The 240,341-nt window shown below is 36.7% G+C and overlaps 8 protein-coding genes across 24 annotated transcripts; 3 read left to right on the top strand and 5 right to left on the bottom strand.

Moving 5' to 3' along the window:
• Positions 1–15,632: 15,632 nt before the first annotated feature.
• LOC307159635 (sodium- and chloride-dependent GABA transporter ine) lies at positions 15,633–42,797 on the bottom strand. The gene is made up of 13 exons (XM_079873107.1): positions 42,183–42,797; positions 40,261–40,395; positions 30,007–30,217; positions 26,911–27,043; positions 26,454–26,588; positions 25,765–25,868; positions 25,360–25,484; positions 21,399–21,511; positions 20,418–20,558; positions 19,513–19,612; positions 19,246–19,346; positions 17,321–17,491; positions 15,633–17,224 (listed from the first exon to the last, which is right to left on the bottom strand). Exons 1-13 carry the CDS (start codon positions 42,451–42,453, stop codon positions 17,132–17,134), a joined length of 1,833 nt encoding a protein of 610 aa, XP_079729233.1. The 5' UTR covers positions 42,454–42,797; the 3' UTR covers positions 15,633–17,131.
• Positions 42,798–50,998: 8,201 nt separating this feature from the next.
• limk2 (LIM domain kinase 2) lies at positions 50,999–78,112 on the top strand. The gene is made up of 16 exons (XM_079872981.1): positions 50,999–51,228; positions 51,911–52,007; positions 60,257–60,392; positions 64,595–64,704; positions 65,645–65,836; positions 66,233–66,338; positions 69,694–69,902; positions 70,098–70,284; positions 70,676–70,762; positions 71,076–71,207; positions 71,774–71,830; positions 73,138–73,203; positions 73,813–73,990; positions 74,288–74,343; positions 74,610–74,767; positions 76,563–78,112. Exons 1-16 carry the CDS (start codon positions 51,213–51,215, stop codon positions 76,723–76,725), a joined length of 1,950 nt encoding a protein of 649 aa, XP_079729107.1. The 5' UTR covers positions 50,999–51,212; the 3' UTR covers positions 76,726–78,112.
• A 1,515-nt stretch (positions 78,113–79,627) lies between these two features.
• On the bottom strand, positions 79,628–89,664 carry pik3ip1 (phosphoinositide-3-kinase interacting protein 1). 2 transcript variants are annotated; one of them, XM_079871092.1, is made up of 6 exons: positions 89,371–89,664; positions 88,956–89,069; positions 88,432–88,551; positions 85,572–85,766; positions 85,401–85,479; positions 79,628–80,918 (listed from the first exon to the last, which is right to left on the bottom strand). In XM_079871092.1, the coding sequence occupies exons 1-6, from the start codon at positions 89,441–89,443 to the stop codon at positions 80,702–80,704; spliced, it is 798 nt and encodes a 265-aa protein (XP_079727218.1). In that variant the 5' UTR covers positions 89,444–89,664; the 3' UTR covers positions 79,628–80,701. The 2 variants fall into 2 exon arrangements, with proteins under 2 accessions (XP_079727218.1, XP_079727219.1); XM_079871093.1 differs by having other exon boundaries at positions 88,432–88,548; positions 89,371–89,646.
• A 6,382-nt stretch (positions 89,665–96,046) lies between these two features.
• LOC307159144 (tRNA (32-2'-O)-methyltransferase regulator THADA) lies at positions 96,047–118,542 on the bottom strand. Its single transcript, XM_079872355.1, has 31 exons — positions 118,326–118,542; positions 117,450–117,630; positions 117,267–117,353; positions 117,164–117,191; positions 116,922–117,070; positions 116,692–116,814; positions 116,481–116,601; positions 113,268–113,410; positions 113,101–113,185; positions 112,880–113,007; positions 112,453–112,650; positions 110,885–111,602; positions 109,929–110,081; positions 109,591–109,700; positions 108,402–108,562; positions 107,802–107,935; positions 107,519–107,677; positions 107,267–107,424; positions 106,505–106,639; positions 106,263–106,367; positions 105,747–105,947; positions 103,502–103,652; positions 103,166–103,403; positions 102,683–102,922; positions 102,314–102,515; positions 102,051–102,239; positions 100,482–100,729; positions 99,249–99,419; positions 98,801–99,067; positions 97,019–97,221; positions 96,047–96,799 (listed from the first exon to the last, which is right to left on the bottom strand). The coding sequence occupies exons 1-31, from the start codon at positions 118,454–118,456 to the stop codon at positions 96,561–96,563; spliced, it is 5,556 nt and encodes a 1,851-aa protein (XP_079728481.1). The 5' UTR covers positions 118,457–118,542; the 3' UTR covers positions 96,047–96,560.
• Positions 118,543–118,572: 30 nt separating this feature from the next.
• On the top strand, positions 118,573–123,366 carry LOC307158570 (retinol dehydrogenase 14). Its single transcript, XM_079871274.1, has 4 exons — positions 118,573–118,827; positions 119,117–119,359; positions 121,215–121,517; positions 121,676–123,366. Exons 1-4 carry the CDS (start codon positions 118,707–118,709, stop codon positions 121,933–121,935), a joined length of 927 nt encoding a protein of 308 aa, XP_079727400.1. The 5' UTR covers positions 118,573–118,706; the 3' UTR covers positions 121,936–123,366.
• Positions 123,367–125,466: 2,100 nt separating this feature from the next.
• camk2b1 (calcium/calmodulin-dependent protein kinase (CaM kinase) II beta 1) lies at positions 125,467–187,884 on the bottom strand. Of its 14 annotated transcripts, none has more exons than XM_079870896.1 (24): positions 187,633–187,884; positions 183,922–184,016; positions 177,502–177,561; positions 177,344–177,398; positions 174,049–174,114; positions 163,454–163,526; positions 159,337–159,439; positions 159,111–159,194; positions 157,685–157,779; positions 156,492–156,614; positions 156,301–156,384; positions 156,176–156,218; positions 154,300–154,395; positions 149,061–149,098; positions 143,871–143,939; positions 139,307–139,351; positions 135,538–135,586; positions 132,433–132,525; positions 131,679–131,819; positions 131,335–131,502; positions 129,844–129,919; positions 129,656–129,750; positions 129,332–129,566; positions 125,467–127,597 (listed from the first exon to the last, which is right to left on the bottom strand). In XM_079870896.1, exons 1-23 carry the CDS (start codon positions 187,692–187,694, stop codon positions 129,334–129,336), a joined length of 2,046 nt encoding a protein of 681 aa, XP_079727022.1. In that variant the 5' UTR covers positions 187,695–187,884; the 3' UTR covers positions 125,467–127,597; positions 129,332–129,333. The 14 variants fall into 14 exon arrangements, with proteins under 14 accessions (XP_079727022.1, XP_079727028.1, XP_079727029.1 ...); XM_079870902.1 differs by lacking the exon at positions 163,454–163,526 and adding an exon at positions 168,119–168,191 and having other exon boundaries at positions 187,633–187,882; XM_079870903.1 differs by lacking the exon at positions 163,454–163,526 and adding an exon at positions 168,119–168,191 and having other exon boundaries at positions 149,061–149,095; positions 187,633–187,882.
• Positions 187,885–189,881: 1,997 nt separating this feature from the next.
• LOC307159546 (protein transport protein Sec24C) lies at positions 189,882–205,807 on the bottom strand. 2 transcript variants are annotated; one of them, XM_079872979.1, is made up of 22 exons: positions 205,729–205,807; positions 205,609–205,649; positions 205,062–205,314; positions 204,834–204,913; positions 203,998–204,066; positions 203,775–203,886; positions 202,328–202,455; positions 201,993–202,128; positions 201,792–201,895; positions 200,568–200,680; positions 200,243–200,434; positions 200,061–200,154; positions 199,847–199,951; positions 199,578–199,745; positions 198,198–198,294; positions 197,741–197,889; positions 197,032–197,170; positions 194,997–195,118; positions 194,426–194,605; positions 193,141–193,338; positions 190,877–190,966; positions 189,882–190,629 (listed from the first exon to the last, which is right to left on the bottom strand). In XM_079872979.1, exons 3-22 carry the CDS (start codon positions 205,291–205,293, stop codon positions 190,492–190,494), a joined length of 2,646 nt encoding a protein of 881 aa, XP_079729105.1. In that variant the 5' UTR covers positions 205,294–205,314; positions 205,609–205,649; positions 205,729–205,807; the 3' UTR covers positions 189,882–190,491. The 2 variants fall into 2 exon arrangements, with proteins under 2 accessions (XP_079729105.1, XP_079729106.1); XM_079872980.1 differs by having other exon boundaries at positions 205,740–205,802.
• Positions 205,808–221,448: 15,641 nt separating this feature from the next.
• On the top strand, positions 221,449–239,598 carry hs3st1l2 (heparan sulfate (glucosamine) 3-O-sulfotransferase 1-like 2). Of its 2 annotated transcripts, none has more exons than XM_079872621.1 (2): positions 221,449–221,931; positions 237,529–239,598. In XM_079872621.1, exon 2 carries the CDS (start codon positions 237,591–237,593, stop codon positions 238,500–238,502), a length of 912 nt encoding a protein of 303 aa, XP_079728747.1. In that variant the 5' UTR covers positions 221,449–221,931; positions 237,529–237,590; the 3' UTR covers positions 238,503–239,598. The 2 variants fall into 2 exon arrangements, with proteins under 2 accessions (XP_079728747.1, XP_079728748.1); XM_079872622.1 differs by having other exon boundaries at positions 221,449–221,946; positions 237,529–239,171.
• Positions 239,599–240,341: the final 743 nt, after the last annotated feature.

Here is a 240,341-nt window from a genome sequence, read left to right as displayed (position 1 = left end):
CTCATTTTCCCCTGAGACGGGAGAAATCCGTTATTTACCTCTTACACTTCCTCCTACAATGACGCACAAATCGTCATTTTGCGTCATTGTAGGAGGAAGTGTAAGAGGGGGGGATTTCTGTTGAGACTACAGGCACTCGTTCCTCATCTTTCCCAGGGGGCGGGACCCGCTCACGCTACAGATCAGTGGGTGGGACTTTACTATCTGAAACTGAAAGCAATATCCTCCATCTTGTTTGAAGCTAAGCTAACAGGCGCTGTGGAGACAGATGTAAAGTTATGACAATAGCGGAGGAGAGTGCTCAATATGATATAGAAGAAGAGGATTTCGGAAGTCTGATGCTTGAATCAGGTGTTTGTGGCTACCTTTACAAGCCGCATTATAGCGAAGAGCAGGCGAGGCAGAAGACCTGCCTGCCGCGGACGAGGAGCCCGGACTGGCTCGAGTTAGGGCGGACTGGTGGCGCCGGTGATCTCACTATGCAACTCATAGACTGTAAGATGCAACTACGAACACAGAGATAGAGTCCGTCTGCGGCAAAGAATTTCAACGATGACAATTTCTCCTGGACGAAATTTCTGAATCAGACGAGGACACGGACGTTTGTGTTGAGAACTATCCTAGTTTCGCTCCGCATATGTTCTGACTGAACATCCAGGTACCATGCAATAATTCACCTTTTCGAAAGAATTACAAACGAGGAGTAATGCACTATATGAGTTCGCCAACTAACTAGACATTTTGTGTGAATGTGAAATGAATTTCAAGCTCTGGTGGTAGCTAGCCTTGTAGACGGAAGAGTGATTTGCGCTTTCTGGATTAGTGGGAGTGGCTTGCGGAGCTGTGCAATGTGGTGCATTGTGGGAGTTGTTGTCTTTCATACAAATGCGTCCTGAAGTTATTTTTTGTCTTTCCTCGGTCACGAAGGCACCAAATTCAAAATTTATTTTACATTTCGACTACATATATGACCCACTTTAAATAAAAAACAATGTTCAAATGGGTGGAATGCCCCTTTAATCAAAAAAAGAAGGATATTTTTGGACATTATGGCAATAACAATCAACATTTATTACAGTCAGAAAAATCTGTTGGGATACATTTTTCATCTTGGCACTTGCGGAAAACGAAAAAAAAAAAAAATAGGGTGTGAATTATTGAAGACACATGCAGAATTATTTAGCAGTCAGATGAATAAATAACAAGATTATCTTAAACTCGCCCTTAATCCAAAGACTAGAAATATCCAGTATGTGATTTCTATCAGGCAGGAGCACGGAAGAGTTTGAGTTTTAGTTCTGGAATGTAGATCTCATTATCAGAATTCAGGAAATGCTCATTGTTTGGCCCACAGAGCTAGATCAGCTTTTATTAGGCAAATCATTCAGTGATGGATATGGATTCATTCCACGAGGGATTGGAACCTGGAGTGTCAAGAAAGATTCTAGTCAGCACTTTTTACTCTCTTCAGATATCGTAAACTCTCTTGAGATCAAAGACGTCAGTTGCAGTGACCTAATTAGTTTAGAAAAGTGAGGGCTTTATAATAATTACATTTTTTTAATTGTCCACATGCCGACAATTTTTCTATTTCCTCTAGGTTTTCAAAGCTTTAAACATTGAGCCTCGTACATGTACACAAGCAGAACTAATTTCTGTGTAAATTACTCGTAAAACCATTCTAACATGACTTGCTGCATTCAATTCAATGCGGCAGTTTACATATTTTGGTTTGAAAATGTTTTACTCAGAAATTTGTTCTACTTGTGTTTCATGAATAAGGCCCATTGACAGTCAGCCACACTTTTCTATGCCTCTTTATTTCAACACATATGTGCCTTTATTTAATGCTTCGAGTAGTTCAAGTTCCCGCTGTGCACATCATTTATAAAAACAATCAGTGCAATTATTATTGACTGACTACGAAGGATGACTAAATAACAGGTCATTTCAGGTCATGACCATCAAGGGCACCAGTCATTTATTAAAGACTCAAAAAGGATTATTTTAATAAGAGACATCCTACACCACTAAACTATTAATCGTAAATGTCCTCAATCAAGCTAAAAGGTTGCCACAGGAAACAAAACTGTCATGCAAACCCATATCTACCATCTATCTATAATACTTGCCTTGCACCTCTGAAATAAATACTTTTATTCAGCAAGGACACATTAAGTTGATCAAAGTGACCATAAAGACATTTATAATGTTACAACAGATTTCTGTTTCAAATAAATGCTGTACTTTTGAACTGTCTATTCATATAATAATCCTGAAAAAATATATCACTGTTTCCACCAAAAATATTAAAGGGGTCACGACATGAGAAATCAAATTTGCCTTGACCTTTATAAGAGGTCTTTGGACCATAAAACATCCTGCAAGTTTCATAGCTTAAAACGTCCTCCTCATTATAAACAAAGCATTTTTTAATCAAGCTTCAAAAATAGCTCGTTCAGATATTGCAGGATATGTGATGTCACACAGGTAAATACATTTGTATATGACTGCCCACAGAGCAAGACATTGACGAATGGTTATACATCATTACAATATAGGCCCCGCCCACTGGCATTCAGTCACTTAATGACCGACTTTTCTCTGGATTTGAGCATTGCTTTGAGTCTAAAACAAATACAACCCATTATAATCACTGACGTCGTATACACTGGATATAGTATACAGAAGCGCGTTCATTTCTGACATACTCCACGAGTCTGTCGACAGGACAAATAGTACAGCGCGTTTCTGTACTTGGTTGCATTGTGAGTATTTGCAGCACATGTGTTGTCAAACTGATGATGTTTTCTTAATTTGCTGGTGTTTTTATTATTTGCATGTGTTTTCTTCAGTTGCAGCGCGTTGAGCTTTCTCTGCCACAGTATATTTCACCATAAACAGAAGCGCTCAACTGGAAGATCAGCGCTCATCCACCAGGATCTTAGTTATTTCCTACTTATTCTTTACATGTTTACATATGCAAGTAGTTTTTATTCATGTATTGAGTGATTATTGTCATGTATGCAGGATTTTCTCCTTAATTTTACCTGAAATTAGCAATTCGGGTAAAATTACACTGAGAGTGCTGAAGCCTTTCTGAATTTATTGCATTGAATCATGGGAGCATTGATGGGGTTCAGTGACAGCTCATATATTTACTGCACATACGCTCCATATCACAGCTCATTTTCAGGAATATAAAAACATGATGAATATACCCAATAGTAAAGCATCTCACATTTAAATCAAGGCTGACAAATGCTAATCGATGCACTGATTTGTGGACATGCAGTCATGTGTGAAATGTGCCTAACATGTGCATGTTAGCTCATGGTTTGACAAACAAATGTCTCATTTGCCTTTTAATTCTTTCATAAGAATTGCATAAGAAAGATTCAGACTTTCTCTGTATCTTCAAAACTTCATCTGACATTCAGTTGACAATCTCAAGAGAACTGCAGTGAACTCATAGTAACCAAGTCTCTCATGATTTGAAACCGCATATTAAAGCCTGCATCTTTAAAAAAAACAAGCTTTCACATAAAATTAATAATAAAAAGTATTTTAGATTAAGATCTCCAGATCAATAATATAATGCAACATTTGACTATTTACTATGTTTAACTCCTTTGTACAGAGTCAGATGTTTCTTCTTCCATTAAAGCAAAAGATCCTCTGTTGATCATTATTGAATCATGCTGGAGAATGTGATCATCAGGTTTTACACACACTTGTGGAGTTCATGTCAAATAAATAAATAAAGGAACATAAAATCTTCTTAAAATCCTCCTCCACAGCTGACAGTAAAATGTGTGTCTTATTTAAAGGGAGCTGAAACTGTATACATGTAAATGAAGAGATCTCATTCTCTGCCAGCACATCTGATATACTCCTTATCTTCTACAAGTTCATCACATTTCACTTGGACCCTGCCACTGGATCAGGTGGAGACATTTAATCTGAGGCCAGTCCAACCAAAGGAACTCTAAGGTATCAGAGATATCCCACAAATATGTTGTAATTCAGAGAGAAAAGAGACCTATGCCCCAAGAGAATACAAGATTATCCCACATACTGCAAAGGCTTTAAATTGTCCAAATATTAAAACAGAAAATGAAAGACAAATGTTATGAAGTTAAATACTTCTGCTATTATTGAAAACAAGCAACATGGAATCAATCCCAGAAATAATTTACTGTAAACTTGCAGATATTATAAATATGGCTGCATGGCTATGGTCAACCGGTTTATTCACTTGACTATCTCATGTTTCAACAGCCTAATCTTTGTTTATATACACCTTTCCGCAGATTTTTGTCAGACATACTAAAAACACATTTTGTTTGTGTGTTTTGGAGAATGGAGAAATTAACCATGCACCCATTACTACTAACCTTTACATTCATTTATTTTGAAGTTGCTTCATTCCAAAGCAGATTCCAGATCATCCACATAATATGGTAATTGGCGTTGTACAACCGCTCTAGCAACCACCTAAAACATCCTAGCAACACCAAAATGTCAAAGCAACCAAATAGTAACACCTTAGCAACCGCATATAGCAACACCCCAGCAATCCCCCACAACAGCCTTGCAAAATGGGTTTCTCACAGGCAAGTACCACTCCAAAGTACCAAAGTTTCACAAGAGCTTGTTAAATTACTGCCAGCAGTTATAAAACAAAGATATAAATAACCTCACACTCTTCTTCCGCCTGTCGTGAACACGCCGGACTCTCCCTCATTCACAGCCTTCAGTCACCAGAGTACTAACCACGCACACCTGCCACTCATCAGCACTGCTATAAAGCACAAACACACACCACCCCACCCCCATCACAAGTTCTCTGGCCTCGGCTAGAGAAGGCAGTTGTGTTTAAAATGGCCCCCTATTCCCTCATTCACTATTCCTTACATTACCTGACTAATAGTCCAGTCTTGAAGGAGTAAATTAAACCGAGAGAGCAAATTCGGACACTGAGTGTGCCTGAAGGGTTGCCGCTTTTGCAGTTTGTGCTTAATGTTTAATTATCATTTGAAACTTAGCAAACTATCCATCTCTTCCGATCTTATCTTCTTTGGGTTGTGTTACTACTGCTTCATTTAACTTTGCCAATTTGTTATTCCTCAAACTCTGGCATCATCATTGTGTTCAAGCCATTCTATTTCAGCCATACGTAAATTGTGTTTTTTGTTTATTTACGTTTTTATTCATATGAACTTGTGACATTTATTCCACGATGGTGGGCAAAAATAATTTTCTAGATGTAGATGTGCAGCACCAAGATGAAGCAGCTCACATTACAATGACTGTGCTGGATGTGTGATTGGCTCATGGCTCAGAGATGATGAGGTCAGTATCTGCATTGCAGACAGGAAATAAGGGTTTAAATCTCATATGGGAACTGGGAAGCCCGTGGAGAAAAGAAGCAAGTCGTGAGGGAGAAAAAATCTTTATAGGGAATGAGAATAAACTGTTTGGGCTGTTAAATAAATGCAAAAAAAAAAAAACTAGACTTCCATGATTATTTCTTCTCTGAAGAGGCACTTGTGTTTATTTCTATTCAAACTGGTTATCTGGCAAGGCTGAGAAAGAGGATTATTATAAGTAGATATTTTCAGGATCATTGCATTGTGTGGGTTCACAAAATAAACATCAGAAAACAGAATGAGTTGATCTGCTATCTGACATAAACAACTGGGCAGGTAAATTAATGAAAATGATAGAATCAAAAGCTCATGGAAAACAACAACATATTTCATGGTTATATAAAAAGCAAAATACTCTGAAACGGACGACCTCAGAAGTGTCATGCTCAAATTAAGTGGAAAGAAAGTAATGCTTTTGAAAGCATTGCAGAGTCACAATGTTTACAATATTAAAGGGTAACTCTCACCAAAATTGAACCTGGGCTCTTTTTGTTAATCTGCCCGAGTCAAACTTTCGTGTAAAAGCATAATTAGAATTGAAACGCCACTTTTAAGATTGACCTCGTTTTAGGTCAAAATGCCTTTTGAATGGGAGTGCATGGGGCACATCTATGATAGCATCAAAATCGCTATTTTTAAAACACTAAATAGGCTTGACACAACATAAAACTTTCCTCGAAGCATCACCAGGGGCTCTACACATGAACTTGAGCACTGACTACATTTTTTGTGTACACAAAGTTTACTAAAAAGAAAGGTTTTGAACAACTCACTGTAGCTGTTGTTCTTCCCGGCCGCCGGCATTTTGTCAGTTAAAAAATAATCGATCTGTATCACTGAATTATTTCATTATGAGGATTCTTTTTCAAATACAAGGTCGATACTGATTTTCACTAACGACAAAACAACAAATTATCCATGAATTTATATGGATCTAAGCTTTAGAAGCTTTCCATCTTTACTCTCCTCCCGGTTACGTTGCATTCGGAGATCGACTATTTCTGACTGACAAAATGCCGGCGGCCGGAAACACTAACTGATAAAGTGAGTCATACAAAACCTTTCTTTTTAGTAAACTTTGTGCTCACAAACAATGTAGTCAGTGCTCAAGTTCATGTGTAGAGCCCCTGGTGATACTTCGAGCACAGTTTTATGTTGTGTGGAGCCTTCTTAGAGTTTTAAAAATAGCGATTTTGATGCTATCATAGATGTGCCCCATGCACTCCCATTCAAAAGGCATTTTGACCTAAAACGAAAATACGGTCAATCTTAAAAGTGGTGTTTCCATTCTAATTATGCCTTTACATGAAAATTTGATTTTGGCGAGAGTTACCCTTTAAAGCGGTGGTTGATTATGATTTCACTTTTCTAACTTTAGTCAGTGTGTAATGTTACTGTTTGAGCATAAACAACATCTGCAAAGTTACAATGTTCAAAGTTCAAAGCAAAGGGAGATATTTGCTTTTAAAGAAATTGTTTTTAAGGACTACAACAAACGGCTGGTAGAGACTACACAAGCTTCCTCCCGGGTTAGTGACATCACCAACCCTAAAATTTACATAAACCCCGCCCCCGGAACACGATTTATAGATTATCAAGACAGAATATGCTAATCAATGACTAGAAGATAACTACACATAAGCTACATAAATTCATCAACTAACCATTCAGAAATGTCCTGTTGCTTCTACATGTTGTCACTTCTTCTTGAGTCTCTCCATCTTTGTCTGACTCCGGTTTGAACATAAAAGGCTAAACGTTTGTAAAATTTTCAGTGCATGTCTGTTTGAGTGCAAGCTGTTGTAGCTCCGCCCCCTGTGTCGGGAACAGCAGCTCATTTGCATTTAAAGGGACAGACACAAAAACTGTGCGTTTTTGCTCACCCTCAAAAAGGGAAAATTTTAACATGCTATATAAAAATATCTGTGGGGTGTTTTGAGCTAAAACGTCACATACACACTCTGGGGACATCAGAGACTTATTTTAGATCTTGTGAAAAGGGCATTATACCACCCCTTTAATAACAGCGAATAGCAAACTTTCACAACATCTTGACCATCTTTGCTGAAACTTTTAGCAGGAAAAAAAAAATACTACGGCTTGTATTTAAACTGTAATATGGCAGTGAAAACCTTCAAAGGCTTTATACATCAATTTATTTTATGGGTACGAATCAATTAAACATTAAATATATTTACACACTGAATCCTAAATTAATTTATCTGAAAAAGAAAGTATATATTATTTTTTAAGGCTATTACAGGCAATACAAATAAATATCATGTTAAATTGATTTCATGTTTTATTTTTTCCAATTTTGATACAAGTATGTCTTATATAATATAATGACTAGTTAAAACATTTAGTATCAATACTTTTATGTGAGGATCAATCCTCTCTATATAGCATCAATATTATTGCAATTATCGATTAGTTCTGTCACGACCCAGACTTGGCTTGATCTTTGGCGTTCTATCCAAACACAAAACTCATGGCATACAGAAGTGTTATTCACAAGAGTTTTTTTTATTTTTTATAGTACTATCTATTTTAAAACTGATAAGAAAAATGCTATTATTAAAATGAAAAGTAAAGAGAAAATGCTTTTCTCTATACTCTTGCTGACTTAAGGCTATAAGGAATAAAGGATTGCATTCATTTGCTGATTTCCTGTAAGCAGAAAAGGTCAAACCTGAGGTCAGCAAAGATGTATTGTTGTTGCTTCCTACACAGAGACAAATAACATAACTCACACTCTCGTGGCAAGACTGTGGCAAACAATAAACTTGTTATGCAGAGTGGGAGGAAAAACGTATCCAAAAAAATACACAGATACAATTAGCTGACTAGAGGCCAAAACTCAAAGATCTGCACTCAGCTAAAATCCTGTGAACAGTGGAGTCACACAAATATGCACACTTTAGGTAAGCTCTATTTTAGGAGAGCAGAGCCTGGTTTGTAGTCTGTACACACACGATAAACCCAACACAAATGTTCTTAGCAGATAAGCAGAGGCATCATAGCATTATTTTATCCAAAGGTCACATCTGCATGTTTACTGCTCACAAACTCACCAACATTTCAACTACCAACCAATGTAAATAGCAAGTTTTTTTTTTTTCAAATGCACGTGTGCACTAGGTTCTGCGCAGTGCAGCAGATTTGGGGGAAAAGGCCAAATAAAACTCAAAAATACACACATTATACTCTCAGTAGGAAATGATGGTTCTCTGAGATCCGTTTGAGTACATTCAACCAGCATTGTCTATGGTACCAGATCAAGCCCTTGATCTCTAATCCACCTCCAGTCAAATATAGTCAACAGAGACACATATTTCACATATTTTACAGAGACTTGTATTTCACAGGGCTTGATTTATTTTTAAATTAAAAGTATAGATTCTTCTTTTTAATATTTGAAGGTCACATCATTTTTATCATCATACACGCACACACAAACACACACATACGTATATATATATATACTGTTTTAATTGAAATTAGGTACATTGACTAAATTTACAGACTATCAGCTGTTTGCAATGAACAAATCAAACAAAAGTAATTGAAATGTAACTTTTAATGACTGCAGTCTCAAAATTATTCAAGCCATTCACGGCAAGCATCGTCAAATACTTAGTAGAACACCCTTTTGCTGTCATGACGTGCTGCAAATATGTATAACCAGACACCAGCTTCTGGCAGCGTTTCTGAGGAATCTTAGGGTGTACTCACTCAAGGCACGGTTGCCTTGTACCGTGTTCTGGCGCAATTGTCCCCACTCCCCCACTGGCCTGCACTCACATTGCACGTAATGTTTCGGGCTAGAGCACGTTTACGTCATTTACGACACAACTTTTTGTTTTGAAGAAAACAGGAAGAGAAGCACTTTCGCTAATAGACCCCCTAATAGACTTATCATTTATGCCGCAAAACAATTTTCACTTGATTGTGCTGCACGTATCAGAATATTATTATGGAGGACTTTGATGGAGGACTTTGCAGCTTTACTCGCAAACTACAATTCCTTTTCATCAATAACGTGAGAACCAGACCCGTTATAAACTTAAATATACTCGATTTAATTCAATTTAATTGAAAAGTGACCAAGTAGTAATAGAAGATGTTTGCTGTCGTAATGATGACAGTAGTGCACAGCTGTTCCGCGCTCCGTACTCACACTACATGCGTACCGGGCCTGAGCCCAACTGATCCGTGCTCTGGCCCACCTCTTACAAGCTTTAAACGTACTTGAAACGTACCCGGGCATGGTACGGCTCGATCACACTAGTCAAACGAACCAAACTTTGGTGGTCAAATGCGCTTTGGCACGGTTTAGATACGACTATAGTGTGAGTACACCCTTAGCTCATTCCTCATGAGCAATGGCCTCCAGTTTACAATAATATTCTTGAGTTTACATACTTAACCACCTTCTTCAAATACCACCAGAGATTTTCTATGGGGTTCAAGTCAGGTGATTGTAATGGCCTCTGTTGAATCTTCCATGGAAGTCCTGCAGGACTTCATCTGCAACCAAGCCTTGGTGGAATTTGAGGTATGTTTGGGATCATTGTCCTGTTGGAAGGTCCAATGACCCCAAGCTTCAGCTTCCTCACTGACGGCATGACTCCTGATACTTCAATAAATCCATCTTGTCTTCCACACGCTGCAGGTTTCCAGTGCCAGTACGTGCCTTACTGTGCAGCTGAAACCTCAGTGCCTGTTGCAACCAAGTCTTTCTGCAGGTCTTTTGCAGTCACTCTGGGTTTTTTTCTGAATCTGCCTTCTCAGAAATCTGGTTGCAGTCGTTGATAGCTTCCTTTTTCTGCCCCGTCCAGGCAGTGTAACCACTGTTCCTTTAACGTTGAACTTGCGAACTATGCTTCCAACGGTGTCTCTAGGAACATTTAGAACATTTTTTTGTATCCTGTTCTTTGTTTGTGAAGGGTGATAATATCTTCTCTTAAAGGGATAGTTCAGGATTTTAGACATGAATCTCTATAGCTTCCCCATAAGCAGTGTGGTGCATTGACCATGACTTACCCCCGACAGCGTCCTGTGAGCCGAGCTCCGGTCCAGTTTTGGTCAAGATGAAATTAGTCCGGCAAGTTTGCTGGGGTCACGGCAATAAAGCTTTTTTCTTCTCAAATCAATATGTGTTCAAAAGAGTGATATATTTGCAGCACAAAACCGCTGTCTATGGAGAGGTCAGACCTCGTAATGGCTTGGCACTATTTTCTTCCCCGTCATATCACTGCGCGCTGCCGCTCCCTACAGCCAGCTGGGAGCTGCGCAGGCGCACACCACTTTTTCAGTTGTTCGGCAGTGTTTACAGCAGTGTTTACGTGCTCAGAACAGCTACACGAACGAGCTAACATAGCTACTCACCAAGAGCGATCAGTTTGTAATCCTTTTGGCTGTGTGTCGAAGTCAATGTTGTCATCGTCGCTGCTGTAGTCAGACATGTTATCGTTCTCTTTACGAGCTGTAAACAAAGTGACACGTGCGTGGCTCCCAGCTGGCTGTAGGTAGCGGCAGCGCGCAGTGATATGACGGGGAAGAAAATAGTGCCAAGCCATTACGAGGTCTGACCTCTCCATAGACAGCGGTTTTGTGCTGCAAATATATCACTCTTTTGAACACATATTGATTTGAGAAGAAAAAAGCTTTATTGCCGTGACCCCAGCAAACTTGCCGGACTAATTTCATCTTGACCAAAACTGGACCGGAGCTCGGCTCACAGGACGCTGTCGGGGGTAAGTCATGGTCAATGCACCACACTGCTTTTGGGGAAGCTATAGAGATTCATGTCTAAAATCCTGAACTATCCCTTTAACTTTTTGGACCATTCTTTTGACATAGCCATATTTCTAACATGCAGTCAAACGTGACACTCAACAAAGTCAGTTCATTTATTTCATGTGTTCTAGCTCAAGCAAACCTGGTGCAACTAATGAAGCCCTTGATTATCAGGTGTGCTTGAGACAACACCTGTTTTGCAGATTTGTGCTGTTGTGAGGGATTCCATTCAGGGAGTTGAATCATTTTTAGATTGCAGATGTCATTAAAGAAGCATTTTTAGTTGAATTTGGTGAAACCACTTGAAACATTTGTGTTGAGCTATTTCAATTACTTTTGTTTGATTTGTTCATTGCAAACAGCTGAAAGTCTGTGCATTTTGTCAATAAACCCGATTTGCAATGGGGGTTGAATAATTTCGATTACAACTATGTGGGTATATACTGCATATACCTTTTTTAGCCTTGTTTCAGACCCAATTTAATTAATACATTTTAAAAAAATTGCATTTTAGAAGTTATGATAGAGTAGAGTAATAATTATAAACCATTTGTATATACAGTCTGTTGTGTGAAAATAAGTGTTATTTTAGTATATAGATTAATAGTATTATTAACATTTTGATTTTTGTTTTATATTTTTTTTATGTCCAAGTTTTTAACATTTTTATTTAACTCGTTTTTGTTTAGTTATTTTAGATTAAATTATTTAAATTATTTTTAAATCATGATCAACCATGATCATGCCCCAAATAAAGTTTTATGAAAAGTTAGTGAACTTGTTTACCAAGGAGAAATAGAAATTGAAGGTTCATCTAAATTTTGAACATAATATCAAGTTGTAATTTTGTCAAAATTATACAAAAAATATTAAAGATTTACTTAATTGTGCGCATTTAGCATACATGCTATGAAATTAGCCATAGCAAAACAAAACAAAGTCAACCATTTTATTCCAAAAATGTTTAAAAGGGCATTTGATATCACACACAATACAATTTTAGATGTGGTGGAAATGACACTGTGGTCAATGTCGTTTAATGAATATGATTATGAATATGAATTAAATGATAAACGAATATGAGTTGCATGTACAATGCAGATACATTAAGGAAATTAGTGTGAAATGTGTGTTGTAAGAGAGTTTAAAATGTCTTTCAGAGAGATGGAAGTCAATCTATAGAATGTCCTCCAGTGACAGATGAGATCTGAGAAGGACACAGACAAACACTCTGGCACCAGACTGAAAGGTAAGAGTAAAGGTGACTGATGAGTGTGTATTCTCAGCTTTATTTCTCTGTGTCCTTTGAGCTGCTTTGATTCATCCTTATCTTAGTTTTCAGACACAGAGCTTCCCCACACAAACATACAGACCTTCTTCACTCAGCAAACTCTAAGACAGGCACAAATACACAGATTGGCAGACTGTGTACACTCAGCTGTTAACACTTACACAGCTGCCCCTTCATTCCCTAATGGGAATCCACAGTAAGAGCCTTGTTTGTTTGAACATTCATTCATTCGATCATTTTATCATTTGCTTGTAGTTTTACATAATCTTATTGCTGTCTTTCTTGATTAGCATTACAGAGGAAATATTTACTGTAAAATTAAATATTGTTTTATGTTATATATTCGTCTCATTTTCCAAAAATTACTTACTAAAAAACAAAGGAGAGAACTGTTGACATACAGTAAGAATAAAGAGCGATAAAATCATTGTGGATTGCATAGCTCAGATAATTTTATGTACACTGTAAAAATGTTTGCAGTTTTTCCAGAAAACAACTATAAAATTGGTTGAGTATGTACTACTTGTAACCGGTCCCACTCGACCCACTTCAAACGGGGTGCCTCTTGAGGCTCTTACTGGCCTATGTCCATTACACATGTTCAGTGAACAATTATAAATGGTTGGACAATGCATTAGATGTAATATTGCCATAAAATACTGTCAAATTGATGTTTTTTGCAAGTAAAAACCATGAATTATATAATCTACAAAGACATTTCCAGAAGTCCTTGCTATTTAGTTAATGTTTAGGCCTATTGCATTATTTTAGTGTCATGCATGTTAGCCTGACTGTGTTTTGTCTTGTGTCTCCAATGTGCTCTGTGAAGTCTATGGCAGATTTTGATAGTTTAAGTAACTTGGTATATATATACTTGGTAACACTATATCACTTAATGAAATAAATATATGGTTATAAGTTGTATAGGCTACAAGCACCAATTTGCCACCAATAATACCTGAAACGTTGTCAACGTATTTTTTACTGTGAATTTCTGGCAACCAGATGCCTTTTTTTACCGTAACAGCATATTTTTACAGTGTAAGAGGAATATGATGATAATTTTTTATCTTAAAATAGTAGGCTATCTAACAGACTACTAAAACTACTACGACTGAAAACTAACGCTGTGCTATGCATGTCAGGCCAGTTGGCGATGTCACTTTTGTGCAGATGTTGTTTAGGTTGTGAAGTACTCGTTCATGTCTATAGACTCACTAAGGCATGCGCATGGCGTCACCATTTTCACAGTCGCGTTTTTGTAGTTTACATGGAGACGATATGGTATCGTTTTCAAAAACGTGCACTTTGATACCCGTTTTTTTAAAAAAGTTTACGTTATCAGCCCCCCAAAATGCTGTTGTCGTGTAAATGAAAGGCCCAAAGTTTTCTGTTTTTAGTTGAAAACGACATAAATACCCAATAAAGCTGTGGTTACATTCACCGTTGTTTGGCGAATGGGGGTGAAATGCGCTCGTTTCAATATTCAGTAGAAATCTACAGGATCGGTTTTAAGTTGTTCACGTAAAGTCGCCACGTTGACTGGGAATCTGATTGACTGATGGACATATTTTCCCCCAGAAAATTGCCACACTTTAAAAGACAAACAGTTGAGAAATTACAAAAATATCATCCAGGATCAGCTCTTGAGCTAAAACTGGACAACTGTGAAAGTAATTACAGTTGCAATTTTACTGGAAGCCAATGCAAATTCTGAAATCAGCACAGCCTGTTTGTGTGTGCGTGTGTATGGAAAAGAGGGACGTGTGTCTTCATTTCCCTTTATGCCTGATTTCCTCTTCCACTGACTGTGAACCCTCCCCTGCAGCTACACTGAGTGTGATATAGTGCACCTGCGCTCTCCCACGCCAGGGAAGAGAAAGAGAAGGCCGATTTGGCTGGAGTTCATTTGCAAATATATCCCACAGGTCAGCTAGGGGTCAGCCAGAGGTCACAGAAAGGTCGGCCAAGACCTAGGGCAGCTCTCCAAAGACCTACGCACCTCCCAGAGCTCCTCTCTCTTTGCATTCGGTCCTGTCAGGTCACAAAGATATCACTTCCCAATGCCACACAGATCCAAAGCCTACACACTCTGTAATACAGACGAGACACACCTCTCCACTTCCTAGAAAACTAACATGCCTGTTGTATACACAAACATCCAAATGTCCTCTGCTTGCACACACTAACAGCAGTGTGGCACATCTCTGTCTCCCACTGAGCCACTGCTCTGTCGCAGACTGCAGCGTATTGATCTGCTGCTGGCTATAAATGAGCCGCTGTGGTGGCATCCTGCCTGCTTTTGCACTGAGCGAGGAGGGTATTGATCTGCCATCCCAACTGCAGTCTCAACTGACTTCTATTAGTTCTTCCGCTTTTCACTTACATTGTGCACTGACACAGGAAATGCCAATTGATCTATTCTAGAGGAAGAAGTCAATCCCTAGCCCACATTGCAATGTGACAAATAATCAATGCACATTCAAATATTTTGCTAAACTTGTGGATTATCAACAAAATCTTCTTTAATTAGGTCACTTTAGGGAAAATTAGGCCACTGTTATATTATAAGATAAAATTAGATATTTATATTACAATTTAAAAACAAAATCTAAATATAACAATAAATTATGAAATTAATATTAGAAATAATATTACATAATTATATAATGAGGCCAGCAGGGGGTGCTCACCCTGTAGTCTGTGTGGGTCCTAGTGATGGGGACACTGTACCGTCAAAAAAAAAACACCAAAAAACGTCCTTCGGATGAGACGTTAAACAGAGTCATAAAAATCCCAAATCCACAAATTTTCCCCTTGGCCTCTATCTATCATCATGGCCTCCTAATAATCCACATACACTGAGGAGATTTCCCCTTCCATATGTAAAGTGCTTTGAGTACCTAGAAAAGACCTAATTAAATGTAGCAAATTATTGTTATATTATATAAATGATAAAAGTTACTGAACTTGTTTGTTTGTGACAAATGAATGAATGATGTCAGTAGTTAATTGAGCTGGGGTGACATCTTGTGGTGAAACGGCAGTTCTACACGTTTTAATATGGAATTGCACAATAGAAGCAAAAAGAATCTGAAACAGAGTTTCTGAAACGGAAAAAGCAGTGCATTTTATTTTGATAAGATCACTTGCATATAAAACTGCCAGTCATGACATAAAAGTGACATTTTAAATATATAAAAAAGGGTTTTTATAGACAGTCTATGACAACAAAAAAGAGAACAACTGTTTGAATATGAATGGTTATCCTTCTGTGGTTATCACTATTCATTCAGAGATAACACAAACAAGATGACATAATATGACCAATGATATACATAAGTAAAAAAAAAAAAAAATAACAGCAGTGCTAAGGTTTGGTACAAGTGAAGACACATTTTTCACAGATTATTACTAATTATTACTGATTACTAATTATATAATAACAGTATTGCATTGCATTTCCTTGTCAGTCCTTCAGTGGACACTATTATCTCTGATTTATCAATTACTAGTTGGAACATTGCAAATTTAAAATATAACATGTTATTTCTAAATATATGTTCCTCTAATTTTAGTGTCATGGACATTTTGATTTAAACTTTGGCTCACTTTTTGATAAAACAGTGACTACTAAAATAAAAAAACAGTAAACATGATTTTTTTTCAATCTATATCAGAGATAGGCCTTACAGGTGACATCAGAAAGTGCTTATTAAAAAGGGCACACATCAACTTGCAACCTTCCTCATTTTTCTGTAAACGTGGGCAAAGGTTTTTTGCTACTCAGCCATCTATATATGCTATAGAATATGTGCCACAGTTCAAGTTACAAAGTAGAGGGCAAAACCTGCATGCGTCACAAGCAGCTGTAAATGTGGTGTTCAATTTACGTAACCTTAGTCCTCAGTTAACACAAAGTCTTCTGAAAGCTAAAGCCTATGAGAGTGAATGTTGTTGTACACATAATAAAGTGATGTTGACATTTAAGAACTTAAATTCTTAAGAAATTTAGGAGTTTCATGAAAACATTTTGTGCAGGTGTTTGCTAGTGCAGTTTTTGAATTTTGAAATTATGTTGTTGTGTAAAATCAAATATGTTGTCCCTAACATTCTAAACAATTTCAAGGTTTTGTCAGTCCTTTAAATCAGTCTATAAATACATAATTCAACAAGGCTTAAAAGGTTGATGCTTAATCATTTTAAAGCTTAAATCACAGAGAAAACCAACCAAAATCGTGTCATTTCTCTGTCAGAACAATGTTATATATTTTACATTTCTTTACTTGAAGAAACATATGCATAAAATGTCTAATGTCTGACATTAAGTTTTCTTTTTCTTTTACATTACAAAGCTTTCAAATAATCAAATAAACATGTAAAAAAGTAATTAATAATAATAAAAAAAACAGATTGTCATGAATAGTAATGCCATTTTGTAAATCTGGGAGTATCGTGATGTTTGTACTTTACAGCATTAATTTCAAATGCAATAAACGGAATATAAATACGAGTAAAAACATGAAATGCTATTTTTTATAGTTTAAGCAGAACTACTTTGCACTTCTTATGAGTAAACATATTAAGAACACACACACGAACGTGTCTAAGGAGCAGTAAACATCGCAATGGACTCGGAAGATGGTTTCTCTGAAACAAACTCCAGATCTATAGCTGGAGTTATGGACTTTTTCAACCTCTGCAACAGAGATGGAGAAAGGCACTGGGTTCATTTTGACATGGAGAAACACAACAAATATTGATATTAGGGTTAGTGTTTGTGCACTGTACATACCTGCAGCAGAGACCCTTTGGTGGTCCAAAGCTCATGTAGAGCCCCGAGTGGAATCCAGATGATGGAGGCGAGAGAGATGAACCAGCCGACCACCTCTGCCCAGAGCGGGTATGTGTAGGACTTACCGTATCGAGCTGGAGTATACTGAAAAATACTGGAGATCAGAATACCCTGCAGAGAGAGAGACCAGAGAGAGGTCATTATTATTAAAGGGATAGTTCACCCCCAAAAAAAAAAAAATTCTTCGTCATTTTCTTACCCTCAAGTATTTTTTTTATAATTCTATGGAAGTCAATGGGGACCAGCAACTGTTTGGTTACCAACATTCGTCAAAATATCTAATTACAAATCTCTACATGGTTAAGCTCCTCAGTACTTGAGCGAGCTCCTATTGCATTATATTCTTTCACGTTTATTGCAGTCTCAAAATTCTGGTCAGCTGATAATACATTGAATATCAAAATCGATTGCGGGCGGTAGATCCTTTTCCTATTTATCTATAAATCTGTATTAAAATCCATCTTTTTAACCTAGCATACACACATCTCTATAAATCAATAAAGCTGCATGAATTAGGTCAACCGGAACCGGGAACACTTCCCATAACATCCAATGTACTAGTTACATCTTCAGTAAAATGGCATCTACGCTTGTATTAGATTCATCCTTATCCCGAGGTCACCATTAGTCAGCCGAATTCGGTCCGTATCCAGATCAGATGGTGGATCTGCATCTGGATGACCACAACAGGTGGTCATGATAAGACCCTAGAGACAGATCCCCCGTGAAGACCTCGTCGATACGACAGCCAATCGGCACAGATCCTCAGTGGAGACCGTGAGAACCAGACAAGTCCTCTGCACAGACCCTATGGCCAGCTTTGACTCCTTCCTACCAAATGCTGTCATAATGTATCCCGATATTCTAGCAGGAGGACCTGGATGAAGTATTTTAAATGATTAATCTACAATCCACAGTCTGACTTATGATGCAGCCTAGAATTAAACCAGACCTGAGCCTGATTCTCCCAAGGTTTTTTTGTCTGCCTCCTGAGAAGAGTTTGGGTTTCTTGCCACTGTCACCTTTTGGCTTGCTTAGTTGGGGACACTTAATATTCTGCAATATTATTGATTTGACTGTACTGAAACTATTGGAATGAGAACTGAACAGAGCTGGACGACGATATCACTGTTTTCTACAGAGCTGCTTTATAACTGAATTGAACTCATTTCATATTTGATGATCTTAACACAGTTATTTAACGAAACTGAATAAACACTGAACTGACCTCAGCTAAACAATGACACTATTTTCAGTTTAGAGTTGCTTTACAGAAGAACTAAATTCTGTTTGCATCACTGAATCATAATTTTCCTGTTTATCACTGAAAGGTGCTTTAAAACATTTCTATTGTATAAAGCGCTATATAAATAAAGATGACTTGACTTAACTTCAACAGAACAACAAAACTTTTTAGAGCACCCTGAGGATGAGTAAATACTGACACAATTTTTATTTTTGAGTGAACTATCCTTTTAATTCAAAGCAAAGCATTATACCTCACTCAACCTCTCAGATCTGCAATTCAACAGACACAAACCGGGCTCCACTTTATAAATATCTATTACTATCAACAAATGCACAACCTTTTTTCAATGCCATTTAAGATTTTAAAGATTTTTTTTTAATGTCTTTTTAATGTGGCAAGGTAAGGGCATTTAGGATGCCCGGATTCCCTGTAAAAGGATGACAAAATATGAGTTTTGTCAGATTTTTTATTTCACTTCACTGCTACTAAAAGATCTTGTTGGGAAAAAGTGTACTATTTTAAAACTATCTGCACTTTGAAGCTTTTTACTCTGGAACGTAGATCGATATAGTTGTCAGTTATCAAATATAGAGAATCCTGATGTTTGTTTCCTCACCAGAACAAGCATGGGTGAAAGGTACTGCCAGCAGACACGGAAGAAGAGGTTTGGTTTCTTTCCCAGCATTTTCTCCACCATTAAACTGAGCCGTCTCACTCCTGCATGTGTGTGAGAGAATGAGATGTGGAAGAGAGCAAGAAAAAAGTGAGATTAGCATGGAAAGCAAAAAAAAAAGCATGAACTGTCAAATCTCTGTACAATGGACACATCTCATCTGAGTTTTTTATAGTCTGAAGTACAAACACTGAAGGAAGTGACATTCACCAAATATGAGAGTGACGGCGAGCACCTCGAAGAAGGCCAGAAACATAAGAGACACCACAGCTGTGTAGTGATCCATCAGCTGAAACACATATATCCCACTCTGCACACACACAATATTATTTCATTAGTTTTGAAATGAGGGTTAGGTTTCATGTCCATAATCAAAACAAGTACTACATATATATATATATACATAGGATATATTTTAAATGATTTTGCAGGTTGGATTTTTATTTGCCCAGTTAACTTTTAAGTATGAGAGCATTAGGATGTATATTTATATGGTGTCTAAACTTCCTGTAGCTCAAACAATAGAGTGTTGGCGCTTGCAACACCAAGGTCATGGGTTCGATTCCCAGGGAAAGCAAGAATTGATGAGAATGTAAATGTGTACCATGCAATGTAAGTTGCTTTTGGAAGCGTCTGCCAAATGTAAACTTCAGTTGTCCATTTTAATTAATTCATTTTTTAATTCATTTTTTTTTATACATTTGCTTCACTACTCGAATGCTTGAAGTCCACACACAGCATTTTTCACAATGTTTTAGTAAAAATATATGTAGATATTGCCTTTTTTTATTTGTATTGTTAACATTGTTAAAAATGTAATATCATTCCCTCCAAACACTTTTGTTCTGTTCATTTTCACATGGCTTTATTTAAACTTAGATGTACTGTATTTGACTTTTTGAATTTTAATAAAAATATATATATATATTGAATATAGTACTTGAAAATATACTGAAAAATCCTGAGATATATCTCTAAATCAAATCTTTCTTCTGAAACTAAAATTATGTTTAGGTCAGGAATAGTTGTATAAAATCCAAATGATCCAAGAATGACAAAATCAAAAAAGAAAGAATACAATATTTGTTTGTAAAGTGAAACTAGAGCCTATTTACCCTGGAAATGTGAGGAATCCCCAGCAGAAAGCCAACGCTGCACACTGCCAGAACAATCAGCTCCTTCCTCTTAAAAACTTGCAAAGCTTTCTTGCCAAAGCCATCCATGATGAAAGTTACAGCCACTTCCACCATGGCAAACTGCACAGATACACACATGTACATTCACACAAACAATAGTCCAAAATGTTCACATGTGAATGTACAAATTGCACAAACCCACGCATATAGCTCTGTTCCGAAACCTGGTGAGCTTCTGATCACCTTTCCATTCAAAAGAATGAGACCTTTTCATTTATTATCCTGCTTCATCTAAACACATGGGTATAGATTTTGCAACTGCACTCAAATTTCTCATCTTGCTTGCAAGGTGTTGACATTGACACAGTTGTGTGAGGAAACAGCTTTCCACAGTTCAAAGAGAAAATAAGAATCCTGTGTGATCTTAGTCCTGTGAATTATGATTTTTGGCTGTACAAACATAGCAATAAAGGCAGATGATAAATTAAATATAATCCTTTTTTACTCCATGAGATTCACTGAATTTATTGCTCAACAAACATTGAGAAACCTTTATGAAAGAACATAAAAATGAGCAAATTTGACATCTGTGGCCTACCAAACTTTACCAAGGCCGCACCATGTTTATACTTTGTAAGGAAGATAATTGCAGAATGCACAGTGACAAAATGTATCCAATATGTTGGACATGATGAATGCAAAAAATTGCAGATTATACAAATATTTACATATGTATTTAAGTATAAGATACTGAAAAAGCAGTGAGATCCATTGCAAAAGTCAAGTTTAGTGCATGTCTACAGAGAAAACAATTGAAAAACAAGAGTGTGTCCTGTGCGAATGGCTTCTTAGAAGGCAGCTGTCTACTGTATGTAGGTATCAGACAGAAAGGCAGCTTTCTAGGGTTTAGAATAGAGCTAGTTTGTGCATGCTTGTACTATGAGAGCTCTTCTCTTCTACCTGACTGTCCAGTCCAAGGCAAAGTAACATGATGAAAAACAGAGGAGCCCAGAGCTGAGAGATCGGCATGGTGGAGAACACCTCAGGATATACCACAAACACCAGACCAGGCCCTGCAGAAAAACACATACACACAAATATCACACTGATCAGGAGAAAGATGACACTAGTTGACTAGTTGTTATGCCAACGTAAACATTAACAACAATGGTCTTGGCTATCAAGAAGAACCAGATCTGTCACACAGTACTTTTAATGTTTAGTACTCTCAGCTCCGCTTAACACCGTTTACCCTTTTTTTTCTCCAACATTCAGTGCAAAAATTGAAAAAAAAAACAAAGAAAAAAAGCAGATTCTAGGTTCCTACAGTACTCAAACACAAAAATAAGATATTGCAGGAAGGAAGAGAAGGAGACTAAATAGAATGGAAAAAGAGCTGGAGAAACTGGCTTGGAAAAGGCTGTGCAGCTGCACATAATGTAAGAAGTATTACATTTTAATTGTAATAAAATGTTCATAATGTAATAGTTTTTTCAAACATAATTAAAATCTTAAGCTCATAATGTAATAGCAAGTTTTACATTATGAGAAATTTATTACATTATAAACTCACTCATAATTGGAATAGCTTCTAAAACGTAAAAAATATTAGTATTCCCTTAAGGTACATTTTTTTAAATCTAAATCCAGTCTTAAACTACCTAGGAAATGCAACAGATATTCATACAATATTCATGCAATTATTATTATTATTATATTTTTATTAAACATACAGCATTTGTATTCCTTTACAGTACATTTAAAACATCTAAATCCAGTCTTAACCTACCAACAAAATCCACCAGACAAGTACTAGTACTACTTCTACTTCTTGTATACATGTGGTATACATACTGTTAAATGACAAACAGTGTTAAATACCAATACTGTGTAAAAATGTTATGAAGAAAACCCCACAGTATCAATATAGCAATAAGGTGTGTGTACGTGTGATAAAACATGTTATCTGCTTCAGCCAAAGGCAGCACAGAGTGCAACTAAAGCAAACATTTAGGCTATTCACTTTAATATAAGTTACAGCAAAACAAAGCCTGAATGTACATCAGAGGATATATGATGTACATCATATAGCTCCAATAATACAGTACAACTAACAATCATGTACAGTGGTTATAAAAAGTTCACACACCCCTGCTAAAACTGTTTGGTTTTGTGATGTAAAAAATAATGATAATAATTGCATGAATATTAATCTGCATTTAGCTGGTGGTTTAAGACTGGATTTAGATATTTTAAAATGTACTGTAAGGGAATACTAATATTTTTTTATGTTTTAAAAGCTATTACAATTATGAAAATATGACATGTTTTTGGTGAGTTCATAATATTATAAATTTCTCATTATGTACAAATTGTTATAACATTATGAGCTCAAAATTCTATTACGTTTTGAGAAAATGATTACATTATGAACATTTTCTTAAAATGATAATGTAATACTTATTACATTATGTTCCGTTTTTACATTATGTGCAGTTGATGAGTTGCTGGTCTTTCAAAGATTAAACAAAGAGTGAAAGAATAAAAGTTACAAAGACATTAAATCATTTATTTTGATTAAGAAATGCACAGCACAACTATAATGGCATTGCTCAGAAATGATGAAGACTGTTGGGTGAAATCGTGTTGATAAGGTGAGCGTAGTTGAGGCAGTGGTGTTTCCTCTGAGGACGCAAAGGAGGAAGTGCCTCCTCAAAAAATGTATATGAGAAAACACTACAAAATACAAAACTACCAAAATAAAACAAAACAAATATTACAAAAACTGCAAAATAGGATATCAAACTGTGCAAACTAATAATTTTTTCCTGAAGTATAACACTGCCGAACAGTTACCCAGGTTTCATTGGGTGGCAGCATCTCTGCTTTAATAAATTGATGGACTTGAATGACATTTATAGTAAACAGTAATGTAATATAAACACAAATATTATGATATTGCAAACTGCTGTGAAGTTCTCCTGAGGGCAGCTCAAAACTCAAAGACATTCTTTTATCATTGTTTTGCAATTACACTGATCTACTCTGCACACTTTGCTCATTTCTTCCTGATTCTGTCTCTTTTATTCTCTTTCTCTGGCATAATCCCATCCACCCTTCACCTCCTCTCACACTTATCCTCTCTTAAACTTGTCATTTATCATCCCACTTCATTTCAACTTCTGAAGCTGGAATTTCCCCACAGAATTCTCATTTCCTTAGCTTGCAAAGTGTTGATATTGACTTCCTTAGGCCTGTTTCACGCACAAAAGCAGCGCATATTTATATCAATGCCCACATTAATATCTTACAGCAGTATTCACATTGCCAGTGTCCTGTTCTGTGTAGATTCATTAGGACTTGGTTGTAAATGTGATTGCTCTACTCATGTACAGTGCATTAGATTTCACACCCATCACAACAGCACAACAGCAAAGATCACATAAGAAGAATAACAGATCCTGTGTGCAGTGGTGGATATAGAAAGTTTTAGGATGTCAATAACCAGAAAGAAACAAAATACATAGTTCTGTCATTAAACTCTAGATAACGCAGGCTAATAGGTCCTTAAAGGAGAACTCCGGTCAATTTTAACATTGAGCTCATTTTTTTGTACATTTGGAGTGCTGTCAATACAGAGAACAACGACAAAAATCGGTGTTGCCTACACCGAGTTATTCTATTTTTAAAATTTGCACCCTGTTGACTTCAATGGGGCAAGTACTAAACCTGCTTTTAGCCTCTTAACATCCTTGATGTGTCATTACAAGTGCACAGGTCATGTGAGTGATTCCTTCAGAGTGAACACGAGTGAATCTGACTGCAGTAGATGTGAAAGAAATGTATAAAAATGATGTTATTTAAGCCAGCGCAAATACCTTTGTTTACATCCTGTTTTTCGGTTGAAGTCCAAAGTAGTCGATTGCCGAGTTCACGCGCGTGATCATAGGTATTAAACCTATGCGTGTGAACTCTGCAATCGACTACTTTGGACTTCAACCGAAAAACAGGATGTAAACAAAGGTATTTGCGCTGGCTTAAATAACATCATTTTTATACATTTCTTTCACATCTACTGCAGTCAGACTCACTCGTGTTCACTCAGAAGGAATCACTCACATGACCTGTGCACTTGTAATGACACATCAAGGATGTTAAGAGGCTAAAAGCAGGTTTAGTACTTGCCCCATTGAAGTCAACAGGGTGCAAATTTTAAAAATAGAATAACTCGGTGTAGGCAACACCGATTTTTGTCGTTGTTCTCTGTATTGACAGCACTCCAAATGTACAAAAAAATGAGCTCAATGTTAAAATTGACCGGAGTTCTCCTTTAACTCAACCTGCGTGCAATCACATAATTCTCTATAGGGCACAGCTGATTGGTTCCTGCTGTATCAGTAGCCAATTAGCTCACATGCTCAACCTTCAAATACTTGGTTATGTGTCATAGATAGCCGTTTAGCCATTTTTGTAATAACATAAAAAGGGCTCTGCTAGTTGGCGCGAAGAATGGAACTGAAGAGACGAATTAGCATATTCTTATTAAGATTAGGATTTCTAATGTAATTCAAATAATTAAATGTAATTCATTTATATTTAATTAATAACTATAATATTGAATAACTTGAAATATTGAATAAAAAAAAAAATTCCCTGGATCTGACAGGGTGGGCAAGCTGTCAATCTGGATGGGCCTAGGCACCTGTAGCTCCACCCCTGTCTGTGTGATCCTGGTCCCTGAAACTGAGCTTTGATTCACGGCTGGATGAAGACAGCAATAAAAGATAACAGGAAATGTGGTATTTTCAGTTTGTGCGATTCAATGTTTTTACTGCTTGTGAACAAACCTTGAAAAACACAAGGACATGTGAGGACTAATTCTACAGCTGCAGAAACTGATAAAAAACAAAAAACAACTTACCATCTGTGGCAATATCATCTACAGGTAGGTTGTGAATGTGAGCCATGTACCCGATGGCAGAGAAAATAACAAAGCCTGCTACGATACTAGTGGCTGAATTTGCCAGAGAGACGATAAATGTGTCCCTGTAAAATAAAAGGTAATCGTGATGAGGAGAATCAAGCATTTATTGAAGATAACAGACCCTTTAGCTCTGATTAGTGCAATAAACTTAAAAGCAATTAAAAAGCAAGGTTTTTCCAAACCTTCAGATTTGTTTATTTTTATTTAGTTTTACGTTCACTTAGATGCATTTATTTTATTTAAATGTAAACATATGTTTTTAAATGTATAATCAGCTGCTGGGACAAAGCCACCCCATACACCTTACTTGTATTTTTAACACTTTATTGCCATATTGCTTACTTAAGGATGTTGTTGTTGTACTTGTTGTAACTGGCCATAGATATCATAGAACCAAAGGAGATGCCAATGGAGTTAAAGACCTGAGCAGCAGCATTGACCCACACCTACAACGTAAGATTAACAAAGACACACAAGCGCAGGGTTTTGTCTTTTTGTCCATATTTTTTTAAATCATTTCATAGACATAGTAATCATATTTAACATTTGCTTTATTTTATGGGCATAAAAGCATAGTCAATCATTCTAGATCCAAATTTAATCACAACATATTTGTAAACACATTCAGACTCAATCAGATCCTTTTTATGAAAAGAAAACAATATAATGTGTAATTATTGAGTTCGGCAATGTATATAAGCATTTATACAAGCAACACAAACAGACATATAGGAAACATAAATATAAAAAATAAAACCTGCCATTCATTCAGTGACCTACACATGATACAAAGTAGGTGTTTTCAAAGATTTGACAGTGTTAAAGTTATTTCAAACCTACTCCAGACCACTTAACCAAGTGTCAATTTACATGTCATATGGTAAACAGCCACAATTCCCACAACAATGCTGATGTTTATCAGTGGTACTACAGTAATTATATGTTTCTTCTACAAGCTATAATGCAATGTTGACTGGTAGGTTTGTTTTTAACACCACTTGACTCATGTATTTTTATTCAAATGATCTCACCTGGACTTCCAACAGTTTACTCCAGTTTGGCATGAGGAAGAAGAGGATACCATCTTTTGCTCCTGGCAACTGGACATTATTGATCAGCAATGCAAATAGTATGAAATAAGGGAATGTGGCGGTGAAGTACACAACCTATGGACAGAGTCAGTCAACAGAGGGATTTTTATTTGTGATAAGGACAAAACCACAAAAAAGTATATTTTATTTTATTCCCATCAGTTTCTTTATCAACTAGATAAAAATGTATTGAGGTTTATTCACTTGAACAAATATAGTTACTCTAACAGTTAACATACTGAGCCTTATTGTAAACACACAAACACATTATTTATATTATTAAAAAGGCAAAACCCCTAACTAACAAGTAGTATCTTAAATATTCTATTTTGCCTTCATTTAGACAATTAAAACACATTGAATCTATTCAGAAATGGTGTGAGCTCTGAACTCTGACCTTTCCAGTGGATTTGACACCTTTAAAGATACAGAAATAAACAATGGTCCAGGCCAGGACTAGGAGGCCAAAGAGTTCCCAGCGAATCCCTCCAGCATGCTCAATCCCTCTGGTCATTTCTAGGACCTTATGACTAAAATGAAAAAAATAAATAAAAAAACAGAACACATTGCAATAGGCTCTATGCATGATTTCTTCCGCGTTTTGTCTCAGCGTTTTTGCATTCGGTGGAGATAATGGTATATTACACTCGCTGTTTACAAGAACTTCCAGCGGTTAACGTGAATGATGTTAACAATATTGTGAGGCAGTTAGCTGTCACACCTAAGAGTAAGAAAGCAAAGGGCTTTAAATTATATATTTCGAGCTACATCGACAACTTTGAGGATGAGTATTCTCTCATATCATGGGAAATCCGACTAGCGAATCGGTTTCTAAAATCGTTGTCTCCGTTTCTGAGAAAATTTATTTTATGAAAGTTTAGCCGCTGGTACACTTCGCTATAGAACGCGCTACGCGGAAGTAAAGAAGCTGGCTGAGATTCTACCGGAAATACGTCAACAGCGTTCGTGCATAGAGCGTATTGGATTGAATCGTTCCCTATACAGAGTGAAGAAACGACTACTCCCCGAGAAAACGTTTCTGGAATTTAACATTTGAACTCTCTCTTGCAAGATTAGCATCTCCACCCGAGTCACACAGTCAATCATCTCAGAACTGACTTAATTTACATTTCTCTCCCTTCGCCCCTAGCTACCCAGATATCTAGCTTACAGAGGAGGGTGGGTCTTTCATGTAAATGACTTTCTATCCTCAAAAGGTGTAAACTCCCTAGGTTTATGACCCTAGTCAATGCAAATTTCTGTTTAAGTTCATGACCCACATTGGGGAATGTTTTGTCTTAGTCTGGGTATTTAAAGCATATTAATGTCCTCAGACACTCAGCATTATGTAATTTTCCTAATGTCAGGTATATATATCTTTTACTCTTTATTCCACAGTTCTGTATTGATTATCTGTGAATTGATTATGTAATTCAGAGGTCCCCAACCCCCGGGCCGCGGACCGGTACCGGTCCGTGGGACATGTGGTACCGGGCCGCACAGAAAGAATATATAACTTAACGTATTTTCCGGACTATAAATCGCTCCGGAGTATAAGTCGCATCAGTCAAAAAATGCGTCATGAAGAAGAAAAAACATAATACAGCCTAAGTCGCACTGGACTATAAATCGCATTTATTTAGAAATAGTAGCCTATTTCACAAAATAAAATAAAATAATAATAATAATAATAATAATTGTTTCGGACGGGACAGTTCTCCCTTACGGACGTGAGCGCTCTGAAAGCAGCTCTAAAAGACTGATTTAAAACTTTCACAGAGACCTCAAACAGAAAGCAAAATGCCTGTCTTTAAATTTTATTTCGTTTTGTATTAATTGTATCTTAATTTTAATCAATGTTTCATCAACCAAATTGCCTGGATTTAATAAGGAGTAAATATAATAGAAAATATTTAATCACGACACGGAGGCGCGGGCGCGTGAACTGGAGCTGATCTCATAAATTAGCCGAAATTCAGCGTATAAGGTAGCCTACTTGCCTCACAGACCTGAGACATAGAAAGCTTGAAATGTCTAATTTTAAACAGAACAATTCAAAACGAAAGAAAACTGACTGTTCTCTGCTTATATGTAATTCGTATGAAATGTGCATTTCTCTTTGGCGCGTTCACTAGGCATACTGCGAAGATCGAGTCAGCATAACTTCATCTTTGCACAGAAAACACTTGTTTATTATTAAACAATTAAAATGTCTCCTGCTATATTTTACATATTCATAATCATTAATTTAGCCGTTTCTTTGTGACAGCTTTTAGGTGCTTTATTGGCAGCGCACCCTTACATCGCATCAGCACTGTAAACATGGAGATTTTTTTCTTTTGGGGGGCATTTTGTTTGTGTTCAGGCTTTCTCAGTTGTCTTTAGGCGCGATATTACGAGTACACTGCTAATAAAATTGCGAGTAAGCCTACACATTGGATTCACGTTTATTAGGCTATTATATTTAAAAAATACCCCAGTTTTTTATTTATTTATTTATTTATTTTTTATTATTATTTATCCGCCATACCTTAAAGGCCGGTCCGTGAAAATATTGTCTGAGATAAAACCGGTCCGTGGCGCAAAAAAGGTTGGGGACCGCTGATGTAATTGACATGATACATTTACCTGAATAATATTAAATTGTTACAACTGAATTTATTCTGACTTACTCAATTATTTTCTCAAGTAGATTAAGTGAAGGCTGATGTTACCGCAAATCTGTGTCAGGTTATTAATGGACTAAAGTCCAGTTTTGAGTGTAGCATAGGGCACACCAACTGAGATTTTAGAGCTCTGGCTAACACTTGGCACTAGTTCAAGTGTACTCAGACTTTAAAGGCTTAAAAAAGGAATTTCTGTTTAGGACAACAAAATGTTGATCAACCAACCTAAATAGAGGGAGCCTTACCTCTGTTTTAATGTAATGATACTCTAGCTAAGTGTATGTGGGAAACCATGGCATGACCAAACCAAAGCTACTATCAGAGAAGTAATGTTGGTCTGCTTATATCTGTAGTAGTGGTCATTACCTCCGACTAGAGATAGTGTTACTTTAATTCAAGTGTATACAGATCTAAACAAAATACTTTTAGATAGAGGAAGCATGAAGGCGGCCTTCTAAACAGTATAGTCAATTACCTCTGTCTAGTGACAATCACAGTGTGACAAAGTGACCAAGACTGGCGAGTTTTTGATCGTGAGACCTGCGTTAAACGGCCGGCGCGAGGCTCTCTGTTCGACATAGATTCCTAATGAACGAGTAACATATAAAGTAAAGAGTTAAATAGAATAATCAAGTGTCTAGATAAAGTATCATAAAAATGACCAACAACAAATTGCCATTCTGACCTAAATTCGACGTTGCATTAAAATGGAGTCAGATAAAAGAAAAGACAGAACATGCTGAAAACCCGTCACCCACTTCTTGGAAACTGTCGTTGGACCGATTGTGCAGGCCTTACCCAGTAAACAAATTAAATCTGTCACTCACTCAAAGAATTGTTGACTGGCTGATTGCAGATGTGTGGCATTGCCAGGAAAACCAGTGGAACAGTTGCCAACTGCATTCCACGTGTTGTTGCAGGATTGCCATGGCAATGAGGGGCTGAACGAATGAAGCAGGTAGTAGAGAGCCCAGGTCATGAGCACATTGTAGTAGGTGCAGAGCACGTAAGAAATCACCACCGTGGCGAGCCCCACACCTGAGGACAGACAAAGAAACAGTGAGACACCAGAAAATGCCGCCATTTCCTGACACCATTTCCGAGTCTTTCACTGATGAACAGACTCATATTGGAACAGCGCTTAGGGCTCTTCAGAGGCTCTGAAATGTTTAGTTTAAAAAAGAATAAAACCGTTGACCTCCAGATGTACATTTCTAGGTTGGCATACAAGTTTCAAAAGAACAGATAAAGCAAATCTTCATGACAGCTGTTTTCATTTTACTTTAGGTCAAGTTATATTAAGAGAACTCTTATCTAACAACATTTCTAAACACGTTAAAAAAAAAAAAAACAGTTTCTCAGGATTCTTTTGTTATCCTTTCTTAGTGAATATTTTGTTGGTTGGCCACGACACCAGGGGTTTCTTATGGCTCCAGAGACCTTATGCAAGAGGTTCTTAGAGATTTAAAACAGAAAGTCTAGTTTTTTATTGAGGATTGCATGAATAAATCCAGTAAGGCTGTTCAATGTTATGCTGTAGCTTAGATTTCAGGCACACACAATTCTGAAAAGCTAAAAAAATATTTGTACCCTGCTTACATGTGATTCCGATTGGATTGATATTGTAGGGTATTAAATGTGTTGTTGGAACAAGTAGTCTCATAATCTAGATCTTATGAAAACTTAAGCTTCAACTAGCTTTTTACCACTTATTTGTAGCTTACAATGATTCTTAACTGGTTCTACAGTGGATATCAATTGGTGACCTAAATTGTACAAAAACGTATTAAAAAAAAAAACATATTCAAAATCAAACTTCTGCATATGCCCAAATATATTGTGCCAAACAATTTCTTTAACAATCTTTAACGCTGCCAAGTTGGATGAGGGGATGTCACGAAACCTGTCCATGTAGGTATTTGCCTTTCATGAAGTGACTGATACATGATACAACTTAATATCATAGTTAAGAGTTAATTGGATGCACTTAACATCGACAACAAAAGCTGAGAACCACTGCCTTACGCAACAGTATTTCTGTTTCTCAATGATTTCATGTATTAATTGCAATCTGAGAAAAACGAGAAACTAAACTCTTTGCACACCACACAATATGCTTTTCTTTATAAAGGGATTTAATGGCCAGGGGTAAACTTAATACACTTCTTTTGTGCTGACACCTCACTGAAATTCTGATATAAAGAACAGACTTGCTTACAGCGGTTTTTATTCATTACTGCCAAACTGTAATCAGGATTGAAATCTCATATAAGCCTAAAGTCAAACAGAATTAGATTTATAAATGGACATCAGGAAGATGTTTGAGAATTAAGTGTCATATAATAACAAAAACATTCCCATCCAGACATTTCAAGTTCTTAAAATAAGCTTTTGCCATTAAAAAAAGGGAAAATATGTTATTTTAGTTATTCATAGTGTTCTGTTTATGATTTACTTGCCAAACCAAACAGTTTGAACAGTTCTGGATCAATATAGACATGTCTATTCAACATGACTTGGTAGGACATGGTAGGCGGATGAAGAGGCAAAGATCACTGATTTTAGTTTTTACCATGTTTGATGCCAGCTTTAAGTCCTAGGATTAGCTATCATCACTCTCTATGGATCTTGGCATTGTTTTGTGTATTCCCATCACCTAAATGGGAATGTTCATTAGTTGTTTCAGGCCTGAATAGTAGAAAGCATTGAAAACAGGAATGCTGTTGTTGTTGGCACATTCTGTGTGGTGCCCTCTGAGGTCATGTAAACTCCCCCAGAGCATTTTGTTCTCCTGAATAAATGATTCTTCTGCTTAACAATAATATAGACGAGGTGCATTATAGGATTATTGGATGCTCAACTTTAGAACAACAAACCCAAAATAAACAGTTACTCTATAATGAGATCCACTGCATGTAAGATTATTGTTAACGTTGTGTTAAACTTGAGGTTATAGAAAGGTTTGTATGCCTTAGGCTACTAATTGAGAACAAGTTTGTTTAAGAACAAGTTTGAACCTAAAATACCATCACATAATATGAGAAAACACTACTTGACATGTAAATACTATGTATTATCTTTCAAAGAGTAAATAAATCCCTATATCCATATTGTTATAATCTTATGGAGAACAGCTGGGCCCCAAATATTATAAATGCACAATGCAAAGTTTAAATTGTGTAAATGAGCAAAGCTTTAAAATCTAATCTAGATAAAAGGAAATTCTTAAATATTCAGTATTCTGTAAGAATTTTTTTTGGACAAATATTATTGCCTGCAGGTATGGAAAGTAACTATTGGTTTCTACCATACTTTATTCCAAACTTTGTCGAGACAGAAAGATACTTTTTTTCTAAGAAAAGCTCATCTACTATATTTTTCATCTGTTTTCTTGTGTAGAAACAAACCCATAGAATTCATCCTCTCTCATGTCCCATAAGAAATCCTAGCACCAGTTCCACAACTTTGTATTTTGGACAACACATTAGTGCTGTATAACTGAACATAAATGCCTGCCTGTACACACTCTCTTTTTCCTGTTTAGTGCAGAACAAAATCCTTCCAATGTTTTGTTCTGAGTGTGGGTGTTTTCACCTTAGGAACCTTGTTAAATCATGCAACCCTGATGTCAACAACTGTTGAAGGCTATGACTACTCCAGCAGAGACAGAAAGGATACTTAGGAGTGAGGTTAATTTTCTGACCATACCAAGATAGAACCCATTAATAAAAGTCCCGAAAGATATTACAAATGTAAAAGGAGGTGAACTATTATAGAGGAGAGCTACTGAATTACACTTTACTCACTTTTTCTGGTGGATCGTCTGCAACATCAAAAAGAATGTGACATAAGAGTACATTTCAGTCAAAAGAATATACAGAAAGAACTACCTACTTCAGTCCCTCTGCTAGCAAGGAGCCTTAATCGGCTGAAATGAGCCCTATATCAAGGGATGGACCCAAAAGATTTGACCGGGTAGACTATCTCTGTCTTTGAGGAGAGAAGCCTTTAGTTAGCAGGTGAAAGAGTCAATTTAAAAAAAGACAGAAAGAAAAGAAACCCAAATGATGAACAGTGATGGCTGAGCTTGATGTTGACACTCACTTTAGTCACAAATAGGTTGCCCTCATTTCCATACAAATTTTAAAACTTTTATTTTAATTGAATTAAAATAGAATTTTATATTTATATAATATATAACAATTATAATTATATAATTACATTGATATTTTAAAAACATTTGTAATATTTTGTAATACATTTGTAATATTTTATTATATATAACAATTAAACATGTAAATAAATAAACAATTAAATGTATTTATTTCCAAATATTCATTATAAGAAGAAATACTGTTGTTTTCATAAAAGTAAGAGTTCAAATATGAGGACGATTGATTCAGGTACAGAACACAGGACGAACACAAGAGATCAGCCATCACCAGATCATCAGATATGAAGTGCCATAGTTACAGGTCCATATTTTTTACAGGGAAAGTAAAACACAAGGGTGAGAAGATAAGCTTTGCACTCTGTAACCATGCTTGAACTGCCATGTCAATGCAGAGAGATGTGTTGATTGATTCACAAAACATAGTCCAGCAAAATGATAATGGGTCATTGACATAACAAGCATATTTTTGTGTCCAAGTGCATTTTTTATTTTAAAATAATTTGATAAATTTATGACATGTATCACTTTAAAAACACATAGTTTTAATATATTTTCAGTACATTCAACTAATAAATATGCCTATTATTTTATTTTATGTTTTGGTATCTTAAACCTCAAAAATGAACATACTAAGAAAACTATTTAATGGTGTTTAATAAGAAGAAAATCTAAACAAGATACTATAACATCCTTTTATGCTTGAAACCTTTCCTTTAAACACATTTTTATAAATATAAGTAGTTTTAAAGCTGTAACTGAAAAACATTTGCCAACATGGTTCTTTTATAAAAAGGTAATAACAGTAAGCATGATAATGCATCATTCAGAGGATCCCAATCTTTGTGGCTGAGGGAAATGTTTGTAGATCTCTCTCAGGCCCTGAGATTACACCTGGTATTAAGGTGCATTCTGATTTTGGTCAATCAGATCACAAGTGGACGACGCTAAATACAGGTGTAAACAGGGTCTAAAAAGTTATGAGCTTGTCCACTTTTGACCACTTCCAGAGGTAGTCGAAACTGCATTCGTAGTGTAAACACTCATGCTGTCGAATGTGTTAAAACAGCTGCAAAAGCCCACCTACTCTCTGCCTACTGGCTTAATGTGTAAACATTATGGGAAGCGCGCTGGCCTAACAGGATTTAATCTTTTTTCAGCTGAAGTTTGGTTTGGTTTGGTTTGAAGATGGAACATACTAAGTACAATGTTCTCTCACCATTTTTGATTTCTAACTAGGCCTGTCGCGATAATTAAATAACCGTCTGATCGCGATTATTTGATCTAACCGCGATTGTTTCAGACAACCGCGATTATTGCGCTCTTTTATAGACCTACGGCACAAGGGGGAGTCATGAACCAAAATAAATAGACAAGCACTAATTACGTTTTCTAGCAATATATTCAAAGTCATCTGAAGCCATTCCATAGCTTAATGTGAGGGACAGTAGTATATTTACATTGTTAAATTAAAGTTCACAAACTCGTCTGCAGCTGTCAATCATTCCGTTCAGCATTCAAACTCTGCAGCTGTCAATCATTCCGTTCAGCATTCAAACAACGCGCGTCGTCCGGTTACGACAGGATACACGGTAAAACTTTCTCCAATGTGACATTGACGTTATAATGCTTGATCTGTAGATAAAGGGCTGTGGATTAGCATAAAATGACTTTATTTTGCTGGAGTTGCTGTTTCTAAATGACTCGCTCGCTACCGTGTGCCTACACAGCACAAGGACTATGAATTGGCATCAGACGCACAATAACTGGAGTTTAAAACTGTGAAGAAACAAATGATCAATAAACTGTTGGACTGATATACACTAGGATTTGTGCCATCGACATTTCTTCGCTTTGTGCCGTGAACTTTTAAATGCGCACTGTGACTCCATGTTGCATTAAGCACATCATTCTGCACCCGCGATGCGCATACGCGCTTTGTTCCGCTCTGTTTTGAAGCGTATCATACTATCATGGTTTGTGCACATTTGTTTTTATTAACACTTAAATTACTGTGCAGATGTTTTCAAAAATTACTTTTTGCTGCTGATTTATACACTCACTAAGTTTAATAAACAAATTGTCATAGCTATTGAATATATTTATTTAATATTTAAAGGTGTTAACTGTAATCTTACACTGCAAAATGATAACTTACAAAGGATTAAATTCATCACAATTATTTAATGAATGAAGCACAAAGCCCTAAAACAGACAATTAATCAGCATAATCGCCAAAGCCCTAACACAGACAATTAATCGTCAAAGCCCTAAAACTGACAATTAATCGGCATAACCGCAATTATTTTTTAGACAATTAATCGTCAGCCAAATTTCATAATCGTGACAGGCCTATTTCTAACACACACTCAGCTTTCAGCGTGGTCTTGAGGCTATCAGAGCAGAAAAGCTGCTGTCATCCATATTTTTCCGTAGTCTCCGGGCGAATTCAAATGTAAATTGTGCAAGCTTATTTTGTCTATTAAATTGAAAGATCTGAAAAAACACATACATGTACCCACCCATAGACCCTCCCCTCGAAGAAATCAGGACAGAAGTGGTTGAAAGTGGACAAAAGAGAGTCAAATACCAGGTGTAAACGGGAATTTGTCTCCCTTGTCAAATTGTGATCCGATCGACCAAAACACATTTTAATACCTAAGTTGCAAAAGTCTGGTGTTGCAACCACAATGAATGTTCCTATATACATATATATAAATAAAAAAACATTATTTATATGAAATAAAATAAAAACATTATTTAAGCTAAATAAACAATTATTTTAAGCTAGGTTTCTCTTATTATTTTTTTTATTTATTATTATTATTGTTCTAAAATGTTCTAAAATTTTTTATTATTGTTCTTTTTTAATAATTTGAAATGCCACTATCGTATCAAGTAAAGGAAAAAGGGTCACATATTAGGTGTCTTTAACTACGATGTACTTACAGAAAAAATGTTAAGTATGATGTACTTGTTCATGTTGTTATGCAAAAAACTTGTGCTTCTACTGAGGTGGGCTATGGATAAGATTACGGACAGGTTTGCTGGTATGGGTCTGTTTAAGGGTGGGTTAAGGGGTAAGGGAAGGCTCAACATTGTAATTATAGATAAATATAAATTAATTACAGATGTAATGGGTATTTCAAAAAATAAGTACCATGTAAAATCGTGTGTGTATACAATAAGTGCATTGTATCAAATGATTAATCTAAATGTTAGTACATAATAGTTAAAGTCACTTAAAGTGGGACTGCAAACGAATCCGGCTGCAAGAGAAGCATTTCTTGCAAAAAGAAAAGAGAGGTGATGAATCTTGTTTAGTAGTTATTGTATAATGTTCTATTCCAGCTGCTATGCATTTAATGTTTAAACATTTCAATTAATGTGTTTTTGATATTTTTATTTAAAATTCTTAACTAACTTAAGCTGATGATTCTTTTTGTATCAATATAAAACATGACTTTGTTGTTATTTAATCACAATAGATTAATCTAACCAATCCATTGCATTGTAGCCTATTCCAGTTTCTATGTTCCGAATGTGGTCATGAATTATTCTGTTTTAGATCAATTTACTACTTTTACTTTACCTTTGTTGACACAGTAAAAAAGAAATAATAGAAACAAAGCAGAGACCTGTTCCATAAAGTGCACTAAGAAATTGGGGATTACAGTCCAAAACCAGACTTGAATTAAAGGGCCCCTATAATGGATTTTTGAAAATGATCTTTCATGTAGTGTGTAACATAGCTCTAAGTGAATGAAAACATCCTGCAAAGTTTTAAATCTGAAAGTGCACCGTATATAATTGTCTTTCAAAAGTAAGAGTCGACTCTGAGTCAATGAAATTAATTGTTTTTCAAACGAGTCATTAGCCGTTTCGTTGTGACGTCAAGACGAAACATTAGCATATTGCCCGCCCACTTACTGCGTGCGCAGACACCAGGGAAAACTTGAACCTCAAACCAGCAACTGATTCCTGTGGATACTGGACAGCATCATGTCGAGAAGACGGCGCTGTGCTCTATAATGTGAAGGTAAAGCCAGTTTTTTTTTTCACTGCCCAAGGACGAGCATGTGAAGAATCAGTGGTTAAAATTAATCTTTACCATGATATCACAGCCGTATAATCCTAAACTTTTGCTGTGTTCCCTTTATTTCACTGACGACAGCTTCTCAAATCTCGGAGTTCAATGTAGGATTCGCAAACCGCTTGCTCTTGAAAGATGGTGTTCAAAATACTTAGTTTTGAGTTTTGTATTGTGTAGGACTCCTGCTAACTGGCTAACTCACGTTATTACTGTCTTACTGAAATACTTCTGCTAATCAGTTTGTGGGCCACGATTACCTAACTGTGTCTATTAATGCAGATTGTCTGTCGTTCTCACTACTTTGAGGAAATATTTGTTTTACCAACGTTTATGTTACATCAGATCATTCACTTCACTCTAGAGCTCGGCTAATGTATACATGCACTGTTATTGATACAGTTTCCACCGCAGTATATTAGAAAAATACTCGGTAAATAAATTAGTACAAGTAAAATAATCGGTTTGTTGATGGACATGCACTTGTTAATGCTGATGGTGAGGAATTACAGTTGCAACATCTCATATAATGTACCTGAAACTGAGTAGTGTATCACTGAGAAACACTGAGTCCTGCTCGAGTCGTCCTTGCGATGGAGGTTCGGGTTGAATAACAGTTCTTCCAATGTTTCATCATTGGCGGCGCTCACATTGATATGGTAAAATCGACATCATTGTTCGTTACTGTGTTTATTTTACGGTGTAGGAAGCCTCAGGACAAGCAGAGCTGACGTTGTTATGGCAATGGGCGGTTTTGTTTTTGACGCGCTGTACAAGGTTTGCCAATCACAACAGACTGAGCTGTCTGGCCAATCAGAGCAGAGTATATCGCGGAAAGGAGGGATTTAGAGAGATTCATTTGACGAGTCGTTTGAGAGTCATTGAAAATGTGATGATGTGCAAATGTATATTATGAGGAAATTAAACAGTTTTTTTTACCTTTGATGCATGTAAACATGTTGTATGAGAGTCCACAACAACATTAGGAAACTTTAAAATAGCATAATAGGGGCCCTTTAAATTAACAAATCAGTCGGGCTAAAGGGGTTCCATAAAGGACAATTTAAGTTCACGCAATCCAACTAATTTGACCCTGGTTCAATGAGCCAAGATTATTTGATATGCACACTACTCTTAAAGGGATAGTTCACCCTAAAATGAAAATTAGCCCATGAATTACTCACCCTCAAATAATCCTAGGTGTATATGACATTCTTCTTTCAGACAAATACAATCGGAGTTATATTAAAAAATGTCCTGGCTCTCCCAAGCTTTATAATGGCAGTGAATAGCTGTATATTTTTTAAAGTCCATCAAAGTGCATCCATCAATCAAAAAAGTAATCCACACGGCTCTGGGGGGTTAATTAAGGCCTTCTGAAGTGAAGCAATGCGTTTGTGTAAGAAAAATATCCATATTTAAAACTTTATCGACTATAATAACTAGCTTGTAGCTTGTATGTATGAGGATGTAGGACGCCTCTCGCGGTTCAAACAAACAGGGCTGGGCAACAAACTCAAGCTTCTCCAACATTTCTCTTTAAAAATTGTCGTTTTAGACTTATAATTCGTGACTGTTGTTTTGTATTGCTCTATCCTCTGCGCTTCCGCGTTCGTCATTACGTTGTGCGTCAGGTCAAGTGTTACTCTTTTGCCGTAAATCGATGCGAATGGCCGTCTGCCGGAAGCTAGTTATTTTAGTCTATAAAGTTTTAAATATGGCTATTTTTCTTACACAAACACATCGCTTCACTTCAGAAGGCCTTTATTAAACCCCCAGAGCCGTGTGGATTACTTTTATCATGGATGGAGGCACTTTGATGGATTGGAGGGTAGCACTTTCGCCTCACATCAAGAAGATCACAGTTTTGAGCCCTGGCTGAGCCAGGAGTCCTTTATGTGGAGTCAGCGTTACCGTGGGTTCCCCCCTCACAGTCCACATGTAGATTAGGTGTATTGGATATGTCAAATTGGCCGTAGGTGTGAATGTGTGAGAGTGTGTGTCCCAAATCATGTAATGGGGAGGATTGGGGGAAAGACCTGGCAACATACCCCAGAAAAAACATTACATTCAACTGAAATGATTATTTATATATATATATATATATATATATATATATATATATATTGAGAGAGAGAGAGAGAGAGAGAGAGAGAGAGAGAGAGAGAGAGAGAGAGAGAGAGAGAGAGGGGAGCATGTTCTAATATCCTACTATTAACCATAGAACAAAACAAATAAACATTTGCCATAAACAAAATCAAAGTGAAATGTATTCATATATTTTAATTAATCCTTGTCCACTATACATTCAAAAAGTCATTAAACAAGAAAACCTGAAGGTTTATATATATTAGTTTATACTGTATATTAGTACAGGTTAGTTTCCCAGCATAAGTTGCCAGAGTGACTGAGCTTGAGCTATGTTAAATTTGCTCTATGGAACCAAATCAACTGACAATGAGTCAAACTAACAGAAAAAAAACATATTTTATTTGGTAAACTTATTTTATGGAACAAGCCTCTGGACATAAATAAATCACTGATAAAGAAAACAATGCGACAAGGTGCACAGCAAGCAAAGTCGTCCAGAGATTTTACGAGGAATATAATTTATTTCTAAAAACATATTTCTTAAACTCATTTGATGTCAAATTATAATTCAACAGACTTGAACACAGTTGAGAGTTGAACAGTCAGCCATTAGTTTGACTGAATTGCTAGAATGTCCCAAACAACATACAAATCAATAAGACTTCCCATTTGCTGTACTATGTTTGGATGGTAGAATATGTGAGTGATTGGGAGACATGTGTCACTCACCTTTGAAGAGGGGACATATTTTAGCCAGAGCATGGACCGGCCCCAGACGAGTGTACTGGCCAACAGTGAACTCCATGAACAGCAGTGGGATACCACAGAGAAACAACATGACGAAGTAGGGAATCAAGAAAGCACCTGGAACACGTAAAAGATTGGAAAACAAAACATGAGGCAAGATATGAAAATAATGAATAAATAATGAGAATAAACAAATGATTAAATATTCTTTAATCACTGTTTTCAATGGTCACAAATGTTTTATTTTTGTCTTCATAAATTTGACAGGGATAAATAGATCAATAGTTTATTAACAATGGTCAAATAGTCCTGTAATTACATTTTTCACCCCTTAATTTGTCTGTTTCCCCATTTTTCCCTTTTTGTTTCCACAGAGTCATTCTGTGAGGTTAAAACTATTTTCTTGCAATTCATGTTAATGCAAATTTACCATGAACAGAGGAAGTGTCTTTCAGGAGGGCAGGATAATTTATTGACATTCTAGATGAAAAGGCGATAAATGTATTCCCTCTGATTTAAATAAAACTTTTAAAAAAATTTAATTTTAGATGATGATAAAAAAAAAAAATCAAGAATCTGAGGTTGTGAATGGTTTTACTACCTATGAAAACACGGGTAAAGAAAGCAAACATTCATCTGGACGATATGGATGTGCGCTGAATACACTAAAAGAATTATATGGTTATATACAAACATGAAACAACAGGAGGCAGGATTATCTGCAGTGAACTTTGTGATAGCTGTCCTAAAAACATGTTTATTCTAAATATCACAGAAATTGAGTTTTATTGATTGTCATTCTTAGGACAGTATATATTGCGTCTTTTTTAACCATTCAAGTTTTATTTAATTCAAATAATTTTTGCATGCCTTTAGGATATCTTTTTAAGATTTTTGGCATGTTGCCAACTCAGAAAGGAAAATTTATGATTGATAAATATTCATGGAAATAACAACCGTTCTAGGTCAATGAATATGATTTAAGTCAATGATTAACAATGGAAAAAGGGTCAAAAGAACAAAACATTGGCAGAACCAACGCAAAGATGAAACAGTCTGGCGTGAGAAAATAAAAGACATATCCAATGTCACACACGCCTGTCCTGGATCTACTGTTACATCTTATAGTTGCACAACAGCCACAAAATTAGCTTCCCAAAAATAATCTTAATACAGATCAAATAAACAGAATGGTCATAAAAATGTAGTGTGCAAATCTCTGTATTTACGCAATACGTGTATTATTTTATACAATTTTCTATCGATTTTTTTTACTCTAAAAAAGGTGGTAGAGCCTTAAGTAAAAATATTAAAAAAGACTTTAATTACAACATAAGTGTTGATTACAACATAATTTATTACAACATAAGTGTTAAATGTAAACTTAATCATTATGTTCAAAAAAGTTATTTTCAAATATAATTTTTTAATCATGCCTATTAAGAAATGTCCTAAGCTTTTTTACGCTATTTAACGTTATTTAAGGTCAGAGTTATGTGATTATATATAAATTAATTTATTACATTGAATTGGCATTCATAAAGGGGTCCGTCCTCATGTTTTTTGTCACATGACAACAAAATGGCTTCCTGCAGGTTTATGTTGGTTTGCAACAAAGTAAAACTTTGTTCAGAATAATATTATATATATAAAACGCCACAATGTTTTCCTTTTAATTATATTTTATATATTTATTCTCATTATTATAATAATTATAATTATATTCTCAGTAGTATAATTTGTCATCTCTGGACACTCAAAATGCTCGTAGCAATTGTTAACTGTACTTCATAATTAATATTTTGATGAAAACTATTATGTTTACCATGGCAAATTTTGTATGGGTGACATCGGAATGGCTACATATTCATGAGAGAAGAGTAGCAGGAGTCTCGTTCACTCACCTCCTCCGCTCCTGTAGCACAGGTACGGGAAGCGCCACACGTTCCCCAGACCCACCGCATAACCGATAGAGGCGAGCACGAACTCCAAACGTCGACCCCACGTTTCTCTTGGTTCCGTTATCTGACGATCAGCTTTTGCCAGCCTCATGGCCTCAGCATTGCCGGGTGTCATCTTGCCGAGATCCACCTCCTCTTTTCCCTCTCCAAGCTGCTGCAGTGCATACTTACTAGACAAGGTCGTAGTCTTATTATCAGTTCCAACTCCCATCATTACAAACGTTTACAGCGCAGAAAAATATTATTATTATTAGCGCTTAAAATATAAATAGCGCATTAAAAATAACGATTTTTCAAAGGAGGATGCATTAGTCTTTCAAAACGAAGTAGCTTGACACCGTTACACTTTACCGGTATTTTGTTATCAAATGTCACTATCACCGCTCTGTATTACAACAGATGGATTGTTCAGCATATATTTGGCTAACTAAACCTACCCCTATAAGAAAACGAGATACCGCATAATCTTTTAACTGTTCCGAATACATAATATGCACAAGTGGTTAGATGCTTATATAGCTCTTTAGCTCAGTTACACAATTGTTTAAGACCAGCCCCCTAAAGTATAGTTTCTTATGTTACATAGCTGTCTGCATTCTGGGCTGGCTTCCTTTGGCTCCGCCCATTGAATGACGTCAGTCGGCTGCGAACGCGCGCTCTCGCTGTGTCACGGACACGGGCGACCTTAAAATCGAGTCAAATAACGAGCATGCACGTGTAGTGGTTTGTTTACTTTGTGAACAGTTAATATAAGCCGAATTGAAACATTATGCTAATTGTGATAAAAGCTTTTAAACGTGATAATGTTTGATTGATGTTGATAAGGGTTTGGATATAGCCTGCCCCACTGTAAGACTAACGTTACAAATGTGAGGATTTAGATTGACCATTTTGTAGACCAGTATGTCAGTAATTTAATTCAAATTCAGCAATTTAAAGTTTTAAGTTTACACCTAACATTTTACCTTTCACGTATCGAGTAAAGGCACTTATATTAAATTGCCGACTCATGATGAGTTGCAGAAATAGGAAGGCGGGAGGGGCGGTACCCTTTAGGCAAAAGGCGGTATTTAAAAAAAAAAGTAAACCCGCCCTCAACTGCATTTGTTAATTCATTCATTACTAATAATAATATTAATTAATTAAAAGCTCTGCGCTCATACATATATCATCTTGTCCATTCAAACACACAACATGAACCCAACGACAAAATAAACCTTTGACGGTAATTAGCCTACTAAAGGAATTTAAGGAAATAGTAAGGCTCACATTTAGTAAGGCTTTTGTTTAGACCACAGTGAAACAGTTTGATTACCAACATTCTTCAAAATATCTTCTTTTGTGTTTAACAGAAGAAGTTTTGATATGAGGCTGAACTAACACAAACCAATTTTCAGGATTATTGGAAGTCATGTTTACTGGGTCATAGACTATATCACTCTCAGCAATCACAATAAACTAAAATGATTTCAAGTTCATTTATTTATTTGACAAGTAATATTATATTGTGTGATAATGAGCAGTGACGACATAACACAATCTAGGCACTTTTCTGCATCTGTAAACTTGACATATAGGCCTACTATATAACACAAACCAAATTGATAACAAAAAAATCTACTGTACCTACTGTACACAAATCAAGTTAGGAAAATTAATTTATCAGTAATATTATTACCATATGATTAGAAATGCTTAGGCAGCTCTTGCCATTCCACAAAATGTTCAAATTACAGCTTGTTGGTTCGTCACCTTGTGATAGTTGATGACGCAGAACGGCCACAAAGCTTTTGTCACTCTGTGTATACTGCAAGTCTTATTTGTTGTTGTTTGTCCCTCGTTTAAAAAGAAAAATGTAGCAATGGTGAGCAGAGAGCAGTTCAGACTGTGTGTGCCTCCCTGCCCATAGGCTATTACAGGTGGGGACACACGAAACCAATTTTATTGACCTGGGTGGTTTGAGGATGTAAAGAAGTGGTGCAGGGAATGTACGGAATGCTTCTCTCATAAATACTCGGAGGCTAAATGTCCGTGCTCCTTTACAGCCTTCTGTTGTGTCTTGGACTTATCTTGGGCCCTCTGCCCTTAACTGGGGAGAAAAATATAAAAAGTATTCTGGTCATCAGGGATTATTTCTCGAAGTGGACAGAAGCGTTCGCTCTTCCAAATCAATAGGCAGTGTCTATAGCCAAGGTTTTGTGCAGGAGTGGGTGTGCAGATTTGGGGTCCCCTGCAGTATTCCCCTTACGAAAAAGAAGTATACTTCAAGTTCATTTTATGAAGTATACTTAAGTAATGTTCAAGTATATTTTAAGTATACTTTAAGTATACTAATATCACTTGTAGTAAACCTGTAAGTCTACTTCAGTACTGCTTGGGACTAAATTGGCCCACTTTTAGTATATAAAAGTATACGTTTAAGTGTACTATAAGTGTAAGAGTAGTAAACTTTAAGCACACAACTAGGTTTCTCATTTGTAATGCATCTGTACTACAAGTGAACTTATAAGTAGTTTACTATTTTAATACAAGTAGTACATTTTTTAGTTTATGAAAGTACACACTAAAGTGTACTCTCAGTAGTTTATACTGCAGGTATACTTGTAAGTTTTCTTTAAGTGAACATAACATTATACTTATAGTTTACTGTTTCTATATTATTTTAGCACTTACAGTATACTACTATGTTGTATATTACTATGTTCAAATGTAGATATTATTTTTTATACTTGAAAAATACCTTTAACTGTACTTTAATTTTAAAAACATTTTATTAGCTTAATGCATCCTTTTTTATCAACACATGAATGTCGGTACAGTTTCATAATAGAAAGGCAACATTTTAAACAAAAAAGTTGAGAAAATCACAGTTTTGTCAAAGACTGCGCCTTGGTCAGATTCAGAACGATGATCAAAACACAGATGGAGTAGATCGAGTCCAACACCCCCGAAGCTTCACAGTCGTTTTCTCTTCATTGGTTACGCTTCATTTCATTTGGTAATTTTAAGCAGTTTTGATTTACACGCTGTTTAATGTTTGATAATCACGTTATTTTACATTTGATTTAAATGTTCATGCAACAATCTGTACAACAACCAAAAAGACTAACACACACACCGACACACAGCTTTTCCAAGGTTGGATTTGGCCAGGCTCTAACTATAAACAGGAGAGTCCTCTCAAAACATCAAGATAATGGGTTCTTTCTCTCAAGGAGATCTTTAGTCTAACTGGAAAGTAAGGCTTTAACAAAGAAATGGTCCCTTAACCTATTGGCTTCAATGACTCCTATATGTTTTAACACATTGAAGACCTTTCTCAAACACAAAACAAGTCCCTATTTCATTTCTGGAAGCCGGGCTAAATGTGACCCTGGACCACAAAACCAGTCATATGGGTACATTTTCTGAAATTGAGATTTATACATCATCTGAAAGCTGAATAAATAAGCTTTCCATTGATGTACGGTTTGTTAGGATAGGACAATATTTGGTCGAGATACAACAGTTTGAAAATCTGAAATCTGAGGGTGCAGAAAAATCTAAACATTGAGAAAATCGCCTTTAAAGTTGACCATTTATGTTCGTGACTGTGCTGCATTCACTCACAAAAATAAATGTTTTATATATTTACGGTAGGAAATTTACTAAATATCTTCATGGAACTTTCTTTACTTAATATCCTAATGTTTTTTGGCATAAAAAAAAAATCCATGATTTTGACCCGTACAATGTATTTTTGGCTATTGCCACAAATATACCCGTGCGACATGTGACTGGTTTTGTGAACCAGGGTCACAAATAAGCAAGCACTGTTACTGCATTCAGATATCAAATACAGACATTAAAGAATACATGAAAAGAACATTTCAGTGATCACACTGGTAACTTCTATAACAAAATAAAATCTCCAGATAAGTCATTCATCTCATTTGATATTTAGAAGGAAAAATACTGATTAATACCTTGATTATAATTACTCATTACATATACATTGAAGCAGCAGTGGATTCCAATCCATCCCCTTCACTAGATTATATTATTGTTTTTGAGAGAACATTTGGGGAACATCTACAACGGCTGGATGAGGTCCTCTGTAAATTACGCCACGCTAATCTGAAGGTTAAGATCAGGTTCATTATTTTTTTCTTTCTTTCTTTCTTTCTTTTTTTCCTTCTAATTATTTGGGGCACTTTATATCGGCTACTGGAGATTTTATTCACAATAAAACATAGATAACATAAATGTCTAAACAGAGAAATTTTACACTTACAAATTTTAAATTTGATGCCTGCTACAGGTCTCAAAAAAGTTGGCATGCGGCAATTAATGACTGAAAAAGCAAGAAATTTTGAAAAGATTCAGCTAGGAGAACATCTACTGTAGCAACTAATTAAGTTAATTGATATCAGGTCTGTAACATGATTAGCTATAAAAGGGATGTCTTAGAGAGGCAGAGTCTCTCAGAAGTAAAGATGGGCAGAGGCTCTCCAATCTGTGAAAGAGTGCTTAAAAAGATTTTGGAATACTCTAAAAACAAAAAGATTGTAAAAACAACGTCAAATTGCGAAGGCTTTGCAAATCTCATCATCTACAGTGCATAACATCATCAAAAGATTCAGAGAAACTGGAGAAATCTCTGTGCGTAAGGGACAAGGCCGCAGACCTTTATTGGATGCCCGTGGTCTTCGGGCCCTCAGACGACACTGCATCACTCAACGGCATGATTGTTTCAATGACATACTAAATGGGCCCAGGAATACTTCCAGAAACCACTGTCGGTAAACACAATCCGCCGTGCCATCTGCAGATGTCAACTAAAGCTCTATCATGCAAAAAGGAAGCCATATGTGAACATGGTCCTGAAGCACTGTCGTGTCCTGTGGGCCAAGGCTCATTTAAAATGGACTATTTCAAAGTGGAAAAGTGTTCTATGGTCAGACGAGTCCAAATTTGACATTCTTGTTGGAAATCACGGACGCCTTGTCCTTAAGTGCAGTATGGGCAGCTTGCATGTTTTGGAAGGCACTATGAATGCTGAAAGGTATATAAAGGTTTTAGAGCAACATATGCTCCCCTCCAGACGACGTCTATTTCAGAGAAGGCCTTGTGTATTTCAGCAGGATTTCAGCAAAGCAAAACCACATACAACAGCTTTTACAACAGCATGGCTTCGTCGTAGAAGAGTCCGGGTGCTGAATTGGCCTGATCTTTCACCTATAGAGAACATTTGGCGCATCATTAAATGAAAAATACATAAAAGACGTCCAAGAACTCTTCAGTATAGCTAGAAACCTATATAAGGCAAGAATGGGGCAAAATTCCAACACCAAAACTCCAGACACTCATAACCTCGATGCCCAGACGTCTTCAAACTGTTTTGAAAAGAAGAGATGCTACACCATGGTAAACATAGTTTCTAGCAATAGGCTAGTGTATTCTTTTGCCTTTTTCCTTCTAGTCTTGTTCTAGTTAGTTTTTGTCATTGGTTTCTTCTCTTTTGATTTTATTTCTACTCTAGATTATAATATCCGGTAGCCTATCTAGTTTCTAGTTCCTTATAAATTTGTTCTATTGTTTTAATTTTTGATTGCAAGTTCTTTTCTTTTGCTTCTCTAGTCATTGTTCTGTTTCAGTTTTTATTTTTAATTTGCCTATTTAATTTCTCTTGTGTCTTGCCTGTCTTGTCTTGTGAGTCTTGTGTTTGTTCCTGCCCTGCCTTGCATCCTGAGATTTCCAGGTCTATGACTGACTGTCTGACTGCTAGACTGTGCAAGACTGGTGCTACATCAAAGAGATCATCCTTCCCGCCTGCCCTATACTGTGTGAACTATTTCATGCCTCACTCTCCTTGTTGCACCCTTTCTACAGACTTGTTGATAAAACTTCCCTTCAAGCTCATTCTGGGTCCTCTCTCTTGCAGAACCTGACAGTGTGTAAGCATGACATGCAGCCCAGTGCTGATTCTGTGGGCATTGCGCTTGCTTTAATCTACAGGTGGAGAAATTAAAATACACAGCTCATCTTCTGTATACATGTGAATACACGTGTCCAACAGGCCTCATCATGTAGGTTAGCACATCTGAAGGATGTGTATGCATGTCAGCACCTGTCTTAAAGTGCAGTGGAACCACAAGTAATGTATTCTTTCCTATTCTGATCTTACAGGGCCAGACCTGAGAAGCATCCTTTGACCTGTTCTCACACTTTTTCAACTATAGACAATGGACAATCTATGGAAAATGGATATTATCATCCCAATTTCAGCAATCTCATTCTGACATTCAATTTGTGAGAAAAGGGTTGCAAACCAGAAAAGCCTCTTGACCTTTCAGACACATTTGCTCTTTTTACATTTAGTCAAATAGACTGGGAGGGGTTGGGTGTGCTATGAGTGGAATAGGCTGCTCATATTTTTAGTTAACAATGTCGAAAGGTGCAGTAGAAGGCGTCATCATGAATGCGATTCACCCAATAACTTAATGACCCAATTATTTAGTCATGAATACTTCACCCTATAGACATGAGTTGTTCTTTTTGTTGTGCCCCTAATGAAACTGTTCTTCGTATCTTCTGGGATTGTCCTCACACAGCTATTTTGGGGTTTACTATTTTATATATATATATATATATATAGGCTGTGTATATATAAATGATGCTTTGCTTTCTTTGTTATTTCATTGTATATAATTTTTACATTTTTGTTATGTACTTATATTTTTTATACCTTGGCGTCAAAATCACCCAGTTCTAGGTTTATCACATGAGCGCCCTCTGCTGATCAGCTGGCTGCTTTACTGAAATAGAAAAACTCCCCTGACTAGAGTAGAATCCAATTAAAACAGTAAATACAAAAATTTAAATGAGTTACCACCAGAAACTTCATATAATGTACAATATATACAATTAGCAGAACTTTTAATTTAATTAACAAGTTTCACTTGGTTCCGTTAATAAAAAATGTATTAAAAAAAATGAATATTCAGAGTGAATAATTTGTTGGAATATGAGATGTTGTAGTTTCATGAGAAAAGAAATGACATGCTTAAAGATTGTTGGTGATGGTTTGAGAAAATGGTTGGGTATTAGAGTTGTTGTTGTTTTTTAAAGAGCAGCGTAAAAAGAATGAACATAATTATGTACATATAAATTTGCATAACTTTGAACATTTATTACCAGTGGTTTACCACTGGATTTTCAGGATGCTACAGTGGCCGAACCCTTTTGAGGGTCAGGTTGCCTAAAATATTCAATTGTGTAGGCTATCAGTATACCGGTGAAAAGTTTGGAAACATTACTATTTTTAATGCTTTTGAAAGAAATCCTCAAGCCTGATTTATTTGATTAAAAATACAGAAAAATTAATATTGTGAAATATTACAATTTAAAATAATGGTTTTCTATATTAATCTGCTTTAAAATATATTTTATTTATGTGATGCAAAGCTGAATTTTCAGCATCATTACTCCAGTCTTCAGTGTCACATAATCTTTCAGAAATCATTCTAATATGCTGATTTGATGCTCAGTATCATCAATGTTGGAAACAGTTGTGCTGCTTAATATTTTCTGGAACCTGTGATACTTTTTTCAGGATTCATTGATGAATAAAAAGTTCAAAAGAACAGCATTTATTCAAAATAGAAATCGTTTCTAACAATATAAATCTTTACTATCACTTTTAAAATATATAATTTAAAAATGCTTGCAGAATAAAAGTTAAAAAAAAAAAAAAAATTCAAAGAAAGAAATGACTAACCCCAAACTTTTGTACGTTAATGTATATTGTTTGTTACAATAATATGTATTCTATTTAAAATAAATGTTCTTTTTTTAAAACTATTTATTCATCAAATAATCCTGAAAAAAAGTATCACAGGTTATTAAAAAAAAACATTAAGCAGCACAACTGCTTCCAACATTGATAATAAATCAGCATATTAGTATGATTTCTGAAGGATCACGTGACACTGAAGACTGGGGCAGTGATCCTGAAAATTCACCTTTACATGACATAAATTATATTTTAAAGTATATTTTAATAGAAAACCATTAATTTCAAATTGTATTAATTTATCAGAATATTTTTTTGTGTGTGTGTATTTTTGTGTGAGACTCGTTGACCATTCTCTCAGTGTTGCCATCTGAGAAACCACAAATGATGCTTTTTACCCAGTTTTAATACACTATATGGCAAAAGTATGTGGACAACTAACAGGTTTGGGTATTACAGTAATTCCAGTGAAAATAAATCGTAATACTACGCATACAAAAAGATGACATGGAAGAACTTGACTGGCCTGTACAAGTCCACACCAGTCCCCGTTCATTTCTATACTACTTTGACATTATCATGTTGGAACATTTGAAACAGAAAGTCCTCTTTAAAATGTTGCAACAAAGTTAAAAACTTTAATTCTCTAGAATACTGTATATATTCTAATAGATTAAATTGTCGGTGAATACACGCTCTTTTTGAACTGTGTGTATGGGGTGAACAGTGCACTGGAAAAAAAAAATGTATACATGATGTTAGCATGATGTTAACATGATGATGAACAATGTGATTTGTAAATAAAAAAAAAATTGTCAAACAAAGAAAAGCACTGGATTGTGTACGCTTCGTTCCATTATCGATAGATGTCGCTGCGGTATCATTGGACGTGGTCCGGCTTTGTCGCGCAGTCTGTTGCAAACGCTCCTGTTTCAGGTGATTCTGTTTGATCCCTTCCGGTCTCCGTACATTTCTATGCTATGACGTCATCTGGTCGGACGAGCTAGAGAAAGAGAGAGAAACTTTGAACTTGCTTGGAAACTTGATGAAACATCGTTTCTCCCTCAACTTTCAGCTGGATTACTCTGTGGGTCTTACACATGGATCAGAAAAGGAGCATCGCTGGTATGCGGTGTGTGAACTTCAGACTTTTCTGGACCAGCATGTGAGCTTGAACAAATAAATCAGAACAGGAGGTCATGGACGAACGAGAAGGTAACTTATGGGTTACGCGTACGACATTTACTTTTGTGCCAGAAAATGTTTGCTTGAGTTCCATTAATACTCTTTTTTTGTTATTAATTAATTATTTGTGTTGACTTTGACTCAGTTCATAGACACTAACTTTAGTTATCCAAAAGTTTTCAGATCAGATGCACTAGAAAATAACATGTAGGAATTTGCTCATTCGATCGCTTTGTTTTTTTGTGTGTGTGTAACGTTACTAACGTTAGTTGACGTTTGCCGAGAAACAACACTCTGTTATATGTCAGTAATTTCTAAATATTCAAATGTTTTCTTTAATAAAGGTTCAGAACTGCTTTAAGGTTTTTAATCACACAACAAGTAAATAAACAGCTAAAATGGCCCCCTCTGTAACCTGCTTTTCATTTAAAAAGAATTGAAGACAGATTTTAAAGCAGTGTTAGTTAAAGAAGATCCATCACATTTAGACGAGTTTTAACGGTAAAATCCTAATAAATGGTCTAAATGTAATAAATCAGTCGCTAGAATAGATATGCAGCGCGAGACTACATAATATTAAACTTCAGCTCGTGCTCACAAGTTTTAAAACGTCCCACATCGAAAGTTAAATGCGTGGGCTTTCCCATGAAAACAAACAAGATCTGTGTTTAAGGTGCCAGTTCTGAAAGTTCCTCTGATGTTTGATTGACAGATGTGACGGAGTGCGCGTGCACGGGCTGTGGCAGGAGGATTCAGGACGCGTTTCATGTGAAGGTTCTTCAAGATGCCTGGCACAACTCATGCTTTCAGTGGGTCTTTACTTGATTTCTCTTTAAATTGAGCCAGACTGCCTAGGAATGGAGCGAAATAAACAACATGTTATTGATGGCTTTTTCCTTGAATTCTTACCCTTCTGAAAAGAAGCATTTTAAACCAGTCTAACAGCCTAGTTTTAACTGTTTTCCCAGCCGTATCTGTTGGCTGGTTTTAGAGGGATGTCCAGCTGAGCACAAGCCTTCTCAGGCTGTAGACCAGCTTAAACCAGAGAAAAATATCCAGACTATTGCACTCAAATGAAAGCATTCTGCAGTGTTTTCTTTTACACTTACTCGCATGTATTATGGGCTGCTTAGTTCAATGTAGCTTGTCAGCGACTATTGGCAACGCCTAGAACCTTCAGCTTAGATGTTTTGTTTATGTAAGTGCATGAGAGAGAAAAGTTGGTGTTAAAAAACGTGAAATGATGAAAAATGGAAATGAGACGATTAAATGATTAAAGTTGTCCTCCCCTTTTCTATCTCTCTTAAGGCTACTTAATGGTGTAAAGGTCCTTTTTAAAGAAAAAGCTAATGATCTAAAACTCTTAAAATTTCTAAATCGGCAGTTCTTGGCTAGATTAATGTGTCATCAAAATAGTTGCATCCCTAGTTAAAAATCTGCTTGCCATACTTCTAAGGGCAGCTCTTTTTGTACCGGTTACCATTGTTGCGTAAAGGACATTAGTTAACATAACTCACTTCAGGAAACATTTGTCAAGTCACCCTTTATTGATATAACGCTTTATACAATACAGATTGATTCAAAGCAGCTTTACAGTGATAACAGGAAAATGATTTAATGATGGGATCATGTGAACCGAGTTCATTTCAGCTGTAAAGCAGCTCCAAAAAAAAAACCTAGTCATTGTTCTGCTGAAGCCAGTCCTGTGTGGATTCAGTTCTGTTGTAAAGATAATCAATTATGAAATTAGTTCATTTCATCTATAAAGCACTTCTGCAGAAAGCAGTGATGACATCGTCCAGCTCAGTTCAATTCATTGTTTTCATGTTATTAAGCATTACCGTGAATGAAAGTGGAAGCTTTTGGGGGCCTGATTTATCCTTGATCCTTGAAGTTTGAGAATGTCGTCCGTGGATGAAAACCCAATGGCCTTAAAGCTGCCTGAGAGGTAGGGGAAAAAAACCCTCAAGTCATTCCAAAAGTCCATAGCCAAGGTTTACGGAACAATTTTGTCATCATGATTGAATCAGCCATTTGCTGGGAGACTTCGGACCATATGGAGACACCGTGATCCATAATGAGGGCAGAAATTACTCCATGGCCCACAACATTTTATGCAATCTGGAACAAGGGTACAGCTTAGGCCTTTTTTCACCAATCTTTTCTTGTTTGGATAAATTTGAGTTTCCCAATTAAATCATACAGGCTTGTTGTCTCTGGCTTAATACCATCAGAAGGTTTATTGCTATAGTTTGGTTCTTGATTACATATTTAGTGATTAACTTCTTTCTACGGTTTAATTTATTATTAGCTTAATTGATTATGACTCTTTGTTCCTCTGTGGAATCCCTCTTATGTTATGGCAGGCATTCCCTGTTTTCCTGTGAGCAGTTGCAGTGCAGGTAGGATCTCCTCTCTGGTTAGTTGTCACATTCCCAGACATCGGCTCATAGCTCCACAAGACAAATACAACCCACCCCACCCCCCTTTTTGCCCCTTTTGTGATTGGAGGGACAGACTTAACTCTTATGCTTTAATGACTAACTATAATTATGGGAGGGACTGGAATGTCTTCTGAATGCTGCTTGAATCTGAATTTCCCTATTTACTTGCATTTACTAGTGATTAAAATGTGATTTATGTCATTAAAATGTGATTTATGTTGCATGGAGTTTTTTAGTGTTATAGCCAAAGTTTTTTGAGACCTTCTTAACTATGTCGCCACATTTTGTTGCTTATTGTTGTTGTTATCTGTCAGCTTCCTTGATTAAATCGTATTTATGTGAAAGTACCGGCAGATAGCATGTTTTTTATTATTATGGTATCGATTGAATCTAAGCATAGCTGTTTTGACCAAATCCAGATTTAAAATAATCACCTATGGCATCTTTAAACACCAGGATTTTTTAAGCACAGGTTATTGTAGGATTTGAGGATTTTTTTTTTTATCTAATTAAAATTAATGATATGATGTGAAAATGAGTGATTATTTGGATGGGATTTTCTATGTCTTCTCCTATTTCCGTTGATTTTTATCATTGGGTTCTGTGAATGAGGTAGATAATAAATGTGATGGGGTACCTGCAAGGATTAGAAGGTCGGTATACCAGTCGCAGGCAGCTAAATGTTTCTTTGTTAATGTGAATGCAAGTAGAATGAAGGAAGTGAAGAACTGTTTGTTCTGTTCTGCTGTCTGTACTGTTTGTCTTGAGTATATGTCAAGGTTTGAATCATTTCTTTTGTTTGACGTGTTGTGAAGCCTTTTATTTTTTCTCCGGGTGTAAACTGGAACAGGAAAGAGAGAGATATTTCTTGAGATACCTGGTCATCTAAAAGGGTGTTACAGAGGTTCTGTATGAGTGTTGTTTACAATGGCAGTATTGTGGTGTGGGTCATTGTGATAATTATTTAAATGTTTCAATAGGTTGTTATCATCCCTGCACATGTCTCTCCGAAATATGATGACAATGTAAAATAACTGTTTTCTATTTTAATATATATATTTTATTCCTCTTATGGCAAAGCTGAATTTTCAGCAGCCATTTGTCCAGGCTTCAATGTTGCATCTCTATGAAAAAAAAAACCTAAATGTATTTAAAATTTCATACAAATTGTAGTACAAATCCATTAACTTATTTACTGACACATCGATTAAGACTTAGCAATATAAATATTGTAATTAAACTTATTTGGAGTACTTCTTTATTGCACAATGCACATTTAATATTAAGCCTATGTGTTTTAATATCACTATTAATAAGGATAGAATGATCACTGTATAATATCCATCTTTAAATGCATGATATTTAGTGTACCTACCATTTAAAAGTATACCTGCAACAGTTCCATTTTAGCACAATCAAATATACTTATGTATATTTGTTCTCATATTATGTTCACAACTTGTAATAATTACTTAAATGAGCTAATTGTTTCTGCCTAAAATGTATACATGATGTTAGCATGATGTTAACATGATGATGAACAATGTGATTTGTAAATTGTATTATCTACATTTCTGAAATGCATAACTTGGACAGTCACCTCTGATAACAGATCACTCTAAATTGTATTTGTACAAATTGTACACTCATGCATTTTCTCTAAAGCTGCTTTGAAACAATATCTATAATGAAAAGTGCTATACAAATAAATGTGTATTGAATTGAATCTCTCTAGTTGGAGCTCAGCACAACTTCCGGATAACTAAAGTGTATTAAGTACAAAATTAGTTGCTCCAATTTAGCAGACTTTAAGTATATACATTTAGTATACCAAAAGTACAATTACAAGGTGTTTATATTTAGTACACACATTGTATTCTCCATAGGAACATGTCAGACATGTTTTGAAATTAGTGGCCAAAATGTACCAGTCACATCTGGTGCACAGGTGAAAGTTTGCCATGTGTGCACACCTGCTCAGCCTTTGCCGTGTCCTCACAGATGTTAGTTCACTATGTTTGCCAGAGGATGATTCATAAATTTCATCTGCTATGTTGTCACTGTCGGAGCACAGGTTGCCCAACTTGTGAGCAGGTTTCACCCCACAGGCACACAAATGGTGTTCCTAGACTGGATGACAAGGTTCTACCCTCTCTGTGTGGGTGACTGGCTTATTGTGTCTGCCTCTAGAAACAGAGCTTGTCAACATTCCTCCAAACAAAGGCAACAATAGGGCTTATGGCCAAAATCTAGCCGTTCTGTCGACAGGCTTGAAGGTTTGGTGGCCTTCTCACACTAATGTGATCACTATCAGAACGTCTCAGCACTGTGTTGGTTTTCCACATCCTCCCCACGTTCATTCCATTGAGTGGATTTTTTCCCCTCAGTTTTCCCCATTTCTTTCCCTCTATTTCCCTTTTTCTGGCACATGGTGTACCAGAGAGAACAGCCTTCAGCAGAACATAGCATGCCAAACGCTTCCCTTTGGCACTGTGTTGTTGGGTTTGTCAGAGAGTTGGTTTCAAGTGATTGTTGGCCTTCAGTGTGCACAGCCTTGTTTTGCATAGCTCTAAATTTAAACACAGTACTCTAAAATTGGATTACTAGAACTTACTGTTATTTAAGTTAATAAATGTCCATTTATACCGCGCACCAAGCCATTCATTCTGCGTGCCAAATCAATTTTAATAGGGTATTTAAAAGATTAATTGTTAAAACCTTCAGCATTGGAGAGTATTCGTGTTTTCCTCATTGTGGAAATAAAGCTCATTGAACTTCTGGAACATGGCCTGGAGATGATTTCCTGCCGGGATTCTTGGACTTTGCTTTGGTTCAGACCTGGTGGCTGTCTACCTCCTTTCCTGACCTGAGTCTCATTAAAAAAACAAAAAACTGTTTTTCAAAAAACATGATTTTTACCATTTGTCTGAGAATTTAATCTTTTATTTGGTCTAATATGTTTCTAATAATCTAATATGTTTTATTTTCTTACCTCTAGTTGTGACCATCTGTGCCTTTGAAGCATTAAGGATTTAGAATTCTGTGCAGAATTGTCACTTTACTCATAGTGGAAAATTTGGCCAGATTCACTCCTTACAAAATTGTTTTAGCTGCTTCAGTTCTTTCCTAATAGGCTTAAAGAGAGAGCTCACCCAAAAATGAAAATTCTGTCATTAATTACTCACCCTCATGTCGTCCCAAACCTGTAAGAATTCATCATCAGAACACGAATGAAGATCTTTTTGATGAAATCTGAGACACTTTAACTGTTCAAAACGTTCATAAAGAGATCGTAAAACTAATTCATATGAATTGAGCAGTTTAGTCAAATTTTCTAAAGAAACTTGATCGCTTTATATGATGAACGGATTGAATTTAGTCTTTTATTCACATATTAACATTGATCAGCAAACATAAACAGAAGCTCAACTGAACCTGCTTGACGCACGAAAACAAACGTGAAAGCACAAACGTGCTGCGTAACACACGAGAATGAACCTCACTGGTTCTCGCACGTCAAGCAAACATGCTTAAACTTTTGATTACCAGATCTGATGTGTGAGTTGATGAATATTTATATGTGAATAAAAGACTAAAATCAATCTGTTAATCATATAAAGTAATCGTCTCTCTTCAGAAAATTTCGGACTAAAGTAACCATTCAATTCAAATGGATTAGTTTTACAATCTCTTTTTGAAGCGTCAATGTGTCAGTTGCGAAGCTGTCTGTGGAGTGAAAGAAAGCTCTCCGGTTTCATTAAGAAGGTCTTCATTTGTGTTCCGAAGATAAACAAAAGTCTTACGGGTTTGGATTAGAACGACATGAGGGTGAGTTAATTCTGTTAATTAAAGGGATAGTTCACTTTGAAATTAAATTTTGGTATGTTTTAGCTTACCTCAAGGGCATCCAAGATGTAGGTGTCTTTTTTTCCGCAGTAGTTTCAATTTTGATATTTTTAGGTCAAACCGTTCTTGTCTGTCAGTCCTATAATGCAGGTCTGTGGTCACTGTCTCAAAGAGCATGCACAGAGTCCAAATTAAAACAATTCCCCATCGTCCAAATTAAACAATTCCCCATCGTAAGTACACATTGATGGCCTAAGACATGAAATGAGCGGTTTGTGTGAGAAAACGAACAGTATTTATATCGTTGTTACCTCTTGAACACTTGAACGCTTCGCTACGGTTTCGTTCCAATGAACTGCAGTAGCCAAGGCGACGTCTAGTGTATATATCTATACCCGCCCGCACCCTCAGATCATTTGGACGCGGCTGTGTTCAAGAGGTAACAACGATATAAATACTGTTCGTTTTCTCACACAAACCGCTCGTTTCGTGTCTTAGGCCATCAATGTGTACTTACGATGGGGAATTGTTTAATTTGGACGATGGGGAATTGTTTTAATTTGGACTCTGTGCATGCTCTTTGAGACAGTGACCACAGACCTGCATTAAATGACTGACAGACAAGAACGGTTTGACCTAAAAATATCAAAATTGAAACTACTGCAGAAAAAAAGACACCTACATCTTGGATGCCCTTCAGGTAAGCTAAAACATACCAAAATTTTATTTCAAAGTAAACTATCCCTTTAATGACAGAATTTTTATCTTTTTAACTAACCCTTTAAGTCTACTGTGATTTAATAATGATTCAGGAACAGTGTTGCGATAACTACCTAAAAATAGCATGAATAATTACTAACTACACACTACACGGGTGTAATAATTGATACAGTGTATTGATTTCCCACTGGCAATTGATTTATAAAATGATGTATCACAAAACAGCTATTTAGCAAGAAAAGAACAAACAGTTTGGAGAGAAAATTGTGTGTGCAGTTGCCAGGGCAATGCTATGTGGTTGCTAGGTTTTGCTGTTTTGAGCTATCATTCATAGTACCTGTACAAGGACAAGTAACACAGGAAAATCTAATACTATTGACTGATTATGTATGCATTAATGTATGCATGCATGCATTTTAGTGTTTTTGTGTCCAACAAGGCAAGGTAAGTATTTATATAGCACATTTCATACACTATGCCAATTCAAAGTGCTTTACATAGAGAGGAATAAAAATAATCACAAAATAAAAGCAAGGAAAATTCAAACAGTTATTCAAAAGCTTTTCATAGAAAGGAATTATAATAATCACACAATAGCAATTCATAGAGCTTTGCATAGATAAAATGAATTAGAGTAAAAATAATTAAAATAGTAAAAAGACGATACATAGAATAAACTTCTCAACTGGCAAAACACCGGTGTATCTTATTTTAACTAATAACTAACTTGAAGAACTTTTTCTTTCTTTTTTTAACTAAATGATCATACAACTGTAACATAAACATGGTTTGCGTTATTTGTCATTACATTTATGAAGAGTTGTTTTAGGATCACTAATACAAAAGCACACATACTGTTCAGTGACAATATGAGTGGGTCTTGGTGTATATTTAGCGGAAATATTTTGGGCATTCATCATGGTACTGCCATTTGCCTCTAAGGCTGTACTTTAAAGTTATGGACCCATTAGGTGTTCCACATCTGATGACGGTCCCAGTTGCCCCCCACCTCACCTCACCTAGTCTGGCAAAACAAGCTGTGGCATGTAAAGAGGAACTTTTTGCTTTTCACTCATCCTTCCCTGTCTCTCCTGGACAAGTGATCCTTTGTTTCAAAAAGCCTCAAGGTGCAAGTGCTCTGCCGTTCAAAGTTTTTAATTAGGTTACATTTTTCTTTCTCGTAGGAAGTAGATAATAGCTTAAAGTGGCATAGCTTGTATCCCAACATCAGGTTCCAATTGTAGGTAGGGTGGCTGAGAGAAGAGTGTATGAGAGAATTTCATGACTTGTTTTGGCTCACGTCCCAAATTCCTTAACTATAGTGTTAGTGTGTGTTGACCGGTTGGACTTTGTCTCGGCCATGATTGAAAGAATGTTTTTGTACATACTTGTATGTGTCTCCTTCAACATCATTGACATTGATCTTTAGCTTTACCTCTGGTCCTAAAAAAAAGTCTTAAAAATAGAATGTACTGTGTGAGTTATACTATTTTCAGATGTATGGCTGAAACACTGTAAACATTTAATAACTTGTTTGTGTTTTTTCTATCCTTTGGTGGACCATCTGTTGTACTAAAATGTTTGGTAAATGTTAAAGTTTAACTAACAATAAAAATAGTTTACTCATCCTCATGTCATTCCAAGCCTGTGAGACATTCTTTTTGGCTGTGAAACACAAAAGGAGAAATATTGAAGAATATATTGACCACTCTTTTGCATGTAACAAAGGTCTGTCAAGCTCCAAAAAAAGGAACAGATGAGTACATTCTTCAATATTGCACCTCCTTGTATTCTACTGAATAAAGAAAGTCCTGTGGGCTTGGAACAGATTGACGGAGAGTAAATGAATGTTAGGTAAAATATTTCTTTAAAAAATATGCGTGAAATTCCCAATGACATGGTGAACATGTGAAATACCTAGACTACCTCACTTGCTAAACATTTCAGTCAATTAGGTTTCTATTCTCTCATGGCGAGCTGAATGTTTAAAGGAACGTCTGCAAACAGAATGTTTCACTTACAGACTTTTCCATTCTTTTTTCCCCCAGGTGTTCTGTGTGCTTTGATCTCCTGACAAACTGGTACTTTGAGAAAGAGGGGAGGCTGTACTGTCACAAACACTACTGCGAGAAGTTCGGGGAGTTGTGCCATGGCTGCTCGCTGCTTATGACGGGACCTGCTATGGTAAGAAAAGCCATGTGAAAGTGTCAACATGTCTGAATTGCATGGCAGTGTGTTTATTTTTCCAGAGAGTTTCAGAAAAACACACACACAGAGAGTAAAGAATCAGTCAGATCAGTCGATAGGTCTTAAGAAGATAATTTCAGAAGGCTTTGCTATCCTGCGCAAGAACAGATAACACACCATTGTCTCATTCAGTAAATATTTACATGGCTAAATCAAGATGTCTAAAGAAGGCAGGTAAAGTCAATAAATGCAGATGTTTTTCATAGTCCTGAAGAGGTCACTGATAAGGGTGGTGGAAAGGCTTTAAACTCTCTTTTCCACTCCAAATGTGAGTAGTGAATCACATTTGAGTGATGCTTTTGGGAGGAATTACAGAGTGTGTTTTTTTTCTCTCTCCCACTTCTATGAGTCAAAAATGTCCCAACAGCTGTCTCAAAAATGTCCAAAGCCCTGCTATATTTGCTACATAATTAGAATATAGTATCAAAGGTGCAAGTTACGATTATCCAAACTGTCATCAGATTCAGCAGAGCTTGTGCTGAGATGTCATTGATTTGTTTTGCAGCCTTAATGGGATAATTCACCCTAAAATGAAAGTTCTATCATCATTTATCCATCCTCATGTTGTTCTGCTGAACATGAATTGATATAAATTGAAGAATGCTTCTATTGATTTATGTTAACACTTTACAATTAGTTTCCATCAGTTAAGGTTAGTTAATGCATTAACTAATATTAACTAACAATGTACAATACATTTTGTTACAGTACTTCTTAATCTTTGTTAACATTAATTAATAAAAATACAACTGTGCAATGTTAGTTCAGGTTAATTAACTAATGTTAACCGATACAACTATTGATTTTAATCATGTAGCCTATTAGTAAATGTTAAGAGTAACATTATCTGAGATTAATAAATGCATTAGAAATATGTTCGTTGTTAGTTCATTTTAACTAATGTAGTTACTAGTGTTAACAAATGAAACCTTATTGTAAAGTGCTACCGATTTTATTCCTTTTATGAAAATTTATTGAACCCAATACTTTCAAGCACAAATATGCAGATTACATCAATTATAGCGAAATAAACCTTAATCATAAACTAACTTCAAACATCATTGGTTCTCACGTCACATGACCAAACGTTTGAGCATCCCCATATTTGATGTCAAATCAAGTTTTGATTTCAGAGTGAATAAAGGCTAAAATTTCAATCTGTTCCTCATACAAAGTAATAGGGTTGTAAATATACCAATTAAGTTGGGTTAGGGTTAGGTCCTTTTTTGGAGCTTAAAAGTATTGGGACCCATTGATAAAAATGGACAAAACCAGCTGTAACGTTCTTCAAATATCTTCTTTTGTGTTTCTTTGTTCTTCTTCTGACATATTACTTATTAGTTTTCTCATGTGTCTCAAGAATATAAATGAATCTCTTTGCTGATGAAATCTCAAATTCTCAATTATACAGTAAATTATCTCATTCCTGTGCACAGGATGACTGTGATCTGAAGGCTGGAATGGCCACAGTGTTGTGTGCCGTTTCATCATGCGTCTGGAATGCCTTTGCATGGGCTTCAATGAGGAGCTTTGTAATCGCAACACTAATGGAAGCTGTATCAATGTGTGAGAGACTTACAAATCCATCTCTAATGTACACAAATCACTGCTCACAAAAACAGGTAGTTTTTAAATGGGTTAAGAGAGAAAGGGGCAGAAAGAGGAGAATTTGCCAGCGAGCAAAATGCATAATAGGCCTTTTCTGTTTGGGCTTTGATTAACGGATGCCAAGTATTTCTGGTCGGGGTGTGTTGCCAGTTGTGGGCTCAGAAGCACAAGCAGCGGGGATGTCAAAACCTTTGAAAAACAGGCAGGAAGAAATCACATCCTCACAGCTGAAGTGCTTGTTTGAATATGTTTGTGTATTTGTTTATAGACCATCCATGATAATATAAATTATTTTCTTTGGCTGAAAATTCCTCATTGTTCAGTTTCGTTCAGTTTCTGCCCTGTTTTTGTTCTTTCTTTATCTTGGAATGAATTTTGTTATGTCTAAGGCAGCTATAGTGGTTCTGCCACCACTTTTTAGCACATCAAATTTTGGGTGAGAAATTAACTTGACTAAATGAGATGTGTAGTTTTTTCTTTTATTTTTTCAGTCTGTTCTATGTTCAGTTAGCCGTGGTGATGTGACTCCATGAGTCCTAAGGGAGGGGCGGCTCTTTTACAATGTACTGCTGGGAAACAGCCTTTATCAAATGCACATTCACACTCTACTGTAACACACAGGCGGGTATGACGTATATGAGTCGTGTAAGCACAAAAAAGATTTGAGACATGCTTACTCACAGGTTGAACCAAGTGTCAAGCAGGTCAACTAACTGGCCTTGAGCAAAGCACTGTAAATGTAGACTTGGTGTACTGTAAAGGAAGACCATAGCAAAACAAAGGACTGTAAATGTAGACAGTGAAAAAGAAAAAAAAAGTATATATATATACACACAAACAGATGGTGAACATCAATGCTAATCTGTCTTTTGTAGTATATAGGCTATTATATATACAGTGTATATATATTATTTTATGTAGTAATTATATATAATATATTTACTATTAATATTATATAATTATTATTGTTATTTCTCTCCATGCTATGTCTATTATTATTATTATTATTTAGTGTTACAGTAGAAAGTCATTTGTAATGGTGAAATGCATTTCTGTTTTATGCTAGAATAAGTGAGAACAAAACCAAGTAGGCATAAAATCCTCTAATTGCCTGTCTACATGTTCTGCACTCTGATTGTTGAATAGTGTGGACTGCATGAGGAGGTGTGGCTTACCCAGCCGACAAATTACCCAAGAATTTAGTTAGTCAAACCCTGGGACCGTTGATTCACAGCTCGGTAAACATAACTGCTAATCTGTCTTTTGTGGTTCACATTAAATGAAACCTCAGTGTGACCTCATACTTTCTCCATTCAGCCAGAATGAAAGGAAGAGCCAGAGGATTATTGGTTAAATAATTTTCCATTCAAAATAAGAGAATAAAAGTCTGTTTCTGTTCCATAACCCTTGTTGATTGGCAGTTCTTTTATATTGAATATATGAGTTTGTGTGCCTTCATAATACTGTTTAAACGAAGAGCTGCAAACTGTGTGTAATATCTTTCTAAGGAGTGAGATGGAAAGCTACTAAGATTTTGGCACTGAGACTTAAAGTCAAAATCAAAGTAATGAATGTGAGTTTTATTTGGCTTTTCTTTGGAGATAAATGTGTCCTTTAGAAGTTGACTAAATCCCACAAATCTTCCCTTTGGTGACATCCTCAAATGTAAGATAAACGCTTATTAATATTAAAAGTGCAAGATGTTTTCTTAGGGAAGTAGATTGGATTTTGGTTAGTGTTGGTCTGAAGTTAATAGAATGTGCTGTGTATCAAAACAGTATAACTGTAAAAGAAATGGATTTGGGGTATTTAATTGCTTACAAGGTTAAAAATGTGTTTGATTTATGCAAATACATTCTGTGGAATTGTATTTGCTAGTAATTAGTAGATGGATGTTTATGGTTAATGTATTTCAAGTAAATCTCATGTTAAAATGTTATGTGTAGTTACACATTTTAAAGTCTTTATTCCGGTTTATTTATTTCTCAGCGAAAGTAAAATGAGAAAATAATAAAGCTTTGCCCCAAACTTTTCAGAAACTGGTTTCTTCTTGTGAATGTGTATTTTCTAAGATTTATGAGATGGAGGTCAAAGAGAGAGCCTGCATTAGATAGAGGTAGGAGGCGTTAAACAGAGACTGACACACATTATTTGTTGTGTAAGAGCATGGGATCATGGCTATAGAAAGGGTCTGGCAGCCTTATGTCACTTCTGATAACATGACAGGACCAGACACTTGCAGGTGTTACAGAAAAAGATAGCACACATGCTTACGTCACTGCCAAAGAACGCAGACTGAACGAAGACCGTGCACAGACACAAAGCAGATGAAGCACAATGAAAGCATGATCCACCACACCTGGTCTTTGCAGAGATAGCAGTGAGCATATACTAAGCGTACAGGGGTATTCCAGAAAGATTGCATCTGGACCACTGTCAGGGCTGGTGTTGCTGGCACTGAGGATTTGGGCTTTTGGAGTGAAATCATGAGGCATCTGATCTGATCTACGCTGGGTATTCCTGTGTTTCAGGTGGCAGGAGACTATAAATATCACCCCGAATGCTTCGTGTGTTTGAGCTGCAGGGTTGTGATTGAGGATCAGGATACCTATGCCTTAGTGGAACGTACCAAACTTTACTGGTAAGTAACTTCACACTTTTCAACTCCAAACTGTACATGTATTAATTGTAGACTGTACTGGTGCAGAAATAAAATTTACTTTAGCTCCAAACTGTATTAATGATTCCTCTGTGTTGACTTATCTTAGCTGGAACTATCTGATATCCTGGTTTTACAAGGGGTGTCCTGACAATTATCTAAAACTTTTTAAATATGTCCCAGTTTCAGTATTAGGCTCACTGAATTTTAATGAAGGATCTTCAGTGTCATTTTATCTGCCATCTGTGGTGCTATTTAAGGTGCTCAATAGGATGACCTTGCAGAGACGCAAAGCTGTTTTTGAAAGCCTAACTGAACAAAATCTAAGAATTTCTTTGTTCAACACATGTAATTATGTGGTGTTTTGTTAGGAGTTCTGCTCTCAGCTTACATTTTTGCAATCAAATTGGCATTGCAGGTAACCAGGTAAATTTGCATTTCTATTATTATTTTATATAATGATAGGTGGACACCTCCCATGAAAAAACAGTGGACTCCCCCCACTCCCGTTTTTCCTGGTTGTATTTCCAAATTTTACTGGGAAAACATTACATAAATTAATTCAATTGAAAACTGTCCATGGGGAGTATTTTCACATAAAATTCAAACTGTGGGAACTTAAATGTATATTACATCCAAACAGTACTGGTAAACAGCAGCTAATATTTAATATGATGATAATCATTATCTCCTAATTCTTTATCAAAAAGGCTTTTTAATGGACTTCTTAACTTGAATTTTCTGTGTTTTCAATTTGCTATTGTGTTTGTTGTTTCTCTTCATTTGTCGTTTTCAGTAAAGCACTGGCAGGTTGACGCACATCTGAGTGTTTCATAACTTGTCAGGTCTTGTCCTAAAAGTTCAGGTCCTAAAGTGCTCAAACTCTAGTAGTGAGACTCATCAACTTCTCTCTCTCACACAGTGGTAAATGCTACAAGCAGGAGGTCCTGACACCGATGTTGGAGAAGCGTGGTTTGGCCGACTCGCCAACAGACCTGCTCCCTCACACAGTAACTCTGGTATCCATGCCTTCTGCCACCAATGGAAAAAGGGGCTTCTCTGTCAGCGTGATTAGAGACTGCACCAGTGCCACGGCCAGTGTCCAGGTCAAAGAGTAAGTGAAGACATGCAGAATTAACATGTAAAAAAAACTTGATGCACCCCCTACTTGCCTTACTTGAGATATTCGTTTGAGATCTGGTTAAGCAAGCAGTCAGATTACGATGAATATGCTGAGAAGCATTTGGAATAATAGAGACTTGAAGTTATTTACCACCTCACAGATTCACCACAATGCCACCACACCCCATGCCAGAGACACAGTTAATGACACATGGAATGTGTTGCATAACTGTGGCAATATGACAGCTCATGTTGGATTAAAGGCACAGACTGCCAGTTTGTTTTTGTGTTCTTTTGGGTGCAAAACCATAACAGAAAGCTATGAGATTTCTCTCATCATTCCTAACCTGTCTTTTGATGAAAATCTCCCAAAACCTTATCCTTACAGGGTCAGAGGGATGCATATTAGTCCAGAAGTTCGGAACGCCATCCATGTTGGGGACCGAATCCTGGAAATCAATGGACTCCCGGTGTCAGCTTTGATGGAGGAGGAGGTACTCTCCATTTATTACTGCTATCATGCTTGATATTAGCTTTGAGGTGAGGTGAAATTGTGCCAACGCTAACATGTTGAAGCAATGTGACAATACAGAGGAACGGCATGAGAAGAATTTGAAATACAAACTGTGATACCATAGCTTGTCCCAGCACACACAGTGACACTCCTCATACCTTGCAGGCATGAAAACTCCTCACCTTTCGGCGGAATTCGCCATTTTAAAACCAAAATGGGTCACCTATGTAATTTGTGCAGTATGTAATGTAATTCGATGAGAAAATATTTGGTGTGGGGGGGGGGGGTGTCGTCACTGTCGTGAGAATCTTTTCAATGAAAATCTCAAATGAAGATCGCGGAACTCCAGCTTACTTGTCAGTGTTTTCAGATCATCCGCGCTTCTTCAGAAGTGTAGAAAGCGCGCGTGTGCGTATGGTTGCCAGATACTATTGAAAAGACCGGGTAGAAAACGTGCTCTTTTAACAGAAAAGCTCTGACTGGGGTTTAAATTATTGAAATCTAGCAACCGTAAGCATGAACGCTCGTAAAATATAGTCTGTAATTTGTTGTCTTCTTTATTCGACAAAAATAAGTGGTTTTGGTCAAGTTTTTATTTTTTTTAAACACATTATTTCATTATTTCAGTTTTAAACTCCGTGTATTTCGCACGGAGAGATAGGAGAGATAGGAGAGAGTGATGCACTGCAAAGGATCCAGTAGTGCTCAGGATCTCAAAAAACAGGCAGCTGAAGAGGAGAAGAGGGCAAGGCTGAGACATGCTGCTAAACAGAGAAAACGGGCCCTTGAGATTCTGGTTCAGGCGAAAAAGAAAAATAATATAATGCTGTGTGTTTTGTGTAAATACTTGCCTCCACACATTAAAATGGCCCCCATATTTTATGTTTTATGTGTTATTATATTTTCTATTTATTCTTTGTGCAGAACTTGTTTTTTAAAATGTGCTATATATATATAAAGTTGATTTGATTGGATTTTTTGACACCGTATCCTTCTCACCTTTTTTACCCCTGACCAGTTTTCATGCCTGACCTTGGTAATAACTTTAACCTGGTCATGCACTGAATTTACATTAATCCCTAGTAACAGGCTGTTTGTTATATGACTTTGATGTGTTTTTTGGGTATCATAATCCATATGACACTTGGCACATCTGTTGTGTTTTGTTAAAGTGTTAATGTTGCAGAAGCAATATTTATTTTTCTTGAGAATAACATTTAAGGAGTCAGGCATGGGTTTAACTTTGTAATACATACCTGTGCTGGGAGGTTTGTGTGTAGATTCTAGTACTAGAGTGACAACTGTATGTAAATGCTTTGCATTCTTATCGTGCATTTGTAAATGTGATTTAATTCTCCCACCATTTCTCCTTAACATTAGAATTCCACTGCTTCTCTCAGTTGTCATGGATTTGTGCCTTAATTTAATCATGTACCATTGAGGTTTTAGGACTGACTTTGTTTGGCAGCCATCTGCCCAATGTAATGAGCAGCCTGAGGTCCCCTAAATCCGAAAAATGGAAAAATGGAAAGTCCTGAAATTACGGCTGGAACTAACGATTTTTTTTTTTTCTGATTAATTGAATAACCCCTGATTAATCTATTGTTTATTTTCTGAATAGCCTATTAATCCTGTGGTTAGTTTAGCAATAAATCATAACCATAAGTAGGCTCTGTATGAACTCAAATCACAAAAGACAAGGTTTATGCAGTGTAGGCCTAAGTAGGAAAGGTGTTTACTATTGCTGCGTTGAGTCACTTTTGTGGATTTAAAGCAGCAATTGCTATACAATTGTGAATCCTGAAATGATTTGTTCATTCAGGAGATTAAAGTAGCTGCTAGAATGTTCATTCAGCTGTATGTATGTATATATGCCTCATGCTCAAGCGCACACATAAAGCTTGCATCAAAGCACTGGCAAAAGTAGCCTAATGATTATGAGTGTGTCGGGAAAAAATATCAAGGAGACATTTTTATTGTTTATAAATAAACTAGTGTTTTCTGAGTCAGTGATGGCTGCAAAGATGAAGTTGGCGTTACTGCCTCGTCATCTCCGCAGTGTAGTGAATGCGCCCGCCGATAGAAAGAAATGCACCTTTCATTTCATTTGTTTTCGATTCAAATTTTTTCATTCGTTTAAAAGTAGTTCAAGCTTTCTATATGCCTATTTCTCATGTCTGTGAGGCAGCCTATATGCTAAGTTCATTTATGTGACGCGCTCTAGTTCTTCCTGCAGTCAAAATATTGCATTGCGTGCTGTTGGCATCGAGCCTGGTGAAATGTAGCCACACTTTTGGTCTTTTCCACATCTTTCCATCTATGGGGTTGGGACTCTTACACACTACAGCCTTGTATGTGAGCTACGTCTCTGGGCGTAACCGCCATAACTAGTGTTTTTCCTTGATGCCTCGCCACAGCCAATCATGCTGCATGCTTGGGTATCGTAATTTGGTTCTGAACGGCAAGACATTTTTTGATACTCAATGGTATCGAGGCAATTCAGTCAGTGCCTAAAAAGTATCAAAATCGATAACCAGCCCTAAGTCCAATTGAGGCTTGAGTTCATCAATTAGATATTTTAAATAACTAACAAGGTTAAATGTGTTGTAAACGGTTGCAGAGAGCACATTTAAACCGTGCATCTCGCAGCCTTGCACCGATGGCAGCTGGTAAAAAAAACTGAATGCTGTATGAGCACAGCCGTATTAAGCACAAAATATAGGACTGACAACCATATTCTAGTGCTGTAAAAATTCATTGTAATAGTCCAAATACTTGGCTGCTTTCCCGTAATGTGTCCTTTTCAGATGCTCTTGCATAGAAGTTGCTCTGCTGTGGTTTAGATTGGGCTCAATATTTTTGTAATAACGGCTGATTTTCAGCATGCCCATGAGGCGCCATCATTGGGGAACATAAACAGCGTGACGAATTGCCACATTACTAATACAAATCGACTAATTTACAAAATCAACGTAATCAATTATGCAGTTACAGAAAGCTGTTATATGTCTTTATTACTGGATGTCCAGATTTGGATGTCGACCTGAAAATATTGAATCTCAAATGTATTCCACTGTTCCTGTGTAAAACATCTTAAATTTAGTGTTGGTATTAAGGGTTTATCTTTTGCCCCTTTAGAAAGACCTTTTGTGTGGCACCAGCTTTGACTGGGAGGAAAATCAATGTTATCTATGTGAACAGCACTAGTGCACAATGCTCAAGTTTTATGACTAAATGCTGTCCTCTAGCTTTTATTGTTGTTGTGGCACACTGGCCGCTTATCAAAACCGACCAGAGTATTTTGTGACATTCTGAATTCTGATTGGTCATTCCAGGTGGAGGACCTCATCCATAGGACCAGTCAGACACTGCAGCTGTTGATGGAATATGATCCAGTCAGACAGCGTCTGGAGCAACTCCGCCTGGGCTCTTCCTGCAATCAGCTGGGTGTCCCCGCGGCCTCCCGTATGCGTCTGTCTTCAGATGCTGAGATTGAGCGGAGTGACACAGTGGACAATAGAACGTTAAAGAGGAGGACCCTCAGGTAACTTATCCAATCAGTTTTCAGCACTGTGCTTGTGTAGGTTTAGCATTTAAAACTGGAGCACAATTTGTTTATTCCAAGTGGATGTGGACATACAGGGAGGGTGCAAAGTAAATACACTACACGCTTGTTTATCCTTTCCTAATTGCTTTTTGGGGTTATACAGAATTAATACTTTTAACTTGTGTATTGTAGACGTAGCAACAGCACCTGCAAGTCTCCAGTCTCTTCATCTCCTAAGGACCCTCCAGTTCTGACTCGAGATATTGGGCGCTCTGAATCCCTCCGCTCTCCTTCCAGCTGGTCCCACCGTATCTTCCGTCCCTGTGACCTCATCCATGGAGAAATACTTGGAAAAGGCTTCTTTGGACAGGCCATCAAGGTGTGCAACAACAACATATCTCATTTTCTGTGTAATTCAGTGTATATGGTCACTGGTTCCCCAAAGTTGTCTAGAAGAGCTGTATTACCGCATTGAATGAGCTTAGTTCAGTGTTGGAGGACAGGTTCTGTACAGGAATCATAAGGAATTTTGGTTTTGATTCCACAGTTCTGAATTGTGTTTCCTCAATCATTGCATTTTCAAACAACTTGGCTGAAGAAATTTCTATTGCCTTGGAATAACACAGTGCAGGGTTATAGTTCTTTTCACAACTTGCAGAAGAATGCAGATGTTCGAGCACCCCATTTCATTCAAATCTTTGGTTTCTTTGGTTCCACTATTTTTGAATCCACTTTTATTTCCAACCCTAAGACTGTGTGATCTTCTGTAGGTGACCCATAAAGCCACAGGTGAGGTTATGGTCATGAAGGAGCTGATCCGCTGTGATGAAGAGACACAGAAAACGTTCCTGAAGGAGGTATGAAGATCCCTTTCTTTCCCCGCAAGCATCTCTCATTCCTCCATCTGATTACCTCTTAATTTTTTCCTTCATCTCCCTATATCCACTTTTATTCCTTCCATCCCTTTGTTGTCTGCTTTGGGTCAGTATCAGAGTGTGATTTAAACAGCAGATAAAACAGATCCATGTGGCGCCGGGATACAGTGTTGCTGTAGGGTTTGTGATTTTTCTTCAGAGGAAAAGAGACTTAGTCTTAGATTTATCCAGTCTGTATTTAGTATGAATAACTTTATGAATCTCAGCAATTCATTATTTTTTCTCTCTTTATCAGGTTAAAGTGATGAGAAGTCTTGATCACCCACACGTTTTGAAGTTCATTGGGGTTTTGTACAAGGACAAGCGGCTTAATCTGATAACAGAGTTCATTGAGGGAGGCACTCTAAAGGATTTTATCCGTGACAAGGTGCGTCCTGATTTTAAAATCCCTTTTTTCCTTTCCTCTTGCTTCTAGGAAGGGCCGTACATCATCTGTTAGTGTTTTAGTCTTTGTCACTGTCTCTGTTCACCTGAGATGAACTTTGCAAAGAGAAAGGGAGAGGGACAGGGTATAGGAACTGGAAAACACAAACACACTCTGTGAAATGAAAGGGAGAAAATGCAGCTGTGCGGTTGCATCGATGAGAGATAAAGGAGGTATGAAGTGTTTCCAGGTGAGGGATTCTAGTGGGAATGTTTTCCAGATCACCCACTGGGTTTACTTCAAATATGGGTTTCAACACCAAACATAAGGATAACAGATGATATACCTCTCTCGTTTAGTCTTTCATTGTGTCTCTATAATGCACTATAATGTTTTCAATAAAAGTGTGTCTGTGTGTGAGTAATTTTGTCTGTAATAAGCGGCTGCCGTTACGTAACGATTTCCTCTCTTTCACGGACAGCATAGCGTGCTGTCAGACTGGGCTGTATTATAGTGTGGTTATAAACTAGGCCAGCAATTCATCTCTCTCTCTCTTTCTATCCCTACAGGACTCATTCCCATGGGAACAGAGAGTTAGTTTTGCAAAGAGCATTGCATCTGGAATGGTGAGTGGGCTTCTGGGTCTGCACACTTATATATAGCATTGCAAAACAATAAGCTATTGTTATACAATATTTGAGGCACTTTTGGATCATAGCTGACATATGTGTGTGTGTATATATATATATATATTTATTTGAAGGAAATGGTGAGATAACATTTAAATGGCTTTTGTGGCCTGTTTAAAGTCGTTTTTGGATGTTAAAAACATAGATTAATATACAATATTATAAGATATACTATAAGACTTCCGTAGGTTGATTGAAGTATAAACACTGTGCCTCTGGTACTATCAAAACATAGTTGTTGTTTTGTCCCAAACATAGTGTCCCAAACAGTGTGATGCAGCTAAATGGCTCTACCAATGGCATGAGTTTTGTCAACTGATAGCAAATAAGGCCTATTTCATAATTTTGCATTACATTTGATGTCATTAGAGGAGCAAAAATACTAGTATCAACACAAGCCCAAATGTATTAGTCCTGTTAAAAGAAGAATCTGTGACATCTCCATGGAGTAATATTTCAGAAATGGCATGTCATTTGATTTCTATTTCTGTTGTGTCACACTGGGAAGCCCCAGCCACTGTAAAAAGTAATCGGTCCAAGACGGCTATACATTAAATATGTTTAAATTTAGAGATGCACAATATATCTGTGCAATATATTGTTTATCAGCCAATATCGGTATCTTTTATATTTATTGCCATCAGCCATTATTGGATATTTATCTGTCAATGATATTTAATAGTTTTTGCCTATTTTAAGATTTCGATCATCATCTAGCACTAATTAAGGGATACTGATAGATTATGGCAAAAATGTAAACCTTGAAGAGGTTTGTAATATGTATATATTTGTAATTGTATATATGTTTTTTAAAAGGAAATATTGTCTGGGAATTCTGTGTTGTTACATGCCTATTCGGAATGTCTGCGATTTGTATTGTGCCATGCAATATTTGCACTTCCAGTGTGCACACACATTACTTGCTACAAAAAAACTTGTTAAATTACACCTGGTTAGGACACAGTTTTACCTTCATCTCCAGGAGCATGTGCATCTCAAATCAGACTAATCAGTCTGAGTAGTTGGGAGACAGTGAAGCAACTTCCTGTCTAGTAGGAGGTTTTGTTGTGTCCTGTTGCCTAGCGCTACTGTGATGCACAACTTCAGTTTTTGTCTTAGTTCTTGTTGTTGTAGTGATGATCAAGTGGTAGATGTCTAATACACTTCTGTCTTTCCTCATTCTGCTCAGACAACCTCTTTTTCTTTCTTCTCTGATTGTTTTTGTTGTTGTCTTATTCTTTCAGGCATATCTGCATTCAATGAGCATCATACATCGAGACCTAAACTCTCACAACTGCCTGGTCAAACTGGTATGGGAGGAGTTTCACCCATTTCACATTCATTTAGATCAGAGTCTACACTTATTATGCCTTGCTTGGGGAGCCCAGGTCCTAGAATAGCTGACAGGCCTGTGTCAGCACAAACAGAAAGGCTAAAGTAGACAAGCACCCAAAAACAAGTTATGTAAGAAGAACATTTGAGCAGGAGAGAAAAAATACAGTGAAGGGTGAAGATCTGTTCACACTTGAGGATTGTTTAGTTTAGTGGTTGCTCGCTTGTTTAGTTAGTGGTAAGAAGGTAAGACAGGAAATGCTGTCATTCACATATCCTGAGTAAATCACTTATGACAAGCTATTTAAAGAACCCTTTTAAGAGAACAAACGGCATTCCTTTGGGACTTAAACATTTAGACATGGACAGTTTAAAGCTAGGACTGACTTGTGGTGTTATCAAGATTTTTTGACACTATTTAATTATTTTGTCAATTTTACATTTTTATTATTTGTTTTTGTCCACATTTTTTTCCTTTATTCTAAAACTAATACCTATAAACTTGTATCATAGAAATGGTTATCTCATTCTGTCACACATTTAGCATAAATACATTCATCTTTGCTCTACTTGTCTGACCCCTACAGGACAACACCGTCGTGGTGGCAGATTTTGGTCTGTCTCGTCTAATCATGGAGGACAAGGTCAAGCAGCCACCCCCCGACAAACCAACCAATAAGAAAAGGCTGTTTAGACGCATTGACCGTAAGAAACGCTACACGGTGGTGGGGAACCCTTACTGGATGGCCCCAGAAATGCTCAATGGTGAGAAGAGAGAATTAAACTTAGGATCTTTGAAATAAAAATAAAAAACAAATAATCATAAACTTTAATGTCTTTCACATGCTGCGTCTGTAAGATTTCAAAATATCAGCAAACAGTTTAATTTATGTGACTACATTTTATAAACTGCTTACTGGATGGACATCCAATGGACATTAATTGTTGTCTGAGAATATTGTGTTCATGTTTTTTCTGTTCCTCCAGGTAATTGCCATCATCTGATATAAAGTTGTTGGTTTTTCTTGATGGAGCTCTTTTTTTCCCCCTGTGTGTAAACAGGTAAACGCTATGATGAGAAGGTGGATATTTTCTCCTTTGGCATTGTGCTTTGTGAGGTAAGAGTCTTTTGTAGTGGTAAACATCTCACAGATTTGATGGCATGTCTTGAAAGGACAGCATGAGCTCTTAGAACTAACTGTCATTTATGTAAGCACTTGCATACGAATGTCGGAATGCCGAAAGCAAACGCTACGCTCAAATGGTTTGAGTCAAAACGGCTACATTTCATTCACGGTTATGTAAGAGGATGCTTGAAAGTTTCATAGTGTTTATTTTTCTTCCATTTGGCCTTATTCATTCTTCCTTCTTCCTTTGGTAATAGATTATTGGTCAGGTTTATGCAGATCCCGAGTGTCTTCCGAGAACGCTGGATTTTGGGCTCAATGTGCGAAAATTCATTGAGAAATTTCTTCCTGAGCACTGTCCTCCTGCTTTCTTTGCATTGGCTGTGGCTTGTTGTGACCTCGCCCCTGACAACCGGTAAGTGCCACTGCGTTTTGTCACAAATGCGCTTCTTTTTTTAAGTAGTAATGTTGAAGGTGAGATTGAAATGTAAACAATGGGTTTTTCCTCACCACAGGGTGACAGATGTAAAATGATAATTTCCCTGGGGTGTTATGGGTTTTTTTTTTTTTTTTTTTTTTAGACAATTATCTCACCTATATATTTGCTCACTCTATGTATTTGTGTTTTTACAATCTGGTAATTTTGGTGCGTAATAGCTTACACACACAATAGGACAAGGAAGCTTGATTTCAAACTTTGAATTGAATTTACTCAGTAAAATAAGAACAAATCAATTAAAAGCAGTAGCACAAATAAATACAACAGAATAAGGATAGGTCAAACAGTAGTATTCAGGTACAGAAATACAATAAACTGTGAATTAAAGCACAATAAGCTGCGAAAAAGAACTCTTATTTGGTACTTGCGAGCTGTTTGCGAGGCGGCATTATGTGTGCGCATTTTGTCTGTGACTGTGACCGCACAGAAAATTGTCTCAGAGCACTGAATGTTTTAAAAAGACGTGCAAATTATAAACTTTTATTTTAACAGTGCCACACTGGCCCGGTTAAGGAGGTGACAATTCTGTCGATACTCAAGTGAAAGTCTTGTAATGTGGCGTGAAGCTTGCTTGTAGTGCAGAGATGCAATGTGCTGATGTGTGCAATCACTCGTGCTGTTTTCAAGATTCTGATTTGATCTGATATTCTGTGTGGATTAATTTACTCATCTAACCTACATGCTATGGTAAATAAATGTTTGCAGGATTTCTCACAAGTCGAATTGCTATACCCACAATCCCCAACCGAAATTCAGCAACTGATTCAATATAGATATTTGTGAAACAAATTTTCATAACTTTTTTCCAAAACTTTCTGGCTTTATTTATTATTCCAGGCCTGGAAATTGCTATTTTAAAATTACATGACTTTTCCAGGTTTTTCATGATCATACGAACCTTGATTGTCACTACAGGTGGGCAGTTTGAACGACAAATTAGTTTTGTATTTTGTAATTTCATGTGTATTAGGACATTGAAAAATGAATGAATAATAATTTTACAGGAATTTTATTTATAATATATTTCAACTGAGCAGGACACTGTAACTGCTTGAAATGTCATATCAGCTACCCATATGTGTATAATTACATCCTTAAAAAGAACATGCACTAGTTTGGTGTGTCTGCATGTTTTTTGTTGTTGTTGTTTGTTAGATAAATACTTCAATTCAACACGGATTCATTAAATTGATCAAAATGATTATTAATAAAACTGTTTCAAATAAATGCTGTTCTTTTGAACTTTCTATTAATCAAAGAATCCTGATGAAAATGTATCACAGTTTCCAGGAAAATATTAAGCAGCACAACTGTTTTCAACACTGATAATAAGAAATGTTTCTTAAGCACAAATCATCATATTAGAATGATTTCTGAAGGATCATGTGACACTGAGACGGAGTAATGGCTGCTGAAAATTAAAAAATTAAAAAATTACTTTGCAATCACAGAAATAAATTAAAATTTAAAACCGCTATTTTGAATTGTAATACAATTTCACAATATTACAGTTTTTACTGTATTTTGTTCAGTTAAAAGCATGGTGAAAAATGAGCATAAGCATGAAAAATAAAAACATTAAATCTCACCAACCCTAAGCTTTTGAACAGTAGTGTATCCAGCTCTAGATGAACAATGGTGATTAACATTACCCTGTAATGGACGGAAAGACTTTTAGTTCTTACCTCTTTCCTCTTCCTGTCTTCTTCAGGCCTGCTTTTCAGAAGTTGGAGGACTGCTTTGAGGCACTGACTCTAAATCAAGAGTTGAATATCCCTCTGCCTGCAGAACTGGATGAACTTCAGCAGAAGTTTTTAAGGACTTATGGACCCAGTGAAATTGCCTCTGAAACCCAGGAAAACAACAGGAACTAATCCAATGGCAGCAAAGGCTGAGATATAGGCTGGAATTTTTTTTTTTTTTTTTTTTTTTTTACAGAGTTTACAGAACTGAAACAGAGTGTTTACCTTGGGTTTGCATACTGAGTACATGCTCATGTGTTCTTTGGAGAGATTTGTCATGACATGCAGAACTTTGAGGGCATTCTAGAACTGCAAATGGTTCCAAGCAGAGTTCTGTTGAGGGAACAGATACATTTCAGTGACCATGAGCTTCTTGTTGCTTCTGTCTAATTTGGATGGTTTAGGCCTAGTTATGATTTAACCATGTAGCTCAAACCTTTAAGCCTACCACTAGTTATATTATCATAGATCTCCCTGATGAAGTTTCCCGTAAATGTCAGATTAATGAAAAATCATAGTGTAGCATCAGTTACAATGATCATTAAGTATTTTTGTTGATAACAGTAATTACAAAAGTGTGGTTGGGTAAATCTCATGAAGCCTGTCAAGAACATGTCTGGGTCATATTTCACCCCACATTAAAAAAGGAATTTATCTGTATTTTTTTAAAGTATATTATGAGACCACCATAATAAATGAATGCACAAGAAAGAAATGTGGGAGAAATGACACAGTAACAGTGTTACAAATAGGGTGAAATGAGACAACATATTTTTAAATTATAAAAAATATGGAAAGTGATATTGACTACCTGACTTTAGGAATGTATGTAAATCAAGCATTGTTGCCTCCTGCAGGTAGTTGTGCTTAAGTACTCAATCCCTTGATTGTTTCTGTAGCACTAGCACTTGAGGTCCTGAACTAAATGTAACTAAAACAAGACAGAGTGATAAATCTGTTATGAAAGTAAGTAACACACTTCTGAGTTCTGATATGGTTTCCAATGTGTGGTTTCTTGTAAATGCTTCTTATATTGTAGTTCATTCCTGGTACATCAGCTATTTGAAAACTGGAGTTGTCTATTCCGCTGTCATGGACTCACCTTGTAAATATATCATGACAGGGCAAGAATATTTTTTTCCTCTGTATCTAAACCTGATCTGGGGTTGTATTCTCCAAGTGAAATGATAAGTGAGATCGTAATGCTGGATCTTGACCAGCCGTTTCTAGGAGTTTTAAACTCGTGAAAAAGCATGTACTCTTTGTGATCCTCACTTTGATCACAAATATTTAAATTAAAACTGGATATATTTTTCATCTTTGTATAGATTTGATGTCATGTTGGGATAATGTGGATTTGTAGTTTGCATATGTTTGTAGAATGTGAAAAGCTGTATAAGAGCATTTTTTTTTCTAGTCTTTTCTGTCAATGGTACTGACATGTATAAAATTATAACCACTACTTGTACGCCACAGGTTTCTTACACTAATGTTTAATGAATAAAGATGTGATAAAGTATTGGCTATATATATTTATTTGCTTTTTCCCCCCACCTGTTTTATAATTTTTTATAAAGTGTTTAATCATCCACAGGGAGGCGCTGTTGTATAGTACATATATGGTGCTGACAGGCAGCTATGAACTAGGATGAAAGGCATCCTAATGTTACTATTTCTGCAATATATGTAGAAATACTGTGAACACGAACAGTGATACAATATACCAAAACCGTGTCTCACTGTGCAGTGTGCTTGACGTGGCGATATCTATAAAGACATATTGCGACTTTTTTTTTTTGACCCGCGTTATTTCACTGGATTAAAAAGTTCAATATAACAGATGCGGTCTAAACCATGGTCTAAACGTACACATGAGTTAGTGCAGCCACTGGAGTGTTTCCAAACCTGGTCCAGGAGCATCCCCAGCACTGCAAGTTTAGTAGAGACTCCAAAGGACACGCATTGAAAGGGCCATTTTAAACCAAAGTGGACATCGAAATCTCATCTGGAACTTTAAGTGTCCGTCAACGAAGCCGTTAGCGTACAAGGCTAGCGGCGGGAACTTCTGAGACGTAATTTTGGCTCGATGGTGTTTTATGCCCCCAATGGCTCCTTAGAGGCAGCTAACCCTACCCTCAACCTTAAACCTACCCATCCCCTCGCTGCCTGGAAGGCGACGTTGGGGGCATAAAACACCAAAGACCGTAATTTTGCGGTTTATGATCACGTGATCAAGAGTGGCGAGCACTTTTAATAACGTAAATATAAAATATATCTTATATAATTACATTTTAACAATATCAAACTAGAGATAATATAGATTTTAAATAAATTGAATATATTTAAAATCAAATAATTAAAATTGTCCAGCAAGTACTCTGTAAAATCGTCAATTTGAAAGTTTTTGCATACTTGTGACCCTCAAGCTATTGATCAGCAGAGTATTATGTACTTTCATATGACTACTATTTGTAAAAAAATAAAAAAAAATAATAATAATGAGCAGATAATACTCCGGCCTGGTTTCACAGACAGGGTTTAAATTAAACCAGGATTAGGCTTTGGTTCAATTAGGACTTTTAAGTAGCTTTTATAAATGTTCCTTAAGAAACAAACATTACAGGTGTGCATCTTAAGATAAAACAATGGCACTGACATATTTTACATATTTTAATTTATGTCAGTGCAAGTTGCTTTCAGTTAAAACAGCTCAAACATGCATTTTAGTCTGGGACTAGGCTTAAGCTTTATCTGTGAAACCGAAACCAATACTGCACAGTATGCAAGTTTTCCAATGATTTTGTAGCATAAACTATTAAAGATCATGTAAAAAAATAAAAAATAAAAGTATGACAATATAATTTTAAACAGATTTTATTTCACAGCAGGAAAAAACTGCCAAACATAAAAATAAAATATTTTCTGGAACCTTAGAATTGTACAGTCCAATAAACCATGGGAAAACAAATGTATACATAAAAAAGTGCCATTTCATAAACAAACTACAATCTCTGCAAAATGAAACCTTCGTATATTATTTTAATATGTCATCTTGCACTCTCTTTCAGTCTCTGAATTCTATTGCCTTAATGAAATAACATCCAACTCTTATGCAATTCATTTCTCAGCAGTTCATGCTTCATCAAGTCCATTGTCTTATTTCAGCCCATCTGTATGGTCAGGAACATGTGAACATTGATATGAAAAAAACAAAAAAGAATGTAACCAGAGACCACAGATCAGACCCATTCTGATTGGTTTGCTGAAGTCATGCCAGCACTCACTTGCTCTTTATCAGATTTTGGCCACAGAAGCAATAATACAGTCAAATGTAATTTACTAAGGCAAGATCTCTGGAAAGCTTTCCTCTTCATTTAGTCAAAACCTTCACCTGACTTAGCTCTAGCGTCCCAGGCCACATGATCTGCCTATTGAATATGGATTTCTGGGAAAGAGCTGTCAAAGGCAATTAACTCAATAAGCTCTAACTGTGAACCAAAGCTCCCTATAGAATGAACAGCCCAGCTGTGGAGCAACAGATTGTTACACATTTACAAGTTTCAACTCCACCACAACTGCATTAGGGACTAAATCAAAGAAAAAGGCAGGAAAGAAGATAAGAATGGATTGTCTTCTCCTTCAAAAAAAACAGAACATCAGATGATCTGATCCATCTCGACTTCTTAAGAGGACACGGAGCAGTTAACGGGACTGTCGCTCTCTCATTGGAGTTTAACAAGCAGGGATTATTCATGCCCTGTTATGATCTGCACAAAATGTACTTGCAATTATTTCTCCACGCAAATCCCTGACATGCATATTTATACCATTTCACCGTTTCCAGCGTATCCCCACATGTCCTACTTTCCCCAACAGCTTTGTTGAGGAAATAAGGACACAGTCTGAGTTCCCCAAAAAAATCTTTCCACCGCTCTCTCAGGGCACATGCCCTAGCTTAACCGTGAAACCGTGCTGTAAAGGCAAGGTAAAGAGAAAAGAGACGACAGGCAGAGGGAGGTGGACGTGGAGTTTTTTTCCTTTGAGATTCTGCAGTGCTGCATATACATCTTAACAAGACGCCCATCGAGGCACTCATCCTGTTCCTCCATCAGGCTCCGGGAGTCCCCGCTGTCCCCATAAGAGGGTCGGCCCCCTCTACGGGCTCCTGAGTGGGGGTCAGGTTGTTCGGTTCAGCCGTGATGACGATGGTGTTCTCGTCCACCAGCTCGCAGGTGGGATTGGCGAAGGCAGAGAGAGGAAGGGTGATGCGATGCATCTCACGCTCGTAAACTCGCTGCTCGTGCTGTTTCTTGAGGTCACGACCCCTACGGGATTAAAAACATAAACATTTTACTTCAACCATTGCCACACACAACTTTATATGCAATCTAGACTTTAGTCATGATTTATGTCACTTGTCAACTGGTCAAATAAGGTTACGTTCACGCTGTCAGTTTTTAGGATTGAGAACCGCATTTATTTACAGGTGTGAGTCTCGAAATGTCCCGTTCACACAGCAACTTACTGTCTGTATGAACGTGCAACGAGAGACAAGCCCGTATTGTCTTACTAGCAAACATAGTGACAGTGACCAAAGTGATCAATCCAAATGAGCCGCAAGTTCATCCATCAAATCTTCATTAACCGACAGCAGCTTCTATGTAAACTAGAGCTGTCAAACGATTAATCGCATCCAAATAAAAGTTTGTGTTTACATAATATATGTGCGTGTATGGAGTATAATTATTTTATATATATATATATATAAATACACACACATGCATATATATTTAAGAAAAATGTGTTATTTATATGTAAAATATTTATATATAATATAAATTATATATAATATAAATATATATACACAGTATATACATGCAAATATTTCTTAAATATATACATGCATGTGGTGTGTATTTATATATAGAAAATAATTATACACCGTACACACACATATATTATGTAAAAACAAACTTTTATTTTGGATGCGATTAATCGCGATTAATCGTTTGACAGCCCTAATGTAAACGTGTGCAAGCCGGACACCTTTATCCGTTGCACTCGCGTCTCGTACATGGCACGGCATTTGAGTCACGCATATAACACAAAACTGATGGAAGCCAATCCGATGGAAAACAGTGCCTGGATCTAAAACCTTCAGATGACACACAGCTCATATCTCCCTCGCTACAAGTTACCAAAAGTGAAACCCCTTAGCAGAGAGACTCTCTCGCATTGTATGACGTGACAGACAACTAGTTGTCCAGTTCATTTTCATTCATTCATGCGGTTGCAAGTCCTGAAAATGTACAGTTTGGTTATAGAATGCGGTTGTGTGAACGTAACCATATTAAGGACTCAAAAACAGGACTGACAACCGTATTCTGCTGCTGTGTGAACGTGACTTAATAGAATGGGGTCTAAAAGTCAGAGACCACCAGTGAAAATGCAATAAAAAAATAAAAAAAATGTAAAAGTTTTTTTGCCATTTAATTTAAACGTGTTGTGCAGTCAAATGCTCATCCTGTGTAAAATGTTCTATTCGAATGAACATTAAAAGAGGAGAGTACTTCAATCATTAAGACCCTGCTTTTTTTTCTCTCTCTCTTTTTAGAACTTGGGGAAAAACGTCACAGATTTGTAATGTTTCAATGATCTTCACAGACACAGCACAGACTCAAAGAACCATTCTGAATGACATAATCAAAATGAATGACTTATTCTGCAGTGGTTCCACTTCATTTTCTCTGACTATTTTGAAGATTATTTCCATGTCTAATATTATACATTTCTGTTATATTTAACAGTGACGCACTCCTGGACAGAAGGAGTGATTGGTCTCCAATATCGCCTATTTTTAGCGTCGTTATAAATGTGCTACTAGAGAGAGAGAGAGAGAGAGAGAGAGAGAGCGAGAGAGCTAATTCCTCATTTGCTGACAAGCAAGAGACGGATCTCAATGATCACACTCCAATTCCTAGAGGTGGACGAGATCATGGGAGCTGAATGCTGGAGAAATGTCATATCACTGGACACACTACTGTCTATCCTTCCTTTCACTCCATCTCTCTCTGTCTTGCCCATTCAGGCTGTGCACGGCAGGCTTGCAGTATGTTATGCAATCCTCCTACACTGTGTCTGCAGTGAGCTCTGCTTTATCACAACTGAACTGAGCGGTACCAACTTCATTTCTCTTCTTAAAGGTAGTTCACCCTAAAATGAAAATTCTGTCATCATTTACTCACCCTCAAATTGTTCCAAACCTGTACGAATTTCTTTTTTCTGCTGAACCCAAAAGAAGTTATTGTGAAGAATGTCAGTAACCAAACAGTTGATGGACCCAATTGACTTACATGTTATTTTTTATTTTCCATCAACTTCTTACCCATATTCTTCAAAATATCTTCTTTTGTCTTCAGTAGAAGAAAGAAATGCATACAGGTTTGGAACAACTTTAGGAGCAAATGATGACAGAATTTTCATTTTGGGGTGAACTATCCCTTTAAAACACACAAGCTCTCTAGCTATAAGTAAATCATTTGGTTGAGGAGGTAAATGAAAATTTTGAATATATGAGATCCATGTGCTGTTACATCATAACATGTTTCCTGTGGGTGACATTGTCCCTAAACCCTTCTCTCATCTCAACAACCTGCCTCTGCCTATTAATACTGAGCCAATTAAACTAGAAATATGATGACAAGCACACATAATCAGCTGACGCACGAGCACATGCTGCCTAAGGCTATTGGGTAATCCAAGCTCCTTACAACACAGAGACGAGAATACTCAAGTTTTAGACCTGAATTCAGATTTCAATTTTTTATTGTCATCTATTTTGAGACGTTGAGAGGGTGAGTCACATGACGCCTATCATGGACATGTCCATGTCATATATCGCCACAAAATTAAAAATTAAGAATTTATTTTAAAAAAAGCTCCAGAGCATCTTTTATGAATATTAAGCACAGCTTTTACTTCATTTCAGGGTAGTGTTTGCTATAGTGCCATAATGATTTCAATAAAAATTACACTATATTACAATATTTATTTCATCTGATAAATAATGATAGAGAAAAATGAGAATTAAAAAAATGACTTGCTTAATTGTCATTAAAATAATATCACAAGGCAAATATCACATGGTCCAAAAATAAGATTTTTTTATACTGAATATATTTTTTTCTTTTCTTTGATTTTAGGGTGAAATGTGATCAAGACACACATTTCAAACATATCATTATGGCTTGATGATATATCTGGCTGCATTTGCAGCACATTTGGTTCAGTCCAGTTTCTGGTACATTCTGATTGAAAACGTGCAAAACAGAGTTGATATCTCTGAATATCAGCTTTCAGAGTCTTTCTGTTCCTCCCCAAACTCAACACCCACTTCTAAACATCTAAACCACCCCCTAAATATAGACAGTCAAGATGCCTCCAATATCTACATGCACTCACTATCTCTCTCTCATGCGTCTAATGGCATTAAAGTGACACCGACACTGATGTTAGAAGAACATGGTATGCATTTCCAGGTAATGCCCTGCCTTTCTGATCCATGACATTTTACTCCCAGGAAAGCATGTAACAAACCCAATGACATAATTTATCTCTGTCTCGATCAAACACTATCCCAAACAACTGTGCTCTCCAGCAAAGAGAAACTACAATTATTATGAATTCTACATGAGGTATATTGGCTAAACATCTCCTTGAGTCTCCTCATTCTGAAGAACTGAAGTGCCTTTTTGTCTTTTGACCTTCCCTATTAATCATATATATTGTCTAGTCTCTGTTCTTAAAGGCCCACACTGAAGTGCCTTGAAACGTGCAGCATGTGTTGACATAATTTGAAACAGGAAGACAGCACGGGACATGTCAAACAGCACCTCCCCTTTTTTTAAAATAGCCAATAGCGGTTAGTTTATATCACAGCTCGGCCAGAGCCGTTGAGCTCGGTAAACCTGCAGTTTCCTCCTAATCTCTAACCGTTTCTCCTCATCTCCTCCCTATCCCTATAGCTATCCTATATGCTAAAATATAGCATTCTGTGCGGGATTCAAATGGGTCCAAAACGTTTTCTGGTATATGCCGGCTCGCGCATGTGATCCGTTCTGTGCTATTGTGTCTCTGGACTGGAGCAGACTGTGTGCGCACTGAGCCGGTTCGCATGACACTAACGCGAAACCAGACTTCATTCGCCCCAATGGAAAGTATATTTACACTTTCTGAATCGTTCCCTCTCCCCTATAGTGCACTATGTGCCACTATATGCCACAGCTTTAGTGTCTATTTATAATGTAGGGGGAGGAATGCTTTAGATTCTAGAGAGCATTTGATTGGACAGAAAATCTGCAGAGAAGCTGAAGTGCCGAGTGATGTCATCAAAATCATCGATCCATATTGGCAGAAGTGAGAGACAGTAGGTTTTGAATGCTGATATCTTCTAAATGCGAATTTTGTCATTGTTTTGGAGCACACTATCTTATAGATCAGTGGTTCTCAACTCCAGTCCTCGGGACCCGTTGCTCTGCACATTTTGTATGTCTCTCTTATCTGACACACTCATTTCAGTTCATGGAGTCTCTCTTAACAAGCTGATGATCTGATTCAGGTGTGTTAAATAAGGGAGACATACAAAATGTGCAGAGCAGCGGGTCCCGAGGACTGGAGTTGAGAACCACTGTTATAGATAACAGTAAGATTAACATATTCATACTAAAAGTCAAAAAACTTAAATTTTGATTTCATGGGGACTTTAAGTGCACACTGTGATGGGACATTGTGTTTCAGGTTATACTGACCGTTTGTAGAAGTATCCCATCGTGATTCCACCTCCAAGTAGGATGATAATGGCCATCATGAAGACGGCAAGAACATAACCTGCCAAGGCAGGGAAGATAACCAATATAAGCATGAACATCTTGGTTTTCGGATATAGTTTGAGGTTTTAATCGTCTAATCCCAAGACCTACCTAGAGTCCCAAGGTCTTTCTTCTTCTTAGGTCCACTCCTGGCCTGCTGGCGCACTCCCTTCACGGGCTGCACCGCTGCACCCTCCACCTGCGAGGGGAAGGAGTTTACGGGTTCAAAGGTCTCCACCATCTCTGGGGTAAGTCCTTGAGTGGGGACAGACACTTCTGGAGCCGTAGCTTCTGTGGAGTTTTGGTCTGTGGGGTGACAGAATGAACAGGATATGAGTGTTTTTCTGTTTTTTTTCTCAATCTGCACTGCTAATGTAAGTCAGCTCTCCACTCCCATCAATTAACAAGCCCATTGGCATCAAACCATTGTACTAAACAGTTTTACTGTGGTCTGGGATTGAGTGCTCTCAGCTGACAATTGTGTCATCTTCAAGCCATTTCGTTCTTACAATGTTTACGGTTTTTTTTTTCATTGCAAAAATGTAGTTACAATGAAACATATGCAGTGAAAGATCTTTTCTTGTGTATTGTGATGTACATCCGAATGAAATGGATTATAAAAAATAAAAAAAATGAAGGATGGGAACTTTTTTATATATCGGTTGTTGATTGGATGGAGGTAGATCTGAATACAAGCTTGCAGTCGATTGTTAAGGCCCTTTCACACCAAAGACGATAACTATAAAGATAACGATAAAGATATAGTTTATATTAACGATATAATATGAACATTAAAAATCTTTCTCAGTATTAAAGAACAGCAGAGTTCACGCCACAACTATAACGATAACAGCACAGAGAAACGATATCGTTGGAATCACTATCAGAATTTATTTTCCAGCTGATTAATGATAAAAACATTGAGAGCCAATAAGAATTCACCTGACTTTGAAAAGCTTGAGCATTTAAAGCAGCAGACGACAAAACTGCAGCGTGCACTTAGAATAAACAGATTGAAATATAGTTATTATCGTCATAGTTATCTTTGTAGTTATCGTTCTTGGTGTGAACAGGCCTTAAAGTCCCCCTGTGGTAAAAATCAAGCTTTTAATATTGTTTATGTCTATGTGCTTTTAATATGCTTTAACACAAACCATGTGTAAATTCATAAGGTCAACACCATTGCTATTGAGTATTTTCTCCTTAAACCTGCAGTGAACCAAAGACAGTCTCAAAAATGCGGTTTTAAATCGCTGGTGTTCCTGACATCACAAACTACCTTGTAACCAATCACGTCAACGTGGGATCGTCAACGAGTGGATCTCTGAGCTGGTGTGAGTGAGTGGAGGTGGGGCTAATTTGCATATTCATATAACTGCGTATACTAAATGAGGCAAGGGTGTAGAGTTACACAGATGAGTTTTAAGGGATAAAAAGATTGACTACAGGGGGACTTTAAGAAAGGGGCAGGATGTAAGCGGACTAAATGATTGGAGAGGTCTGAAGTAAGTCACCAAAGTGAAGATCAAAGTTTGATTTTGGAAATTATAAGGTCAAATTTTTCTTTTAAAATAAAATATACAGATGGATGAATCATTCACAATAAGATCAATAACATGCATTTTTGAAAATAGGGTGAAATTTCATTTCATGTCAACTTTAAAACAACTAAAAAAAAACCAAACAAAAACATGCTCTACAGCATGTAAACAAACACTCATTAAAATTGCTCATTATGTTCTGAAATTAGTCAGAACGCAATTAGCAGAACACAGATATAATAGTGTGGTGGTATGCTGTTTCAAACAAAGCTTTCGAACACCAGGCGAATACTAGGCCATTTTGCATTTTTTCTTTTCTTTTTGAACCATGTGTAATGAGATAAAGTTTGGCTATTTTTATTTAAATAGGACATCAGGTGGACGTGATGTATTCCAGAGGTCTCATAGGAAAAATTCACGGCTGAGAACATTATCATGTGCCTCAGTTGCTGTGGTCCAGCCTTCTGGATTTTTTCCACCACCCTCTACTCTGAAAAAGTTGTTTACACACTCCAACAAAGTTAAAGAACATGAGGTCACAGCTCAGCCAGCCAATCAGTAGCTGTCACCGTGGTAAGCATGTTCCTCTGGGCCAAGTGGAATCACAGAGGGCGAGGCCTAGACCTTCAGTAGCAGAACAAGTTTTATTGTTTGTTCAGTTGTCTGTACCAACTGAAGAAGCCTCAAGGCTGATGATGAGTCTAGACCCGTGTTATTGTTTAACTTTATCTGTCCTTGCCGCATGTTGAGTCAAAAGATAATTCTAAGGAAACCGCATCAGTGTGGATTAAAACTGACCAACTGGCCTCAATAAGAGATGTTCTTTAAAGGAGGAAACAACACACTGCCATACTATTTTTGTTAATGAACCAAATAAAAGATAGCTGGCCTGGATTATCGAAAAATGATTCATAGCAAAAGAAAAGTTTACTTCAGCTGTAGTGTTGTTTAGAGTAAGCTCAGGGGAAAGTGAATGCATTAAAATATTTGGTGCTGACCTTGTTCACTCCCTAGAGGATGCTTTCTTAAAGCCATTTTCTTTTTCCCAGAAAAAGTAAGATACCACATTTCTGCACTACGTAAATATTTTTAAATCACTTTCCTCCAGATTCTAGGAAGAAAGTAAGACTAGAAGTTTGAGAATGTGGAAACAGAGTGGCACACTAGTAGGACCCAGTTGTGAAATGCCAGAGAAAGAGACTCTGACAAGTGAAATAAATCACTTTCATAAATCATAATCTCATTTCGTGCAGCAGTGTTTATCCAAACCAAAACACCAAGTGATTTGTGATGCTTATTTTCAATAAAAAAGGTTTAATTTAATGTCAAGAATTTAGGCTGCATTTTTATGAATCTATAAGAGCTGCTATGATTTAGAGAGAGAGAGAGAGAATATGTGAGAAATTATTTTTGAGAGAGAAGACGGCTACCTTGGCATATCTTAATATCACATGCTTCTTTTCTGGTTTCTCCACTGGACTCAGAGACGTAGCACCAGGGCTTCTCTGAACCATCTGGGTTACGACAGAAATTGTGATTCCCAACATCTTCTGAAAAGAAGAAAACAAAACAATTAAAAACCTTTTATATACGTTTTACTCAAAACTTTATTTTTCTATCAAAACATTTCTATGTTCGTGTGAGTATGTGTTTTTGAGTTGTAGTGTGTGTGTCCCAGACATGCCCTCGTTTGGGTTAGGCATTTGTGATTGCTCAGCTTTTTTGAGTTAGGGATCATAATATCATCTGGGCAGCATGCCCTCTTCATACATAAACCATCATTTACAAAATGTATAATCAGCAACATTGACAGTTTTCATTGACCTAATTAATGGATACAATCTGTAAATATGCACGAATGTACATATCTTAGCTTGATTTCCTCAAATATAATGTTTTGGGGTCTTATACAGTAAAACTGTACAAACAGAAGAAAAGTAGAAACAGAAGTTACCCGTCTGTGAGTCTCTAAACTTCAGGTTTAGACTCCTCCAGTTGAGGCATGTGTTCCCTGCGGATGTCTTCTGTTGCATTCCCCTGTAGTTCTCGCCATTAGATGTTATACACTCTATAGGAAAAACAAATGAACTTCATGTGATTTGGAAGATTGGTTTCAGATCAGTTCAAATTAGAATAAAGTGGCTAATTTTTCATGATTAAATTACAGCAAATTCATCATTTACTATACTAAACAATCATACTTTTACGATAAAAACAGTCTAACGTACAAAACTGACGCAAACATGCAAAATGGTAAAGAAAATATACCCTCATGCATCATTTCCTTTTTTTTTTTAATTACTTCAAATAAAGGATAGATTATTTTATTTTTTGAAAGCTATTGCAAGTAAATTTAAATTGGATCTTACCTTCAACAACAACAGAAAAGCAGCTCACCAAACCAGAGTTCAGCACGAGCGCAAAGTAAAGCAGTCGAAACATTTTTATTCGTCGATGTTAACAACAACAACAATTATTTTTCACGACGAGTCGGCATAAAACCGTTCCGTTTTAATGGAAGAGCCTGTGGTGAATCGAGCCACACTGCTCTCCAAACAAACACACTGCAGTCGTGCCGTTGTTTTGGGCTCTGAGGCTGAGCTGGTAAACAGCCTGGATGGACTGATCGCTGAAACTCCCTTTGCAGTCACTCCGCGTCCTCCGGGTCCTAGACACAGCAGCTTCACGGATTACAATGATGCGTGGGACATGTGAATGATACATGACCAGAATGTTCCAGCAGACAATCGATTGTGTTTGTGTATTTTAATATAAAACCACACACATATTTTATTAATTGGTATTAAGAATTTTTAAATAAATATATTTATTATATTTATTATATATATCATTTCATTTCTCTCTATCTCTCTCTCTCACACAAATAGCGGCTCGGTGGGTAGCAGGACAGAGCCCTTTCTGTATGGAGTTTGCATGTTCTCCTTGTGTCTGCGTGGGTTTCCTCCGGTTTCCCCCACAATCCAAAAACATGGATTAAAAAAAAAAGCCAGTAGGTGTAAATGCGTGTGTTGAGTCAGAACTTAAGCCATGGGGAGGGTTGGGGAAAGATGAACCCACACATATTTGATTAATTATTCATACTTTTTATATAATATATAACAATAATTTGATATTATATATAATAATTTAATTATAATTTCAAATAACACACATATATTCAAATAATAAAATGTAAAATTACAAAAAATTACACTACCACTACTATTGTATACAATGTATAATCAATTATAATATACTATTATTATGATCATTAGTAATTTCATTATTAATGAAACTACAGTTATATATTTTTTATTAGACCATCTATGAATTTTTTGTTTTGATTCCATTCTCAGATGACACAACCGGACCTCTTTCAGACATATTACAATTTGAAAAAGTCATATATAATGTTATTAGCATATTTTCTGACGAAAGCTATGTGCCTAAATGAGCTTTCACTCAACATGGGTTTGAAAAGAATGAAATGGGCCGAAACCTGCGCACAAATTCATCACTACAGCACTATCAATTCATTCACGTCATCCATCCTTATTAAACAAATCTGACAGAGCAGAACTTCATTAGGAGATCAAGGAACATTAACAACGAGCGCCTCTATTATTTACTAGGAAACAGAGGGTCCCCTGAGGAGACAAGGTGTTGATCAGTGATGACACAATCGGTGTAAGCTATGCGGCTGTCCTCTCAGAATAGAAGAAAGACATACATATACACACACCTGCTTTGTTCATAGTCATGCTCTTTTTGTTAAAAGTTTCTGAGTGGTACATTCTGGATAACTCTGACCTTTCCCTTTGTTTTAAGTGCGTTCCCTTTAAGTACAGTACACAACTTTATTAAATACAGCTGTCGGTTTTCAATAGTTCAGCACTGTTCAGCACAGTAAGATCTGTGTCATGTTTTCTGCTGAAGTTCACCATAAATCTCTAAGTACCATCTTGTCTTCTTGTATCAGATCAGAATTTTATGAAATCTTGGAAATTATGTCAAGGTTTTTATGGCATTCTGGAGCATGGAAGCAAGCAATCAGATTTAATTAGTGCAGATAGTTTACTTCCTTTCCATGGTACCGGTTAACTGACCCACTTTTATTTTCCAAAGTAATTACACAAAGTTTCCAAAGTAAAATTGGAGCCAGGTTGGCTGCTTTTTTTTGGGGGGGGGGGGGGGTTGTGCACCCAAGCATATGAGTCATGAGTGTGTAAGAAAGATCAGATATTCAATAACTACACTGTTTCTGTTTGTTGATTATGTCTTTGCCATTTTTAACGCCCAGCCCTTACTCATGATTGATTTGGGAATCCTACCTGTTATGAAGTCCTGTTTGACTGGTTTGTTTTAAAAATGTTATAAAGAAAAAAGGGAACATTTTGAAAGCTTTCAGTATGCAGCACATAGTCATACACAGTACAGTGAATAAACATGATAAAAAAATATCCTGTTTACTCCAAAATAGAACTAGGGACAAACATGATTCATTATTCATTCAGCACTACTCATGTTCTGTCCAAAGATTTATTAAAGGGATAGTTCACCCAAAAATGAAAATTCTGTCAGTAATTACTCACCCTCATGTTGTTCCAACCCCGTAAGACCTTCGTTCATCTTCGGAACACAAATTAAGATATTCTTGATTAAATCTGAGAGTTGTCTCACTCCTCCATAGGCTTCTAAGGGACTGAAACTTGCTGGCCCAGAAAATGTATTAAAGACATCGTTAATATAGTCCAAGTGACTCCAGTGGCTCAATCTTAAGTTTATAAAGCGACGAGAATACTTTTTGTGCGCAAAAACAAACAAAAATAACGACTTTATTCCACTTTTCATTTCCTTCTCTCTGGGCCTCGGGTCTTTTCACGTAGTGTTTAAGCGTAGTGCGTCTGTGTTCTGTGTAGCGCGTCAGGCTCACTATTGGCCGACGCTGGTCATGTGTGATACGTGGTGACGTGCAACACAGACGCGCTACGCTTAAACACTACGTGCAAAGACCCGAGGCCCAGAGAGAAGGAAATGAAAAGTGTAATAAAGTCGTTATTTTTGTTTGTTTTTGCGCACAAAAAGTATTCTCGTCGCTTTATAAACTTAAGATTGAGCCACTGGAGTCACTTGGACTATATTAACGATGTCTTTAATACATTTTCTGGGCCAGCAAGTTTCAGTCCCTTAGAAGCCTATGGAGGAGTTAGACAACTCTCAGATTTAATCAAGAATATCTTAATTTGTGTTCCGAAGATGAACGAATGTCTTACGGGTTTGGAACAACATGAGGGTGAGTAATTACTGACAGAATTTTCATTTTTGGGTGAACTATCCCTTTAAAATCAAACTGCTGTGACTAAAATAAATGACTAAACCAGCGTCATTTCTTCGTTCAATATTGGTGCTCCATGTAAGGCAAACAGGAAGTGAAATGAGGGTTTGTATGGCGAAGAAGGGAGATAATGAGTGGAAAAAGCCCAGACAAACACATCCCTCTGCTGAGTCCTGTGAAAAGACTTCCATATACTTCATTTGCACCCACAGGCATCTCACATTAAACAACTGTCTTTTAAAATAGATTGAATTGATAAAAACCCCCCAGAAATTATGAGCTTTTTTTTCCCAAATGGCTGGTCAAGTAAAAAACAAAAACAACAAAAAAAACATCCTAAAACTAATTTTTCATAATGTTTTAAATATTTCTGAAATTACTATAAAATGGATATTTTCTTAAATAATAAAACAAAGACTTCACACAAGATTGCTCTTGCATGTTTTTTCAGTTTTTCTACATTTTGAAACGGCCCCCTCCAAGAAATCCACCTTAATTTCCTCTAGACTCTAAAATAATCAATATGTCATAATAAAAGCATTCATAGAGGAGTGCGAATCTCTTCAGCGTTCGCTGTAAAATCAGACCATCTGCTCCCCTGATGGCTACCGGGATACCCAGCTGCGTCCTAACACTGTTCTGTGACACGCAGGCGTGTTGCACAGCAACTGAGTACATATTCCAGACATGAATCATCAACTAGCCCTATGCTGAGGGCAGAAAATGGACACTTAACCTGGGAGACGAGCCTCTAATGTGGCATAAAGCAGGCACTATTCCCCAGCTAATATGGTAGGGCAACTCTACTGTTGCCGCAAAAACCATTACATCACTGTTTGATGCATTTACCCCTGCAGTGGAAACCTGAGTAGAAGTGGCTTACGCAAAGAGAAGATGAGGATGAGAAAGGGGGTACAGAGTGAGAAAGAAAGATGTAAAACAAAAACAGTGGGATAAAACGATAAAATATGTATTGGACGTAAAAGATTAAGTTAGGAAAAGGAATAGGTTCTACAGGAAAAAAGTGAACGAGTGCAGCTAAGGCTACGTTCACACTGTCAGTCCAAATCCAATTATTTGTGTATCCGATTGGAATCTGATCTAAATTATTGACTGTCCAGATCGGATTTTTGTCTCCTGTGGCACTCTCTTGTTTTTCTGAATATCTGCATTAGTTTCTATGGGAATAACGTTGCGTTGGTAGGTATACCCCAATAACAACAACAGCAACATGGAGGGATTTGAAAAACACGTTGTCTTTTTGACTGGACTGCTATTTCCTCTGAGGCAGCAGCAAACATGTAGGAGGCTGGTATGCGCATTTATTCCATTGTTTCCAGTCTTCAGGTTTCTATTATATTGTAATTTTCTGCTCGACCGGCACTTTGCAACAACACAACCCTGTTTCTGCAGCGACTTTCATTTTTCCGTGGCGTGAGGAAGTGACAAACCAAGCGCAATCCAATTAGAGCGGTCAGACAGAAACCGATTTACAGAAATGCGATTTGAATAGGATTTCGAACCACATTTGAATGTAGCTCAAAACACATTTAAAGAAATAAAATCTAAATTCATGTGATTTATTTTGCCGTTCACATTAGCTAAATATGATCGGATATGCACAAAAATCGGATTTGGACTGACAGTCTTAAGGGTAGGTTCAGATTTCAGCAAGTGTGAACGAAAAAAAAAAAAAAAACGCATGAAATACAAATTAGTTTCGAGCTATATTCACATGTGGTTTGAAGTCTTTTTAAATCTGTATCAGTCTGACTACTCTGATTGAATTTAGCGTGGTTTAAGTGGCTCTCACGCCATGTAAAATGTGAACGTCAGACATTGTTATAGGAAATATGCTGAAAGTCTCTGCAGAAACAAGGTTATGTTGTTGCAAAGTGCCGGACGAACAGAAAATTACAATATAACGGAGACATGTTTCGAAACTGGTGGAGACGACAGCACGGAATAAAGCCACGCATAACAGCCTCTGGTTCTGCCGCTGCCTCATAAGACGCAGTCTAGCGCGGCGGCTACACATTGTCATGTTGTAAATAAGACAACATCTGTATTGCAAACCCCTCCATGTTGTGGTTGTTGTTGTATGCCTACCAATGCAGCATCATTGGCGTAGAAACCAATGAAGATATTTAGGAAAATGAAAGAACGGCATGGACAAATTGGATCTGAATAGTTGTGATAAACAATGTGGACGTCAATAATTTTAGATCAGATTCCAATCAGAGATACAAATAATCTGATTTGGACTGACAGTGTGAACGTAGCCCAAACGAGGCTTAATTGCGGCTGCTGTTTGTGTATCAGAAGATGCTTTGAGGTTGGGATGAGGCAGCTTAAACCAGTTTGGGCTTTTGTAAAGTGTTATCACAGCCGACCATGCGCCACCATTCCAAAGCGACTTAGAAGGCAAGCCTAAAAAAGCATAACGTCTGCAAATCCTGTGATACGCAGAGAAGGAGATCAGAGGGGTTTTTTTTTTTTTTTTTTTTTAATGGATATCAATGGAGGAGAGGCTTCAATACACTGCTTGCTTTTGTGGGAAAACGGCTTATCATTTAATGCAGGGATGGGCAACTTCAGTCCTGGAGGGCCAGTGTCCTACAGAGTTTAGCTCCAACCCTAATCAAACACACCTGAACAAGCTAATCAAGGTCCTCAGGATTACTAGAAAATTACAGGCAGGTGATTTTTTCAGGGTTGGAGCTAAACTCTGTAGGACAGTGGCCCTCCAGGACCGAAGTTGCCCATCCCTGATTTAATGGATCGACAGCCCATTGGCTAATCTTCAACATTCGATTTGGATTTATCTATTTTTTAGAGTTTACACCAAAGAAAAAAAATGCTATTTTATAAGCAAAGTCACTGACAATTGCACAACAGGTATGATTCAGTTTACGACACTTCTCATTCATTTTTATGGTATCCGCAAACAGTGACTGTTGCACAACTCTGAACTAAATTCAGTGACATCAAGGCTGTAATGTGTTTGGTTATCAAGACACATGATCGAAGTTAGCAGTTACGCTTTCTCCAATAGAAGAGCCACAGACCCTGGAATCTCCCAATAATAAGACCATCTCTGACTGCACTTCACATAAAACCAGTGAGCAGGGTTGCCAGGTTTTAACAACAAAACACTCCCAATTGCTACTCAAAACTAGCCAAATCGCGCTCCAGGGGGTAAAATCCACGTTTTTTGACGGGGTTCCTGCATTTCGGGGAGTAAATATTGTGCTATTGGTATCGCTTCAACCCGCGGACTTGACAAACAACCCGCGGCAACAGAGTAAAAGTAGCCCGATTCCGCGGGAAAACCGCAGACTTGGCAACACTGCCCATGAGTCTCTGAGTTCACAGAGATTGAGCGCATGAGATTGGCTATCAAAACATCAATCAGCAAAAAAAAGCAGCACTTGATTTTCTAAAGAGGACAGAGTATCAAATGTTTGTTATTGGGGTCACAGATCAGTGTTAGACAGGGATCTAAATGACACCATTTTCTTTTAGAGCTGCTGTACAGCACAGCTGAAATGAACTCTGTTCGAATAATTGAATCATTTTCCTGTTGTAACTGTAAAGCTGCTTTGAAACAATCCGTATTGTATAAAGCGCTTTATAAATAAAGGTGACTTAACTAAAAAATAATTAAATCTTTATTTATTAAATATATAAAACACATCAATATACAGGCATATAAACACAGTTGATAAGGAATGGTTCAAAAGAGAGATTTGCCTTACTATATATATATACATACACCATCCTCAGGGTGTTATGTGGGTGCAGTGAAACATGCACATGAACATGCATCCACATTCACAGAGACAAACACATGCTCACTGATTCTTTGTGGCGCTGCTGTCTGTCCCCACTAGCAGTGTGCTCTATTTCAGAAATCACCAGCCATCCAGAGACAATGGCTTCTTTCAGCCATTTCAGATTTAGATGTGCTACACTTACAGAGCTACTGTCATCGAGAATTATCTGGAGTTGGTGTTTCATTTTGGCTGGTAAAGTAGACAAGCAAAGGTTTTCTTTATTGTCTCTCTTGTACTGCACAACAAAGGACTTATTCTTTTGGAAAGCTGGCACTCAACATGGCGATGAAGAGCCAGCTTTTCTGGATCAATAATGATTACTCAGTTTTTTGTGCTTAATTAAGCCTGTAACTGCAATAATGCAACCCTGATCTCTGAAGGCACTAGATTAATCTGTCCTTAGTGCATCAATGAAGACCTGAGGAAGGAAGACTCCATTTAGCACAAACCGTCTCTGAATATCCTGCAGGTCGGTAGATAAACTCAAAGGGTCAAGTAGGGGTCGTAAGGAATCACACTTCTTGAGCAGCTGGAGTAGTACAATCGCCCTACTGAACAGGCCATAAAGAGCGCCATGGAAACGGGGATCTATTAGCAAACTCAGCCAATCAGGATTCAGGACATTCCCTAGACAGCAAATGAGAGACATAATGACATAATTAACATGCGTAAAGGCACAACAACGACTGCATACAAACCATAAATAAATATAACAGATCATATCAATTGTAATTACACGGTTTTGGATTCAATTATAAAAGCACATCAGGAAGTTAATTATTGATAATTAATGGAAGAACAAGGAAAATAAACAATCATTATGGAGATCTGGTAAATCTTGCATACCTAATTGAAGTTTCATACAAATTGTGAGATTCTCCTTGACAATGACTGCAGTGTTTCGGGCCCAGTGCTCAAGGTTCTTGGTGAGAGTGGAGGATTCTGGGTAATGTTTGACTAGATGCAATAGGTACGGCAACAGGCACTCTGAGATCACAGATGGCTCTGCATACACATTTGCTTCATCGCGCTCATACAGACTGCGGCATCTGACCAACAGAAAACACAAAAATGAGAAAAAATAATGACAGAGGAAATCAGGAAGTTTCTATGCATTTCCTTTGTGAAAGTCAGGCAAAGTAGCCTATAATAAAAGATATAAAGATTAAAACCTATATAAGATTTTTGAAAGTCATACTACAGTTCAAAAGTATGGGGTCAGTAAGACTTTTTAATGTTGAAAGAAGTTGTAAGTTTATTTTTGTTGTTGTTGAAAGAAGCACCTTAGGCTCAACAATAGGTGTGGAACGGTTCACAAAATCCCGTTCGGTTTGTATCACGGCTCTGTGGTCATGGTTTTCGGTTAGATTCGGTATACGTTGTTAATGTTTTTTTCCTTTTTAACACTTTAGAAATACCATATTCGCATAAAATATATAGCTTTATAATCTACCATCAACAGTAGGCTATTTGTAATAAAAAAAAAACTGAAAGAATAAGGCAGCTTGATCTCAGGAATAGACACATTATTGTGACACTGACAATCATAAATTAAATTTGTGAGATTCTGATACAGCAAGAGGGGAGATGTTGTTCATTTCAACAGGCTTTTCAACTGTTGGCCTAAAACAAATTGTAGCCTAGCTGAGATTGAGAACAAAAACACTTATTGTCAAATTTAAAGAATATGCTTTCTTGTCACTGTCAGTGGCTACATGTATTACACGGTGTCCTAACCATAGCCCGTAAAAAAAAAAAAAACAGCCGCGACACGCAATAAAAGGTATCTTTTCCATGTTAATCCGAGTTTTTGTCCTAACCAGCCGCAACGGCGAGACACGTGACGATTCTGTTTTAGAAACGGGCGTCATCTAGCGACTTTTTCGGAAGGCGTTGTACTTTCCTTTAAAAATAGTAGGCAACACTGGTTGGGGTTAGGACAGTAACATTCGCCTCCGTGTCAAATGATAGAAAACACTTACGCTGCGCGTGGCCGGACCAGTCGACTGAACGGTTCGGATTTTTTTCATGAACCGTTCCACCCCTTCTCAACAAGGCTGCATTTTATTTGTTCACAAATCCAGTAAAAACAGTTATGTTTTGAAATATTATAACAAGTACATTTTTTTCTATTTTAATATATTTTAAAATGTCATTTATTCCTGTGATGGCAAAGCTGAATTTTCAGTAGTCATTACTCCAGTCTTCAGTGTCACATGATGCTTCAGAAATCATTCTAATATGCTGATTTGGTGCTCAAGAAACATTTCTTATTATCAATATTAAAAACAGTTGTGCTGCTTTATATTTTTGTGGGAACCGAAATACTTTGTTCCATTCATAAACCAGTATCATCATTCAAAATTATTTATTAGAAATAGAAATGTTAACTTGTAGCAATGAAAAAGTCTTTACTGTCACTTTTGATCAATTCCATGCATCCTTGCTGAATAAAAGTATTGATTTCTGTCAAAAGGTGGTAGTGTATATTTAATAAAAACTCTCAAACTGAATGTGGTCTGAAAACAAGAAATAAAACAATGACAACAGTAAACATAAAATAATATGTACAAATAGAAATAATGACTGGCCTAAATAATGTTCATTTCTGTATGTGGATTGACATACTGTGTCTCTTTGGCCTCCTTCAGCAAAACATTCAGATCACAGTCGGGTAAGTGGCACACTAAGGCCTCCAGAGCACCACTTGCATCCCAGAATTCCTCCAAGAGCAGATCCAGCAGTGAGCGCAGAGCCTGGTTCACCTGCATGTAGAAGCATCTCCGGGGAGCTTCAGGCCGTCGAGAACAGAAGAGCAGAGAGGCGAAGACGGCTGCCTTTGCTCTTACCTGTGGACTCTCATCCTGAAGCAGGTAGACACCTGTGCTGATCAAGCTTCAAAATACAGCGGGATGAAAATTTCAGATAATAAACAGCAAACATATCTAAATCCAAAAGCCTGGACTGTTTTGAGTGTTAAATATACCAGATGCACAAACCTGAGTTGCAATGAATCTGCTAATCTATGTCAATCTTACTTGCTATCTAGTTATCAAAGCACACCTCTTTATTATACCTGGTACTGAGTTCTGTGAGGATAAGGCTGTCCGCCAGGCTCCTGTTCACCACGGAGACGCCACACAGACACAAGGCCTGAGCACAGGATATTCTGAGGGCCTCAGGAGCTTCAGGACATCTGTGTTTCTCTAATAACTTACACCAGCGCAGGAGCAAAGACAAGTCCACACTGAGAGAGAATGAGAGGGAGAAGGAGAGAGAGAGAGTGTGTGTGAAGGGCAGGCAAACAAAGTAAAGATTGTGAGCTCCAGGAAATCCATGAGCCATCTGTACAGTCCCTTATGGCTTTCTCAGAAACAACAGTAAGTCGACATAAAATGGAACACAATTTAGAAATGTGTCTATATCCCTTCTGAAACAATATCAGCAGCCACTTTTGAAGTTCATGAAGCATCACAACATACACTACCGTTCAAAAGTTTGAGCCAGTAAGAATCCTTTTTTTTTTAAACAGAAATTAATACTTTTATTCAGCAAGGATGCATTAAAATGATCAAAAGTGACAGTAAAGACTTTAACATTGTTATAAAAGATTTCTATTTTAAAAAAATGCTGTTGCTCTGAACTTTCTATTCATCAAAAAATCATGAAATTTCTTTAATCAAAGTTTCCACAGCAAATATTCCACAAATAATTATGTTTTAAAATATATTAAAATAGTAAACAATTTTTGTAATTGTAATAATATTATTGTTTGTACTTGTATTTGTAATTAAATCAATGCAGTCTTGATGGAAATAAGCAACATTGCAAAATATTACTAACCTCAAACTTTTGAATGGTAGTGTATATAAATGGTAAGGCTTTTTATTCAACCTATTAAATATTGTTATTTGCCATTATTGCTGTAACATTTATTAAAACCCTTAAATTAAAATGTTAACTATTGACAGGACTTAAGAAAGATTACATTATTTTAGACAGCTCTTAGGTAATGTTTAAACAGCAATTTTTCTATTAGTCAACATTATTTCCCCTGGCAAACAAGAAAGTAGTTTCAGAGGAGAAGCAAGATATTACATTCTGATGAAAGATCGTGAAGATAAACATTTGTTTTTTTAGAATAACATGATGAATCATGCACAGTAAGACCAGACATGTTCATTAGAAAAGTAAATTGGATCAATTTTGATGCAATGTTGACTTTGACAAGAAAAACTGAAAGGAAAACACATCAAGAATATCTAATAACATCAAGCTAAACATATTAATGCATGACATGTGAGTGTACCTCTGGGAGAGGAGCAGGCTGACTGCACATAGAGCTGTGGAGATCAGCACAGGTCCTCCTCTATCTGACTCCAGATCAGTAAACAGAACCTCCACACACTCCTGCAGCCATTTCTCCTCAAGCTTTGGAGGACAGGGATGGGGCAGGGCAAAACTTTCTTCCTCTGGGGCCATAACCTCAACAAACGCGGTCAAGAATGCGCCCCTATACTCCACGTTCTGGTCCAACAGCGCCTTCTTCAGGTTGGCCTGCAGGTGATGGACAATGTTATACAAGTGCACCCTTTCCTGACATTATAAAAAAACACACACACCTATCTATTATTCTTGCAATCATGATATTTTCTTTTCTTTCGTATGAAGGGATTTATAAGGCATTAAAAGATTGTGGTATATTTCATCTTGTGACATGCTCCATTGACCTCATATGAGGGCTGGGCGGAAATCCTGGCCAAGTCCAAACCCAGTCTGTTTTTAAAGATTACTGAATACAATGACTAGTACGCCCCCTTCACACAAGAAAATGAGCAGACTAATAAGATCTACAGCCTGATTTAAGGGCAGTGTTTTAAACAGCTCTTGATTGTTTTAATTTCCTTCAGTTGTATCTAGCTGACATTTGGGACTGGCTACAAGCCAATGATAGAAAGTAACACTTTAGCAGTAGTTTCAGGGAAAATAAAACATATTTAAATAATGTAAATTAATTAATAAATACCGCTGACTTGTACGATACTACAGACAATGCAACAAAACAACCCAAACTTACCGAAAGCAGGCAACATAAAATGACTTTCATAAACAGTCAGACAGAGCTCAAATTAATTGAACAAATTGCAGGGGTTTTGAGATGCATTTATAAAAGTTGAAAGATTTTTTATTTGACATTTTAAATAGCGTACATTGGCAGCAAGACATGATGCGGTGGCCAAAGAGGTCCATCTACCTAATTTTATGTACAAATAAACTAGATGGATGTCTTTGGTCGCTGGACTGTCTTGCTGACCAACAAAAAACAGAGCAGATGGAAGACAAGAATGTCATACGCTGAATCTGAGTTAAGTCCAAACTTAATTTTATGGATTTCTGTGGACTTTAGGCCAGTGATTAGCTCAAGAAGAATATATTGTATTATAAGCCTCTTTTTGTAAAAAAACAAATATTTTTTGACACACCACTGCTTGGGATCAGTAAGATTTTTTGAAAGTCTCTTATACTCACCAAGGCTGCATTTATTTGATCAAAAATACCGTTAAAACAGCACTATTCCAAAATATTATTTGGTGCAATATTCAAATATTATAAAACCGTGACAGATTTTTTCAGGAACTTTCATGAATAGAAAGTTCAAAATAACAGAATTGATTTGAAATGGGAATCTTTTGTATGTCTTAACTGTCACTTTAATTAATTAAATGGGTCCTTACAAAGTTAATCTCTTTAAAAAAAAATCATACAGACCTCAAACTTTTAAACGGTAGTGTAAATGCAATTAATTCTCACTTGATAAAAAGACTATATATCTGTTTTTTGTATCTTTGCATTAAAGTGTCATTCTAATAATACTAACCTGCAGTGCTCTCTCAATAACCTGCTGTAGATCTGTTCCTCTCCAGCCACGCCCCTCTATAGCACACTTGACCAATGAGAGCCTTACTACTGCGTTGCCATTGGCCAGACTCTGCCACACCTGACACGCCCACTCAGGATCCCCACACAGGAAATTCACTGCACTTTGGTGGAATGCAGCAGAGCCAACCTAAAGACAACACGTTACATTCACAGTCAACACTACATTTCACTTGCTGTGTCGAACAGGACATGAAGGAGCACCTCTAGGATGTTTGGAGTCCTGTGGATCTCCTGCAGTAGCTGAGAGGACAGCTGAGTGAGGAAAGCACCAGAGCAGTGGCCTCTCATCAGACTCACTATATCCACATATGCCAGCCGCACCAGCGGGCACCGTTGCCTCGAAGATGCCAACCACAGTCTGGACTCAAACCTTGTCACTACCTCACTGAGAGATGACTGACTGCTAAACAAAAAGACTCAGATTAAAATTTAATAATCACTGATTATGACTACTGCTTTTAATATTTATGTTAAGATTTTTGTGCATTCAGTGAGACTAATGACAAAAAGTGTCAAAATATTAAGCTTATGGTGGCGTTTCCTTCATCAGATACACTCCTTTACACTTACGTGTTAGTTTTCAGTGCCCTGGTCAGTACGGCTTCTATCTGTAGGAGTTGACCATGCACTCTGTTGTGACAGCACACAACGTCTTGTGATTCCGGCAGCTTTTCAACCAACTGCAGGACAGTCGCCAGATATTCACTTAGCGGAACCATAGCAACTAGAGCTCTTGATGACATCACTCGTACACCATAGACTGGGCTGGCAGCTAGGAGGAACAGCGGAGGCAGAAATTCTGACAAAGCCCTGAGGAAAACACAAAGACACCGAGCAAAATTAGAAAAACAAGGCGTGGATATGAATGACTATTCAGAGGAAAAGGCATTTGACAGATTTGAATATCCAAACTTTTGGGAAATATAATACATCACATAAAAATCTTATATAATATAATATAATATAATATAATATAATATAATATAATATAATATAATATAATATAATGTATTTGGGTGTACGGATTGTTTGCATGACTGTGCACCATCGTACCGTGTCTGTTCTTCAGCACCAGGCTGTAGTTTGGCTAGCAGAGTGAGCACAGGGTAGAGGGAAGGATGTAGGAGAAGGGTGGAATCATGCAGGTCTTTAGCTGCACTTTCCAGCGCCCCCTGGAGGAAGGGCTGGAGGGCTGGGTAGAGGTTAAAGAAGGAAGGAGAAGACATGCCGGAATGAGTGGAGCCCTCTCCACCGGCTGGCTGTTGACCTAACATTCTGGTGCAGAGAGAACCTATGACAAGTCAAAAGTGAAGATGAGGTCAAAGATCGACATGTGACAACTTCGCAATGATTGAAATAAGAACAAAAGTGAGTGTGACTGGCTCGTACTGTAGAGCTGCAGGGCTGCGTTCCTCATGGCCCAGCATGGCGAGCTGAGGAGTGTGAGCGACAGAATGGCCACCACAGGGGTGTACTGTAGAACAGCTACACCCAGACTGGAGCCCTTCACCAGCGCTTGAAGGGTGTGAACGGCACACACCTGTGAGAGAAGCATATTAAGGACACTTTTTTCTTTAACATGTTTGATCCAGAATAATTTTAGATATATACTACCATTTAAAAGTTTGGTATCATGTTTTTATTTAAAGGGGGGGTACCATGGTGTTTCATGTATTCAGAGTTGTTTACAGTGTTAAAGAGATGGATTCTCATGTTAAACATGGGCAAAGTTTTAAAAAAATATTTTGGACGAATAACGGAGAATTTCTGTGCTGAAAATCTTACTTCCGGGTTGGTACAAGTTTCGGCTGGGGTTTTTTTTATCGTGGATAAAAATGACGTAGATAAGAGTGGAACTCCTTATATGAGCATTTCTCTCGGAAAAGCGCGCCCGCGAGCACGCCGACTAGAGGAGAGCGAGACCGCGCACATCAACGCGCTTCAACAGGAAATCATCGGCAGCGCTGCATAGGATTTGTTCAAGAATGTCTCCAAAAAAGTGTGTTTTTGGATGTGAGGGAAAGCTTACCGTGTCCAGCTTTCCAAAGAACCCAGTGTTACAGGAACAGTGGATGCCGTTTGTTTTTCCGGGGCAGCAACGGAGTGTAGGAAGTGCGGTTGTGTGTTCTGGCCATTTCAGTGACGAATGTTTTATTAACAAGGCTCAGGTCGACGCTGGATTTGCAAATCGTTTGCTATTAAAACGTGGAGTGGTCCCAGTGATAAAAGACCCCATTCATGTAAGTACAACTGGATCAGATTTCTGTCTTTTGCTGGAAATCAAGCACTACCGCTTGACTCTATAGCTCCGCCTCCAGGACCTCGGCTTTTTCCGGAGAGAATCGGAAAGCTGTATTTTTCTTTTATAAATTTAATAAAACTAAACACTTTTTTGAGATATTAAGGATGCACTACTACTCTATAGGTACTCAAGATTAACATGAGATTAGGTGAAACTGTGCATGTTATGTACCCTTTAAACAAAATGTTACTTTTATAAAGGAAAGATACATTAAATTGATCAAAAAGTGACAGTAAATATTTTTTTATATTTTTACATGGCTCGACAATATTCGAGCGCAAGAAGATGCGAAAAAGAACTCGATTCGGTACTCGTGTGCGCTTTGTGAGAAGTTGTGTGCGCGCCCACACAAAGCACACGCCCAGAAAGCCGCATCTCAGACAACGCACAAATACTGATTGGAGTTCTCTTTCATGTTTTCTTGCACTTGAATGGACAAATTCATACAAAATTATGTCAAAATACATGTCTTGCAGTTATGTCTTAAGTGAACGTAAACAGTTGAGAAATAAATGCATATGTAACACTGTATCCAATCCGGGTATTGTCTTAAAGTGGAAGCAGCCTAATAAACCTGCTTCTGTCTGTGTTTTTAACATTAATCAAACAACAAAGGACAAAGGGGGAAAAAAAATAAAAATCACTCACTGCTCTTGACTGAATAACTTTTGTAACTTCAATAAGAATGTTACTTTACATTTGATTACTTTACTCAGGCTCTGTACCTGAAAACTATCGTTAGACCAGCCTGAAAATCCTGAAAAGCACTGTTTATTTAATTTGTATGTTTGTTCTCTTGTAGTTATTTGTGCTATTGCTATATTATTTGTTCTTATTTTATTACCGACTGTTTACTTGTCTCTAATAATATTTGAAATTTATATTAGTTAGGCTAGTAGGTTTTGTTGTGGTATCAAAATTGGAATCAAGAATTGTGAAATTTCACAAGTATCTGAAATTTGGTGTCATAACCTTATTTATTAAGGTTGCATGGGTCAAACACAATGAAAACAATAAGTATTTTAATTTATTCATTTATTATTTGTGGTGAGGCCAGTGAAAATGTTGTCAAGGCAAGTACATTTTGGTCCAGAAGAAAAAAATCCTTAGTACTGAGCCCTGGTAATGGCAGCTGAAAATTCATATTTGACATCACAGGAATAGATTACATTTTAAAATATATTAAAATAGAAAACAGTTCCTTTAAATTGTACTTTTCCGTATATTTTTGATCAAATAAATGCAGCCTTGGTGAGCATAAGAGGCTTTTGATCTTACCATCGCCAAGCTTTTGAACTGTAGTGTATTTAATGGGTAGATCACTGACTGTACCTGTGGTAAGTCGAGGGTTTGGTCCCAGTCCTCGGGCACAGGTGCTTTGGCTGTGTTCAGAAGGGTGTTAATGGTGTGGGCCAGTAGGGGGCGAGATTTGCTAGAGTCCTCAGCAGCCAAGACACCCAAAATCAGCATGGGTAAACCGGCAGCACGCCGTGTCACTGACGTACTACGGGGCGACTGGAGAACAGAAAGGCCCTAGAGGGAGAGAGAAAGAGACTTTTGTGTCCTTTTGGTCTACCTCTGATAAAGTAAAATCAAGTCAAATATAAAATATTTCATGATTACTTGAATAAATACATGGCTACTTAACAAATAAACAAGTATGCAATATAATAGTCTTATAATGATTAATATAATTAACAAATCAATATATACCACTGAATAATAAATTAATTACTAATTTTCACGTTAAAGCAGACTAAAATGTTGTAGTTTGATATTTATTATGGTATTAACATTTCAGAATCTCATGAATCCCTAGTTGAGAATGAAGCCCTCACTCTTTTCTACCTGTTGTAATATGAGGGGAGGGATCTCCTTGATCTCTGGATCAGAGCTGCATAGGAGAGCCCTGCAGAATTTAGTGAAGCCAATACAGCAGCCCTCTACTGCCCCCTGATGGAAGATGAGAGAAAAAGACATGATCACAAACAGACATGACATTACTGTGAAACAAAGTGGAGAAAAAATGTGTTTTGGACATCAGCGTGAAAAGAGCAAATCTGACTTATTTACGCATGAATTGTGCTTACCCAGTGTCTACATTTCAGAATGATGTCTTTAAACACTTTGGAAGCCATTCTGAGCTCCTCCACAGTCAATGCCAGTTCTTTACAGTGGAGTGACAGGATCATCTCCACCAGGGAGCCCAGAAAAATACCAATTTCCTACCAGGAAAGTAGAGGATCACACATTATATCTTAGTTACACATAATAATAATCTTTGTAAGCCACAGCTCAAAAAATGTAAAGGTTACTTAAATTTAATGGTTACTTAAATAAATACGCAGTACATGCAACTGTGTTATTTTAGTATCATTGAGAAACTATTAAATTATATAGTTTTTATTGATTTTCTTTTAGTTTTTTTTAGTAGATGAAGTTAAACTAAATGTAAAGGGGAAATGTCTTGGCAACTAGCTGAAATAGAATAAGTTTTTTTTATATTTTTTTTATATATTTTTTTATTTCAGTTAACATACAAGTAATTTTTTTATGTTTTTTGTTTTAGTTATTATAATAACCCTGACACGCAATACTTTAACTTTTGCGTAATTTAGGTCTATCTCTAATAAAATAACATAAAATAAAATATATATATTTCATAGCTACTTTTGCTTCCTGTCTACCTACAATAAAATTAAATAATATAACATAAAATATTTAATGTTTACTTACATTAATAAAAAGGGGCACAATAATTTTCTTCCTTTTGGTCTATCTTTAATAAAAGAATATGAAATAAAATAAAGGCTGATGTTCTGTTATTCTTGTAGATGATCGAGCAGCTTTACCTTCAAGGAGACCCAGCAGCAGGTCAGCACCAGACTATGTTCCTCAGAGAGCAACACGTTCTCCTCTCCATCCTCATCAAGTTCCGCCCCATCAACCCCACCCTGACCAATTAGAGAACTGATTGCATTCCCCATGTCACAGAACGATGGAAGCACATCTATGACAAAAAAAAGTGTTCTCTGATGATAAAATCTCTTCAGGGATATTGTTTCACAATAACTTGATAGATCACATCTGCAGTTTCAGCGTACCTCTCTCCTCAGTGTCCTGGTCTCCATACAGCACACCGAGCAGCAATAGAGTGAGCTTTTCAAGTAAAGATACAATGTCTCCTGCAATGCTGTGTGTTATTGACTCCACTAGGACCCCTGGCACCTCCAGCAAGCCCCTCTGCAGAGCGCTTACAATGCCTGAAGAGATAAAATACACTGTGGATTATTCTTATTTTACCATATATTTTAGATATATTAGTAATGAAACTTCTGCTTAGTGGTGACCAGATCTCTAAGTTCAGCTGGTTTTATTCGCTTCTACCGTGAATAGGTGTTGTGCGAGCTGCAAGCAACATGTCATTCCTGGCAGTGAGGTAATGGTGCTGCAGTTTGGTCAGAAGGAACGTGATCAGTTTAACTGACTGTTTCTCCCCCTGTTCAAATGCTCTATCCACCCTATGATACAGAAATGCACACACACACAAATATAATAAATATTCAAAAGTTTTGCTCAAGATTGACCCAATAATAAAATATAATTAAGAGTAATAAACAATAAAAATATTAAGAAGCACAACTACTTTCAATTGTGATAATAATAAGAAATGTTTCTTGAGTAACAAATCAGCATATCAGAATGATTTCTGAAGGATCACGTGACACCGAAGCCCAGAGTAATGATGCTGGAAATTCAGCTTTGCCATCACAGGAATAAATTACATTTTAAAATGTATTAAAATAGAAAATAGTTATTTGAAATAGTAATAATATTTCATAATATTAGTGTATTTACTGTATTTTTGATCAAATAAATGCAGATTGGTGAGCATAAGAGAGAAAAATTGAAGGCACCAAACTCTTGAATGGCAGTATCTGTGTATGTTCTCATAATCAGATATAGAGATAAGAGATATCTGCTCACTTCTGCAGTAGCAGTTTGATCATCAGTGCCCCCATCTGGGCCTCCTGGACCCGCGGGCTCTGGAGCAGCCGTTCGGCCTGGCTAAACAGCACAGCTGTGACATCATCAGGGAGAGATGGGGGGAAAAATCGGAGAAGTAGCTCTGCAGACAGCTCTCGGATCTACAGTACAGGGACAACATGTCAGGCAACTACATCATATTACAGAACAACTGGGGCAAGGGTTTCAACTGTGCAAAGACTACCATTCGAAAAGTTTGGGGTTGTTAAGATTTGGGGAAGTTTTTTCTTTTATGAAGTCTCTCATTTCAGTCAGGACCACTATCGTCAAATACGATTGACAATTAGCCTACAGTTTGAATTGGCGGTATGGTTCTGTTAAGGGCAAGAACTCCCTGCGCATCCATGCAGCCTAGCATGGATAAGAGCAGCGAGAGCAGCAATAACTCCCCTTAGGGTAAACAGAACAGAACCAACAAGAATGTATTGCAGATATCATTAATTCAAGGTTTTAAAGTACAACATCATTCAAAAATGTATTCTGATTCAAGGGGAATCAGAATGCCAAATCCTGACTGACGAGAGGAGGAGCTGGGGATGGAGGAGGGTAATTAGCTCCTGAGAGATGCGATAGCTGCTGGTAATACTGAAGGAGCTTATATATGTATACAGTGATAGACGTCATATTCCTATAGGTAGACGTGGATCAGCTGAGAGTCAGCTGATGCGAGCTTGACTAACGTGACCTGCCAGGACTGACGCTAGACTTGGTGTTTACCAAGGTTGCATTTTATGTTAAAAAATACTGTAAAAAAAATAATATTGTGAAAAATAACTTTTTTATTTTAATAATATATTTTAAAATGTCATATATTCCTGTGAAGACCAAGCTGAATTTACAGCAGCCATTACTCTAGTCTTCAGTGTCATATGATCCTTCAGAAATCATTCTAATATGATCATTTGATGGTCAAGAAACATTTCTTCTTATTATCAATGTTGAAAACAGTTGCTTAATATTTTTGTGATATTTCAGGATTCTTTGATGAATAGAAACCATTTTTGTCACATTGAAAGTGTCTTTATTGTCAGTTTCATGCACCCTACTGAATAAAAGTATTAATTTCTTTCAAATAAAATCTTACTGACCCCAAACTTTTGAACGGTAGTGTATATTCATTTTGTTTTACCTCATTGGTTGAATCCTCCAAACATCCAATCAGGACCAGCAGGTTTGACTTTGAGAAGAAATCCCACTTTCCCCTTACTTTAGCCCAGTTTATAAGAGTAGACATATTGGCTGAAAGAAGAAGAAAAAAAAAGAAAAAAACATCCATCCCTCATATCATATCATTTAATTGTATTTAGCAATGAACATAAAATATCAATTTGAAGTTAGTGATCATTAATAGCTAAAATATCAAGAATTCCACAAAATCTATTCAAAGGCACTTCAAAAACCTGAAACATATTATTACCAAAAACACGATATTACCACAGCAAGTTTTTGTAAGTGTTGTTTTATTACCAGGTGGTTGTCCCTTCTTTCTGTCTGGACTCCAGGTGTCTGTGCATGTTTCCAGCACTGCAGACAGCAGGAGCAGAACAGTCTTCTTCCTCTGGTAGCTGCTGTCAGGAGTCAAATAGACCAATGACAACTGGGAGAGCCAGTCAACAAACTCTTGAGGGAAAACACACAAAAAACCCACACAATTTCACTTCTGTTCTATTGATTAAAAGTGCACTACATGTTATTTGCTAAAACCTTTATACCTAAACAAAAGGAATGATACATCTGACAAATGTTTAAAATTTGATTTATTCTACATATGGTGGCGGCCATTTTGAGATCAGGTGAATACAACTGACTTAAAGGGGTTGTGACATGAGAAATACAAAGTTTCTTGGTCTTTTGACATATAATAGTTCTTTGTATCATTAAAACATCCTAAGAGTTTCAAAGCTTAAAACATCCTCCTCATTATAAACAGCATTTATTTAACCAAACTCCAAAAATGGTTTGTTTGGATATTGTAGGATCTGTGACATCACATGGGCAAAAACATTTGCATATGAATGCCTCTAGAGCAAGACATTGATGAATAGATTCATCTCACCAAAAGCCCCGCCACTTAATAGCTGACACCACTAAAACGGATCATTTCAGGAGAGGGTCAGAATGAGGGTTGAAAATAATCATTTTTCTGCATATATATTTGCTTTTTTGTGCAAAAAGCTTTATTAATATTATAAGAGAACCTCATGGGGCATATTACAATATGTCATGACCCCTTTAAATATCAGTAACCCCCTTAGTATCTGACACTTTGGTTTATCATTAATCATCATGGGAACTTCTACAACGGCACCGGAAACGTTGATCCACATCAAAAGATGACACAGTATGAAGTCAAAGACCATCATCAAATATAAATGTTGAAATCAAATATAAAAATACATAACATTAAACAAAAAAATTCTTACCAACTCCTTCTTTAAGCTTCACATCCTCTTCCTCTGTGAGCCCTTTTTTACTAGTATGACCCTTAACGCGTGCCATGCAACTGTCTCTTATTCTCACCAAGAACTTCCTCATTGCTGCCTGAAGATGCTGACGGAACGGTGACGATTCGCTGTTGAGATTGAGCGGGACGAATTCTCTCAGAGAGGAATACTCTACTTGTGATGGGGCTTCTTTAGTCTTTGGACTGCAGCAGAGGAGATTCAGAGCTGCAAGCCGAACACTATCATCCAGAGAGGAGAGGGCAAGATGGAGAGTCTTAAGAGCATGGGGGCTGTCTGCACCCCAGAGGGAATGTCCACTTGTGACCCGCTGGGCGCTCATGACACAGGCCCATGCATGAAGGTGACCGGGAGCCGTGGGATCCAGAGCTGACAGCAGACTGTTAAAAGCACCTGGAAACACGCGTAGTGTTGATGGTAGAAGATGGCAAGAGGCATTATTTTGAAGTAGAGTTACTTCTGAAGTCAAAGCCTCCAGGATGACTGGTTGCCATCGCCGAGCCCATTGATTGGCCAAGTCTTGGTCAGTGGGCTGGGGTTCTTGGGATGCATTTATAAAAAGCTCACGTCTCTGTTCCTGAAGGAGGAATTTGTAGACTTCTGAGGCACATGGAGAAAGGTGATTGTTGGAGAGGCATTTTAGGATGTGAGAGGGAAGGGCTGGATACAGCTCCAGAACCTTTTAAGTAGAGAAATTGCATTTCAGTAACATTTATTTACATTTTATGCTGAACTGGGGCTAATAAGACCCTCAGAAAGAAAGAAAAAAAAAAAAAAAAAAAAAAAAGCTTATTTTCCAAATCATAGTAGTATTTACCTAAAAATAACATTTCTTATATAAAACATATTTATTAATATATAATATTTTAATATATTATAATTTATAATGTATAATTTTATTGAAAAAAGTTAATAAGAAAAAGTGGGGAAAAAAAGTTGTAGAAGTTTATTATTATGAAAAGTGCATAAAATACTAATGAAATATACTTTATATTTTCCAAAACATGTTTTGCACTAAAACTGTGAAAAATCAAAGCCATAAATCTAAACATGTTGTGTTCCATATTTTAGGTTGATATCTTATAGAGTCTTTCTTATAAATTAGCTTTCAGTAAGATTTAGTTTGGGCGCAGTACCAAACGTTTCCACTAGATGAAATTGGCTTCCCATTCATCCAGGTCAGTACAAGTGTGACTATTTTTTTCAGGAGCATTTAACCTTTTCGAATCATGTCCATGTTTATGTTTGTGTGTGTGTGTGTGTGTGTGTGTGTGTGTGTGTGTGTGTGTGTGTGTGTGTGTGTGTGTGTGTGTGTGTGTGTGTGTGTGTGTGTGTGTGTGTGTGTGTGTGTGTGTGTGTGTGTGTGTGTGTGTGTACACACACATAGCAAGTGCCAAAACCTTTACCAAGTTTCATACAATTTCGATAAAGTAAAAAATAAAATAAGTAAAACAAAATGTAACATTTTTTGGTCAAAAATGATCGAACAGCACCAGAGGGTTAAACAAAAATGTTTAAGTTCTTCTTACCTTATCTGTTCCTGTGTATGGTAAAACTGCTGTAAGTAGTAAATACTTTGCTTTGGATTCCCAAGGCAGTTCTGATATCCTGTTCAGTAACTCCACATAAAGTCTTTTCTCTGTGTTCCCAAAGTGCGAACAATCCTTCTCATATATCTCCATAAGGAGACAGAAAGCACTGCGTGCCACCTCTGCAACACCATCCAACTACAATAAAAATAATAAAGAAAACACCAGCTGTATGGATGTTTTTATGTTTCTCATGGCTGATTGTATCATTTATTATTGATTTAAATTTTTGGAAAAAAATATGAGTGTTTCTTGCCGGTGCTAAAAAAAGAGCCTATCTAACCCAATACTTAGTGTTAATGGTTTGTTCAGACCCATATACCATAAAACAAAGAATATTCTGTTTCATAGTAAACAAAAGGCTTACCGGGCTCTCTGCATTACTCCAGATGATTTGTGTAAGATGCTGTTGGAGGTCTGAATCTAAAGGAGCACCAGTAACTTCCCAAACCTCACTGAGACACTCTTTCAGCCTCTTCAGCCAGATAGTAAACACTACAAAACACATTAATTCAACCAATGAAATGACTTTTGTCACTGCTGTCATGCACGGACCCAGCAATCTGCAGAATGATAGAGAGCTTGTACCTTGAAAAACATAGTAATGACAGTCAAGCTTTTCTTCACAAAGTGTTGAGATGAAGGGGAACAACCCATTTAAGAGAAGACAAGTCTGATAAAACAAAAGAAAAAGTAAGTAATTATATGCTCCACTTTGGATTATTCTTGGTGGAAGCATATATGTGATTTCGTACCCGCTGGTTGCCATGGCGACTAACGAGAACGTCATTTCTGCAGCAAGTTAACAACCCCCTGCATACAGCCAGTCTGTCCACTCCGTCTTGACGTCTGGGACGGCAGTCCACCTGTAGCTCACCTAATGTCAATCTCCACGGTTCTGAGATGCACAAAATTCACATATTTTGAGAAGAAGAAGAAAGAAAAAAAGAAAGAAAAAAAAAAGAAAAAAATAATAATATATATATATATATATATATATATATACTTTTATGTTAGATGTAATTAATCGATTTGACAGCTCTAATATACATATACAGTACAGATCAAAAGTCTCTTATGCTCAACAAGCCTGCATTTATTGATCAAAATAAAGAAAAACAGTAATATTTTGAAATATTATTACAATTTAAATGAATGGTTTTCTATTTTAATATGCTTTGATGCAAAGCTGAATTTTTTTCAGCCATTACTCCAGTCTTCAGTTCATGATCCTTCAGAAATCATTCTAATATGCTGATTTATTATCAATGTTGGAAACAGTTTGTTTAGGCACAGCAGCATGTCAAAAATTCACAGCAATTTTGTTGTCACCACGTCTTCTTAAAAGACATGCACAAAATTAGTCCAGAGTAGCACACCTCTGGAATCAAGTGTTTCCACAGCCTCATTCTGAAGTTCTCAGCCAAAAATGTGGTGTTCTCCTTAAAAGGATTGTTGTGCAGGTAAACAAGATAATGGATTACACATTTAGTGCTGCTTACGAAATACACTACAATGTTGTAACCTGTAAAAACACATTTGTAACTTATTATAGTTATCTTAAGTCGTGTTAGAGATTGTTTAATTATAATATTGATTAATGTATTTCTTTCCTTTCAGACTACAGCTTGCTGCGATGCATTATAATGAAAATGCAGGCAGATCACAGGCATCCACTGCAGCTGGTGATCTGCGATATTCAATCGTTTTCCCAAAATTGAAGCATGGAGAATTCACAGTGAGAGCTCTGAAGAGCAATCCAACCACAGGTAACTTATACTTGTCTGAGTTATCTATAATACACATTTATTTTTTTATATTTAATTATATAAAATGTAACCTTTCTTCCTGGAACTAACCTGTTTATAACTGACTCTTCCATCTCACCATATAACTGGACTTAAGTGCCATATACAGCTTGTAACACATAGGGGTTTAGTGCTACTGGCTCAAAGCCTGGATGTGCTGTTGCACAGCCCACTCCACCAATCTGGTCACACCTGTGTACTACCTACAACATGAGAATGTTTATTACAGCTTTGTTAGGATGATATATTTAATATTTGGTATGTGGAGGTTGTGTGTTTTTTCAGGGTTCATACAAGGTGCTTAAAATGCTTGAAGTACTTGAATTTGACTTGAAATTTATGATTTATGAAATGGAATTAGTTAAATTATTGAAAGACAATATATGTGAAATTAGTGTTTAATTTTATTGATAAAGCAATCTTTTCACACAAAATGATATCTTTATCAGATAGGCTGAAGAGCCATTTAGAGCCATTTTGCATGGCTATGAGAGTGATATTGTTCATAAATATCTTTTAAATTTTTGATAGTTAGTTACTATGAGCATTAGCCTAATTTAGCCATAATGCTAATGTTTTACCACTCAGACACTGGCCCCATTCTCCCTTGCGCGGCTGCTTTGCTAGCATCATCGGATGCCGATTGCGATGTGGGAGTTAAAGGGGTGGTTCAGGATTTTCGACATCGGACCTCATTTTCAAGTGAGCCTGGTTGTTATTCATCAGTGGAGACAGTTTACAAAAAAATTCATCCAGTCCTTACTTTTGCATAGTTCGCCTATGCTAGGCTAGCGCGAGTCAACGGTGCACGTTAGCCTGCCATTAAAAACAGTTTTACCCACTCCACAGTACACCAAAAGCAAATAAATTATAACGCCAGACTATCGATGTGAATGTCTATTGAGAGAATAATGTTAGAAATCAAAGTACTCTTGTATCTCAATTATCTGCGGCAGGTAAATACACTTGCGTGATTGTTATGTGGACCGGCTCTCTCGGTTTCCTAGGTAACCAAATATAACTCCGCCGCTGCTGTAGACTGCTTATAAATACAGGGAACAAATGATAACTAATGCAGTGAAAGGGTACTAGTGATGAAAGGGTAGTTTGATTTCTAACATTATTTTCTCAACAGACATTTACATCGATAGTCTGGCGTTATAATTTATTTGCTTTTGGTGTACTGTGGAGTGGGTAAAACTGTTTTTAATGGCAGGCTAACGTGCACCGTTGACTCGCGCTAGCCTAGCATAGGCGAACTATCCAAAAGTAAGGACTGGATGAATTTTTTTGAAAACTGTCTCCACTGATGAATAACAACCAGGCTCACTTGAAAATGAGGTCCGATGTCGAAAATCCTGAACCACCCCTTTAAGACCGCAGTTTGAGCCAGCGGCTCGAATTGATATGGCTCTGGCCCTGTGTCCACAGGCAATTCACTCTCCTCCGCTTCAGGTGAAGGTGGGGGAGAAAAGTCCTCGACTTCAAATGACAGCTCTGTTGCAACTTGCTAAGCTACTTGCGTCACTCCAGTCACTCTCCATTTTAGTGAGTCTGACAGCAGTCAATTAATCCATCACTGCGGGTCTCATGTGCACGCCCCCCGCTCAGCCCCGCCCTCGGTTCGTCCCCTCTATCTCCGCTGGGGTCTGCCCACTTTTCCAGAATTTTTCAAATATTGCCAGTGGGTGGAGTCAGGCTCTGACCAGGGGTTTAGTATAAAAACTCAATAAATTAATCAATAAATCCTGAAAAAAGTATCGCAGGTTCCAGAAAATATTAAGCAGCACAACTGTTTCCAACACTGATTTCTGAAGGATCATGTGACACTGAAGACTGGAGTAATGAAAGATGAAAATTAAGCTTTGCATCAAAGAAATCAATTATATTTTAAAGTATATTAAAATATAAATTAAAATAATATTTCACAATATTACTGTTTTTTTCTTTATTGTTGATCAAATAAGTTCAGGCTTGATGAGCATAAAGAGACTTCATTAAAAATAGTAATATTTCACAAAATTACTATTTTAACTATATTTTTGATAAAAAAACAAACAAAAAAAACAAACTTTACCGAACCCAGTTTTTTTTTTGCATTTAACAGTCTTTTAGCAAAAGGTTCTATGGCTTTAACTGCAATTAAATACTATAGTTCACCTGTGTTGGTGATTTGCAGCAGACTCAGGGCAGCTGACCCTGCACACTCACTGTCTGACAGCGTGCTGAGCAGCATTGCAACCGCAGTGCCTGCCAACAACCGCGTATCTCTGCTGGAAACCTGAGAGACACCATGAAATTACACAAAATTAGACTGCTAGACAAAATAACTTTAGATTTCCAAAAACATACAGTAGTTGCGACCACAAACCTCTCCTAAGATAATGCTCATCAAGAACTCCAAAATCTCTCTCACACTCATATTTACACTGTCCTTACTGTAGACCAACAGGGCCACCTGCCTTGGCAGCAGCTGAAACACCTGCAAACAAACCTGAGACACAACACAACAGGTCCTATGAGTATACAGATCCACATCAACTGTTGTTTCAATGCAGTAAAGCTTCAAAAAGGTGCGTGTTACAAGAACTAGATTTCCACCTTGACAGTCTGGTAGCATAACGGTCCATTTCTGGCTTCTTCATCTGACATAACAACAGGAATCAGCTCAGCGACTTTACAAAGCAGGGTGCTGCATTCTGTCTTCAGAACCTCTCGTCCCATGGTGCTGTCCTCCAAGAACATGCAAGCTGTCATGGGACACACACAGCTATTACAACACAGCAGATATGACTATATATAAAAAGCTCTGTAAAATAGAAGTGAACTAAAGCACACGCTACCTATTTGAAGATATTTTAATGAAAACGCCTGAAAAAAAAAAAAAAAAGTGTTTATATATCAAAATTGCTTTAATATTTGTTATATGTATATATTATTTCATACCTGTTTTTGATGCAAAACGTTCTGCAGGTATTGTTTGACTTCTTCAAAGACAATGGAGTAGTTTATTTCAGCAAAGACCTGCAGAATCTGTAAAAAACAGAGTTACGAAGGTGTTGTTTTAAGGGAAACCAACAAACAGGAATAAAAAAAATGATGTCCTATTAAAGTGAAGGTGGAAATTACTTGGTCTAATTTGCGGCACGCAGATGAAATGGTCACTGCCTCTAACTGTAAGGCCAAAAGTAGCTGAGCAAATTGGTGAAGAGCAGCAGACTGTAAGGAATGAAGTGCTTCTTTTGGGATCTTCTGTAGGATCTGTAAAGCCTCCTCCAGGGAGCGCTCTCTGCTTCGTTTGCCTGTACTCCTGCCAATAAAAATAACATCTCTCATCATACATTTTGCAAGTGCATTACAATAAATTATGGGTGTTTCTTCAGTTTTTTTGCATTGTGATTAATGGCATCTAGAACATTCTTGTCTTGCTAATGCTGATTTCATAATAGTGTTGACTGATATATCAATTCAAATCACACACAAACTTTTTATCAATTGAATACATCATTACTGAATAAAAGTATTAATTTCTTCTTCTTTTTTAAAGAAAGAAAAAAAATACTGACCCAAAACCTTTGAATGGTAGTTTATATTGTTCAGTAATATTTCACAATATGATGGTTTTTCTGTATTTTTGATCAAATAAATGCAGGTTTGGTGAGCATATAAGAGACTTCTTTCAAAAACATTAAAAATAGTTATACTTCCAAACTTGGACAAGACTGGTAATGTAAGTGTGTGTGTGTGTGTGTGTGTGTGTGTGTGTGTGTGTGTGTGTGTGTGTGTGTGTGTGTGTGTGTAAAATAACAAAATTAAGTAATATTTTGAAGCTTTAAGTTACAGGTTGGAATGACTGGAATGGCAGGTTTCAGAGCCACTCATTCCAAATTAAATTAAATTAACTTTACTTTATCAAATCATATAACAACAAAACAGCATGAAACAGTACTTATTAATTAGTAAAATGTTATTACATGTATCATCACTCCAACAATAGCTCCTTACCTGGCATTTTCTGTGAGCTTTTGCAAGAAAACCCTTAGCGTGTCTTTGACATCAGATGATATTTGATCCTCTAAAACGATAGATTTCATAACCGCATCAGTTTGCCCCAAAGAAAGGTTTATAATCGTCATAGTTGCGAGTGTCAGACTTGTCAACTCAAAACGGTTTGCACAGCTCCATGTGTAAACTCAATCTCATTCTACAGTGAGATGATACAGGGTCATCTACATGATTAGCGCACGCTTGCGCCCCCTACCCTCACGACTGTATGGTAAATCTAACGTGCGTAGCTAATGGCTACAGTATCAGACTGTGAACACAGTTTCTGATGCCACCGTTTAAATAGGACAGATTGTCTTATGCTGGTTTAGCTAACAGAGCATGTATCTGTTATATACTATAATATCCGCACTTTTGTGCTTTTTGATATTGAAATGGATGAAACGGAGGAGGTATTACATGGATGTGAAGAGGTTAGATGGAAAAACGGTTCTTATAACAGGTGAGTACTTTTGGCTTCATATCTCTGGCTATGTAGCATGTCTTAGTGTAGCGTGATTGACAGCAAGTGAATGAAAGTTGATATAACGTTAGGTCATACAAGTAATATTTATTGTACGCCTTCTTTCCTTTGCATATTAAAAACCAAACCTTCATGTATGGCTAAATCACATTGGTTATGATATGAATCGTGTGTCACTGTGTTATTCTGGAATATGGATTGTCCTGTATGGAAAGGCCATTCATTCCTATTATGAATGAGAGGTTTGAGACTTGTATGTATGTTTCAGGAGGAAACTGCGGGATTGGGAAGGAGACTGCTGTGGCACTGGCTTTACGAGGTGCTCGTGTGATCATCGCCTGCAGGGATGAGGAGAAAGCGAGAAAGGCCGTGCGAGAAATCAAAGGCAGGAGCCACAATATGAATGTGCTGTATATGGAGGTCGACCTGGCCAACATGAGGTCCATACGAGAGTTCTGCAAAACCTTCCTACAAAAGGAGAAGCGGCTGGATATTTTGATCAATAATGCAGGTGATGATGATTGATGATTTTTATATACAGTACTGTGCAAAGGTCTTAGGCAAATTAGTATTTTCACCCCAAATAAATGGTTTTAAGCCAGTTATTTATGTATTTTGTTGTAGTGTGTCAGTAGGAAATATCAGTTTACATTTCCAAACATTCCTTTTGCCATTCATTTTTATAATCCAGTGAGATTTTTGGATGCACAAGGAGTCTGACAACAGCCGGTGCTCCACACAGAGATCCGATCTCACCATCATCGAGTCCATCTGGGATTACATGTAGAAACAGAAAAAAACTGAGACTAAATCCAGAAGAACCGTGTCAACATCTCCAAGGTGCCTGAAGAAACACGTGCATACAAAAATCTCACTGGATTATTACAATTAATGGCAAAAGGAATGTTTGGAAATGGAAACTGATATTTTCTACTGAAATACTAAAGCAAAAGATATAATAACAGGCTTAAAACCTTTTTTGGGGGGGTGAAGATACTAACGTGCCTAAGACTTTGCACAGTACTGTATATATATACACATGTTCACAGTATAAATTAAGTCTTTCTTTATGCATAAAAAGTTATATATAACTGTCTCTCGCACAAAGATGATCATATTTTGGGGATCTGTGGCATCTAAGGGTGTGTTCACACTTGTAGTTCGGTTCACTTGTTTGGTCCGGACCAAAATACAAAACACTTTTAGTCCTGGTCTGCTTAGCGTTCACATTGGCAATTTTAACACTGAACCTAAAGGCACTGGGATATATTCACAACCTGATTGGTCAGCTTTTATGACGCACATTTTGCGAGTGAACTTACCGAACATCCAAAACGATGCTGTGTGCTGGGATAAATGTGCTCGCTGTATATGCGTAGCCTACATATGATGGTATTTTGACCAGCTGAGAACTCGTGAAGAGCTTATAAAATGTGTGAAGGAGTCAAAACAGCGGCAGGAATCCCTCCGTCACTTACACAAGCGAAGATCTGCTGCGAGGAGACACGGTTCTGATGCCTGTACCAAACCGTGATGGGCAATATCGTGACTATGATGAGAAAAAATAGGTATGTGTTAGAATATTTTATCTCTATTTATTGTTCCCCGTGCCTCATTCTCAGTCTTGTTCCTTTTTCATGGATTGAAAAGAATTACAGGCCTGGGAGAATCAGGAACATGAAGCCAATTGGTGTTCACCGACCTTCTCTGCTTTTACTTGCAAACATCAGCATTTATACAAGGTTCAGGGGGGTGTAACAGCCAACCAATGAGAATATACATTACATTCTTATAGAATGTGAGACAAGTCCATTTATGCCCACTTTCCGGCTGAAGGCAGCCCTTTCGGGCCCTCTCTCCTAAACAAAAAAAAGGGACCCTTTCTAGGCTGCTTCCCAAGAAACACACTCACATACATAGAGTGTACATTAAAACAGATGTGTGCAGAGAAGCAAGAACTTCTCTCCACTCCTGTAGCCTCAAAGACCAAAAAGGAAGAAAACAGGGTGAAACAGAGACAGAAAAGTCAGGCTTATTAGATTTATCTTGCAGTATGCTTGAGCATTCTGTCCTTAGGGTTACATCATCTTGTGACATCACGTCCCGTTTTTGGCTCGTTTACACGTCTTTGGTCCGTGTTGCTCTAATACTTTATTCGAACCGCACCAGAGTTAATTTGGAAGCAGTCTGAGACCCATCTTTTCAGTGCTCTCGGTCCTTGTTTGGTGCGCTCCAGGGTTCGGATGGCAGCGTTCACACTTATTCAAATGAACGGAGCAATGGAACCAAACATGGCAAGTGTGAACACACCCTAAAAGATTGAAGACCCCTGGTCTGAATGGCTCAAAATGGTTATTTCCCCTCAGGTATCCCCAGCGTTCTCGACTGGACCGATGACAACTTCTCCATGTGCTTTGGCGTGAACCACCTGGGCCACTTCTTACTGACGAACCTTCTCCTCCCGCGGCTGAAAGAGAGCTCCCCGAGCAGAGTGATCAATCTCACCTGCTCCAGCTACAAGTACCAGAGGCTGAACTTCCAAGATCTCAACTACAACCTGTTCCCGTTCTTCACTTACTGCCGCAGCAAGCTGGCCAACATTTACTTCACACAGGAGCTTGCTCGCATGACGGAGGGGAAAGGAGTGACTGCGTATGCCGTTCACCCTGGTGAGACTTTCTCATTTTACAACTGTGAAACAGATTGCTAGAGTGTTCCTGGTGTCCCTGAGTATGAGCAGTAATAATAGTGATCTTAACCTTAGCAAGGACCTCTAATTATCTGAACTGTGCATTGTGAAGGTCATTGTGTCTTTTGTCTCTTTCAGGTTACGTTCAGAGTAGCTGGACCTCTCATTACTCGATTCTGTACCGGATCCTTGTGCAGGTGGTGATGTTCATGTTTTTTGTCTCGTGTGAGGCTGGGGCGCAGACGGTGGTGTATTGCGCTGTATCAGACGAGGTGCTCCCGCACAGCGGAGGATATTTCACTGACTGTCGGCCGGCTCCTCTGCGAGCCTTCGCTAGAGATTCTGGAGTAGCAAAAAAACTCTGGGAGGCCAGTGAGAGACTAGTTAAACTGGCCTGATTACGATATAAAATGTCTTTTTGTTATTGTTTTCATGTTTTATAAGCAGACTGATTCTTATGTTATTTATGGAACACAATGTTGTGAGGATGTGATTTTTATGACAGACTGGTTTGAGTTTTGACTTTGTGTGTGTGGTTTTTTTTACTGCATAATTTATTTGGTTGTTACTGATGTGGTTATGATACATGCAGTATTGAAAGGACCCTTTTCACATTTCCGGGTCCTCAGAAGCGGAAGTCGTCATAGTTGGGTAAACTTCTATAGCGGTGAATGGGAGAAAACAGCAGATATTGCTCCAATAGCAAATGTAAAAACCCATTAGCGTTTCCACAACTTTCCAAAAGAGGGAAGTCTTTGAAAAGGGTCCATTGCCTACATTTTTATTAATCACTTTAATTAGCGAAGACTGGAAACAGGTCATCACAAATTCCATTTAAGATGGAGGTTGGCCATTAATAAATGCAAACAAATCAAAGCCTAAAAGCACACATCTAGCAGAACCACTAATGTTACATTAATGCATTTGGTGGACACTTTAATCCAAAGCAATTTACATTTTATTCATACATTTTATTCAGACCTTTTAATTAAAATGTGTACACAGATTGAAAATAAAAGTTAAAAAAGTGATTGAAAACGCAGATTTTCATTTGCAATACAGTTTACTTAGTAGTTTACAAATGTCTTCCAAAATCTTCAATGGACAGACTGATGCTGACATGCTTGCTGGTATGTTGACTTCTACTCAAGCACAACACAACTTTCTATGAATTATTTTTTTTTTTACTTTATCCAGGCCTGGAAATGACAGTTTTAAAACTCCATAATATAGAGTGCAACAGTCGGGTTCCAGAAATAATCATGTTTAACAGCGGAACTCATGGTGAAAAACTACATTTCCCATGATTCTGCAAAGGAATCTTAAATAACTCTATAACGCCCATCTCCCATGAAGCACTGCAAGTCAGTCCCACTACGCTCTCAAACTATTTAAAATCTTTGTATACGAGTCATTAATTTAGGGTACATTTCACATCAGTGTAAAAAATAATATGGTTTCAGTTTATATATCTTATCAGTGTAACTTATCTGCTAGTTGCAAAGCTTAATCATTAAACACTATTTTGATATTACAAAAAAACATTTTTTTTCCTGGTTTGTAATCTGTTACGGACAAACTATATCCCACTCATACACTGATTAAGAGTGCTACACTTTAAGTGATTCAAATATTCATTGTTTTTTGGTCATATAGTGATTATTTTAAGACTTCTAAGAATTGTGTGTGTGTTTTTTTTTTAAACGATTACATTTTTATCATAAATCTACTTTAAAGATAATTTTGATAGTTTTGAGAATGTCATGCAAAACTCCAGTCCGTGTGGATGTAAACTATACCCTAAAATAATATCAAAACCAGCAGTCTAGAAAATGAAAATGTAAAAAAAAAAAAAAATCATTCAAAACATATAGCTGACAATGACAGTTACTCACTTGACAGATATAGTTGACAAATTCACCATTTTGCCTCATAATTTCAGTGGCAGGCCTTGCCTGGGCAACCAAATGTCATTTTCTTGATCAGGTTAACATTTTAATTGAAATAAAAACAAAAAATATTGCAAACCATAACAATGGACCCAACATAGTTGCCAATTAATATACTCCTTGACAATCATTGGAGATAAAATATAGAAAGAAAAAAAAAAAGAGGATATTTGCCATAATGCTGCAGAAGAAAATCACATCACATGATGCTGGTCGCATGGTATTGTGAAAACCATTTTTTAGTTTTCGTGTGTTTGGTTAGTAACATAATTGACAGAATTTTTGCAGAAATTAATAAAATGAAATATTTTCTTATTTTAACGAAAATTTAATTTAAACAATTTATTAATTTAGGTTGTGGAAATAAATTTAATATAGATAATTCTGACTTTAACATTTATAATCCATTATTCTGAACTCAAGACCCACTTACTTCAAAATGCAGACATAGCAAAAACGTAATTTAAGGGACACAAAGGCAATTTCAAGCAAACTGAAAAAAAAGGGTGGATAAAATATTGGTGTGAGATTATTGTATGCGTCCTCTTAAATTGATAAAATATGATTTTTCTGAAGAAAATTGTTTACCCTAAATTATAGAATGACCATATTGTTTCTATATTTATAAAATCTTTCTAAGTGTTTAAGTCGATAGTTTTATATTTCCCCATCATCTGATTGTCATTCACAATGCTTTATGGGATTGTAGTTCTTTCTCTCATAAAAGCCACACTCTCTATCTGTCTTTTTTTTTCAAATACCTTTTTGCTTTATTTTAAAGTTGGTAATGTTGTGATTCACTTTTGGCATGCATAACTCTTTAACAAAGACCTTTTTAAATCCCTATGGGAAAAAAAGTTTCCAAAACCAAGGTGGATCGTTTTTCTTATGATGGGGAACCCTTTAAAATATATTGCTTATCAATATTCAAGAAACATGCACACGATTCTTCAGTATTTAAATCATCTCATTTATTTATATCTTTTGAACACATTTGCTTAAGTCAGGGAATACACAGAGCATGTTTGAGAACAGAGCAATAACAAGAGTAAGAATCATCAGAAATCAAAGAGAACATTATCTTATACAGAAAAACAAAACTAACAGAGGGTTACTGTGAGAAAACTCAACTTCAGAGAAACTATCCAGTACTGTTTCCAATCAGAAAATGACGTGACGGGTGGAACGGAAACAGTCCTGTGCTTCAAGACGGACAGGGTTGTTGGTGCAGGTGGAAATACTCTGGATCTCTGTTATTTACTGAGCTGTAAGTTAAGTCGTAAAAGACTGATAAAAGTCAGAAACAATTGGCCATTCAGGTTTGGTGAGCATCCGCAAAGCACAAATAGCAGAACTATGTCACTGCCGATACAAATTTAGCTTAAAAGTGATTCGGAAAAACTCATGCATATTTAGCTAATATTGCAAGTGCTTCTCTGAAGTCAAGCAGTCTCATACTAATGAGTAATCTTATAGTCGTTAATATAAATATCAGTCACCCTGCATTGACAACAATGAGCTTAATACAAAAGCATGCCGTAGAAATATCACCATTTCCATAATCTTAATATCATCGACATTTTGTAGCTATAGTATTCGTCATTTACACTGCCATTGTCAGTATCATTTTGGGACAAAATATTATATATATATATATATATATATATATATATATATATATATATGCACTTAACAAAGCTGGTAAAACAGATAAGAGAAAGGTTTAGGTAAACCAGCATTCAATAGAAAAATGAAATCAAAAAGAGAAATAACACCAAACCTAGTGTTCAAGTGACTATCATGCAAAGAAATTCCAGCTGAAATGCAAGTAAACTGCAGTTTCAATACTGTGTGTCCTGTTTTAATAGTGATGTGCACTTTCACTCGTTAACATGTTTATTTTCATTGCTAAACACACAGAGAACAGTACACTTTTTACATGCTGTTTTATAAATTTTTTTCGTCATTTTGTCTTTTTTTAAGGGAGTGGACAGGCGTGAAACTTATATAAACACAGGTGAAGTCTTGCATGAGATAAAGCATCCAAGAATGAGACGCAACTGTAACAGAAGCAGAACACCGGAGCACAAACACGGGGCCTCACGGGGGTCGCTTTATTTGGAAGAAGCCTTTTGATTGGATTTGAAAAATTCCCTATTTTTATCCTCGTGAAAGGCGTTTCAGACAATTTCTTTCAAATAATAACAACAAAAAAAGATCAGTAGTCATCATCGATATGACATGTAGCTCAAAAATAGTGAGTTTGAACATGAAACAAAGTGTGCGACGCACACAAACTTAAAAACCACGTAGAAAGTTGCGGTAATATAATCAAATAAATAAATACAACCTGAGGACACAATTAGTATACGAGTCTATATAAGGGCAATAAAATAGTCACATGACCAGGTGATGATGTCACACTGACACGTCCGTTCACCATGATTACAAGCCTTCAAAAATAGACTGAAACCAGCGTAAAGTTGCTCGAGGTGTGACGTACACTTCATAAACTATTTCTCACCATCTTCTGAAATATAAAACTATTGCTGCCGATTTTGACTACGAACCTTCGCATCATTCTTCAAAAGGTCTTCACACACCTTGCACTTTGCCCATCCAAAGGGTAAACAATCTTTAAAAAGGATCCAAGGTAACAAATTTCACTCTCCTTAAAAGTCTTGCACACTGACGACAAAATATATATAAACTCTCAAAAATAGAATGGGTAATATTGATAATAGTTAACACCATATGTTGCAAAAAATATAAATGATGAAACACACAAACAAAAAAAAAAACTCAAAAGAGCAAAAGTATGCAACTCTGTACGCTTAAACCTACAAAATTCTTCCGCTTTTATACCATATTTCGCGAACTCATTGAACCAGCTGCTTTTTAATGGCCTCTAATAACTCTAAACCTACACTAAAACAATTGCCACTTTGCGAACAAACTGAATGATGCCATTGGACGTCAATATCTTTCCATAGTCCTAGAAAACACATGAGTGAGGAGGTCATCTGGTTTGCCTATGATATTGGCATGTTCAGCTGAGGTATGGTTTTTATTCAGGTTTGATTCAGTCGGTCCAACTGTACAGGAGCTATTCTAATACCGCTGGTTCAGCTGAAAAAAAAAAAAAAAAAAATCGCAACACTAACATCTAATACTAATTTAATGTCACAGGTTACATATAGAGCATGACTGTGGCTTTCCAAAAACCAGGAATTGCTCTTTCAATATAAAGTACGCCAACTGAAACCCGATGAATTATTTCAAATCTGTGCTATTGATGCGAGAAATAAAGCTGGAAGACCCCGAACGTCACGTCGTTCTCGATTAGGCTCTGGTGGGATCTGCCCCAAAACAGACACACATACCGACATATGTCCACTTACGCTTGAACACACATGGACAGACGCATCGGTTGGATGTGAATCACATTGAGAAGCCTGTACATAAACGCCGACCATTATTTCTCCATATCACCACGGAAATGGCCGCTGTGGATATACTGAAAAAAATTCATGCTCTCTAAAAATGTTTAGAAAAGAAAAGTCTTACATAAATTAAAAATCATTGGCATTCAGAACATGAATGGTATAAGTGATAATTGTTTTTGTATTTAATACTAATAACAACAGTAAGAACAATAGTAGTAATAATAATAATAACAACAATTATATCGAAAATCTACACTGTAAATGAGGACGGCGATTCAGTGTAACATTATTCACACTGGGAAGGTGCGACGGAAAGCGTGGTGTTTCACAGACGACTCGCTGAGGCCTTATTATCCGTACTAATCAAAGACTGTCCAACTCCACACAGCACATGTGCACAACAGGGGGAGTCTCTGCACGGGTGTAAAGATACAGGGAGGGAGGGGGTAAAGTTGAAGGTAAGACAGAAGACGACGCACAAAAGTGATTGGCAGGTGAGGTGATTGACAGGTGAGGGGGCCGGACCCAGCGTGCAGACTCACAGACACCCAGCACTGGGCTCGCTTTCCTTCCTCCCTCTCTTCAACTCCCCCCCCTCCCTCACTCTTGCACTCTCCATTTCTGGCTGGACACTCTTGTTAAGATGTGGCTACAATGAGCTCAACCTGAGTGGGAAAAAAAAAATGTGTTAACTGTGTGTCTTTATCTTGTCCAACAACAAAATTGTATCCGAGATGTGCATAGAAAAATACAGAGGAGCTAGTTGTCATAAGGGCTATATCTCTCAGTAACGGAAAAACCCCAAACAGTGGTGATTAATAATATTCAAGGGACAAGACAACTATATAATGAAGATTTTAAGTTTTGTTTCCCCTAATGGGGCAAGTTGTCACATGTGCTTAATTTATTTTGTTTATTCTGTTTGCAATCAATTTGAATTTATTATTTTAACGTTTTCATTTGTGCTGTTTCATGAATTCATTTGTTTCATAACTGTTATTATTGTTAATTGCAGAAAAGGCATTAAATAACATTCAATTAACACATTTTTATGATAATTATGTATAATTTACATTTTAAATAAATGTGGCTAAAAATTTCATATGTAAAATAGCATTTCATATTTCAAACCTGGATATTTTTCTCAAATTAGTGTCAAAAACAGACGGTACCCACTATGACAACATGCCCTGCTACAGGTCAATGTGTGTTAAATGCCTTTATAGAAAATGACTTTCAAAAAAGAAACTGCCCTGTGAAAATTTCACTGGAATAAAAAGTGAGAAAACTAGCGCCGATCACTCTACACTACTCTTTTTTTTTTTCTTTTTTTTTAAAGGAGACTCTTATGCTCACCAAGGCTGCACTTATTTGATCAAAAACAATTCAATTTCTATTTGTTATTCGTTTTCTATTTGAATACTGTACATTTTACAAGAACATTTATTCCTGTGATGCAAAGCTGGATTTCCAGCATTATTACTCCAGTCTTTCTGGATCATTCTAATATGCTGATTTGGTGCTCAATTAACATTTCTAATTATTAGCACAGTTGAAAGCAGTTGTGTTAGTTAATATTTTTGATGAATATTTTGTTTTCAAGATTCTTTGATGAACAGAATTTTGTGTCAGAAGTTTGCTGTCACTCCTTACTGATCCCAAATTTTTTAACAGTAGTGTACAAAATGTGGTTAATTTTAAGGCACAAGGAGCATTTGTTAAAGACTCCCACTCTCCCATTAAACAACTTAACATAAGTCTACACGTATATGTAGTCATTTTTGGATTTACATATTTTCATTACAAAAATACATTGCATGGTAAAAAGTTTATAAGGTTTAATGTGATCTTCATATAACAAATAGCAAAAAGTTATTTTTACTAAATCAATAAATTCATATATATGATATATTAAATATGCACTACCGTCCCAGCCGGGTTCGTCACTTATTGGGGTCCCCTGGAAACATTTCCGTTGTGGTCTGTGCTATTTGCAGCACGTTCTTGTATTCGGTTTTGTTGTGAGTATTTGGAGCACGTGTGTTGTGAAACTGATGAAGATGTTTTATTAATTTGCGGGTGTTTTTCTATTTGTATGTGTTTTCTTCAGTTGCAGAGCGTTGAGCTCTCTCGGCCACCGCACATAAGAGACTTCTTTCAAAAACATTGAAAAAAATCATACCAACACCAAACTTCTGAACAGTAGGGTTTATATAATATTTTCTATTAATCTGTAATTTTAATAAAATCAACCCCTCATCTTGATTGAGAAACTTTTTCTTTTGTCTTTGTTTGTGCTTTATCAACATGCAGTAACACTAGTGAGAGACTCTCCACTTCATAATACAAAAGTGCTCACTGATGACGCATTTGAGACTCATGTTATTGCCCAGGTGTACCTTCACTGGAGAGGGGCGGCCGGAGCTCCCGAACAGTGGAAATGGACATTTTGCCATTTGGAGTCCCGGCGATGCCACACCCTCGTCTCTTCTGATTGGCTGCTGCGCGGCCGGCCCTGCCCGTCCACATATTGCGTGAGGCGGATATAGGCAATGCAGGCGGCCTCCTCTCCAATCAGGTGCACGTGAGGGTTCAGGATGGTGGTGTGGATGGGCTTACTGTTCTTAGACAGCACTGACAGAGCAAAAACCAGCCACACTTTAGAACATACTGTACATCATGACCAACATGGTAAAAGTGGACAGCAATATGGCTCAACTTACAGTTCTCGAAGTAAAATCTGTGGAAGTCCATCCCCTCCACCAGGTTTCCCAAGGCCTCAGGTTCAAAGCAGGTGAGTCCAGGGTCGCAGATTTTACTGAAAGGAATTAAAATAGTTTCGGTGCTATGACATTTCGGTCAATTGTGGCTAAATAAAATTAAAAATACACCTCACACACAAGCAACTTACGCATAGGCTTCAAAGTCGCCATTGTTGATGGCCTCAATAAGCTGTTCTGTGATTTTGATGATCTCCTGTTTGCGTGCTGTAGGAGGAGGAAGTCAAGTGTCAGGAGCCAACTTCTCAAAATTCTCTAGTACGAGCATTATTTGTAAGCAAAGTTGCATCTTTTAAAACACACCAACATATATTCCACAGGTTTACTCTAATTCATTCAGCAGACTCGTTTCTAATCTGTCTTGTTGCATCAGTACACACAAGCTGCAGTGTTGAACAAGGCAGAAGCACACAAATAAAAAACAAAATCCACCCAAACAGATTTCAGCCACCTACACTACATGATTTCACACACACCATTTCCTTTCCAGCTCTGTTAGTCACAGGACTAAAACAACTAAATACCACAGCTCAAATAACTGAAGGTTAAAATAACACTCAATCATTACAGGCACAATTAAAAGACTCTCTGTATAACTGCGTTTACATCTGATACTAAGATCAGTCTCAGATGTTCCGATCACAATTTGTCAAGGGGTTTGTTAAAATTATTTTTGGATTTACAAATTTTGCATATAAGAAGTGTATGAGAAACGAAGCAAAAATAAATAGCATGTTAAAAAGTTTCCAAGGTTTAATGTGATCTTCATAAAACAACAAGTAATTTTTATTATTAATCAATCAATATATTCATATAAACTATACATTACATATGCACTACCGTTCAAATTATTTGAAAATAATCTTTTAATTCAAAATGGATGCATTAAAATGACCAAAAGTGATAGGAAAGACAATTCAAATGTCACATAAAATTATATTTCAAATAAATGTTGTTCTTTTGAAATTTCTATTGATCAAAGATTCCTGAAAAAAAGTATCACAGTTTCCACAAAAATATGAAGCAACAGAACTGTTTTCAAAGTTATAATAAGAAATGTTTCTTGAGCAGAAAACCATAATATTAAAATGATTTCTTGAGGATCATGTGACACTGAAGACTGGAGTAAAGATGCTGAAAATTCAGCGTTGACATCACAGGAACAAATTATATTTTAAAATTTAATTATTTTTTTTTTTACACTTTTAATGTATCAAATAAATACAGCTTTGGAAGCAATAAGAGACTTCTTTCAAATACATTTAAAAAATCTTACCAACCCCAAACCTCTGAACAGTAGTGTTTATATAATTTCTATTAATCAGTTATTTTAATAAAACAACCCCAAATTGAGAAACTTTTTCTTTTGACTTTTTTGTGCTTTATCAACATGCAGTAACACTAGTGAGAGACTCAAAAGTGCTCACTGATGACGCATTTAAGACCCAAGTTCTTGCCCAGGTGTGAGCGATGTGATCGAATGACCAGAGACATCCACACAGTGTGCATGTTAGTTCACTAGCATCATTGCTGCCTTTTTACACTCCCAGGAAATAAATAAAAAAAAACCTCATGCTGCTGTGCCAGTAATGCCAGCACAGACACTGACACCACATACTCACAATGTGCCGAGGGCCGGGGGCTCGAGGATGGCTGGGCAGGGGAAGGGGAGGGGTGTGATGGGACAGATACTGGGGCAGTAAGGGCTCTGCTGGCTGCTGATGGCTCACTGTCTGTCTGGGGGACTGTAGGTCTGCGCACACTGCTCACTAGATCAGTCAAACGTGACACTGGAGTTTGCCGATGGCATTATTGCCAAAGGCAGATGACAGAAAAAGAACATGCATAAACAGCTAAAACATGGTGAATCAAATATACATTGAGTGACAGGTTTGCAATGAAGACAGACTCGGCAACCTCTTTTGTACAACCTATCTGCATACTGGCCCATCAGGGAGGGACTTACTCTGTGTGGGAATGTTGGGGGTCTGGGGAGTGGAGGGGGCAGAAACTACAGCTGGAGTGATAGTGTGTCCCCCCTCAGCATCAGATGTGGGCACCGAGCCCCGGCGTACCACACCCAGCAGATCAGTGAATTTAGTGGCAGCTGTGGGCCCAGACAGGGCAGGACAGAAATAACAGTGGAGATGAGCTTAGAAGAGAAGCAGAACAAGGAATAGGAGTCCTGTGTGCAGTGGCATTAAAAGAACGGTTCACCCAAAATTTAAATCTATTTCATCATTTACATACCTTTATGTCATTTCAAACATTCAATAATTTTTTTTCAGTACGATTTTCAGTGAATAATGACTTAAATATTAGTATTTCCCTCACACAAATCTACCACATAGCTTCATAAAACTTAAAACATCAATTATTATATGGATTGCTTTTATGATACTTTTATTGTGCTTTGTAAAATCTTTTTTGGAGTATCCCTATCTATCCCTAAAACTATCCCTTTAAATAAATCCATTTGAAATTGGTTAAACGATCAGAACACAGAAAACGGCAAGATTAGGTTTGATTAAAAACAATGAAGTATCACGTTTACCAATGAGAACAGAAAGTAATAATCCTCACTGGTACTAATGGGTGAATATGACCATAATACTCATTTAATGGCACTGATTTACGTTTTAGTGCTGATCTGCATCACACACATGCACAGGGAGATGATGGGAAAGTGGGTGATGTCACTGCAGTCAGAGGGCACTTACTGAAGACAGCGGGGGAGGGGCCTGGAGGTATGTGGGCGGAGTCAGGCTGGGTGCTGGGGTTTGACTGAACTGAACTGTTATCTACAGCCTTTCCTGTGACACGCCCCCCCGACAATGCACAGAGATACATGAGACACAGAAAGCATGGGTCAAATTGATATCAATAAGGTTTTTGCAGCCATTCCCAAATCCATTGCCAGAGGAGCCAGATACCTTCATGTCACGTGTGGCGATTCCAGCTAAGTGTTATTTCAGTGTAAATGCAATACAAAGATCCTATTCTTAATCCATGTCTTTTTTTCTGGCAAAAATCAAAAGATCCTTAAAGAAATAAGTCACCCAAAAATTTAAATTCTATTAAGTTTGATTACAAGACACTTGAGTATTCCAATTTACTTGAGAAGCAGAACTGGATAAAATATTAAGACTTGGTTTCAGATAATATATCTTGAATAATATGACTGTATTTTGTCTTGTTCCACTGGCAGATTTTTTCATTTGGTTTAAACAAATCTCTCTAAATGTATTATTATATTTCTTAAGTTCTAACATCTATTTTCTGCAGTGCATGAAAACTGCTTGTATTAACTATGAATAGAAATAAAGCGAAAGAAAGACTGAGCAAAAGATGACCACCCAAAATGAATCAAGCAATACAGTCAAAATAGACCAAAGCTTTAAAAAATCAACTCAATATACTGGACGATTAACAGTAAACAGCATGAGGACCATAAAGAGCAATGCTAGCAGGTAGTAGATATCAAGATGTTGATTCAAAACGCATATTCATGGATTGAAAATTCTTATTTACAGTCATAATAAATCCACTTCTTTTCAAACAACTGTTATTCAAACAGATATTCCTTACAGTCAAGCTAGCATAGATGTTATAAAGCAAACCTCTCACAGCTGCGCCATAATTCAACACTCAACTATTGCAGCCAGATATTTCCCAACACTACTTAGAAGTAACACACACACACACACAGACACACACACCCTTCTCACCGTCTCTTTTGTGTGATCTCGAAAACAAGTCATCACGCTCCTGTCATGCACCATGTCTGCCCAGAAATTTGGCGGCAAGTTTTCTCCTCATACGCACACTCACACACATGTTCTGAAATAGCCAGGGTCTCTGTTTCCCACTGAGGTTAATTATAGCACAAGGTGCCCTTGTCTTGTTCTGGGGCAGAGAGAGCTGACACAGACGCTGAAAGTAGGAGTGACACCTTCCCAGAAGTGAGCACTGAAAGAGCTCAGCCTAAAACTGTTCACTAAATTAATGAACAATCTAAAATGTTTAGGCTTTTGTTCATCCTCTACATACACTACCATTTAAAAGTTTGGGGGCAGTAAGATTTTTATGTTTTTGAGAGAAGTCTCTAATGCTCACCAAGGCTGCATTTATTTGATCAAAAATACAGTAAAAGCAGTAATATTGTGAAATATTATTACAATTTAAAATATTTTTTTTCAGTTTTAATATATTTTAAAATGTATTGTATTCCTGTGATGGCAAACCTCAATTTTTTACTCTTCAGTAGCTATCCACCCATTTTTATGTGCTTTTTACTGCATAAAAAAAAAAAAAAAAAAACCTTTGATGGAAAAGCCAAGATACGCATAAATTCTAAAAACGTGCATATAAAACATATGCACTCAATTGAAGCGGATACATTTTTTATCTGACAAACTACGATGGAAACACATTTACTGTATAAATCTCTCGATGAGCAACAAAAAACTCACGTGACTTTGCCTCAACAGAGGATGTGATTGGATAACTGGACTAACCAGCGGACCAATGTCATTGCACAGCATCTCAAATGCTGGTTTGGTCATTCTGAAATGTCATCTGATTTGGTTTAATTCCCTCCCAGAAATGACTGCGCTCCCAAACACCGGGCATCCGATCACAATATAACATGGCATATTTCGTTTTGTCTGCCAGTTTATTGCGTTTCGAGGCGCAAGTATGAAGTTCTCTTGAACACATCTTGTTTAAATGTTCCTTGTTGTTGTGCGTATGCTTGGTGATCGTATTTGTAACTATATGCACTGTCAATATGCTGCCATTTTGGCCAGGTCTCTCTTGAAAAAGAGGTTTTAAATCTCAATGAGATCATCTGGTTGAATAAAGGTTAAATAAAATTAAAATAAAAACATCGGATGGTAAGCACAGCTTTATTCGCAAATGTTTTGTGTGATATTCCAATTCTGCGCTTTAAAGTTAATTTCGCAACTTTGGTTGCAAACATAGCTAGTGTCACATGATACTTCAGAAATCATTCTAATATGCTGATTTGCTTCTCAAGAAATATTTCTTATTATTATCAACATGGTAATATTTTTTCCAGAAAATGATATTTTTTCAGAGGTTTTTAAAGAATCGAAAGTTTTGAACTAGATTTGAAATATAATTCTAAATGCCTTTACTGTCACTTTAGATTAATTTAATGAATCCTTGTTGAATAAAAGTATTAATTTCTTTAAAAAAATCTTGCTGACCCAAAACTTTTGTATGGTAGAGTACTTGTTACTCAGATCTAATCTTTAGGACTGACTGTTTGCACTGTAATTATGCAAAATCTGATTTTGAGTTTGTTCCAACTGTGTAGACAATATCCCTATTGACATTGGTTACCATAGCAACGATTTAAAGGGATAGTTCAACCAAAAATGAAAATTGAGAAATGATTTACTCACCCTCATGTATTTTCAAACTACGACTTTTTTTCTTCTGCGTAAAGATGTTCTAAAAAATGTTTTAGTGTTTTCTGTCAAATCAAATAATTCTTCAAAATCTTTTTTTTGTGTTTGTGTTCTGCAGAAGTAAGCAAGCCATACAGTTTTGGAACAGCATGAGGGTGAGTAAATGAATACAGAATTAAACATTTTTAGTGAACTATCCCTTTCACATCAGCACACTGTGAAAAGACATAAGAAAGCAGATGACAGCCTGAATGTACTGAACAAAAATCATATCATTTTTGCAGTTCAAACTACAAATAACTAATCAGAATTTTGCTGCCTGTCTGAATAAAACCATAGAACTCTTTGCTGAAGAGTTGCTCCATACAAATGTTGATTGTTGTGCCTTACCTTTCATTTCCTCGTCCTCCACGGTGGCATTACTGCTGTCCGACGACTCCTGTGACATTCAGACACAGAGCACAAATCAGTTTGGCAATATATTAACATTTTTCAGAAAGAATTCCAACTAGTGCCAAAGTCCTCACTCTCGTTGCCATACACACACCATAAATTAACATAAACGGCAGAACTCTGGGGAAATCACACGATTAACCAATCAATGACGCATGACAATGTCAGCACGACTGTTAGAAAAAGCTTGTTATTATAATTGTTATAATCCTACTCGCATACAGGGATATTAAACACAAGCCACACCTGGCTTCCTGTGCTGAGATCTGAGAGATGGGCTGCGCTAATGAGAAGAATACTGCAAGCGCTTCCACGGTCAGCATGGGTATGAAGAGACACAGTAATACAAAACAACACATTCTTGGCCTCCAGCAGTCTTCTTTACTGCATACTGAATACACATTTATTCTGCCTCATGTCAATTCATGTTCATTTGGGTAAATATGATTTGAAGGGTCTAACTAAGCAGCCTCAGATTGTTTGGTTGAAAAAAACAAAAACACAAAGTGTGGATATGAAAAGGGAAGTTTTGTCCAATCGAAGTATAAGCTATTTAGGTGTAAATGCATTATTACTAGGGTAGAGGCAATTATCGAAAGGTTGCATGATGTTCTAATCCTCGAAAACCATGAAAAAAAATGATAACTACAAAGGTAAAAGAAAATACGACTGAGACATTACATAAGGCTTCACTTGCAGTGAGTATAAATCAGTGTTATTGTCAACTAAAACAATTAAAAATCATTTTTGGTAATAAAATAAAATATGAACCTTAAAAATGAGAAATGTTACCATGGGAACTAACTGAAGTACTAAAACTTCTTAAACTAAACTAAAATAACTCAAAGGCACAGTACGTATGTTTCGCTGCTAGAGGTCGCTAATTCAAAACTATAATAAAGGCATAACTTGATGACGCTGTGAATGAGTGTGGAATCATGGGAGTTGTTGTCTTCTAATTATTAGATAAACCTTGATTTAATCTAGATTTAGTCTTAATCCTTATTGGTGCAACCCACCAATTAAAGCGTCTTTGGTGTTTCCATGGTTTCTACTCAAGTAAAACTGGAAATCGAGGGTAAGGCGGATATGACGTCACTGACAGGTGACGCAATGACACGGGACGTTACACTGGTTAAAATAGCTTTCTCTAGATTTAAACATAGTTGGAAACATTTGGAATAATTTAAGGACAAAAGCCAACAAAATATATAACATTGTTTTAGTGGTTCTTGAATATTTTAATCCTAAAATCTTACATATTGTGCCTTTAAAGCTATATAAAAATATTTCAAAAACAAAAATTTCCAGATTTAGCCTGTCATGTAAATAATAATGCATACTGTTGGACTATGCAGTTTATTGTAAATATCAATAAATGACTATGTTCACTAGATGATTGTATGATAAAAGAATGATTACGCCTTGGTGCTGTAGTGGGTCACCACTTGAAGTCCTAATGCAAGGACTCTGTTCAATTGGAAGGATCACAATAAAATTCTTATTACATTTTTTTTCCTAAGTCCCCAAGTCCCCCTGTGGTGAAAAGCTTTTAATGATGTTTGTATGTCTATGTTATGTTTTTAATATGCTTTAAGACAAACCATGTACAAATTCATAAGTCAACACCATTGCTGAGTTTTTTCTCCTTAAACCTGCAGTGAACCAAAGACAGTCTCAAAAACACGGTTTGAAATCGCTGGTGTTTCTGACGTCACAAACTACCTTGTAACCAATCACGTCAACGTGTGATCATCAACGAGTGAATCCCTGAGCTGGTGTGAGTGAGTGGAGGCGGGGCTAATTTGCATATTCATAGAACCGCGTATACTAAATGAGGCAAGGGTGTGGAGTTACATTCAAGCTATTTTAAGGTATGAACAAAGAAAAAACGTTTAAATATGTTAATATATTTTATTTCGTTTTACCAAAGAAAGAAGGCACTCAAAGTCATGAAGTCACAGCTGAAAGGTGCAACAATACCTTGAAGCAGCAAGTGCTTAGTTTACACACTACTGCACATTCTCTCGTACCTTATTGCTCAATTGAATGCATCGACAGAATGATGTCTCAATAGGAAACGAGGAGGAGGGCATGGTCACCTGAGAAACGGGACCATGCACCTGTCACAGCGTAACCGTGGCGATCACCAAGGACACCAACTCCTGCTGTAAATAGGCCATCAGTATGTGGGGCGATATATTTAGGTGCTCCTGAAAAGACTTTTGTTCTCTCATTCCATCATCTACGCTGCACTACAGACCTTGTGACACATGTACAAAGAAAGTGGCAAACGTGGAGAAGTGGACAGCTTCCCACGCACAGCTCAGATTAAGCCCAATTCAGAAAACACACAGAACAGCAACCGCTGACAGAACAACCAGAGCGGCCCAGATCTAGACTTTACTACTGCCACCTGGAAAACTCAAAGTCTTGATATGGGCTATGGGGACATGTGACATCACAGTTTTTAGCCCTATTTGATTCTACATCCACTTGCCTCTGAAAAATCTTTCTAAAAGTTTTTCTCCAAATAACAGTGTGTAAATTTAATATAACCTCAACATAATATTTTCTTTGCCTTCGAAATACAGGCACAAATCAACATTCTGTTATCATTTACCCACCCTCAAGTTGTTACAAACCTGTATGAATTTCTCTTTTCTGTTGAACACAAAAGAAGATATTTTGAAGAAAATCGGTAACCAAACAGTCGATGGTCCCTATTGTCTTCCATAGTATGTTAAAAAGTCAGTCAATGCGGCCCATCGACGGAGAAATGCATACAGGTTTGGAACAACTTGAGAGTGAGTAAATGATGACAGAATTAAAATTTTTGGGGGAACTATCCCTTTAAATAAAATCATTGTTATTATTTTCAGCACAAACTTGCCTCTTGCTATTTTATTTTATTTAAGAGATGCTTGCAAATAAAATTAATAAATGTACAGTAATCAGAAAGCACAATTCCAAGTGAATACAGGGGCCATTCACTTTAAAAGTATAAAAATATCCCAAATATAACAAAAAATATTTTTTATATATATATTTCCATGGATACATTAAACATGTTCCATTTTATATTTTTAAAAATCAATAAAATAATTTATCTACCACTTAAAATGCATTTAAAAAAGTTTTTTTATTTTTTATGTTAAGGTTTTTTTTCTTCACAACTTGCACTTTCAATGTCTACCACAAGAGGTCCCGACATCACACAGTCCGAAGCACAGAGACCTGAGACAGCAGGTTTAATATTCTTATCATGACACAGATTTCCAACTGTTGCTTCAGATTCATACTGCAAACATCTGATGTGTCAAGAGTCATTTCCCATCATCACGATCATTAATAAAAAACATAATTAAACAGACCGTTCATTTTTCTCAAAACTGGCACATACAGAAAGGAGCGTCACACAAACAAATCTACAGTTCAACATGTCATGCGTTTCATTAGAGGAACACGCATACTCATTTGCATATGTTTAGTTAAAACTTGTTAATAGTAATGTTATTGAAACGATTTCATAGAGTAGAAGAGCAAGTAAACATTAAACTTCAAAAGGGTCACGCGCGCAGCCAACGGGCAAACACACGCTCGGATGATGTCATAGTCTGTAGACACATTAGCAGAAATGCATTGTGGGGATGCAGATCAAACAGAGGGTGGACGGTGGGAAGGAAAGATGGTGGCGGTGGGGTACCTTAATCCCATCCACTGCATTATGGATGACAGTGGTCTGTGCCTCCTACAGAGAGACGGGGAGGAGGGGGTGGAAAAACATGAGGAGAAATAAGAACAAGAGAGAGAGAGAGACCGTGTGTGGGTGGATGGGTGTTTGTGATTGCCAACCCAGTAAAAATGAACAAACAAAATATGCATGAAAACCACCAGAGGCTCAACAACAGAGAGCTTCTGTCTTCATAAAACTAATGACTGCACATGTTAGGCTATGCTATTTCAAAAACACCAACTACGAAGTCAAATTAGCAACGTAACCTATCGCTTTCTCACTGAACTACTTGACAGAACTACTGCGGATGCTTTCACAGCTACTAAAAACATGTTTATTTTATGCCGTCTCTTTTTGCAACCCCCAGAAACTTGCTAGCTAGACATACATCAGACCGCATGAATCTGTAATGCACAATTCACTCTTGCAGGAAGTAACACTCCCTCACTGTCCAATCAGCAGCCTGCGTTCCCCATCATTATGAGGTATTCATTGCCATGACAACCATTGCTCAGTGCAATAGGCAAAAGTTACATGCTAAGGTTATGAACACAGAATCTATAAGAAGCTGCAAATGCTAACAAACAACTACTAAAAAATTGTGCTCATAAGTTTAATTCAAAATTGCCAATTCATATCCAGGTATAGCCTTACAACAAATGGTGTTTTAATGGTGTATCTGATTCAAACAATAATAGCAAAAACGGTGTTAGCGTTAGTACAGTCCAGTTCAAACTCTGATATTTTATCTTCAAACTCAATAGTTTATCCGTCGTCATTAAATATACATTTTTCTAAATATGAAAACATTTTAGTAAAATATTCAAAATTTTGTAAAAAACTTTTTTAGATTGAAACGTAAATAAAAAGAGTATATATAATTCATCTTATATTCAGTGAAATCTTTCGTCTAAATTATAAAAAGTGTAAAATAAAATAATAATTATGATTATTATGATTAATAATCAATAATATTAACTATGATTATTCAGTATAATAATAAATTAATAATAACAATAACTATCTCACATTCAACATTGAGAATGTCCTTGGCTGTTTGGTTAAAATATTGGCTAAAACATACAAATATCACCTAGCCCTGCGTAACTGTACAGTTAATAGTAAAGCTAGAGTGGAAGCCATGAAACAAAGCACTAAGGCTAAAGTCTTTACAGAACATAAACACCTCCTCACTTCACTTCAAGGTTGAGTAACTATATCTGCACCATAAAACACAACACACACACACACACACACACAAACTCCACACTGGCAGCATTAAAGGGCAACTATGAGGGATCCTAAAATATTTTGACGTATTAGGCCACGTGTTGCAATAGCCGTATATGTTGGAACGCATGTAATGTTTCCATTAGGAGCTTCCTTCTTCAATGCTCAGGGTTCACTCTAAAACCTATTTACTGAGCTTTTACAAACCTTTAGTCTCCTCAGAACATTGACTATCTATCTATTTCACTTAAGCATGTCATTAAACATTAAATAATCACATCACCCATTTACCCACAACCCTTGCATAATGACATACTGTTTTATTAAGTTTCCTGCCAGATCCATGTAATAAACAACCTCCATCATCCACAGATCAAAGCAGACACTGAAAGGCAAAGTGGCATTATGCAATCAAATAAACAACCCCATAAATGCGTGCTTAGAGAGTATAGTAATATATCAGAGTGACAGAGCACAACTGGATAAACAGAGCTTAACTGGGTCCATGGACAGATCCATTAAACATACTGTATAGGGCAGAATCTGGAATGGTGTGGCGCCTATAAGTATTTAAAGGGGTCAGGAAATACATTTGGTTAAATTTTATAATGTTCTCTGAGGTCCACTTATGTTATCAAGATTTTTACATCAAAAAACATCCTAATTTAGAAGAAACAAGCTATTTTCTATCCTGTTTTTGACCGTCTTCCAAACACTTCATTTTGAGGCGTGACGCATCCAAGACTTGCAAGTGAACGCCCACTGCTATGATTGGGTAACAATTTTGCATATCACAAATTTTCAACATCCTCGCCATTACACGTGTGGAATTGTTTTGAAAAGTTCAGATGAAAAATATCTTGTTGCATAGTTACAACATTCGCCAACAATGTGAAATATTTATGCGTATTAACTCTTGGTAGAGGCAAATTACGTTTTTACTTGAAGTAAGTACTTTTTAGTTTCCACAGTTGTAATTGACAAAGGATGACTTACGGTGTTTCGTGTAAACGGAATTATGAATGAATGTAAAAAATTGTCACAGTTGTTGTTTTTTTGACTGTTCAGTTCATTCTTTTTGATAAAAACCGTATACATTGTCATTGGCAGTGTCGTGTTTTAAATAAAATAAAAAGTGCTGTAATATAATTACTGATGAAAAAACAGATGCCGCTCATTGAAGCTTTTATTCAGGATTACAGCGAATGGCTTCGATCAAAACAATAACAAAAGCAGTGTATCCGATAAATCCAAAGCATTAACCCCATAAATGCTGAAGTAAAGAACAGCAAATCACAACTATCACAAGTATTCAGTTTGACTGTGGCGCTACAGTATAAATACCTAATAGTAAAATACAAAATGTAACTAACAGACAAAGCAATAGTGACACATGGTAAAAACACTGTTATTCCAACGCATTCTCATCCTAGGGCGTCATATACTGACGCTTTTGACATTTCGTCTACATCCAACGCACATGGCACCCTTTAGCGTCAATATGAGACGCAGATAGCTTTGTTCGGTTATGGGTAGGTTTAGGTCTGGTGTAGGGTTAGGGTTAGACCGCTAGGAGGCGCCTTCTGGCCCATATCTATCTGCGTCTCATATTGACGATAAAGGGTGCTATGTGCGTTGGATGTAGACGAAATGTCAAAAGCGTCAGTATATGACGCCTTGGGATGAGAACGGGCTGGTTATTCACACTTGTGTTGCGACATTACTGTCGGATCCAATGTAGTTGGCACTGCATCGTCTTTTATTTCACGCTCTCTGAAAAGCCTGCGTCGAACTGTCTTGATTAAAAACCAATCCTTTCACTTTCTGAATGGAACTTGGAAGTTCATCCACGCTTTCTTAATGTTAAGATCACAAGGATGGCAATGCAAAGACTGTGTTTTCCCACAACCTGGCACTTCAAAACATCTTGTAATCCTCAGAATATATCGCTCTATCGTTTTGTCGCTGGAATTATTCTGTGTTTGCATCAGTCTCATATTTATTACATGACATGTGCAAATCGGTGGGCGGGGCTAAAGGGGCAATGATGTAGAAGTAGGCGTTGGTCTTCTTTTGTCGCACTATAACAAAATACGAAACAAGTCATTTTCTGAGCTTGGTTTCAATAAAAGCTGGACTAATGAGGAAGATTGAGATCTGAAATTTACAGGATATTTGTATAGTACAATGACCTCTTATATGTCAAAAGATAAAAGAAAATGTGATTTCTCAATTCATGACCCCTTTAAATAAAGTCGCTGTTATTCTTCTCAGCGTTAACACGCCTCCTTTCACTTGGTGCAATTAGCATTGCGTACAAAAGAGTTTTATAAGAGATACTTGCCAATAAAAATGAATGATGTTGAGTAATCAGCAGGCATTAGACATTTAGAATGTAACATTTAGAATTAAAACTTCTATTTCAAATAAATGCTGTTCTTCGAACTTTCTGAGATGCACATGTACACATGGGAACTGTACTGCTCAGGACTGTTAACATTCAACTCAACTGACATCAACACCAGGCCCAGTGGGTTTAAGCGAGGAACACCATTAAGGATCTCAGTGAACCAAACAACATCCACTTCTCAGCACTCCGGCCAGGAAACTGAACAGTTTAAAGGCTGATTCTAAGAGCCCCAGGAGGAGCTTCTATCCCCAAACCAATCCTGGTGATAATGCTGCAAAGGAGAAGCATCATCGTAAAATCACAAAAATACTATCACACTGTGAGCTTTATCAGTGTATTGAGTGACCCCAAAAGTACAATTGATATGCACGAATGTCATTACATTAGATAACTAATCATCAAACCATGAAGTGCCATGAAATGCCATGAGTTTTAGAAAAAAAGCATTGTTTTTCACAAAGACTTTTGTTAGGTTTCAAATTGATATTCTGTTCAAAATGAATGCATATGGACAACGTTCATCATTAATGTGAATGACATTCATCATTCTAATATATATAGACCAAGACTCCTATCGTATATAACACCAGATCATAACACTCCTAAACATTTATATCATCATTTCCATATTAGATTATTCTAATCATATTCTTTATTAATATTTATATTATCATTTCTATCCATTCCATGTTATTACTAGCTTTAAATTTCACAATTTGTTTTGGCTTGCAAAGGCAAGTAGCCAAAAAAAAAAAAAAAAAAAAAAAAAACTGACAAAACAACGCAAGAAAACTAAAATATATTCACAATGTACTAAAGAATGAAGGTACAGTCACAGACAGAGGGGGAAAAGGAAGGAGTGGAAGAAAAGAAAAGGATTAGAGAGGTAAATACCAGAGCAGGAGAGGGGAGGTTTCCTTTGGGACTGGTGACTATGCTGTTTTTGGTGCTGTTTGTCTGGGGCTGTGCAGGGAAACACAACATACGTTCAGTTAAGAAAGGGTCAGGTTAAAAAAGGAACGAGGGAGAGATCAGCATGCACATGTACACAAATCACACTCACACAAACACAAGAAGTAGGGCATGGTCATTATCTATTTTCTAAGGCAACTGATTGATGTAGAGCCAACTGCCTATTTACATGAAAACAGCATTATTCGTTGAGACCCAATGCTCTCTAGCAGCGAGAGGGAAGGGAGGGTCATTATTAAAGTCCATAAAATGCTTTTCACCAATTAGGCTTCCTAAACTAATCTATTATACCAATTAGCTACATTACACGCAGAGGCGGATTAGATATGGGTGTTTATTTATACTCGGGGTCCCTCAGGTCTCATGTCTATGGGCCTTCAGTGGTTTTGAGGTAGTTAACGGTCCTCTTTCCCTCACACAGCTCAGGCACTCATGCGAGAAGTGTCATTAGTACAGCATGTGCTTATGTGCGGGAGGTATGGTCAAGGGAGATGAATGAGCAGCAGCTCACAACTACTGGACCCTCACAAACATCAAATAAACCCACATAAACAATCACAAACACGTCATTAAGACTTTGGCATTATGGGCACACATACACATTCAAATACATACTGTTCCTGATAAGTGGACAACTTGATGGCTAGCAGAATTCCTTAACAATTCCCAAAAAATTATTGCAGTAGGTCATGGATCTCCATGGAAGTCCAACTTTATCCAAGTAAAGGGATATCGCCAGGAGGGACAACCAGGAATGTTATCCTCTTATGGAACCCACTCATAAGACAAAAAACAATACTAAGCACCAAGAATATAAGCGTCAATCCTGCAAATAAATATAAGGTGGGGAATCAAGCAGATACTGAATGAGGGTTTGGTGCAGTCAAACCCCTGGGATGTGCACAAACAGGATCTTCAGACATTTGTAAGTAGGAAAACAGGGTGTTATTCTGCATGTTTATTTCACTGCCTACCTGTGTATGAACAGAAAGGCCTGTCCTAAATCTGCTTTGGAAAGCTTTCAGAGTGGTCCGTATTAATCGAAATACATCCGATTACCAACATGCAGAATGAGACCTAGGAAGTAAGTGGTGTCCATGGGAGTTGGCTAAAATCATTCAAAGTAAAGAACAGGAGGAAGAAGGAACAAAGTGTTGATCAGAAAATACTAAACAAGAAAGTGGGACACATTTACAGGGTCCAAGTGGTCTCATAAAGCCTGGCCTCTGACTAAACTGCAACTGTCTTGTCCACAGTTTGTTTAGGCCAAGAACTGACCCACTTAGAAATTTGGAGACTGCCTGATTGACATGTAAAGCAATCTCTGTTCATTTAGTTTTTATGTGCCAATCAAGACTAGATGTGTGCCCCTAAGGCCCATTCACACCAAAGATGATGACTGTAACAATAACGATAAAGGCCTGGTATGTGTAATTTCAGGCCAAAACAAAGTTTGTTTGCAGTTTGAAACAGATTGCCAAAGTTATTTTCATATCTACAACTATAAAGCGGCTTGCTTTAAAGAAATCTATTGTATGAAGTGCTATAAAAATAAAGTGACACCATTTGACTAGAGTGCCAAATTGTAGAGCTAGTGCAAACATATCCACATCAAATGTTTTTTAAACTGCTGTTTGCATATTTCTTTTTAGCCCTAAGTGAAGAAATTTTTTTTTGCAGTCAGAATATCAGAGCCTTAACTATATAGCTTTAAAAACCTTTATACATTTATGAAAATAGCAAAGTCCATATTACAGCTATTATGATAACAAAACAGAGGAACATAATTGGAATCACTTTCAGGACAATTTTTTCCAGCTGATGAATAATGAAAACATTGAAAGCCAATCAGAATCTACCCAACTTTAAAGATCTCTAGCATTTAAAGACATAACTGCATTGCACACTTATAATAAACAACATTATCGTCCGTTGGTGTGCACATTAATATAGTTATTGTTATAGTTATGGTCATTCTTGGTGTGAACTGACCTCTTCCCTTGAAAGCTGCTTATGTCAGCTGATCAGATCATATGAATCAGGTGCTCAGCGGATGAAGTGTGGGCAGTCTGTAAGGATGTTTATTGATCAGTAATAAACAAGCTAAAAAGAAGCTTTTGTTTAAAATAGAACCATAAAGTATCTGAAAACTGAGTATATTTTATACTGGCTATCACTGCATAATGTCCCACATAAATGCAGGATCTGAAGTACGAGGGAAGTGTTGCACATTATCAGGTAGGTGGAGGTACAAGTGGAGAGGAAGATGAAAGAAAAATAGGAAGGTGTAAATGAAACAAGATTCTCACCATGTACTGAATGGTAGAGCTCGACTTCCGCTTCTAGAGAGAGAATGAGAAGGAGAGAAGCGTGACAAATGGAGAGAACTGTGAGACGATATATAAAAAAGTAGCCTGTTTGATAACTGTTTTCATCTGGGGTTCAGATAAAAGCATCAGATGCAGCCAGAGCCGAGTATACCAGCCAAAGAAAACAATCTGAAGAATAATTTTGGGGTGTAGGTGAAGGTTTGGGTTTAGAGCAAGACAATATGTAGACTTCTTCTGTACAACAGGACATTTGTAGAAAGAGCAACAAGGAAGGGGTGGGTCAAGTGAAGGAAAAAGGAGAGAGAAACATGCAACTAGCAGAAGAATAGTTGAAGTGCACTTGAGGAATGATCAGTGTAAGCAAAGTTAACTGATCCAGGGTCACTTGTTCGAGACATATTCGAGATAGTTTCCGTTCTGAGATAATCTGGTCCTAAACCTGGAGCAGGGAAAACTTAGGAGCTAAACAAAGTAGGAACTGATGTGCAAGGACAGGCAGGGATGCTGAGAGAGGAAGCAAGCACAGTCTGTGCGGTTCAGTGATATTTTTTGTCCTAAAAAAAAAAGGGCAGCCAAGAACGAGTTATATTAAGCACAGAATGTTCTCAGAAGCGCTTTGGTTGAAATTGCAGCAGTGCAACTTCCAATCGCTGCAACGGCCGTATAAAAAAAAAAAAAAAAAAAAAACCGCCTCCAATTCTAAAGCAGAATTACATAACCAGCATTACTGCAAAGATTTAGACACAAAGTAAGGAAGTCAACTTCGAAAAAATAGTGACAGAAACTAAATAAAGAGCAGCTCAACATGATCTTTGGAGACGGAGCATAAAGGTGAAGGAAGGGGAGATTGAAGTAATCATGAAAAGGAGAGAAGAAATGTTTTAAAATGGCTGGAGGACGTGGGGGAGCCTGTTGCTAGGCGATGAGAGGAGCGATGTGCTGCTATTTTCGTCTCAGAGTTTCCAGGGTTTCAGAATCACGGCTATTCCTGGAACCAGAGTCACATTCCCTGCTGAACTATTTCTCCACTCACACACGCACACACACATATACATACACATGGAGATAGCAGGTGTGAGTCACAGAGGTGGGTTGTGGGGTGACGATGAAGTAGAAACAGGTAGGAATGTGTGAGTGTGTGTCTACAATCACTCTCATAAGTGTTAAGTGCAGTTCATCTCTGAAAATCCCATTTCATAAATCTAATTATTCTGGCTCATGGAAGATTCCATAGATTCCTCAATGACATCACAGTCGTCATCGTTAAATCATTCTCCTAAACGTCTCCCACACGTCCACAGGCGCTGACGGAAATAAAACATTTATTTCGTCTCATCTTTCAGTGGTATCGCTGGCTCCATGACCGGATAGAGCTTGTTACGGTGTTTGGTAACACTCTTAGGACTACTAGAGAGCCAAGCAAATTCACTACAATCATCATCATGAGGTTCATTGCATAATCCGCACGCTATTTTTACATTTTTGCACAAATGTGTGGAACTCTGTGGGATGAATTTAAATATGGGGAAATGTGTTAAAGGTAGCTGTTATTGGTAGCTAAATAAATGTATATTTTCACGTTCTAATGACTGCTAAAGAGTCCAGCAAATTCAGTGAAATACTCAATGCAAAAGCTCATTGCGTAATCCACATGCTATTAGTACACTTTTGCACTAATAAGTGGAACCCTGAGGGATGGATTGAAATATGGGGAAATGTGTTTAAGGTGGCTAATATATATTCACATATTACCTAATTAGGGATATTTACCTTTTTACTCATCCTCATGTCAGTCCAAACTTGTGTTTTGTTTTACTTTTTTTTGGAACCACAAAAGATGATGTCCAAGCTGCTCTTTTGCGTACAATGAATGTGGATGGTGACTATTGCCTGTCAAAGCTGAAAAGGATAAAACATTATCTGGAGTCCATTAATGAGCTATATTACAAGTCTTCTGAAGAACTGGCAGACAGGCTTTGGAAGAGTAGTAATATAGTTTACAAGTCATATGCTTGACAGTCATTGGTCACCATCCGCTTTCATTATATAGAAAAGTGCAGTTTCAAGATAAGCTAATTTAAACTCTTTTGGGCCTGGTTTCACAGACAGGGCTTAGATTTAGCCAAGATTAAGCCTTAGTTCAATTAGGACATTTAAGTAGATTTTTACATTTTCTTTAGAAAAAACATTACTGATGCGCATCTTGAGATAAAACAATGGCACTGACATATTTTACGATATGTCAGTGCATGTTTCTTTCAGTTAAAACAGCTCAATAATGCATTTTAGTCTGGAACTAGGCTTAAGCCTTGTCCGTGAAACCGGGGGTTAGTGTTAAATGGAAAAATAAAACAGAACATGTGAAGTCAAACCCTAAATCCTACCCTTTAAAAACAGAGATCTCTGAATATTTGTGATATTTTGGAATCTATCAGTAAGGTGAAATCAGTTTTGAGGAGAGGCTGACTAGATTTAATTTGAACAATATTTAAATACAGTTTAATGAGGTGATTTTAGGTATCAGTGGTCATGTTTTCAGACATTCTTGTTCTAACACACACACACTTCAAACACAATATGAACTGACAACACTTATGTACTTTATGAAAACAACACAATCATGCAACAAAGACGACACTCTAAACACGCACAGCAAGCACTGACAGATTAGGCAGTAAAATAGCAGGGCGGAGAGACTGAGTAGTGAAAAGAGTGAAGGTACTAAGAAACCATATGGTCATGTCTGGGTCACAGAGGTCAGAAGTTCAACAGATCTTCTTACCTTAACGTCTGCTTTTTTGTTCAACAAGCTCTTAGCTGCTACAATGGGAGGAAATAAGAGAGAGAAGTTAAATCAGCAACACCATATTACATATTACAAAATGTCAATTAACCCGCCGGACAGGCAATTTACCCAGGGCTGTATTTCCTAAAACCAAACATAACACTGCAGATATTAATCATACTAATAATCTTGAACAGCATAAGTAGGCCCAGACGGAGTCTGCGTTTTTTCGTTCTTTCTTGGTTCTGCACTTATTTTTGAGGGGAAGAATTGTATGGAATGGCTTTAAACATGGTAAGCCATTATTAATAACTAAATACATAAATTAGCCAAAACTTTTAATAAACAAGCTCAAAAGAGCCTGGAGATTTTCAAAACTTTGTGAATGACAGGCATTCAAATTCTGCCGAAAAACCAAGAACTTTCTGCAAGGGTAGATTCTGTGCTGGCCTACTCAGAACTCTGACTGATACAGCCAGATTTCTACCAATGACACTTTATAATAAACGTCATTAGTGAGTCTTTAACAACACATTATATAATTCTTACTAAATCAGCATATTTCATGTTCAATGTTTCATGATACCTATTCGATTGTCCAAATCAAGTATTATATACAATTAATAAAGATTTTTAAAGATTAAGATTTATTATAAAGCGTTACCCATGGCTGCTTTGAGTGAACTGTTCCTCATTGTCTAATTAATAAAAAATGTTGTCATGTTTATGCTCTTTGTAAGTCTTACAGAAAAGTTTGTGGCAGAGAAATTCACTAAGCTATACATTTACATCCGCTTCCTTATCACAGAAGCAACTAAAATGTTAAAATGAGCTTTTGTAGGTTCAGCCAAACAGTTTCTAACAGAATAGTTGACCGAGGAACTTTTCAATCAAATTAATTATGAAAATTATAAAACAAAAAAAATCTGTGCTTTTACAGCATCATGGTGAACAACACTTATTAAATCAACATAAAAACACTGTAAAAGGAAGCATCTGACACAATCACTGTTCTTGTACCATTTTATATTCAAAATACATTTGCATACAAATACACAGACCCTCTCGAGCTATGTGTGCACCTTTAAAGCAGTTCATTCAAATAACTTCTGCTTTTTTAGTAATAAACCACAGTAACACCATTACATTCGCATCAAACTCATTCGGCATGTCTGTTTCCTCAAAGACCCACAGAGCCAGAGTTGGTTAGACTATTAATAAAGCAGCACTGAAAAGATTCTAAGCTGTATTTCTCAAGTTAAACATGGGGATGGGCCTTTTTGATAATTTTCTATACTTGAGTAGGCTGCAAAAATGATGCTAAAAAAGCGTGATGCCTTTGGTACATTTGTGTATAGCTGTCACTGGATTTCAATCACAGTGAAACGTCTTCAAATCGAAGTTCAATCAAATCAAGTTACGAGAAAAAAAAACGTGTTTAATTTCTGAGTACTCCTGTACTTGCACCCATCCCTACTACACATTTTAAAGGGTATCTTAGCACTTCTGAGGATAAGACTACTGATCTAGATAGTGTTCATCAGATCAGTTCAGCAAAAAGACTCTAATTCAGAAAAATTCTGTATTTCTGTAAAAAAAGATCCAACAGATACAGCTTCGTCACCAATAAGACTGTTCACTGGATGACATGGGCTGACATTATGCACTGAAAATTAAATAGGTACAACCAGAGTATTTCTGGTCATAAATCGAAGAACAGGGTCATTCAAGGTTGGAATTTGACACAGATCCTCCTAGAACTGTATCTGGGCCACCAATCCATCCATCTGGTGGCCCAAAGAGATCAGTGAGAAGAAATGAGCATGCGTCCCTGTAGAAAGAGCAGGAGTGGTGAAGTAACATTTAATACTCTAGAGTGAGCGGAACTCCTTACCTTGCCATTAACACAGAGAGCAAGAGAAAGAGAGGAAGAGAGAATGGAGAGAAAAAGAGAGAGCAGTGGAGAAGAGGTCAAAAAAACCAAAGTCTCGTGTGGTGTTTCTATGAACGGTGAAGTTAGAAAAACTGTCTGTGGAGCTGTATATGGGGCTCAAGAAAAAAAAAGTAGTAGTAGTATGTCAACTTATTTTCAGTACAGTCATCATTTTTCTCAGAGTTGATCTATATTGCAGGGTCAGCACAAACGAGGTAAAAAACAAAAAACAAGCAGGCAAATATGTTTGTGCCAGGATGTTTTTGTATAAGCAGTTTCACTACTCTAAAACCTAGTCCTCTTTGAAAAATGTAACATTAAATAATCAAATATTTTGATTAAGATTTACATTAAACACATTTATTTAATCATTACAGTAATAATATAATATTTATATTAAATAAAGAATATTATCTCAATACAACAGAATTTAAATGCATCTTGTGTTATGTATAATAAATGCACAAGCAAAACTGAGCATTACATAGTTTTTCACTATAAAACATAAAAACTAAAAGAATTTTTTTTAGACATTTATATGCAGTTGACCCCCCCCCCCCCCTCCCTCCCTCCCTTTGCTGTCAGTCTTCCACAGTCAAGTTAGTTAATTAGAAGCGGGAGTTCACATACTTGTATATAATATAAATGCATTCTCTTTTATGCACTGTATTAAAGTCAAATCAGAGGATTCGGAATGATCCAGATATCAGTATAGTGTAACTGCCTATAGCGCAGTAGTCTGTTTGCTCAGGCTGAGGGTAGTAGAGGACAACAGAGAGAGGCAGCACTACATAAATATTTGATTGCAGGCATGTGGAGGGAGCATCAAATATGAAGCACAGCCTTCACATTGAGCCACAGGACACGCTCAATGTACCAGCTCAACCCTTCTACCTCACTCATGATGCATTGAATAAAAAAACAGGAAAAAGAAAAGCTGAAAAACATTTAAACCTGAATCATTTTCTGCACTCTCATGAAGGTAAATGGCAAAACAATGGCACTGGCTTCTCCTCCAGAACAGCTGTTAGGATAAATCAAGAAATTCTAATTAATCACATATTTTTTTTCTCTAAGCTTAAATGTCAATGGCTGTTTGGTCGAAAAGATTCTTCCACTGACAGAAAAACATTATTTGAAACCATTTCAGAGCAAATAAATAAATATCAAGATATATACTGAACATCAACAAAAAGCTAAAAAATATACTACTAAATATAGCTATGATATACAGGCCAGTCCTACTCATAACACATCCAGTAAAATGTCTGGACAAAATTCACACCAAAAATTATAACTTAAAAAAAACAAAAAACTACAACAATAACTTATATTAGCGTCCACACCAATGTTTTCTGTTTATTATAAGCGTGCTATGAAACAACACAAATTGAATGTGTGGGGATAACACAGTGACCAAAAAAATGTTAAACAAATCAAAACTATCTTGAATTTTGTCTTTTGCTTTTCCTTCACTATCTGGTCAAAATTTTTTAGATACAGTCGTTTGACTGTGAAATTTGACTGTGACTGATAACAAAGGTAATGCTGTCATTCTCTTGTTCAAATAGTCTACAGTAATTACATATAAAAAACACACACTTAAAGTAAAAATAAGACCTTAAAACGACTACATTTGGCTGTTTGAGCAGATTGCTCAGAAATTGATTTGTTTTGTGATAGATTAGCAATGATTGATATACAAGCTTTCAGTTCTGGAGGAGATGCAATAAACAAAGAATTGTTGAAATAAGGAGCAAGAAATAGATTCAAAAATTAAATGTTCTTGATCAAACTACAACTATAATGTTTAATTACAGGCATGAAGGCCCAAGATTAACTGTGATAAATTGCACACATACAGTAGTGTAGTGTATAGAACTATAAAATAACCTATAAAATAATCTACTGCAACTGTATACTCACTACGGCACCAATATGGAACAAAATTATATTGTTTTCATGTGTTTTCCCTTATATTGTGGATCCAGTATTTCTAATTAATGTTAATAGAAATTGTACATAATTGTCCTTTCGATACAAGTATATATGAAATGCTGGTTAAAAAAGGCTAAAGAGTGAAAATAAAAATAGAAATATCTATATAATACAAAAATCTATATAAAACATTTTGATATAGTGAGTACAGTTGTCAAGAAGCTTTGACCATGCACAAGTGCACAAGATCCATTCAGCCCATCACACCCCCAAGTTAGTGAACATGCATTAGTCCAACCTCCCATGCAGCATTCAGCACAACAGCAGGCAGACTGTTCCACCCCCGGAAACAGGGGTGAACTTCAACTTCACAGACCATATTAAAAGACAGAGTTAAAGGAAGGAAGGAGGAATACAGAGGATGGAAGTGAAGATGGCTTATGGTTGTCAGATAAAAAATGGCAAAGAAAAGTGATGATGAGGAGGAGGAGGAGGATAAGAATAAACCAGAAAAAAAGTCAAAGGCAGTGATTTATGGCACATATGAAAGGAAGAAATGATGGAGGACTCAAAAAGGAGAGTGGGAAGGAAAAATGATTTCATCATGCAGGGATCTTGGTGTAGCTCCTCTGTGAAATAAATAAAAGATGAATGAAATGATGATGACAGACAGCTTAGAGGACCAATAAGTGGCTACATATGATATTCAGACATGAACTGCAAGTGAGAAATGACACGGGAGTGTGGAGGACAAGAAAGAAAAAGAAACAGCAGGAAAGACAGGTAGAGGGTGAGTCATCGTGCACACTTTAACCCCATGCAGAGACAATCATGGACTAGTGAGTGACAGAGAGGAAATAAGAGGATGATTGGGGGTTGATGTTTGAATGATGTTTCGTTCATGAGTTCGAGTTTTCGTTATGAAAGAAATTGAAAAAAAGGAAAATTAAACAGAAAATGAATTCATCAAACAAGGAAACTGGAAGGGGAAAATAAATGACTAGAGGAAATGATACGGAAATCATAAACTGAAAGGAAGCGGAAAGAAAGGAAAAGGAAAGGAAACTGAAAGAAAGAGAACAGGAAATTAAAAGGAAAACAAAGGAAAAGTGAATGAAAAAAGGAAAAAGGAACTGGAAAGCGTAAGGAATTGGGAAAGAAAAATGGAAAGAAATGGAAAAGGAAACGGTATATGGGAATGCTATGGGAAATTAAAAAAGTATATGTTAAAGGAAAGGGAAAATGAGAGGGAAAAGAAAAGGAAAAAAACAGTGGTGTGCACTGTGTGAATAAGGGGATGAGGGGATGGGAGGAGTGTTCAGACAGAGAGTGTCAGAGGAATTAAGCCCAGCAGGGCGGCGCTACCTTGTTCCACCAGCCCTGCTGTGGTGCCTGCAGCCGCGGCTACAGCAGCCGCAGCCGCAGTGACCGAGGCGGGAGCCGTGGTCTGCCTGCTACCCACTAACACACACACACACACACACGCCCACACACAATCACAAACAAATTCAGAGGGAGGAACAAAGAGAGAAAGAGAGGGAAGAGGAAAGGGGGCAGAGTGAAAGAGAACCATTTATTAGTCTATGGGAGAAGAAACTGTCAATTATAAGAACACATCAAACCATTTTTTTCTTTGAGAGACAGGTGGCTCTTAACAAAATGATACCCACTTAAACAGGAGCCATATTGACATCTGACTCTGAATCAGAGGGAATCGTCCCTCCTAACATTCATAATCACACATATTTATCAACGTCCTCTGTTGGACCATCATCTGAAGCGGTTAAAAGCAGAGCCCTGGCATCACAGATGAGATCAGAAGGCAGAATTTGCTACTATAACTACTTGAATTTCCATTAAGGAGATCAAATAAAAGCGTTCAATGAGGAACCTACAAATACATGCTATTTTGTATTATGCATGATATCTGTGAGGTCAGAGCTACATGAAAACCGCAAGCTGCGAGATGGAGAGGAAAGGATAGTAAGTAGGTGGTGGGCTGAGAGTAAGTGTATGCAGACAGTGGTAACGAAAAGTATGTGGACACTTAAACCACACTTAAAAATGTATGAATGTCTATACACTAGTTAATGGACTAAGTGGCACTTATTAATAATAAGTGGTAATTTGTAATATTTAAAATGATACCACATAAACTAGTCAAAATTTGTTTCATTTGTATTAATTTTCTATCGTATTTGACCTATTGTAATTGTAATTTGTTGTGTTGTTTTTATTGTATCACTGTTTTTGAGGACTTTTTTTTTTTTACTTGCATTAGTCAGCCTAGTACTCTGGTCTGGTATCAAAATTGCTAAACAGAACTGTATCTGGTATCTAAAATTTAGACGTCATAGCAACCTTATTTCCAGCAAATATATACTTGATATATATCGCTATTGTTAAATAAATTACTCATATAAGGTTTTGGTCATATGGCCCACTCATAATCGTATTAAATGATCATGATTACAATACTGGCCAAATAATTGTGATTATTTTGGTAAATCTATCAAAAAATTTAAGTTAGTTCTGAGAAACACTCTAGCAATTCCCACAAGGATTTTTTTTTTTTTTAAATGTGTGATCAAAAATACTGATTTTGTGTCCAGAATTTTGTGGAAACTAGCATGTATGCATGATATACAATAGTCATACATGACAAATAAAAATGCAGAAGGCTTGTTTATTTTTGTTCTAACAAATTCAGCCACACAATTTTTACACAAATGTATGTGTATTTAGCCATTTAAGCATGTGTGACATGTTTCTTTATCACACTAATGTGTCAATAGCTTTAAGCAGTTCTACGCTTCTTGTGATCGTTTTGCTGTTAAATGGCAAATAATGCAAGAATGCAAAAAAACATTTTTTTGTTGATTTTGGATTGTGTTCAACAATCACAATCAATCTGGAGGGACTGTCTGCATCATTTGTTTTCAGGTGCCATTTGATTTGATGTCTAATACAATGACATTCAAATATTTTAATTGCAATCTAAGTGTCAGAATAATTTTTAGGACCCTGTATAGCATTGACAGTCTTGCCCACAATTCACTTTTATTGAGACCAAGAGACTTAGAACATTTCTTTGGCAGACAGCAGTCAAACAAAGCACATCAAGACATGTGATCATACACAGAACAGACTAATCAGAAAACACACAGATCCGTCAACTTGGCTATCCATCAAAACCGTTCAAAGAGTTAATATCCAGCTTCATCATACCCGAGTAACTTACCAGAGAAGTTCCGTGACACAAGCATGGTGGTGAGGATGGCCCCCTGTGAGGAGAGGGAGGAAATTTAACCTCTTGTGTAAGAATAAAATTGAGTGAGCATGTTTGTGTATTACTATGAAACACACCTTGAGTTTCCTCCTGGCGTTGAACTTCTTCAGGCATTCTACAGTCTCTTGTCTGTGCATCATGGAAGCCACAGTAGAGCGTTGCTATGGAAACAAATAGGGAAAAGATTTTGACTGTATCTAGACCTGCATTTTGCTGTATTTGCATAAGTGTTTTATATGTCTGCATGTGCATATCGGAGAATACATACGCAGACCCATGGGTGTTTGAGAGCTTCCTGTGCAGTGATTCTTTTGGTAGGGTTTATGGTCAGCATTTGATTGATGAGGTTTTTGGCTTCAGGAGTAACTGTGTCCCATTCTGGAGATGGAAACTACCAGAGAAATAAAACATATATTATTCTATTATTCAGATGTATTAATAAGCTACAGCTGCAAATCTTTGTTGATCAAATAAACCACCAGTTGGAAAATGCAGTTTCTATAACGTGTGCATCTCTAAGAAAATTATACTGGACAGAAATAAACCACCTGTTAAAGTCCCATTTTCTGAATTTAATGCATTGGCAATATGCAGAAACAGATTTTGGCTCAGAAAAAATTGCCCTTTGAAAAACCCATATCGGCAAAAACAAGTATGAATCAATGCTCCCAAATAAAAACGAATTAACATTCTCAATATGATATTCTGACTATGTGATGGTGATAAAGTGTTTTTATAATGTGAAAATCAATAGACATTGATCACATTTTCCTAAATGTGCAGTAAGAGATTTCTGAGAAACGCTGTTGAAAGTGGAACGGACCGAGCACCAAAACTTGTAGCCAATCAGCAGTAAGGGGCATATACTCATTAGGGGGGAGGTGCCTGTGTTGCAATTGTTTGTGAATTTGGGAGTGGAGCTATCAAGACAGTGGTGTGATCCTTTTGGTTAGGGGCGTGTTTGTTTTGGTGATTTCAAATATCAACAGCGTTTCTCAGAAATCGCTTACTGCACCTTTAAACACAGTATTCTAAATAGAATGTCTGCATTCACATTTAAAAATGCTTTCATAGAATGATTAAATCAGAACAAATATCAATCGAGACAAACCAGTACCAGCAGCAGAGAGGTGGGGCAAAACTCAGACACATGATTAATAAAACTTCTTTAACACCTAACATTGCTATAACTTCAATCAAAGAAAATATCTCTTATGAACCCTCCTGCCTACATGAAACATTTATCAAACAAATATGTTGCACAAGCTAGATGGAGTGGGAACATCAAAATGTCACGAGTACATCAGATGGGACACGTGTCAGAGAAGCAAGAAACAACTGCACGAGGACTGTATATTCATGAAGTGCATCCTTCAGTACATACTTGAAAAACAATAAAGCTTGATAAAGAAGGGAAAGGGGGGGGGGCGAGGTACAGAACTGAAAATATGTAAAACTTACATCATAAGCTCCAGCTTTGATCTGTTGGTAAAGTTTGTGCTGATCCTCGTCCCAGAAAGGTGGATATCCAACCAGCAGAATGTACAGAATCACACCTGAATAGAGAACAATAACAATGATTCTGTTCCAAGTGCATACATAAGCAACATTTTTAAGGTTGTTCCATACAGTATATTTCAGGTAATATAATTTGTACTATACTCAAAGGTATTCAAAAATACATTGGACAATGAATCTGAAACACCTGGTTTTCGAACACAATTTATTTCTATGGTGTAGGGCCTCTTTTTGCAGCCAATAAAGCATCAGTTCGTCTAGGGAATGACAGATAAAAGCTGGCACAGTTGGCACTAATGAAACTGACATTTGGCATTGGCACGAGTGACCAAAGGTTTGGCTATAGCAACCTGACCATGAATATTAACTCTGTGGAGCTCCCGACGAACTGTTTTGGTGGAAACAGGAGAGTTGAGGTACGCATTCAATTCTGCAGCGATTTGGGCAGCTGGGGTTCAAGGTTTTTTTGGATACAATCCGGGTTTGTACCTGGACATCCCTTTCAGACAGCTTCCTCTTGCGCTGACAATTACTTCTGTTGGATGTGGTTAGTGCTATGTGGTGGTATGCCGACATTACCCTGAATACCATAGCTCTTGATACACCACAAAGACTTGCTGTCCTGGTCACAGATGAGCCAGAGAGATGAGCACCAACAATGTGTCATCTTTTGATCTCTGATATGTCTCCCGTTATGTTTTGTAGAATTGCAATATTTTATGTACACCTGTGCTATTACTCTGCTAATTCAACCTTCACACTCTGCTCTTACTGATTGAATGTAAATTCAGTGGAGATTGGCCACAAGGCTGTGCATATATAGGCGTGAAACACTCCCAACACTCCAACACTATATTGGCCAGTGTTTCAGTTTCATTGTCCAACCCTGTAGATGAGGATACAGAGTCTCTGTGCTGTTGTGTGCTAGTAGGTTTAATTAGTGTTGTGTAGGTCGACTAGAAATCCCCAACTCTCATTAAAAATGAATGACTTCCTGTCTCCGTCACTGAAAATCTCTGTATTTGTGAATATCCCTTTGGGACCCTGCTGAAAAACAAAACTAAGCAAACCAGCCTAGAACCCTTTCCGAATCCTAGTTTGCTTGATCACCTATCCTGGCCAAGCTGGTTAAGCTGGCTGGCCAAAAAAAGAAGTACCCAGACCCCCCCTACAACCAGCAAATCAGACCAGCTCGAACAGGATTTGGATGCCAGCTAAGAACAGAAAACCCTCTTGGGCTGGTTAAGGTTTTTTTCAGCTGGGAAGGTAGACAGCAAGGAAGCCCACTTAGTTTTGAAGCACAGCACAGAAAATATCTTTGTCTATTCAAAATTAGCATGTGCTTGTCACTGTATTTGAGTTTATTTACCACAGGCCCAGATGTCCACCGGTTTGCCATATGCCTCCTTCCTCAACACCTCAGGTGACAGGTAACCTGGTGTCCCTGCAAATCCTATAAAACATAAGTTAAGCACACACTCTTTCAGATAATTCTGCTACACCAGTAAAATGGGACTGTAAAAGTAGTAAGCACACACAAGATAGAGTCGTGTGGGCGTGTCTCAAAATCAAACTACATTGCTACGATTACATACCAAACCATGCCTGCTGGTCTCCCTGCACCTCGATGGCCAGTCCAAAGTCAGCCAGCTTCACAGCAGCGTTCTTGCACTTGCTGGCCAAGAGCAGATTCTCTGGCTGTGGGGAGAATCAAGACAACATTTCTCCTGCCTTAACACACACAATCACAATAACAAACACACTGTGCATGCTAACACACACTACAAAACAAGAATATATAGTCAGATATCCATCACATGTTCAAATGTAACATTGTATACAAACAACCCTCAAAATCTGATTCTTTGAAATATTAGTTGAATGTTGAGTTTGGTTGACGAACTTTCCTAAATGAAGGATTTGGAAGAACTTCACTGGCAATAAGAGTGTGTGCGCATGTGTGCGTGTTTTTCTCCCGACTGACCCAGATTATCTAGCCTCATTATTCTCTGTCACTGATGGATGCTAATAATGTGATATCCCCTCTAGTGCCTCCTGATGCTTCTGCTAGCACGCACACACACAACACTATCTTATAAATCATAATGCTAGCAACTCTGATCTGTAAGGGCAGGCTAACAAACCAAACACAGTCACACACACCTTCACAAGCACTGCACCAGATAGTCAAATCTCAAGCAGCCTTTCCTGCATTGCAGTATCTGGTGGATCTAGCATCCCCTTCCCTCACTATCTGATTCACAATAAAGACGGCAACTAAACTGAAAAAAAAAATATATATATATATACACTACTACCATTTAAAAGTTTGGGGTCAGAAAGATGATTTAAAAATAAAAACAATACATTTACAGAAAAATACATTCATAATGTTACAAAAGATTTTTATTCCAAATAAACGCTGTTTGAGTAATGAAATACTGACTTTAATGAAATTTTGCGTTGCCATCACAGACTGACTTTGACCGTTCCTATACGGTGGATGGCTTACGTACAGCAGACCATCCGCGTATACTTAATATTCAACAATATTATTGATCTGACTGTACTGACGCTGTTGTATGAGAACTGAACTGAGCTGGACGATGACATCATTTTTTGCAGAACTGCTTTATAGATTAAATTAACTAATTAAATAATTTATGATCTTTACAATGGAACTGAATCAATAAGGAACTGACTTCAGCTGAGCAACAGCAGAAATGCATAATTTTCCTGTTATAACCTTAAAGCTGCTTTGAAACAATCTGTATTGTGTAAAGCGCTATATAAATAAAGGTGACTTGACTTGACTATACATATCTATGGACGTTAAAGCTACGAAGCAAATGTTTCATTTAGAGCCAGTGGATATCTACTTTTTTACATTGTTATCCTTGTTCCAAAACACTCATTATCACATCATGATCACCATCCCTTCATTAAAATTTCCTAGATTTTGTCTCCATCCTCAGAAGAACTCATATAGCATAGCTAATGCAGACTACTCCCCCCTCAAAAAGAGGTTAAACATGCACACTGCTGAGGGCTGGAACACCAGGAGCTAATCCCAGCCTTAAATCTCAGCAGTGGGAGGATTTTTGATGAACAGCACCCTCTGAGAACAAATCCAGCAAAGAAGATCTGCCAAAAATCGCTCTCCAACGCTCTTTCACGAGCGTTTAACCTCTGCAGAGAAATCCACGACTTGACTTCCTAGCAAAAATCTCATCAGCATGGCCACAGCCAAGAAAAAAAGTACATAAATATGCACACACACAGCTGGGTGCACTGGTTAAATTGGCTTGAGTTGGTTAAGTTTTCTTGTTTAGCATAGGTGTCGATATACGTATCCTGTGCTATTGTGGCTGTGTGCAAGATCGCTGCTCTTTTCTGCAGTGGCATTCCTGTCATGTCCACTCAGAGTCCCGCTGTGGAGGAGCGCGTGCCCCGGGCTTCCATTCAAAAGGGCACTCCAGTGTGGGTAGACACAGATAGCGTGAAACCAGAGTGCTGGTGCTGTCAGAGTAGAGTATGGAGCTGACCGTAGCAACGCCATTTTTAGCTTTTACCTTGTTTCTTTTTCTGGATACTGCTATATTGAAACTGAAGCATGAATCTAAACCTACACAGATCAAATCTAGTGATGCACTGAAAATTTTCAATCTTTTCAAAGCTGAGTTTGCAGCTTCATACAGTAGCTAGGTTTCCACCCAAACATGAAGCAAATCTTTTTAAAGGTCGCAAAAAAACAAACAAATGCGAATTAGGTGCGTTTCCATCAAGTTGTTTGAGCGGATGACGTGGTATTGGTAACCTAGTAACCAACAGTAAATAAAACAAGGCATCCATAGAAAATGGAGACAGGACTGCAATTAGTTACAATAGGGCAAGTTATAAATTTAGGCCTACAAGCAGTGCAGCTTGCAATCACCAAATTAAATGCAAAGAACAGAAGAAGAAATGCATAATATTTGATGAAGGCACTAGCAGCAAGAGCATTACAACAACGTCGAGCCCCATACATAAGGGAAAGACAACGTCAGCAGGATTTTTGGGAGGCATTTTACTCATAGGCCACATTTGAAACGTTATGCAACATTATTGACACCATCAGCGGAAACAGACGTTTTTTTTTAACAGGCACGGGTTTAATGTTCACTACGTCAGAAGTTATTCGGCAAATGCGTTTACTTTGCATCTCCCATTATTTGCATTAACTCTTTTTCGCACAAGTCAAAAACCACCTCAAGCAAGTGTAAAAACTTTTTTGCGAATTAAGGGATTAATTAATTTATTATTAAATTTGCCGTTTCACACGTTTCTGATGCGATACTTCAAAATGCGCATAACAGGGTGATGGAAACATAGCTAGTGATGTTTCCTGATGATGCGTTTTCACTGTTTCAGTATCTTAGATAAGATACAAAAGGGAAACATGTCTGCAGTGTGGGAGCACTTCATCATGACCAAAAATAATGGCTGAGTAGCAACATGTAAAATTTGTTCAGCTGAAATATTGCGAGGTAGCTTGTTGCTGAAGAACTTTGCCACGACTGGTTTCATTTATCATCTGAGCACACAACACCCTGAAAAGCATACCGAGTTCAATTATCCAATTACCCAAATTTAATAACCAAAGCTTTATTTTCGGTTTTGGTTTTCGGCGAAATTAAAACTTGAATTTATTGATATAAATCAGTCAAAGCACAAAGTGCACAGGTTTGGTCTTTGAATAACTACGTTTTATTTTTTTAAAGGATTTGTGAATTTTGAAGAAAACCTGCAGACAAATGGGCATTTATAAAATGACATTACAAATATACAGTTGTCACAAGTCACAATCAAACCACTTATACATGCACACGAGACATACAAACAAGACATACAAGCAAACCACTGTAAGAACTATTTATGAGATTATAAACGACAGTAAAACATGCAGCATGCATTCCGAAACAGTTTCTAAGCATCACCCTCTCCACCGACAAACCACAAAGCATGTGCATTAATTATGTGTTGCATGGGAGCTTTTTGGCAGTTAAGATAAGCATCCTAGGCTATTTATGGGCGGTTCGAACTGTAATCCAACTGCAAAGCATGCTAGATAGCGTGACACTAGTGGAATTATTTCTAAGAACAACATGTCGTGAAGCACACTGCGTTTTAGAGAAGGTCAAGGGTCACAAGGGAGCAGTCAAATGGCACTGCAGTGAACTCAAACCTGGACATGACGACTGGTCTGGGACTGGGACCCTGATGTCTACACTGACTCTATGGGCAATAAGAATAATCTAGAAGGTTAGAGTTACATTGTCGTCGTTCATTAAATTTGGTCTATTATTATTAGTACTACAGACGTATTAGTGGAAGCACTTTTGAAGTGCTTGATCGATAAATAAAAATCAATGTCGCTCTTTAAGTCAGGCCAATTAGCGCAGTCTTACCTGAACATTCATGAAAGTGAATTTATCACCAGCAACACACACACACGTAGCACGCTATCACTGTGTAAGATCAGACTGAGTTCTATTGCAGAGTCTTTTTACTCATTTTCACAGAGAGACCAAAAGCTGCTATTAGCAATTACGTCAGTCATCTTCAAATCGACACAGCGATAGGCACAGATTTCTGCAGTACATACCAACTTTTATGAGCACATGCACGTTCACACACTTGAAGGACAGCGATGACATCACAATCGGCACTTACCTTCAGGTCTCGGTGCACCACGCCCATTTGATGGCAGTGAAGCACCGCCTCCAGGATCTGCTGGATGCAGTGACTGCATGCAAACAGCAGGGGGCGGAGGTTAGTCTGAGCAGCGCTACAGTCCCGTGCACAGGCCAGGGGCGAGGGGGATTTGGGGCAGGTAAAAATGTAAATGGGAGGGGGCAGGGCATCTCTCTAGACTCAAGCCTTGCCTCCATGTAGCTAAATATAAGCATAAACAGAAACCCCTGAAACTTCACTAATAGTTAGACAGCAAGAGGTGAAAACTTTAGTTATATATATTATATATATATATAATACAATTGCGATATATCTACAATTAAGACATGGAAGCAACGCTTTGTGCCTATTGAGAGTTCAAGTATATTTCTTTTGTCAACATATGTGGACCTGTGCTATTAAATCACTGCAAAATACAAGTTCACGAAAGAAGTTTCCTATTGCTTTTTCAGCCAGCCTACTACAGTAAGTACCTTGAACATCTTTAATTTTTAGTTTAAAAAAGGGAAAAAATATATTCTCAAGAACTGATCTTAAAATGGATTTGAGATCAGCTCATTCAAAAAAGCCAAAAATCCAACAAAACTGCATTTTCATACACTATCATTCAAAAGTTTGGAGACTTCTTTTAAAGAAATTAATCATTTTATTCAGCAAGGATGCATAAAATGATCAAAAGTAAAGGAAAGACTTGTATATTAACATTTCTATTTTAAATCAATGCTGTTCTTTTGAACTTTCTTGAGTAAATCAACATATTAGAAGGAACATGTACCCTGAAGTCTGTGGGTCTGAAAATCGTTGCTTTGCCATCACAGGAATAAACTATATTTTAAAATATATTAAAATAAAAAAAGTTATTTTAAATTGAAATATAAAAATATTTCAAAATATTGCTGTATTTTAGTGTATTTTTGATCCAATAATTGCAGCCTTGGTGAGTATAAGAGACTTCTTTTTAAAAAATTACCGACCCCAAACTTTTAAACGGTAGTTTAAGATAAAAAACTGTTTAATGTGCCCAACACGTGCACACATTAAAAAAGCCTTCAAAATGCAAAGCAAAATTTAGGTAATAGCCCAAACCCTGTGTGTGCCAAACTTTGCCGTTTTTGCACGTTTACATGACCTAGCATAGTCATGTATGTAAACGTATTAAATATAGAATCATAATACATTAGACAAAAGTCAACCACACAAAATATTTCAGATATTAAACAGTCAATTTTTTCAATTACAAGTCCATTTAATCTACAACATTGCGGCAGATTTCTATACCCGCTGGATTCTGCTAATTGCTGCTTTCAGCTCTACTCTTCTCCTCCCTATAGCAGTAAAAGAGGCTCTTAGAAATGAAACCTTTATAAGGTAAATCATACAGAGTAGCAAAGCTGTATATCTATGCAGTCTTTGATCAAATATAGTGACATGAGAGTGTAATGTGTGTGTGTTAAGAAGTGTAGGATATCAGCAACATGTGCACACACACACACACACACACGCATGTGTGCTGGTTGCCAAGAGACCCCTACATGTTGCTATGCACAGGTACAGCCTACGCCTGGGCAAAACCTCAGGAATGATGGTTTTGGTATTTAACAGCTCGAACCCAGATCCGACATCCAAGTGATAATACACTGAGGGTCACTGAGGTCGGATGGTAGAGGAAAAGGCTAAATCAATTATGTAAATCAATTAATATTGTAAATAGCTGTCTAGGTCAAAGCTATTCCATTATACAGCACATGCCTTGAGTCCAATCTTCCAATGCTGGAAGAAAAATCCCTAAGATGGGAGTGTTATAGCTGTTCTGGAATCACAGCACATGCGGGTGAACAGTAAGAGGGTTTGCAAGCTAAAGTGAGAGAGCGCAGTGTGGTCATGTGATATGGTGCAACTGTGAATGACATTAACTAAAGCTACAAATTTACTTACACTAGCATTTAAAAGATTGGGGTCAGTAAGTTGTTTTTTTTAAATAAATTAAAATACATAAATATTTCAACAAGGACACATTAAATTGTTCAAAAGTGACAGTAAAGTAATTTATAATGTTACAAAACATTTGTATTTCAAAAAAAAAAATGCTATACATCAAATAACCCTGACAAAAGTCATGGCTGCTGAAAATTCAGCTTTGTCATTACAGGAATAAATTACATTTAAAAATATAATAAGATTAAAAACATATTTTAAATTGCAATAATATTTCACAGTATTCCTGTTAAATGCAGCTTAGGTGAGCATAAAATACTTCTTTCAAAAACATTCAAGAATCTGATCCCAAACTTTTGAAAGATTGTGTATTACCAAGCATCAATACACATCAATACAATTATTTCAATAGAATTATTATTTATTTATTATTTATTTATTTATTTATTTATCTTGAACTCAATTTAGTCATTCCAATTAGTATTAAGACCCTTTTATCTAAAATCATTTGCTAATTTACCATCAAATTTAAAAAGACTGCAATCCATTTAAATTAAAAACATTTTAATCTGCAAAAATATGATTTTGTCATTCTGTTCTGCCCTACAAAGGCAAAACAGTATAAATTATTAGAATTACATAAAACTATTTAAAGCAATCTATTCTTAATGACCACATTTAATCTTTAAAACAGCACTTTGAGATGCATTTCTGATAGGGTCAGTGCTGCATAAATAACGTTATAGCTGTGATTATTATTATCCATGTGCAGTGTGCACTGCATGAGTTTTCTGGCATGGCAGTAAAGTTCAGGGCTGTAAATTAAAGTGCTGTATTTGCTTTCTAAATGTCTCCCATTAAAAGACCACGGAGCATGACATATGGTCACGGCAAGAGTAAGACAGAATGTCTCTGAAAAAACATTTCTGACAGTGAATCTGTCTCTTTACTCTGCCTTTAAACATATGAGCGCATATATGGATATATTAAATATCCATATGTGTGCATTCATCATAGTGTGTACATGTGTGTGTGTTTCTTCACACCTCCCCCAGTGTCAGCTGCTGATCATAGCTGGTCTGCAAGAGAAGATGTGTGTGTGTGAGTGTGTGAGTTTGTAGGGGTGAGACAGGAAGTGTCAGTGTGTTTCAGCAAAAAATCTCCACTCGAAAGAACTGCTGTGGACATTAAAACGTCTAAAAATGTACTGAAACTCACTGTGCTGTCCTTTCTAATATTAGCTTTATTTCCTGTACTAACATCAACGTTACAGTATTTGAGTCTCTTCTCCCACGCTTCATAAGCTAGAGAAGCAATTTAAACGGCTAACTTTTTTTGCAAGAATCTACACTGAGAAGCAAAATAACAAATCTAAAAAAACGATATTTGCGAAATTTCATTAAAACCTAGCATCGTTTCAAGTAAGAGAATGACTGGTAGTTCATGATACTGTTCATCATTCAAGTACTAAAAAGACTACTGAAACTGAACTCTGGGATACTACTGTGACTATAAAACAAGATCAGCTGCTATAATATGTCTTGTGCTGAGCGCATGCAGACCCTATGATTTCTGGAAAACGAGGATGGAATCACAAAATCCAGTCATAAAAATGTAATTTAATGTATCACATGGAATGTCATGGAATTTGGAACATTTTTTATGAATAAATCAGGGCTGTACACTTAATCAAATCGCAATATTGACTTGTGTCTGTGAATATTAAAGTGCAAAAAGCCATACGAATATCACAGAATTCGTCATGTTTTAATTTAAACACTAAACCTCTGTTGTGCAGCGCTTATTTTGCCAAAAAATATGGAAGGAATTGTTCATTGCATTTTAAAAGATTAATTAAATTAATAAAGTTTTTAATGCATTCATTTGATTACAACCTTTTTTTTAATAAATTGGTATTAAATCATAAAACACAAAATCCAGAAAATTACAACAGACAGAAACAAAAAACATTTCATAGGACATTATCATTGTTAAAAATGTAATAAATTATTAATTATTAAATAGTTAATTGTTTTATGAATTAAGCTGATTACACTTAATTTTTTGTTTTTATAAAATGTAATCAAACCAAAAATGAAAACAAAAACAGAAAAATTCAAATTTCATAGGGCTCTATGACGTCAGTCTTGACACAGAAAACATGGTACATAACGAATATTATAACATACAGCGATTTAAGGATGTTTATACAAAGAACCACTTTGAAACTTTAAATACACAGTATCAGAATTTAAACATAATTTAAGGGATAGTTCTGTTATCATTTACTCGCCCTTACGTCCTTCCAAATCTGTATGACTTACTTTCTTTTGTGGACATGCAAAGAAATGCATACAGGTTTGGACCAACATAAGGGTGAGTAAATTATGACAGAATTTGTATTTTTGGGTGAACTATCCCTTTAAAAGTAATAGTTGAGGAACAAAGAAATAAAAAGAAATAACTAAAAACCCATGACACCTTAAAGAGTTCTGATCATCTAAACAACAGCATCAAGCTAAAGATCAAGCGCAAGAAGTAAGGATTCGGGAGGTTTGGGAAGGCAGTCAATGGATTAGGGGAAGCCCATGATGCCATACACAGACAAACAGACAGACAAGACAGGCTACAACTACAGACACACAGACAGGAGCAAGCAGGGACAAACAGACGGGCCATATACAGGCAGTGTGTGAGCTACATACTGACCTTCAGGTCCCTGTGCACTATGTCATGTTGGTGAATATGATGGACACTGTCTAGAATCTGATGGATACAGTGACTGTGAAGACAAAACGGAAGAAAAGAAAAAGGAGAGTGGGGAGAGGGAGGGAATGAGAGGTGGGGGGAAATGTGAGGATGGATAGAGTGAAATCAAACGATTGATGGAGTGATGGCAGTGCATTGAACAAAAGGAGCAGAGATGATAGAGAAAGCAAGGTGACGGGTTGAATGATTGATATACAAGAGATGGGAAGAGTGACGTAAACAGGAGAGGGAAGAGAGGGATTAAAAGGAGAGAGGGAAGTGAATGATGGAAGTGAAGAGACAAAACCATTTAGACATGAGACACACAACTGTCAACAACAAGAACAAGATCAGAGAGAGAAAGAGAGAGGGAGTAGGAGAAGGGAGGTGAGGAGAAACAGGTGTAGTGACTGAGTGCGTGTGCGTGTGTTAAATCTGAAGGATGTGAGAATAAATGCTGGTGTGGGGATTTACAACAATATAGTGTATTTGAAGAGCAATTACACATACAAACACCATACACACAAATATATACATAGGTTTGGGATCAGTATTTATAATTTATTTTTTTAAAGAAGTCTCTTATGCTCACCAAGGCTGCATTTATTTGATCAAAAATACAATTACACAATTAAAAATGACCATTTTAATGTTTTCAATTGTTTTTTACTCCTGTGATGGTGAAACCATTACTCTAGTCTTCAGTGTCATATGATCCTTCAGAAATCATTCTAATGATTTGGTGCTCAAGAAATATTTACATTTAATCATTTAGCAGACGCTTTTGTCCAACGCGACGTACAAATGAGGAGAACAATAGAAGCCATCAAACCAACAACAGGGCAAATGCAAGTGCTACGACAAGACCCAGTTAGTCCAGCACAGTCCAGACTAGTCTGGCCCATCTGTCAGCAAGGTTTTATTTTTATTAGTAAAAAAATAAATAGATAGAATTGAAATATAATAGAATAGTAAGTGGTAGTATTAACAGGTCAAGTGTTGATGAAATATGTGTCTTTAGCCGTTTCTTGAAAGTGGCTAAAGACTTGGGTTGAGATAGGCAGGTCAATCCACCAGCAGGGATCAGTCCAGGTAAAGGTCTGTGAGAGTGATGTTGTGTCTCTTTGGGATGATGGCACCACGAGGAGCCGTTCACTTGCAGAACTCAAGCTTCTGGAGGGCGCATTAGTCTGAAGTAGTGAGTTTAGGTAAAGGGGTACAGAGGTCGTTCTGCAGGCATTATCATCAACAGTTCATATTTTTTCAGGATTCTTTGATAAATAGAAAGTTTTATTTGAAATACATTTATTTGAAAATACAAATGCATTTATTTGAAATACAAATATTTTGTAACATTCTAAATGTCTTTACTGTCATTTATGATCAATGTAATGGATTCTTGTTTAATAAATGGTTTAAAAAAATTTGCACTGCCCCCAAACTGTAGAGTGTATGTATTGTATATGTATTATGTATACCTGACCCAACATAATTGTTCCAGTGGGATAAAAATACAAACTGTCTAATATATTTAATAATTCATGTATGTGTTTATGTCCACCTGCTCAGGGGAGTAACTGTAGTACACAGCTAGATTTTTTTTAAAAATCTGATAATAAATGGTGTGTGGGCAAAATTCAACCAACAATGTATCCTTACTAGGCACAATGTGACAAGTTTCCAGCGAATTTTTTTCCCTGTCCACACTGAATGTGAAACTGCTACATAATTTAACACAATTACAGCCAATCAGAAAACATTTGATGTTTAATGTACAGTTATGACAAGTAGGACTTTAGAATATTGAGATTTCACAGTGGGCGGAGCTAATCAGCACAACGCAACAGAAATATATATATATATATGTGTGTGTGTGTGTTTGAGAGACAGTTTGTATAAATGACCCCAAATTTCCAAATAATTCCCTTTAATTCCCATAATTCTCGTTAAGTTTACAACTTGGAACATTTCCAAAATTCCCCAGCTTAACTTCGCATGGAAAGTTTCTAAAAAATTTACCGGAAATTTTCCTCTCCTTTGCAACCCTAGTTATGACAAAAACATAGGATTTAAATGAAGAGCATTTTGTTACACAACTTAATCTCTGAATTCAGTTTTGCAAGGATATAATTCTTAAATCTAAATTGTAAAGACTGTGTGTGTGTGTGTGTGTGTGTGGGTGGGTGTGTGTGTGTGTGTGTGTGTGTGTGTGTGTGTGTGTGTCTATACTGTATATCCATATACTGTATATCTGTAAGCAAAACTACTAATGTTTGAATAGAATAGCTTGACAAATAATATGAATAAGAGACGATAAGTAAAGTCCTTTCGCTGATTTAAATCACTAAAGCTTGGGCCCGTTTCCATTCACATTAGCGTCATACACACTTTCTGTCACACATCCAACAACAAGAGCCACAACACAGTGGAGGTGGTGTCAGTGACACCATCACACACAGAATGAGAGAGCTAGAATATCTGAATAAAAAGACAGAAGGCAGACAGAAAGAGAGAGAGAGACAGGTGGAGGATGGGAGGAGGGGAGGAAAATGAGGCCCTAATTACGTGTGTTAATTGGAGCCCTAGTTTCTCCCTCTCTCTGAGGAGGCAGGGGGCAGCGCACGACTGCAGGGCTTCACAAGAAGAGGGGCGTTTAGAGTGAAACAGAGAACAACAGAGATGGAAAGAATGGAAAGAGAGAAAGAGAGCAAGAGGAGGAACAGACAGCAGGTGTCTGGAAGCAGGTCAGCAGGAGATGAGCACTAGAGAAGAAGCTGAGATGTTTCCCTACATCCACTCCTACAAAGATTTCAACTTTACAACTTTCTAATGATTATAGTGGTAAATGATAATTCACTTATAACTGATATTTCTAATAGGGCTGTCAAACGATTAATCGCGATTAATCGCATCCAAAATAAAAGTTTGTTTTTACATAATATATGTGTGTGTACGGTGTATAATTATTTTCTATATATAAATACACACACATGCATGTATATATTTAAGAAATATTTGCATGTATATACTGTGAATATATATTTATATTATATATCATTTATATTATATATAAATATTTTATATATAAATAACACATTTTTCTTAAATATATATGCATGTGTGTGTATTTATATATAGAAAATAATTATACTCCATACACACACATATATTATGTAAACACAAACTTTTATTTTGGATGCGATTAATCGCGATTAATCGCTTGGCAGCCCTAATTTCTAATAATCATTTTTGTAAAAAATATTTGCATTATAATTTCCCATACCAAATCATATTTAAATAAGAAACAGATAACAATGAATATTTATAAATAAATGTAATAATAATTTCATATAAAAACAATGCTGTTTATTTTATATAATAATAATAAAATAATAGCCTAATAATTATTATTGTTTATTATTATTACTATTATTATTATTATTATTATTATTATTGTTGATGTTGTTGTTATCTAAAATGTAAGTTGTATAAAAGCAATATCACCCTCAAAATTGTGCTGTGATAACCTGCACTGTGTTTGACAAGGATATCTAGGGAATGGAAGGCTAGCACTTGATTCAAACAGACAGTTATCAGCCTATAATTTCATCTCAAGAGGCCTCTCTGTGCATTATATAAACCTATTATAAGAGCCCCTGTGCAATATAGTACATGTAATTGCAGTAATTACAGTGTAAACACATCATACAAGTACACTTTTAAAGCATAAACTGCCCTTTAGCTCAGCTAAAGTGTAATGTGGTAACTAACAGCTGGGTCATGGGCACAAATACACATTGCTCAACTTTAATGGTTGTGAGAGATCAAGACAGTGAGGCTCAGTAACTATGGTTTATACATTTTAAACACTCGAGATTGAACCAGATCATAATATAATATAATCAGACACCTGTATTAGGGATGTGCACAAGTAATCGAATAGTTGAGTACTCATTCTGCACAGACCAGTTAACCATTAACCATGCTGAATTTAATTTACATTTTAATTAAAAAAATTTTTTTTGCACCCTCAGATTCCAGATTTTCAAATAGTTGTATTCTCGGCCAAATGTTGTCCTATCCTAACAAACCATACATCAATGGAAAGCTTATTTATTCATCTTTCTGGTGATGTATACATCTCAATTTTGGGTTCATACTTTTAATACTTTTATTCAGCAAGGACACATTAAATTGATCAAAAATGACAGTAAAGACTTTCTTATTACAAAAACTATTTCAAATGAATGCTGTTGTTGTTTTAACTTTCTATGCATCAAAAACAAAAATATTATCCACAAAATATTAAGCAGCACAGCTGTTTTCAACATTGATAATAAGGAGAAATGTTTCTTGAGCAGCAAATCAGCATATCAGAATGATTTCTGAAGGATGTGACACTGAAGACTGGAGTAATGATGCTGAAAAGTCAGCTTTGCCATCACAGGAATAAATTACACTTTAAAATATATATTTTAAAAAAGTTATTTTAAATTGTAATAATATTTCACAATATTACAGGTTTTACTGGATTTGAATCAAATAAAAGCAGACTTAAAACATGTCTTATATTTAGATGAAAAAAAAGTAAATATATACTATGTTTACACACTCATTTCTTTATCTAAGTTATGTTTTTGAAATGTATATGTATGCATGTATATGTATGTATGTATGTATGTATGCATGTATATGTATGTATGCATGTATATGTATGTATGCATGCATGTATATGTATGTATGCATGTATGTATGTATGTATGTATGTATGCATGTATATGTATGCATGTATATGTATGTATGTATGTATGTATGTATGTATGTATGCATGTATATGTATGTATGTATGTATGTATGTATGTATGTATGTATGTGTAGAATATCATGGAAAAGTTTATTTATTTCCATAATTCCATTCAAAACGTTAAACTTCCATAGATTATAGATTCAGGCACCACAACTTAAACGGGTCTGTATATTATATATACACACACACACACACACACACACACACACACACACACCTAAAAGAAACCAGAGATTTGGTGTCAATAGTGGCAGTTTATGTATCGTCTCTTTAAACTTTTACCACTTTTACCAATTACCAGGCAAGGCTTTACAGTAACTGCTATGCCACATCCACCACGCTAACAATACCATGGCACAAGCACTGGGTAAAAAAATAAAAAAATAAAAAAACACAAGAGACACTGCCCAAATGAATGCGTTACACACACCCACAGGATGTACACAGGGAAGTCAGCATGAATTGCATACTATATTGGCGGCACCACAGAGGTGATAATGCTCAGGACTAACACCTTTAACTACATACAGCAAACCCTGGTAACTAGCACACAACCACACACTCACACACTGTGGAAAGGGATCTGTAGAAGATAGCCAAAACATTGCCTGCAGAAAGGCTGTGTCTGTGTTTGAGCAGGTGTGTGTGTATGAGAAGGAGAGAAACAATACATGATGAAAGGACAGAGATAGATCAGTGGAAAAAGACATATCTAAACAAAACACACAACAACAACACTCTAGAATTGTTCTAGAGTGTTGAACAAAGGCACTTTATAGAGTTCACATAAAGCACCTGAACTACACACAACAGCATACAGTTAATTTCCTCAAACAATGTTAGTGTGCAGTTCTGTCTTGCCAACTTTTTAGGCTAAAGGCCACATTTCACCCTAGAGTGTGTGCTGGAAAAAGAGCAAGATCTGTGTGTTGCATTGTGGAAGATGGCATTTCAAATAGCATCTCCAAATGCAAAACAAACTAACAGTGAACGTGTATGTGGTGGTGCCGGGTGCAACAAGCTAGGGCCAAAGAGAGAGAAGAAAGGAAAGAAGAGAGGAAAACGTTAAGAAAAGTATTCTTACCTGGCATCTGCTTCACTGTAGTACTCTCTGGCTACAATGTCCTCAAACAGTTCACCTCCAGTCACCCTAAAACACAGGAAACAAGTTCACCCTGGCTATTTGCTAATTCAAACAGAATTCCTGTTCAAGTGCAAGTCTCTTCCTCAAGCTCAGTTTCCATGGAGACGAGAATTTTCAGGAAAGATTGCATGATTTTGGGGAGGCATTGAATGTTTTTGATTATAGCCCTTCTGATATCACTGCACGTTTAATATATAAAGATTAAAGATTTTAAACTTTATAATGCATAGTAATGCACCGATGTATTGGCCGATACCGATAAAAGCTATTATTTTCAATATCGTCATCGGCCGATTGTATAACAACAGTCGAAGATCAGGGCCGATTATTACATATCAATCAAAACTGTGCAACTGACTGTAACTCATAGTGTCAAAGTTAACAGGACAATAACTGTTAAAAAAAATGTCAAAGTAGAATCTATTTGACCCCATAAATCACCTGTAGTTCCCCGGTGGTTTTCCCCTACACCTAACATTTTTTGTAGTGCATCTCCTATCCAGTAATCAAAAGAGCTTTGTGCTTTGTTACTTTGATAAGAAACAAAGTCTCAGCTTTCAAATTCTGTCCATTTTATCACAAAATTCAAACAAAAAATGGTGTTTGATCCTCTTAAAAGTGATGTGACAGATCACTGCGCGCCTCAGTTCAAACTTCTAGCTGCAGAGCGGAGTGCAAGTCTTTTTTTCAACTTTAATACAATAATAGCATGAAAAAACATGCATGAACATCATAAAGGTATGTTGAAAGATAAAATTCAACTTACCGAAATGAATCAGGTCTTGTAATCGCTCAATCAGTGTTTCAACAGCGGAAAGACGTCGATTAAACAGTTTGTGAACAATATGTCACTTAACGTTGCATTTACCTCAGAAAAGTTATCCAATTTTCACAGTTCTTTAGTTAGCTATAAAAACACTAGAAATGAGCTTATTTACACAAAGTATGTCATTATTTAAGGCAAATGTTTATGAGTTCCTTGTATACAAACATTGCAGTTTTTATTTGAGTGTAATTATATCTGAAAATAAATAGCTGTTGAATATAATAGTTCTGTTCATTTTAACCTCTAATATTATAGTAATGTACCTAATGAGAGGGCTCCCTGTAAGCATTAGCTGGGAGAGATCTTTATTCCTTAAGAAAACCGAACTATCGCTATAACGGTACCGGCAGATATCATTCTGAATAATCGCCTATTGGTATCGGCAGAGAAATTTAGTATCGGTGCATCTCATAATAATATACAGTATTCTTCTTATTACATGTATTATCAACATGTTTTAGTTTACTTGTTGGAAGTTATGAAGCCCATGTATTTTTAAATGGATAGTTCACGAAAAAATATGGCTTTTGAAGACTTGAAACACAGAACACAAGTGTTGCAATTGTTAACTAAAACTCAAAATATTAAGTTTTTGGTACCTGAAATAAAGCTGGAATAAAAAAAAACCTTTAAAAAACAAACAAATTTTAGAAAAGAAGCCTTGGCAACTAAACTGAAACAAATAAAGTCACGTTTCCATCGGAGGAACTACTAAAGACTTTAGGGGTGGTACTCGATGTGTTTCGACCGCAGGCATCAGGTTCTAAATGAAGTTCCGGAAATTTTCGAGGTAGTACTTTTTTTTTAAAGTTCAGGAACTTTTGGGGGTTGGACTTGGGCGATGAACATGCTGATTGGTTGAGTTCATGCAGCATTTTATTTCAAACACCATTTTTAAAAGTCTGTTGCTGTGCGTGCAGTAAGAGTTGTTTGCTATTCGAATCAACAATGGAGTTTAAAAAATACGACCACTGGACCGACGACGAGGTTCAAGCTTTATTAAGCGGAGGACGAAATCCAGCGGGAACTGGAAAGTCGCGCACAGTCCTACGTCACTGGACTAATTTGTCTATTCTTCATGGTACTTTAGACCGCGATGGAAACGCAGACAGCAACAGGTCTGGGGGGGAAAAAATTCCCTGGGACAAATTGCTCCGGTAATTTTGGCTTAAGTTTAAAGGGATAGTTCACCCAAAAATGAAAATTCTTCTGTCAGTAATTACTCACCCTCATGTTGTTCCAACCCCGTAAGACCTTCGTTCATCTTCGGAACACAAATTAAGATATTTTTGATTAAATCTGAGAGTTGTCTCACTCCTCCATATGCTTCTAAGAGACTGAAACTTGCTGGCCCAGAAAATGTATTAAAGAGATCGTTAATATAGTCCAAGTGACTCCAGTGGCTCAATCTTAAGTTTATAAAGCGACGAGAATACTTTTTGTGAGCAAAAACAAACAAAAATAATGACTTTATTCCACTTTTCATTTCCTTCTCTCTGGGCCTCTGGTCTTTTCACGTAGTGTTTAAGCGTAGCGCGTCTGTGTTGTACGTCACCACGCATCACACATGACCAGCGTCGGCCAATAGTGAGCCTACGTGGTGACGTGCAACACAGACGCGCTATGCTTTTTCTGGGCCAGCAAGTTTCAGTCCCTTAGAAGCCTATGGAGGAGTGAGACAACTCTCAGATTTAATCAAAAATATCTTAATTTGTGTTCCGAAGATGAACGAAGGTCTTACGGGGTTGGAACAACATGAGGGTGAGTAATTACTGACAGAATTTTCATTTTTTGGTGAACTATCCCTTTAAGGTAAAAAAACTAAAATGAAATTAAATCAAAACTGAAATAAAACTAAAGCTGAAAATGAAAAGTGAACATAAATACAAAAGCTAATTATAACAGTATATACTGTAAATAATACACTGCAGAAGATGTCATACTGAATGTACAACTTTATGTTCCTTTTAGGAGTTTGACAGCCACTAGTTACTAACTCCTCTTTGGAAGCTCCTACTTACGATTTTGAAAAAAATCGTAATTAAAACGTAATGTACATTCAAGAAATTCTGGTCATAAAATGAATGTTTGCCAATTTTAACAACTTCCTATGATCAATAACAATTTGTGGGGTGCATGTGTGCTCATCTCATAAATACGATCCAAAGTTCCAACGTGATTTGAAGCCAGAAGTGCTCCTTTTGCATTCATACAGTGTCGTGAGCGTGAGCAGATGATGACAGCATTTTTTATTTTTGCGTGAATTATCTTTTTAACAGAATAAAAGGCTTCAGAGGCACATAGCATATGAGGGATGACTCATTTTAAGATGCGCTGTTCCTCACGTCAAAGCTCATTTGATGACGGGAAACGGAGGAATTTTCTGACAGGAAGTACACTGACACTTACAAATCAAACAGTAGGTAGTGGAAGCCCTCCTCTGATATACTGTCATGCAGACGAACTAAAACAGAAGAAGAGAAAGGAAATGAGGAAATAAATCACACAACATCCACCTATATAATATACTTTTTTTTTATTATAAGTGGTGGGGGTAAAAAGCTCACCGATATTGGAGTGTTTCAGCAGACGACAGATTCGAGCTTCTCGTTCGAGCTTCTGATGGTCTGAGGGTCAAAGACAAAAGCACACAGGAAGTGTTGAGCAGAAATGATAAAACACTGAACAGTGTGATATTAGCTGTAAAGAAACAGCTCAGTAAGGATGCACTAATAGTGAAATGCTGGCGGATACTAATAAGCCTTATTTTAAACTTATTTCTATGTCATAGCTGCATATACTAAAATATAAAAAAAGACAACAATTTTATTTTGTGTAAAAAAATCTAAATAATTAATTAATACAAATATTTTTTAATTCCTAAATTCACTTTTACATTTTTTCATTTTGTTTTAAACAGATATTTATTTTGCGATCTGTAAAATCTAACCTAAATATAAAAATAAGCAAAAATCAATAAATGCACAATATCTGTCGATACATATCCAATACTGACTAATACAACAATAAAAACTACTACATAGTCCATAATTGACATGGTACCAACAAACATTGCATCCTTACCCAAGAGCAATGCACATACTGAGAAATATTGGGAATAATTTGAATAAAACCATGTTCAAAATAAACAAAACTTCAAAACTGTCACAGTGGTCATAGCTCCATAGATATAGAATATAGTTACAGGCCATGTTTCCATTGGAAATGACATCATCACATACCTGATATGCCATCATGTTTTTTTAATTACATCATTATTATTTCCTGTGTCGGGTGTTGAGCATTTGGCGCAAAAACATGAGAGCTGGCAGCAGTCACAAACAATAAGCTTGTCACGGTTGGGCTAAATCAATGTCCCAGATCTCATTCAGTCTTGATAAAAAGATAAGTGCGGCCCAGAAATGAGAGTGGCTAAACACAATGTTTTACTTCAGAATGTCCAGATTAGATTTAAGGTTCAGACAGTGAAAGTGAAAGCCCTGAACTAATATCTAATCTATATTTCTCCTGATCAGTCACCTAAGCCTGAGGAGCTCAACCAATTATGCATCTATATCTATGTAACATATCTATATGTAAATCTACAAACCTCTCGATATAAGCCCTAGTTATTGAAGGGCGCCCAACTGGCCCATCTGGACACAGAACGCACTGCCTAGTATAATGGATACAATAATGAGGACGCTAATGATGATGATGATGTGCTACTGAAAAAGGGGAATAAATGCTCCATGCTTGAGAAATCAACAGAAAAAGCACTAAAACCCCCCCAAGCCCCAGATGGATAAGGGCAATATAAAACGCATGTCTTAAGTGTATGATTCATGCTTTAAAAAGGCCGTCTAATGTCTCACCAAACTAATAGCAGCATAAAATGCCTCAAGATGCATCAGTGAAATTTAACCCAACAGCAACACATGTAATTAAAAATCAGCTTTCCCTAATGACAGACACGGCTGAAGGAGACATCAACAATTTAAATCGTTAAATGTTAAATGTCTAGTATCTGTATATTGTGCAACACTAACTGGGGGATAATTTGGAACCTTGCAAAATTGCAACGCTGGGCATTAAGGTTTGCAAAATTTCACACCTATTTTTTGGACGTAGTAAGTGAAAGTTTTGAATTCACAACATAATTCAACCAGTAAGGATATAGTCATGAACACTTCATGAAAAATTCCACTATTTGACCATTCAACCATTCAAATACTATAATAAACAATCATATTAACGTATACATTTTATAAAGTTTCATTTGAATACCACTTAATTTAAAAATATACATTTAATATAATATATAATATTACATTTTACAGATTCACCATAGTTCAGAAAATCTAGGTTGGATATACGGTGGTCCCAAACATTATCTGGACAATTATGAATTGTGTCTTATGAATGTCATTGCAAGATTGCACGAAATATCAAACCAAGTGGCAAATAAATGGCAAATAAAATAAATTAATTTCATTTTATTGAAACATTTTTCTGGTGACTTCTCCACTTGACAACCACAAATATCTATTATACACACATTCACATATTATGTAGATTCAAATATCAATCTATTCTGCTAAAAATAAATAAATAAAAAACACGTTTTGCTTGTGCCATCTTTCAGATAAATGACACTTGGATTGATCCTTTGTTATGTAATGCAAAAACATTCATCCGGTTTTAAGTGCACCTTAATTGTCAAAATATTTTTTTTTTTTGCGGAGGCCACTGTATGATGTATAAACAAAAATTGTCATCTAACCTTTATCTGACATTCATTCCAACTGACACTCAAGGTCACACAGTTGAGTTTCATATGAAGAGCCAATTAGCCTAGAAGTTTTATTTTCCATTTGATCACGTTCCACCTTTATATACTGTTCAATATTTTATTGTCCCTATTCTCAGCCTTGCCATATCTTATGATTTAATGGCTTGGCACTGCCTCGTCCTACTCACACTAACCCCTATCACAGAGATGGGCTACTATATTGGCTATTAGCCGGGTCTGGAATCCCGCCCCCTTTGTCTGTCGCTGATGTGCGTTGACCTTAAGCTCAGCTGCTGGGCATACTCGGAGTTATACACATACTCATGAAGCTGTCGCAACACTAGAACGCCAGCACCAAACACTGTCAACCCAGCTACGGAGATCTGCTCTAGCTAATGAGTTCCCTCCAACTAAAATGGTCTTCCTGTATCAAATTTAAATAAAACTTCACATCACTACACACTTCATTTCCGAGACCAAGTATTTATACTTCAAGGTGAAAGTAATGTCTTGCTAGTTAAACATTTTGGTGGTTTGGCGGTTTATGTATGTGCAAAACTAGATATTTTCAAAATGTAGTCAAAGAAATTTGTCTTAAAGTTGGCATGAAATGGAAATTCATCTATTTTCTAAATGCATGTTATTGATCTTACTGTGAACAATTGATCTGCCTCCATCCAATCAACAACTGACGGATTGAACCAAGTCACCGCCCTACATTTTTTTTCTTTTCGACAATTCGTTTCATTGAGACTTTAAGGAAGCTTGATTTTACATGTTTCTCACGTCTACATAAGATGTGTTCCTTTAACGCGAGTGACAATAGTCTCAAAAAACAACATGATTTACACGATTACGTCTGAATGTGTATGGATATAGCTGTGATACTTTAAAGGGAAAGAATTTAAAAACGCTACTATTGCGTCTAACTTAGAGACAATTGTACAGTGCAAAGTGCGCAAAATGTACAAGTAAAGAACGACATGCTAAAAATACAAAACCTACTTGTGGCAAAATCTAGATAAACTAATAGGCTAGTTCGTCGCTGGACAACTAGACCATTATTATAACGCAATGGGTCTTACTTCAAATCACATCTCATGAACATATTTGTGCATTTTGCAAGGGTCATGACCATCTCTCTGGATCAGATGAGTGTCTCGTGCTCCAGGCATGTAACTATGCTTGTTCTCTCCCTCTCTTATGCACACGCACACACATACACACACAGCTGCCAAGTGCCAAAGGTGCCTTCACTGTCAGCCCTCTCTTTATGTGTCTTTCTCTCCAAGTCATTCATGATGATTCCTTCACTCTCTCTCCCACTCATTCTCTTTCTGTATATCTAGGTCACATTTCCTCTCTCATGCCCATCCTCCTTCTAACCCCCTTGACAGATCATATTGTTTCTCTCTCCTCAGATTAACTCTCAGCCTAAAGACAGTCGCTCCTAATCTACATGACCCACCGCAGCGCCATCTTTTGTCTAATACATGACAAATCGAACACTGTGAACATTTATCATCCTTTACTTGCTTTTTATGACAATATGCTACAATAACACAAATTTACAATAAAAGAAAAGGGCTAGGTTAGACCAGTCAAGAATGTCAACATTGAAAATAAGAAGAAACAATAAGAAAAGCACACCAAATCAATATATTAGAATAGAATTAAAACAGTGATTTTAAATTAGAATAATATTTCACAATTTTACTGTTTTTACTGTATTTTTGACCAAATAAATTCAATTGGTGAGACTTCATTCAAAAATAGTTTTAAAAATCTTACCAACCCCAAACTTTTTAAAGTTAGTGTATATAAAAAGACACACACACACACACACACAATTAGGTTTGATGTTTATTATTTTTATGATTTTGTGGTAAAATATGACCTGGTTTTATGATGTTTTTTAAGCGTTAACATCAAGAAAGATAACACTTCAAATACTAATCCTAAACCATATTAACCAAGATGTCTTTCCTTCAAAAATAAATAAATAAATCAATTCTACATTCCCAACCTTGATTTGATTTCCTCTAACCACACAATCAGACAGCAATGTGTTTCTCCACACGAGCTGTATTTAGAAGGTTGTTGGGCCTATTTTAAAATGGTTTTCAGCGTCTGTGGAATCAAATACATGTCAAGTGCTTGTTCTCCACATTACACATTCTCACCACAATGACCACACAGCCAATGGAGGACATGTTGAGGATGACACTTTGGCAAAGCAACTGCTGGCTTCAAGTTTCAGAAGGGAGGACAGAAGGGCGTAAAAAGATTTACACCCCTCAGTCAAAGGCGGGATGTCGTAAAAACTGAATCTCTTTCTGTCATTTCACTGGTGTAGTTTCTCTCTCATTGACATGGTGTTTGAATATACCTTTGGCAATGACAGTAACCATGGAAGGAGATTTAATTTAAATATAGTTATCAGCATGCTGTAGAATTTTAAATGTCCGTTGAATGTACTAGGATTGTATTTCTGAGCGTTTACAATTTGGTACTGACAAGGTTTTTTGGACATGGTACTATGATATCTTTCGAAATATGCTTATGTCAATACTGCAGTACATTAAAATATTAATTATTCAGTACAATAGTGTATATCAGTACCATGGGCCTCATTCACCAATATCTTCTTAAGAATTTTCTTAACTTTGTACTTAATAAACTTCCTTAGAAAAGTCTATGTCGGATTCATGACATGTTCTTAAACAACAGAATTGTTTGCACTTGTGTTTTTAGGATTGATGAATCCCACGTCTTCGTAATTGAAAGTATTGTGCCTAATTAGCATAAGAAACCACCCGCAAATTCCCATATAAGGACATGACACTTCAGGGCTGTGTGCAAGAAAAGTTGGAGAATGTCCAAAAGACGCAGAGACGGTGGTGGTCCACCGATCACCAAACGAAAAAAGAACTTCAGTAATTCTGAAATAGAAATTCTACTGCAACAGGTAAATGCCAAACGAGGCATTACATATGATTTAAAATTGATTTAAAATTGTAAATTGCAGTGTTTATTTGCATACTATGATTTTTCTTTTTTAAAAAATGATCAGAAATAGACTACAGTAAAATACTATCATTGTAAACGACTGTAGAATTAAATAAAATGCAGTAAAAAATTATTTGGAGCAAACTGTCATCACTCAAATGTGCGTAAGAGTGCTCTTGAGTGTGTGTGGATTTTGTTCTTAGCTAAGAACAAATCCAAGATAAGAAAACATTAGTGAATGTCAGAGTCTTCGTAAAAAGTGCGTAAGTGAGGTTTAAGAACACATTTCTTCGTAAGAACGGTTGGTGAATGAGGCCCCATGTTACTACAAAATAATGTCATCACTGCATATGGTCAAAGTCCCTTTAAGATGCTTAAGTGTTATTCTATGGTCTTTGATATGGTGCTGCCACAAGTTGCCATTAAAATTGGAAATACATCATCTATTTTCTAAATGTATCTCAATAATCATATTGTGAACAATTCATTCACGCACATTTTATTATTCCAAATTTTCCTTTACAAACCTCATACTTTTAAAGCAAAATGTCAAGGATAGAAATTGATGGATGGAACCAAGTCCCTGCCCTAAATTTTTTTCTTTTTCGATAATCTGTTTCTCTTGGATGTTTGTCACAATGACATTTTGCTCCTTCCATTATATTGTGACTTTAAATTACTATGTTTTACATGTTCACACTTAGGGTTGCAAAAAACTTTCCATGGGAATTAACGGGAATATATGGAAATTGTGTGAGTATGAATGTCTTATTCAACATTCATACTTTTTTGTTGGTCAGTGACAGAATCGAACTCACAAACAAATCAAAGTCAAGAAGAAAATAATGCATGTCTACTTACGACCAAACAAAATATTTATATATATTTGTATCTGATACAGTTTGTATAAATTATCCCAAATTTTCAATTAATTCCCGTAAATTCCCATAATGTTTTTTTAAATTTCCAACTTGGAATATTTCCAAAATTCCCCAGCTTATCTTCCCATGGAAAGTTTCTGGAAAATTTGCGGAAATATTCCGCCCCTTTGCAACCCTATTCACACTATATATTAGTTGTAAAATTGTTCCTAAAATTAAAACCCATCTGTTGCATTCACCCATCATACTCTTCTGTTAAGAAAAACATTCAATATGTTTCAGAACATTTGTAGGAATTGACTCACCTCTCGCAGACAGTTTTTTGGTGTTGATGATTTTGGCGGCATATTCTTGGCCTGTGCTCAACTTCACACATCGTCGCACCACTGAAAAAGCTCCCCTGGGGGGAAAAAACATAATTGAGAATTTAAGTATAAGGTTCTGACAGTACAATAGCAGAACTGCCATAATAATGCTACGTGTTGACAGTGAAGTTTCTGCTCTATAAAAATTAAAAGGCAAAACATCAAAGACCGCCTCAAACCCTGGCAGCTTGTTTGGTGTTTGTTTCTACCCTTTCAGGAGGGAATAAACAGAAGCAAAGAGAGTAAAATAATGGCCCTCCATGTTAAACACAGCAGATTATTTATTTATCGTAAATGTCCTTACATCACGCTGTCGAACTCTTTTGAAGGCTGACGTCACTAAAACGAGAGCTAATTCTGGCAGCCTGTATTAATAAAATATACTCGACTGGGTTTATATGAATAAAATATAGTACAGTAGGTTTGTCTTGATAAGTTCTCACAACTTATGCAGAGTCAGAAAATCATAATGGTGAGAAAAACGTCTGGGCCTTAAAACAACATCTACATTTACGCAATAACGCAAACTGATGTGATGTAGCTGAGGTGTGCATGTCATCACACTCAACTTATGTTATTATGGCTATATTTATCATACATGGGTCGTGATGAAATACTAGGTCTGAATGATTTGGGGAACAAAATCTAATTGCATAATTGTGATTGCAATTTTAAATAACAATAATGACGACAACAACAACAACAACAATAATAATACCACTAGCCTACTACTTAGAATAATAGATAATACATTTTCAATATTTATTTTACAATAGTAATATTTCTTATTTTGTTTAATATTTTCAGTCAGTAATAATAATTTTATTATTATTATTACTAATTAAAAATGTATGAAATAATATTAATTAAAAATATGAATTAAACTTATATTTCACTGTAAACTTAAAAAATCTAGTATTTAAGAAAAATACAAATAGTAATTAACTAACTAAAAGTACTAACACTTAATATTTCTTTTCAAATGTTAAACCATCAATTTTTTTATTTTGGTGGAAAACCTCAGTTGGTTGGTGCATGATGCATTCCCAAATACACGTTTAGTGACCCAAACACACAGCGCTTACAGAGATGAGTTTGTGTGGAGCAGCATTTAATGTTTACTTGTCTTGAAAACACCGGATCATGAGCTGTTCACATGTAAACGAACACAGTGCTCTGAAACGTGGAGCACATATTTAATTCAATAGCAGCCTTTGGAATTGAATAATCACAATATTGACCCTTACTTTATTTTCTCAATATCTCTCTGGTCTTTGGTGGCATAAAAAAAATACTTAAGTCATCACATATCTTTTCTTTTTCAAATTTCAAAACCAGTGCCAATCATGTCAGGGGTCGTCTCTAGGCAGAATTTAACATGCCACAGTTATCATTAAAGTGCTCTTCAATGGAACCTGTTTCTGTCAGGCCAGTTCAAGCCCTTAGTGATTTATAAGGGCTGGATGTGTGTTTGTGTGTGTGTTGTTGTTGTTTTTTGGGGAGGGGGGGGGGGGGGGGGGGGCACAAAGACTCCAGCCCCTCCTCCAGCTCTCTCTGCATTACTGGGATGACTGGAGCTACTGGGTAAAAAAAGAGAGGCAAACACACAGGTCACAAGCGATTCTGTACTACAATGTGCTGTCAGAGATCATGTTCAACGATCTGCATATTTCCGCTGGTTTGAGCAGAAAAATGCAATTTGTTTTCTGCTAAACTTCAGGCCTGAGGGGTGACAAGACCCTCATCAAATGCTCCTGCCCCTTCAGATCTGTGAAAGCATCACTACGTCTCATCATCCTTGCTGTTCCTTTTTTCTTCCCGTCTCACCATTCACTCATTGTTCATGCAATATCGATTCCCAGAGGGCATTTACATTACCTCTAAATTCAATCCCATATCTGAAACTGTGAAGAAGTCGACAAACGGGTAGTTTAAACTAAAGAGATGGTCAAAACTGGGCTGTTGCGCTCTTACACACACAAAGCACCCGCTGTCCAAACTCAGATTAAAGCAACTATTTCTGCACATAAACAATATGCATCTCTTGCTAAACCAGCCTATTTTGACGGCTCTTACAAATAATGATTTTCTGAATACATTTTATACGGAGTAATAAATGATAATATGTGGATCTGAAAGAGACCATCATAGTAGTGATGGAAAGTCTTTTTCTTTTTATTAGGCCAGATAGAATCGTTATTTTGAACCGGTTCTTTAAAATTCAAGAGTGGATTAATTTATTACACATGCAAAAACATTTTAAAAAAGCCATGTCAAAGCACATATTGGTCTTTATTATGTTCTTCTATTTAAATGTTTTATGAACAACGGTATTACATTAATCAATTTAGTTGTTAGTTTGATGCAGCCCATGACCATTGACCTAATAAAATAGTGTATTTTAGCTCATAAAAGCAATTTAAAAACAAAACAAAATATAATTTGAATTTGCAGTATACAATCTTAAAATTCGAATTTAAAGGGACAGTTCACCCAAAAATTTGAATTCCGTCATTAATTACTCACCCTCACATATCGTATAAAGACGTATAAATCACATATCCTCACACACCCTCACCCCCATCTTTGGAGCACAAATGTTTTTGATACCTAGACAGCTACGCAACTGAAACTGATGCTTCAAAAAGTTCATAAAGAGATTCTAAAACTAATCCGTATGAATTGAGCGGTTTAGTCCAAATTTTCTGAAGAGACTCGATCGTTTTATATGATGAACAGTTTTAATTTAGGCTTGTATTCACATATAAACATTGATCAGAACATAAACAGAAGCTCAACAAAACTTGCTTGACGCGCGAGAAAAAACTTCATTGGTTCTTGTGGAAGCGAGACCTCATTGGCTCTCACATGTCAAGCAAACAGTTTCAGTTTACCATAACTGATGTGTGTGATTATAAATGTTTATATAAATTCAGTCTGTTCATCATATAAAGCGCTCATGTCTCTTCACTTTAGGGTGAGCTATCCCTTTAATTAGTCGTCTTGGCTAAAAATGCTTGAATAAAATGTCATTTTCGAATCTGCTTCTGCATATTGGTAAACATGACATACAGCCAAGTCGCAAAAATATTTCCAGAACGTTTTATTTGTTGATATTTTTGCTAGCCAGTTAATGATGTAAAGAGATGGTTCACTGGAACAGCCGATATTGAGAACGTCTAGGATTCAATCAGATTCGTGAACAAAATAGTTGACTGGTTTTCTGAACCGACTCAACCGATTCCTTGAGAAGCAACGATTAGTTCACAGCAGATAAGCATCATGTTAATTAAGTAACTTAGACATGTCAAATACAACCCAGCGCAAACAGACATGTAGGCTACGTGTATTTTTACTTTTACATTTGAACATGAAACATCAGCTTGTGAGGCTACTGTGCTAACTTAATCAACATTTCTTGCATCTGTTGTTTTGAACTCATATTAAAGGGTCTGAGTGGTGGTCAGGTCAGCGGATCTTGGCAGGACTTGCTTGTATCTATCTCCTCCCTCTGTGACAGCACATTTATCGGGGCACCACCACGCCTCGAGTCTGCTGTCGGTTTGCTCTCCCAGCCTCAAAAATATCACCATGCAATCTTCGTGCAGGACACTTCCACACATGCACAATCGTTCACCGCGTGATACTCACTTGCCCAGCTCCTCGTACAGCTGATATTCATCCGTGAAGCGCGTACATGTAGTCGTGGCCATGTCTTCCCGTCACGGACTCGGACACGCTTTAAGAATTAGAAATGTCCTAGATTAGGCGAGCTGGAGCGTCCGGGATATTCACCTCGATATTGCGCTCAAAAAAAGCCTGATATGTCTTGAAATGACAGGTTAATGGTGTGTAGGGTAGCGTGTATGCTGACAGCGGGAGATGGGTCTGTCTGCGGACTGCAAGAGAGGGGCAGGAAGTGGGCGTAACTTGAAGTTGTCCAAATCACACAGAACCACACGATATGTCAAACTCAAAACGAGATGTTGTAGGCAAGATGCCAGCTCGTTTAGAGACAACGGTAAGAATATTTTCCCGAGATAACCGTGTAAATCGAAGTGTATAAGTCATATTTCCGCTTTTTACACTGCAGCAAGAGCAGAGCAAAGCGTGTGGAACTTTGAGCTTGTCAATCTGTGTCTCGCTGAGTGTCCCACAGATCGCCCTGGAGTGGTCACTAAATGCATGGCTAAGATTTCACCTAATAGATGTAAATGCATAGATGTCGCCTAATTTATTGTTTTCTATACCAGTTTACGACTGTTTCCTCTTTATTTTTGTGCAGCTTTTAAGTGAGGATTCCTCATTTTGTCCTTTAACCCTCATTGTGCTGCCTTTCAATTAAAAGATTTTGTTATGGGTGTGCTTGTTGTTCATTTGTCTCAAAAGTATCATAAGATTTGTTTGTCAGCGGTGCATTTAGCTGTTCATTAGTGCTGTTGATATCAATCAAAAGATCAGCAAATCAGGCATACAATAAGATGTTTAAAATTATTTATTTTATAAAATAAAAAAAAGAGAGAGAAAACAATACATTGCAATACATTATCAGTACCTTGGCACTAATGCAGATTGCAGCTTGCTTTACTGAATACCAAAACAAGCACTTCTGTTCTTGAACAGAGAGTCAGTTTAATCAACTCTAGCATGTTAAGTTTAATGTTAAACTCGTGCGAGAGCGATTCAAAAGCATACAGAACTGTCTGTTCGCTCTAATTGCTCTCGCGGTACTTTGATATATCATACACCGACCGGTCTGTGCAAGCGCTGCTTCAAGTCGAAAAATACAGTGAGCAACTTTAAGGGGGCGTAACTTGAAGGGGGGCGTGAATTTAAGGGGCGTGACTTGAAGTGGGCGTAACTTGAAGTCTTGCAGGCTGCAGACATATTCTATTGGACAGCGGGCGTCCTCTCCCCGCGCTGTGCTCCAATCGCCTGCCTTCAAAATAGACCGCGAGAGCGCGCTGACAGCTGACTCACTCTCGCCACCTGTCGGCGGACAGCAGAACTGGCGTGCGTGGGCGCGCTGCTGCTTTACTGTTATTGTAACTCCAAATAGGGACAAACCATGAGGGGGGCTATTTGTATTTCGATGAGCTCTTACGTAATCGTGATAGTGTCCTGTAAAGAAAAAGAAACACTGACTCAAATAAGGCACCGAAGATAGACGAAAATAAAATATTAAATACATGCAAATGTAGGCCTATTTAGCGTTTCGAAATATTTACGTATACTGTATATTATTGTTTTATTTGTATTTTATTTATTCTGTAGTAATTTGTGAAGCACTTTGAGCTTCACTATGTAAGGCACTATACAAATAAAATGTAATATTATTATTAATTTTATGTGCATGATAGGTCGGATTAAATGCTGTCTTTTACATGCACAAGGATAAATGTAAATGCTTTTTCCACAGGGCAGGCTATTATTTTGAATGGGTGTTGACTGACATGCTTTTTGTTGGCTTCCTCTGACCTTTCACATGTAAATGCAATACACAAAGTCATCATCTTGTGCCTTCAATTCTACTCGTTCTATTTGGAAACTGTTGTTTTTTTTATTATTATTATTATTAAAATGGTCAGATGCATTAAAATTATTTTTTGGCTAATGGTTCCATCATGTTTACCCATCACACATGCTCATTTGGATGTGTGTGTGTGTATTTTCAACCATTAGATAACGAACATGGACGCCCACTCAGATATCTCATGTACAGCTCAATGTCAACATCATTAACCCCAATTATACTAATTAGATTTGGTATCTGACTCATTATGAGTGTTTCTAGCTCTTTTTCAGCCCTCTGTGGAGGAGGAGCAGAAATTCACAAGAACATACATGGGAAAGAAGATCAATGCTAAAGAGATTCAGCAGAGAATGATTCTGAGCCAAGCACAAATCTACACTTATTTATTCATTTTTGGAGAGAAAAGTATTTTCTTCATACAAAACAAATAAATGATTAAAACTGTAATGTTATGATCACATGCTGATGGCCCATTGAAAAATATCAATGACATTATCAAAAATGAAATATTGAGCTGCAACCAAACCAAAAATTCAATGAATATATTATTGCTTAAAATATTAATATGTACACTCAAACTCACCGCCAGTTGGGCAAATTCATGAATTCAATACAGAGTGCAAAATTCATGACTCAAGAGCAAATATTACATTTATAAATAATAAATATAAATAATAAACCACACTTCAAATACAGATGAATTAATCACTGAGTCTTTGATAGGAGTATAGAACAATATTCTGAATAGAACAGTATTCAGTCATTCTGAGCCCTTGAAAATTAAAGGACTAATCTTAGTATTCTGCGTTTCTCCTGCCTGGTCACATTGAATGTGACTTTACTAAACTCAAAAAATTTAAGTATTTCAGAGGTAAATGTTTGAAGACAGCAATGGCTACAAAGGTAGCAGTGGAGCTGAACTATCACAAAATGCTTTACAAATATTCCAAGACAGCCTTGGCTATAAGAAGAGACTGTCAAACAATAAGACGCAATGCATTGACATGAAGATGAAAAAGGAAATCGGCGTATGAAGCTCCACCGTTAGGACTCTTGTCCTCCACCAGGAGGCGCTGCAGAGACTCCTCCTCACAGCTCTCGCGCACCAATTTCAGCTGAACAGAAACAAACACACTTATATAGAATATATATAAACTATATACAACTATATAAATCAACTATGAACACAATAAAAAATATTTCAATACCACAATTGAAAGTGGAAGGAAAACTGTTTGGCCTAATAGGCCTACTGTGTTTTTAGCTGTGCCGATTTTTTGGTCGCAATAAGTTAATTCTGTGTCCACATCCTGTCAGTTCCTGAATGAAACATTCTGCAAAAGAGGGGTGTGAGTCATTCACCTGGAGAGTAACAGCTGCTGAGGACTGCAGAGAGCATATGAGAGCTCTGGTGCTGACGGAGAGGGAGTTCTCAAGCACTGGAAGATTGATCTACAGAGAACACACGACACACACACACAACACTAAAGTGAAGTCAGAGCACTCAAAATCACAAGTGTGTTCTGCGGCGAGACATGCTGTACTCCACCTAAAACCACTTTAAATTCTTGTTAAATTATTACAGTTTTTTTTTGTAACACTTTACAATAAGGTTCTGTAGTTAACATTAGTTAATGTATTAACTAATGATAACAATGAGCAATAAATTGCTTACAGTATTTATTAATCTTTGTAAATGTTAGTTAATAAAAATCCAGCTGGTCATTGTTCATGTTAGTTCACTGTGCATTAATTAATGTTAACAAATATTGATTTTAATAACATATTAGTAAATGCTGAAGTATTGTTCATTCTTAGCTCATGTTAACGAAGGTAATTAACTAAGGTTAACTAATGAACCTTACTGTAAAGTGTTACCGATTTTTTTCCTAATAACTTTAGAGATTATATATATTTTGACTTTAAAAAATGTGTCACAAAGATTTTCACTTAATATCAGCAAAATCAACATTACACAATACCGTGTAAAAGTTTAGGGTCAGTAAGATATATCATTTTTAAAAGGTAGAGAAAGGCATATAGTTCATCATAACACCATAATATACATCATATACATAATTTCCCAGCTACATTGCTAAAAGTACCCGGTTTTTCATTTCATCAGAAAAATAAATCGGGATAATCTGGCTTCTCTTGAGACTCCACTGCTTTGCAGCAGTTAATATTATGCTAAAGCCCAGGTTGCAAGGTATTTACATATAAACAACATTAAAAACATGATTTTCACCACAGGGGGTCTTTAAAGGAGAACTCCGGTCAATTTTAACATTGAGCTCATTTTTTTGTACATTTGGAGTGCTGTCAATACAGAGAACAACGACAAAAATCGGTGTTGCCTACACCGAGTTATTCTATTTTTAAAATTTGCACCCTGTTGACTTCAATGGGGCAAGTACAATACTAAACCTGCTTTTAGCCTCTTAACATCCTTGATGTGTCATTACAAGTGCACAGAAAATGTGAGTGATTCCTTCTGAGTGAACACGAGTGAGTCTGACTGCAGTAGATGTGAAAGATATGTATAAAAATGATGTTATTTAAGCCAGCGCAAATACCTTTGTTTACATCCTGTTTTTCGGTTGAAGTCATAAGTAGTCGATTGCCGAGTTCACGCGCGTGATCATAGGTATTAAACCTATGCGTGTGAACTCTGCAATCGACTACTTTGGACTTCAACCGAAAAACAGGATGTAAACAAAGGTATTTGCGCTGGCTTAAATAACATAATTTTTATACATATCTTTCACATCTACTGCAGTCAGACTCACTCGTGTTCACTCAGAAGGAATCACTCACATTTTCTGTGCACTTGTAATGACACATCAAGGATGTTAAGAGGCTAAAAGCAGGTTTAGTACTTGCCCCATTGAAGTCAACAGGGTGCAAATTTTAAAAATAGAATAACTCGGTGTAGGCAACACCGATTTTTGTCGTTGTTCTCTGTATTGACAGCACTCCAAATGTACAAAAAAATGAGCTCAATGTTAAAATTGACCGGAGTTCTCCTTTAAAATCTATTCAGATCTATTCTACTTTATATAATAATTTTTTTTTTTTTTAAGAAATAATACTTTTATTCAGCAAGGATGCATTTAATTGATCAATAAATACAATATTGAAATTGAAAATAAATACATTTATAATGCTTCAAAAGATTTCCATTTCAAATAAATGCTGTTCTTTTGAAGTTTCTATTCATCAAAGAATTCTGAAAAAAAAAAAGTATACCGTTTTCAAAACTGATAATAATAAGAAATGTTTCTTGAGCAGCAAATCAGCACATTAGAATGATTTCTGAAGGATCATGTAACACTGAAGACTGGAGTCATGATGCTGAAAATTCAGCTTTGCCATCACAGGAATAAATATCATTTTAAAATATAATAAAAACTATTATTTTACATCGTAATAATATTTCACAATATTACAGTTTTTACTGTTTTTTTTAATCAGACAAATGCAGCCTTGATGAGCAAAAAATACTTCTTTGATTCAGATTCTCCCCTAGACGAATTGCTTCATTTTATCCATCAGTCAATTTGGACAAAGTCTGTTAAATGAATAAATGCAAATGTAAACGCCAACTCAACGTGTCCTTGTCTCACCTCTCCAGATGTGAGGTAGGAGAAGGAGTTGGTGTTGAAAAGCTGTAGAAGAGTATGAGGAGGCACACAGCTGCCCACCCAAAGGAGCAGTGCCAGTGGGCAGTAGATCAGATACAGACCCCCTGGATCCAGACTAGAGACAGTGCAGCGCACGGCTTCCCCTAATGATGGCATGTTGGCATTATCAGCAGAGACAGACTGCAGGGGTGAGAAGACAAAACACAGAGACTTTGGCGTCATCATCCATCAGGAGTGAAAGCAATCAATATTTTAGGTGGAAGTTTGTTTTGGATTTAAATGTGACATGGCTTTTCCTTGCTTTTTTAAATTTTGGTGTACTTCAGAAGACCTTTGTAAATTGTAATGTTTCAAAACTTTTGACAGGTACTGTATGCAGACAAACTTTCATGGCACAAAGCTCCCATTTCAGCCCAACAAGACCATTTATTATATAAGTGTTTTACAAAAAGTGCTCTTATAGGTACAGTTTTCGTCATGTTCGATACTGAATATTAATCACACAAACTCCTTTATCTGAACCTCTCAACTCTCTACGGACTCGCATATCCGTCGTGTTTGCAGTTTTTAAACACTTTGTAGTCCCTATTCGAATTCTCGTCCAACACGCAATGGGTTGTGGGCAATATTAGCCGTTTGAGTGTGTACGGATCTTTTCTCTTTTGTAATGTCTCTCAGCCATCTCTCTTTCTACAGTCTCTCTTCAAATCTCCCTCTTGCTCACTCGCTTCCCTTCCCCTATCATAAGTGGACACACCCTCTACTGCTGATTGGCTACAAGTGTGTTGTGGTGTTAGTCCCGATCTACTTTCAAAAGCGTTTCTCAGAAATTGCTTACTGCATCTTTAAGGTGAGCATTAGATGACAGCAAAGGAAATCTAAAAGTAAAGATAAGCATTAAGCACAATTAAATATTCAATATTGGCTGATATAAATCCAATATTGATCATATATTGATAAGCTATAATGATAAATAACAAAATAAATCTATAATATCAGTTAACATTAAAAAGGTAGTAATATATTGTGCATAACATATTGTCTTTTTTGCCAGAAATCTTGACATAATAAGCAAAAAATGCTATAAATTTAAAGAGAGAGGGAGAGTACAGTAGATGCATGTATTGCTAGTGCCGTGAAGAATGTGACATCTCTAAATCCCACCATGTGCATAACAATCCAACTGAGAATTACAAATTCTTACAGACAGGTCTCATTTCACTGACTAATTTGGATGAACAGAATGTTCTAGATGTCTGTCTCTCACCAAAGGCAGAATAAGTGGGTAGAACTGAGAAGCCGTGCTCCGCGTGTCCATGGAGACAATGAGGCTACGCAGTTGTAGACGCTGATGTACAGAGCTACGCAGCCCAGGCAGCAGCACTTCACTCTTGCGCAGACTGTTAATGTAGGCAGGTACGGCTTTCAGAAACTGAGGAAGCACCAGCTGACAGAAAAAAGACACACAGAGAGATGAGAATGACATTCAAGACTCCATTATCCAAATGAAATAGGATTCACTTAGAATGGCTTCTCAGTAATATTATCTGTGCCTGCACCAGTAATAAGGCTAACGAATAGTAAAGTTAATAGAGATCAGAATATATAACAGTATAGAAGACTGTCTGTCATCTCCTAAAACTGTATTTAACTCCCCTCCCCCCCATTCAATTTTTTTTTTTTTTTAATTGGTATCACGTATCATGGTTTAATATTTGACAAAAATGATTGCTCAATCTGAAAGTGTATGATAAAATATTAAAAGCAAATTATTAAAAGCGTGTGCTGGTCCACTAACTTATGAAAGAGATAATATGTGAAATATGTGAATAACTAACCTGTCCTGGGGACACAGAGGAAGTGCAGCTGTGTTTCCTAAAGCAAGCCAACATCTCAGTAACCTCCGTCTGTAACTCCTCCCGCAGGGACTGCAGTGGAATCTCCAGTGCTAACGAATACACTGACTCACACACACATTGACAAAATAAAGTTAACAAAATTCAATTATAATCAAGAAGACTAGGCTCGGTGAAAAAAACAACAACTGATTACACATGGCTAATATTTATAAGTGAATTTCTATACAATATTCATGTATTATGTATTATTTATACACTACTGTTCAAAAGTTTGGGGCTGGTAAGATTTTTCAATGTTTCATTTGATCAAAAAAATACAGTAAAAACTATAATATTGTGAAATATTATTACAATTTAAAATAACTATTGCATTTTAATATATTTTAAAGGGGTGGTTGATTATGATTTCACTTTTCTGACTTTAGTTAGTGTGTAATGTTGCTGTTTGAGCATAAACAACATCTGCAAAGTTACAACGCTCAAAGTTCAAAGCAAAGGAAGATATTTGCTTTTAAAGAAATCGTTTTTTAAGGACTACAACAAACGGCTGGTAGAGACTACACAAGCTTCCTCCCGGGTTAGTGACATCACCAACCCTAAAATTTACATAAACCCCTTCCCCGGAACACGATTTATAGATTAACAAGACAGAACATGCTAATCAATGACTAGAAGATAACTACACATAAGCTACATAAATTCATCAACGACAATGACATTTCCAGTGCATGTCTGTGTGAGGTAAAAGGACAGGAGCTCTTGAAGCTCCGCCCCCTGTGCTGAGAGCAGCAGCTAATTTGCATTTAAAGGGACACACACAAAAACGGTGCGTTTTTGCTCACCCTCAAAAAGTGACAATTTTAACATGCTATATAAGAATATCTGTAGGGAATTTTGAGCTAAAACTTAACATACACACTCTAGGGACATCAGAGACTTATTTTACATCTTGTGAAAAGGGCATTATACCACCCCTTTAAAATGTCATTTATTCCTGTAAAGCTGAATTTTCAGCATCATTACTCCAGTCTTCAGTGTCACATGATCCTTCAGAAATCATTCTATAATATGCTGATTTGCTGCTCAAGAAACATTTATTATTATTATCAATGTTGAAAACAGTTGTGCTGCTTAACGTTTTTGTGGAAACTGTGATATATTTTTTTCAAGATTTTTTTGATGAACAAAGTATGAATCTTTTGTAACATTATAAATGCCTTTTGTCACAGCTTTCAATTTAATGCATCCTTGCTGAATTAAAGTATTATATCTTAAAAAAATAAAAATTATAGGATATGATATTATATAAAGTAGGTAAATAGATTTTAAAGACCCCCTGTGGTGAAAATCATGTTGTTTATATGTAAATACCTTGTAACCTGGGCTTTAGCATAATATTAACTGCTGCAAAGCAGTGGAGTCTCAAGAGAAGCCAGATTATCCCGGTTTTATTTTTCTGATGAAATGAAAAATCGGGTACTTTTAGCAATGTAGCTGGGAAATTATGTATATGATATATATTATGGTGTTATGATGAACTATATGCCTTTCTCCACTGACGTTCTGAGTTGTTCAAAGCGTTTCTAAGGATACTGTCACATGGTTTGTGAAACATTAGCAACATATTATTAGCTGTTTGATAACATAGTCAAGCAAAAGGCTAATTATCTTATTTACTGTTATGTGTCTGACATTGTGAAGAGCGATACCATTGCGCAGCATTACTACAGTAACTTGACTAAAGTTGGCCGAGTGGATCTCTAAGCTGGTGTGAGTGAGTGGAGGCGGGCCTAATTTGCATATGTATTGATCCGCGTATATTAAATGAAGCAAGGGTGTAGAGTTACACTCAAGCTATTTTAAGACATGAATTTTTTTTTTTTCACAGGAAAAAAACATTCAAATATATAATTTTGGTGATCAAAGATGAGTTTTGATGGATCAAATTATTGATTACAGCGGGACTTTAAGAGTTTTGTAGGCAGATTAGTCACAGCAAACACTGTTTTTATACTTTTCTTGCAGTAAAATGTGAGAAGCGTCTCAGCTTGGCTGCTTCTAAAGGTATCCAGCAGTTGATGGGAAGCAGACAGAATTATGGTGTGTATCCGAGTCCTGTTCTCTCCAGAGGAATTTATGTATGACAGCACAAACTACACCAGCAGAGAAGAAGGGAATTAAACAAATGAATAACAATAAATATAACAGTTGAACAACACACCAAATTATTTATCATATCCATTACTCTCAGATATGTATAATATATTAAGGATGTTTTCACACTTGGTCCTTTTCAGGGGTCTGAACACGGTTCGTCTCTCTTACACAGTTTGGAAGCTGTTGAAGTGTACGTTGTGAATTAATCATTTAAAAATAATAGAGATCTGCCAGAAGCAGCAGCCATAATGAACAGCGAATTTGTACGGCGGCATCCGATGATCAAACTAGAAACTACATTGGAATTCGCGGATGGAAAAATCAAGTGAGCCCGGACTGATTTGTGTTCACAATGGACATTTTTAGCAAACTGTACCGTTATCTGAAAGCGAACTGTACTCAGACTACCTCCCAAGATGGTCTCGGTTCGGTTCGGTTTTAAGGAGTCTGAGATCGTTTGGAGTGTTCACATTTGGGCCAAAAATCACACAAACTGCGCTCAGACTAAAAATGGCCAAGTGTGAAAACACCATATGATTTATCCAATGACATTCCAACAATCAAACCTGTATGGCTACACCCCTTGTTTCATCCAAAGATTTGTTGTGAGTGAACTCAAATGCCAGAGCTGTGCGGCAATCAAACGCTGCTATGGAAACACAGCAGGAGTCGGGACCGGCGATGATGGAGCCATAGCAACCAGATATGCGCATCTCTGCAGAGAAATAGCGATTGAGATGCTAATAGACCCACCAGCTACATCTGGAATTCATGCAATGAATTCATGTTACAATAAAAGTGATTCTCAAGTATTCAAATGATTGGATACAATGTAATGTTTTATATAGACTAGGACCCATATATATATATATACAGTATGCTCTATGTCTAATATTATATTGATAAAAAAAAGTACATTAAACTACAGTCTAAATTACATTTAGTTGGTTAAAAGTCCAATTTAGTCACAGTTCCCCTCTGGAATCTGGGTATCTAGATTCTATCAAATGCCCCTTTGATTACCTTTACTGACAAAAACTTGAAGTTGAACTTTGAAGGCCATCTGCATGTTCACACATCTGCTCAGATCAGTTCGGAAGCGTTCCTGTTCAATCTCTGACTGCAAAAGAAAAGTACACGAAAAGATTTATGAAATGACACAGTTTGGGCATGTTCACACTGCATTAAATGCGGTTGTCACTGCTCTTCTGATTAATCGTGTTTTCTTCACACAGTTTAGTTATTTACAGGAGTGCCAACTGCATTCTGACCATGAAAACATCACTCTAGAAAAATTCAGGTGGTGATAACTGTAACTACAATAAATCTGCATAGTGTATAGAACCAAACTGAATGACTAGCTGCTAACACAGTGATACCACACTCTTTTAGTCACTGACAAGTTGTTACTAGAAAGTTACAGAAATAGAGGTACACTTACACAACTGTTTATAAGTTTAGGGTCAGTAAGATTCATGTAAAAAATAAACAAATACTTTTATTCAGACAGGATGCATTACATTGTTCAGTGAAGAGTTTTATGAACTTTCTATTCATCCAAAAACAATCCTTAAAAAAAACATCATGTTATCATGGTTTCCACAAAAAATATTAAGCAGCACAACTATTTTCAACATGAATAATAATAGGATTTTAATAAATCCAGCCTTGGGATTGACTCCTTTATTCCATACATACATAGAATTATAATTTTAAGGATTCACTCTCACATTTAAATGTGCAAGTCAAAAGTCAAAAACACATACTGTAAATGTTTTAGAAAACCTGAACATGAATACTGAATTTGTTTATGAGAAAAAAGAAATATAGAAACAAAGAGAGAAGAGAATATATAACAATGTAAAAATATCACATCACACAAAATATATCTGACAGGTCACTAATAGTTAAATAGGAACTATAATAAACGAGAGTATAAAACTGTATACTATACACTATATACAGTATAAAAAATACTATAATGAAAGATAACTAGGATGTAGCAAAGAGCTTCTACACATTTCCAGTGAATCTTAAATCTGTATTATCTGTTTACTTGTGATTTGGCAGACATTTTTCATTCAATACTACAGTACACTAATTGCACTAATTGTCCTCTTGGAGCAGTATACTATGGAGCCCAGAAACCCTAGCGGCACACCTTCTTCCAGTTAATTGGACTCTACAAACACTTTGAATTAGCAGCAGAGATTTGTAACAAGTACCAACCATTATGACATTCCAGGCTAATTCTCGAGGCAGCCATTGAGTTGTTTGGAAATTTCAATTCTGTGCAGCAGTTTTAGAGTAATTGGGCTCTAAGGTTTTCAGACAAGCTTCTTCTGACATAATAGGTCACAAGGGTGTAGTTGATGTCAACAAAGTGCACATGGCATTTATTACCTGTAGACTGTCATAGCAGATGAGCCCACCCCCTGTGAGAAAGGGGATGTGCCCTGGCCAAGCTCCGCCTACTTCTTGATGGGAGAACACAAACATGTGCACACTGCAGCCTTGATTGACACACTCTTTAGCCAATGAAGTCGAAGAATCTGGTCCTTGGAAAATGGACTAATATGAAACCAAGAACAAGCAGAGAAAGAAAACACTATTTGATAAACCTCAAAACTAACGATATAGACAAAAAAATAATTGCATGTTCTTTAATTCACCTTCACTTTACTAGAGCTGAAGAATCCAGAGGAACTTGTCTGATTTGTGCCTTCAGAAAAAGGTGAGGAATGAAATATCAATAATTTGCCAGGAGACCCTGAAGCCTATTGAAATGAGAGATAACAGATTAATAAAACAACATTTGCTGCACCAACATTGAATTTTCCAGCAAGGGCATGTGCATGTATTTAAGAATCATGTTAAGGCTCTTACCTGAAGAATCTTCAGTCCTGCAGAAACAGGAAGCTCTTGTGAGCTGGATCTGTTTTCCAATTCAGGATTGAAAAACACAATTTCCTGTAGAACTCTGTCCAAGAAGAAGGTGTTATTTTTTAAACGTTTGACTTTTGTATTAACATTACATTTTATTGGTAGAACAACTGCTATGTGAGGACCTCTCAGCTATGTGTATGCAGTCTTTCAGTGGCACCAGAAGGCCCTCCACCACAGGAAGTTCCAGCTCCTCACAGTCAGTGATGACCATCATGTGGGGGCGGGACAGAGCTGGGCTCAGGTTATACAGATGGATCCGGCTGTCATAGGTCATCAACCCCACTCGAAGATCTGACTGGTCAGTTTCATCAGGCCTAAAACAATGAGACAAAATTCACGTCATTTTACTTCCATAATGAGTTTAAATGTAAATGAAAATGTAAAGAGGGACTAGATTTTAAACTACTGGACTAGATGGTGAAAATTGTAAATGTTAATGTCCCTTACCCATTTAAAGCTTGCAATTGAGAACTAATCTGCTGACAAATGTGGTCTAGCTGTCCCGTTCTCATTGCACTGGCAGAAATATCTATCGCCATCAGCAACACAGCAGCTTTGCCCTGTTTAGAAATGAAAATGATGAACTAAGAAAAAATCTGTCTGGATCTGTCAGATAAAACTGAAATTTGTATGTGCATTACTGTTCAAAAGTCTGAGGTCGGTAAGATATTTAAAAAAAATGTTTTTGAGTCTCTAATGCTCACGCAGGCTGCATTTGTTTATTAAAAATTACAATAAAAACAGTAATATTGTGAAATATGATCACAATTTAAAATAACTGCTTTGTTTTAATATATTTTTTTCAAATGTAATTTATTCCTATGATGGCAAAGATGAATTCTCAGCATCATTACTCCAGTCTCAGCGTCACATGATCCTTCAGAAATCATTCTAATACGCTGATTTTGTGCTCAATCAATGCTGCAGTTGTATAACAGTTGTGCTGCTTAATATTTAGAAAGTTCACAAGAACGGGATTCAATTCAAATAGAAATCTTTTGTAATGTTATAAATGTCAATTGAATGCATCTTTGCCGAATAAATGTATTAATTTCTTTAAAAACGAAAAAATCTTATTGACTGTATATATTATATAAAACATGATCATGCTATGAACTAGTTGTTTGTATTAATCCTGACCATGACTTTTCGAACTCCTGTTACAAAATATCCTTTCCTTTGTGTGAGATCACGACAACATACAAATACTGATGTGTAACAGAGCAAAATCAGTAACATGGTACAATACAATAAATTACAATTAGGGCTGTCAAACGATTAATCGTGATTAATCGCATCCAAAATAAAAGTTTGTTTTTACATAATATATGTGTGTGTACTGTGTATAATTATTTTCTATATATAAATACACACACATGCATGTATATATTTAAGAAATATTTGCATGTATATACTGTGTATATATATTTATATTATATATAATTTATATTATATATAAATATTTTATATATAAATAACACATTTTTCTTAAATATATATGCATGTGTGTGTATTTATATATAGAAAATAATTATACTCCATACACACACATATATTATGTAAACACAAACTTTTATTTTGGATGCGATTAATCGCGATTAATCGTTTGACAGCCCTAATTACAATCAAAGTAGAACGTAACAGAGAAGAAATAACAAATCCATTCCTGACCGTCTGTTTCTCCAGGATCTCGTATGAGCCAAGACTGAGCTCAGGTTTTTTTTCCCAGTCAACACGGCGGCCCTGATTAGTGGGCTGATAGAAACGCCATGACACTATGAGAAAAACACACGTTTGAGCCAAGATGGCAGGACATATGTGCACAGCTTTAACCTGAAAACTGAGAATGACTGTAGGTCAAACAAGACATACCTTCGGTGAGTTTGTCACAGAAAGGACAGTAGAATCTTTGCCCGCAGTCCTGCCAGCTCATAGCAGGGCTCATGAAGGCCCCGCAGTGCACACAGCCCTTAACACAATCTCCTGCCTCACACACTGGCACATCACGCTGTGGAAAACATTCACAAAACACATGTAAAAGAGTAGTTCATATTTAAATGACTGAGGACCATGTGGATGTGACAACATGACTCAAACCAACCCAAACCAAATAAGACAAATAAAAGTGACATTTTCTTTAGGATATCTTTTTCATTTTGAACACCCCTAAATACATGTTTTCTGTTTGTTTGTTTTTTCATACATACTTCTCCTCTCTCAGGCCTGGCCAGCGGACACACGATTGCACCCAGCGGGAGATGACTCTTCTGAGCTGACTGCGCCTCCACAGGGAAGCTGTAGGTCGTACAGCGGATAAAACGAGATGTTGCATTACCTGTGAAGCAAAAAATAAATAAAATAATGAGTATACATTGTGTTGTACAATATTAAAATCTTGTTTTTACTTATAACAACCTAAGGTTTTGTTAATAAGTAGTTTTTAAAAAGTAACCATGTACAGTATTCTAACCATTTCTGCCTATTTTGCCATTTATGCTGTATAAAGGTGAAACTTTTTTTCTTTAAATTGGTGCTTCATGACTAGAGAAAACAGAGAAAAAGAGCTGTGGAAAAAGGGCACTTAAACACCCATAATGCACTGGGCTAAATCCGGCTGTCCGTGAGTAGGGATAAAAAGAAATGTGTCGATTTCACAAAAGCCCTGATAAAGATTTATTTTTGGCATTTTTGCCTTCATTCAGAGAGCAGTTGGAGAGAGGACAGGAAGCGAAGTGGGAGAAAGAGGGGGGCAGGATTGTGAAAGGACCACTAGCCTGGGACAAACCTGGGTCGCCCAAAGTGCAATTGCACTGTACATGTCGGAGCGCTGCCATGAGGCTATTGGCTCTGACATTTGCTGAAATAAACATGATATCTCGGTGCAAGTAACATGGAAAAAGACTGAACATTGTTCATAAACTACTGACACTGTAACAATACAAAGCTGGTTGAAAATCAAATTCAAAACATTTAATGCTGTTAGCCCCATATAAATTCTAATACTTTTTTTAATACTACTTTCTCAAAAAAAGATCAAGACATGGTAACTTTTTTTTAACTATCAATGGGCAGTGATGCTTTTTGGTGCAAGATGTTGTAGTTGGTCGAACAGTGTCAAACAACACTAAATGTTTTGAATTTAAATGATTAAAATTGGTATTAGTAGTAGTAATAGTAGTATTTAATAATTATTACTATGCTTCATTAATATAATAATGATTATACTAAACAGCTAATTAATATTTTAAGGATTTAATAATAGGAATAATTATTTCACTCATTATAACTTTTAAAAAATAGCCTAATTCAAAAAAGAACAGTACAGCTGTGATGGAAAGCATACTGTGTGTTTGTCCTAGTGTCAGCAAGACTCCATCATTAATGTGCTGCTGTATTTATGAGATCGAAAAACAGCATCTGTGTTTGAGATAAGAATGTGTGTTTATAGGAGCAACAGCTGTCAACATTTTTTTTACCTTTGTGTGTCTGGCTCCATCATTGTCTGAAAGTAAGTTAAAGTCAATATAATGCCGACAAAGGTACAACAAAAGCTGTTGTGATAAGAAAAGAAACCAGATGCATCACATTTATTTTTTATGCGAATTTGGGAAGGAAGTCAAAAGATGTGGATAAATTTGGCAGGAGTGATGGTACCTCTGTCCTCCAAGGTGCATTGTGTTGAGGAGAGAGGAGGAACTGAAGATTTGGACTCTGAAACAAACACTTTCCCTTCCCACTGGATCTTGTCCTCTTTAATCACCTGGACCTGTACATTTAGGAGACATAGGATACATGCAGAGACAAAACAACAGTGGTGTAATCAAACCTGAGCTGTCTTGATGGAAGCATCACAGAATAAGAAGGACAGTTAATTTACCACACTGGGTAGAAGCTGAGGATCCAGGCCGTACCGAGACTCTGTCTTAGAATTTGACACTGGACTCGTCTGACAAAAGAAAGGAAAAGAAAGTGATCCTTCAGGAATTTCAGTACATATGCTTCTATAAAAGAGGAGACTGAGACAATTAAAACAATGCAAATGTAATACTAAATATCCTCAACCACATACAAGCTATATTGTTTACACTGTTCAGCCATTCGTTCTTTCTCTTTTTGGGGAAAAAGTTTGATTGTGAAACTTTTTTTTTTCTTTGATTTCCAGAAATGTTCTTATGCTATCTGTGTTGTGATGCCTTTTTTAAAATTAATATATTTTTATTTAAGCACTAAATTTATGATAAAAGTTAAGACAGATGCTTACACTGTCACTGGTAGAAACATTACAAGATTTGAAATAAACTAGTTTTTCTCTTATATTTTACAATATGTAATTATCTAAAAATACATGTTAATATTTCTTAAAAGCATCTAGTTAAACACCGTCCAACATATTTTACTAAGAAGAATTTAATGCATAAAAAAAAAAAAAAAATACAACATAGAATTACAGTGATACATTTGGTTTAAATGCACATTATTCTAAAAAAGTATCTTGAAATTCATCCTGAAAAAGTATCACAGGTTCCAAAAAAATATTAAGCAGCACAACTGTTCAAATCAGCATATTAATTATAATGTTATATAATGTTATCAGTATAATGTTTGAATTACTTTGCGAGTTATGAATAAATTATAATAAAATATCAAATAAATAAATAAATAAATAAAGTGGTACAATATCCCCCGATCTCCCCTACATTGTCATGCTCTCACTGGTAATGACTCTGAGTAGCTTCTCTGTGGCATCCCTTGAGTCGTCATATTTGTGATCTCAGGAACAGGCTTAAACACATCTGTGACAAGAGAAGACCAAAAATTGTTGAAATTTAAAAAAATTATATATATATATATATATATATATATATATATATATATATATATATATATATATATATAATATATATATGTATATATTAAAAATCGAGGGTCTATTAAGCGTACCCTGGTGGCTTTGCTGTGAGGGGTCCCAGTACAGTGACTGAGGCCGATGACCTGTGGTAACTATTGTATTGGCCATCGGGGTCACGCTCACTGCTGCACTCCGGTGATCTGGGTAGTGATATGGAGGAGGTGGACAGCTGGCTGGAGGCATGGTTGGGGTCCTGTGGCTCTGTCCGGCCCATGGCTGCGGTGGTGGATGGGTAAAACTCTGGTTTACTGCAGGAACCTCCATTCCATGACCAATTCAGCCAACCTTTATAATCAAAACCAACATTATAGAGCATATAAGTCATTCGGTTTCATGAAAATCCCAGATTAAGACCTAAACTGCAGTATAGCCTTTCTGGCATGACGCAATTGCAGCCTGTCAAAAAAAGCTTTATATAGATATACATATTCGGTCTATTTACATGCTGTATCAGCCATGTCAAACTGATCAGCTGATCGTCCGCATCACACCAGTATGAATGTGCTCCTCCCCCGTAGCTCGTATTCAAACACTTACCTATTTATTTGATTGCTGGGTACTGAGAAAAAGGAAATTTACCGTGTTATGCGTCAGGTTAGGAGATTTCAGCACGAGTCGCCCTGTAATTGAGGGAGATAGCCAGTTTTAATACGGAAATACGGGTACTGATGCAGAACAGAAGTCGGTCGCCTGGGTTACCTTCAGCTCACATTAATGTTTGTCTTCAGTTCCGTCACTGCTTAGATGGTAGAAATCTCAAAACGCATAGAAACATAATTAACATTTCAGTAGTTTAAGAGGCCCTCTGTCATCCGTACTAAAAGCATACCGTATTCAGTATGTCCTACGCGGACAGTGAATTCTGTCCGTCTCTCATCTAAATTGTCGTTGCAATATCATCATTATCCCCTCAAGGTGGCAGCACTGCGCCACCAATCATCAAAGTGGACTTCCCATTGATTTGTATACGCCCTAAATGGGCCACTGACAAATAAGGACTGAAAATACTTATGAAAACACAATTTAATTTACTTTACACGGTGTAAAATGTATTCAGAATTTTTACTAAAATGAATATGATCAACATCAATCAAATTTTTCACTGAATCTACAAATCTACGGTCCAACAGATTTATGTTGTTTATTTAAGTTCAGTGATGAAAAGTGAGTAAAAATTTGTATGCACTCTAAAATTTGGTTAAAAACATTCATATTGTTTTTAATTCAGCTGCTGTTTAAATATATTACAGAACCCAGCACAATGGCTTGATTATATCAGCTCATTTTTTCAAATTATTATTTTTTTAACCTCCAGATGAACCTGAACTGGCCCTATCCCTTCAGTATTCCTTAAGTTTTCTGTTATGAATTGAGTGAAAACAAGAAAAACTGAATAAATAAATAAATAAATACCTTTGGTTTATTATGCTGTATACATGTGGTTAGTGTGCAAGCAAACTAATGGCTGGTGTTAGATTGGAAAACAATGTACAGTTTCCTATATGAACAGTGTTCCTCTGTGCAGCGCAGTATGCTTGACAGCCAGTTGTGTTTTAATATGTCAATTCAGTGCAGAGGTTATGAATCCTGTTCTTTAATTGGCAAGATCCGAATGATAAGTAATGAATAAAATACCACAATATAACACAATATATTCAATTGCATTATTTTCAAATCGATTCTAATCAACATACTTTGCATATGGGCAATCCGAGGTATGTATTAATAATTTGCAAAATGTACATGAATTTGAGGGTTAATGTGCACTTAAAGGCCAGCTATTTATGCAGCGGTTCATCATTTGGAACAACACTTGTCTAAAACAAGAATGGAGGTGGAGGTGGAGGTGGTAGTAAATATTTCATCTGATCTTCTGCATGCCCTCAGTCCACTGATGTAATATTCATGAGGTCAAGAGGGCTGAAGGCTAAACTCAAGAATTCACCTGCTTAACATGTTCAGATATGCATGCACACATGCACACACACAGGTTTCCATGTTTTATGGGGACTTTATAGACATAATGAATACTGTACAAACTGTATATGTTATCCCCTAACCTTATCCCTAAACTTATCCATCACAGAAAAATTTCTGCATTTTTACATTTTCAAAAAACGTAATTTTGTATGATCTAGATGCTGTTTTTCTCATGGGGACCAAAACATTATTACTATATCATTGTGGGGGCATTTGGTCCCCATAATGTAGGGAATAGGTACACACACACACACACACACACACACACACACACACACACACAAATCACACCACCAAGCATAAATATAAAATTTTAACAGTGAGCCTTGTACTTATTTTAAACCTTTTGCTAAGAGTCTGGGTGGCACACACACACACACACACACTATAGGCCCAAAGAAGAGTGACCGCCATGGTCCTTGTAATTTTATAACAGCACTTAACCTCCCACCTACAATTAGAGGGCGCATCTCTCAGAGCGAAGCTTTTGACTCTGTGCCGTCATCTTCACACACACTCTTCAGAGAGAAGAGGAGGACTTAGACATAAATGCCACATGATTTACTGCCATTATAAAAATAAATGGTATAGTCCTGTGATTCTTTCAACAACAGTAAATCTGTGTAGTTTACTAAGAGTAATCGACTTGCATACTTCTGTAACTCTGTAGCTTCATAACCTAAAGATTTTTATGTTGCCACTAAAATAATTTTCATTCTTGCAACCAAAAAGTGTGACCTGGTCAGTTTCATATTCTACAAAACCCAGAGCTCTGTTTTATAACATAGTGCTTGGTTACTAATAGACATCGACCTCTACTGATTTCAAATGCTCAATGTGAAGTGAATGAAAGACTCAGATTTTACATTAGCATGGGATGCTAAGCTAGCATAATACTCTAATGAACACACAAAAGATACACAGGACACAAATATTGGGTGAAATTCTACATTTTAAATAGATTAAACTATTTATAGGCTATTGATATTTTTCAGTACTGAAATACTGTTTTGTGTGCAGTAGCCTAATAAATATTATTATAACCTGCATTTTTCTGTACCATAGTGTCAAGGTTTACACATTTAAATTTAAAGAAACACTATGTAACTTTTTGTCCAAAATTAACAAAATTTAAATAACGAGTCAAAACATAATCAATCTTTATTGTCTTACCCTGATTCACTGTGGTAAGCCTATTATAACTGTTTATATTTTAGACTTGTCAGGATGGTTTTCGCATGATATTGCGTAGCTACATACATCACTCGACCATGCGTGTCTCGTCATATCAGTAAATATAGGAAAGTTGCTCTGTTGCTTTGTCACAACGAGCGAGAAAGTTTGACATGGAACACGTTAAATCTCAAACCTCCAGGGAATCACCTGTTTAAAAAAATGCAGAAAAGAGGAGAGTCTGCTGGCAGAAAGAGCTCATAATAAAAAGAGAATCAACATTGGCTTTGCATGTCGGAGATGGCAAGAACAGAGGGATCTGAAATGTTGCAAAAGCAACGTACTCTAGTCTAGTGATGTTTTAAGCAGATATTTTTATTACTCAACAGGCGAGTAAGGTATTTTTTTAACAGATAAATTGCCATTTGTGTAGCTCTCTAATATATGTATGCCATATAGCTTCACTGTAAAGCATTATCTATTTGAAGTGTCATTTTCATCCTCACAGTCAAGTACAGCCGAAGGACAACTAAAACACTGTTATTACGCAAAATGTATGCAGTTTTTTTTTTTTTTTTAATTATGAACACATGAACACTTTTATCAATTAAAAAAGAAAAAGCATAATATGAATAATATGTAAGGATTATTCAATTAAATTTGATGGAATTTTACTAAAATTTGTAAATCTTTAAACGTACAGTATGGAATTTTTTCTCCACTAGGGGTCGCTAACCTCTTGACAATAACAAAGGCGTAGTTTGATGACGCAACATTTGCTAAGAATTATGGATCTTGTCGTCAACGTCAAGCCGACCGATCTAATAATGTTTATGGATGACTGAAATGAATACATCGATGCTTTTATCATGACTGTGATATGAAGCAGTTCGGGATTGTTAAGAGACAGCTCCACACGCGACGCGGATATAAAAGGAATATGGACATTTCATTCTACCGAACTAACGTTACACGCAAGTGTAGAATTACAACTCACAGGTCAGTTTATTAGACAAATTAAACTTGTGAGGTAACGCAGCGCTGTTTCACTCTAACATTACACTATCACACTAAACTGCATTTAAATGTGTTGAAATGTATGTGTTAGTTTGTCTGTATGAGACTAGCAGTAAGCTAGATCAACATTAGAATAACATAGATCATATTCTAACATTTTATCATTGTTGAACTAACGTTGTAGGAGCGGTCGAAGTCTCGAACGTGGAGCTCTCGTTTATATACTGTCTATGGGAGCGCTAGGCATCTCGAAAACACCGCGCTGATATTGATTCTCGTTTTAGTTCTCCTTTTTTATCCAAAGTCTGCTTGCCATGGTCCATAATGTTTGAACGAAACAACAACAGCGTGCAAATAGACATTGCGAACTACACAGTTGTCTGCGTCTGTCGCTTTGGTTACTATCAGAGGGCTCTGGTTCATAGCTCTGGTTGCTATGGCAGTACGAGCAGAAACCAGAGACAACGCGGATATGACGCCATTGACGGCGACAAAACGGAAATAAAGAAACGTGCCGTGTCTTCGAATTAAATTAAAATTTCTCTTGGTTTGAAAGTTGTTGGAAACAGTCGGGATAATGTAAGTACACAACTAAAAAAAATATATAACATAGATATAGTGATTTTTGCTATTTTAAAGCAAAAAAGATACATATTGTGCCTTTAAAAGGGCTTACAATTTATTTTTTGAGTCTATAAAGTAAACTTATTTCTACAATTACTAGAATTCCTACTAAATAAAAGGAAAAAGATGGATAGAGAACAATGAAAATCAGACCATTATGGTAAATCTCCCAAATGTAACTGAATAATTCAGTAGTGTGCGTTTAGGTACACTGGGAGTTCTAAACAAAGGCCACCACAAATTTCCTTCAGGAACACAGGCAATAATGCTGCTTTTGGGATGACAGTGTTCTCAAAGCACTTTTGCAGCATTTACTGTGATTCGAACTGATTGGGCTTTTTAAAAATTATTAAAGTGCTCTAGTCTAGAAAACTTAAAGTACACACTATGTGTCAAAGAACCCACTTCACAATTAGTGTCAAGGGTCTCTTCTTGTTTTAAAAGGTGGTTGTTAACAGTTGTGAGGGAGATGCATGTGTGGGTTATGAACTAAGTTTGGGGTCGGTATGTTTTTGAAAGAAGTCTCTTATGCTCACTAAGCTTGCACTTTTTTGTCACAATTACTAGTGTCGAACTCACGATTTTCATTCATTCAGACTATTTTCAGAGTTGGAGGTGCATTAAAGAATGAGGCTGATGGATATTCAAATATTAACTGGACATTTAGGGCCTATTTACACATTTTCTCTGATCAGACAGCTATTTTTGTATTATTTTACATCCCTACCGCAAGAGATTTCAGAAGTGGTGGGAATAAAATGGCGGCATTAAGGCAAGGACCGTGTGAAGATATGATGTCGGATGAAATAAAGATCTTTAACCGTATACAGGAGAAAGTTTGTTACTCTGAAGCTGTGCTGTTTGTGTGAAGCCGAGGTGAAAGTAACAGAGAGGTATCATGTTGTGAGAGTTGTCTGGAGAGATATACACAACGACAGATGCACCAAGCAAACAACAGCTTTTACCACGAGGGACCACCGTCCAGGACCTGACAATTATGAAACGGAAAACCGACACAAACACACACTAAAAGCACAAAGACAATAACACACTATGACATGCACTTTCAGTTAACTCACAATACAGGTTATTATAAGAAAGCATCAGCCAAGAAGCAAATGCAAATGGAAACTTAAAACGCTCAGAGGTATATCAAACACACATGCAAATGCATTATCAAAAGGATCATGCTTCACACATGCACATGTGATGACAGTGACAGACTCCCTGCTGACTGCGGTGCCTGACAACGGCTCCAAGCTCTGTCCCAAAAGACTTCAGTCTGCATGTAACCTGGTGCTCTCTGAACCTACTCTTTACTCTAACAGAGCAGGGGACCTCACTGGTCCAATAGTTCAACAGAGAGCTTCTAGCCTAATACTGTAATTAAACCCTAAATATGCTACATATGTTAGTTAGTTTTAGTCGGCAAACCACGTCAGATTAGTTACATTGCAAGTATTTTAGTAATGTGCTTGTTCATTTGCCAAATACGATGACAGATCGCAAATCAGAGAAATCATTAACACCTTTAATTTAATTAGAAAATAATCACTCTAATTTTCCATTGAGTCAATACAGGATAACAGTACAGGTGGGGTAAGCCCCTTAATTTAGTTTTTTTTTTTTTTTTTTTTTTTTATGTGACTGAATATTTTAGAAAAGGCCCATCATACCGCTGCCTGTGACTGAGAGATGTGCATGAGAAAATACTTTTACTTAGCACTTTTATGCATTAATTTTGTCAAGCCAATTTTTCAGTTCTAAAGATACATTTCATACATGTTGAATTTCTAAATTAACCATATAAATTATTTGGCAAAATAGTCAAAAATTGATTTGTTAAATTAATCATTTTATTAAAATTGTTTCACTCATGTGAACACATTTAAACATTTTGAGTATTAAATCTTTTCCTGACTGGTTCATGAAAATGCATGTAATGCAAATTAACACTTTGGAATAGGATGGAAAAATGTGTACTTGACTCTGGAGGATGTCACTGTAAAATATATATATATATATATATATATATATATATATATATATATATATATATATAACTAGTAATACTACAGTATTCAAGTTAAGAACATTATTTAATAGGATTAAAACAATAAAACTACATTAGGGTACAACAAAGTCAATTTTAAGGGTAAGATCAGGCAGAAATATAGCTCCTTAAAATAAAAATGGCAAAGTTTCACTTTTTAGTGTTAAAATACAGAAACCACAAAGACATTCGAGATTTCGAGATTTCCCCTTTAAAGTAGGTTGGTCTTTCATGCCCCAAAATATGGGCGCTAAGTGAACTGACTTTCCTTGAAAGGGACTTTGGCGACCCAATAAACACTTTGATTTGTCTGACTGCCCTAAATCACTAGACTGTGACATGTGAGAGTTTTGCATTGAATGGATGTACAGTTTTACCTGTGGGGAGATTTGAGCAATGACACATCTGGGCCAAAGAAAAATCTATTGTTCTAAAAGTGGGCACTTAAACAGTACATTTGTTCTCTCTCACACCTCCAGAGGACTTAGGCAACAGTATACAGTGTGTTCTACACAATGCAATTCTTGGTTAGTTCATGCAAGACTCTATAGGAGCCATGAAGGACAAGAAAGCAGCATTCAAACTTAAATTCAACAAGTGTTTGCCTGAAGATTGCTATATGGCTGCTAGCATTCTGAGAGACTGTTAGCACATTGCTTTGTGTTTGTTAGCGTATTCTATTTCCTTACCACTGCACATTTTGGATCTCTCCCTCTTAACAGACACACCCGTTTTAGGATTTACAGTCTCTAATGAGTTGATGAGTTTAACCAGGTCTAAAATGTGCAATGGCGGGGGGTCCAAAGGACAGGTTTGAGAAGCACTGTTCTCGATGGTTGCTACGGCATTGCGATGTTCTTTCATATTAGAGCCCATCCCAAAGTAACTTTGTTACTCTGGGTGTTTATTACAGAAACATCCTTAAGCCCAAAGTCTAAGTAAAGGCCCAGGTATAATACACTCATTTGGCCTCGAGCACGGAAAGATGCATTTGGCTTGTGCGCACTATCTAGTGGACTTTATTTTCAAGCACTCAAGTCACTCGCACATGCGCACACACAAACCTAGAAACAGGGATGGCGTGTGCATACAAATGTGCATGTGTGAGTGACTTGAGCGCTTGAAAAAGTCCACTAGATAGTGCTTATAATTTAAAGTTGTCTGGATTAGTTTAGCAATTTGATGACTCAAAACACAAAATGCGCCGCAGACGTGTGCAGTGTAAATAAGGGGTAAGTGTCATTATTGAAGGGTTTCTTAGGTCAATCCAAATGTCTGTGTCATTCATCTGAATCTGGGTCTCTCTTTTTCTCTCTCTTTCCATCCCTGTAAAGTCTCATGTTGGAAAATGATTGCATGGCATACTCCCCTCCCCCCCACCCCACCCCAAAAAAATTAATCTTCAAGGGAAGAATGGCGTATGAGACACATACTTATGCTCCCTTATCGAAACCAGACTTTCTCTCTCTTTCTCTCTTCATCTGTCTGTCTGTCTGTCTGTCTTTATTATACATGCACAACCACACACATCCACAGAAGCTGTGGGTTGTTTATGTGGTTGCCAGGGATTTCTGAAAACCTTTGATGGTTGGGAGAGAGAATTTATGATTCGGTGACTTGGGGATTGCATTAGCATTTTTTGCTACAACAACAGTTGTTTTAAACAGTTGTGTAGCTTCTTCTCAGAAAAAAAAAAAAATCCAATACTACATGAAAATGGACATTCAATGTGCTAAATGTGTAATATTTAAATGTCACATAAATACACATGCAAGAAAATATACCTACTTGCACTGAAAACCTGCACCCTCTAACAGGATTGTAGCATGATGGATATAATCCTGCCTTTTCCATTACTCACACACACACACACACACACACACACCTTTCCCCAGCAGACTTGTTCCAGCGTGGGGCCGTGTCCTTGTAGGGGCTCCAAAATGACGTCCATGAGAGGTCTAGGGGCTTCAGTGTGAAGCTCTAAAGCAACCAGAGAAACAGAGGAGGACTGAGATGACTGATTTGAACACACTCACAGTCTTCTAATCAAATCTCCTAAAAATGAAGCAATGAGTGAGATGATTGATGAAACCTCATTAGAAATTAGCTGTAAGGGGAATGAAGCCCATTAGCATTACACAATGATGCTCTTGACAATTCCCTCTCTTTCATTCTCGTGTGATCTTTCTTTGTCTTATACATGCACAGACTCTTTTTTTCCTTACAAAAGTACTGCAACAAAACTGTGATTATTATGATAAAATTAAAACTATTAAAACTGTTTTGTTAATAAATCTGAAATAAATTGACTCATGTTCCTTAAGCAGAAAATCAGTATATTAGAACAATTTCTGAAGGATCATGTGACACTGAAGACTGGCATATGATACTGAAAGTTCAGCTTTGCCATAACAGGAATATATATATATATATATATATATATATATATATATATATATATATATATATATATATATATATATATATATATATATATATATATATAAAACTAAATATTAAATATTTAAAAAGAAATTTTAAATTGTAATAATAGTTCACAATATTATATTTGTATATTTTTGATCAAATAAATGCAGCCTTGGAGAGCATAAGAGGTTAAAAACATTTTAAAAATCTTACCGATCCCGAACTTTTGAACAGCAGTGTATGTGAAATGTATTAAATCTATTATTTAATATTATAATAAAAAATGGAAAACTTCAAACCATTGCTCTGGCCAATAATGAACTGCAAAGAATTATAACATTTAAAAACAAATATGACAACCTCAAATTTATAAACAATTCAGTGTTTTTTTTTGTGTTTTTTTTACATCGTTGTACCCATATATAATCCTTGTGACAACTTCCTTGTGTGACAACAAGCCCCGCCGTGCACCGTCCCCTGGACCCATTTCACATTTTTTTCACAACATAATTTTTTTATTAAAATATGAAAAACTTCACTCTATTTGCAAGTTGATAACTGTGGAAATGCATCATCACAGTCTGTGAAAAAGGTCCATACCATGCTAAAGGGGTATTTCACAATTGTAGACAGTGGCTAAAGACTCAAAAATATGGAGAGAACGCTGCAACGGAAAATCGAAAAACCTCTGTGTCTGTAGTCAACATTTCAATCTGGATGACCACGAACACAGTGTTTTAGACCAAACAAAGGGGAAAACTGAAAGAAACTGCTGTTCTGTAAGTTCCGCCCAATTCCCTGAAGCAAAATGCTAGCGTATACAGGTAAGAAAGCTGTTGCCATAATTTTCCATATTTACCATAATGCTTTTTAAAGAGTAGACAAAATAGGGTACAATTTTTAGTATAAACCTATACTGTAACTGTTTTGTTAATAACCCTGTGTCGATCTGACTGTTGGAAGTTGTTCCTGTAGTTTTCAAGAAAGCCCTGGTGCGTTTTGCGTCATCCGGCGGACTTTTGCTAACAAATAAACATGAATTTCTTGGTCCAGGTAACACGGAGAACGAGTAAACATTGTTCATTTACATATACTACTGACATTGAAACGTGGGTTGAAAATCGGAGTTACACTTCAACATATACACGTTCAATTGCATTTACATTTCGCTTAAATGAACATCATGGTACTACCGTGATAAGTCCAAATGACTTTGGCATGACCACGTTACCAAAAACCATGTCTAAAAACATAGTAGCCTACTACCATGGTGCTTTTTAGATTTTTTTTTTTGTTAATGCTTTTGCTTGCGGCAAATGTATCTGGCAAAAATTGTCATTGACAGGACATTGCATGTATCACCTTTTACTGCACCAACCCAGATATAGAGCCACAGGAAAGCGTGCCGCTCCAGGCCACTTCTGATTGAGGTGATGCTGTGTGAGTTGTGGTAATTGTCCAGCGCCCCTGCAGTGCCCACGCTCTGGCCCTAGTGACAGAGCAGCAGAACACACGCTCCTCTCTGTCCAAATGACTTTTTTTCTCCTGAGAAAGAAACCACAGACTCTCACACATACATGGTAATTAGTCACATCTGTACACAGGCGTGCAAGTCTACCCCCTTCCAGGCACAACCTCTTCATTTCTTTACTACTGTAGAGGTCTAGCACATGATGGCAGCATGTGTCTAGTGCAGAGGCGAGAAGCTACACTACAACAAAACTTTCAGCTCAAGAAGTGAATATATTATGGAAGCTAACCCTTGTTATCTGATGTCTTCTGGAAGAAACTATTAGCCTAGCGCTATTAGCTTCCTATTAGCTTACTGTCCATTGATTGCCCTGGGGCCTGTTCATCTGAGGACCAGCCCTGGGCACCTGGCTGCAACTTGATGCAATAACAACCTCAGCATGACGTTCTCCAGAGAAGAGATCATTTTAGGTTTACAAACACTTCCGCAGTTTTCCTCACCGTATATATACACTGTTATTTAAAACTCACTCAAATGGCATGAGACAGGCTACTTGAACGTTAAAATGTAAAATGGAATGGAATAATAAATAAAATGTCAAGGTAGCTATAGAAATAAACATCAAGATATAATTAATTGTTCCCACAGAGGAAATTATGCAACCAAACTACAGTAGGTATATATGCAAGGGAGAACATGGAGAATTCACTACGAATTACATTTCACCATTTGAAAAACCGGTGTTAAACACAATTTTTCATGGTGCAGTTCCCTATCTTGTGTGTCGTTTAAGAGTGCATGGTTGTGAAGAATGCAACAGACTATCCTAATCTGGGATTGCTTGAATGGACTGCACAGTATCACTGAACCGCTGCAGCCCCGACACCTGAATCAGCGCTTTGATGTGCCAAATGTTCTCTTGTCTACACCGAGTGTCTGGATGTGTGCCCATGTTATGATGTTCTTCTCTCGCTTTTGATGGATTACTGCTGCTATGATCAATAGAAAACATACACAGACACCTATTTTAAATAAAATTAGGTTTACAGCATTTGGCTGGTTAATTGCATCAGGTAAATATTTAAAAAATGAAAAATGACATTGACAATCATGAGATGACTTCAATGATAAATAAACTGAAAACAATTCTTGAAAAAGTTGGCTTTTTAGAGGCAACATAAATAAATAAATGAAATAATACTAAAACAAAATGTGGGATCCTGCTTAGGTGTTTTTAACTATGTACTAATCGGAAAAAGTTGTCAGTTGACTTAACTTTTAAAAAGTGAGGAAACCTGTTGGATTAAAATTATTAATAAAGTTCATGTGTAATTAAAAAAAATAAGTTATGTGAACTTGAAAATTCCACATAACTTAATTTTTTCAATTATGCATGAAGTTTATTTACTTAAAAATAACAGGTTTCCTCACTTTAGGTTAAGTCAACTGAACACTTTTTACAACAATGCAATTATTGTGTGCATATGTTTTTAACATGAACTGTTGTGTTAAAATACCTATGTAATTACAGCTGTAATTAATTTCTGTAATTAAATAGTAGTTAAAGATAAAGTGTGAACAAATGGGGTAATTCACTCATTAATATTTGTTATTTAAAAAAAATAAAACGCATAATGTGTATCTTTAACTACATGTAATATGAACAAGCAGCAAGTAACTGATTCAAGCCTCACAGTTAAGCTGCATGAACTTGATTCACTATAAAAGAACCCACTCAGAGTAATTAGTTCGAGAATCGGATTACATTTGTTGGCCTTCTGATTCATAAAAAAGAAAGTTCATAGGAGTCATTAGTTCAGGATTGGACAACACTGGTCGTGCTGACTGTTTCACACTGTATTTTCAGTAGAGGTGTCAGAGTGAATAAAACTTATATCACAATAACAATAAATAACTGCTATTGTTAATGTTTGCAGTTTAAACCCTAATTAGCCAAATGCTGGAGGATTATTTGAGGGACAATGTAGTGTCCATTGACTTTTTCATTTTAAAACATTTTAGCAAATTCTTTTAGAAAGACTTTTTTAGTTATGTGTCTATGTTAAGCTAATGTTACAATACTGGCATCCATTGGACCCTTCAGACCAATCAGAAGTCATCAGTACAAGTGTGGGCAGAAAGGACCCTTTCTGAGTCAGCGATCCAGAGATTATTGTCCCATTTCTGATAGTGCCTTTGAAAAAGAAATTTAAGCACGTTTGCAAGTTTGTTCAGTCATATTTACGAGGCCCAATGTCTCGTAGGAAAGTAAACTGTACCGCATTGAGTATTTTCTTATTGTTGCCCGGCACATTTGGCCGGCAGTGCAATGTAAGCAGAGATTTTACGACTGGCCAGCTAATGCACATACAGCAGGCAGTAAAAGAGTAGCACATCCTCTTTAAACCAAGCAGATACTATCTCAAAGTGATTTGCTATGTATAATGTATGTATGGTGATCACTACAATGCCTGAGCAAAGAGAAACCTTTTTTACTGTTTCCTTTTGAAGTTCTCCTGCTTTTATTATCATATGCCATAAATTGCTGTTGACACTGAAAATAACCATCTCAAAGTGCTGCTAGCACTACACCGCTCAACAACACATGAACCATTAATCATACAATCACAGAATTTCTTGCATGCCATCACTTTAATAGATTTGAAAGATTACTTTCTCTTGAATATGTGCTTATTCTTATTTATCTGTACCCAGAAAGCTTCAAAGCTACCAGCTGGATGTAAACATATTTCCATTTCATTTCCATTATGCTTCTAAAGGGTGTTCATGACAGATGTATTCTTAATACAAAAAAAAAGAGCAAATAAATGTAATGCTTTTAATAATCTAATTACTAGTCCAGGGTTTCGATCATATGATGAGAACGTGTATTTGCGAGGTTTTATTTCTGTCTGGAATCTGGACGTCTGTCCTTTTAGTACTGTACCTTTCTTGGTTATGTGGGCGTTGAAGAGAGCAAGTTGTTTCCTGACTTGCATTTTTAATTCCATATTTTCAGTCAACCTGATGTTGACACTCCCACACGGTGGGACCCTGAAATTACATTCACGCATTTAATGACACGTCAGGTCATTTTTGAAGTCTTTGGTCACCAGTCAGTTTCATTGAATACAAAAGAGTTAAGTAACAGTTTTCTTACCTAACATCTCCTTTTGTGCTCGATGGAAGCAAGAAAATCATACACTTTTGGAAGGTCCTGAGGATGAATAAATGATTTTCATTCTGGGTTGAACAATCCCTCATTTTTAATGGAAAGTAAACTTGCGAAATAAAAACTCACTTATCTGATAATTTTCTGCAGGCAAGTGCGTATACTTGACCTTAATGGCATCAAATCCTTGCACTACACTGCTTTACTGGCAAAATAAAAGACATTCTGATTTGAAAAATGAATATATTGAATGAATGTAAATTGATGATCAAGAGAACTGAATGAAAAGAATAAAACAGGCAGAATAGAGTGAAAATTGAGCTGACAGCCATGTAATGCTATTTTGAGATCTCAGGCCTGCCTTCTAATCTTCAGACACCCAGGCCAAGATGGACGTGCAAAAGATTCATAAGTGGAACATTGTGGAACGCCACAAACAATCGCTCTATTTGAAGGCTAAACCTGAAGAACGGCCACCCTCTGTGAGTATGTGGTCTAACCCCCCTCTGATTCTTCCAAAACAAGCCTGCGGAGGAGAAACAAAAAGACACTTTAATGAAGGAAGAGGAATGGAACTCAGAATCCATGGGAGATAAGCATCTCACTTAAAGGGAGAAACAGCAAGGATGAAGATTATGATGCCAGAGAGGTGAACAGAATTCATTGGAGTGTTCTCTATATAGAAAGACAGATTTAAAAAAAGTCGAAGGAATTGTGAAAAAATATGAAAGACAACTGTGATCACAGCTGACGGTAGGTTCTATGGAGTGACACTGAAAGTGCAAAAAAAAAAAAAGAAAAGAAAGAAAAAGTGTGAGACACACAGAGAAAGGGCTAAATCAGACATGCTCACTAACAAGGCTGGGGGTTTAAGGACGCTCCTGGATGTCTCAAAGGAGGAAGAGGAGAACAGGAGGCAAACTCGCCCCCCTCGTGGTGCGACATCACAGGGTACCGCTTTTTTTCCCTAACTACCCCCCCTCCCCCCTCCCCCTCCCCCCTCCAGGTCTGGAAGCAGAGATGCAGGAACACAAATGTGGAGAGTGAGGGAGGAGGGGGTGTGCATTCTGAGATCTTAACCAGCGGGAGGTCTTCATTTAAACTCTCAACCCCTTGCCTTCACACTACATTACAGCTCATATGGGTGAGGGAGATAATAAGACTCCGTAGTAATCCATAATCCGACTGAGACCTCAGCGAAAGTGTAGGAAGGTGTAGTCAGATCCGGGCAGAGAGGTATTGCAGTAATTTCAGAGAAATTATTTTAAATTTAGCATTACTTAGTAAGTCACTTAACTCCTTACTGTCACTAATTAAGAAAGTAAAAATGATATATACTACAAAAATATCAAGTGAGTGAAATAACAGATTTGAATTTTGACCTGTATAGTAAAAATATTTGAAAAAGGTTGGAAATTTAAATGCATAAATGAAACTATAAATGTAATATTACAGTTTCTGCGCACACTTTGATGTGATAAAGTTCAAAAGACCCAAACCAACAAGATAGTTTCCTGCTAGAGAAGCTTAAAAGGATATTCCATCATACATTTTTGGATTGAAATTTATAATTGTTTACATTGTTGTTACAATTATTTGAAAACAATATATATACAGTATATAACTACATAATATATAATTTCATAATGTTTAAAATATAAATGCATGAAAAATGTTCTGAACAGAGTATTAATATATACATGTAGGCCTATATATGAATTATTATTATATTTTTTTAATTTTAAACTAGTCAAGCAAGTGATAAAAATAGTGAAAAAACAACAAGAAGTGATTACCAGTCTCAGAACCTAATATAAACACTTTTCTTTATACATTCATATAACTTTAAACCTGAAATCTTGATGTTGATTAAAAGCTCATGTTAATATAATAGTATCCATGCACTAGTTAAATATTTTCTGTGGCTCAAGCTTATAGGAGAACAGTCAAAAAGTTATTTCATGATTTATTTACAACACATGAAGTACAGAGAAACATAAAAAAAAAAAAAAAAATCAAAACGTACTTTCTGCATCACATACAATAATTATTCCAGCGTGGGTAATGTACCGTCATACAGTAAATGTGTGCTGCGCATTTGGAGATTTACAGACACACTGGAGCAACGTGCTGCCCATTTATTTGTGCCCTGTGTGTTTGTGAGCCAGCACCCTTTAAGTTATTCATGATTTTGGGGATTTTCCGCGGCAAATACAATCCAAAGCTCTTGAACAGAAAAACAGAGAGCTGGTAAAACAACAGGCTGCTCTGAGGAGAGGGGAAAAAAAGACATTTTGAGACTAAGTGAAGAACGAGTTTATGTGTTTGGATGAGAAAATGAAACGCAAATCAAACAATATGAGGAAAAGAAAGAAAGAAAGAGACAGAAAGAGAGAGAGAGAGAGAGAGAAAAGAGGCAGAACGATAGTATAGATGATAAGAGGGGGCTAGAAACAGAGAGAGAGAGAGAGAGAGAGAGAGAGAGAGAGAGAGAGAGATGGATGGAGAGAGGAGGGGGAATTTCCCTCAGGGGCTACGTGTTTGTGCTCTCTCTCTCTCTCTCTCTCTCTCTCTCTCTCTCTCTCTCTCTCTCTCTCTCGCTGTCTCTCTCTGTCTGTTGTTCATTCACTCATACACACACTCCATCCACACATTGACAGACACACGCAGCATGTAGACACTTTCTAATTCATTCACATTCCTCACTCACATACACATTTTCTTCTTACAACCTTGAGTTTTATTTCACCTTTAGTCTGGAGAAGAAGCTACGCCACCGCAACTTCAAAACTGCCGTTAGAGAGAACAAGAGACAGAGAGAAGGAAAGAGACAGGGAGAACAGAACAAAACAAAAAAAGAGGCTGGAGATGCACTGAAGGGCTCAGAAGGATGGAATAGAGAAGAATGAAAGTCCCCGAAAACATCAGGACGAAGCACTCCGACACACTTCAAGAGAAAAGCTGACTGAAGAAGACAAAGTTCAGGTAAGCTCTCATCCGGTTTTCTTTCTCAGTTTCATTACCCCCTGGTTGGCAGGCGTGTTGGGTCAGAGAAACTCTGTAAACTGAAACATTTCTGTGTTCCTCAGCAATGCCTGAATTTAAACCAGAACTTTGAACTGTACTTAAGATAAAATGAAAGAAATCACATGTGTATGGTTGTCTACAGAATGTCTGAATTAAAATGTGCTTTAAAAAGGTGAATTTATCTTTAGTCAATAGCAGGACTGTAGACACTGTCTTCCAACAGACCTGATGTTTGCTATTGTGCTTATAACTAAGAACAATATAGGATCTCATATTTGCAAATCATTAATTATAGTCATTTCTCAAATTTGTTATAATTTTATTCATTGAAACGCATGTTTTATATATAATGTACACAAATTTATTTTGTCTTTCATTAAAGTAGCAAGTAAATGCTTGTGAAATTACCAAATGTTTTTTTTTTTTTTATTGAGATTTATACATCACATGAATAAATAAGCTTTCCATTGATGTATGGTTTGTTAGGATAGGACAATATTTGTCCGAGATACAAATATTTGAAAATCTGTAATCTGAGGGTGCAAAAAATCGAAACATTGAGAAAATCGCCTTTAAAGCGATTTTCGGACCATTTATGTTCGCGATTTTGCTGCATTCACTCACAAAAACAAATATTTTATTTATTTTTATGGTAGGAAATTTACAAACTATCTTCATGGAACATGATCTTTACTTAATATCCTAATGATTTTTGGCATAAAAGAAAAATTTTGACCCATACAATGTATGTATACTATTTGGCTATTGCCACAAATATACCCGTGCGACATGTGACTGCTTTTGTGATCCAGGATCACAAATCTCATACACAATAGCTACTGTAGATATGAATACAAAAGCTGTTTGTGCACTTAAAAGGCAAAATATAATACACACACTGTTTAAATAAGTAATACATACTTGGATTATATTTGAAGTTTTGCTTAAATGAGAAAGTTCATTTTCAGATTAGAGATTTACATTCTCTTGTGTGTGGATGTGTATGCGAGTCAGTGGTTTCTAGAAGGTTGTGAGGTCGAGTAGGTTAACAGGGCTAATATGTTGATCTGTTCTTCACACATGACACAAAAATTACTGTATCACACTATCACACTAAATGCAGCATGCGACTTCACACTCGAATTTAGAGCTGATATATAATGAAAAGGGAAAATCTGATGGGCACTCAAAATGTAATAATAAAACAATGTATTCACCTCACTGATACTGACATGATAGCGAATATTCAGATTGGTCCAAAAATTCATAGTCTAAATCCCATCCCTAACTATAACCTACCACTAAAACCAGATAGATAATATGGATGTTGTTCAAGCCTAGGTCTAACCCAAAACCTAAAATATGATTGGTTGAAAATAATGTTGTGCTAGGACCAACAAGGATGTTGATCCAGAAACATGTCCTACTTGGCGAAATCACAGTAAGCTGCTTTCCTTTACATAAACATATTTGATTAAGATGTTCAGTGCAAGATGTTGACAAAAGAATGAGAATAAAACAGATGGATCTGGATATAGTGAGCTATTCTCTTGACGCTGACTCTGAGATTAGGCGAATCTCTGTCACCTCTGAGCTAGCAAGACTTCATGGGGGCATAAAATGTTGGAGCATTAGTGATAGAGGAAGATGTGAATAATAGATATCATATTTTATGAGCGCAGAACTGCTCTAAGTGCAATGAACCATACATAAAGAAAGAGAGAGATGAGAGGAAAATAGTTGCCTATATATATATCTGTATAAAAGTTTTCAGAACAAGATCAAACAGGTTCACTCCACAGCAAATCAAACAAAAAAATGTGTGGGCTGCTTTTATCATAACACATACATCTAGAATATGGAATACAAATCCACATCATTGTTGAAAACAAAAAAATATATATAAAAAATATGGCTGAATGAGATGTAGTTCATAGTGTTTGATGCTTACTCTATTTCAAATTCAGCAACATTTATGCATTAAAAATAGAGATTATTAAACTATGTGCATATTACACAGGCAATAGAGGACAAAATAACCTGAACATCTGCCAGTAGCAGAAATAAAAAGCAGAATAAAGCAGAAAAGAAATCAAGTATTAAATGGGCCTACTATAAAAAATAACCTGTGAGATTAAATAACTTGTACTGTCTTAACATCCTGTATTTGTCTAATTTGTAATTTGAAGCACACAATACAACACCTATTCTAATATTGTGACCTATATATTGTACTTTTAGAGTATCAGAGATACTCTACTCTGCAGAAATAGCTTACACATAGTGGCCATCTGACTTAGTTTATGGATAACTAAATGACATGGTGGGTCATTCGTCTGTCAGTGAGTCACTTATGCTATCGTATCTTACACAGAAACCATGCATTACACCAAAACAAACACATTCACACACCAGGAATATACAGCTGAAAGGGCCAAGTCCAAACTGGACAGCTTGGAAACCCCATTGATTGACAGATGGTCAAATATGGTGTGGGGTTCCCTATTCAAACAGAAAGATGGACACTGTGTACATGTTAAATTAGTCACCTTGTAGTAGAAATTCATATAAACAGTTTTTAACTAAACTCTAGAATCATCAGCATGGAACGCAAACAGGAAGTGACATGTCTCAGTTCTGTCAACTGTTGTAGGTCAGCCTAGCATTTTTTGGGATTGTGTCTCCTTTTTTATCTGACTTTAAGTACTTTTGTAGTTGAGACCCTGTGATATGCATTTAATGTCCTAACTCATCTTGTGATAAAGTGAGTGACCTCAGGCCATATACGGATAAGAGTGAAGGTTACGCTGTGGCACAGAGGTGATTATGTACGTCAGAGGGACTGTACTCCAGACAAAACTGCTCTGTTCTCGGGGAAAAATCCCCATAAAGTCAATGAAAACAAACCAGTTGATCCTTTTAATATTAGATTGGCGTATCCTTGGATAAGCAGACAGGGATTTGTGTGTGTGTGTGTATGTTTATATGCATGTGAGTGTGTGTGCTTGTGTGCGGTCTTCTTGGTTTGTTTCTTGGGTCATTAGTGCTGACAGTTTTAGTCCATTAGGAGGACAGGACACTGCTCTTCTTCTGACCACCCTTCACGCAATGCTCTCCCCTGCAGTTTAACGGACCCGAACCACAACACAAGAAAGAGAACAGGGAAAAATGAAACCACAAACCCCAACAACACGGATCCACAAAACACAGCGCATTACCACAGGCCCGAGAACATCCCAGAGGAAAATGTTATTGCTTAGAAGTTGCTCTTTCATAGCTCAGGAGACGAACAGCTATGCTTCATTTAGTTATGAGTTCTCAGTAATGCTTCATTTGAGTATCAGCTTATACTTTGAATTGTGCTCAACTATAATGCAAATAACTTAAGACAATTATTTACTTAGAGACACGATAACGCACAGCAGAAAAAGATATGTTTCCCAGATGTGCAGTCAGTTATAAAATACAGCATTGCTAGTAAGCTATTATTCAGAAATGTTTTGCCTCTGAATGCTAACATGTCAAATAAATCAAATATATCTCAGGTTAACTAGCTAGAAACAGTTAACGTGTTAGCGTTCTAAATCTAACTGTTTTTTGTCATATGTCTGAGATGAGAAAGAAACAAGACACTGGTCAGAGAACTGGCTTTTTTGCAGCAATCGCTCATGAAAATAACACATCACAGCCTTTGTGAACCCATCCTTAAAGGGGATATACTGTATGTATACATTTTATGCATTAATCACTTTTTTATTGCCAATGTCTGAACAGCTTGTAATGAAATTACAAGACCGAGACCTTCCCTGACATCCTAGGTTGTCTATGAAAGCCTATAGACTGATTTTAATGTAAAGGACTCAGGACGTTTTTGCTGGGAAAATCAAAAGGATGCGACATTAAGAACGCTCTCGAAAACCTCTCTTCCGTTCAATGACACATGAAACAAATGTCTATGCAATGTTCAGGATAATGCCAATAGAACTACTGTAATGCTAAGAATTAATTCACACTATAGTCTCACATAGCCAGAGATCTATAGTCTGAAATATACTTTATAATCAAACTTTCAGTGTAATTTTAATTACCATGATGCCAGTGAATTGCAGAGCTTGTACAAACATATCCACATCGCTATGATCAGATGCTTTCTAAACTGCTGTTTTCTTACCGCTGTCATGTTGGTGTGTGTACAGTTTTTGTTATTAAGAGGAAAGCACGCAATACTTACATGTTCATCTAAACGTTGCCCTCAGCAGCGTGGACGGGGTTGGGATGGTATTTCCAAATTCTTTTTAAGCGAAGAATGAAAAATAACTGAGTATGTCAGGGCATTGAATCAGCTAATAACCAGGGTTTCTGAATTCTACATTGAATTCCCCTTTAACCAAAGTATCGATCCGGGACGTCTGTGGAAATTCCCAGCCCTAATTTACTCTCCTGATCCAGTTCCATTGCAAAGCATGCTGGGAACTAGAAATCCTCTGCCCAGATTCTGTCAAAATTATTCACATTCACTCTTTAAAATAAAGGTCCTTTATTTTTGGGCTACATTGATGGTTCCGTGAAGAACCTTTAACATCCAACCTTTCCATTCCACAAATTGTTCTTTGGATTTTCAAAATGTTCTTCACGCTAAGAACTTAAGAACTGTTCACACAAAGTTTCTTTGGGGAAAAAACAATGGTTCTTTAATGGCATCACTGCAAAAACCCTCTTTTATAAGTCCCACCACAAATGGAATGATATGGTGGTATTGCTCAGATAATCGTCAGACGATGATAAATATTTGAGTTCATACTGAAATTGCAGTGTGTGTGTCATTGTTGAGATCTCTTTTAAAACTCTAGAGGAGACATACTAGAGTCTTTTGTCAGAAGAAAAATGAGAGAAACAGCAGACTTAAGCAGAAGTCTTCATTCACATTCCATTCTCATCACAGTCTAAGGCATCAAACATATCTCAATTCTTTCCTACGGGACAAAAGCATTGCTAAGCATGTCCAAAAAAACATATCAAATTCGACTGCATCTTTACTGGAGGTCTCTACTCCCCATACATATGAAAAACCAACACACTGCAAAACAAGAAAAATATCATCTCATACATTTCACTCCCAAATGTCCCACAAAGTGCAGAACTGCCTGGCATTACACAGCAGGGCCCGACGGGACCCCCTTCTTGTCCATACACACACACACACACACACACACACAAATCATACCACTGCTCACAACAGCCAGTGATGCAGAAATCTCCCTGCACAACACATCCATTCACTGCAAGCATATCCACAAGCAAAAGATATAGCCGGCGCTCAAGGCCCTTTCAACGTGCAAGCGGTTAAAGAATTACAAAGATGTTTTTCACTGTTCTTTGAATGTGAGGGGATTTAACGACGAATAAAAAGCAGCAACCTGGCGTGGAAATGCGAGCACAAGAAAAGAGAAAGAGCAGAACCAAAGACGTTACTTCTGAGATTTCAGAGCGGCTGAAAGACGGCAGGCTCGCACGCAGACGCACAACCACCTGCTCCGAGACTGACAGTTCCATTCAGCTGGCCTCTAAACAACTTTTTCCTTTCCAGGGATTAATTGCCAATTGCGAAGACAAATCTCGAAAAACACTTTTTTTGGCACTAGTTCATTCTCACCCTCTTACTGTTTGTTTTGTAGAAACACTCTCTATCTGTCTGCCCATTTTGGGATTCACTAGACAAATGGAATAAAACTAACGAGACTGAGAACCACCCCTAGTTACTGCATACTTTTCCACCTCACAGCCAAAAGGACAAAGCCGGTTAATACATTTTATACCTATACTGTAAAAAGGTATACTCCCATAAAGTCATCATCATGAAATCAAAATTGACCATTCTTCTTTTTTTATGGAATATTCCAGTATTTATTATAAATTATTTATCCGTACACATCATTATTTCTTTATTCATGTGCCCTCCCTCATAATATGTATTCAGAATATCTTCCCCTCCCTATTGCAACAACATCTCTTGTCTTCACTAATGGCATGTTTACTGCATTGAGGGCGAGACAACCTGTCACTCACAGCAATAGGAAACACAACTATTTAATTATCCAATCAATTCCTAATGGACAAAATCAAGTCCTTCCCTACATGTTTTCTTGTTCAGGAAGCTGTTTCACTTGAAAATATGTCACAATAAGGAAGAAAACACTATCACAACTTCCTTTTCATGCAGACTTTAAAGAATTCACAATTTCTGAAATGAGTTGCTTATCCCGAAATTGTCATTTACTTACATTTACATGGAACAGAAAAGAAGAAGTCTAGCACAATGTCCCAGATGCTCTGTTCTATACAAGTAAATGGTGATTGGTGCTGTCAAACTAAACAAAAAGCACAAAATAGTACAATAAAAGTAGTCCAATCAAGATTTTTAAGTCTTCTGAAGACATGTTTTAAGTAAGGAACAGGTGGATTACATGGGATGATCTGCTAAACTTCTTTTGTGTTTCATAGAGGAAAGCAAGTCATCACGTTTGGAATTTTTAAAACACATTTAAACTCTTGAAATGATAAGACAATTTTTAATTATTGCATATTTTTTACCCTTCAGAAGTCAGGTCAGCAAGATTTTTAAAAAAAAAAAAGATTACTTTTACTAATCAAGGATGCATTACATTTTTACATTGTTAAAAATGCGGTTCTTTAGAACTTTCTGAAACAAAACTCATGGAAAATGCATCATGGTTTCCAAAATAAATAAATAAATGAAGCAACACAACTATTCTACTTAACTTTGAAAATAATGTGTTTCTTGAGCACCAAATCAGCATATTAGAATGATTTCTGAAGGATCATGTGACACTAAAGACTGCAGTAATTATGATGAAATTCAGCTTTGCCATCACCGGAAATGACATTTAAAATACAATAACAAAATACAACATTATTTTCAGTTGTGTCACAATCACAAAGTTGTGTTTTGATGTCACACAATATTACTGTTTTTGCTGTATTTCTGATCAAATAAAAGCAGTCTTTGAGCATAAGAGACTCAAAAACATTAAAAAAAATCTTACCTACTCAAAATTTTGAACAGCTTTAGCGCTTGCCCTACAACACAGAACATGTTGTTGATTTCATCTGTCCCTTTTCATTAGATTTCTTTCACTCTACAACATGAAATCATTAAATGTGTCATTTCAGCCCCCATGCCTGGCGTGACCCTGCAGTAGCTGTCAGGTCCACATGCTCAGTTCAGTTGTGGTGGTTAGTTGTATTGAGCAGAACAGTCCATCCTCCATCTGTCCACCCACCCCTACAGAGAGACAGATTACCCCTGACGTGACCACTGACTCTCAATATTTACCCCTTCCTTCCAAATCTACAGTACTGATATTGCCACACACACATGCACACACAGGAAATAGATAGATTATTTCCCCTGTTGTGAAAGGCAAACACAAATCACTTGACATGTACTACTAACCCGATCTCTGCCCCCTGTGGCTCAGTCTAGATTGCTTATCATTGAATTATTTGCTTGTCATACCGATTTGATAGCTGAAAGCAAACAATAATTTTAGTTAATGTATTTTAAATATATAATGATAATATATAATTCACTCAACAGTCTTTGAGCTATCAAAACGATAGGGCAGAGAGAAACATTTACTGGCTACATAAATTCTCATAAGGGGATAGTATTGCTAACCCAAAAGCTAATTTTCCACTAGAATTTCTAATGGGTTTTTAGAATAGTTTTGTAGAGTGTGCTTTTTGAATTCAAGTTACCAACAAGTTGAAAGTTGCTACTTAAGATAAGTTCTATTGGTAATAACAATCCACTACGTGGTACGACCTTGTGCAATTTGATTTCTTTTCAAAGTGTTAACCTTAGAAAATACTGTTCTAATTCAACGAAAACCTTCTGAAACACATTAGAAACTAGACCCCAAGCTAAAGAATTCTTAGGGCTTTATGAGAATAATAGAAGAGCACATAATCTATGATTTATTGACAAAAGCAAAGCCAAACATGACTATAGATGACTAAACCAAACTTATCCATCATCCTGTTTTTTAACTTTTGCTCTCTTAACTTTCATCAACATACTGTATCACACACGAAAAGATTGCTAGTCACGAGGATCTGTAAAACCTGACCAGACTCAGGCACATTTCCATGCCAATAATGTTGCCATGTTCTCCATGCCAACAACCTCTTTAATTAGAGTGAAGTCCCCCTCATGCTTCCCCCTCCCCTTTGCTGGTACCAGACAGCAGCACCCCCCCCCCCAACCCATTTTCAAACCAAACACCACAACACTCTCCCCTAACACACACACTCATACTCACATTCCTCATTATCAATGCGAGGAACATGCAGACCAGAGGGGGCTGTAGAGTGTGTGATTCGATTGACCCAGATCTTCAAGTGTAAATGAGAGCGAGAACGAGGGAGAAGAGGGAGGGATGGAGAGAGATGGAAGTGAGGAAGAGTGAGAGGCTGGTGGGGTGCAGGGAGGTTCATGAAGAGACTAATTTGAGGCTTAGTGGGGCGTCCGTGTGCTAAAAACTAAGCAGATTTGCTGAAGGACAGTGTCTATTGGACAGATTGAATGAGATCTTTCAGAAGCATCCAAAGGGACAGTTTCTGCACATTTTTCCGTTTCTTTCAGTCCGACGACAGAAACAATCGGATCCTCTCAGACGCCGTTTAATCCTCTCGTTCATTCTCTCTATTTGCATTCACTTACGAGGAAGAGGAGGAAATCCAGGCGAAATCTTAAAAGTCATTCGGCTTTTTCCCATAGGGCTGATTAATCTTTTTGCACGTATGTGTGTGAGAGACAAGTCAGCTGTCTTATCACCTTTAACAGATGAATCTATTCATTTTTTACAATCCACATCCACATGTTTCACTCACATCTTCTAAAAAATTCTAAATGTGAAAAAAAAAAAAAAAACATGCTAAAAACGGGACATCTGATTTAGGACTTTTTTTGTAAACTCACTTAAAAAGTGGGTGTTTCTCAGGATTTTTATTTCGAAAGATCTCAGAACCTCAGAAGTGCCATCAAATGTTTTTGTGTTCAACTTCTGTACTCAAAGAATGACACATCTGCCAAACATAACAAAATTTAATTTGCACAAGCTAACATGCTCTGCTTCTAACACAAAGCTGTGAAGATCTGTCAATTAAACATTCAACATTGCATAATATGTAATTTTACTATAAAATCCTGCATATTTTAGTTTTTTTTTTTATGAATAGAAACTATGAATTACCATATAATTTACAGTGGGAGGACATTTCCATAAGTCCCTGCATGCATGCGTGACAAAATATGAATATATTTGATATAAATAATTTAGTATCTCATATTTGTGTTATCAGTAATGTACATTAGGGTTACATTTCCTGTTATTTATTTACTTAATTGTATTGCATTATTTTAGTGCCATGTGTGTTCCCTGTTAATTTTTATGTATGCGACTATTGGCCTTCTATTGTACCACTTGTCTTATTATGGTGGTTGTCAGTACATTTTATGGTAAAAATCAGATTTTGGCCATTCAAGTAGATAGGTTATAGAGTTGTAAAATTGTTGTAAAATATACAGGCATCAATATGTCATCCATAATACCTGAAACATTGTAACCGTTTTTTGTTTTACGGTAAATTTCTGGCAACCCTATAGCTGCTGGTTTTTTTTAACCATACATTTTATATTAAGGAGTTGAAAGGGAAAAAAAAAATGTATTGAGGCAAGACCTTTATTTGAATAACTGAACATACACTACAATTGTTTAGACTGTTGAACTTCCAACCTAATCTTTTTCAGTTTTATTATTGTAAGAGATATACAAGTAAGGTAAGATGATGTTAAAAAAGTGTGGTCTAAGTTAATTTCCCTCTACACGCTTCAACCCTTCAAAGCTCTCAAAGTAGTGGATAAAGCCTTTGGAGGGCAGATATGATCACTTCTGCAAACAACTCAGCTTTAGTTTTGTTCACAAAAAAATATGTATTTTCTAAGACATCAAGGAAAGGTGACTAATGTGCATTGGTCATGCATGAAGCCACTGAGCTCTAAACATTTGAGTCAGATCAGAAACTGAGATAAAATGGTAATATATGACAGAAAGTTCTTTGATCCCATTCCCCGCAGGTCCTCTTTTTGTCTTTTACGAGAGACCAACACTGTTGTAGTGCATGCATGTGTATGCGTGAGTGTGTGCGGTTGTCTTGTGTTCACGAGCGAGTCTGCTGGGTGCATATATGGCCGTGTGCAGGATTACTGCGCGCTGGAAACAGAAGAGAGACTAAGTTTGCACTAAGCTGCAGGAGCCTAACTGCAAAAAATGTGTACGAAAATCAACAGAGGTTTGTGTGTGTGTGCGCGCATCACTGGGTTTTCTTTTAGTGTGCAATGGCATTCAGGAAAGAGGATTATATTGCACAGTATGAGGTGACAGTGGAGGGTGTTTATATTAGGGATGCATTTTTTTGTTCTCAGCTACAGAGTTCGTCTGTGAGAGAGGAAGGGAGAGACTAGCTTTGCTTGCTTGAGAGTGAATGAACTGAAAGTCTGACTCAATCAGTAGGTCTGTGAGTCCCTGATAAAGATGAAACACGCACACACACACACACACACAGAGAGAGAGAGAGAGAGAGAGAGAGAGACAAGCTATAGATCCCTGTAAGACGATTTGGGTGTCCATCAAGTGTGTTTTTTCCAACACAGTCTCATGACAGTTTGCAAATATTTTTTTTACGATTTGATGAATTGGTTGCACATTCATCTGACTTTGAACAACCTCATTTGTACATTAAGTTAAATTTAGGGGAGGACCATCATGGTGAATCTTAACCAACAAATCTTAATTTTTTGTACGATTGTACAAATAACATCGGGTTGTTTTCTCCTATAGGGCAAGAGAGGCAGCAATCATGAAAAACTCAAGTGTACTGTATGCCCTGCAAAAAAATACTTGAGACAGTTGCAGTGCCTCCAAGTCACTGTGGTTATCCTGTCAATCTGATAAAGCCAGCATATCATGTTCACAAACAGTCCACAAATCAACCTGAAAAGGTAAAATGGTGAAAACAGAATAAACAACTCACCCATCACTTTTACATCATCATTACTAATCACCTTTGGCCACGTCTAAAATCAAAATGAACATGAAATAATACATATGTGGTGCTGGTTGTGATGTGATTTGAGCCCAATCCATGACATCTAAATCCATTCATTCTTTCTCTCTCCAATAACACATATTCAATAAAAGCGGAAACAGGCCAATTAAAAATAATTTACATCAGAGGAATCACAAGATAATGGACCCTTTTCACAGTTCACAACATAGTTCTGTCTTTGTTAAACATTTGTAAAACATTTTCTCTCAATGTACTTGGTTTAAAGCTACACTGTGTGATTTTTACCCCCATCTAGCGGTGAAATTGTATATGACTACCCAGTGAAAATTAGTTTCTGTTCCTCTCAATTCCGAGAGCGTTTTAACTCCTACGGTGGCCGTATTATTCCAAGATTAACATGGCTTCCAGTTATCACTTCGTCCATGACAATAATAAACAATATGTCTAAAATGAACAAAACTACAGGACAGATGTCAGGAGGTAAACGTCACCCTTGGAATCGGCTATCCCAGCATAATCAGATTAGGCTAACGTTACAATGTGTACAAAGTAAAAGCAATTAAAAATAACTAAAATTTACAGTGTCCTTTTTTTATATAGCTTAAAAAATTGCGCCTTTAAAACTATTCATTACCTGTGATCCGTCGCAGCACAGATTTATGTTACAAGGTAAACAATACTTTTTCACCATTGACGCGAGGATGAAGTTATACTAGAGGTCGTTCTGGCGTTATGCACAACCATGCTATGGTTAGACAAGCAACTATAAAACTTCGAATTTACACAAATGAATTATAACAGGCTGAATTACCTGTCGAGAAGAAAGCAGGCAACCTCGGCGTCCGTTTTAAAATATTTTCTCCTCATGAGCTCTTTCCATCTGGGAAAAGTTACTCCAATATTGACTATGGTCTTGCTGATTTATCTGTCGCATTGACGTTTTAATTCTCTCTTTCAAATGTGAGTACGCACGCACGCACACACACACACACACACCACACTATCTTTCAAATCTGCCGGCACTCGAGAGCTCGCGAGTAATCTCCCCCTCGCATTCGTCACGGTGTCACTGAGTGAAAAACGCAAAAGGCGAAGCTTGAATTTACAGGCATGTCCCTCTTTGGCTAATGTAGTTTCAAGATGGAGGGGCAACATGGCGACCGGCATTCGAACCCCTTACCCGTATGTACTTTCAATGGCAGATTATAAACTTAAGAGAATACTTTATTACTTGAAAGAAGTAAATATACATTAATGAGCACATATATTTTTGAAAGAACTAAGTGTTTTTTGCTAAGAATCAACTAAAAAAGTTACACAGTGTAGCTTTAATGTATATTTACACTATCATTAAATTTTTACATTTTAGGACTAGATGGAAATATCCTTTGTTATTATTACTGTCCCCAAACTTTTTTTTGTTGACAGAAATCAATACTTTTATTCAGCAATAAAACATTAAGTTGATCAAAAGTGACAGTAAATACATTTATAACGTTACAAAATAAATAATGTTCTTTTAAAAATTGTATTTCGCATCAGAAGCAGCACAACTGTTTTTAACCTTGACAATAATACGAAATCTTGGTTACACTTTATTTTAAGGTGTCCGTGTTACAGTGTAATTATACATTTAAGTACTGAGTAATAATAATGTAATTAACTACATTATAGGGTTAGGATTAGGTTTAGGGTTAGTTCCATGTAATTAAGCTCAATTAAACATAATTACTATAGTAACTATATGTAATGTGTAACAAATACTGTAAAATAAAGTGTTACCAAAATCTTTCTTGAGCACCATATCATCATATTAGAATGATTTCTGAAGGATCATGTGACACTGCAGACTGGAGTAATGGCTGATGAAAAGCTCATCTATACCATCACAAAAATAAATTAGCCTCCATTTTAAAATATATTAAAATAGAGAACATGATTTTAAATTTGAGTAATATTTCACAATATTACTGTTTTTACGGTAACACTTTACAATAAGGTTCATTACTTAACATTAGTTAACTTAGTAAACATGAACTAAGAATAAACAATACTTCTACAGCATTTATTAATCTTAGTTAATATTAATTTCAACATTTACAAATACATTATTATAATCAAGGGTTGTATTTGTTAACAATAGTTGATGCACTGTGAACATGAACAGCTGTATTTTTATTAACTAACATTAACAAAGATGAACTAATACAGTAAAAAATGTATTGATCATTATTAATTCATATTCGTTAATACATTAACTAATGTTAACTACTGAACCTTATTTTACTGTTTTTGAATGCAGCCTTGGTGAGCATATACGGTAAGTGACTTCTTTAAAAAAAAAAAAAAAAAAAACATTAAAAAAACATTTTCTTTAACACAATAATATCATATAATATACACACTCAAAACAGACACACAGCTTTCCACTTAGTTTCTGAAAAACAAACACCCCGTGGCTTACTGTTAATACATACAACACAATCCAGAATATAACACAGATGCCAATACTGAAAATCTTAAGTGTATTATTTTCTTATGTTATTTGGCTTCATTTGTCACCACCAACATATAACATAACCTGAGGAACAGGAGCAGCACATTCTGAGGATTAGCTTAAAGCTGAGAGTTGAGGGAATAAAGTGGGAGATATTAGGCAGACACTCAGTCCCGTAATGGTAGAGTTGATGAGGCTTAGCGGCAATGATGACGCTGATGCTGGAGCAGGAGAGGCAAGACCACAGGGCTCAACACTTACTCCCAACTGTGTAATTATACAGCATACAGAGCAACACCACAGCTCGTTTACAAAGGCTGACTGCTCAAAACTAGATGAGAAGCAGATTAATAACCCGTGACTCCAGCAGCCGCAGGGTACAATAACATCACAACTGAGGTGTCTAAACATGGCAGGCAAGTCATTTTAAAGGAGTATAGAGGTCAGAAATAATGTCCTAATCAGCCTGTTATTATACCCTTTTAGTTTAGTAATTTTCACCTATTTTCAAAAAAGAAAATCCTGTCATTATTTACTCATTCTCATTCATTCCAAACCTGCATGACTTTCTTTCTTCCTCTGAACACAAAGAGTTTAACAGAATGTCTGAGCTCAAATCGTCCATTTAATGAAAGTGGATGGGGACGTCGAACTCCAAAAGGAAAAAAAAAAAAAAAAAGCACCATAAAAGGATCATAAAAATAGTCTATAGAATTTGAACACTATATTCCGAGTCTTTTGAAGCCATGTGATAGCTTTGCGTGAGTCTTTCTTGACAGCCGTGGTCACCACTCACTTTCATTGTGGAAAAGAGCAGATCGGACGTTCTGCCAAAAAATAATCACTTTTTAATTATGGTTAGATATGAGGGTGAGTAAATTATGACAGAATTGTATTCCTTTTTGATATTTAACATTTTGATCATTTTAAGAGATATTTAATAATTTTGAAGAATTTTCATGATAAATTGCTTCAGAGGACAATGTACTAAAAAAACAAAAACAAACAAAAAACATGTAACCATAGTGTCAGTTTTTAATGCATGGCTATACGACAAACAACTGTAGCTTTGTTCCATCAGAAGAAAACATTATCCCTCAGTTTCACAGGCAAGGCTTAAACCTAGTTCCCGACTAAAATGCACTGTCTTAACTGAAAGCAACTTGGTCAGTGCCATTGTTTTGTCTCAAGATGCAAACCAGTAATGTTTTTTTTTTGTCTAAGGCATGTACATAAAAGCTACTTAAATGTCCTATTTGAACTAAGGCCTAATCCTGGCTTAATCTAAGCCCTGTATGTGAAACCAGGCCTATATCTTATATGTGATGTGAGATTTGCGCTACATATACATGTGAAATACATAAACAGTGGAGGAAGCGCTTATCAGGATCATTCTCAAGGATATTAACCTTTCTATCTTTTACATTCTTACTGCAGATTTCTTAATCAGCTCTTTTAAAAATAAATCTTGGGCAAAAAGAACTGGGCTATTAACTCCAATGTGCATCTCATCTAGCTTAACTGGAATGACTCAGGAGAGATTTTTGAGGATTGTTCTGATAGTGACCACTAGAGGACAGCAGTGAGACTGCAGTGGGAATGTTATGAGTAAATTTCTCCAGAGAGATTTCTGAGGCACTATTGTTCATGAATGTTTAATGCGTTATTTCTCTCTGTGTTTTAATAATTCTGTTAATTAAATCACACTGAGGAAGTACACTCCTGCCCTGCTGTTGTTGTCTTTTAACATGTTTTACATATGTCGTCTTACTAACTTGAATTTGACTGACAATGAATTGCTTGATATCTTCTAGGATTTATTGTTATAAATAATTAATACTTTCCTGTGTGTCTTACTACTTATTTTCTCTGAAATATAATTAATTGTTGCGCATGTTCGTTTTCAGAAATCAACAGCTGCTGTACGTGTTTGTTTGTGTGCCGCCCTTGACCTGACTGGACCGACGCCATGCTGTGGACGCTCCTCCTGGCTTTAATTCTGCTGCTGTTGCTCCAGGCACAGCTGCTTGTTTGCCTACATGAACTCCGAGCCTCTTTGACCTCAGTGACATCTGCGACCCCTTCTGGACCTTCCAATGCCTCGACTTTGCAACGTCTGCCAGGGGCCATCATCATCGGGGTGCGCAAAGGAGGCACCAGGGCCCTGCTGGAGATGCTCAACCTCCATCCAGATGTGGAAGTAGCCAAGACCGAGATCCACTACTTCAACCTGGACGAAAACTTTCGTAAGGGTCTGGACTGGTACCGTGCCCAGATGCCCATCACCCTTCCTGGGCAGCTGACGGTGGAAAAGACCCCTGGTTACTTCACAGCACCACCGGCCCCAAGGAGGATATGGGCCACGAATCCAGCGGTGAAACTGCTGCTGATCGTTCGTGACCCTGCAGAGAGACTCGTGTCAGACTATACACAAGTTCTCCACAACCGAATTCAGCAGAACAAGCCATACCAGCCACTGGAAGAGATGCTACTATCAAACGGACACATCAACACCAAATACAAGGCCCTTCAGAGGAGTTTTTACTACCAGCACCTGGCCAGATGGTTGGAGCTTTTTCCCAGGGAGCAGATACACATTGTGGATGGAGAAGCACTGATTCAGAATCCGTTCCCTGAGCTGCAGAAGGCGGAGAAGTTCTTGGAACTTCCACCTCGGATAAAGACGGACAATTTCTATTTTAACGTCACTAAGGGCTTTTACTGTATGATGTCTGCGGGACACGACAAGTGCCTGGATGAATCTAAAGGAAGACCACATGCACCACTTAGCAACGAGGCTTTCCAGAAGCTTTGCCGCTATCTGCGAGTACCCAATCAAATCTTTTTCAAAATGGTGGGACAGAGGTTTGACTGGTGCTAAAGACAGCCAAAAAATGACTGACAGCTCTCACAGAGACCGAGAAGTGCATTCATAATACTATTGGCAACCCACTTTTGTGAAAATGTTGTAATGTTGTCAAAGAAATATGGTTAAAAATGCCTCGGTAACCAGTTTGCAAGAGGGTTAAGCATGGAAGCCAGCGCCAAAAACTGTTCTGAACACTAATACACCTACAGTTTGTCTTCTGTGGAAAATGGAATCTACAGGACTTCATGTGCTTTAAAAAACTCTTTGGACCAGTCTTAACTCCAAAAGTCCCAGTTCAAACAGACTGTTGATATGGAAATGAAGTTGAAAACATTGGCAATGCCCAGTTAGTGATGAGACTGAACTTGAAAACTCAATTTTCTCTAATAATAAACAAAGATAGAATGTGGATAGACATCAAGACTTCAGAAAAATAAAAAATAAAATGTTACTCCAGTGGTACTTGAAGCATTTATCGGAAATACTGCTTTGTCATCTGTATAATTGTAGTCTAATCATTTAATTCTCATGTTTAATATACTAATTTGTACTTGAATATTTTATTTACTTTTTTTTAATAGAAATGTCTATTTTTTAAAACAATTGGTTCTTTAAATTGAGATATTTCATAATGTCATAAGTTAATGGACTGCAAAATTCTGTTTTCTTTTCAATAAATACATGTACGTAAAACATCTCACATCTATTCATCTAAAAAGCTGACATTATTTTGCACACCTCAGTCAACAACATATTGTCACATTGTCAAATGTCTGTATTAACTTATTCTGTTTTCTTTAAAAATGTCTAAACCTTAATTTCAGGGAGCCTTTTGACAATAAGACATCTTAAGTGAAATGAAATGAAGGTGCGCTCAGCTATTTTCATTTATGTTTTGTTTATGTTAGTCTCATCACAATTGAGTGTATATTGTAAGGCCTGCTCAATTGGTCCAATGACAGTTTCCAATAAGCAGGTGAAGGTTTCTGCGGGTTACTGTCTTTTCAGTGTGGTAAAGTCATTTAATTGCCTCTTTGTTTCATCTGACTCCAAAAATTAAAAAGGTTTAATTGAAGGTTTGTTAATCATTAAATTTAGGTGAACGTTTGATTATTCTATTCAACTCTTTATTGAAATTACACTGGTTCATCTGGATTCCAAAAACACTTTGAGTCTCACACTGGCCAAGTAGGCTATATGATCTCTCATAACCACAAGCTCGTCAGTCTCGGTCATTATGAGGCGGTTGACTAATATCCTAGATGGCCGTACTCCACTTTGCTCATAATATATTATTTAGTCCCCATAGATCCGAACACACTTAATTAAGGTAAGATTATATCTAACCAGAGGCCACAACCATTACCATAGAACCAAGCTGACCAACTTAACTTCTAAAGGTAACTTCGTATTAGCATGCCGTAGTTTCCCACGTACACTAAGTTAGAATAATGCTATACAATAATTCGAGGTTGAGGCTTAGATTGGTCTAACAACAATCTGTTGTTCTAAACGGAAAACCCATTATTAGCCTCTACAGTTCTAATACATTGACTATGCCGATGTGTTAGTCGGATCTCTGAAATTTCAGTCGGTGTGCTCTGCTCCACCTAAGCTGAATTTCAGTCCGTTTACTAACCTGATCGTAGAATTGTGGCATTATGGACTTAACGTAATCTAGAGTTAATAATTTCAGAGTAAATCAGAATAAATCCAAATGTAACAATTTATTATAAGTCAGGTAAATGTATCAAGCCAATTACATAATCAAATTCAAAGATAATCAATACAATAACATCAAAGATAAGGAGAAAAGATTAATAAGTTACCTGACACTAGAAAAATACATGA

This window comes from Squalius cephalus (assembly GCF_949319135.1).
Source record: "Squalius cephalus genome assembly, chromosome: 5".
Taxonomy (NCBI): domain Eukaryota; kingdom Metazoa; phylum Chordata; class Actinopteri; order Cypriniformes; family Leuciscidae; genus Squalius; species Squalius cephalus.
Note: the sequence above shows the minus strand (reverse complement) of the source record. Positions and strands in the feature narration are given on the sequence as shown.

Excerpts from the sequence above, each read along its gene's own strand:
- LOC307159635 (XM_079873107.1), bottom strand. The coding sequence starts at position 42,453 with ATGATGGGAGTTGGAACTGATAATAAGACTACGACCTTGTCTAGTAAG. Across the intron at positions 30,218-40,260 it reads AATATGTCCCCTCTTCAAAG|GTGTGGGGCTCGCCACGGTG; the intron begins GTGAGTGACACA and ends GTCTGTCCTCAG. Across the intron at positions 26,589-26,910 it reads GTGTCAAATCCACTGGAAAG|GTTGTGTACTTCACCGCCAC; the intron begins GTCAGAGTTCAG and ends CTCTGTCCATAG.
- limk2 (XM_079872981.1), top strand. Across the intron at positions 73,991-74,287 it reads GGCCCCAGAAATGCTCAATG|GTAAACGCTATGATGAGAAG; the intron begins GTGAGAAGAGAG and ends GTGTGTAAACAG. Across the intron at positions 74,344-74,609 it reads TTGGCATTGTGCTTTGTGAG|ATTATTGGTCAGGTTTATGC; the intron begins GTAAGAGTCTTT and ends CTTTGGTAATAG.
- pik3ip1 (XM_079871092.1), bottom strand. The coding sequence starts at position 89,443 with ATGTTTCGACTGCTTTACTTTGCGCTCGTGCTGAACTCTGGTTTGGTG. Across the intron at positions 85,767-88,431 it reads TGATATTAAGATATGCCAAG|ACCAAAACTCCACAGAAGCT; the intron begins GTAGCCGTCTTC and ends GTCACCCCACAG. Across the intron at positions 85,480-85,571 it reads GAAAGACCTTGGGACTCTAG|GTTATGTTCTTGCCGTCTTC; the intron begins GTAGGTCTTGGG and ends CTGCCTTGGCAG.
- LOC307159144 (XM_079872355.1), bottom strand. The coding sequence starts at position 118,456 with ATGACGATTATAAACCTTTCTTTGGGGCAAACTGATGCGGTTATGAAA. Across the intron at positions 113,186-113,267 it reads GTCGCCATGGCAACCAGCGG|ACTTGTCTTCTCTTAAATGG; the intron begins GTACGAAATCAC and ends TTGTTTTATCAG. Across the intron at positions 103,653-105,746 it reads AAACCCTCGACTTACCACAG|GTGTGTGCCGTTCACACCCT; the intron begins GTACAGTCAGTG and ends CTTCTCTCACAG.
- LOC307158570 (XM_079871274.1), top strand. The coding sequence starts at position 118,707 with ATGTATCTGTTATATACTATAATATCCGCACTTTTGTGCTTTTTGATA. Across the intron at positions 118,828-119,116 it reads AAAAACGGTTCTTATAACAG|GAGGAAACTGCGGGATTGGG; the intron begins GTGAGTACTTTT and ends TGTATGTTTCAG. Across the intron at positions 119,360-121,214 it reads TATTTTGATCAATAATGCAG|GTATCCCCAGCGTTCTCGAC; the intron begins GTGATGATGATT and ends ATTTCCCCTCAG.
- camk2b1 (XM_079870896.1), bottom strand. The coding sequence starts at position 187,694 with ATGGCCACGACTACATGTACGCGCTTCACGGATGAATATCAGCTGTAC. Across the intron at positions 157,780-159,110 it reads GGTGGACATCTGGGCCTGTG|GTGTGATTCTGTACATTCTG; the intron begins GTAAATAAACTC and ends TTCTCTATTCAG. Across the intron at positions 129,567-129,655 it reads CAGATTTTACTTCGAGAACT|TGCTGTCTAAGAACAGTAAG; the intron begins GTAAGTTGAGCC and ends TTGCTCTGTCAG.
- LOC307159546 (XM_079872979.1), bottom strand. The coding sequence starts at position 205,293 with ATGGAGGTTCCTGCAGTAAACCAGAGTTTTACCCATCCACCACCGCAG. Across the intron at positions 195,119-197,031 it reads CACATTTTACTGCAAGAAAA|TGTATTCGTTAGCACTGGAG; the intron begins GTATAAAAACAG and ends TGTGTGAGTCAG. Across the intron at positions 194,606-194,996 it reads CCTCTGTGTCCCCAGGACAG|CTGGTGCTTCCTCAGTTTCT; the intron begins GTTAGTTATTCA and ends TTTTTCTGTCAG.
- hs3st1l2 (XM_079872621.1), top strand. The coding sequence starts at position 237,591 with ATGCTGTGGACGCTCCTCCTGGCTTTAATTCTGCTGCTGTTGCTCCAG.